This window comes from Nomascus leucogenys, chromosome 22a, assembly GCF_006542625.1.
Source record: "Nomascus leucogenys isolate Asia chromosome 22a, Asia_NLE_v1, whole genome shotgun sequence".
In the NCBI taxonomy this organism is placed as follows: domain Eukaryota; kingdom Metazoa; phylum Chordata; class Mammalia; order Primates; family Hylobatidae; genus Nomascus; species Nomascus leucogenys.
Genome location: NC_044402.1, coordinates 30,950,532 through 31,165,361, shown reverse-complemented (window position 1 = coordinate 31,165,361; position 214,830 = coordinate 30,950,532). Strand labels below are relative to the sequence as shown.

Sequence of the window (214,830 nt, the reverse complement as noted above, 5' to 3'; positions counted from 1 at the left end):
GTATATTCTCTAATTAATCAACAATGGCAAAAGAACATGTATATAGTTTGGATGCTTATTCCCTCCGAATCTCACACTGAAATGTGATCCCCAGTGTTGGAGGTGGGGCCTAGTGGGAGGTGTCTGGGTCACGAAGGTGGATCCCTAATGAATGGCATGCCACTGTCCTTGTGGTAACTCTGTTCTCACCCTATAAGTTCACATGAGACCTGGTTGTTTTAAAGCGCCTGGCATCTCCTTTCTCTCTCTTGCTCCCTCTCTCACCAGGTGGTATGTGGGATTCTCTTCACCTTCTGCCATGATTATAAGCTTCCTGAGGCCCTAACCAGAAGCAGATGCCAGCATTATGCTTTGTGTACAGACTGCAGAATTTTGAGCCAAATAAACGTCTTTTTAAAATATATATATATATATAAATTACCCAGTCTCTAGTATTCCTTTATAGCAATGCGAACAGACTAACAGACATTTATTCTAATGTCTGCACAAAAATGAGCTAGCCACATTAGCATATTGCAAGCTTCCTTACAATGTATTAAAATTTGTTTTTGTTTTTTTTTTTTTGAGACGGAATCTCACTCTGTTGTCTAGGCTGTAGTGCAGTGGCGCAGTCTTGGCTCACTGTAACCTCCACCTCCTGGGTTCAAGCGATTCTCCTGCCTCAGCCTTCTGAGTAGTTGGGATTACAGACATGCATCACCATGCCTGGCTAATTTTTTTGTACTTTAAATAGAGACAGGGTTTCACTATGTTGGCCAGGCTGGTCTTGAACTCCTGATCTCAGCTGATCTGCCTGCCTTGGCCTCCCAAAGTGCTGGGATTACAGGCATGAGCCACCGTGCCTGGCCTCTGACACATATTTGAGTATGCATATAGTCTCTTTATAAAGAGATATATGTGAGTGTGTTTGTACAAATATGTCTATATATACATTTGATTTAAACTATTTTATAATCATTGTATAAGCTGCTTTATTACCTTTTAAAATTTATTCCTCAAAATAACCCTATGAGGTAGTTATTATCCCCATTTAATGTAAAAGAAAATTGAGGCGCAGAGAGATTAGGTAGACTTCTATTTCTGGAAATATGAAAGTCTAGTTCCATTAAACAAGCCTTCCATGGAAAACAACTAAAAATTCTGGATAAAATATTTTTAGTGATCAAACAAGAAAGTAAGGAATTTAAAGCACAAAAGAAGCAACTCATATAATTAAGCAAACCACTAAAGTTGGCTATCACCCTGAAGATGCCTTCTCAATCTCAGTAAATTTAAGTTTGTGATTTTGTAGATTACCAAGACTCAAGAGAAACAGCCTAAATATTCCAAGGTCCTTGTAATGTTTGAAAGAGGGTAAAAAATTAACTAATGTGAGATTTCAATAATTTAAACCTACAGAAATTTTCTAAAATAAGCACCAAAAAAATTAATGATAGAGAATATGTCTTCTAAATAAGTACCAGAAACAAATGGAGTGAGAAAAATTCAATTCATGCAAAAGAAGCCAAGAAAAGAGAGGGAGGAAACATAAAAAGAATGAGACAAATGGACTATACAAAATACTAGGCAGAAATTAATCCATACATTGTTTATGCTATTACAACAAATGTAAATGAATTAAGTGCTATGGTAAAGAATTCTCAAACTAGATTAAAAAACAAAACCCAGTTATGTGCTGGTTTTTTTTTTTTTTTTCTTTTCTTTTTGAGATGGAATCTCACTCTTTTGCCCAGGCTGGAGTGCAATGGCATGATCTCGGCTCACTGCAACCTCTGCCTTCCCGGCTCAAGCAATTCTCCTGCCTCCACCTACCAAGTAGCTGGGATTACAGGTGCATGCCATCACGCCTGGCTAATGTTTGTATTTTTAATAGAGACAGGGTTTCACCATGTTGGTCAGGCTGGTCTTGAACTCCTGACCTCAGGTGATCTGCCTGCCTCATCCTCCCAAAGTGCTAGGATTACAGGCGTGAGCCACTGCACCCAGCCTGTGTGCTGTTTTAAGAGATGCATTCAAAACCTAAGATATGAGGCTGGGCACAGTGGCTCGTGCTTGTGATTCTAGCATTTTGGGAGGCCAAAGCAGGAGGATAGCTTGAGCTAAGGAGTTTGAGACTAGCATGGGCAACATATTGAGACTCTGTCTCTATTAAAAAATATTTTTTTAAACCACAAAATACAAAAAGAAATAAATATACTAGGCAAATACTAACCAAAAACCTCTGTTACAACTGTATTAATAACAGTTAAATCATAAGGTAAAAAATAAGCAAAATAATATATAAAGGGAGTCTCTGCATAACGAAAAAAGTTTAATTCACTAGTGAAACAATAACAGCAAAGACTGGAAACTTACATGTTTCTAGTAACATAGCCTCAAAAAAATTACAAAATTGGCCAGATGAGGTAGCACTTTGGGAGACCAAGGCGGGTGGTTCACCCGAGGTCAGGAGTTTGAGACACTGGCCGACATGGTGAAACCCCATCTCTAATAAAAATACAAAAATTAGGCAAGCGTGGTGGCGCACGCCTGTAATCCCAGCTACTCGAGAGGCCGAGGCTGGAGAATCGCTTGAACCTGGGAGGTGGAGGTTGCAGTGAGCCAAGATTGCACCACTTCACTCCAGTCTGGGCAAAAGAGCAAAACTCCATATCAAAAAAAAAAAAAAAAATTACAAAATTACGGTGAAAAACTAGAAAAATCCACTCTCATAGTGGCAGATTTTAATACTTTTTACAACAATTGATAAATTAATCTGGCAAATTAAAGTCAGGAAAGTATAGGATATTTGAAGAACACAAGTAAAAGTCTTGGTCTGATGATAAAATATAGAACATTGCACCCCAAAGTGGAGAATACAAACATAATAAAGATGTATTGTGTGATGTATAACATATATATATGTATATGTATATACATATACATATATATATATATATGTATATATATATATACACATAAAATGTATGACAACAATAGCATAAAGGCCAGGAGTGGAGAAATAGAAGTATCATAATGTTCTTATACTCTATGTAAAGTGGTAAAATATCACTTTGAGGTAAACTGTGGTAGTAAAAAATGTATACTATAAACCCCTAAGTAAGTACTAAAGTAACAAAACAAAGAGTTACAACTAATAAGCCAACAAGGAGATAAAATAGGGTCAGAACAAGATTTAATTAAGTCTAAAGAAGGCAGAAAAGAAGAAAAGGGAACACAGAAGAGTTGAGACAAGTAGAAAACAAATACTAGGATGATAGCTTAAACCTAACTATATCATAATCATATTAAATATAAATAATTTAAATAGTCCAACTAAAAGGCAGAGACTGTTAAATTAGTATAAACAAAAACTAAGCCCTAACTATATGCTGCTTACAAGAAACACACTTGGACTATAAAGGCACATATAGGTTAAAAGCAAAAAGATGAAAAAAGATATACTGTGCTCCCGTTAGTCAAAAGAAAGCTGGAGCTGAAATCTATTAAGCAGATATCAGAGCAAAGAATATTACCAGAGATAAAGAAGTTTATTTTATAATGATGAAAAGGATAATCAAGAGAACATAACAATCTATACAGTTATATACCTCATAATAGCTTCAAAACACATAAAGAAAAAACTGATAGAATTGCAAGAAGAAACAGATAGATTCGTAACTATAGCTGAAAATTTTTAATATAGTAACCTCTTCTATATCCATGCTTTTTAAGTACACAGAGACCATTTACCAAGATAGACCATATTCTGGGCCATAAGTCAATCTCCATAAATTTAAAAGGATTCAAGTCATATAAAGTGTGTTCTCTGATCATAATGGAATTATTATTATGAAATGGAATATTACAAATCAAGAGAAATATATCTAGAAAATCACCAAATATTTAAAAACTAAACAATACACTTCTAAATGATCCAGGAGTCAAAAACAGAAATAGCACTTTGGGAGGCTGAGGCAGGAGGATCACTTGAGTTCAAGAGTTTAAGACCAGCCTGGGCCACATACTGAGAACTTGTTGCTATTTTAAAAAATTGGGGCCGGGCGCGGTGGCTCAAGCCTGTAATCCCAGCACTTTGGGAGGCGGAGGCGGGCGGATCACGAGGTCAGGAGATGGAGACCATCCAGGCCAACACGGTGAAACCCCGTCTCTACTAAAAATACAAAAAATTAGCCAGGCGTGTTGGCAGGCGCCTGTAGTCCCAGCTACTCGGGAGGCTGAGGCAGGAGAATGGCGTGAACCCGGGAGGCGGAGCTTGCAGTGAGCCGAGATTACGCCACTGCACTCCAGCCTGGGGGACAGAGCAAGACTCCGTCTCAAAAAAAAAAAAAAAAAAAAAAAATTGGAAAAAAAAAGAAATAGGAAAATTAGGGCTAGGTGCAGTGGCTCAACACCTGTAATTCCAACACTTTGGGAGGCTGAGACAGCAGGATCACTTGAGGCCAGGAGTTCAAGTCTAGACTGGGCAACAAAGTGAGATCTCATCTTTATAAGAAAATACAAAAATTAGCCTGGCATGGTGGGGTGTGCCTATAGTCTCAGCTACGTGGGAGGATCACTTGAGCCCTGAAGGTCAAGGCTGCAGGGAGTCAAGATCACGCCACTGCAGTCCAGCTTGGGTGACAGAGCAAGACCCTGTCTCACAAAAAAGAAAAAAGAAAAAAAAATAGAAAGTATTTTGAACTGGATGAAAATGACAATACAACACATCGAAAGTTGTGTAATGTGGCTGGGCATGGTAGCTCATGCCTGTAATCCCAGCACTTTGGGAGGCTGAGGTGGGAGGATTATTTGAGGCTAGGAGTTCAGGACCAGCCTAGGCAATATAGCAAAATCCTGTCTTTAAAAAAAAAAAAAAGCCAGGCATAATGGCATGTACCCATAGTCCTAACTACTCAGGAGGCTGACATGGAAGGATTGCTTGAACCCAGGAGTTTGAGGCTGCAGTGAGCTATGATTGTGCCACTGTATTTTAGCCTGGGTGACAGAGCAAGACTCTGTCTTTAAAAAAATAGAAAAGAAAAAAGAAAAAGAAAAAGAAAAGAAAGAAAGCAAAGAATAAAAAGCTTGTGGAATGCCATTAGAGCAGTTAAAAAATTTTTTTCTCCACACCATGATTCTGTACTAAAGCAGTTCTTAAAAGCAAATTTATAGCATTAAACACTTAGAAATGAATAAAAGTCTCAAAATGATGATCTCAAATTCCACCTACAAAAAGAGGAGCAAATTAAACCCAAAATAAAGAGAAGAAAGGAAATAAAAGTCAGAGCAGAAATTGATGGAATAGGAAACAGAAAAACAAAGAAGAAAATTAATAAAACCAAATGATAGTTCTTTATCACAAAAGTGATAAATCTCTAGACATACAGAGTAGGAAAAAAAGAGAGAAGACACAAATTGTTAACATCAGGAGTGAGAGATGTAACATCACTATAAATTCTACAAAATTACAAAGATAGTAAAGAAATACTATGAATAATGTTATACCAATAAATTTAACGACTTAGGTGAAATGGATAATTTCCTTAAAAGACACAAGTACCAAAGCTCACATGAAAAGTAATAGATAACATGAATATTCCTGTATCTATTAGAGAAATTGAATTTGTAGTTAAAAATCTTCCCACAAAGAAGACTGCAGGCCCAGATGGCTTCACTGGTGAACTTTATCAAATATTTAATGATGAAGCAATACCAATTCTACCTACACCCTTCCAGAAAATGGAAGAGGAGGCCAGTATTACCATAATACCAAAATCAAACATAGACATTATAAGAAAAGCACAGAACAATATCCTGCATGAATATGGATAAAAAATTCTAAATAAAGTTTTAGCAAGTTGAATTCAACAAAATATAAACAGGATAATACATTATGACTAAGTAGAGTTTCTTCCAGGGGTGCAAAGTTGGTTTAACTTTAAAAATTCAATCAGTGTAATTCATCTTGTTAATAACCTAAAAATAAAAATTATAAGATCTTCTCAATAGATGCAGAAAAAACATTTGACAAAGTCTAACACCATTTCTGATAAGATCTCAAGAGAACATAACAATTCCAGACATTCATTGTAAAGACAATGAAAAGACAAGCCATTGTTTGGGAGAAAATATTTTCAAATCATATATCTGATAAAGTACTTGTACATGCAATATAAAGAACTCTGGTAATTAAATAACAAGAAAGCAAACAACTCATATGATTTAAATGGACAAAATATTTTTAACACTTTACCAAATAAGATATAGAAATGACAAGTAAACACATGAAAACATATTCCCGGCAAACTAGGAATAGAAAACTAGAAAATGTTACTGAAAGAAATTAAAGCGTGGAAAGCTATACCTTGTTCATGGGTCAGGGGACTCATGTTTAGATGTCAGTATCCTCCAGATTGATCTATGGATTCATTGTAATTCCAATGAAAACTCCAGCAGGCTTTTTTGAAAGAAATGGACAAATTTCTAAAATTCATATGAAAATACAAAATGCATAGAATAGCCAAAACAACTTTGAAAAAAAGGAACAAATTTAGATGGCTGACACTACCTGATTTCAAAACTTAAAAAGCTACAATAATCAAGACAGTGAGGTGTTGGCATCAAGATAGAAGAATAGTCAGTTAACCAGAATTCAGAGTTAATAAATATATATATGAACAGCTGGTTTTTGACAAAGGTGCAAAAAACAATTAAGTGGAGAAAGAATAGCCTTTTCAAGAAACAGTGCTGAAACAATTGATGTCCATTTGTAAAATAAAGACATACAAATGTTCAATCCATACCTTATACTTAATACAAAAATTAATTCAAAGTTGATCATGGAGCTAATTTGTAAAACCTGAAACTGTAAAACTTGTAGAAGATGACATTGGAAAAAAATCTTTGTAATTTGTGCTAGGCAAAGATTTCTCAGCTATAACACCAAAACACAATCCATAGAAGAAAAATGGATAAATTCACTTCATCAAAAGTAAACCTTCTGCTCTTTGAAAGACATTTTAAAGAGAACAAAAAGATAAGCCATTGTTTGGGAGAAAATGTTTTCAAATCATATCTGATAAAGTACTTCTATATGCAATATAAAGAACCTCTGTAGGTTGGGCACAGTGTCTCACACCTGTAATCCCAGCACTTTGGGAGGCCAAGGCAGGTGGATCACGAGGTCGGGAGTTCAAGACCAGCCTGGCCAACACAGTGAAACCCCATCTCCACTAAAAATACAAAAATTAGCCGGGTGTGGTGGCACGCGTCTGTAGTCCCAGCTACTCGGGAGGCTGAAGCGGGAGAATCACTTGAACCCAGGAGGCGGAGGTTGCAGTGAGCCGAGACTGTGCCATTGCACTCCAGCCTGGGTAACAGAGACTTTGTCTCAAACAAACAAACAAAAAAAGAACCCCTGTAACTGAATAATAAGAAAACAAACAACTCATGTTTTTTAAATGGGCAAAAGACTTTTAACACTTTACTAAAGAAGGTATAGAAATGGCAAGTAAACACATGAAAAGATACTTAACATCATTAGTCATTAGGGAAGCACAAATTGAAACCACAATGAGATACCACTATATTCCTCCTAAAATGATTAAAATTATAAAGATTGACCATACCAAGTATTGACAATGACATGCATGAACTGAAACCTCATACACTATTGGTGGATTGTAAAGTGGCTGATATGGTTTGGCTGTGTCCCCACCCAAATCTCATCTTGAATTGTAACTCCACAATTTCCACATGTCATGGGAGGAAACTGGTAGGAAATGATTGAATTATGGAGGTGAGTCTTTCCTGCATGATAGCATATGAGTTCTCATGAGATCTGATGGTTTTATAAAGAGGAGCTCTCCTGCACAAGTTCTCTCTCTTTGCTGCCATCCATGTAAGATGTGACTTGCTCCTCCTTGCCTTCTGCCATGATTGTGAGGCCTCCCCAGCCATGTGGAACTGTAAGTCCATTAAACCTCTTTCTTTTGTAAGCTGCCAGGTCTCGGGTATGTCTTTATCAGCAGCATGAAAACGGACTAATACAGTGGCACAAACACTTTAGAAAACAGTTTGTCCATTTCTCAAAAGTTAAATATAAACTTGCCACATAATCTAGCCATTACATTCCTAAGTATTTACCCATGGGAAAAGAAAGCATAAGTCTGTACAAAGACTTGTGCATGAATGTTCAAAGCAGCTCTATTTCTCATAGCCAAAAACTAGAAACAATCCAAATATTCAGCTAATAGATGGGTGAATAAAATATGATATATCCATAGAATGGAATACTACTCAGCAACAAAATAGAATGAGGTATTGATACACATAACATGGATAAATTTCAGAATAATTACACAGAGCTCCAGAGCCAGACCAGAAAAGTGTACATACAGTATTACTCCATTTTTATAAAATTCTAGAGAATGCAACTAATCTATAGTGACACAAAGAAGATCAGTTGTTGGCCAGGTGCAGTGGCTCACACCTGTAATCCCAGCCCTTTGGGAGCCCGAGGCAGGTGGATCACCTAAGGTCAGGAGTTCAAGACCAGCCTGACCAACATGGAGAAACCCCATCTCTACTGAAAATACAAAAATTAGCCAGGCTTGGTGGCACATGCCTGTAATCACAGCTACTTGGGAGGCTGAGGTGGGAGAATCACTTGAACCCAGGAGGCAGAAGTTTCAGTGAGCCAAGATCACACTGTTGCACTCCAGCCTGGGCAATAGAGTGAGACTCTGTCTCAAAAAAAGAAAAAAAGAAAAAAAAGAAGAAGAAGAAGATCAGTCGTTTGGGCAGGGAGAGGAGGAGTAAGGTGAGGAACAGGGTAGCAGGAAGGAGCATTTACAAAGGAGCACGAGGAAATTTGGGGGAATGATGAGTGTGTTTGTTATTATGGTGACAGTTTCATGGGTATATAGATACATAAGTCAAAACTTAGCACATCGTACACCTTAAATATATGACACTTATTGTATGTCAATGATACCTCAATAAAGCTGTTTTTTTAAAAAGAAGTTAGAAAAAGAAGACCTGAATAAAAATACAGGCCAGGCATGGTGGCTCACACCTGTAATCCTAGCACTTTGGGAAGCCAAGGTGGGCAGATCACTTGAGGTCAGGAGTTCAAGATCAGCCTGGCCAACATGGTGAAACTCTGTCTCTACAAAAAACAAAACAAAACAAAAGAAAAATTAGCTGGGCGTGGTGGTGCACACCTGTAATCCCAGCTACTTGGGAGGCTGAGGAGGAGAATTGCTTGAACCTGGGGAGGCAGAGGTTGCAGTGAGCTGAGATTGTGCTACCACACTCCAGCCTGGAGAACAGAGTGAGATTCTGTCTCAAAAAACAAACAAACAAACAAACAAAAAACTGAATAAAAATACAAAGAAAGAAGGAAATAAGAAAGATCAAGACAGCAGAAGTTAATGAAACAAATTAAGTAGATTGTCCAAAGCCACACAGAGAATGGCAGAACTGGCCCAAATTCAGATTTTTCTGACTCCGAAGCCTATGTTCTTTACAGAAGTTAAACATCTTCACTGTTTTCCAAATTTCAGTTGCAAAGTACTATCACCTTCATGATTTTTGTCCTCTCAAGTACTACCTACTATTGTTTACTTCATATTTTTCTTTAAATTAGCTCACTTTTAAAACTTAACCTCATCTTAGTCAATAACAGCTATGAAATCAAGGTTTTGATAAGCAGTTAGAATGTTCCTAACACACATTAGGAAATGTAAATATCAGTTCAAAGGAAAACTGCCGGGTCTGTCCCACAGACCCTGGCCGACGGATGAAATGAGTACTCACACACAGGTATGCAGTGTAAGAGCAGCTAGGTGACTGCCTGGCTCTAGTGGTCAGAGAGCAGCCCTGAGAAGCTGGAGCTGCTTCCTTTTATTCAGTATAGGCACAATGCCAAAAACCTGGAGCCAACACAACCTGTAGGTAATTAACATTTATTGTTCCCCTTTCAGGGAACGTGGGTCAGTTCCTGATCAACATAAGTAAACAAGCCTGTTTAAGATAAATTCCCCGACACTCCCTTGTACTTACTCCTTGCCCTCTGCCTCAGGGTTATAGAACAGCTGCCTTCAGCTATTCTCCCCCGGGGCTCTGCAGAACCTTCCAACCTTTAAGAAGGTTTGCATCCTTTCCCTATAGTTTTTCCCACCATTCTGATCGATACTCCACAGAAAACAAATTCACCCATTATGAAGGTTAATTGTATGTGTCAACCTGGCTAGGTTATAGTTACTCAATCAAACACTAATTGAGGTGTTGCCATGAAGGTAGATTTATAGATGTGGTTAGCAGTTGTCTGTGACTGTAAGTCTATAGCTGCCTTTCAGTGAAGGAGATTATTCTTGATAGTGTTGGTGAGCCTCATCCAATCAACTGGAAGGCCTTCAAAGCAAAACTGAGGTTTCCCTGAGAAAGAAGCAATTCTGCCTTGAGACTGCAGTGTCAGCTCCTGCCTGAGAGTTTCCAGCCTGCAGGCCTGTCCTGGAGATTTCAGACTTGTAGCCTTCACAACCATGTGAACCAATTCCTTGAAATAAATCTCTTTCCATTCTCATTATTCCTTGTGCTCTGCCTAGAAGGGGCTGAAAGAACCAGGGGAGGCCAGCCTGGCCGAGAACACCTTTCGTGTCCCTGCACTACCCTGGAGTCCCGCATGCCTCACCTGGCTCCACTCTCATCTGGAGCTGTGCCTGGCTGGAGCAGAAGATGCCAGTACCCTTCCTTCTTCCACAATCTTTTTTTTTTTTTTTTTTTTTGAGACAGAGTCTTGCCGTGTTGCCCAGGCTGTAGCGTAGTGGCGCTATCTCAGCTCCCTGCAACCTCCTCCTCCCAAGTTCATGCGATTCTCGCCTCCCGAGTTCGAGTGATTCTCCTACCTCAGTCTCCTGAGTAGCTGGGATTACAGGTGCCTGCCACCACGCCTGGCTAATTTTTGTATTTTTAGTAGAGACAGGATTTCGCCATGTTGGCCAGGGTGCTCTCAAACTCCTGACCTCAGGTGATCTGCCTGCCTTGGCCTCCCAAAGGCTGGGATTACAGGCATGAGCCACGGTGCCCAGCTCCTTCTTACCCAATCCAACCCGGCTTCTAAGCCTTCCTGCTCACTCTTCAGCCTCCCATCTTCTCCCTTCCAGACTCCCAAGGCCTTCTTTACCGCAGTTCTGAGCCTGCTTCTGAGTGTTCCTCCCTCCAACTGTGCTGTTCTCCCTCCTGGGTTGGTGACTGAATGGTGTTCTCCTTTCTCTGGAGAGAGATGAGACTCCTTTCAGTGGACCCCCTGGCTGCCCCCAGCCCCATGCTTGCTCCCCAGATGTCCATCTCTTGCTAGGATCTGGGCTGTGTTTATCACTGTGGGTGTCAGGGACTTTAGGCTGCAAGAGAGGGGACTGAGGCCATTGAGGCCAGGGGACAGCCTCACACAGTACAATGCAGGCTGGGTCCCCTCTTCTCTTCCCTCTGCACCACCTGAGAAAATCCCTTATGAGAAAACTGTGGTAATTGCTATGGGGACAAAGGACTGCTCTGTGTTGCTCTCCCAGTATCTCAGAATCTTCTCTTGAGGCCCTGCTATGTGTAAGACACTGGAATTACAAAAGCAAATTAAGTATTGTTATTTCTTTATAAAGTTTTTTCCCCCAAGGAATTTCTAATCAAATAAAATGCTGAATTTCTTACAAAACTGAGAAGGCAGGAGGGCAAGAGTAGAGAAGGAAAAAAAAACCCCCTTTTTTTTTTTTTTTTTTGGACGGAGTATTGCTGCTCTGTTGCCTAGGCTGGAGTGCAGTGGTGTGATCTCGGCTCACTGGCAACCTCTGCTTCCTGGGTTCAAGTGATTCTTGTGCCTCAGGCTCCCAAATAGCTGGGACTACAAGGGTGTGCCACCGTCACGCCTGGCTAATTCTTGTACTTTTTGTAGAGATGGAGTTTCGCCATGTTGGCCAGGCTGGTCTTGAACTCCTGGCCTCAAGTGATTCACCTGCCCCAGCTTCCCAAAGTATTGGGATTACAGGCATGAGCCACTGTTCCTGGTCCCTACTATTATTAATAACATATTATGTACCTGGCAAGATGCCATCTTCTAATCAGATCACAACACCTCATATGAGAGGCACTGTTGTCTCCATTAGATAGATGTGGAAACCGAAGCAAACAAGGTGAAATAACTTGCCTAAGGTTATTTAAGTATTAAGGGACAAAGTCAGGATTTGAACCCAGGTCTTTAGACTCCAAATCCAATGATTTCTGGAGTCTGACAGTTATATCGCTCAGCTCTCTTCATCATATTGAGCCAAGGAAAGAGTGAGGACCTGGCTTCTTGTCCTGCCCTTGCTGCCAGCAGCTGTGTGCCACTAGATGGTCTCATCCCCTCTCCGGGTGTTGGTTTTCTTACATATAAAGTGATGGAGGTAGGTAGGTCATATTTAAGATCCTTTGCTGGGCGCAGTGACTCATGCCTGTAATCCCAGCACTTTGGGAGGCCAAGGCAGGTGTATCACCTGAGGTCAGGAGTTTGAGACCAGCCTGACTAACACGGTGAAACCCCGTCTCTACTAAGTACAAAAAAATTAGCCGGGCTTGGTGGTGCATTCCTGTAATCCCAGCTATATAGGAGGCTGAGGCAGGAGAATCGCTTGAATCTGGGAGCGGGAGGTTGCAGTGAGCTGAGATTGTGCCATTCACCCCAGCCTGGGCAACAAGAGCAAAACTCCATTTCAAAACAAAACAAAACAAAAAGCCATAAAATAAAATAAAGATCCTTTTCAATTCTCTGACTTTTAAATTTCCATTTCCTTTTCCCAATGAGGTATAAATGCATTTTGTTTCCATCTTATAAAAGAGGGGTCACTGGAGCTGGGGGTGGGGGTTATGCAGCCAATTTCCTTCCAAGCTGGAGCTGGGAACCACTGTCCAGGAGCCTGGTGTGTTGTCCTTCAGTCGGGGCTGGACGTATGCAATAGGACTTCCTCGTAGGGCCACCTTGGGTCTCGGCGGCAGGATTCTAGGAGCAACAGCTGTGCCCCTGCAGGAGCCATGCAGGGAAGTCACTCAGTTCATGGAGTCAGGAGTCAGGCCACATAGGAGAAGAAGGCAGCCTAGAACTAGTCATGGTGAAGCCTTCCCAGGCAGTTCACGCTTTTAAAAATGGCCCTGAGAGAGATGCTATCAGGAGGCGTATTTAATGGGTTTTGGAAATTGGCTAATTTTGTCGCAACCGTCTGAGTGTTATCCGATGCATGCTAAGCATCTGGGGCCAGCATGCCCAAGGCCTTCAAAGAGATTTGACAGCCGGGAAGGCTGGGCAAAGTAGCTAGTGGTTTCCAGCACTCAAGGGAGCCCAGGCGACCTCAGAAAACCAGGTCAGGTGCTGGGTCAATGCCCTCTCCTGCTCCACAAGGAGTCACCCCACCTGCCTCCTCCATCCCTCTCCCTCCCTCACACTGGTCCTTGCTCCCAGGCCTCCTTTCCCACAGCCCCTGCCTCCCCATTCCCCCAGCCAGCCCTGGGCTGAGCTCCTTCTCCCCTAGCAGGCGCCCTCTCTCATGCTTTGGGTCAATAAGCCATCAATATCCTGCACTGAGGAGAAACAACAGCTCCTTGCACGCCTGATTCACCAAGAGCCACTCTCCCGTCCTGCTTCCCTGGGCCTCCCGCACCCTCCTTCCATCCTCTGGGGCCACGTTTCCTCCTCCAGAGACGCTGCCATCCATCAGCTCTCTGCCTCGCTGGTCACATTTATTTTCTCTGGCTGTCTTCAGCTTGGTTGTTTATTTTCTTCCTCTCCCTGCTTCCTATTCCCTTTTTCTCCACTTGTTCCTGGACACAGGATTTCTGTAGGTTGCTTCTCAGGATTGTCCTATAGAAGGGGGGCAGCAAAGAGGCCCAAAGCCATACGCTCCATTTCCCCTCCCCAGGGGACTCTTGCCTCTCTCCAAAGCTTATTAGGATCATTGAAAAGGGGTCTGCTGTTTCCCACAGAGGCAGGTGATGCAATTTAAAGGGCTCAAGATTTGGAATCAGAAGCCTTCAGTTTTGGAGCTGCAGTGGTATAGTCACAACTCACTGCAGCCTCAATCTTATGAGCACAAGTGATGCTCCCACCCCAGCCTCCTGAGTAGCTGGGACTACAGCCAAGAGCCACCATGCCTAGCTAATTTTTTATTTTTTTATTTTTTTGTAGCGATGAGGTCTCACTATGTTACCCAGGTTGCTCTCGAACTCCTGGGCTCAAGTGATCCTCCTGCCTCGACCTCCCAAAGTGCTGGGATTACAGGAGAGCCACTGCGCCCGGCTTGGAACAATTTCTGAGAGAAACTTGGGTAGGTCTATTAACCCCTTTAAACCTCAGTTTTTTCATTTATAAAATGGAGCTGTGAGGACTGAGTGAGAAAATAATAACTCATTTACTGAGTGTAGTCTGTATGTCAGGCTCGATGCTAGGCCCTTTCAAATATGATTGCCCCTAAGCAAGCTTGTGAATGTGCTCTGCAGGTTAGAAAGTGCTGTGCAGGCTGGGCGCGGTGGCTCACACCTATAATCCCAGCACTTTGGCGTGTAATCTCAGCACTTTGGGAAGCCAAGGCGGGTGGATGACCTGAGCTCAGGAGTTCAAAACCAGCCTGGCCAACATGGTGGAAACCCTGTGTCTACTAAAAAAATACAAAAATTAGCCGGGCGTGGTGGCAGATGCCTGTAATCCTAGCTACTCGGGAGGCTGAGGCGGGAGAATTGCTTGAACCCAGGAGGCGGAGGTTGCAGTGAGCCAAGATCGCACCATTGCACTCCAGCCTGGGCAACAGAGCGAGACTCCATCTCAAAAAAAAAAAAAAAAAAGTGCTGTGCAAATGCTAGTTATTACAGACAAGTCCAGAGAGCTGTTATAGCATCGCCCGGAAAATATTTTTTTGTACCTAGAAAATAATTAAATGGGCACTTTTGAACAGTCCTGTCAGCAAACATTTTATACACACCTTGACATGACTGCTGTGAAGGAGTCAGGCAGATGTGATTAACCCCATTCTGTGGGTAAGGAGACCAAGCCCTGGGTCTGGGGAACTCTGCTTGCTGTCTCCACTTTTCTCTGCACCCTCTGGAACTCCCTGCTGTCCACCATCTGCAGTGCACAGGGGAGTGTGCCTGTTTCATGTGATGGTGTCGGGGGCGTGGGCAATGTGTGTGAGAGCCTGTGGCAGGACCCGCGCAGCATCTTGGAGGTTGGGATGAGACGCCGAGTGGAGAAGTTCTCTAGAGCAGACAGCTTGGAGCTCTGAGAGCAGCAGCATGCACCCGGCAGGCCAGGGGGAGCAAGCAGCACTGTCTCTGTCTCTGGAGGGGAGAGGGCACGGTGGGGAGAGTCCCCGAGTCATTGTGTTGGCAAGCTGGCTGTGCCTCAAAAACCAGCAGGAAACGGGGATGCATAAAAACAGGTGGCTGGGTGTGGTGGCTCACACCTGTAATCCCAGCACTTTGGGAGGCTGAGGCGGGCAGATCGCTTGAGCCCAGGACTTCCAGCAACATGGTGAAACCCTGTCTCTATAAAAAATACAAGATATTAGCTGAGCGTGGTGGTGCAAGCCTACAGTCCCAGCTACTCGGGACTCTGAGTTGGGAGGATCCCTTGAGATTGGGAGGCGGAGGTTGCAGTGAGCCCAGATTGTGCCACTGCATTCCAGCCTGGGCGACAGTGTGAGACCCTGTCTCAAAACAAAACAGAACAGGTCTCGGGAATCATGTGACTGAAGTTCTGAGGACTTGTTCTTACTTGCTGCTAAACTCAGGCCAAACAGATCACTTTCCAAACCATGCTTGGTACCCTGCATCTTCACGACACAGGGCCAGACTCTGGTCCAGGAGCCTGTGGGGGAACATGCAGCCCCTTCCAGGGCTGTGACATCCAGGCCTTGGCTACCTCTACATTAGTTGGCCAAAGCCCCCCACTGCCGCCACCAGCCACCAGAGGCCACTGCTAATTCCAACCCAGGCTGAGTCATGGTGCCAGCCTGTGCGTGTGGTCCAGGGCTATTGCTGACTCCTTCAGAGAGGCCCTAAAAACTCACTGCCCAGATGGATTTCTTTAAAAATTGCAGCCAGCCGGATCTACTTTCCCCAGGAAGTAGCCCCTTCTGCCAGCCAGGCTTCTGCTGTCCTCCCAGACGCTTCTAGAATTCCCCTTCCCTCCTTCCATGGCTCCCCGTCCATTCAAAATTTCCCCTGGACCTCCGGGGACCCCCAGCTCTTCCTCCCCCTCATCTCTGTGGCCTGATGGGCCTGGCTCTCTCCTAAGGACACGGCTTCCCTTTGTGCCTTCTCAGGTGGAAGCTGCCCTTTCCTCTCAGGCTTTAAGCTCAGGAAGCAGATGGCAGCCTCCGGATCAGCAAGCCATTATTAAGCCCTGCCCTATCTCACTGTCTCAGCCCTGTTCCAGTGGGGCTCCTGCCACCTACTCTACACTCTGTTCTCGGTGCTGCCATGGATCCGTCTTGTTCACAGAAGACCTCGCTCTCCCTATTAACAGCTGCCAACTTAAATGTCATCATCATCTGGGATGATGTCACATCCCCAGGGACCACCCTCCCAACAGCTTGGTCACTCTACTGTAGGCCCCCATTCCACAGCCACCCCCTGAACCTGGTCATTTCAGAACTACCCCATCTCTGGAATGTTAGATCCAAATTTCCTGTGGGTGGGTTACAACTCCACGTGCTTCATGCTCTCCCCAGCCTTTCAAACTACAACTGCCTGTGACAGCGCTGGTCCACTGAGAAACCCTTGGCTTTTTCTTTTCTCCTCATATTGGCCCTTCCTGTTTTCCATTCCATCCTGGGCCAGCCTGGGTCCATGTTCCACTTCTTCTCATCACTCTTGCTTCGTCTCCCAGGCTGGAGTGTGGTGGTGTGGTCTCAGCTCACTGCAACCTCTGCCTCCTGGGTTCAAGCGATTCTCCCACCTCAGCCTCCCATGTATTAATAGCTGTAGCTGGGATCACAGGTGCCAGCCAACAATGCCGGGCTAATTTTTGTATTTTTAATAGAGACGGGGTTTCACCATGTTGGCCAGGCTGGTCTTGAACTCCTGAGCTCAAAGTGATCTGCTCGCGTTGGTGTCCTAAAGTGCTGGGATTACAGGAGTGAGCAACTGTGCCTGGCCTCTTTTAATCGCTCTTATACGAACAGCCTCATCTCTGTGGCCCCCTTGTCTTTTCATGACTCCCCTTTGGCATAAGCCCCAGCTCAAAGAGAATTCAATTATTTGCTTTTTCTGCACCCATATCTAGCATTCTGGGCACCACTGGAGAAAAATCACACAGCTGCAGAGACCGAGGGGACTACACAGTCATGGCCTCCATCACACCAAGTTTTCAACATGGCCCAGAATTTTCTCTTTCCTTAGCTCTCTCTCTAGATCTCGCCATTAGCTCTTTCGGACTTCTCTACTTTTTTCAATACAGCACCTTCCCCAGCATCTCCCTGCATATTCTCAGTGGATAACATCACGAGAAAATAAGACATTTGGCAGAAATTCCATCAATATCCTGCTGCCAGATTTTGTCCTTTCCTCCTTTGCTCCCTGGTCACAATGGGAGAGGATCCAGGCGTCCCTCCTAGGAACTTAGGCTAACACCTTCAAGTACATTAGGCCCTCTCTCTTTCCACCTGCCCGAAAACCTCATTCAATTGATTTTCCATGCCCTTCTCTCTAATTTTCCACTTTCCCCTGTCTACTGGCTTCTTCTCATTAGCATTTAAACATGTTTGAGATTCACTCTTTAAAAACAAAACAAAAATCCTCTCCCTTGTCCTCATATCCTTATCTCAGTCTCCCTGCCTTCATTCTCTGTTGCTTATGTAACATATTACCCCGAAATTTAGCAGCATAAAACAACAAACATAAAACAATAAACAAGGCTGGGTGCAGTGGCTCATGTCTGTAATGCCAGCACTTTGGGAGGCTGAAGTGGGCAAGATTGCTCTAGCTCAGGAGTTCGAGGCCAGCCTGGGCAACATGGCGAAACTCTGTCTCAACAAAAAATACAAAAAAAATTTAGCTGGTCTTGGTGGCACATACCTGTAGTCCTAGCTACTTGGAAGGCTGAGGCAGGAGGATTGCTTGAGCCTGGAAGATCAAGGCTGCAGTGGGCCATGGTCACGCCACTGCACTCCAGCCTGGATGACAGAGTGAGACCATGTCTCAAAAGAAAAAAAAAATTCTGAGGGTCAGGCATCAGGAAGTAGCTAGGCAAGATGGCTCAGGTCCCTTTCATGAGGCTGCAGTCAAGAGGGGGGCTGCAGTTTCCTGAAGGTTTGACTGGAGCTGGAAGATCTGTTTCCACCATGGTTCACTCATGTGGCTATTGGCAATAAGCCTTAATTCCTTGCCATGTGGGCCTTATCACACGCAGCAAGCTTCCTGCAGAGTGACTGATCAGACAGAAAGAGGCTCAAATGGAAGCTACAATGTATTTTTTTTTTTTTTTTTTTTTTTTTTTTTTTTTTGAGACGGAGTCTCGCTCTTGTCACCCAGCCTGGAGTGCAATGGCGTGATCTCAGCTCACTGCAACCTCCGTCTCCCAGGTTCAAGTGATTCTCCTGCCTCAGCCTCCCGAGCAGCTGGGATTACAGGCGCCCGACACCACGCCTGGCTAATTTTGTATTTTTAGTGGAGATGGGGTTTCTCCGTGTTGGCCAGGCTGGTCTCGAACTCCCAACCTCAGGTGATCTGCCCGCCTTGGCCTCCCAAAGTGCTGGGATTACAGGCGTGAGCCACCACGCCTGGTCGCTACAATGTATTTTATACAGCTCATCCCTGACTTACAATGGTTCCACTTAAAATTTTCAACTTTACAATGGTGCAAAAATAATATGCATTAAGTAGAAACCATACTTCGAATTTTGAATTTTGATCTTTTCATAGGCTGGAAATATACGGTATGGTACTCTCTTGTGATGCTGGACAGTAGTAGTAAGTGCTAGCTCCCAGTCAGCCATGCAATCACAAGGGTAAACAGCCAATACTCAGCCAGGCACTGGTGACTCACACCTATAATCCCAGCACTTTGGGAGGCCGAAGCAGGCGGATCACTTGAGGCCAGGAGTTCGAGACCAGCCTGAGCAACATGGAGAAACCCTGTCTCTACTAAAAATACAAAAACTAGCCAAGCGTGGTGGCACACACCTGTAATCCCAGCTACTCGGGTGGCTGAAGTACTAGAATTGCTTGAACCTGGGAGGTGGAGGTTGCAGTGAGCCGAGTTCACACCACTGCACTCCAGCCTGGGGACAGAGTGAGACTCTGTCTCAAAAACAAAACAAAACAAAAAACAATCAATACTCTGTGGTGTGCTGTGTTGCAGGATGATTTTGCCTAACTGTAGGCTAACATAAGTGTTTGAAGCACACTTAATGTAGGCTATGTTGGCCAGGCACTGTGGCTCACTCCTGTAATCCCAGCACTTTGGGAGGCTGAGGTGGGTGGATCACCTGAGGTCAGGAGTTCGAGACCAGCCTGGCCAACATAGTGAAACTGCATCTCTACTAAAAATACAAAAATTAGCCAGGTGTGGTGGTGCACGCCTATAGTTCCAGCTACTTGGGAGGCTGAGGCAGGATAATCACTTGAATCCAGGAGGCGGAGGTTACGGTGAGCTGTGATCACACCACTGCACTCCAGCCTGAATGACAGAATGAGACTCTATCTCAAAAGCAAAAAAAAAAAAAAAAGGTAGGCTAGGCTAAGCTATGAGTTTGGTAGGTTCGGTGTGTTAAATGCCCAGGCTGGAGTGCAGTGGTATGATCATGGATCACTGCAGCCCTGAACTCCTGGGTTCCAGTGATCCTCCTGCCTCAGCTTCCCAAGTAGATAGGACTATAGATGTGTGCCATCATGCCTGGCTAATTTTTGTATTTTTTATAGAGACAGGGTTTTACTATGTTGCCCAGGCTGGTCTTGAACTCCTGAACTCAAGCAATCCTCCCACCTCAGCCTCCCAAAGTGCTGGGATTACAGGTGTGAGCCATTATTCTTAGCCTAAATGCATTTTTGACTTACGATATTTTCCACTTATGATGGGTTTATTGGAATGTAACCCTCTCATGAGTCAAGGAGCAACTGTACTTGAATCTTGGAAGTGACAGTCCATCCCTTCTGCTGTTTTCTATTGGGCACACAGACCAACTCCAATACAATGTGGCAGGGAACTAACAAGGCTGAGAATACCAAGATGTCGGATCACGGGGGGCATTTGGAGGCTGGCAACCATGCTTTCCTTCACAGCCAGACTTCTTGAGAGAGTCATGCACATTGCCTGCCTCCACATTTTGCTCTCTTCATTCAGACTGCTCTCCCTGGGTCTCCAGTAACTTCCTTGTTTTGAAATCCAATGGCCACTTCTCAGTCCTTATCATATGTGGCTTCCCTGCAACACTCCACATTGGGCACTCCCTCCCTAGCTAAACACTTCTTCCTTGGCTCCTGTGCCCTCACAGGCTCCTGGAGTTCCTTTGCCTTTTGCCCCTCCACGGCTGTAGTCACAAGCTTCTCTTTACTATCTGTCCATCCCTGAAGGGTTGGAGCAGCTCAGGGTTCTGCAGAGTGTCCCTTCTTTGCCTATGGTGGATGAGGCTGGCATGATCTGGCCTCTGCTAACCTTGTCTTCTGCCACTCCTGCACACCAAACTCTCCATGCCAACCCCATAGAGTGTCCCATGGTTCCTGCCCTTTTCCCACTGTCGTCAGTTCAGATCAGCACTTTGAGGCTACTCTTTGTCCAGTCTTGGATTCCTCAGCTAAAAGACGAGGGAAGAGGCCTTAAGAAGAAGTACGGATACAGCTGTAATTAATGAGGAAAGCAACTGAGATCCATCAACCTTAGATGGAGAAGCCTAAGGGGTGATTTGATTATGGTTTTCAAGCCTAAGGGGGCCCTTTGCCTTAAGAAATATGAACGACTGCTCTGTCTCCTTTAAAGACAAAATAGAAAAAGGTTAAGTTTTAGTCATGACAGAAATGACAGATCCAGGTTAGGGAAGAGAAGCATTAAATGCCAGGAATTAGCTAGAGCAACGTGCAATCTGATCAGCCTGCTTTAGAAAGGAGGCTAGGTTTCTGCACATCTGAGATGATTGCTGGGTAGACTGAACTAAGGGTAGGCTGATGAACGGGGCAACTCACCAAGCCTCAGGATCTACACTGCTGCATAAGCAGCAAGTCTGAGGTAGAGCTGGGCTCAGAGACCAATTCCTTGTCCATTTCCAGCAATGGGGTCTGACTGTGGCAACCCTTGGGCTGCAGAATGGGTTTGTTCTGGCCTGTAGGGTCAAAGCAGGAGTCTAGCTACTCCTGCTTGGTTATACCTGCCCTGAAAGAGGCCAGAGGGTAGGGTTGTGGGTAGGGAGTAAAAAAGGGTGTAGGTTGGTATTTAGAAGAGTGGCACAATCAGGGGGAATAACCTTGGCTAAGGAGCTGATTGGTATATCACCTCCTTCAGGAAGCCCTCCCTGATGCACCCATGCTGGCTTAGGGCTCCTCCTCTGTGCTCCCACACCCCTGTGCTACCTTGGTCCTAAATGAATCCTATGGTATTGAGATGATCTAAGGATTTCAGTTAGTCCTCGCCAAACCGTGAGCTCTTTGGTGGCAAGAACTATGTTTCATTGATGGCTGTTTCGGGTCTGGCACAGGGTATAGGTTGTGGAAGTGCTGGGTAAATGGGTCTTAACTAATTGACCTAGGGAATAAATGCATTGCTCTGGGAGACTGAACTACATTATCCCCAGCGGCAGCTTCAGAATAACCCAGCAGAAAGCTCCAGCTTTCTGGAACCACATATTTCAATGGGACAACCGAAGACATGACCCCAGGAAATCTGGGCTTTGGTCTCTTCTCAGCCACTTATTAGCAGTATGGCCTGGTTAGCACGTAACAATCCCCTCCCTGTCCCTCGGTTTCCTCCTCTACCAAATGGGAGCCATGGTCCCACAGATTCACAGGGTTGTCTTGAAAATGGAATGAGACCATGGGTGTGCAGGCAGTGAAAACATCTTCAGAAAGGTCTTTAAGACTTACACAGAGGTAAGGAGTTATTAATAGCCTCATTATTATTCTTACTCAGAATGCCCATGGCAAAGCAGCATGTGGCAGCCCCAGCCCCCGCACTCCACCCTTCCATACTATTTCTGTACCTGGAAAGCAGGTTCTTGGAGGGATCGTCCCCGTGTGGGGAAGAGGGTGAATGCCGGGCAAACCTGCCTCCACTGGCTCTCCAGCCTGCTCCTCCCTGGGCACTCTCCCCAAACCCTGTGATTCAGGAAGCATGGCCAACCCTGGCCCACCACCCATCTGGAGGGCTTTGGATGGCGTCTGTCTCTGTCACTTCATTTGGTGCAGTAGTGGTGCTGGTGAGGTACTGAGGGGAGCCCCTAGAGTGGTCAGGACAAGTCTCATCACTTGGGCTAAATCCTGGGGCAAGCTGTCTTCCTGGGGACCTCTGGTCCACCTTCTTTAGACCCACTTGATTCAGAGTTCAGTTAGGCCCAGACACGAAAGGAAGCAGCTTTCATGCTGATTGCACATTTCTAAGTGAGCAGCTCAAGTCGGCTCATCCTAACCTCTCCTCCCTCTTTTCTTCCAATGGCCCCACCATTGCCTGGAGAGTGGAGAGCTCTGGGCAGGAGTAGGAACGGATCCAGGTGTTTCTCCTCCCCAGCACCTCACTTCCTTGCCATGCGAGTGTGATGCTTGTCAACATCAGCTGGCACACACCAGGGAGCAGCAGAGAGATAGAAGTATCCCAGAGAAAGGAGGAGAAAATCAGATATGTGGGTGGGTGAAGGGTGACCCCATCTTCCATAAAGCCCTGGAGGCAACATCCAGGTTCTGACAGCCAGCAGAATCCCCCAGGGTATAAGCCCCAGGACTCCCAGTGGAGGGCCTGATCTCCCCAACCCTGGACCTCATCTTTCAGCTCCCGTTGGCCCTCACCCTAACCTGTGAACATCAACATGAGGGCCGAACAGATCCATAGAAGTGGGGTCTTCAGGCTTTGGGAATAATCAAAGCCCTAGGGTCAGCAGAGCAGTGGATACAGAGGAGAAAAAGCCAGCAGAATCTATCTGCAGGTCAGGGAAGACTGGAGCCTGGAGTGAGGTGTCAGACCAAAGCTCCACCAGCCCAGTCCAAGGATCTCTCCACAGGAGGAAGGCCAGCAGCTCTCCTAGGAATGGTCCACTATCAGAGAAACGCAGCCTGATTGCTTTGAGGAGATCTCCTAACTCGGCTTAGCTCCCCCTTCCCATTCGGCCAGCCAGGTCTGTGCGCTGCTGACTTAAAACGCTGCCCTCAATTCTATCTTTAGCTCTGGCTGCTGGGATCCTGAGTGACAGGGAGGGTGGGGGCTTGTGCTGGGGGTGGGAAAAATTTGCAGCTACCAGGTTTCCTGAGAAGGTGGCATTGATTGCAAGGAGCAGGGCCCATGTTATAATCACAGAATCATCTGTGACCAGTGCAATGGAAAGCACAGAACTCCACGGATAATGGTTGAGTGGGTGGATAGATGGATGGATAGATAAATGGATGCATCCATGCATAGATGGAGCAGAGGCCCCAGGGAAAGGATGAGAACAGGGCCAATTGGTCCATTGACCAAGGCATGGACCCTGAAGGAACTCTGCATGATATTAGGCAAATGACTTCCCCTGCTGGCCTCAGTTTCTTTATTTGTAAGAGGGGACGAGATAAGTGGTTTTCAGGCTCCCTCCAAGGGCCATCACCACTGCCTCCACCACCACATCTCCTCCCCACACTCGCCCTTCACGAACAAGGGGCTGCTGCTGGGTTTGAGCTGGGAGGAAGGGAAGCGATGCCTCCACAGGGCTCTCCTCCCGCTTCCATCACGGCTGCTCATTGGTATCAACCCTGAGCATTGAGCTTCCTGGAAAAAATTCTGTTAGACAAAAAGTCCGGTGGCTAAAGAGTGTGATAACCACTGGGTTAAACAACCTTAAAGGTTTCTTCTGGCTTCTGGAGCCCCTTGGAAGCCATTGCTCAATCACACATTGGAAATGTTTGGGTTGCTATGGATGGCTCCAGGGGTGACACCAGAATTAACACAAGTTTTCCTGGAGACAGGAATAATGAAGACCCCCAGATTTTACCCTTCTTTCCTCTCCCTCAGAAACCCCTCACACTTCACAAGGGAGAATTCCTTGGGCCATGTTGACTGCAGAATTTTTCCAGGTTACTGGCTTTGGGTGGAGAGGTGGGATTCTGTGTAAATGCAGTTTTCTCACACTTTTTTCATTAATGGGTCACCATGTTATTTCCTTTAAAATTTTTTTAAATTTAAATTTGTAGTAGAGATAGGGTCTTGCTATATTGCCCAGGCTGGTCTTAAACTCCTTGGCTCAAGTGATCCTCCCACCTTGGTCTCCCAAAGTGCTGGGATTACGGGTGTGAGCCACTGTGCCCAGCCTGTTATTTCCTTTCAGAAGCTTGAGTGCCGCCCACTCTGTCCTTCCCAGTATAAGGGTCCTGGTTGGGGGTGGAGTGGAGTCAGGTTCTAAAACGAGGGCTGAGAAGGGGCAATGTCCAAGTCAGTTGCGCTCCCACCTACCTTAGGCAGAAGCTCAGTACCTTTTCAGCCCCAGGAGAGGGGGCAGGGGGCTCAGATTATGAAGTTCCCCTCCACCCCCAGAGCAGCTCAGTTTCCCAAGTGCATTCAGACTTGGCCAAATGAAATTGCCTTTTGCAGGAGGTGGCAAGACTAGTCCATCAACTGCTTCTCATCAGGACTGATATGAAAATCCCTTATCTGAGCAATAAAACACTGGCAAGCTCCCATTCAGCCAAATATTTTTTCCAATAAGAGAAAGTGAAGTGCCCAAGAAAGGATGAGGAGGGATTGGGGGAAAGCCCTGGCAGGGCAGTAGGAGCACGGATTGAAAGGGGCTGATGGGGGGTGTGACCCAAACCCCCAGCCAGGCCCAGGGGAGAAGTGAGTGGAACTGACGTGGAGCTGGAGAGGAGACTGCAGGCAGACACAGTTCAGAGAAAGGTGCCAGGAGAGGGAAGTGGAGTCAGATCCATCCATCCCCTGTCCATCCTAAGGTGGCAGGACCCCACGGCACAGCAGGCCTTTGTCTGAGGTCCCACTGTCAGGGGGGATCTAGTGGCCTAGTGTCCTGGGGATCTGGATGCAGCTTAGAGTGCAGATCCATGGAGCCCAGGGAAAGAGGCCATTGGCAAGGCAGGAAGGCTCCCTGTGGAGAGGGAAGCTGGGCCCACCAAACTCCTCGTTCTTTCTTTTGGCCTGACCTATGAAAGGAATGGGGCGTGAGTAGACCTTGGGTGAGTTACTTTAGCTCCCCGTGCCTCCATTTCCTCCCTTGTAAGATGGAGAATCTGCCTCCATCACAAGGATGTTCTAATCCAATCTGATGACAGACGTGAAGGTTTTTCTTTTGAAATAGTAGAACTGCTTCACAGGCATTACTCGTGGCCGGAAGGCTGCGGTCTAGCAGCCTGCTCTTTGCTACTTTTGGGCTCTCTTCTTTCTGCTCTTATGGATTTGCACCTGGGAAGGCCAGGGCCCCTGTCTCTCCCTCATTTGACCTTCCCTTTACCTTCCTACTTCCTTCTCAGGGACATTCTGCTCCCACTCCTTTTTTCCCACAGTCTTTATCCTGGCCACCCTCTGGCAATGAACTCCCAATAAGGCAAATGTTCCTGCATCGACCCTGTGCTCCAGCCTCTCAGGCCCAGCTCTTCCCCCACACACTCTGCAGTGGGATCACGATCCCCCTGCTTGGAAACCTGCTGCTATGTGCTCAGGTGTGCATCCCACATCGTGCCTGAGTCACTCATCGAGGACTTGCGTGGGCCCACTCACCTCCCACTGACCCAGCCACCCCACGCAGCAGTCTTGTAGGACGTGGCCTTTCTGTAGATAGTCAGCTTTACCTCCTCCTGCTTCCAAACCATCGCCTCACCCACCACCCTCCATGTCCTACCCTTTATCTCTGCTAAATCAAGTAAATAGCCTTTGAATAATTGTCTATCTCCTCCCCTCCAGGAAACCTTCCCCAAATAACCTCACTGTATCTTGTCTTCCCTTCGCTTGGACACCTTCTGGTTTATGACAGGATTGGTATCTCTGCAGTGTGAAGTGTGTGTCTGTGTGTCCTGTCAAGGCCCTTGGGGGTCATCCTTCCCAAAGGGGCCATACCAACTGGCTCCCCATGGTGAGGTTATATGGGCTGCAGACCGACTGCAGCCTCATTGTGTAGGAAGAGAACCAGGTCAGGTTTGGTGTCTAGAAGATGGCAGGACGGCACCCAGTGCAGTGGCTGCAGTAACCTTTATGACAGTGACACGTCCCAGAGCCTTTTCATGTCCTTTGTAGGGACATGGATGAAGCTGGGAACCATCATTCTCAGCAAACTATCGCAAGGACAGAAAACCGAACACAGCATGTTCTCACTCATAGGTGGGAATTGAACAATGAGAACACTTGGACACAGGGTGGGGAACATCACACACTGGGGCCTGTCGTGGGGCGGGGGGAGGTGGGAGGGGGGAGGGATAGCATTAGGAGAAATACCTAATGTAAATGACGAGTTAATGGTGCAGCACACCAACACGGCACATGTATACATATGTAACAAACCTGCATGTTGTGCACATGTACCCTAGAACTAAAAGTATAATTTAAAAAAAAAGAAGAAGATGTGGCCACATGGCTTTCTCCTCTAACGCTAGACTGCAGCAGGCATCGCCTGAAATTGTAGATGAGGTGCAGAGGTCGTCACCTGTCGCCTGAAGGGTGGTTTCGATTGTTTGTGTTCCTGCTCATTGCTAAGGGATAAAGGCTCAGGGGCTACTTATGCTCACAGATTGGGCTCAGCACACAGTCCTGACCTATTTTGTGGCTTTAAATTCAGAGATGCCAAGAACACTGTGTTTTTGCTGCTAAGTCTGGCAACTTAACCCACAGTAACCTTTAGGTGCTTTCCAACCCTGGAATGTCTTTGCTTATTGTTCTGGGTGGAAAATGAAAACCCTCTCTGCCAGCAATTAATTCACAGAAATAAACAGGATTTCTGCTTTTCGTGACAAAGACAGTCCCGGAATGCCAATCTTAGGGCTGCCAGATTGCAATTTCAAGTGGGTGCAGCCAACATGGTTACAACCTGCAGGTGATTTATCGAGAAGGTTATGAGAAAAGGAGAAAACGCAGTCAGGAAAGGAGAAAACACAGTCAGGAGGAAGTGGAGAAAGGCATTGTCTAGGAGTTCTTGTACTCATCTCTAACTTCTCTGGCAACAAGTCTCTGTGCCCTTGGACTTCTACCTTCCCTTTTTTTTTTTAATTGCCGATGATTCTTGTTTTTTCACTCTGTTCTATTTGACTTACTTCCAGCCCTTTCCTGACATGGGTGCAGCCTGGCCCCTGCTTCCAAGCCACATCCCTGCCTGATGGCATCTCTAAAGCATTTGTCACCCAGAACCCTTGGCTTGCTGCATTTTGCCTGTGGGTCTGGTCCCTTTATCTAAGAGGTGCTTCTGGGGTGGTTGACTGGATACACTCTAGAAACAACATCCAGACTGCAGAAGTGACCTCACTCCTTCTCCTTCCCTGGATACTGAATGAATAGGGACATGAGGCATTGGAAACGAAGGGGGTAGGCATAGAGCTGAGACACAGACTTGCTGAGAAGCTGGAAGGATTTGCTCAGGTAGGAAGAGTGGCATGGGTTTGGGGGTGGAGGCTCTGAGTGGCACCAGCCAGGGACCATTAAGATTATGTTGGGGGAGTTAAAAGCAGTGATTAAGTCTGAGAACATTGTCTCCTCCATCTCAGCCCCTGCTGAAAATCAATCCTTGTAATCACTGCTCCTATCACCGCTGCTGCTCTTCAAGGCTCAGTGCAATAGTTTGTTAGGTAGATTAGGAGAGAAGAGAAAGGACCCACTGGTCTTCCTCAGACGCCTGCTTTTCCAACATCCTGCTTCTACTGCCTGCCTCTGAGAACTTCGCTGTTTAGGGCTTTGCAGTTTGGATGCTTATCTTTCTCAAGACTTTATCTGCGCTGATCTCAGGGGTTCCCTGGGCCGGACAGTGAGCAAGTATTTGTTGTGCATGGTTTCAAGGTGCCTAGTGTTAAAAACGGACACAGCCCCATCTTCAAGGAGCTCATAGTTGCTCCTGGAGTCAAGATAAACACAGATAACAATGGAAACCTGCAGAGAAACTAGAGAATAATTTCCTTTAGGCAATCACTGGAAGCTAAATGTTCTTCGTACTTTCTGCTTTCATCTTACTCTTGGTACCTCCCCATCGCCTCCCTCACGATTCCATCCTGGAGTAGTTTAGACACAACACCCTGCAGAGCTTGATCCTCTTGATCCTCTGCAGAGAGACACGGAAGTAGCTCCAACTCTCTCTGGAGGAGTGGCCGGCAGAGGAATCTTGATAATAAAGTCTAATTAACAGGCCAGGTATGGTGGCTCATACCTATAATACAACACTGTGAGCCTGAAGCGGATGGATCACTTGAGCCCAGGAGTTCGAGACCAGCCTGAGCAACATGGCAAAACTCCGTCTCTACAAAAGAATACAAAAATTAGCCAGGTGTGATGGCGCACACCTGAAGTCTCAGCTACTTGGGGGACTGAGGCTGGAGGATTGCTTGAGCTTGGGAGGTTGAGGCTGCAGTGAGCTGTGTTCACATCACTGCACTCCAGCCTGGGTGACAACGTGAGACCCTATCTCTCTCTCTCACACACACACACACACACACACACACACACCTCACAATTTGCGGACCAAACTAAGAGTGAGTTGTTTGCTATGGATTCAATTCAACATTTAATGTGCAACGATAGTGCACCCAGGGCATTGTGCTAGGTCTTAGCAGGAGTGGTTGGTGGTACAAAAATGAGCAAGAGAAGTTCTGTCTCTAAAGAATGTGTCCTCCATGTGTTTCTAATACTATTTGATTTCCAAAACTTCAATTCATACAGGATCCTTTGGAGGTACCCATGGTTCTCTAACTCTCTTCCTGAACTACCACTGAAGTCATAGCATTAACATATTTAAAATCTCAGATGAATTTTTGTAATCATACGAAATTTATTATCTACTCTATATTGGTATTGGTTTCGATATAAAATGATCCTCCTCTTCCCCAACCTCATACTCCTCAAGTTCTACTTATAACACTGAAGCAGCAGGAAAACGGACTAATTGTATCCCATCTTTTGTATCCCTGGCATACTATCTTACACCCAAGGAACACAAGTACCCCTGAGAATCAGAGTTATAGATACTCAATACCTATTTATTGATTTCGAAACCCAGAGAGGTGTAAGATACCAGGGCCTTGGAATTCTCCCTCTCTCCCTCTACATTTTTCCTTTCTTCACCCTCTAGTCCTTCACGCCTTCTGGTCTGGGACACCCCTCCCCTGGCTTACCTTCTTTCTGCACATTTACAGGGGCTCCCTGTTTGGTTCTGGTCCTTGTTTTTGCATTTGGCATTGTTTTAGTTTTGAACACAGAACCATTTAGGCCCAAGGCAAATGGTGGCCCAAAAAAGATAATTAATCATTCCATTAATTAATTCTCTCAAAAACCACATATAGGTCTGCTCCGTGGACTAATAGCTGTGCTGGACAGTGGGAACACAGGGATGAGCAAAATGGAAATATTGTCTCTCCCAAAGATGCCTTCAAGGGACTGGGAAAGCCAGATATTGATCAAATAATTATACCAGTATATAGTGTTGAATTGTGCCATGAAGGGAGAGAACGGAGTGCTATGAAAATGTATAGCAAAGTGTTTGATCTGATCTGGGGGAGGTGGTCAGGGAAGGCTTCCTGGAGGAAGAGACATTGCAGGAGAAATGAGGATGAGTAGGAGTTAGCTAAATGAAAAGGGGTTGTGGGGCAGCATTTCAGGCGGCAGAGCAGCATGTGTAAGAGGCCTGTGGCTGGAGGAAGGAAGTATAGCCAATTTGAGGAACTGAAAGGAGACCGGCATGGCTAGAGCACAGACAGAGAAAGAAGTGGTGTAATGTGGGCTGGAGAGTCAGAGGAGGGGGGCGGAATTCTAAAATCCAAATAGATCGTGATAGCTGGGTATACACTAGGGTCGGGACATCACCAAGTATGCTCACTCAGGTCCAGAGTAAATTAAGTAGGAGGAACTTTAAATAAAACCAAATTAACCAAGACCAGTAATTCAGGAGGAGGTAAATTCACCATAAGAAATACTCCAGGCTGGGCGTGGTGGCTCATGCTTGTAATCTCAGCACTTTGGGAGCCTGAGGCAGGTGGATCACTTGAGGTCAGGAGTTTGAGACTAGCCTGGCCAATATAGTGATACCCCATCTCTACTGAAATGCAAAAATTAGCCGGGCGTGGTGGCAGGTGCCTGTAATCCTAGCTACTTGCGAGGCTGAGGCAGGAGAATCACTTGAACTCGGAAGGCGGAGGTTGCAGTGAGATCAGATCATGCCACTGCACTCTAGCCTGGGCGACAGAGTGAGATTCCATCTCAAAAATAAATAAATAAATACATAAATACTCCAAAAAAATCTCAGAAGATATGTTGGCTGAATGAATGATGGATAAAGACCTAGTACATGATTATGTGTCTCCATTTCCAGCCACTTTCTAAGCAGAGGCCTGACCTGGCTCTGCCTCTTCCAGAGCAAATCACCTCAGTACTCTTCCTTTTTGTTGCCATGGCATTCTGTACATGTGACTATCATGGCTTTGTCCCACTGGACTGCAGTGGTGGTTTGCTGCTAGCTTCTCTCATTAGACTCTAAGCTCCTTGAAGGCAAGGACCATGCCTTACTCATTTTTTCATTCCCAGTGCCCAGCACAGTGCCTGGCACATAATAGGTGCTCAGTAAGTATTGGTTGAAGGAATGCATGCTATCCTGTCCATATAAATTCCACCAGACTTCATGATGATCAGGATGACACAAGTGTACAGCTGCCTAGGCCTCCTATACCCTCAGAACTAGAAGCCAACATTTCAGGAGAGCCAGCTGCATTACAGGCCTGCTTTGTAGTCAAAGAAAGGCATTCACTGAGTCAGTCTCAACCTTGTTCTTCTGGTGACCAAATCCGGGACCTTGTTTTCCTTGTGAGGTTTTCTGTGGGTGTGCCCAGACAGCTCATCAAGCCAATGGGATCTAAGTAGGAAAATCCAACGGGTTAACTGCTAGTCCTCTGCACTAGCCTATGATATTAATATTCCCAGTATGAATAGCCTTTGTATTTCCAAGCTACACATGCACATCCATTGTTTCCTTTTGTCTATACAACACCTCTATGAGGTATTTAGCTGAAAGAGGTTAAATGGTTGATTCATGGTCCCATGGCAAGTCAGTCAGGCCCGAAGGCTTTTTCTCCTACATTCCCCTGCCTTACTCCCTACCCCAGAACTTTCTCTGTTACCTACCTTGAAAGGAAGTGGTTCTCAGTGGCCACTGTCTGGGAGATGCTCTAAGTAGCTCTTTGGGCCTTGTTCCTGCCGAGCCAAGCCTTGGCAAGCTCTGGTGGGAAGCTGAGGGGGTTGGCCAGGAACTTCAGAGATTCAGTGTATGGGGAGAGAGAGTTGCATAAGCCAGGTCTGCTTTCTGTCTTTCTCCCAGAGGCAACCTGATGCAACTTGCAGCTACAGAGCCATCTTCATGGCTTCTTGCTTCAGCCAGAGCAATCAGGAGGGAGAGGCAGGCTGAACTGAAGACAACAGCCAGGAGGGGAGGAGGAGCCATTTCCGCCTGAGCCCAGGGCCAGGGAGCCTTCAGGCTGGAGACAAGCTGGTGTCAATGAATCCTAGAGACAGATGACAGCTGGCTTCTAGAAGATGTGCGCCCTGGCCCTGCTCTGGAGCTGCCCACTCAGGATGGGGCAACGCCGTGCCATTCTTCAGGAGAATGAAGCCTAGCCCACTGTTACTCTTTTCTCCCATTTGGAGACAAGGCTGCTATAGGGTTAAATGGTCTGATCCAAAACCTACAGAAAAAAGACATTTTTCCCTATTAAAAAAATTCATTAAACAATTGCTGAGTTCTAGGCATTTATTGAAAGATGAAAGGGTAGTCTCTATTCTCAAGATGTTTACAGTCTAGTAGGAAGGTAAGCGGACACATAAAAATCACACATGAAAAAGAATGTGGTTAAGTGTCTTAAAAAGAGAGGGTTAGAATCTGGCTTAATGAAGGCAAACCAGAGGGTGGCATCAGAGAGGCCATCAGTCTTGAAAGGCACCTGGAATTAAATTTGGAAGACAAATGCATGGCAAATGCCTATGATTCTAGGCCACTGAGCAGTTTCCATGGCTGCAACCTTCCTTTTTTATCTAGGATGATAATAATAATACTAACGACCTTTCTCAGGTACTTATTATGCATCAGATACTGCACTGAGCACTTTGCATCCCCCACCTTATGTCATCATAAGAACCACCTGAGGTGGGTATATTCTTATCATCCTATTTTACAGCTGAGGAAATTAAGGCCCTAAGAGGTTAAGGAACTCATCCAAAGTCAAGCAGCTGGAAAAAGTTGGAGGTGAGATATAAACTCAGCTTGTATTTAACATTTTAAATGTTACAGAAATCTGTAAACAACTACTGCTTCCAAAAGTGAAAACCTCCCCACAGATTCTGGGGAAGTGCTCAATTGTCCTGTGGAGCAGTCCAAGTTCTAGTGGCATCTCTCTCTTTCTCTGGTGTCAGGCTCTTAGACTCTGAAGCTCCTGGGAGGGTCTGAGACTAACAATTCCAGGCAGGAAAAAGGCAAGATTAGGAGAAAAAAAATCAGCATCACACATCTCAGAATTCTGGAGAACCAAGTGAAAGTCTCCTGGGCCAAACATATCTGAAATGGTCTCTAAAGCAAATGTCTTGGCCTTAGTCTCCATCCTAAGCCTCTCTGGAGTTCGGAGATTTTCCCCGCCCTCACAATATGAGTAACTAGAAAGCGATTCGTCTGTGTCCATTTGCCAGTGATTCTTCAACTTCCTTTCAGCGTCTCAATGCATCATAAGCTGTTAGTCCTGACAGAGGCTTTAGTGATTAGTCCAATCCCTTCAATTCGTACATTACACATTAACAGTGGTTAATGGAAGAGCTTCTGGGATGTTTTCTCTTTGTTTTAGTAAAAAAATCATCTTACCACTAAACACTAATGTGAGAGTTACTTTGATTGCAAAACAGAAAAGAATCTTACAACCATTGTGTGTGTACACTGAGAATCTCCATCAAACCTCATCTTTCCTATGTTGATCCATTTGCAGTACCCCCCTTTGTGGCAGAGGCATATGGGTGGTTGAGGGTGTAGTGGGCAGAGCAATGCATTTCTCCAGCGCTGAGAACAGTCTGCTGCTGCTGGCCTGCTCTCTGCTTTTTGATCTGGCACACCCAGCAGCTCTGCCATGTTCAAGGCCAGCAGCCATCCGTTTGTCTGCCAGGCTCCTTCTTGGCCTTACCCACTGGCAGTCAGAGCTAAGCTGATCTTTCTGCCTGCTGGCTGCTTATCTGGGACATATGATTTGTGGAGGAGGGCCTGCTAGAAGGGAGCCGTCCTTCTCCAAGCCCCTGCAGGTGAGGGGAGCCGCACTGACATGCCACGTCCGCTCCAGAATCTCAGGCTCTTAGTCTCCATTTGCAACTGCAAACACCTGTGCTCTGTGGCTAGCATTGGGCAGAGAGCAGAGAACAGGCAGGGGAACATCTGCAGAAAGTAGAAGAGGTCACTGTTCTTCTGCCCCAGTCGAGAGGAGCTGGCCGGATCCACTCACCCACATTGCCCACCCTCTTCCAGGACCCTTGAGCCACCTATGCAGGCCATCTCCTGGTCTCCACCCTCCCCTCCACCCCTTTTTAGGAACCAAACCCCTGGTTTGGAGAGCCTGGTAGGTTCCCATAGCAATGGGCCTTTTAGCTGTTTCCATGGCAACCAACACCCAGACCATTTAGTTGCTAGTCAACTGACAGCTGTAAGTGAATCGGATTCAGTTTAGAATCTAGGGATAGGCTGAGGAATTCTCTTCAGAGAAAAAGACACAACCACCCAAAATGACTCAAATCCTTCAAAGACTTTGAGGCAACATCTATGGAGATCCAGAGCCACTTTCTACTTTGGGTCTCCCCCCAGCCCCATTCCCAACACACACACACACACACACACACACACACACACACTCAACCCTGTCTCCCCCCAGCCCCATTCCCAACACACACACACACACACACACACACACACACCCTTGCCTGAGTGTTCCAGGCCTTTAAATAAGGCATACCCCAGCCTCTATTTCCTGTTCTGTCTCTTCCTTGGGAAAAACACTTGTTTAATGTGACTCTCACCTTGGCGACTTTCTTACACAACTCCTTTTTCTGTGCTAATGCTTTTCTTATACACTGTGACCCTGTCCTTGTACCAACCCATTTAACCATTGCTTTTTGGATTATCTGAAGTGAATGGCTGATCCCAGATCATTTTCTCTTAGTTGACCTCACCTATTTCAAGCCACTCTTCCTATGTCTGGGGGGTGTTCTCAGAGAACAAGCTGTTTTTATCAACCTTTCCAAAGCATAATCAAGATCACTGTGCTTCTTTTCTGAAAGATTTTGTGTTAAAAAAAAAAAAAAAAGATCACTCTGTTCCTTTTAAAAAAAGTCAACTAAGATTTAAAAACCAAACATGCAGGATTTAAAATTACTCCATGCTTGTTGCTTTTTATTAGTATGAAGATTTGACTGAATACCAGTCTTCACATTTAACTTTCTCCCAAACTGGAGATATGAGGTGTTGGGTTCCCTTTATTCTATAAGCAGGGGTGCCCCTCATTATTATTTTAACAATTAGAATCTGGGATTTATCTGTCCTGGAATTCATGTAAGAGCTGAGCCTCCAAGACCTGCTCCGTGGACTAGAAAAGCATGAGACGGTCATTGGAAAGAGGATGACCTTTTTGATATACCTAAGATTCAGTGCTTCTCAATGTTTTAATGACTCACGGGGGCGTCTGTGAACTGTCTGTAGAAGACGACCTTTCAAACTAATCCCCCCACGGGAGCCCTACCTAGCTCACGGCTGCAGGCTTCATGTAGCCTCGCAATGGCTGGCAAACAGTCACAAGCTGTTGTGTTCCCCTTTTGCTCTGCTGGAAGGGTATAAACTAGCCGAAATACTTTTTAATTTCGATTTCTGAAATATCTACTTATACTCTTTGTCTTTAGTGCTTCCCCACCCTTTTCATTATCACTCCTTACAGGAGCTTTTGTGGACCTTTTAATCCTAATTGACCACCCCACCAAATTTTAATACCGCAGATATAATACATCTGTTTATGTATTATCTGTCTATTCCTGCTTTACACATAAAAAGAATAAGATTTTTTTTTGTCCCTAAGAACAAATTTTCACAAAGAATGCAAGGTATAAACAATGAAAGATACACAGTATTAAAACATTGTTTCAAATTTGAAGAATAAGTGGAGGAAAGAAAAATATATTTTAGAACTTAGATATGTAAATTATTTCCAAAATAGTTTAACACTCAAACTAGTCAGCTGTATCAAAATCAATTCTCCCTGAAGTAGGCACTGTTCCTAGCTAGAGGCAAGTACTCATTTTGCTTGGTACTGTGAGTCCCGTCTTCTTTTATCCCAAGGGCAGAGGAGTATGCAGGGCGGGTAGCTGTTAACTTCAAAGGAGCTAAATGGCATGAGAAATTTTCTGGGAATAGGGAGACAGTGGACACATGAGAATTGAGCTTTACTAGGCCTTTCAGAAAGTTCCTGTGCACAGAGGATAGCCTCGTCCTTCTGAGAAGACATCATCAAATCTCAGATTGAACCTTCTGATTTTCCTGCTATTTGTAGACAAAGAACAATGTCTGTCTCCTAGAGTGACAGCTAACATTTAGAGAGTATATACTATAGCCAGGGTCATTCTAAGTGTTTTACATGCCTCATCTCATTTAGTCTTCACAGCCCCATTATTATTAATCCTATTTAACAGATAAGGAAACTGACACACAGAGAGATGAAGTGATTTCAAGATCACACTGGTAGTCCTGTTAATTGTTGGTGCCAGGACTCAACCATAGGCAGTCCGAAGCCAGAGACCCGCACAACAGTTAACAGCCTCAGGAATTCACACAATTCTGATACATCTAGAGTCTGGTATGGGAGACGGTGGACTGTCGCTCTAGACTCAATGCGACAATATACACAAAAGATCTTAGGTAAAAAGTACACTGGTTGACTGGCTCCTGGCATTAACTAGGAAAGCTTGGCTGTTGATAACTGTATTCCTGATCCATCACTGTCCCCTGGTGGTTTTCCTGGGAAACTCACAAACCAAAGAAATCCAAGGGTCTAGTGAAATTAGTGGGATGAAAAGAACTGATCAAATCAATTACTTGCTCACAAGCATTTTGTATGAATGTTCCTTCCTTTTGCCCTAACAATGGATGACCTAAGGTCCATGCTATTCAAATCAATTGTGAATGGGGTTGTAATCCCCGTACCACCTAAGAGCTGACTGCTAGTATACTGACTCAAAATAGGTGGCAAAATATATGCCCATGATTATACTTGTACTTCAAGAGTAGGAAGCTCCAAGATTTAATTAATTTAGCCACTACTTGCTACAACTTTACATTTCATTTTTAAGCTTCTAGGCTTTCTTCACAGCAGAGGGTTCCCAAAAGATCACCATGCCTCACCCTAACCTGTAATCCCTAACCCCTACCTGCCCTCCCCACTAAATTCAGTTCCTTCAACCTTTCAGGCATTATTATTCAACTAGGTGATTTTTACTTTCACTGCTTCTTTCAAGCATGCTTGGTGGTATAAGATTGTGTCAAATAAAGCAAAACAAGGCCATTTTATATAAAATAGATATGGTCTTACTGGGCAAAAAGGAGGAAAAAGAGTTTCTGAAAAAGTCATGTCTTCAGTGTACTCGGGGACCATGGAACTGGGGGCCTGCTTTCCATGGTTCTAGCAGAATGTACCCTGAAAGGAGCAGGGGAAGACCACAGCCCACATGCAGAAGACAAGACAAACGAGTTTTTATTTATTCAAGGGTACATTTCCAGGTGTAGAAAGAGGCCACAAGTTAATGCTGTTAAAAAAAAAAATTAAACATCTGCTAACCAAGTGCTGCATTTAATGAAAACCACCTAAGACAGAAAAAGAGACATGAGACAACCATTGAGAACCAGCCACCCAGAGCTGAGTTTCTGCCACAGAGCACCTCCTCTTCAATGAATCACTGGATACCATTGGAGAGCAAGTCACTGTTGTTGAAGCAGCAGAGCTGGAGGTGCTGTCAAGAGTCTCAGCAGACTCACTGGCCAGATGTACCGAACTCAATGAGGCACTTAGAGATGAGAAACCTGTGGATGTAATGTCCTAGCTCAGTGGAAGTGGTTTGGAACCTTTCCTCCACTGTGAGGGCAATAACCCTAGGGCAAGTTATCAGACATTCCTAAGCAACCTCCTTCAGGTCCTGTCTGGCTGGACCTTCCTTACTCCAACAGAAAAAAACCAATGAAGACAGTTAAATCAATCTCTATAGTCTCACTCTCTCTTCTTTCCTTCAACCTTTTTTTTACAAAGCCTATTACAAAGGCAACAGTTCTGAGCTCTCAGGAAATAGGGTCTTAGATGCTTTTAGAGGCTGAGAGGCATAAAACAGCAGTCTTGAAATTTCTTTTATCTTATGGCACTGATTTAGTTTCAGTCTGATTTCTCTTCCACTCCTTTCTTCCCTCCACCCATGCCCTCTCACCCCCAGATAGACTTACGATCTGTACTGGGATTTCCCAGCAGAAGAGGCTTTGGTTTTTGTCATCCTGAAGTTGCCACTCCACCACCAGTTTTATCTGGAGAAAGAGAAAAATAATTGATAAAAATGAAAATAGGACCTGACTTCTATCCATAATTGGCTTAACTATGAATCCTAGATGTACAGTAGCAAACTTCCTAACTCCTCATACTTTTTTTCTCAAATCATGAGGGCTGCTTAGCATGTGGGCACAGCTCACAGCCTTAAGAGAGTGAACTAAGTTATACTTGTGATTTGATGCTAGCAGCACCACATACTAACTTGGTTAATTTATCAAATGTAATTTCTAAAGCATTCTCTTCTCTCTTAGATCAATGGCACATAAATGAAGTGATATGGTTTGGTTATTTGTCCCTTTGAAATTTCATGTTGAAATGTGACCTCCAATGTTGGAGGTGGGCCTAGTGGGAAGTACTGGATCATGGAGGAAGATCCCTCATGAATGGCTTAGCACCATCCCCTTGCTGATGAGTGAGTTCTCACTGACTTCACGTGAGATCTGGCTGTTTAAAAGAGTCTGGGACCTCCCCCTTCTCTTTCTTGCTTTAGTGCTGGCCATGTGACATGCTGGCTCCCCTTTGCCTTCTGTCCTAACAGTAAGCTTCCTGAAGCCTCACCAGAAGCAGGTGGTGGCACTATGCTTCATGTACAGCTTGCCGAACCGTGAGCTGATCAAACCTCTTTTCAAGTTACCCAGTCTTAGGTATTCCTTTACAACAAGGCAAATGGACTAACACATGAAGGCTTACAGGAAAAATTTCACATTTAAGCAATTTTTCACGTATTTGGCAATCTGATCCAGCTTTTTCCCAATGTAACCATGACGAGCAGAGAGTAAAAAAAAATTTAGATTCTTAGGTATAAGGAAACGTTCTTGTTGGCTAGAAATGGAAATGTCAAAGCACAAAGGATGGCCCAGGTAAGTCTGGAGCTGTATGAATAATTCCAAGGATGACAACCTTTTGTAGCAATATAGTTTCAGTTAACGCCCTTAAACTGCTTTCTAACAATGTACTTCATCAGAAATCCCTGCCTTGACTTGTTACACTCATATCATGTGAGTGGTCCCTTCCAAGTCTTGATAATCACTGACACTCTGCAGGTCCTTTCTTATGTGGACATTAGCTTACTTGTCACTAGTTACTACCTCTCTTTTGTACTCTAATGTTTCTTCACAATGGAACATGTGAGTGGCAATGATATTCAGGTTCTTGAAACTTGCTTTGTGAGTTTTTCCAGACTAGCATACATTAACTACTGCTTCATTTAGTGCTTAAAACAGTTTGAGCTATTTTTCAAATTAAATGTAACTCATTTAACAGACAACAACTACCATACATAAAGTACCTACTACGTATTAGGCTCTGACTAGTCACTGCATATGTAACTGAGGTTCAGACATGCCCATGGTTATATGGATATTCATCTACTAATCTGTCCCTGACCTCTAAGGTCTCCAACAGCCCTTAAGCACAGACACCCTATATTTGAGTCTCTTTAGAATGTTCTTTAATTACTTACCTTTCCTAGAAAATAAATGGCCAGATATTGCTCCCGAGTTCTACTTGATTTCAAGAAATGCGGCTCTTTTTCTTCATGGAAAAAGGCCATCCCTCTATTTCCTCCATTCTTATCAAGATACATATCTTTAATACAGGTCCACTGCAGCAGGATCTACCTTACGAGTGCTTGGTAGAAAAAGAGGTAGGTGCAGCAGGGATGGGTCGGAGGTGAAGGTGGGGATTGGAGGGGAGAAAGGAGGCTGGAAAAAGCTACCTCTCTGCCATGGAGCTAACAAACCACTGCTCTCTTGTTTTGTTAAGAGATTAATGGAGAAACCAGGATTTTCTGATGACAATGTTAAGACAACTTGGATCTTTAACTATTTGGTACCTGGCTAAAATCTTTTAACATTGCACAGGCTTTGGAGTTATAAGACCCAGCTCGAAACCTGGGCTCTACTACTTCTTAGTGGAGTGGACTCTATTCATGTTGCATAACTTCAGAGGCTCAAATTTCTTCAGCTGTAAAATACAGATAGGATCACCTCTACATAGGATGGTCATGAGAACCAAGTGAAATATTGTATATAAAAATGGCATCAGCCATTGCCGTGCAGAGCCAAGGCAGGAGCCACAGCCAGGAGGAGGGAGGAGGGAGGAGGGAGGAGGAGGTGGAGGAGGTGCTGGACCGGGGGAATGGTCAGTATTTAAACAGACCACATCACGGGTGAGCTAGTGGTCCTTGGTTCAGGAGGTGTTGGGAAGTCTGCTCTGAAGGTTCAGTTTGTTCAGGGAATTTTTGTTGAAAAATATGACCCAACGATAGAAGATTACTACAGAAAGCAAGTTGAAGTCGAACTGCCAACAGTGTATGCTTATACTCCTAGATACTGCAGGGACAGGGCAATTTACAGCAATGAGGGATTTGTATATGAAGAATGGCCAAGGTTTTGCACTAGTATATTCAGTCCACGTTTGACTTACAGGACCTGAGGGAACAGATTTTACTGGTTAAGGACACAGAAGATGTTCCAATGATTTTGGCTGGCAATAAATGTGACCTGGAAGATGAGTGAGTAGTTGGCAAAGAACAGGGCCAGAATTTAGCATGACAGTGATGGAACTGTGCCATTTTAGAATAATCTGCAAAGTCAAAGGTCAATGTTAATGAAATATTTTATGACCTGGTCAGACAGATAAATAGAAAAACACCGGTGGAAAAGAAACAGCCTAAAAAGAAATCATGCCTGCTGCTCTAGGCCCATAGTCAGCAGCAGCTCTGAGCTAGGTTACAGGAATGAAGAACTATTGCCTAATTGGAAAGTGCCAGCATTCCAGACTTCAAAAAATAAATTTGAAGAGGCTTCTCCTGTTTTATACATTATGTGAAGAATTGAGATCTTATATTGGTTTGTACAAGTTCCCTGGAGAAAAAAAATTGCTGTGTATATCTCTTGGAAAATAAGACATAACAGATGTGAAAATATACTTGACTCTAATATGATTACACAAAAGAGCATGGATGCATTTCAAATGTTAGATATTGCTACTATAATCAAATGATTTCATATTGACCTTTTTATCATGATTCCTCCCTATCAAGCACTAAAAAGTTGAACCATCATACTTTATATCTGTAATGATATTGATATTGCAGTAGATAACTTTTTTGAGTCAATGACTTCATTTTATATTTTAAAAATTATGGAATATCCTCTGTCATTATATTCTAATTAAAATTATGCATAATGCTTTGGAAAAATGGGTCTTTTATAGGAAAAAAACTGGGATAACTGATTTCCTGGCTTTCAAAGCTAAAATATACAATATACTAAACCAACTCTAATATTGCTTCTTGTGTTTTACTGTCAGATTAAATTACAGCTCTTATGTATGATTAAATTTTAGTACATTAAAAAACAAACGGCATCATTAGGCCCAGGCTAACCATCAGGTCATAGTGAAAGAATGAAGAGACACAGAGAAAAAGACCTGCCCTACCTCCTGATGCCTAACACCGCACCCATCTCCTTTCCCTCGGGCTTCTGCTTCTTCATCATAGAGATAAGGGGCCCTTTACCCCCGTCTCTGCTTCTTGCCCACTGCCCTCAGAACTCTAATCCAGTCCCAAGGCCTCCCGTGTCCTCAATAATGGTATCACTTACAGAGGGATATTCGCTTTTCACTGGTAGTTTATTCAGGTAGCTATAGGTCTTGTCTTTTTGGATGGGGCAGTTAATTCCACTCTTACAACCATCAGGCTCAGGAATGGGAAAGGGAACTGGGACGCCCATCAGGATGCCATGCACCACGGCCTTGCTGCTTTTAGACTGAATATCTAAGAGAAAAAAAGAGAATCAGATGGCAAAGAAAATAACCTATTTTCAAACTCTAAATCAAAAATTCAGAAATAATCCCAAGCAACAGCATTCCTAGGGTCTATTTCTCTTGGTAGTGGTGCTCAGTACTAGCACAGTGCAAGCATTCACTCCAAACGTAATTATGCAAAAAAAAAAAAAAAAAAAAAGCAATCAGCAGAAGTTTTCTTTGCTCTTAACCTTGTTCTTCATGGCCCTTCATAGTTTCTTAGGAGAATCAGAGACACCTGGATAAACAACCTTATCTAACAAGGCAACTGATTTTTGGCAGTAAACTTTCTGTTTGCTATTTATATCAGCTTCTGTCCAAGTATATTGTGTGTCTTAAATGTCATGGTCTATAACAACAGTGAAAGAGGTAACCCTTTAGTGGGGTAAGATTAGGCTGGATCACGGTGGCCCACACCTGTAATCCCAGCACTTTGGGAGGCTGAGGCGGGTGGATCATCTGAGGTCAGGAGTTTGAGAGCAGCCTGGCCAACATGGAGAAACCCGGTCTCTACTAAAAATACAAAAATTAGCCAGGTGTGGTGGCGCATGCCTGTCATCTCAGCTACTCAACAAGCTGAGGTGGGAGAAGCGCTTGAGCCCAGGAGGCGGAGGTTGCAGTGTGCTGAGATTGCGCCACTGCACTCCAGCCTGGGTGACAGAGTGGGACTCTGTCTCAAAAAAAAAAAAGAGAGAAAGAAATTGGGTAAGATTAGAAAGACGTGCATTTTTTTTTTTATAAACTTTACCCTCCACATCACAAGATGGCCAGGAGGAATAAAGGTATTATAAAATGAGGGCAATCAGACTTATGAGTTATTAGGGTATTTTGGAGACCCAGAAAATTGGTTCTGTTTCTTTCTTTCTGTCTGGGTTGGGGATGACTTGTTCAGAAGGCTTTTTTTTTTGGTTTGGAACAATAGAGAGGCCAGGGTATAGTCCAGAGAGGAAACAGGGAGCTAGTACTTAGAGCTGTCTTTAGGCTTATGAACAAAAGATGACAGGAACATTAGGTTTCTTATTAGACTGTCTAGTCTAGTTTCACAGGACAGAAAATGAGGAAAGGATTCAAGGAACATGCCCTGCTTAGTAATAAAAGATTTTATATTTGTCTAGATTCTTAAAAATCTCAAAGTGATGTGGTACAAGAAAGCAAAAAGTTCCAGTGATATTTCTTGAATATTGGAGAAGAAAGCTCAGATTTCTTGGCTGTTTCTTGGGTCCCCAGTGGGTTCCCTAAATCTTAAGAAGGCTGTTAAGTATTAGTTGCACCTTTATTTTCAGGTGGGATGTAGACTTAATAGCTGAAAGGCATTACTGCTTAAAACAACATTTTAGAGGAGTTCCAAAGCTTAAAGAATTGGGGTCCATACTAATACTCTGCAGTCTGTAGCTAAACAGAGCTGACATTCCCATCAAAGGCTGCTATGCAATATGGGTCAAGACAGGACAGAGAAAAGCCAAGCCATCTTCTCTAACCTGTGAACACATGGACATCTCCCTGTTTGCTTAAAGGGAGTCTGGGAGCCACGGACTCTGCATGAGAAGGGTGTCCAAGGACACAGTGAACCCTAGCTTTGCACGAGGTGCAAAAGAAATCATAAAATTAATGACTGCCAATTCCCCTCCCCTCCATTCCCATGCTTATTCCAACACTTGATATTTAGGTTATGCTTTAACATGAATTTGAGGTAAAAGCCACTTTTACGCACTGCTGGTGAAGGTGACATTGACGCTGTAAGACTGTCCTTTGCTCAGTTGGCAGGGCTGGGTGGGGCATGGGCTCACATTCACTTCCTTTATAACTCCATCCACAGAACCTGCAAAAGAAAAATGAATTTGAATAGGAGAATAGGAGGAGAAATAAGCCAGCTAGGCTGCCCACCACCTAATGGGAAGGTGCTCTGCTCTCCCATTTAGGGTCAACTCATTCTCCTCCAACTGTTTCCCAGGATAGAATCTTTAAGAATAATGCCCAATTAGAAGTCAGAATCTTGATTCATCTTGCTGCTAAAATCATAGCCTCTAATTCAGATGATAAAGAAGCTAGTTGGTTTTTTGACCAAGAGAAAGTTAATATTTGTCAAACTAAATAATATCAAGACCATATCCATAAATGATATTAAAGGAATTAAACTTCAATCAGAGAAATTCCAAATGTTCCTAGAGTCTTGTCTTGCATTCTTAATGGTAAGGGTCACAGTTTAAACTTAAACCTTGAAGATGTTTCCTTCAACCTTCCTTTGGATGAAAATATTCCTATTTTCCCTTTCTTTTTCTAGTATATAGATTAGCATGTAAATTTGATGAAAGTTGTTCACTACAGGAAAAACTACATTTTTTTTTTTTTTGAGATGGAGTCTTGCTCTGTCACTAGGTTGGAGTGCAGTGGCGCAATCTCAGCTCTCTGCAGCCTCCACCCCCCGGGTTCAAGCCATTCCCTGTCTCAGCCTCCCGAGTAGCTGGGACTACAGGCATGCGCCACCATGCCCGGCTGTTTTTGTATTTTAGTAGAGACAGGGTTTCACCATGTTGGCCAGGATGGTCTTGATCTCCTGACCTCGTGATCTGCCCGCCTTGGCCTCCCAAAGTTCTGGGATTACAGGCGTGAGCCATCGTGCCCTCCCTGTTTTGTTTTTTGTTTTTTCACTTTTTTTTTTTTTGAGACAGGGTCTCACTCTGTCATCCAGGCTGGATGCAATGGCACAATCTCAGCTCACTGCAGCCTCAACCTTCCCAGGCTCCAGTGATCCTCCTACCTCATCCTCCTGAGTAGCTAGAACAATAGGCATGCACCACCACACCCAGCTAATTCTTGTGTTTTGTAGAGACAGGGTTTCACCATGTTGCCCAGGCTGGTCTCAAACTCCTGGGCTCAAGCAATTTGCCCACCTTGGCCTCCCAAAGTCCTGGAATTGCAGGCATGAGCCACCGCACATGGTCAAAAACCGTACTTTATGCAGAAACAGCTAGAAAGCAAATGTAGAGCCTGAAACTCCGCAGAGGAAGATCAGAAATGAATTACACCATCTTTCTATCTCAAGTTCTACATGAGCAAACACTGATTGAGGGAGTCTGCTATTATTGCTTGGAAACTCTGCCAGATCCCAGAACAGAGTGAACCTTTCTTGAATCTGGCTTCAGGAGTTTTTAGTTCCTGAATCATTCATTTTTAGACCCTATGGAAATTGTACCTTGAGTAGCAAGGATGAAGGAAAGCAGAGGCATCTGAAGAAAACATCTCACAAAAATGGGATTTATCATCCTTGTTTCAGGGGTTAGAAACCAGAAGAGCAAAGATTACTGAGATTTGTCCAAGGTCACGTTGCCTGGAAGGCGCAGATCCAAGACTCAATGGGTGGGCCTGACTTGGAAGCCCTTGTCACTGGACTCTGAAAGAAGCTTTAAATATGTAGCCATGGTGACGAATGGAAGGACACCCCAAGGAAATTCACATCTGAGAACTACTTGAGGACTCTGGATGAAGGTCTGTCTCAAACTCAACTTTTCAGGTTTCTTAATTCAGCATCACCTCTTTGCCCCTCACCATGATTCTCTTTCTATCGTAGAGGTTCAACCCCTATATCCTCTGTGATTTTCAGTGATGAAGTATCTTCTATCCAGATTTTGTACCCTTTCTCCCAAACTGCTGGTAAATCCTTTGCCCAGTATTTTATCTTCCTAGAATCCCTTCATTCTTTCACCCCAACTTGACTTCCTAGAGAAATAAGCAGCACTATTAAAGGTAGAGGTAAAACAATGAAAAGTGTCAGAATATCAGTCTTAGCTTTTAAAATTAGGCTGATTCAAGGGTGGGCATGGTGGCTCATGCCTGTAATCCCAGCACTTTGGGAGGCTGAGGCAGGCGGATCATGAGGTTAAGAGTTTGAGACCAGCCTGACCAACATGGTGAAACCTCGTCTCTAATAAAAATACAAAAATTAGCCAGGTGTGGTGGTGCGTGCCTGTAATCCCAACTACTCAGGAGGCTGAGACAAGAGAATTGCCTGGACCGGGAGGCAGAGGTTGCAGTGAGCCAAGATTGCGCCACTGCACTCCAGCCGGGGAGACAGAGCAAGACTCCGTATCAAAAAATAAAATAAAATAAGACTGATTCCAGAAGCCTACTCACTTCCGAGTAAGCAGACTATGGAATCTAAGAGGAACTACCACTTAACACTGAACAGAGGAGTGACCCTAAACAGAAGAACCACCTACCATCTCTGAACCAGGAATGACCCTTAAGAGAGGAACTACCTCCCACTTCTGAATTGGGAACTGCACCATTTTCACTGCACTTCTGCAGTTTCTTCAATGATTTAGTCCTGTTCTTTAAGGCCCACTTATGAGTCATGAAATATTTTGGTTCCAAAAACAACATGAAGTACCTTAAATCTTGACTAAGGTTGTTAAGATCTGGATTTTTTCCAAGAATCAAGGGGATGAAGAGGAGTACAGAGGTTAAGGTCTTTATAGTTTCAATACAATCTTAGGGCACAAGTTAAACTTAACTACAAATAGCACTGACTCACACAGCCAAGATGGCAGAAGTGCCAGCTGCATTAAAGAAGAATACTGCTATCTGAGTCTGGGTTTCATTTCCTCTGAAATATTAACTTGGCCTAGGTCTATATAGCTGCTGGGAATGATACACTTGCAAATATTGCATATGTTAAAAACATAAGGATGAGACGTAAGAAGGTACTAGAAAGAGTCAGAAATAGGATTTATCCCTGGGAATCCTCAAAACAAATACACATTTTTCAAAATTAAAAAATTTAAGAAAAGAAATTGGACTCATCTGACTTGTCCAGTTTGTTTCTAAGTAGTTTCAAAAACTGATTTTAAGCACACATCTGCAATCTACAGATGTATACTCAATTTTGGGAACCTGCATTCTTAAAATAAGTGTGTGTGTGTCTGTGTGTGTGTGTGTGTGTATTTTAATCTCAGTCTAACCAAGGACAAAAGTACTTGTATACAATAAATGCTTGACCAAAAAAGGTTTAAATAAAGTCTTTAAAAATCCCATTTCCTCCTGCCCCAGAGACTGGGCAGTTGAATGGGAGAGAATGCAAGTGAATCGCCTGATAACAGTGTCTGTAACAGGGTAAGTTAAGTTCTGCCATTCAGCCATCATTGCTGAGAGGCAGACTCTGGTGCCCGATGCCTGGGTTTGAAATCTCACTATCTCTGCTACTTACTGTATAGCCTCAAGGCAAGATACTTTACCTCTCTGGGGATAATACTGTAGCTGAGCTAACACAAATACAGATCTTAGGTAAGTGTTTGGAACATAGTGATACATATATTTATTATTATTATCATATCTGGATTTAGTCCATGAGTTTAATCTAGGATAGCTGCTCCTGGGTAGGTTAGCAAGTTCCCTTCTGACACAAAAACTGGACCTCTCACCTCAAATATACTTTGTGGACAGAAATTATGTTTCTAGCCAATAGGGTGGACTCTTTCTGTCTCAAAAATAGAATGCATGAAGACAGAGGCAAACTGCAGGTTGAGAGTACATTATCTGCTATGCAGTCAGTCACCAGATTAGCTCAGTACTATAAAAGTATGATATGAACTGAGAAATCTAAGCAGATGTTCTTTGCTGCCTGTACCTGCCCTTGGGTGGAACAGTCTCTTTAACTATCATCACATTGACTGACACTGCTTCAGCTAGGTCGGTAAATAGTACCTTGCAGTCCTTTACCCCTCAGCTTGCTTCTCCATCATTGCAAAGTTCTCAAACGGCACACGCTCTTAAGCATCCAAAACAGTTTGAGAAACACTCTCTTCCACTCCAACCCATTTTCGGTGAATAGGGAAAAAAAAATCCCAAACTTCAATCAACAATCTACTGAAAATCAGTGCTAATGTTAAGGCTTTCAATGTCCAGCTTCCATCTGCTTCTTTCAAGGCTGAGTCACATAATCTAGTAGGAAGTAAATAAAGGGTAGTACTTATAGCTCTTTCATCCAGTTTTCTGATGACAAGAGGTTCTTAAGACTTCCAGTATCAACAGAACAAACTCCTCTGTTCTAACCAGCAAACATTACAAAATTAGTTTGCTTGGTCCACTTTCTCACTTGAGGAAATCCCATGCCAGGGAAGGTGGGTGTAGAGTGGAACACAAAAATCTTTTGATGTGGGCACTTAAGTCTTTATATCATATTTCCCAATTCAAAAGTAAATTAAAAATCTGTAACTGAAACCCTTCTTCCCTTTAAAAACTTCTTCCCATAGGTGTACTCCTGCTTTTTCAAATGAGTAGAATAATTTCTGGATTTATTTCCCATCTTTTTTTGGAAACCCAAAGTGGCTCACAAAGACCCACTGTTTCCTACTACTTACTGGGTGTGAGATCTTGGGCAAGTTACTCTATGTGCTTCACTTTCCTCATCTGTAAGACAGCTTGTGAGGATGGAATGAGTTATTTTATTTTATTTTATTTTATTTTATTTTATTTTATTTTATTTTTTTGAGATGGAGTCTCTCTCTGTCGCCAGGCTGGAGTACAGTGGCATGATCTTGGCTCACTGTAACCTCCACCTCCCGGGTTCAAACGGTTCTCCTGCCTCAGCCTCCCGAGTAGCTGGGACTACAGGTGCACGCTACCATGCCCAGCTAATTTTTGTATTTTTAGTAGAGACGGGGTTTCACCATGTTGGCCAGGATGGTCTCAATCTCTTGATCTCGTGATCTGCCCGTCTCGGCCTCCCAAAGTGCTGGGATTACAGGTGTGAGCCACTGTGCCTGGCCGGAATGAGTTATTAAAATTAATAGTGTCTTCATCCAAACGCTGGCTACTAAGTTTAATGGAAGGAAAGGCAGTAATGTGAAGAGATAATAGCTTTCAAGTGCCAGTCTCCTGAATCAATGGAATAGCATTTAAGTGTTAATCGGCCAGCACTCCATTCCTTAATCAATCCTGTCCCCTAATCCCCAACTTTGCTTTTGTCTCAATGTGAATTTTTATGACATAGGGGAAAAAGATTTCCATCTATGTTTTCAACACATTTCATTGAGCAGTTACTATTACCTGGGCACTGGATATAAAGCAGCAAACTTATGAAACCGCCTTTGCAAAAATCCTGAGGAAATTAAGTCAGTGAAAGAGATCAGAACTCACCTACCCATCTTCCTTCTAACCTCTAAACTGTCTTTGTTCATTCCTGGGTGTAGGCTGAACTAGTCTTGGAGAGGAATTTATAGTTTAAACTCTGAAACGAAATGGATAATAGCCCTTTCCTGAAAAACCCCTTCTTGCCTGGGACCAGTCTGCCTTTGTAGGACTAACAAATTAGCTACGAGTTTAGGGGCCACGCAGCCTCTGGCTGTAAGAGTCTGAACCTCCCCAAATTGCTCCTGGTAATATTATCACTATTGTAAAACCTAAGGTCAGTGCTTGAGATATTTTGCAGATCCTGCATTCCGATGCAGCAAATGACACCACCCAGAGGTCAACAAGAACTCACTTCGACCCCCTATGATTTTATCTTCAACCTGACCAATCAGCACTCCCCACTTTCCGAGCCCATACCTGCCAAATTATCCTTAAAAACTCTGATCCCCGAATGCCTGGGGAGACTGATTTGAATAACAATAAAACTCCGGCCTCCAGCACAGCCGGCTCTGCGTGAATTACTCTTTTCGCCATTGCAAATCCCATCTTGATAAATCCGTTCTCTCTAGGCAGTGGGCAAGGTGAACCCCTTGGGCGGTTACACTACTCTGGTTCCCCATTCTGCTGCGTGACTTTAGGTAGGCTACCCAACATCCCTGGAATTCAGTGATTGATTATACGATCTCCGTGCTTCCTTTCCACTCACAGATCTTACAAAATCAGTTTCATGCCTCTTTCATTGACAGTTGTATCTCTCTACCTCCACCTCTGAACAAAATTGCTCGAGTTCTGTTCCGACAATTCTATAGACTCGACTCAATGAAGGCACTCAGAATTTCTACCACCTGTTGTATTTTCCAACAAAGATTCCAACTACAGCGGCGAGAGGGAGTTATGTGTCACAAGCTGTGATTAGAGGAGACACAATGAGATTTATACAAGGAAAAACTGATTAAGAATCACAAGATTCCAAAGCCCAAAGGAAGTCCTATTTGTAACAATAAATGATGAAAAAGGGGAATTGACTTTTGACTTGTCAGCAAAAACGAAATTAAAAGAAAAGCAAAGGGAGAAGGAAGGGGTAGGCGGGATTCCAAGATACAAAGCATAAATAAAAACAAGTTCTGTGCTCCACCCCTCCACCAGCGCTGGATACAGCCCTTCTGTTGTCCGCCCTACAAACTTTAGGAAACTTCAGCAAAAGGCCCACCTCCTGGAGTTCCCAGGAACCCCAAAACACGCGTTCTAAGGAAAGAAACAAAGTTGTGTGCGGTCGGGTTTCATGGAGGCCGGCGCCTTCTCGCCCGACCCAGCCCATTCCAGTTAGGTAGGGTCCAAGGCTCAGCCTGGCCGCCCGAGGGATCCGCCCAGCCCAGCCCCGGGGGTCTCAGCGCGGGGGTCCGGCGGGGCCTTCTACAGAGGGCACGGGAACCTTGGGCGGGCCTGGGGCTCACCGCAGTCCTTGAACTGCACCGGTTCGGCCTGGGCAGCGGTGCTGAGCGCCAGGAGCAGGAATGTAGCGGCCAGGAAACGCATCGCGGCTAACGAAATTCCAAGCTCAGGAAAGAAGCAGCGGCAGCCCGCGGTCACAAGACAAACCTGTGGGGGCGGGCCCGGGGAGGAGCCCAGTCAGGCGACATGTCACCAGTAACCACTGCCGAGGCCCGCCCGCGCCCCAGCCCCGGCTCCGGGAAGCCAGTTCCAGCCCTCTCGGGCCCAAAAGCCTGCAGTCTCCGCCCATGCCATCCCCTCAGAGGCCTGACCCGCCCAGACCCACCTCCGCCCCGCCCCGACTCACTCCTCCCCGCCTCGTTCCTTCCCTTTAGAGCACCTCCCCGGCTTCCTGGGTGCGTCCCCGCCGCTGCCGTCGGGAGCATTTCTAGCCAATCAGACACCTTCTCCTCCCGCACTACCCAATAGGCATGTTGGGGGCGGGGCCTCCATGAAGTCCCGGCCTCCTGTTCGTTCTCTCCGCCTCCCGAGGCCCCGGGTGAGAAACGAGGAGACGCGAGGGGCGGAGCTTGTGGAGGAAGATGGCTGCCGCCCGGGGGTTGTCCCTAACGGCCGCGACGCAAAGAGCAGTCACTCCCTGGCCGAGGGGCAGGTACCAAGACTAGAAGGGCATCTGGAAAGGGTGTTTGGTTCTGCGCTTCTAGGACAAATGGGAAACTAAGGCCTGTGGGGGAGGCGAGGGTTTGGTGGGAGGCCGTCCGGGTGGGGGTCGCCAGGTTTAGCGTGAGGCGCTCCGGGTCGAGGGTTGCAAGGTGCTCCTTCTGCTCCCGGGCTCACCCTCCTCCCTTGCGCGCAGGCTCCTCGCGGCCTCCCTGGGACTCCAGGCGCGTCGGGAAGCGTCGTCCTCCAGCCTCGAGGCCGGCGAAGGGCAGATCCGCCTCACAGACAGTTGCGTCCAGGTAGGAGGCCGGACGCGGCACTGCGGTACCCAGGCGATTGGCGGGAGCAGCGGGAACTGCTCTTCACTCAGCCCTTTAACTCCCGTTGTCCGCTATTCTTGATCCCCCTTCCTGCATTTCAGAGGCTTCTGGAAATCACCGAAGGGTCAGAATTCCTCAGGCTGCAGGTGGAGGGAGGTGGATGCTCCGGATTCCAATATAAATTTTCACTGGATACAGTTATCAACCCCGACGACAGGCAAGGAGGAAGGGGTGGGTCCCCAAAGGAGGTACGGGAGGGATAAAAGTGTCTCCAGTTTAAGGTGCACTTTTATTCCAAATTTAAAGGGTTTACCTGGGATGGTTAACACCGCCCGTCTCACAGTGAGGATGCAGTAAAGGTTTGTTGTCCTGAATCCAAATAACTAAGTTATAGGAGAAAAATTGACCTGCCCAGGTCCATTGGGTAGTCGGTAGAAAGTCAGGCCGGACTAGATTCCAGGCTTAAGTCCCTAAACGTTTCCCAGTATTTATTCCATTGAATCATTTTGCCTCAAAGAAAATCAGCACCTGTTAAAGGTAATCGGGAAGCTCCCTCTGTACTTTAGAAAACAGAGGATGTGCACCTCTGGTCTCTGGGTGTCTTTTTTGTGTTTGCGATACTCATTAATGCCTTCCTCCTGTCTTTTCAGGGTATTTGAACAGGGTGGGGCAAGAGTGGTGGTTGACTCTGATAGCTTGGCCTTCGTGAAAGGGGCCCAGGTGGACTTCAGCCAAGAACTGATCCGAAGCTCATTTCAAGTGTTGAACAATCCTCAAGCACAGCAAGGCTGCTCCTGTGGGTCATCCTTCTCTATCAAACTTTGATGCAATGACTGGTGACTGTGAGATTGTCACCAGTTGTACCAATTTGAAGAACCTGGAATTAGTAGAATTCTAGAGGTTTCCTTCTAATCATGTCCCGCTCAATTTTATTTCCCGCAGTCCAGGAGTGTTGTGTTTTGCCACTATTATTTTCAGAACGTGAAGATTTTACTCTTGGCTTAATTTTTCCCTCCAACTCCACTCAGTGCTAAGGCTGAGCCTCCAGATGCTGTTACCTCAGATTTAATCACTGGTTGAAACTCCGTATAATCTGTAGAGCCTGCATGGCTCTAAAATTGGAATTAACTTCTCTTGCCTTAAGAGCTGCCTGTACATATGTGGATAGCTATGTATAAAAGCTTCATTTTAAAGAAGGTTCTTTTTTTTTTTTTTTTTTGGAGACGGAGTCTTGCTCTGTCGCCCAGGCTGGAGTGCAGTGGCGTGATCTCGGCTCACTGCAAGCTCCGCCTGCCGGGTTCACGCCATTCTCCTGCCTCAGCCTCCCGAGTAGCTGGGACTACAGGCGCCCGCCACCACGCCCGGCTGATTTTTTGTATTTTTAGTAGAGACGGGGTTTCACCATGTTAGCCAGGATGGTCTCGATCTCCTGACCTCGTGATCCGCCCGCCTTAGCCTCCCAAAGTGCTGGGATTACAGGCGTGAGCCACCGCGCCCGGCCAAGAAGGTTCTTATTGTGTTGTGGATCAGGGTCACAGATTGGGTAGCTTGGACACCAGTTATTAGAGGATGAGAAAAGTAAATGAAATGTTCTCTTTTTCATTTCACCCTGCCAGAATGTGCCACTTGACATATCTTTATTGTCTATGCAGCCCATTTGCCACTTCCTGTTTGATAGGACAGATACATTTTACTCTCATACTCTTGGATCTGCTAGGAGTCATAAAACCAAGAGCCCGTTACCCAGAAAACTTGGACCAAACCCTCACTGATACTGAATTATTTCAAAAATAGCCTCCCTACTCATACAGACATTTTAAGATTCTGTGACAATTTAATGACTGAATCTTTTTAGGATATGTTGCTTCACCTGCCTTCTGTTGTAAAATGGCTCTGGTCTCATGCACAGCAGGAAGTGATCCCTTTATTGTTACAGGTAATAGATTCTTAGGAACCTTTTTTTAGATTGGGTTACCAGATGAAATGTAGGATGCCCAGTTAAATTTGAATTTCAGGTAAATAATTTTTTAGTATGCGTATGTCTCAAATATTGCATATACTAAAAATTATTTGAAATTCAAATTTAACTAGGCATCCTATATTTTTATTTGCTGACCTTGGCAACTCTACTTTAGGGTCACCAAACAGCTTTTAAAATCACAAATTCTAGTGAATTGAAGTACTTGTATAGGTGTGGTACTTAAATAGGCTCTGGAGCTTGAAATAATCCTGTTACAGTGCTGTGGAGCTGTGTGAACAGACAGTGAAAGAAAATCTACCACCATCACCACACCGAATGATTTATTAATACTGATGTTGGAGAAACTACAGGTTGATTCTGGAAGAGTTACTGGCTAAATCCATCTTTTGCTTGGGAGCCTAGAAGTTTGTTACAGTAAAGACTTGCATTTCTGCACTGGATTGGAATTAAGGTCATTTAGTAAGAATTTACTATTTAAAAAAATGGGGGCTGGGCGCGGTGGCTCACGCTTGTAATCCCAGCACTTTGGGAGGCTGAGGCGGGCGGATCACGAGGGCAGGAGGTCGAGACCACGGTGAAACCCTGTCTCTACTAAAAATACAAAAAAATTAGCCGGGCGTGGTGGCGGGCGCCTGTAGTCCCAGCTACTCGGAGAGGCTGAGGCAGGAGAATGGCGTGAACCCAGGAGGCGGAGCTTGCAGTGAGCCGAGATCGCGCCACTACACTCCAGCCTGGGTGACAGAGCAAGACTCCGTCTCAAAAAAAAAAAAAAAAAAAATAGAACTAGAGTTTAGAAAATATCTGAGACAGAAACTTAGATACATTTCCAACATGGCAAAACCTAGGACTTAGAGAAAACAAACCTATCATGCGGTTAGAGGAGAGAAGGGGACACTCAGAAACCTGAGCACATTTCTTAGAGCTGATGGAAGGAGGCAGCAGCATACAATGGGAGCATCTGTGTGCACACATGACCAAGACAGTGCCACTGGTACCTGCGCCTGATAGGGTTTCAGTTCAGACTACCTGTCCTTTCATCCTCCGCAAAAAGATTTTGCTACATTTTAAACATTAGAATCTATTCTTTAAGAATATTTTTGTGGGTTATTTGATTTGGTGGTTTTAAAACTCTTGAGCACAAGCAGAACAGCTTTTGTTGCTAAATCAATCAAATTACAGTGGTGCACTAGACAGAAACAGAGTCCCTTAGAATGCAGAAGCTTGTATGTGAGTATCTACTGTTAATGGGAGAATTGGAATTTTATGTTTAGAAAAAGGCAGATTTGGGGCCGGGCACGGTGGCTCACGCCTGTAATCCCAGCACTTTGGGAGGCCAAGGCAGGCAGATCACCTGAGGTCAGGAGTTTGAGACCAGCCTGGGCAACATGGTGAAACCCCATCTCTACTAAAAATACAAAAATTAACTGCGTGGTGGACACCTGTAATCCCAGCTACTCGGGAGACTGAGGCAGGAGAATCACTTGAACCCGGGAGGCGGAGGTTGCAGTGAGCCAAGATTGCACCACCGGACTCTAGCCTGGGCGGCAGAGTGAGACTGTCTCAAAAAAAAAAAAAAAAAAAAAAAGGCGGATTTGGGAAAATCATGTTACTTCACACTGAGAAAGCTTCATGGGGAAACCAGAAGTGGCAGCAAGAAGTCTCCATTGGTGGAGACTTTATGTTGTTTTTCAAAGAGAAGGTCTCTTGGTCAATGCCCAGATTTTATTGTGGTACCATACTTCAGTTATGTGATGACAGTGACCAATGGTATGTAAATTATGTGTCCCATCCGCTCTTAGTTTCTTTTTTTTTGAGGCAGGGTCTCAATCTGTCTCCTAGGCTGGAGTGCAGAGGTGCAGCCTCAACCTCCTGGGCTCAAACGGTCTTCCCACCTCAGCCCCCGCAAGTAGCTAGGACTACAGGTGCACACCACCAAGCCCAGCTACTCTTTGTATTTTTTGTAGAGGTGGGGTTTCACCATGTTGCACAGGAGTCTCGAACTCCTGGGCTCAAGCAATCCTCCTGCCTCAGCCTCCCAAAGTGTCGGTATTACAGGCATGAGCCACCATGGCTGGCCCACCCATAGTTTCTTTGTATGGGAATGTTGACTGATTACAAGGGATAGGAGGAAAGAAGTTGAGAAGTAAAAGATTAGGAAGGACTACTAAAGTAGGTGTTCAGGAAGAGACTCTTCTTTCTGTAACTTCTGAGAATCCAGCTCTGTTCTTTTGTCGTTTGTTATAAAGCATTAGAGTGCAGGGGTGGCATTTGGCAGGATCAACCTGGTATAGGAAGTGGGCAGCACTGATCATGATGGTACAGCTCTCCCTTGAAATCTGGACCCAAGCTAATGTTGTGCAGCTGGCTTTGGGCAGGGCCTAACACTGTTCACTGCATGTTTTGTCTGAAAGTAAGGAATCTCTTCTATTTTTCTTCCTATCTAGCATTGATGTTTATGATCGCTCTTTTAAAATCCGTATTTTCCACTCTTCATAAAAATGCCACAGGGCTGCTAACAAATTTGCGTTAAGGAATTTTGACATAATTAGCACCTGGCTTTAGTTGTAAATTATAGTCAGATAAATATATAAAGAGAGGGAGCATTTAAGCAATCTTTGGCCAGCAACTGTATTTAAAAATATTTTATTTTTTTTTGAATAGGTGATACATATGGTACAAAATTCAAAAAAATACAAAAGGAGATACAATGAAAAGTCTCCAAATCCTGCACCTATCCACCCTGTCACCCTCCCCACAAACCACCATTGTTTCTAAGAATTTATCCTGCAGATGTAATCCCATAAATTAATGTGAAATATGCACAAGAATATTCATTACAGTATTATTTATAGCAAAAGACAGGAAACAATGGAAATGTCTGTCAGTGAGAGACTGATTAAATAAATTATGGTTTATCCATTCAATGGAATAGTATACAGCTGTAAAATGAAATGAGCCAACTCTAATTGCAAGTATAAAGCAAAAAAAAAAAAGCCAAGTGCAGAACAGCATGCATAGTATGCTATTTGTATTTTAAACAAAGGAAATGTGTATATATGCATGATCTCAAGGTTGGCAGGAAGGCAGAGATTAGAGTGTTGTGGGGGCAGTGGGAACAGCAGTTACGAAGGTGTAGTGCCAGCAGGATATATTTGGGGGATGGTAAGTTCTCCGATGGTGAGGTATAAGGCGGAGTGGCAAGGATGAGGTGAACAGACAACCGCTTCTCTTTCCCCATTCTTTAGACAAATAGTGTTACGTTACATGCTGTTACACAACGCCCCCCTTTTTCCCTTAATTTGTTTTGGGTATCTTTTTTAAGGAATTTAGAGCCACCTTTTTTAAGGGTTCCATAGCAATTAATTGTTTCTAATCTTTAGCTATTACAAATGATGCAGTAATAACTTCTTACATATGTCATTTTATATCTGGTGAAAATATATCTGAAGGTTAAGTTCCTAGAAGTGGAAACTACTGGATCAAAGAGTTAGTGCTTTTATAATTTTGAAGGACATTGCCACATTATCTTCAATATGTACTTCTGTCAGCTATTATGAGAGTGCCTATTTCCCACATGCTTGCCAGCTAGGAGTCTTAACAAGCTTTTTGATCTTTGCCAATCTGACAGTTTTAAAAAGGATCTCAGTATGGTTTTAAGTTGCATTTCTTTTATTATGAGTGAAAGAATATTTTTACATGCGTAAGAGTGACTTATTTTTGTCTGCTGAAAACATATCAATTAGTATAGGGACCTAGAGCAAATTATTTAAGCTTTCTATGTCTCAGTTTCCTCGCCTGTAAATTGAGAATAAACAATAGTAGGATTATTGGATAATTAAATGAAATGTGTGTATGGCACTCAGCACAGTGCTTGGCACATGGCAAGCATTCAATAAGTTATGTGATGGCTAACAATCAGAGGAGCAGGTAGGACAGGGCAGATTAAATTAAGAAAGTAGCATTCACTTCCGTGCTCCAGTCACATGGAGCCTTGTTCGTTTACATTGCCATTCATCAGAGAAGTGCGAAGTCAGAGCTTTCCTTGTCTTTTAATAGTAAAGAGTCATTTCCCATTGGAACCCATCATAGGTTATCAGCAGAGCTGGCCAGGGAGTAGGCACAGCCTCATCTCTAATATTTAGACTTAGCCAACATGGTAAAGAAATTTGATCTTATACGAAATAAAAACAAGAAAAGAAGAGACCAGATGTACATTTCTTTATTCCACCATGGTTCTGAACTCCCAGCTAGTTTGGGTTGGAGTGAGTCTCTGCTTGTAAACTCAGAAGAATGTCTGCCATCGTTTTCTGAAGGGAAAGGGCAGGGGCTTCTGAGTAGAGGGGAAAAACAACACTGGAAATCTGGCTTCTTCTGAACAAGACCACACTGGAAAATAAACTTTTTACTTTTAGCACATCAAACTGGTTTTCACAAAAGGAGAGCCCAGAAGAGGTTTGTTTCCTGTAAGAAACAGTGTTTATGTAATAGAGGTCTTTGTAGAGGGGTACTCTATCCCGTGGCAGCCGTTGCTGCTGGTGCCCACGGGCTATCGCTGGGTGGATTTGGAATGTTTACAGCTACTGAATATTTTCTTTAGACATATAAAGCCTTGGCTCCCCTTTCTCATCAACTCCACATATTTTTCATCATGTCCTCTTGCTGCTTTCCCAGGCTCTTTGTTTTTCTTCATTTGTGTCTCTTACACTCGACAAGCTAATATCAGTCTTGCTTCTCTGAGTGAAGGGATCTTCTGCCACTCCTTGGGGTCAGAGAATGGGCTACAGGATGGAGGTGTGGCAAAATCAGGGCCCAGAACAGATTGGCTGAGTGGTGGTGATGGTTCTTAGGAGGGGGCGCTGGAGTCAGTCCCCAAGCTTCCCCAAATCCTTTCTTGCTCCACAGATTCTGAAGGACCTCCCTAGGGCAGATGTAGCCTCTGTCCCAGTTGTGGGATCATCAGGATGATGGTGGATTATGGCTGGAAAGGGGTGTCTGCAGTGTGAGGCCACGGGGCCTTGCATGTTTGCACAGCTTGGGAGGGTGGATGAGGGCCATCCTTTGGTAAGCATCCCATAGCAAGGCCAGGAAAGGTGGTGGACAGGGCCTCATGTGGTGGCTGAAGCATTAAAGCGATTGGTGGTGCTTGAGCCAAGCAAGGGCACGGAGGCAGTGACCGAAGCTTACAGCCAGAGGCTAAGCTGGGAGAGATGAAAGCAGGCAAGGCTGATTGGGAACCTCTGGCCTGATGTCGCGGTGTCTTCCCAGCTAGGAAATCATCCTCAAGGCCCCTGCCTGTGACTGGAGGCCATTTCCAGGTAGTTGCCACACTGACCCCTGACTGCTACTCCTTGGCAGTGCAGTGGGGGGGGCCTGCCTCGGCCACATATCCTGGGGAGCAGTGGCAGCGGTAGGAGCCCTCTGTGTTCTCGCAGTAACCGTGGACACAGAGTACAGCCGGCCCATTCAAGTCATCACACTCATTCACATCTAAGAGGAAACAAAGGAGAGAGCTGTAGGGAGCCCAAGTACCTCTGCTGGCTGCCTCCACCCCTCTGGTTACTAAGCCCTGGCCCCTGCCCTGGAGTGAAACCCTAAGTGTGACAGCCAGAGGTTGAAGTCACTTCCCAAAATCAAGCAACTCAAGGACAAAGCAGGGGGCAGCAAGCTCATACCATGCCCAAGGCCATGCTCTCTTGTCCTTGTCTTTTGTCTGGGAACCTGCACGGAAGGGGCTTTCTAAAGCACATAATTAGACCTTCCTTTGGTGCTTTCTTCCTTCCCAGCCTGACGCAGCCAGCCCCACTAGGAGGCAGCAGTGGCTCTTCCAGCCTTTCTGAGTTCAGGCATCTCTGTGGGCAGTGGGCCAGCCTGACTCCTCCAACAGAATTCTACACTCACCTACACAGGCCATGTGGGCCGCATCCAGCTGGAAGCCCTCAAAACAGTCGCAGGTGTAGCCCTCCCGCACACGCACACAGCGGCCGTTCTCACAGCCGTTCAGGATGCCACACTCCTCCGCCTGAAGCCCTTCGAAGCCTGCTGGGGTCTCTGGGAGGGGGAAATCGGAGAGAGGAGGATGCTGAGGCCTGTGTCCAGACTCTCCCTAATGCTGGGACCCTCGCCCTCCTGGACAAAGGGTGCCCCTGTGGAACTTTGGGGGTGGGGGCAGAGAGGATCATAAAATTCTCATGGAAAGATGCTAGAACAAAAGGCAGTACTCTTGAAAAAAAAAGTGTGTGTCATTTTAGATGGGGAGAAGTGCTCTGGGCTTTAAATGAGGGCTCCAGGGAGGCTGAGACTCGCTGCTTCCACAATGCCCGGCTCCTGCTGGGGTTGGGGGGTGGGGGAGTGTGTTGCTATATAGTTTTTGGGTTTGAGCGTGGGGATGGGGTGAGTTTTGTTTAAATCTTCACATTGTGTTTTTGGGAAGTGAGGAACAATTGGTAGCAGAGGGGCCTCACTCAACGCAAAGCAAAACGTTGACCAGATCTACCTAACCCTCTTCACTCTCTAAGCACCCCTCCACCCCATGGCAAAGGCCCCACCCTGCCCAGCGGTATGGTCTTAGTCTGATGTGGTAGCTTTGCCTGTGGTGGGTACCGTGTGCATTGCACAGTGCTAGGCCTGACTTCCTCATTAGACTCCGAGGCCTGAGTGTTTGGATCGCACCATTCACAAACTGAGTCATCACAGTGGGCCTTTAAAGTCCTTAGAAAACCTTAATCCACACTTCAGGTCACAAGTGTGAATGCTGGGTGTCCTTAGAGCAGGTTATTCTGCAGCCTGTAGGTGGCGTGGAGGGAGAAAATGACTGCAGTGAACAGCTTTCTCTTGCTCTCAGTCCCCACAGGAAGCTTGTAGGTTGGGACAGGGGCAGTGTCCTGTACCTTTTTGTGTCCCTGTGATAGTTTATGATGAAGTTGTTAGGGTCGGACCTGGGCGTATGTACTTGTCTCGAGCGAGCCGTGAACGGGGACCTCTGGCTTGGTGTGTCTTTCCCCTTCCCAGTCCTCACCTTGCTGGCAATATGACTAGCAGGTGGAGGAGATGGAAGTGAAACAGCTTTGGTGCCCACCTCTTCCCCATTTTTGCAGCAACACAGACCTGGATGGCTGGCCACGTAGTGGGGCTGGAGTTCTGAGGGCTGCAAAGGAGACTCAAGGATGGGTGTGCGGTCCCCTGGGTGGCCGGCTGTGTTGGGGAAGGCAGGCTCAGGGACGGTGTCCTCGGGGCCCAGGTAGTTGTAGAAGGGGGCCCCATCTGGGCCATAGATGCTGTAGTGCAAGTCATCGGGTCCGGGGCCATACTCATAGCCTGGCCGGAAGTGGACCCCGGCCTCCCGCTCTGCCTCGATGCGAGCCACATTGCACAGCTGAGCATAGACCTCTGTCAGGGAGGATGGAGAGAGGGAGCTGGGTTCCAGCTCCTGCCAGCTAAAGCCTGGTTGGCTTTGTCTCTGGGAGCATGCAAGGACTGGTACCCTCTGGGAGATCCTGGCAGCATTCCTTTCCCCACCTCTCCCCTGCCCTACTTTGTCCCCAAACAGCAGGGATGGAAGACAGGGCCTGATTGCTCTGCTCCTTCTTTCTAGATCCCCCCTTCCAAGGTGAGGGCATCCCCCTCCCTGGGGCCTGGCCCAGCCCTGCAGGGTCTCCCCTTTGCTCCCCCCTCACCAGAGCTCCTGGGGGGACACAGAGCACACTGCTGGCTCCAGGCCTCGCCATCCTGGCAGCAGCATTCCGTGTAGGTGGTGCGGTGCCCACGCAGGGGTTCGCTGCATACATCATTGGTGACTTTTTTCCAGCAGACGTCCATGTGGATGTCGTGGTCAGGGAGGTCCTCTGGTGGCACAGGGCACGGAGGCACATGAGCTCCCCCAGCCCAGGTCCCCTTCTCCTGCTGCCCCACGCTCAGGCCCACTCACCCATGCTGCTGGTGCTGTTCATGCAGCGCTGCTGGCTGAGGTCCAGGGTGAGCGGGGGGCTGCAGAAGCAGTGGAAGGAGCCCTCCGTGTTGACGCACTCGCCATTCTCACAGGCCAGGTCCTGGCACTCATCATGATCTGGGGAGGCAGGAAAGGGTGGGGCATTGATAAGGTGGCCTGTCCACTCACCACCCTCAGGGAAGGGGGTTTTCCTATCACTGATAATGAAGAGTTAGTGCCCTGCCTCCCTCCCCTCAACCCGACTCAGCCCAGCCTGGAAGGCCCCTCCCTGGGGACAATCTCTGACAGCCCAGAGCTCCTTCACCTGGGAACAGCCTGCTGCAGTGGGTGGCCTCCCTAGGAAGGGGGACTCTCAGCAATAATAGGACTGGCTGGCAGGGGCTGGGTGGGCCATTATTCAGCTGTGGGCCAGGAGTGGGGGCAGGGATCATGTGTGTCCTCACCCTCACACTTCTTGTGGGAAGCATCGTAGTGGAAGCCGGGATTGCACAGGCAGACATAGCCAGGCATGGTGTTGAGGCACCGGCCGTTCGGGCAGAGACCAGGCCCGAATATCACACACTCATCCGCATCTGTGGAAGGGCAGAGCTGAGGTGAGAGGAAGGTGAGCGGCAGTATGAGGGGTACCTAGAGCAGGGAATCCAAAGCCAGGCTGGGTTTGAATCCCAGCTCTGCCACTTACTAGGTGGCTTTGGGCAAATTGCTTAAGTTCGCCTTGCCTCCGGTTCCTACATGCTCTTAGGGTTGTTATAAGGATGAAAAGGTGTTAATATGTGTGAGGTGCTCAAAAAAGTGCACGGCATGTAGCCAGCACCCAAGAAAAGCGATCTCTGTCTCCATCATTTCCTTGTCAAGACTAGCTTCAGGACTAGGGTGCTGAGGGGCGCAGTACCTGGACCATCCTACTGTGAGTGTGGGTTCCCCAGAGTTTCTGGCCTCATCAGTGCAGCCAGGGAGATGAGCGCAGCCTCTGGCCTCTAAAGCAGTGCTCTCCACTCTGTCCCTGTGCCCACATGTGGCTGGGGGTGAGAGTTAGTCAAGGCATCATAGTTTGTTTCTGGAGGCGCAGCCTTGGGAGAGCAGGGAAACTGAGGTGAGGCTCATGTGGACACTCCAAGAGCAGCTTGAGTCAGAACTTCCAGCTAACACTCTGCAGGGAGTCAGCCCTGGGACAGAAAAGGTGGAGGCAACCTGGGAGGCCAGGGCTGGATGCAGAACTTCCCCAGGGACCCTGTGGAGGAGCAGGCTAGGGCCCACTCAGGTGAATGGAGTTTGGGGTGGAGGATGGAGCAGGTTACCTGTGTACATGGTCTGTCCAAACGCCCAGGCTCCTTCCACAGGAATGTAGCCTTTTCCACTAGGGCAGATCTCGCTGAATTCAGCTATGTAGAGAGGCATTTCAGCTCCGAGTGGGGATGGCCCTGCCCCCTTCCTCTCTCCCCTTCTTTCAGTGTCACCTTGCAGAGCTGACCCTTCGAGGATCTGGAACCCTTGGGGTCTTACCTGAGTCCTCAGACGGGCAGAGGTCACAGGCATCTCCCCAGCTAGCGCCCTGGGTGCAGCAGCATTCGGCCTGTGTGGTGTTCCGGCCCAGGACACTGGAGCAGGGCGCGTGGCCATTCTGCCCAGAGTAGCAGTCCATGCGGGTGGGGGCCGGGGCATGGTCCCCCGTTGGGGCCTCCGAGATACTCTGACCTGTGCGTGACAGATGCTCATTACTGTCTGTTCAGGACCCTCTGAGGGGGGTCAATAGTCCTTGACTTTATTTCCTAAATTTAACATTTGTGTAGCACTTTACAGTGGAAAAAATTCTGTTACCTGTATTACCTCGCTGATGTTCTCCACAACCCTAAGAAGTGGCCTAATCATCATCTCAAGAAATTGAGGCTTAGAGAGGCTTGGGGCCTTGCCACCGCTGTGCGATTAAGCTATTAAGCAGTGCAGCAGGGGTCTGACCCCAGTTCCTCCTCAGCGAAGTCCCTGCTCTTTGCGGTATACCACCCTGCCTGCCTCCCTGTGATGGGCTGCCCCCAGTCCCTGGCATGCCATATGGGCAGCCCTCTGGTCCATTCTGCTTCACATGTACCCCAGCCCCTTCCACCCTTCCTTGTCTCCCTCACTTTCCCCCAAGGCAGTGAAGACCAGCTGAGTCCTAGTCCAGCCTGGCGTGAGAGGCTGAACCCAGTAGCTCTCGGGTGGAGTGGGAAGTGGGAAAGAGAGAGCCCAGTTTAGTTCAGCTCCAAGTCCTCTCTCATCCAGAAAGTTCCCAGGGATTAGATGGATTCAGGGTCCCTCCAAGGCTCAATCTATGGTCCCTGGGGCCACCCTAAGTCAGCATCAGGGTTTCCTGAGCCTCCTCTAGGATCGTCGCCACCCTGTAGCTCCTGGTTTCGCTGCGCGCGGCCCTCAGCCTCCTCACCCCTTCATGCACCAGGCCCCACCTGCGCCTCCCTGTGCTGCCCCAGGCCCTGGCCCAGTGTCTCCCTCAGCGGCTAGAGGCTAGAAGAGGGATGCAGAGGGACATGCTCTCTGTAAACCTCTGAGTCACCATGGATAATGCATCTCCCAGGCCTCACCTCCAGCCCCCCGCGGGCGGCAGTGCCCCTCCTGGGCATCGTACTCCTCCAGGTCACTGGCGCAGAGGCACAGGAAGGAGCCCTCCACGTTCTCACAGAGCGCGGCCCCACACACCGCCAGCATAAGCTCACACTCATTCACATCTGACAGGTGTGAGAACAGGCTCGTGGGCAGAAAAGAGTTAGCCCGTGCCCCCTGCCCCTGACTCCAGCCCACTGCCCCCAAAAGAAGCAGGCTAGGCCTTGGGGAAGAAACAAGAGTAAGTATAGATTTGCAGGGAGGAGGAACTGATGGACAGAGGGGATGGGAAAGAAGAGAGAAGGAGAGGAGTGGCAGCAAACGGTCACAGAAGTGCACAAAGAGGAAGAGTTACCCCTCAGTGCACATTCTCCAAACCTCCTGCCTCCTGAGGCTCTGAGGCTTGAGGACACCTGCTGCCCTGCTGGCAGAGCGCGGCTGTGCTTCCCCTTACCCGCCCGGCCCATGTGCCCCTGGGCGAGGAGTTGAAGTCTCCCTCTTCTTTGAAGTCTCCCTTGCCCACGCTCTGGAGACCCATGATGGAGCCACGTGACCAGGACCAGTTGAGGAGGAGGACCCTAGGGCCTTCCCTTCCCTGGCCCAGACCTTGGGTAGCCCACAGGCTCCTCACCCACACAGTCCCAGCCTGAGGGAGAGATCTCAAAGCCCTGGTCACAGAGGCAGCGGAAGGAGCCGTCAGTGTTGTCACAGAAGCCGTGGCTGCCACACATGGTGTCATTGGTGCACTCGTCTATGTCTGTGGGACAGTGGGAACCAGGGTAGAGGGTGTGTGTGTGCACGTGTGCACTCTCACACACATGCACACTCTCTCGTTCTCTGCTAGAATACTTATTTGGCTTATTAGCACCAAGACCTGTGAAAAGCAGCCTCTCAACCCAGGATAAGAAAACTCTAACATTCACAGTCCTGTGGCATCTTTCATAAGCTCTGCTGGATGGAAAATATACAAGCTACAATCAGCTGCAAAAAATCGTGTCCTCAGGAGAAAATCATGTCTCGCTCAATATGTGAAAAATAGGTTTTCTCAGCCCTTTCTCCTCTCTCTCCTCCCTCCCTACTCACCAATGCAGTCTCCATTTGGGGCCATGTGGAAGCCAGGCTGGCAGCCCAGAACACAGCGGTAGGAGCCAGGGCTGTTTTCACACTTCCAGGTGCCACACACCGGGTCTCCGTAGTCCTCACACTCGTCGATATCTGTCCCCAGAGCCATGCCATGAGAGAGGACAGAGGTAGCCAGGTCACCACTCTGATCCCACAGGGTCATGCCCCACAACCTCTGGGGTTCTTGATCTGTTCCAAAGTACTGTGCTCATCCCAACCCCAGCACATCGAGGTCAGGACGATTTCCCCTGACCCTGCAGAGCTGAGCCTCTGGGAAGAGAACCGTATGCTATTTAGGAAGCAGTGAGCTCCTAGCCTTCTGTGACACTCCTTTTTCTCCGCCGCCCCCATCTGTCTCCCATCCCTACCAGCAGAGCACTGTACTTCTCTTTACACGAAGCCTTCAGCATAGTGTATTACAGAGAGTTTTCTTCATATCCGTCTCCCTTGCTCAATTTCAAGATCGTCCATAACTGTCTATTTGTCCTAGCAAAAGACATTGAGCATAGCAGGTGTTTAATGTCTATTGAATCAATTTGGCCTTTAAAACTAGATTGTGTGCTCTGCCGGCATGAAGATGATGACTGTCTTCATTTTGTCATCCTTGGACAGCCCCTGAGCCCTGAGTCTCAATACATACACTATTTGTTGGACACTTCATCTGTGGAAAGTGCTCTGCTCCACGAGAGCTGAGGACCAGGCAGGGTAGAGATGGGCAGACGTGGGCAGAGCCCTGTCCCCTCCCACCAGAGCCCTTACCCACACACTCTCCACTCTCTGGGGAGGGCTGAAAGCCAGTCTCACACAGACAGTTGAAGGAGCCCTCGGTGTTGACACAGTGCCCTCCCAGACACGGGTCTGTGGCGGCACACTCGTCCACATCTAGAGTAGAGATGGCTGTCAGCAGACCCAGCCATGGGTCCCTTCCCTGTTAGGGTCCTATGTAGCTTCCTCTGGGCCCTGAGTAGCCCATGGGAGAGTCAGGGAGTGGCTTATGTAGGAAAGGGCTGGAAGCCAGAGGCCAGGCTGCGGGAGGTGGGCACCAGGGGGGGGGTGAGGGGTGAGGGGTTAGGCGGGGTCCCTGGAACTGGAGCTCTGTAAAGGGGAGAAGTGACACTCGGAGTTTGGAGTGGGTGCATGCCTGCTGTCAACATCGTGAAGAGGCCCTGATGAGGGACTGAGTCCCTCCCTCCCTGAGCACCGGGCTCCCTCACTTCACTCCTCGCTCCCGTCTTCTTCTCCTTGGGCAGGGCCGTGAGCACTTGCTCTCAGTACTGGTATTAAAAGGGACACCACTCTAGTCTTAGCCTCTAGCGCCCATGCTCCTGGCCAGTAGAGGTAGCTGTGCTGGCTTCTCACCCTGGCAGCTGGTGCCCCCCTCTGCGCTGACGAAGCCAGGTGCGCACAGACAGAAGAAAGACCCGTGGCTGTTGAGGCACTCGCCGTGGGGTGCGCAGTGCTCCTCCCCCATGCACTCGTTCACATCTGCAGGGAAAAGATGGGGAGTGGGTGTCTGCTGGGGATGTGCCTGCCTCCCCACACACTTATGCCTCCCACCCCCAGTAGGGCGACCTGGGTCGCTCACCCTCACACACGGTGCCATTGGCCAGCTGGAAGCCCTGGGGACAGAGGCACTGGTAGGAGCCCACTGTGTTCTTGCACTCGCCTCCCAGGCAGCTGCTCTGGGGGTCTTCACATTCATCCACATCTGCAGGGCCACACAGGGGAGGAAGACAGCCGATGGCAGCACCTCCCAAGGACAGGAGCCAAGGGGGAAGTGTCCAGGGGACCTGTCACCTGCCTGCAGAGCTGGACCCACGGGGGATCATCCCCTCATGAGGCAGCACAGCTGGGAGAAGCTCGTGAGCGACTGTTGGGGAGCAGGATGATGGCAGCTCCTCCAGCCTCAGCAGCCCTCCAGCTGCTGGGCTTCACCATGGCCCTAACAGAGGGGCATCCCATTTGTGTCTTCGCCCACATGGAGGCTCATACCTTCACAGGAGTCACCCAGGGGGCTGGGCCGGTAGCCCCCATCGCAGTCCTTGCAGGAGAAGGAGCCAGCCGTGTTGGTGCAGACTCCCGAGGGGCAGACTCCCGGGAAGGCACACTCATCTAGGTCTGCAGACAGACAGCGCTCGCTCGGGGACCTAGGAGGGCTCCCACTCCCCGGGCAATGCAGGAACCTCACCATGGCCTCCCTCTCTGAGCCCCTGGGGGGTTTCCTAAAACCCCCTCCCTAGAACGCTCCCGGGGCAGCCCTGCCCTCAGCTTCCCTCTTGTCTCTGTGACTGGCTTTTCCTCCTGTCCTGACTCTGAACTTGGGGATTATGACAATAGAAGCTCTTGTTGGGGCCAGGTCCATTTATGGGGTCTTCTAGCCTAGCCTGGAGCCCCTCGGCATCAGCTCCAAACTGGGGACAAATGGAGTGTTCTTTGGGAGGTAAGACGGCCTATATTCTGTCCCCTTCCACCACTGCCTCCCCAGGGTTACCTTCACAGGCAGTGCCGTCTTCATTCACCCAGTACCCGCTCTCACAGGCAGAGCAGGCAAAGGAGCCCTCCGTGTTGAGGCAGAGGCCTGTGGGGCATGAGGACCGGCTGGCACACTCATCCACATCTGAAATAGGGCATTGCATTCTGTGTGGGACTCTGCAGGACAGACAGGTCAGGACAGCCAGAGACTGGCAGGTAGGCAGGGGTGGGGGAAGGACAGGTCTGGGCAGGGATGTGTTGGGTCAGTGTGAATAGGGATGCAAGGCCAGGGGTGGATTCAGGGGGCCAAGGGTGGTGTGCAGAGGGGAGGGAGCCACAAGCTGGACTGGCCTGTGGAGAAGGGGTGCTTCAGCATCTCTGTACCTTGGCAGCCTTTCTCATCTGAGGTGACCTCATAGCCCCGCTCACAAGAGCATCTGAAGGAGCCTTCTAGGTTGGTGCACTTTCCATGGGCACAGACCCCGGGGGTCAGACACTCATTCACGTCTGTGGGAGAGAAGTCCAAGATGGTGGGCTGGCCTCCTCCCCATCCTGCAGCCCCCGCTGGCAGGCTCCGAGCATCTCAGTTATGAGGCCAGGGAACCAGCCTTCAGAGGGGCCGCAGGCCACCCTGGGGAGGCCATGAGGCCATGCTCCCTCCTCCCACCTAGGCAGGGCAGGGCGTCCCATCCCCCGGGCTCACTTCAGCCCTAACTAGTAACTCAGAGCACTCTGCATGTATCCACGCAGGGGGCCAGGTCCCCCAGCCCTGGGGCTGGTTTGGCTCATCTGAGGATACTTGGAATGAGGCGTCCAAGACCCTTGACTCCCCTCATTGTGTGTGCCAGGAACCCTACATGTCCTCCTACCTGCCAACCAAACAACCCACGATCCCAACCCAACAAGCAGCTTCCGCGGGTGGGCGGGCAGTGTGGAGAGAGGCCAGTCATGCTAAGGTGGCTGAGTGGCAGCCTTGAGGGCCTGGGAAACGTCTGCCCTCTCCAGAGCCTCAAAGCGTCTATTCAACACTCAGTCCCTCCTGGCATTCTGAACCCCGAGCCTTTCTTCCTGTGGGGGCTGCAGGAAAAGAGCACATGCCTCCTACTGCAGACCTGCTGCCCTTCTGAGGGATGAGCGCCCCGCTGTGCGGTGGGTGTGCTGTTTAGACGCTGCTTTTGAGATGCAAAAGAGCAGGAGAGCCCTCCTCCCTGGGAACCGCAGAAGGGCCTGGCCCCATCCTAAGGCCCTTAGGCTCCTCGCTCCACCACAGGATCCAGCTACAGAAGCTGCTGGGACTTTGGGCAGTCACTCCAGAATGAATATGGCCAAAGCGGAGTAAAGGGCCCCACCCTAGCTGATTCAGAGGGCAGAGCCCTGTCGACTCATGCCCAGCGTCATCTGGGATCCCAGCTAGATCATGGAAGACAACAGCCTCCAAGCCACCTCCCTCTGCCCACCTCTTTCCCTTTACGTGTGTGGGTTCAACCAGAGGACCCAAGGCCAAATGGCCTGCTCAGTGCCTTGGCCAGCAGCCCTCACCTACACAGCTCCCACTCTGGCCCCGGTAGCCCTCCTCACAGGCCAGACAAGTGTAGGAGCCGGGGGAATTGACGCATCTCCCATCAGGGCAGGTACCGGGGTGACGGCATTCGTTGATATCTGCAAAACAGCAGCCCCTCCCTTGGTCATCCCTGGGAACATAGCACATGGGTAGGTCTGTGACACAGCAAATCCTTGTCCCTGCCTTTGGTTGGGGAGAGGGATGGACAGAGGGAAACTAGGAAAGAACGAGAGCTGCCCTGTGTTCCCAACTCCACCTCTCACCCACTGTCTGGGACAAAAGAGGGAGATGGAAGAACTTAAACATTAGAAAGGGAGACTCCCTGGGTGGGCGCAGTAGGCTGCGTTTACCACCAGCTGTGGGAGGGTCAGAGGCTCCACTCTGTGAGCTGGGCTGTTTGGGATGGGCTTTCATCTCTCCCCTGGCGAATTCCTAATCCTTTATAAGCAGTGACCATTACTGGGATGTGCTTGGCACAGCAGCTAACTGGATTGCCAGAGGCTCCAGGATAGATCATCAGAGGGGCAGTGAAGGCAACTTGGGCTTCCTTGCACCAAGAAATGAGGACCATGGAGGAACCCCCAATCTTGGATATGGCCAAGACCAGCTCTGAGGCTGAGTGCAGACTGTAGGGTGGAGCTGGCAAAGCTTCTCTGCTGGAGAGCTGTCAGACGTTTCTTCCAGCCAAGAATCACATAGGGATCCTGGCACCCACTCTGGTGAGATCCAGGAAAGTCAGCCAGAAAGGGTAAGCCTGGACACCAACTGGACACCCAGGGGACGAGGGGATCCAGGAAGGGAGAGTGGCAACAGGAAGAGGAGGGAGCTAGTTCTCCCCGGAGCCGAGGAGAGGGCTTTTCCCCCATGTAACCTGGCATATCATGGGCTTCATCATCAAGGCACCCAGGGGACCTGGACTGAGTGAGGGAGGTCCTGTCACAGGGACTGAACTCTGAGTCAGCACTGCAGGAGGACATTATGCCCCTCTGGCCTGGTATCAAGGCTCTGGCCCACTCTTCACAACAGGCCCATTGGCCAAGGAAAGAGGAGGGGTTCTTCTTCCTAAATGGGTAACTGTCATTCTCCTAGAGGAAGTCCACCAGCTTATGCAGATTTAGAGGCCCTACTGCCCGAGAGGAAGACCTACTCAGCACCTATGGAGGAAGTGTGGGAGGCAGGCCTAGGGTCCGAACACAGGCTTTCTGAGAGGGACTAAAGCCAGCAGCTGTCACTGCTGCTGGACATGGAGAGGAGAGGACATGGACCCTAAAGTGGAGGGTGAAAGTGAGTCCTCTCTGAGGTTGTTTGGATTCCAGAAGTCAGGACACGTAGAAGCCCTCTGTCCCAGAGGACTGGGACCCTCTCAAGCCTAAAGCTTCTGCCTGAGGGTCCAGGAGACGGGGACATCGCCACCGGGCAGATGGTTTTTCAGGTGGGTCTCTGCAAGGAGAGTCCCACAACTCCCATATAATCTTGGGGACACTGAGATAAGGCTCATCTCTGGCAAGGGGGGTAGCCACAAGTAGAGTTGTGGTGACATCAGCCTTAACTATTCTAAGGGCTTCTGTAAAGACAGAGATGGATAAAATGAAGGATCTAAGATGACTAACTTTGGCCACCCAAGAGACAGAGGCCAGTGCCATGACCTGTTGTCCTTGGCTGAGGTACTTGAAGGAGGATGGGCAAAGCCACTGGAATGAGCAGCAATCCTTGTTTCAGGGATGCCAGATGATCTCTTCCAGGATGAAGAGAACGAGATTGAGGCAAAGCTCCTCCTAAATCCATGCCAGGAAAAATGAAGTCATTGGACCTTTCCTGCAGGGATCAGGCAATGTGAGAAGGAGATAAGGTTTGCCAGGAGCAAAGGGCCCTGCAGTCTGTCCTGCCCCAAACATGCTGGGCACATCTCTTGGAGGTGGTGTGTGTAGTGTCTTAATGCTGGGCATTTAGGACGCATGTGGCATTCCAGCTCTCCACTTTCTGCACCATGGTAATCTGGTGCCTCCTAGTCTCTTGTGGTTGGGTGGGGCCATGAGACTAGTGAGGGCCAATGAACTGTGAGCGGGTATGATATGGATAATTTATGGACCAAACCATTTAATTTGTGCAACCCTCCAGAGTGCTCTTTTATTCTTCCACAGAGACTGGCTATTCCTTTAGCCTACATCTCCCATGAGGAAACATGGGGCAGAGCCCCCAGCTGACCCTTGATGGACAGACATGTGGCACTGATGAGACACAAACTTGGCTGCTGCTGGGCATGGTGGCTCACACCTGTAATCCCAGCACTTTGGGAGGCCAAGATGGGCAGATCATCTGAGGTCAGGAGTTCAAGACCAGCCTGGCCAAAATGGTGAAACCCCATCTCTACTAAAAATACAAAAATTAGCCGGGTGTGGTGGTGGGCACCTGTAGTCCCAGCTACTCAGGAGGCTGAGGCAGGAGAATCGCTTGAACCCAGTGGTGGAGGAGGTTGCAGTGCGCCAAGATCACGCCACTGCACTCCAGCCTGGGTGACAGAGCAAGACTGTCTCAAAACAAAGAAAGAAAGAAACAAAGAAACAAACAAACAAACTTGGCTGCTATGTCAATAAGATAGGGGTTGTTTGTTAATGTAGCATAACCTTGTCTTTCTTGGCATGCCACTGCTGGCTTCCTTCCTCAGACCAGAGCCCCAGCCAGTGATTATCACACGTGAATGGGAGGGGGAGGGCAGATGATGAAAGCAGCCCCTCAGTCTCCACCCTAGCCAGGGAAGGGCTCTCCTGGGTGGAAGTGAATATAACTGAACCATTAGCCAAGCCAATTCAAAGGAGCCAGAGGAAGATTCTGAATGAAGCAGATTCTATCACCAGCCACCCTGAGGCTGTCCCACCAGCATCTTGGTGCCTGGACTGGAACCAGTCACTGGATGCAGAAATATTCCAGTTTTTCTGCCTCGCCTAGGGTGTGAATGTTAATCTGAGATTACGGTGTGTTTTGGAGGGTTTTAATATTCTGTCTTTGAAGCCAGGAGCCATCTGTCTTCTTCCTGTGCTCCCAGCCCATGGCCAACACAGCTGGTGCTCAACGAATGTTTGCTGAACAAAGAGTGGGAGAGTATGCCTCAAACTTCACCCTTCATCTTTTTGGTATAAGGCTGCTGAAGAGACCCCAAAGGGCCCATGGCAACAATCACTCCAGAGACCAGCTTGCTAAGCTGCTGTCAGTTTTCTGGGAGGATCCTGGAGCTTCTCTAACCACAGATCAGCCTTTGGATGAGGAAATGTAAAGGCATTCACCTCTGCTGCTTGTGAGAGCATGGGGTGGGGGTGGGGAAGGCACTCAGGCAGCGGCCAGAAGCTCAGGTGACCTTTGTTATGGCTGGGTGACACCAAAGGCCCTGGCAGTCTGCAGGGAAGTCTATCCCCTGTCCGTGGGAACCTGGAGTCCCAGTACGACGGAAATGCCGTTGAGACTGCTGGACGGGCCTCTGTCCAGACCACTCAGCCTTTCACCAGAGACTTTCAGTTTCAGTGGAGAGAGTGGTTTCTGAGTTGGAGAAAGAAGAAAGAGGGAGAGGAAATTGACTGGGATCCCAGGGTGATGGGCCGGGCTTGTGGTTACCGATGGAAACCTGGAGAAGTGTGCGGGCTACATCATTCTTTCTTTCAACAGACTCGGAGTGTCTGCCCTGGGCCAGGAACTCTGCCTGACCTCCCAGATGAGGTGTGTGTCTAGAACCTTTCTTGCGAAGGGAAGGAGAGGGCGGGGTATGGGGGAGCCTGGACATGAAAAAGAACTACCCTCTGACAGTAACGCTTCCTTCTACTTATTCAGGGTCTGTATGTGCCAGACAGTGCCTAGCACTTTGTCTACATTAGCTTATCCGGTGCTCACAAACATCTCTGAGATGGGCATTACAGTTCCATTTCCAGACATCGTGTCAAAAGCCAAACCCAAGCCTGTCTGCACCAGAGCCTGTGCCCTTAACACAGACTGGTTAATATAAATCTGATGTTTTCTGTGTTTTTTTTTTTTTTTTTTTTTTTTTTTGTGAGACAGTCTCACTCTATTGCCCAGACTGGAGTGCAGTGGCGCGATCTCGGCTCACTGCAACCTCCACGTCCTGGGTTCAAGTGATTCTTCTGCCTCAGCCTCACAAGTAGGTAGGATTACAGGCATGTGCTATCACGCCCAGCTAATTTTTGTATTTTTAGTAGAGATGGGGTTTCACCATGTTGGCCAGGCTAGTCTTGAACTGCTGATCTCCAGTGACCCACCTGCCTCGGCCTCCCAAAGTGCTGGGATTACAGGTGTGAGCCACCGCGCCCAGCCTAAACCTGATGTTTTTAATGTTCTGGTATTTTCTTGGTTCACTTCCTGTCATTTTACTTTCTTTTTGATAAAGTCTAATGTCAAATTCACAGCATCATTATGATGCTTAAATGAGGTAATCTATTGAGGACCTAACCCAGACATCTGGGACACAGGAGGCACCTGTCAGTGGTGAGTGCCATCATTCTCCATTCTCCTGAAGATGCCAGGCTGTCTTATCTCCATCGTGCTAAGGAGGACAAGGCAGGTGGGTTCCGGCTTTGGTCATGGGTAGGCCTGAGTTTTAAAGGGGGAGGACCAAGAGGGAGGCATTGGGAGGTGACACACTGGGGCTGAAGGCAGAGCTATCTGTCCTGTACCTGCTGCAACCTCTCCCCTTTGCTTCTCTGGACTTTGCTTCCATGGTAGTGGCATTGGGAAGGGAGGCTATCCTTTCACAGAGTATATAAGCTCTTCTCTGACTTCCAGGCCCTTCTGAAAGCAGGCAAGTCCCAGCCAGGGAAACCTGGAGGCTGGGAGGAGTCTCAGCCTAAGCTCGGACCCAGGGCCAGGTTCTTCTTGGACGGCGCCTGGATTTACCCTCATTTCTTCCTGTCCCAGCCAGTCTCAAGAGCAAATGCCCTGGGCCTCCTACCAGCCTGTGACACCCCAGTCTGACAGGGACGTGGTGGCAGCAGAGCTGCCAGGGGTCTTCAGAGCTGGCACGAGACAGGCAAGGGTCTGTGAGGAGGCCAGTTAGTAATGCCACAGAGCCTTTTGACTGGGTCTGGGAAAGACAGAAGGATATGGGATCCCTCCCTCCCTCTCTCCCTCCCTCCTTCCCTTCCTCCCTTCCTCCCTTCCTCCCTCTAGCATTTATTGGGTGCTTATCAGGTGTCCATGTATGGGCCATCTAAAGATATGGCCCAGCCCTCAGGAGCTCACAATCTAACAAGCGTAATAAGAAGGCTGACACTCCCAGACACACAGACTCTTCCTTTGCCCCATGAGGAGAGCACATTTTTCAAGGCAAGAGGGCAGAGGTTATAGAGGAGATGTTCCTAAGGTGTCATGTGGATAAAGTTGTTCGTGCTCCCCTGCTGCAGGTGGCAGACAGGATGCCATAATGTCACTGAGGGGATGGAAGGGCTCAGGAATTCTCATAGGTGTCTCTGTCCATAGACGTGGGCTCAGCATCAAGGGGCCAGGGCAGGGACAAGTTACAAGGTGTGTTGGTGGTGGGCAGTGCGTGGGGAGGGACAGATGGGTGGTGGGGTGGCAGGGTGCCTCCCTCCTTCCCGTTCCTTACCTTGGCAGTGTCCTTTCCTGACCATGATGTAGCCCTGATCACACTCGCAGTGGTACGAGCCCTCGGTGTTGGTGCACTGCCCCCCGTTGCACACCCCTGGCTGCTCACACTCATTGATATCTGTGAACACACAGAAAAGCCCTGAGTCACAGCCAGCCCTGGAGGATGGTGGAGGGGGCGGGGTCCTGGAGCATTCCTTCTAGAGGCCAAGGACAAAGGATGCCACGCTGAGGCCTGGGCAGGGAAGGCATGCATGCTGCAGCCACAATTGCCTGGAGGGGCTCCTGGGCCAGGTCTGAAATGATGTAGCTCAGGCCCCTGATAAACCTGAGTTCCTTTCTCTCAGGGGAGTCTACTCTGGGGACCCATGGGGATCCTTACAACTGTTTCCTCACCCTCATGCAAGGGCTGGTCTGGAGGTGGGGTAGCAGTCCATACGGTATAACCTGCAGAGGCCAAAAGGACTCCCACCCCGCTCCTGGCCCCACTATATCCCCTTTGGGTCTGCTCCTGGAGTCCTTCCTTCCTTCCTTCCTTTATTTATTTATTGAGACGGAGTTTCGCTCTTGTTGCCCAGGCTGGAGTGCCATGGCGCCATCTTGACTCACTGCAACCTCCGGCTCACTGCAACCTCTGCCTCCCTGGTTCAAGCAATTCTCCTGCCTCAGCCTCCCGAGTAGCTGGGATTACAGGTGCCTGCTACCACACCCAGCTAATTTTTTTGTATTTTTAGTAGAGATGAGGTTTCACTATGTTGACCAGGCTGGTCTTGAACTCCTGACCTCAAGTGATCCACACTCCTCAGCCTCCCAAAGTGCTGGGATTATAGGCATGAACCACTATGCCTGGCCTCCTGGAGTCCTTCCTAAGGAACTTCATAAAGGTTAGGAACCAAGCAGCCAGTGAGGGATCGCGTTTTAGGTAACCATGGATCTGTAGGGTGTGGTTTCTGCAAAGTATATTGGTGTCCCATCATGGCTCTAAAGCCTAGCCCCACTCATGCCCCTCCCCTGCTTAAACTCCTACCAGAGAACCCTGCTACCTCCAGTTCTGCTTGCAGCCTGGCTCACAAGGCCTTTGCCACCTGGCCCAGCTCTGCTGTATTTGCTAATTCACACAAGTCCCTTGGTATAGCCTCAGCTATTGCAGATTTCAGTGGTCCAACCTCCAAGCCTTTGTTCACACAAATGCTTCCACCTGGAGTCTCTTTCCTCACGGTGGCCAGCAAATCCCTGCCCCCATTTCAAGGACTGGTTTAATGCATCACCTCTGGGTCCTGTGGGTCCACATCCCCTGTCCCCACAGTCAAATTAATCAAGGCCTCACCTTCCCATTCTCTCCCTTAAACTGGGACTGATACAAACACTTCATAGAGTCCTTTGCAGATTAAATACAATAATCCAGGTGAGGGGTTGAGCACTGTGCCCGCCTGGCATAAGGTAAGCACTGCAGAAATGTTAGCTATTATTATCCTAGTGTTAAACCCCACAAAATCCCAGCTCCTCAAGCCTGGCATGTGAGATCTTGTATGACCGGCCCCAGCCTGCTTCTCATCTGTTTCCTGCCGCCTGCACCTCTCCTACCCTCGCCTAACCTCAGGATCTGTTCCTGAGCCTCTGCCCACACTGTCCCCTTGCCTGGAACAGCTTCCTACACACCAGCGTGACTGCCTCCCACTTATCTCCAACCCAGCGTCCCCTGAGGGCCCAGCTCTCAGTGTACCTGTTTATTTACTTGCTTCTCCCTAATAGGAACATGCCTTATTATCTCAGCATCTCCAGTGCCCAGCACAGAACCCCAGTAAGTGCTTACTGAAGGAATTGAATAATAACCATTTGTTCAAAGACAGTGTCTTCACTTGAGCAATACTTCATAAAACTCCAGTGCACAGCAAAGTTTCCACCAGAAGATGGGAAATGCACACTCCTAGGCCCACAGCCAGAGGTTCTGATCCTGCCGTACTGGTGGACCCAGGAACCCACGTTGTTATAGCTCTTCAGGCAATTCTGGAATAACTGGTGTTCACTGTGAGAAGCTCTAATCCCAATGGAAGAGAGAAGGGAATTCATAGAGCCATATGTGGGAACTGGATGAAGAACTCATTATCCCCTGAGGTCAGGACGACTGTCTGATAGATGGTGCTGGAAAACTCCCTCACTCCATGGAGAAAAATGGAGACGTGAATAGAGAAAGACCAAGTTCTTTTTTTTTTTTTTGAGACGGAGTCTCACTCTGTCGCCCAGGCCGGAGTGTAGTGGCGCGATCTCGGCTCACTGCAAGCTCCACCTCCCGGGTTCATGCCATTCTCCTACCTCAGCGTCTCCGAGTAGCTGGGACTACAGGCGCCCGCCACCACGCCCGGCTAGTTTTTTTGTATTTTTAGTAGAGACGGGGTTTCACCGTGGTCTCGATCTCCTGACCTCATGATCTGCCCGCCTCGGCCTCCCAAAGTGCTGGGATTACAAGCATGAGCCACCGCGCCCAGCCGAGAAAGACCAGGTTCTTAACAGCCATACGAAGATGGACTCCAGATGAATCAAAGCATACCATAAAAGGGAAAACTAGAACTCAATTAAGGTATAGGAGAATATCTTTGTGACTTCAGGATATGGAAGAATTTCTTAAACAAAGCCCCCAAAACACACAAAAATAAGGCAAAATGGTGAATTTCAGTACATCAAAATTAAGGATTTCTATTCCAAGAAATGTGGATAAGCTTAAAGGATAGAGGACAAAATGGGAGCATTGCAATTTCTAAACCCAGCCAAGAATCTACAATATATAATGGACTCCTAAAGAGCCCCAGGAAAAAGCAGCAACCACCATTGGAAAACTGAGCAAAAATGGGAGCCAGCAGTTTACAGATGAGGAAACCCACAGGCTAACGTATGAAGAGATGCTTACATTTATTGGTAAACATTTACTTAGATATTTAATATGTAAACAATTTATCTTATTGATAATATAAATTATGATGATTTATATTAATTATATATGTTATTTAAATAATCTATAAATCGATATAAATATCAAATCATTGAGGCAATGAGATATTACTTTATGAGACTGGGAAGCTTCAGAAAGTGAGTGTTATTCTGGACAAGGCCTCTTCCAGTGGTAGCCAAGCCCCACTGGGAGAAGTACTTACAGCCAGTCTTGAGCCCCACCCCCTGTTCCCCAGCTGCTAGGGCTGGCAGAGACATCTTGGACACCCGGGCTGGCACGTGGCAGAAACTTGTGTCTACAGCAGTCCTGGTGACACTATTCTCTGCAGCAGCTGCTGCTGATCCCAGGCCAGCTCCCCAGGCTGGGTTTGCAAAGAGCAGTGCCTCTGGCCCACAACACCCACCTAGACCATTGGAGCCCAGAGAAGCCTCCTTCCCTTAGCCTGTCTCCTGGCTCCTCCAGTCTGTTCTGAGCCCTGCCCCTTGAGTCAGCTCCCCGGAAGTCAGCTGACCCAGTCACCACCGTTCTGCTCACAGACTTCTACTGGCTACCCCTGCCTGTGAGACAGTGTCCAAACACTTCAGCCTGGCACTCAAGACATTTCCCACACTGGCCTCTTCCTCCAGGTAGCCCTTCTCCAGTCATGCTGCATTCATGATTATTCCCAGAGCATGCCAGGGAACGTTCACTATTCAGGTCTCTGCAGAGATGCTTCTCTCTACCTGGAATACCCTCCGCTCCCTCCATTCCTATTCATGCTCCAACACCCTGTGTGTAATGGAGTGTGTCTTTGGAAGAAAACCATGCTTTGGAGCTAGAGTGATTTGATTCCGTTTCTAGCTCTGTCACCACTAGGTATGAGGCCCCTCTGAGCCTCAGTTTGCTAAACTATTAAATGGGGCTAAGGATTTCCACAACATGGAGTTGGGATGATGAGCTTCATATAACAAAATGCTTGGGACAGTGCCAGCATATATTAAGTGCTCATTAAATGGTAGCTATTCTTGGTCAGGTGCGGTGGCTCACACCTGTAATCCCAGCACTTTGGGAGGCCGAGGCAGGTGGATCACAAGGTCAGGAGTTCGAGACCAGCCTGGCCAATATGGTAAAACCCTGTCTCTACTAAAAATACAAAAATTAGCCAAGCATGGTGGCGGGCGCCTGTAGTCCCAGCTACTCGGGAGGCTGAGGTGGGAGAATGGTGTGAACCCGGGAGGCAGAGGTTACAGTGAGCCGAAATTGTGCCACTGCACTCCAGCCTGGGTGACAGAGCGAGATTCCATCATAAATAAATGAATGAATGAATGAATGGTAGCTATTTTTATTCTGCTCCATCTTGAGCACCCGAATAATCTCATACAGAACAACTTGCTCCTCATCTGGATCCTACAGTGTCACCATTCACACCTCACTCATCTCAGCATCCTCAGAGCTTGGCACAGTGCCTGGCACATAGGTGGTGCTAACGCATGAGGGCGCAATGAACACTACCTGTGATTCTCCTGCTCCTGCGTTAAGTTAGGAGGTCTGCCCCTTCTACTTCCCTTCCCTCCATAATCAAGTGATTGGACCTGGACGGCTTTGGTTTCTGTAGACTGGACCCTTGGGGGATTGGAACCCGAGGGGATCGGGGCAGCAGGAGGGTACACAGCTTCCCTGGCCTCCCTTGGGGTCTGGCCAGAACCAGCAATGTGAGCCCCAGGCAGGGCCCCTCTTGAGGCGAAGGATTTACAACTGGATTATGAATCTTAAGGTGTTGCTTAGAAAGTGCTGCATTATATTATTTGTGAACTTAATCATAAAAATGTATGTGGAAAAAAATGTATGTGCGGTGTTTTGCATCATTAAAGGGTTTGCGTTGGAAGCGTATTTATCAAGGGTCCCCTGGCAGTGGGCCACATCTTCCCAGGGAAGTTCAAAGCCCTACAAGTGCCTCCAAGCTGCCGGGAAGCCACGCTCCTCGTTCAAAGGCACACCTACTCCCTGGTCTGCCAATAGTCCCAGCCTGGCATCCTCATGGGTCTCCCTCCTTCTCTAACATGAAACCAGCTCCTTGTCACTCAGAGTTTGGGGGCCTGGTGTATAATCCTCATCTCCAGCCATGTCTCCTGACCCTGTGACACTCTCAGTTCCACCCACAATTCCTTAGGGCCTTTGCAGAGATTGCTGGTTTTGGATTTCTACCCCTCCTTGCCACTGGCATAGAATCAGCCTCCTCTCAGATCCAGGCCGGAGTTCTGGTCTCTCCTTCACTCCTTCAGCTGCCCACTCCCCATTCTGCAGCACGGTGTTTGGGGTGTGAACCCCTGGTTCCTCTTCCACCCCCTCAAGACTGTGGGGCCTGGCCAAGGGCAAGGGTGGGCTTGGCTTACCTTGACACTCCTGTGTCGCCCCCGAGGTGGCCAGCGTGTAGCCAGGGTAGCAGAAGCAGGAGTAGGACCCCACGCGGTTGATGCAGCGCCCTTTTCCCTTGCAGGGGTCCCTCAGACACTCGTTGTCATCTGACCAGAAGGAGGCAGGGAGGGAGGTCAGGGGGGCCAGTGGTGCTGTTCTTTGGGCACCTACCAGCAACCTGCCCACACTAGGGGCTGGGCAGGGGATGGTGCTGTGTGGCAAGGAAAGGGTGAGGGAGCGGAGGAGGCTGGGGAGATGAAAATCTCTAAGGCTGGAAGCCATAAAGTCAGCCCAGCGGGCCCACTCAGGCACCAGAAGCCTGGGGCGACTGCCAGCCCCTCCTCTCTGCCCCTCGACTCCTTCCCCCAGTAGCCTCATGATTCCCTTCTCCTTTGAAACCACAGTGGATATTTCTCCCTTATTTGAAAATATTGGGGGAAGGAGGAATGAGATCCACACTTGATGATTTATCTTAGCCTCAGACCTCCCCCCAGGGATGACCCTGGTGGAGACATTTGCAACTGGGGCAGTCCTTGGTCCGCTCTCCAGGCAGCAAAATGGCCAGTTTGAGGGGTGGGCTGATCTCAGAGAAGAGGGCTGCCAGGCGCAGGCCAGGATGCATGCAATGGGCTGGCTTCCATGCTCCTGGAGTCCTGGAGACTCATTGGATGGGGCTCACCGAGACTGGCTTCCCCTGAAGGTTAAAGTGAGCTTTGTCCACAGGGACTGTGCTCCTCCTAAACTCATCAGCCACCCAGCACTGCTTGGACTTTCTGCTTCTTCCTGGACTCTCAACTCGGCCTCCTAGCCCCTGCTCCCATCTACCCCAGCCGCCAAGTAAGCCCAGGGCACCCAAGTGAATACCTGTGCAGTAGGCCTGGCTGGGGTGCAGCTGATAGCCGGGGCTGCAGACACATCTGTATCCATCTGGGAGGTTCACGCAGGTTCCAGGGCCACAGACGTTGGTGGCTCCAGCAGCACATCTGTCAATGCCTGTGGAAGACAGAGCAAAACAGAGGTTATGGCAGGGTGGGTGCTGGACAAAGGCAGTGGATCGGGGTGGGGACAGTCAGTGGCCAGGGTCTAGGGGCCTCAGAAGGCCAACCTTAGCCAGGCCCTCCCTCCCATACCCATGCACAGCTTGGCCTTGCATAAGACACTAGGGGACCTCTGCCCAGCACCCCGAGCCCTACCCAGGATGGAGGTGATTGTAGGGCATCCCCCTCACCGAGATCTAATAGGTAACCCATATTTCCAGCAAATTTCCAGCAAAACCCCTCCCTCCTAGCCCCACCCCGAAAATGGGCCCGACTCCTACCCAGTGCCCAGTGCCATCCCTCCCTGAAACTCCTGCCCAGTTTTCCCTGGACAGACAGACAGACCTGGTGAGTAAGGTGCTTGGGGAAAACTTCCAGGGGAAAATGGGAGAGGTGGGCTGGGGTCAACTGAGCAGAGCCTTGAAAGCCACATTGAGACTGGCCTGTAACAGTGATTTCATGAAAGGTGGGGGTGGGTCAGAGCAGTCCTAGAAAGGCCACTCAGGCAACGAGATGATGGATGAACTGGTAAAGGAGGTATAGTGGGCCCTTAAAACCTGTTGAAATAATTTAACTGAGGGTCTGCCTTGGGTGGTGGTGATGGGGTGAGAAGTGGGAAGACAGGTGCAGAATTGAGAAACAGTTTGGAGGCAGACTCACTGAGACTCGGGGCTGAGGCTGTGTAGACAGCAGAGACTCTAGCTTTCTGAATGGTATCCCTAATACTAGAAAAGTACCTGGCACTTAGAACACGCAAAATGAATGAATGAATGAATGATGCTTTTGCCTTTGTGTCCACCCTGAAGTCTTTGCCTGAAGCCCCCATGTTCAGGGGTCCCTGCCCTGCCCCGCCCCATAGCTTGGGAGAAGCTGAAGACCCAAGGGAATGGGTTGGGAAGTGGTCTGTACGTGGGTATACAGTGAGGCTTAACAGTCTGCCAGATTGTACTGAATGGAATGTGCACCCAAGGCTATCCTCTCCCCAGGCCTGGTTCCAAGTTTGTGTCAGCCTTGGGGGTTGTGGGGGCCCTCAGCTGGTCCTAAATGTCTGCCCAGAGGGGTGAGGTTACAGAATGGCAGAAGAGAAGGGGGATAGGGCAAAAGGCTGAGGCTGGTGGTTGCAGTGGGGACACTCATCCACATGCCAAGAGCTGCTGCTGAGCTTGGCCTGCCCCCTGCCCCTTGCCCCCTGCCCCCTGCTTCTCATCCCTTCCTCCAGGCCCATTTTCCTTGTCAGAAATTCAGCACTCCTCTGCACACTCTGCCTGCTGAGCAGAGGCCAGAAGGGGATGCTCCCTTGGGCAGCGCTTTGAGCCCAGAGGAGAGAGGTCCCGGCAGAGGTCAGTGGGGTGTACCTGGGAAGGCTGGACCCCCGCTCCCCACTCTCTGGACTGTTCCACCAGGCGCAGGGGCTTTCCCTTTGCTGAAGGAAATCCAGAACCCCCTCACCACCCTCACCCCCAACACAAGGTGACTGGGTCTCTGGACCCAGTCGTAAGGTTAAGACAGCAGGAGCCCCAGGAGCGGGCACACACGTGTACAGGCAGCAGTGGCAAGAACACCCGCCTTGCTTCTCCTGCACCAAGTCCCCAGACAATGAGCCTTTAAGGAGGGCACATTCCAGAGCAAGGTGGATTTGCCAGGATCGCCCCCACACCCGCCCCTCGCCCCCATCACTGTAGCTGACCAGAGGGAGAGGAATGCAGGCTTGGTCAAACAACCTTGAGAAATAGAACCATGTTCCTTCCCGAAAATCAGCCCTCCCCGTGGGCAGGCAGCTGCTCGCTGGCAGGGCACTCTGCTGACTCAGGGCAGCGGCCTGGAAGAGCCAGGACCCCAGCGGCCCTCACTCCCCATGCTCCCCTTCCTTGAGAGGGACGCCCAGATTCTCCTGGAAGACCCCTGGCTTCCCTCTCCCATGGTGTCCCTTCTCTTCCCCCTTCTGGGCTTGGGCAGTGCTCCAGACAGGGCTCTTGTTTTCACAAGAGGGACCTTGTGTTCTTTGTAAGATGAGGCCAGGGGTGCAGAGCCCAGCTAGGAGCCTGCTGGAGACTTTACCTAGTTGGAAAGGCGAGGGGGCATTCCACTCATGCCCCTGCCCTGGAGTTGGCTCTGGACAGACACAGCTCACAGGGCAGGGTGCAGAGAGCCCCAAAGGTCTGGCTGCAGCTACCTGGGGTGCTCAGGGTCACCAGCACATTGGTGGAGGGGGTCACTTGTTCTTCCTGTATCTCTGGAATCCCCTGTTCAGGCATTGGTGGGGTTGTGGCATTCCCTGCGGAGGAGAGAGGGGAAGAAGTAGGGTCATGGCCCCTTGGCTGGCCGTGGCCCCTCCCTCTTCCCTGGTGCTCAGACTCCCAAGAACGAAGGATAAAGCCTGGGGTGGGTCACTCCCATGCCTTCCAGTCTCCTGAAAGTTGATCTGGCCCCACTTAGAGAATCTAAGAGCTCTAACAGGCCTTGGAGCACATCCAGTCTAATCCTCCATTTCAAGGCCAGGAAACTGAGGCTTGCAGAAATGGCCACTTGTCCAAGGCCAGCCAGCTTGTTGGAGGCACAGCTGACACCTGGGTTTCCTAATTCCCACTTCAACATTCTTTCCCTTCTGCTTACAAAGCATTTCACAGCTTACAGAGCTCTGCCACAAATACCAACATCTTATTTGCCTTGAGAGGCCGCAAGACAGGCACCAGTGTCTTCTACCATTTTATAAGAAGCATGAGCTCAGCCTTCCAATGTCTGAACCCAACACCAGTGACAGGCGAGTAGTGGTTTCAGGACAAGACCTCTTGGGGGAAAGAGTCTAGCGACCCAGCCAACAACCTGTTTCAGCTAGTGCTGTCTCTTTGTTCTGATTTATGTGCTAAGTGGTGCCATGAAATTTGCAAAGAGTTCTGTGGCTAGAAAACTATCTGTGAAGCGTCATGGGCTCTCTCGCTGACCTCACAGCACCTTAGGTGTATAGAGAGCTCCCAGAAACAGCACTTACGGGCCACGTCCTTCTCACCCTCCTCTGATGTGTGTGTGAGTGTGAACCAGCTCACACACAGTAACTCCACTCCTGATTAAGGCCTCTTTCCCTCCCTTCTCTTTTGCCTAGGAGCCACCAGGAAGAGGGACTCACCTGTGACCCAGGCAGGTGCATGGGTGACACTGGTTGTGACCTGCACAGAAACAGGAGAAGGTCACTTTTGGCTCCTCTGTCGTCCCTGCGGTGTGCCACCTTCCACCACACTCATCCCCACCTCTGGGCTTCCTACCAGCTAGCTCATTCACGTTTTCATTCATTCCAGGTATTGATGAGCTCTTACTCTATACTGGGCATTCTGCCAGGCACTTTATACCCACTCACTTCATTAACCTTCTCAACTATCTTATGATGGGAAGTTGAAATGATTAAATGAGCTGATGTACATACTATGCCAGCTCAGTGTTGGGTACGTGGTAGAAAACGAGCAAGTTTGGTGTCAGCTATAACCCTCGCATCTCAACACCGTAACAGAAGCTCCGGAGGTTCACTAGAGTGCCTGGAGCCACAGGGCCAGTGTGCGGAAGCCGGGACCGCAGGTTACACCTGGTGTCCCTCAGCACAGCCAGTGGACAGAAGTTGCTGAGAGGTGGGGACATAACAGGAGAAGAGCGGGCAGAGGGTGAAAAAGGCCCTCGAGGCTGGCTGCGTCTGTGGGGACCGGAGTTAGAGCTTTGGCCTGGGGGGACATCATATGGTGGCCCAGGGAGAGAACAAGCCCCCTGGAAGAAACTGTATTTGGGAACAGTCAGGTATGCAGGCTGGAGGGGCAGGGGACAGAGTAGGGACTGAGGCTGATGAGGGAAGAAGCAGATCCCCTCTTCTGGAATGCTTTCCTGGGAGGACACCCAGGTTTTCCCAGGGGAATCTTGGGCACAGGGAAGGGAGCTGGATGTGCTTTCTCTGTGAGGTGGTTTGAGGCTGTTCACAGCCGTGCCCGCACTTCCCTGTACACCACTCCCAGAGGGACCTGGAGGTTCAACTAAACCGGTGCAGAAAGTGCCAGACCCTGAATGAACTGGAAGCAGCTCCACATATCGTCTGCAGTGCCTAAAGCTTGAGTGACAGCCAGGCCTAACAGGACATGCTCATACTTCCTTTCTGAAGGGGCCCCAGCCCATCCCAAATGGGGAAATGCTTGCACAATGGCTGCTCCGTAAACAGGAGCTGTTGTTATCACTTCCTTTAGGGTAAAGCTGGGTCTTTGGATCAATCCTCCCACTTGGTCATCTCTTCAAGTAAAATCCAACAGATACTCCATGTTTCTCCCTCTCCTCCCTCATGAGACACTGCCCTGGGGCCTGAGCTGCTACCAGGTCCTGCTCTCTGCCATGCTTGCCCGGCCCCCTAGTGGGAGGACACACTCACCTGGCCAGCCTGAGAGTCACCTAGAAGGGAAAGGTAACAGCATGAGCTCAGGGAGGAGGGTCTGGCTGCCTTCTCCCCTCACCGCCACCTGGGCGGCTTCACAGTCTGTGCCCCAGACCACGTCCCCAGCAGAGCCAGCAGCACAGAAAGCGTGGACTCTTCTTACCTGCCTCTGCCCCATCACCCCTGTAGGGATTGGCCACCACGAAATTCCAGAACCCCAGGTCTGGAGGGCCTGAAGATAGCTTAGTGCAGCCTCTCACTTGGTAAGCAGAAGCCCCTGCTTTCCTGTAAGGCCTCGGGTGACAGGAGTCCCACCTGCTCCCGGGCCTGTCCACCCCATCCATCCTGGAGCCACCTCCTTGCACTGCTATCTCCTCCCTCCCATTCCTCCCAGCCAGGCTGGGTCATGCAGCCCCCTGCCCTGGGCTTTGGGCCAGGGCAACAATTTGAGGAAGGAGTGGAGTTGCTCCTGGCTTGGCTGGTGTCCTGTGTCCACAGCTGGGGCTCTGTCCTCACTTCCCTGTCTATTCCAGATTCCTGGAGCAATTTGACCAATCACATAGTTTGCTGGCGCTATGATGTTCCAGGCCTCCTGCACTCAGTGTTACCAGTCACCTGGGCATGACTTCTCCATGGTTTTCAGGGCACTTGCAAGGAGAGCCTCATACCCAGCCTCCCTCCAGCCCTGTGCCTCTGGGGTCCAAGGCCGTTGAGCTGGAGTTAGCACTCTAAGACCGGGCCAGGGGTCTGGCATGCAGGTCCCCAGGACCCACCTGCCAGCTATTCAGGCCTGCAGCAAGCACCAGCCCCAGAAGCTGCATGGCCAGGGGGCAGGAGATGGAGAGGCCTGATCACTGGGGTGAGGGCTGCAGCTGACCTTTCCTACCTCCACAAGTAACTCCCTGGGCCATGGGCACCTCTTGACCCCATATGGAAGAGGAAGTGGGCGGGGCCAGGCCATGAGAGAAGGCTGCCAGGGTTGGGTGCTGCCGCTCCAAGCTCCCTTTCCTAATGCCACAGAGATGGGATGCCCAGGGACCCAGGATTAACACCCACACTTCTCTGAGGTGCTGGAAACTTAGGGGAAAGGAAAATCCCTCAGATACCCTTGTCAGGGATGGTCCCAGCCTCTAGCCAGGTGTCCGTGACAACCCGGAGTGGCTGCCTCTCTGCTGGCCCGGGCAGTGCCCCGCTGCTCCTCTGCCCTTGCTCCCTTGGGGGCCTTGCCAGTTCCTCCTCCTCGGCTTTCCTCATGGACAGGCGGATGTCAGAGCTCGCGTAGGTGTAGCCGTGGCCGGCAGGGCAGATCTCTCTGAAGGCCTCTGCAAAGCCAACAGCCGGAGGACAAACTGAGAGGGGCTGTTCCTGCAGGAAACCAGGGCCTTCCTTTCCCTCCCTTTGGGAGACACGGCAATTGTGGCAGCAAGGAGGGAGGGAGCCCCAGGTTGGGATAAGCATGTGAGCAGGCAGGGAAGACTACTTCAGTCTTCCAGATTGAGGGAAGTCTACCCAGGCCTGGCAACATGGTCACTGGCCTTGAGGAAGTCCCTGGGCAGTGAAAGCTGGGATGGGAACAGGAGGTTACCTGTGCCAGGCAGGGGGCATTTCTCACACTCGCTGCCCCATGCTTTGCCCACGCGGCTGCAGCAGCATATCTGCTTGGTGATCTGCTGGGCCAAAGGCAGGGTGCAGGTGCCAGGCCCCAGCGACCGGTAGCACAGTCCCTGCAGCATGGAGATTGCCTTGTCCGCTGCAACAGACACAGCACGTGGAGGTGGGCAGGTGGCCAGTGGGAGGGGAACGCACAGCTGGGAGGGCAGTGGATGGAGGTGTGGCTGGCCACATGCACTCAGACTGGCCTGGCCCATATCTCAGTTGGGAAGTTTGGAGCCCTGCAAATGCCCACAAGAACTTTAGGAAGAAGAGGTGTAGTGGAATGTTTCAGCACCTGCCCATGTCGTGTGCTTGATGAGACCCATGACTCCCCACCTGCATGTGGAGAACCTGAGAGCAGGGAATGAGGATGCAGCTGCTTGTCTCCAGTGCTGAGTTTAGAAGTGTTTACTGAAGGCCCCACATGTCCCTAGGGTTGAGCGGGCAGCAGTATGTCCTGAGGACCACAGCCTCCCTGGGAAGATGAGGCAAGGTAAGGAGCTAAGGCCCGATGGGGAGCTCGGAGGACAGGGACCCTATCTTGGGTCATCTCTGTCACCCAGGCACCTTCCATAGTGCCTGGTGCATGCAAATGCTTAGTAATGCTTGTTGAAGCTATGCGTGGATGGCTAGGCCAATGAACCAATCAAACACGGAATCAACCAGCCAATCAAAATACTGAGGGTCACTGTGAGTTTGAGCTATGCTGGGCTTAGGTCATAGCAATGCCACCACCCTTATCTCCTTTCTTGTACTTTGAAAATAAATATTAAAGAATAGTTTCTGTATGTTATCTCAATGGAAGACGAGGAGGCCATGCCAGGTTGGAAGAGTCTGGAATCCGTAGAGGGCTGACTGGATTCTAAGAGGAGGAGAGTGGGGTGAAGAGGACATCAATCAAAGTTTATGAATGAATGATTCTGGGGAAGTCCTGGTCAGGCCCAGGACGCAGCAGACCAAGTCCAAATCCCTGCTCCACCATGAACTACAGACCTCCCTGGGCCTTAGCTTCTTCACGTGTAAAATGAAGATGAGAATGATTACTCCATGGCAGGGGACACATGTATTTCTGCCTGCCCAGAGTCTATGCACCATATTCTGGTATAGTCACTCTGGTTCTCCTACGGGAACCACCCCTTTCCCACCCTTGGTCCATATGACTGGAGTGGAGGCTGATGCCTTTCTGGCTGAAGGCTTGTGGTCCATACCCCTGGTTACAGTGATTGGGTCAGGGATGGGCACTTAACCAAGGAGGCCCAGTGATAATCAGCTTTGAGACCATTCCTAGGTTATTGGGGAAAAGGGGCTCATTTTTTATTGCATTTGCAAGGCTGAGAGGGTATAGGCCTAGAGTATCTGGTGACCACCTTTGAAGGAACCATGAAACTGACACAGAGGAAAGAGCAGGACATGCCCTGCAGACACTGTCGCTGCCTATGTCAGCCAGCCTGAGGCCATACCACGTCTGCACTTCCTAGTTGTGTGAACCAATGCTTTTGGGTTTTTTTGAGAAGAGTCTTGCTCTGTTGCCCAGGCTGCAGTACAGTGGCGTGATCTCGGCTCACTGCAACCTTTGCCTCTGGGGCTCAAGCCATCCTTCCACTTCAGCCTCCCAAGTAGCTGGGACTATAGGTATGCACCACCACGCGTGGCTAATTTTTAATTTTTTGTAAAGACAGGGTCTCACCATGTTGCCCAGGCTGGTTTTGAACTCCTAAGCTCAAGTGATACACCTGCCTTAGCCTCCTAAAGTGCTTGGATTACAGGTGTGAGCCACTGTGTCCAGCCCCAGCGATTTCTTTTTTGTTTAAGGCAGTTTGAGTTTGGTTTCTGTCACTTGCAATCCAAAGACTCCTGATTAATAAACTTTCTTCATGGTATTGTCGTGGAGATTAAATAGAGTGAGGTGTCTGAGAGTGGCTTGTCAAAGGTCATGTGCTCGCCACAGGTAAATCATCAGCCAGTCTGTGAGCCCTGGATCTCCAGGTGCAATCTCTGCTTCTAGCAGCCACTTCCATTGGGACACTGTAAGGAAGGGCTCTGTCCGTTTGAACCCCAGGGTGGAGATGACCCAGGTGGGAATATCAGGAGGCTGGGGCAGCCCTGTAGGCTGCTGCACTGGACGTGGTCAGGCAGCAGGGAGGGAAGGAGGCAGAACTCAGAAACAAAGGGAAGAGAAACTTTGTGCCACCCCTCCCACTTACAGGGAGGTGAATCTCTGTGGGAGGCTGGAAGGAGTAACACCAGGGACAGAGAGGGAAGAAAGGACACTTGAGAGCCATCTCTGCTTCTGTGTATTAAGGGTCTCTTTCTGGGACTAATAAATAAGTCACCTTGGATGTCAAACACACCTGTCTGGTAAAGGGATCTTAAGTGATGTGGAGTAGAAGGAAGGGTTGTAAGCCTCTCAAGGCCTTGATCACCTGCCACTGCCACCATGGTTTCTTGAGAATGGTCTGACATGTTCTCCCCACTCTGGGCCCCTCACTCTCTGGGCACCCCCCTCCTATAGCTCTTGCTGTCTTCTCTCCCTAGAGCCACTGGGTTCAGTCTCTGGGTGGCACTGGAGTCTTGTCCAACCCCATGGCCCTCCCAAACCCAGTACCAGAAAGTTTGCAGACTGAGGGCTTGGCCGGTTGCAGGGAGCTCTGCTGAGCTGGGTGTGGCCCATCCAACCTTGGCTGCTGCCTCCCAGAGGCCAGTTGGGACTGGTTTTATTCAGCTCTGGTTGGGCCTTCCGGCCCAGGGAAAGCCCTATCTGGGCTGTGGTGTCAGTTCTGCCACTGGGAGCTGCTGCCAGCCTGGGCCTCTCCCCCTGGAAACCACAGAGGTCTCTGGAAACGGCTGCCTGGCATACATGCATGTACATACCTGGACACAATGCTAATGCTCACTGTGTGTTCACGGATGAGGAGAAACTTCAGAACCACAAGGGGCCACAGGATTGTGGAAAGGCCCTCGGGTCGGGCAGCAGCTCCATGAATGCTATGGACAGCCCTTCCAGAAAGGCCACTCAGCAGCCAAGGCTCAGCCAAATATCACAGCAGAGGCCACCCCCACCACCCCCCACCACCAAAGAAAACAAAGCTACACATGGAACAGAAATGATTAGAAAGGAAAAAAAAATAAGGAATAGAAAAGATGAATTCCAAACTGCAAAGGCCTGGAAGAAATGCCTAGTGTAAAAAGTGAAGTAGTAACCATCTCTGTTCCAGCAGGATAGGCTGATCAGGTTTTTCACATTGGGCTCAACTCCAGGTTGAGTAGCAGACACAGGCCTTGAGCATGGAATGATCAGGTCTGGGGAAAATTACTGCCCTGGGCCTGGCCTGTGGACCTGAATGGTCCCATCTTGCCTCCCAGTGTCCACCCCCACCCCATCCCTGCCAGCACTCACACACACAGCGGCTCCGCGATGGATCCAGCATGAGGCCAGGTCTGCATGTGCACAGGTAGCTGCCCCTGGTGTTCACACACTCCGCGTCCTTGCACAGGCCCAGGGTCAAGCACTCATTGATATCTGCGGGGTTGGAGGAGATGACCAAGCGCCCGCCCCATGGAGGCCTGATGGAGGGGAGGGGCTGGGCAGAGATCTTCAAATACTCTTTCCAGATAAAACAACAACAAAAGAGCTGCTATGTATTCAGTGGGATTCCTCTCCCTGTGTCTCAGTTTCCTCATTTGTAAAATAAGGATAATGATAGTAACAACCAGACGGTGTTGTTAAATGGATAAAATAAGATCAAATTGCAAACCACTTAGTCCAATAATTGGCATGTAACAATGATCATAATATTAAGAGCTAATGTTTATTTATTTATTTATTTATTTTTTGAGACAGAGTCTCGTTTTGTCACCCAAGCTGGAGTGCAGGCATGTGATCTCAGCTCACTGCAGCCTCCGCCTCCCAGGTTCAAGCAATTCTTATGCCTCAGCCTCCCGAGTAGCTGGAATGACAGGTGCATACTGCCACATCCAGCTAATTTTTGTATTGTATTTTTTGTAGAGATGTGTTTTCACCATGTTGCCTATGGCTGGTCTCAAACTCCTGGCCTCAAATAATCCACCTGCCTTGGCCTCCCAAAGTGCTGGGATTACAAGCATGAGCCGCCTTGCCAGGCCTCGGCCTCAAGCGCTAGTGTTTATTGAGCACCTATTACATGCTACATACTCTGCTGGGTATTAACATACAATACCCTATTTAATTCTCACAAACAATTTTATCAAATAGGCCCACATGTCCTCATTTTACAGGAGAAGAAACTGAGGCCCCAGGAATAACCAGGTCACCCACTGGTTTGGGGAAATTGGCACTGGGCACAGAGTCACTCAGCTGGAGAGTGGCATGTTGAGATGCAGACAGGAAACAGATCAAGGGGACTGTTTGGGTTGGAAGGTGGAGAAGAGGCAGCCAAGTCCCTCCTTTCAGCCTTCCTCCAGAGGTCCCGAAGCACCTCTGCAGGGCCCAAAACCCTGGGAACATGTCTGCAGTGAGCTGGAGGAGGGAGGACCCTGGTAAGGAAAAGGAGGCAGAGGCTGGAGGAAGGCACTGAAGGGGAAGGGGACAGCGGGGGTCACAGTAAGGGTGTGCAGAGGTTGAGGGCTAGAAGGGCACACCTCCGGGTCCTCCTGAATGCCCTTCCTTGTGCAGGCTGCACGCATCCTCCCAGAGACCCGTGGAGGCTCATGCTGTTTTCAAATAAGGGAGGTGCACTGGTTTCCTCTGTGACCTCAAAGGGGAAACCCCCTTTTCCTGTTGCAAACTTCTCCCTGCCAAGGAGAAGTCTCAGCCCTCACAATCTAAGATATGAGGAGTCGGGGGCCATCTTGATGGCACTTCTGTTGATGGTGGTGATGGTACACGGTACTTTCTGGGACATTTCAGACAGCACAAACTGTTCTTTTGCTTATGGTGTTCACATTGCCTGGAGAGCTTGCATCCCCTTAGTTGGCCAACTTGTACTCATTTTTAAAGTCTTGGCTTAGGTATCACCTCTTCCAGGAAGCCTTCCCTGATCCTCCCAGTCTGAGAAGGGGCCCCCACCATGGGATCCTGTAGCACTCAGTGACTGCTGCTTTCTCTCAAGAACGCCCCGCTCATTAGACATGATTGTTCAGGGGTCTGTCTGCACCTGGGGCAGGACTGTGTCTTCTCCATCACTGTGTACTCAGCTCCTAGCACAGTGTATGTAGCCCATAGTAACCTCCCCTCCAATACTCTGTGGAAGTAGGAGGGAAGGATGGAGAGAGAGAAGAGATGACGCATGTGGGTACAGAGGTGAGCAGGTCCCTTCACAGACACAGAGACCACAGCCACATACATGGGAAGGGGAGGTTTCAGGGGCAGGGCCTCCTGAGAGAAGGTCCTTTGGTATCCTGAATCTTGGGGCTCAGTGGAGGGAGGGCAGAGAGCCCATTTGAGATCCCGAGAATAACCTTAAAGCTCCAGATTGGGAAACCTATCAGGAGGAAAACAACTGGTGACCGTTTAGGTATGAATAGCCCCGATGTACCCTCCAAGGGCAAAAATACGTATTTCTCCCTACATCCACTGCCTGCTTGGCCCTCAAACCACTGGCTCCTGAGGGAGTCTGACCCTGGACTAGGCCAGGCCAGAGGCCCTTTTGCTTGGCCCCAGCACCTTTGCTTATCCACAGGCTAGGAATCACTTCGGCAGCCTGGCACCCCCAAGGGAGACAGCCCAGCCATGCAGAGCTTCCCCAGACTCCTCTCTCTGATGCAACCTCCAGGGGGAGGGTATCTTGGAGGCCATCTGGGTCAATCCCCTGTCTCTGACCCAGCTCCATCCAAAGCAAACCATACAGACAACTATTTGTCCAGTTGTCAAAGCTCCCCACAGGGAAGCCACCTTGTTCCCCACTGGCCTCTGCCAGCTCCAGGAGCCTGTCCCTGGCAGGAAGCCCCCGTGTTCCCCGTCCCTCTTCCTGGCTATGGGTTGAAGCAAGTGGGAGGGAGGCCTGAGTAGCTAAAGGTTTTTAGTTGGGAAAAGCCCACAGAGGTCCCAACAACTCAGGCTGACTTGATTTCCCACCTTGGAGCTGAAATTCTTCCCATTCCAGGGAGACCAGCTCAGGAGAAAAGTGGAAGTGCAGGGACTGGGGTGGCCCCTTCAGACACAGCCCCACACAGCCTAGAGCCCCTAGCCTGTGTTCCAGGTGGGTGTGGGTGGAGATGGGGATGAGGGGAGGTGTCGGCCCCCTTGGCCTCCTCTGTCACTCTCAAGCAAGTCCCTGGATTTCCTTAGGCCCCTGGAATCAGCAGCCCCCCACCACTCCCCAAAGCTGGGGCTTAGAGGGACTCAGTGGAGACCACTCGGCCAGTGACAGACACTCCTCATCTCTGGTGCTGGGAGTGTGCCCCGGCATCCCTGAGCCCAGCCCTGGCCCTGGGGGTCCTACCTTGGCAATGAGTGAGGTTCAGTTTCTTGTACCCCTGAGGACACTCCAGCTGGCCATTCTCAATCACTGGGGAAGCTGAAGAGTAGAGATATGGACAGGTCTCACTGGATGGCCCCTGGGCTCCTCTGTCACCCATGCTGGGAAGCAGGTACAGTCTGGATGTCCACCCCACTCTTGCAGCAGTGAGCCCCAGCCCCCGAAGTCATTGCCCTGGGCAGCTGTGCTTCCTGGTTCTCACCAGACTCCTCTCAGCCCACCTCGCTTTTATTAAAAGCAGTACTAAGTGAAATAAGATAGGCACAGAAAGACAAATATCACATGATCTCACTTATATATGGGACCTAAGAAAAGCAAACCCATAGAAACAGAGTAGAATGGTGGTTACCAGGGCCTGGGGGAAAGGGGAGATATTGATCAAAGGGTACAACATTTCGGTTAGATACAGGAGGAATAAGTTCAAAAGATCTGTTGTACAACACAGTGACTATGGTTAATAACAGTGTCTTGTATTCTTGAAAATTGCTAAGAGAGTAGATTTTAAGTGTTCTCGCCACAAAAAATAAATATGTGAGGTAATACACATGGGTGCAATTTAGCCACTTTACAATGTATACCTATTTCAGAACAACAGTTGTGCACCAGCCAGGAACAGTCGCTCACGCCTTAATCCCAGTGCTTTGGGAGGCTGAGGCGGGCGGATCACCTCAGGCCAGGGGTTTGAGACCAGCCTGGCTAACATGGTGAAACCCCGTCTCTACTAAAACTATGAAAATTAGCTGGGCATGTCAGCACATGCCTGTAATCCCAGCTACTCAGGAGGTGGAGGCAGGAGACTCGCTTGAACCCAGGAGGGGGAGGTTGCAGTGAGCCAAGGTTGCGCCACTGCACTCCAGCCTGGGTGACGGAGCAAGACTCCATCTCAAAACAAACAAACAAACAAACAGTTGTGTACCACAAATATATACAATTATTATTTGTCAATTAAAATTTTGTTAATACTAAGAAAAATGTATTATATACTTCACATACATAGTTATTACATATAGTATCTACTATACTACATGCATGTTATATATATAACATGGGTTTTATTGTTATTACTTTTTGCTTTTTATTTTGAAATACTAAAGATACACAGAAGATGTCTGATTGCAGATTGACCAACAAGGAAATTATTCTCAGTATTTTTATGCTGATACACATCCTGCCTTGATATCACAACATTCCCCCTTACTTTACAGAGAAAACAAACAAACAAACAAACAGTTGACATTAAATAAAAACAGGGAAAAAAATCTCCATTACTTTGGAGGAACAGACTAGTGTGCCAACCCTCTTGAAAAGCTCTAGCAGGAGGCATACTTCTGATTGCCACCTGTCTTCATAGGAAAAGGCAGGGGAATACTATCTTTTGTGGAACAAAAAGAGAACTCAGCTATAAGTTTGACAATTCTTTTGCCTATAGATAGCCAGCAATTCTAAGCAGGCACGAGCAATTGCCACAGACCTTATTCCATACAAAGTTCCATAAATATACCACGATATTTCAAAGGTCTTGCTCTATAAAGGTAGCTGCATGATGGCTTCCTATAGCAATTTACCTTCTTCTAGCTTTGACTCCTCTGTGGCAATAGCTTGTCTCTGAATGCTGCACCCTCCATCTCTGTTGCCTTATCCCAATTCCTTTTTCTCCCAGTCGTAACATCAGCAGCTACACTTTCAGAGTTGTTTGCTAATGCTTCCTGTCATCCAGGAAGTCATTTACTATTGAGAATATATGTTCACTGCTTCATCCTTTAGTGGTTTACAAAAAGGGAGTTCTTCATATATATATTTTTTCTTCTTTTTCTCTTTTTGACATGGAGTCTCGCTCTGTCGCACAGGCTGGAATGCAGTGACGGGATCTCAGCTCACTGCAACCTCCACCTCCCGGATTCAAGCAATTCTCCTGCCTCAGCCTCCTGAGTAGCTGGGATTACAGGCATGTGCCACCATGCCAGGCTAACTTTTGTATATTTAGTAGAGACAGGGTTTCGCCATGTTGGCCAGGCTGGTTTCGAACTCCTGACAGGTGATCCACTTGCCTCGGCCTCCCAAAGTGCTGGGATTATAGGCATGAGTCACCACACCCAGCCTTTCATATATTTTAATTGTTGAAATGAACTCTTGCAAATACCAAGTGGCATGTTAGAGATATCTATACTTTTGTCCAATCGTACAGCGAAGTTTGAGTGTCTTTGTGGTTTAAAATGTTTTTCTAATCAAGATTGCTTTTATTTCACTATTAGCTGCTCTCTCTGGGCACTTATACACTTAGCACCAGGTTTGTTATTAGTAATGGCCTATATCAATCTGTATTTCATATAGTCTTCTTGATCATTTGGATCCTGGGTACTTGGGGGTCACATCTGATAGGTCGTCATGATTTTTACTTTGTAATAAGGCTGATGACACGGTAAGACCCCCTGAGAAGGGTCAGCATTGTGTTTTTTAATGATTGCTTATGATTATGGGACTAGTGTTATTTTGCATCCACAGTTTCTTTGCAGGAGCTTTTAAGAGCCACCTCTCCATTTTGTGTGGGTTAGTTTAGTTAACACCACAATACGTAACTAAAAAACCCAGTAAACACAGCACTGTGAACTGCACTGTGTTGTAATATGCCAAAGACAAATAGAAGGAGGCGCCACATTTTCTTGGAAGCCTCACTCTTCCCTGAGGACACACTGTGTGCCAAGCATGACATGTGACAGCCTGACATAGGGACAGACCAAGTGAGGACATAAATTAGTAACGCTTAACTTTTTTAAGATTAAAAAATGTAAACTGAAGTTCAAAAATGTTTTCCTTCCAGGACTGGCCCGCTCCGGGTTTGCACGTTCCATGTAGGAACCAGGGTCCAGCTTAGAAGGCCGCTCTTGTGGAGACACACGGGGATTCTGAAAACGCTGAGAAGGAGATGGAAAGATGGGAGTGAGGCTGGGAAATGTGCACGTCCCTGGCGTGGGGCCTGGTGGTATAAACTGAGGACAGAGAGGAGGGAAGAAAGAGAAGTCATTTGGAGAAACTCAGAAGGCAGGCTGATTAGATGCAGCCCATGAACATTATGAGGAGCAGAAGGTGGGAAAGAATGATGCAAGGCTGCTGCCAGAGGGCTGAGGAAAGAGACCAAGTACACATTTGTCCAGTGCTTCAGAATTGCAAGGCCATGGGTACACATGGTCCTGTCTGTTTCTCACAACAATTACGCCCTAAGGCAGGGACCATCATCCACATTTTACAGATTAGGAAAGCAAGGCTCACTGAGGGGTAACTGACCCAAGTTGCTGGAGCAGAGGCAGGTTGAAATTGGGCCTCTAGCTGTGAAGGCCACATCCTTTCTCCTACCTTCCACTGCACTTCTCTAAGAGAGAGAGAGATCAGGAAGAGCTGGGTGAGCGAGCAGGCCAGGATGATATCAACTCTCTAGATGTCAAGAGGGAGAAATGATGCTGGGCATGGTGGCTCACACCTGTAATCCCAACACTTTGGGAGGCTGAGGCAGGAGTATTGCTTGGGTCCAGGAGTTCGAGACCAGCCTGGGCAACATGGCAAAACCCCGTCTCTACAAAAAAAATAAGATTAACTGGGCATAGTGGTTCATGCCTGTGGTCCCAGCTACTCTGGGGGCTGAGGTAGGAGAATCACTTGAGCCTGGGGGGTCGGGGCTGCAGTGAGCTGTGATTGTGCTATTACACTCCAGCCTGGGCAACAGAGGGAGATGGAGACGGAGACTGAGAGCAAGAGGGGGAGGGAGGAAGCAGAGGCCCCTGCTTCTTTAGTGATCAGAAGGGGAGCAGCAGAGAGCTTGGATTAGAGCAGGAAGCAAGAGAGGAACCAGCTGCTGGCACCTGCAGAAAACTGTGAGAACCCGAGGAATGAGTGAATCTGAGAGGAGCTGGGTCCACCCATTAGTCTGGATACATGTATGTGCTTTTTATATAAAGTGGTCTCCTCCTTAATAAGGGGAACCTGCCCCCCACCACTGGCCTGAAGGGAGTGTGTTGTGTGGGCAATTCTTTGTGAAGGCAGGCTTCTAGAGGGAAATAAATGTCAAGCCACTGTCTCTGGGGAAACTCCCATTTTTGCCAACAACCTCCACCCTGAAACCAGGGCCCTCAGCACCCCTCCTCGCACCTCTCAAAGACAGTCTATGAGGAGCTAGTTCCTAGCTTCTGTAAGACCAAGTACAGCATTGAATCCAAAAAATCAGGTTAAGGCCAGGCATGGTGGCTCGTGCCTGTAATCCCAGCACTTTCGGAGGCTGAGGCAAGTGAATCACCTGAGCTCTGGAACTCGAGAACAGCCTGGGCAACATGGCAAAACCCTGTCTCTACCAAAAATACAAAAAGTCAGCGGGCGTGGTGGCATGAGCCTGTGGTCCTCGCCACTCAGGAGGCTGAGGTGGGAGAATTCTTTGAGCCTAGGAGGTAGAGGTGGCAGTGAGTTGAGATCATGCCTCTGCACTCCATGCTGGGCAACAGAGTGAGACCATGTCTTAAAAATAAATAAATAAGGCACAGTGGCTCACGCCTGTAATCCCAGCACTTTGAGAGGCCGAGGCGGGTGGATCATGAGGTCAGGAGATTGAGACCATCCTGGCTAACACGATGAAACCCCGTCTCTACTAAAAATACAAAAAATTAGCCAGGCGTGGTGGCGGGCGCCTGTAGTTCCAGCTACTTGGGAGGCTGAGGCAGGAGAATGCCGTGAACCCAGGAGGCAGAGCTTGCAGTGGGCCGAGATTACACCACTGCACTCCAGCCTGGGCAACAGAGCGAGACTCCATCTCAAAAAAAAAAAAAAAAAATATATATATATATATATACACACACACACACACACACACACTATATATATATATATATGTTACAATATATATATATTTAAAAATATATGTGTGATATATATATGTGTGTGTGCATATATATATATATATATGTTAAATTCAGGTTAAATCTCCTTGGGAGAAAGTGGAAGTTTAGATGGCCATATGGCTCAGGGTGAGAATTCAGCAGCCAGTGAGCTTTGTGACAGGTGAAGGCAGGTGACACCTGTCACCGTCCCTGCCACCCACACCAGGTGTCCCTCTTGCATGCTCCCAATACAAATAGGCCTGCCCAAGTCACAGCACTAGCTTTTGAGCTGAAAAACTCAGTTCGTGGTGTGTCGTGGCTGCCTGTTTACTTTTCCATCTTTCCACAAAGCATAAGCTACATGAGGACAAGGACCTTGTCTTCTTCTTCTTCATCACTGCTATGTCTCTAGTGCCAAGCATGACACCTAGAGCTGTGTGGGCAGTCAGTCAAAATAGGAACAAATAAGAAGAGCAAACACTCAAATGGCACTTACTATGGGCCAGGCCCTATTATAAAGGCTTTACACGAATTAAATTAGTTAATACTCATAAGAGCCCTTGGAGAGTCTTACTAATATTATTCCCATTTTATGGATGAGCAAACTGAGGTTCATCCATAAAATGGATGAGGTTATGAAACAAACCCAAGGTCACCCTGCTGGTGGACAGAGCTGGGATTATGAACTCAGGCAGTCTAGCTCCAGAGGTGAAATTCTGAACCATTCTCCCCACTGCCTCCAAATAAATAAATTCATGAAAAGCCTTAGGGGTGTCTAGGCAGACAACCTAGGGACCAATGGAGGTACCTGCCCAGTAGAAAACCTAACATCCTTCCTAGGAAACCTCTACCCTGTTTTTAAATGAGGGATCAGGAGAGGGAATAAGAAAATAAAAAAGTAGGGATACTCAGAAGGAGGTCAGAAGAACTGATCAGACGCCTGATAAGTGCTCCACGATGTGCATGACCAAAGTGCCGGGCGGAACTGACAAAGGAAATGGTGTAGAACCCACCCTACCCCTTGTGGCTCCTTCGCCAGATCAAGGTTATCACAAGGGGTAAGGGGTCAGAGAGTAGAAAGAAGAGAATCTGTGAGACCTGGGGAGAGAGAGTGGTTAAGCTGTGACTCCCACGGATACTTCAAGGAGGCCTTGCAGGGCTGCAGTGTCCTTGCCTTCGGGACTCTTAGACTTGGGAAAGCCAAAGCAGCTGCCCAGGATCAGTGGGGATTGACCTGAACTCCAAGGAGTTCACATCACAAATGCCCAGGAAGCATGCAGGGCGGATGGTGGGGAACCTTCCTAGTAAGGACATCGGGACATATGGTCTTCTGATTCCCTGGCCTCGGCCCTGTCCACCCTCTGCTGTGCCTCGGTTGCTCACAAACTGAAGAAAGAAGCAGATGGGCCCCTGGCTGCAGCCTGCCCCTGCCCTGCTAACTCTCCCCCTTGGCTGCTGGGACTCCCAAGGAGGCCTTGGTAAAGGCAAACTAATTTCTCAAGACAGTTTTGGTGCTGACTCCGAGTAGAGCTGTGGAGGAGAAGGTGAAGACGTGTCTGGCCACAGGGCTGTTTACAAGCTGTGCCAATCTCAGCCTGTGATGACAGGTGCCCACAGCAGGGAGATGTGAAAGGTCCCTACCACACAGCCCCTCTGCCCAGGGATAGACACATACATGCCTGGCAAGGCCAAGCTCAGTGCCACAGGGACGTGTGAGCAGGTTGGAGCCTTGCCCCTTTGATTTGCAAACCTCAGATGGGCAAGCTGGAGAGAAAATTCTACTCCACCAGTAGGAGTGCAGGCACTGGGGCAGCCAGACCCACATCTAATCCCAGGCTCCACTCTGACTAGCTGTTGTAACCTGGGGCACATTTCTTAACCTCTCAGCCTGAATTTTTTTTTTTTTTTTGAGACGGAATCTAGCTCTGTCACCAGTCTGGAGTGCAGTGGCGCAATCTTGGCTCACTGCAACCTCTGCCTCCTGGGTTCAAGCAATTCTCCTGCCTCAGCCTCCCAAGTAAACAGGATTACAGGCACGCGCTGCCACGCCCAGCTAATTTTTGTATTTTTAGTCGAGACGGGGTTTCACCATGTTGGCCAGGATGGTCTCAAACTCCTCACCTCGTGATCTGCCCATCTCGGTCTCCCAAAGTGTTGGGATTACAGGCATGAGCCACCGTGCCTGGCTGAATTTTTTCATCTGCAGAAGTGGGGACTGGGCTGTGTGCAGTGGTTCACATCTGTAATCCTAGCACTTTGGAAGGCAAAGGCAGGCAGATCACAAGGTCAGGAGATCGAGACCATCCTGGCTAACACGGTGAAACTCCGTCTCTCCTAAAAATACAAAAAATTAGCTGGGCGTGGTGGTGGGCACCTGTAGTCCCAGCTACTTGGGAGACTGAGGCAGGAGAATGGCATAAACCCAGGAGGTGGAGCTTGCAGTGAGCCAAGATCACACCACTGCACTCCAGCCTGGGTGACAAAGTGAGACTCCATCTCAAAAAAAAAAAAAAAAAAAGAGAAGTGGGGACAAAGACTCAGCTTGTGGAGTCATTGTGAGGATTAGCTTTGCTGAAACAATGAATGTCAAACTGAACCTCGCAGATGCATGGCACAATCCCTATAGAGCCTGCCTTCCTTCCCTTCCTTCCTTTCCCTCCCTCGCTTCCTTTCCTTCCTTTCTTTCCCCCCACTGTCCCTCCTTCCCTCCCTCCCTCCCTCCTTCCTTCCTTCCTTCTGTCCTTCCTTCCTTCCTTCCTTCCTCACAGTCTCAAGGTTGGCATGCTGGCCCACTGTCCCTCACTAGCTGGGTGAATTCGGGCAGGTTACACAACCTCTTTGAGCCTGGGTCTTCTTATCAGTAAACTGGAGACAAGTCCCTCTTCATGGGGTTATTATGAACACGAAATAAGCATGTACAACTCTGAGCACAATACTTGTCCCATTTTAGGAATTCTTATAATGTCCATTATTCAGATTTCCCTCCTTGGTGAAGGACCAGTGGGGCCCCCCAGTGATTATGGACATTCTGCCCAAAGATGGCCTCTGACTGCCTCCTCAGAGCAAGATAGAACCAAAGTCACCACAAAGAGTGAGGTCGAAAAAGAGTCTGGTCAGACCTCTGGCTCAGGCAGGTGCCACCTAGCCACCCCTGCCCCAGCCCTTCCTCTGCTCTCCAGGCTAGAGGTGCCACATGTCAGTGACACCCACTCCTGCTGGGTAGGGAGGGTGCTCACTTAAGCCTGAGGCACAATTGATTCCCAACAGGCTTCAAGTCCCTTGGAAGAAGCTCTCAGAACATCTCTGAGCCAAAGAGACACTGCCTTTTCAGCTGACAACTGGAATTCTGAAAATCCCATTTCTTTAGAGTAGGGGAATGGGCATCTCACCCAGAATCCAAGAGAGCAGGATCCCCACCCCAGCACAGCTGTTCCCCAAGCCTGGGTCCTCTAGTTCAGCAAATGCTTGTGCCCAGTGCAAGAAGCAGCACAGAGAGGCCACTTACAGAGTGGCTGGAAGCAGGCATCTGGAGTCAGATAGGCCGGGAGCTTCAGGACCAATTTTCTCTTCTGTAAAATGGGGATAATAGCACCCAACATCTAGAAATATTGTTAGGATGCAAGAAAACGAAAAAGCACTTAGCACCATACCTGGCACTTATAAGTACTCTGAATAAATGGTTGTGAATGACGACGAGGGTGATAATAATGGTGTTGCTGCTGTGACCTGCCCTAAGGCTCTCTGCCCCTCATGCCCCCAGCACCCTCACATACCCATTCTCCCCACGGGCTGGCCTCACAGAGCTACACCTATAACTCTCATCATGGGCAAGCATCAGGACCAAAGCAAAGCCTTCTTTCTGTTGGAAGTTTCAAGTAAATTTTCAAACATTTTGAAAAACCCCCATTTCCTCAAAAATCAATTTTCTTTGTCAACTCCTATGAAAAACCTGTTCTTGGTAGGCATTCTCCCTGTGATCTGGAGCCCACTACTTTTAGGCACAGCCCATTTTATTGCTGGGCACCTGCAGTTTTTAATAAGTTGTCCCTTGTGATCAGTTTCAAGTTGAGCTCTGGTTACCAGAAACACCACACATTGGATATTTCTCTTGAGAACCACGTGGGGGAAAGCCTACACCCTTCTCCCTAAGGCAATTATTTCTCTTAACGCAGGCCAGGGCTACATGTTGCTAACCTGCCCCTCTGTCCAACCCAAATTTTCTTGACGGATATAGCACAAGTAACTCACAAAACCCAATCTTGATGCGCATCCTCTTGGCTGCAGAATTCTAGTCTAGCATCCTGATCTTTGTTTCCTTCAGGGAGGCTCAGGTCTCCCCAGAATGATTAGGGAGATCTTGCCCAGCTGAGAGTCAGACATACTGTTGTTGGAATCCTGGCTCTACCTGCTCTAGATGTGTGAACTTGGACAAGTTCCTCAGCCTTCTTGGAGCTCCATTTTCCTCATCCATCAAATGGGGTTAAAAATCCTGGGCTTGCAGGTGGCTGTACAAATTCAGTGAGACAAAACAGGTGAAGGGCCCAGTATAGTGTGAAAGCTCAGGAACTGGCGGCTATTCTTGGTTTAAGAAAGGTGCAGAGTTCCTTGAAAGGGCAGAGCAAGAGAATCTGTTCTCCCTGGAGATACAGGGGGCCATGGGTTCAGAGGTGAACTCAACCTACCCCAGGCAAATGGCAAGGTGATCTCGTGGCAAACAGCTGGAGCCCACCACTGTAGGCTCTGAGCCATGTGCCAGCCCCGCGTGTCCCAGCAAAGGGGCCTTGGGGTTGACACAGCCAGTGCCAAGCCAGATGGGGCAGTGGCCAACTTTCCAGTCAGCCCAGATGTCTGTCTTTCTCAGATGAAAACTCAAAAATGTAGCCTCAATCAAAGTGGCTTTTGAGAGCCGTGTGTTCTCCAGACTCTGGCAGGAGGATTGAAGAGGCCTAAGAGCTGGGACTCTTTGATAAATCCCAAGGGGTCAGGAAGACCTGGCTCAGGCTAAGTCCTGGGAATTCAGCTGGGTACACTTTACCTCTACCACTCAGAGTGAAGGGAGGAGAGGGGAACTGTGGGCTGGTCTAGACTGACTCCCGGGCCAGCTCTCCATGCAAGCTCTGTGGCATTCTGGAACAAAAGGAGTTTACCTATGCTATGCAATTAAGACTTCAAGACAGTCCTTTTCCATGTCAGGAATAGTGGCATTCTGCTGGGACCTTCTTCAACAGTCCTCAAAGCCAAAATGTGACTGATGGGAAGCCATGAAGCCACTCCCAGGCTGCTCACCCTATCACTCCCACCACCACCTGATTTGCTAGAACACCTTACTGGGGATGACAAAGGCTTCCCCCAGAAGCATAAGCCTATTTTATTGGAGGAGAAATAGGGGCTCAGAGAGGCAAAGCCACTAGTGCCAGGGATGATCTAGGATCCAGAAGTCCTGTCTGTCTTGCCAACCTTCCCCAAACCTGCCCTGGCAGCTTGTCTTTTCTTCCTCTGCTTCTTGTACAGAAACTTCCTTGTCATCCCCACTTAAAGAAATGTGCCCACCCCAGCCCCAGGCTCAGGCATGAAGCAAGGTGCCTGGCACTCTGTCAACACAAACAAGGCTCCCCAACATCTTGCCCCTTCTCTATACAATGCCCAATTGCACTTTCATGTGTTTTTGATGTTTATGTTGCCCTGGTCTTTGTTATTTCTTGCTCAGTGTGCTGGGATGCTTGACATTCCAGGGTCTGTACCCTGGTGCCCAGCATGCTGAGATGTTCTGAACACAGTGGGGAAGGCCACCATCTGGGATGGGGCAGAGCGAGGGCAAGGGCTGAGCATTGGGCGTGTTGGGGGAGGGGTACAATTGGTGTTCTGCACGCACCTGATCCACAGAGCTCTGCTCCTGTGCCCACCGCCACTGTGCTCTAGCCCTGTCTGAACTGAGCTCACCAGCTGTATTTGGAGCAGGGTCCTTGGGCATCAGGTGGGCTGAGCTCTCAAGGCTGGCACACAGGTGGAGCCAGGAGTGCAGCAAGTGCGCGAGCAGGTAGCTGCTTCAGTACAGACTCTGGCCTTTTTCTCCTGCTCCCCACCCTTCCAGCAGAGGGCTCCCCCACTCTCAGAAGTGCTTCCAAGATCTGGGGATGTGGTCATGGTGCCTGTCAGCCCTGGCTGAGGGCAACAGGCCTAGAATCCTCCATTGGCAGCAGCCAGCCCCGGCATGGACCTCACAGCCTGCATCTCTGTATCCTTGATGGGCTCCAGAGCTTGGGACAGGCAGACCCTGTGCTCCCACTCTCCCCTTCAATCCTATAAGCGGCAGATGTGACATGTAAGTGAAGAATCCAGAGCGGCTCTATTTTCATTTTCACTAATGTTACCTGATAGGTCTGTGGCTACTAACATCACTGTCATATTGGCTTAGTGAATTAGAGAGGGGATACTGACCCAGGACCCTGTGGGGCCCTGACTGCTGACACCCCACCCAGAGGGCTAGATCTCAAGAGTTCAGGATTATGCTTGGTACCCAAATCAAGGACACCTTAAGGCCTGACAACTTGCCCAGAGGAAGGTTCCGAGAGGGGTGTAGACCTCAGCTGGGAGGAGAATCCCAGCAGTGAAGCGGGATTCTGGGAAGGCCCTTCTGGAAGCCTGTTTCTCAGCTACACCACTCCACTCCTTTACACTCAACGCTGCTGGCAGTGGAACCCACTCTTCCCCTTCATTATTTCTCAGATTCCAGAGGCAACAGTGTGACAGCTTCTGAGCCCTGAGACAAGGCGGGGAAACTTCTAAGGCTGCCCCTGAATTGCCATTTGGATGAAATCTCACTGTTCCCACCACCTAGAAAAGCCAGCTCCCTCCTAGGACAGCCCTACTGGGTCAGGAGGTCCCAGGGCAGGTCAGCACCTCAGTCAGCGCAGCAGGTACTGCATGCCCCTCAGAGGGCTGATGGGGTAAAGGGGGAGAGACCCCCACCCACTTGTCTGAATGAGCCAGCTCTTGGGAACCAGAACCTGCCCAGAGCAGGGACTTGGGAGCCCTGGCCCCACCTAACCCTTCTGACATGCCTGCCTTTCTACAGGAGAGCCAGGGCTGAGCAGGGCTCAGCAAGAGACACACTGTGCTCCAGAAAATGTTGCTCATTCTCTTGGTCTTATCTGCACATGCAATTTCCTTGGGTTGTTAAACTCTTCCCCACTATTTAACTGTCCTACCCCTAGTTATTCAAATCTCATCCTAGAAGTCACCTCCTCTGAGAAGCTTTCCCTGATCCACAGGGTTTAGCCCATAGGGCCCCCATCCCATAGTGTACAGATGTGCAGGTTGTATGGTGCACAAAAGCACCATCTCTAAGGGAATCATTGGCATCCTAGATTGGCATATTTATGAAGATGGTCCTGAACAAATGGAAGGGCAGGTTTTTCTAGTTTGCACGAAGGTGCTACTGGACCTATGAGGGGCCTGGGTTCCACTGCCTGTGTTTGCACAGCACTCAGCACTTGACCAGACACTGCTCAAACCTCTTCATTTCTGATGCCCACCAGCCATCTATGACTACCCACTAAATTGTAAGCTTGGAGAGGAAGGTGCGGTTTTTACCACCGTCTCTTCTCTCTGTCCAGGGCCTGCATGCTATGGCCTCTTCAAATGGGGGCTTAGTCAATGCAAATATTTGTCGACTGATTAGAATGCGGGATATAGAAGTTTCAAGGGTTCAACGCCTGATAGGAAAGAGAAAAGAAAACAAGGAAAGAAGAAAAGTGGCAAAAACATCTCTGGCCTACAGGGGAGACCTGGGCAGTTTGATGCACATCTCCTGGTAGGGCAGTGGGTCCATTCCTTTCTCGCTTTCTTGAGGGATACTTTCTAATTACAATAATGATAATGGTTGTAATAGCCATGGTTTATTGACCTAATACTAAGCACGTGCATCATTTCATTTAATCTCTACAGCAGCCTACGAGGCTGGCACTATTACTATCTCCATTTTACAGATCAGGAGACTGACGCAGAGAGAGGTGATCAGGAAGAGCTGGGACTGGTACGTAGTATGTGTTAGACATTTAAGCCTGGGAGCTGAATACTACCCTTTGCTACTTCACCAAAAATTCTATCACACTGTAAAACCGTCTACACTTATTTTTAGTTTGGAAAATATAGTTACTGCTCCACAGCTGAGTCTGATGCAAGGAACAGCCCTGCCCCTCCCACCTTTGGGCTTCTGTCCAGCCTCCTGACAAAGCTGATTGACCAAGCTGACTGCTGACAGGCAAAGGAAATACACACCAGGCTCAGGCCCAGGCCCAGGCCCAGGAAGGAGGCCTGGAGGGAGAAGACAGACCAAGTGAGCAGAAGCCACACTCAGGCACAGGCATCTCTGGTCACTCTCCTCCCAATTGTGCAACTAAGACTGGGGAAAGCATCGTGAACAGGCATCTTGCTCATTCCTGAAATCGCAGTCCTTGGCCCATACAAGGCGCCCAGTGAGTATTTGCTGAATGAATGAATGAATGAATGAACACATGTTGGGTTTTTCCCATCATCCAAAAGAGGGCAAGAAACTAGGGTTCCCATACCCCAAGGATGAGGACATCTAGGACAGACATTCAACTCTAATTCAAAGTCAGGGAGGCTAGAACAGGAGGTAAGGAGATAAAGAAGAGGCCTGGGGGCTCCATCAGGGAGAGAATAAAGAAAACACTGAATCACTGAATCAAGACCTCTGGACCCCTGGTGTCTGGGCAGGGGTGTGCAGGGGAGCACTGAATGAAATCCCTAAAATCTGATCAAGAATCTCTGCAAGAGAGAGCAGGCCCTTGCAGGCAATCAGATGGAGCAGGCAGGACAGACTGCACCAGCAGAGGGCTGCCAGGAGCCTCAGTGCTGGCCAGAAACACCTTCAAGGCAGGTCTGGGAAGTCTGCAGTTTACCAGCCTGTTCTACCTGCCTGGCCTCTGACACCCTGGAGAGGAAACCCTGGCAGGAGAGGGCAGGCCCAGGGAGAGCTTCCCCTACAACACGTGACCTTGGACTCCAGCACTCACCTGGTCTGGGTGGGCATGGGGCACACAAAGTCACCCCCCAGAAGGCTCCCACACTGCCACAGCAGTCCTCCTGGGTAGTCAGCTCCAGCAGAGGGTTGGCACACTGGAAGAGAGGCCATGGACACCTGTCACCACGCCCTCTTCCCTCCCAGGCTGTGCACAAAGATGTCCCGGGAAAGCCTAGGACACAGAGCTCACTCCCCACATTCTGCCAGAGGATGTCCCCAGCCAAAGAAGGAGAGAAGGGAGTCAGCCCATATCCCAGAAGGAAGCAGAGAAACCTGCCGTGCACTCTCCCAGCCCCGAACCTTGTGTGTGGATGGGACACCCCAGACACAAGATCTACCCTGTGGGGGGCTGCAAACCACCACCCTTCATGGCCTCAACCACCGACAAAGGGTCCTAAAGGAAGAGCTTCCTCTGCCTACCTCCAGGGAACCGCAGGGTCACCCACGATGTGGGCCTTCCTTGTGAGCAGAGCCCCAGGCTCCCACCCCAAGGTGAGAGGCCAGGGACGATCTGGGAATTCAGGGTGTTTACCCCTTGGCTGTCCCACCTCTTCCAGTTCCCTAATCTCAGATAGGGTTTCTGGAAATACCTTAGTTTCTGGAAACTAAGCGGTTTCCTAGCAACCCCAAGAAAAACCATACTGGGTCTGGTCTAACCCCTATTCTTGGGTGCCTGGCCTCAGAGAAGCTTCCCTGATTTCCCATTATGAGCTGAGGATGGTTCCAGGGGGCAATAGGGTATCTCTCATCTTTGTACCACCAGGGCTTTGGGGTTAACTTCCATTTGTTAATTCCACACCTCTGTGACCCCAACTGCAGGCTCAAATGGATACAAAACTCCTGGCCAGATCCTAACAGCCCCACTGGTCCATGTGCCAGGGGTCATAGGATCAGCAACTCTAGGCTGCCTTCACCTGAGGATGCTGATGACAGCTCCTCCAGAGGGGAACTTCCTTGGGTCCTCTTCTGTGTGCCTGGTATTGACGAGCACCAAGTAGAGCCCAGGAAGGAGGCCCAGCCTCTCCATACATGGGCAATTTCATGCCTTGGGTTTTCCCATCTGGGAAATGGGAGACTCCGCAGACACTCACATTCCATAAGAACAAAGAGGACAGAGAGGAGGAAAAGGGCAGACTGGGGACAACTGCTGTCCTGGAAGCATCCAGGGCTGAGGCCAGAGCTGTGTTCTCACCTGTCCGTTCACAGTGTTCAGGTAACACCGGCCCAGCAGTCCTCGAGGCCTGGGTGCTGCTGGGGGCAGTGGCCGAGGGGGCTCTCCAGACCGAGCAGGGATGTTGTTGCTGTCCCAGAGGCTGTGTCCAGGGCTGGCAGGCAGCCAGGGCGGGGGTCTGGTCTCCACGCTATTCTCCACTAGGGCCTCCTCCACCCCGCCCCGCACCTGGGCCACCTGGTGGATCTGCACTGAGGCCTCGGGCGGGTGGTGAATGTGCACCTTCACCAGGGAGGGGTTCACGGAGGCTGGGCACAGGGGCTGGAGTCAGAGCCAGGGAAGCAGGGCCCCACCCTCATTTCCAACCCTCTGAAGGGTATCCACCACCCCTGGACCAGGCAGGCCACTGGCTATGTGTCACCCCAAAACTCTCCTTCCACTTCTTTGCTCCCAAGTTAGAACCCCAGAATGATCCCTTGTGAGGACGGGATGAAGTGCAAACTCCTTCACTGAAGGAGCCTCATTATCACATTCCAAGCTACCTTCCTGATTCCACCTCCCCCATGACCCTGGCCAACCCTGGAACTCCAGCCCCCTGCCTCCTGCATGGCCCTACCTCCGTGCCTTTGCTCATGCCAGTCCCTCTGTTTAACCAGATGCTACCCATTGTTTCAGGCCTAACTGCAGTCCATTCCCTCCACGCAGCTGTCCCAGAGCACTCTGGACTTAGGAGCCTCTCCATCCCCTGATCCCCTAAAGCATTCTGTATTTTTTTGGCATCTAATAATGGAAGGCAGGGAAAATGAAATGTTTTATGCTGATATTCTATTTCCCATCCATTCTCCCTCTATTACCCAGGCCCATGGGTTCCTTGAGGGCAGCACCCTGCCCTTACACTGTTTGGTCTTCCCCAAGGTACCCAGCACAGGGAAAGGGCAAAAACAAGTGGATAAATTCCGATGGGAGGACGCCAAGAAGTTGAGGGAATGAAACTCAGTGCTGAGGGCCAGGAGAAAGAGGGAGGTTTGATCGTAAAGGAAGGACTACAGGCAGCTTCCCTATCCCTGTCACAGCCATGGTGACAGCCACCACCCAACTGGCACTCGTCCCAGGGTCCCGCTGGCCCAGCTGTGCTGGCACTCACCTAGCTGGTTGGAGAGTGGCAGTGTGAAAGTGGACTGCTTCAGAGGGGCTTCCAGCAGGGCCCTGGGGCGGGACCCCCTCCCTGGAGGCTCCCTGTCTGGCTGCGGGATAGGCAGGTGGCAGAACTTCCCGGTGGAGTTGGCGGGGCACCAGCACTCGTCCCTGCCGATGCAGCGGCCTCCGTTCAGGCAGGGGATCTGGCAGAAATCTGCAACATCAACCCTCAAGGTAACCAGCGGTGGAAGAACAGCAGCACCCGCTCTGTGGCCGGTGACCACCACAGAGAAACAGGCCGCAGAACCCTGACCCTAGATGGCTCCTCTAGCCCGGAGCTCCCTGAAATGTAGGGACTTTCCACTTCATTCATGTAGAGTGAAGAAGGGTGGATAATAACCAACCTCTGCCTTCCTAAAAAGCCTGTTTAGGCCTTTCCCTGCACCCCACAATAACCTGGGAGATGGGGAGGTGGCATTATCATGAACTCTGTCTCTTCTCTGTTGAGGAAACTTGGACTCAGAGAGGTTATGTGACTCCTAGAGTCACACAGCTAGGCTGCCAAGTGAGGACTCAGCTCCCCATGTGATTTGGGACAACTTGCAGAGCCACAGTTTGGGAGCAGTGGGCTCCAGTCCAAGGCAGGCCTGGCTCTCTGGCCATCCACCCTCCAGGGCCAGCTGGGAACCATCTGAGCAGGAAAGGGACTCACAGATGCGGAAGCCAGACTTGGGGTCGTGCCCATGGCCGCCCTGGCTGTACAGGGTGGTGGTGTCGCCCCTCTCACAGTTGTTGGCACAGTGTCCATGGGCACAGGTCTGCTTGCAGATGGTGGGAGTGAAGATGATCTTGATCTTCTTGATTTTCTCCGTGAGGTTCAGCCCTGCAGAGAGAGGGCTTGGGTCCAGGGGGCAGGGCTGAGAGGCACAGCTGTGACCTCCAGAGTCTGGTTAGAAAGCCCCATGGGACTAGGGCTGCATTCATCTCAAGGGCATTTGCTGAGTACCTACTGGATGCAGGGTCCCATCGTAGGGGCAGGGTGATACCTTTGAGAAGCTCGCAGATGTGACAGCCACCAAGCTCATACTTCACGCACATCAACCCTCTTGAGTGGGTGGTATGTTAGGTTGAACCATTAGAAACTGCCATTTTTGTAGGTTCCTATGGCTGAGTGTTGGTATTTTTCATATATCCAACCTACTATGTCCATTTTACAGCTAAGAAAACTGAGGCCCAGAGAAGTTTGGGTGCTCAAGTGATGCAGCTAGCAAGTGATGCAGCTGGGCTTTGAACCCAAGGCCAGGGAACAGAATGTGGCCCAGGCTTACCAGGGAGGAGAGTTTTCTAAGAGAAGAGAAGAAGATAAAGCCTGAAAGGATTAGAGTCAGGTTTTGTGGGGGACCTGATTACCAGAACAAGGATCAGGCACTTTATTTGGTGGGTGGTGGGGAAGCTGCAGAAGACTTTTAAGCAAGACATCATGCTGGCTGTGACGTGCCAGGGGGTCCAGAGGCAGGGTAACCACTTGGGAGGTCATGGCAGCAGTGCAAGCTGAGGCCGCTTCGTTTTCCAAGAGTGGCGGCAATGAAATTGGGGTATTAATTCAGTACGGGGAGCCTGGGGACAGAAGCCAGAGGCAGAAGGTTGAGGGAGAAATGGGAGGGGAGGAAGTTGAAAAAATATGTGTTGACCATGGGTTTGAGAAGCTTGACTGTGAAGGGAGGAGATAGGAAGGAAGCAGAGAAACGTGTGTGTGTGTGTGTGAATGAGAGAGCTGTAAGGAATTGTACATGTTGAGGGGAAAGGGCTGAGAGGAGAGTGAAGATACAGAAGGGGAGGACAAGTGATGCCAGCGTTCCAGAGGAAATGAGAAAGGGTGCCAGAATGTGCCTTAGATAAGAGGGACACCTCCCCCTCAAGATGGCATGAAAGGAATCATCAACCATGAAAAGGAAAGAAGCACTGATACCCACTGCAACATGGATAAACCTCAGAAACGTTATGCTAAGCCAGGCACAGGAACTCACTCCTGCAATCCCAGTACTTTGGGAGGCTGAGGCAGGAGGATCACTTGAGGCCAGGAGTTCGAGACCAGCCTGGGCAACATGGCAAGACCCTATCTCTACAAAACATTTAAAAATTAGCCGGGCATGGTGGTGCATGCCTGTAGTCCCAGCTACTCCAGAGGCTGAGGTGGGAGGATCACTTGAGCTCAGGAGTTTCAGATTATAGTGAGTTGTTATCATGCCACCACACTCCAGCCTGGGCAATGGAGCAAGACTCTGTCTCTTAAAAAATAAAAAGAAAAGAAAAGAAAATGTAATGCTAAGTGAAAGAAGCCAGACACAAAAGATGGCACATTGTATGACTCCATTCATGTAAAATGTCAAGGATATGCAAATCTATAGAGACAGGAAATAGGTAAGTGGTTGCCAGGGATAGGAGGGGAGATAAGGAGTGACTGCTGCTTAGTGGGTACAAGGTTTCTATTTGGAGTGATAAAAATGTTGTGGAATGAAAAGTGGTGATGGTTGCACACAATTATAAATATACTAAAAGCCACTGAAGTGTAGCCTTTAAAGTGGTTAATTTTATGTTATGTGAATTCCACTTCGATTTTTAAAATGGAAAAAAAGGAAGGAGGTGAGCTCAGGCACAGATGTAAACAGGGGGGTGGTGGGTGTGATAAGCAGGAAGTTGAGGAGCTCTCTGGGAGGTGGGGGCACATCCGTGGGCTGACGGATGGGGCCTCGGGAAAGGAGGGAAGGGGAGAGGAGGCCTGGAGTAGCTGCTCCGAGAAATAGAGGGAGAAAATGTTCAGGCACACAGGGAGGGGTTGTCAGGCAATAACAAAGAGTGTGCCATGGCGTGAATCCACAGAGATTCTGTTTCATCCTGTGGGAAGCAGAGGCGCAGCTGTAGGTGCTGAGGAAACAACTGGTTGGGTTGATCCAGGAGGGTTGGGGTTTGCAGGAGGGATGAGGTGGAAGGACCGGGACCAGGGAGTTGAGGTTCACAGTGGGATATGAGGGAAGCAAAGGCAGGAGGGGATGATAGATTGGGCAGAAATAGAGCAGTCTAGGTCTAAGGGTTGCAACAGGGTGAAGTTCAGGTCCACTGGTTTAGGAGAATTTTGTGCCTGGACCCCGGCACAAAGCAGGTGCTCAACAAGCGTTTGTTGATTGGCTGAAAGAATGAGGGACAAGGTGACAACTCAGCCCCTCTGTGAGAGCAGAGGGGGAAGCCGAGGTGGGAGAAGAGAGTTCTAGAGGCCCTGCTCTTCTAGGACCCAAGACAGGGTATCCTTACCCCAGGGGGATGAGGGGTGCTCCAGAGGTACCGCCTGTTGGGTGCCATCTCTCTGCTCAAGACCTGGTCCCGGGGGCAGGGCGTTGGAAGAGAGCTGGCTACTGGCCGTGGCAGTCGGGTGAAGTCGGACGGTGCGGGACAACCCCACATGCTGCTGGGAAGGGTGGGTCTGGCTGAGGCCACTCAGGGTCCTGTGGAGACAACCGTGGCACAGGGATTTGCACCCCGGGAACAGTGTGTCTGTGCCACTCCTCATCCAGCCACCCACTCTCTGCCTTCGCATAAGAACAATGCTCTCTGGCTGCCGTCTCACCCATGTATGGCTGACTCCTGGACACGAAGGTGCCCCAAGGCAGAAGGACTGATCTAAGGCCTGCCGGCTACTTTTGTAGAAATACTGACCCCTATGTGGAATCGCCAGGCTTTTGGTGGGTTATTCTGGGCAAATCACTTAGCTCCTCTGGGCTCCAGGACCCTTAACTGCAAAATGGGGGTGTTAGATGGTCCTCACGTAGCTCTGACATTCCAGGAGTCTTTGAGAACCCACTATGGACCAACCCCCGCCCTAAAACCAAGTCCTGTACCTACTCCCTACCACTTCTTAATATATCCCTTAATATGAATTACCTGTAGAAGAGGTGCCCAACAAACACACCTTCAAGATTGATTCACGGCAGAGCCTAGAGTCTCCTCATTTATTTTTATTGTAAGAATAATGTAACAACAATATTCAAGGAGACAAACATGAATTCATCATCTCCCATCCTAACACAGCAAATACTTTTGCATATTTTCTTTCAACCTTTGCTCACATATATGATTTTACACTATTGTCATCACCTAGAGATACAATTTTAAGTTTCGTTTTTCACTTAACATTAGATCACACTTTACACAATTCAATTTGTCATATTTGTCATGTTCATCGCTACATGATAGTCCAGCTAAAGATGAATCACAACTTATTTAGACATTTACTTGTTACATATTTAGATATTTTAAAAAGTTTTTTGTTTGTTTTTGTTTTTGAGACCGAGTTTTGCTCTCATTGCCCGGGCTGGAGTACAATGGCACGATCTCAGCTCACTGTGGCCTCTGCCTCCCGGGTTCAAGCAATTCTCCTGCCTCAGCCTCCCCAGTAGCTACGATTACAGGAGCCCGCCACCACTCCCGGTTAATTTTTTGTATTTTTAGTAGAGACAAGGTTTTGCCACGTTAGCCAGGCTTGTCTCGAACTCCTGGCCTCAGGTGATCTGCCCACCTTGGCCTCCCAAACTGTTGGGATTACAGGTGTAAGCCACTGCACCTGGCCTGTTTTTAAGTTTTAAATGTGTACATCCTTACTTATATGACTTTGTCTTCTGTTAAAATATTCCTTTAGTACAGGGAGATTTGTTGTACTATTCTGTTTTGTATGTTTGAAAACATGTTATAGGAAACATTTTGAAAGGATTAAAATTTTAGGATGAGGCTGGGCATGATGGCTCACGCTTGTAATCCTAGCACTTTGGGAGGTCGAGGCGGGCAGATCACTTGAGGCCAGGAGTTCGAGATCAGCCTGGTCAACACGTGAAACCCCATCTCTACTAAAAATACAAAAATTAGCCGGGTGTAGTGGTGCATGCCTGTAGTCCCAGGTACTTGGGAGGCTGAGGCTGAGAATCGCTTGAACCTAGAAAGTGGAGGATGCAGTGAGCTGAGATCGTGCCACTGCCCTCCAGCCTGGGCAACAGAGGGAGACTCCATCTCAAAAAAGCAAAACAAAACAAAACAAAAACTTTAGGATGAATTCCTGGGGCTAGAATGACTGTATCAAAGGTTACAAACATTTATGTCTGTAGGCACACACTGGTGTATTGCTTTCTGAAAGGGTTGCATCCAAATATATAAACGAACCACTTAGAGCACAATCTTGCCAGCACAGCATATTATTAATTTTTAATACTTTGCTAGCTTTGAATAAGCACAAAGTGGTACTTCAATGTTCTTTTCACCCCTCTCCTCTCCTTTAAAAAATTATTTTTGAGGTTAAAATATTTCAGGTATTTATTTACCACTTGTTAAAATCCTCCGCTCATGTCCTTTGACATCTTAACTGCTTGAATTGTCTCATACATTTGGACACATTCTCTTGATGTTTATTATTGGGCAGGCTGTTCTAAAAGGCAGCCTCTGTTGTAAATACTCTGTCATTGTCATAATGTCTATGAACCACTGTGTATACGACAGTGTCTGGACTGTGGTGGGTGTAAGCATATTGCAGACATCAAAGCTGAGAGAGGCTCAGTCTTTGCCCAAGGTTATACAAGAGCTAAATCAGGACACCAGGATGGCAACCCAGGGCCTGATCCACAGCCTGTGTCCTGTGCCAGCCGACAACCAGCCCAGACCCCAGTGGGGGCTCAGCCTGGAAGCCTCTGCTCAGGCCTCGGGGGCATCTCTTCCCCCAGTAGGTCCCATACCAAGCCTCCCCACTGGTTTCCTTGCCCAAGTGGGATAAGGCCCTGGGATTCTCTCCCTCCCCAATCTCCACCCTAGTTCCGTTAGCCCTCGGTGACCAGGCCATGAGCAAACTCCTTATGCTTTCCTGGCAGAAGGCAAACTAGGACTGGCCTGGCACAGTTGTTCATGCCTATAATCCCAGCACTTTGGGAGGCTGAGACAGGTGGATCACCTGAGGTCAGGAGTTCGAGACCAGCCTAACCAACAGAGAGAAACCCCATCAAAAAATACAAAAATTAGCCAGGCTTGGTGGCACATGCCTGTAGTTCCAGCTACTGAGGAGGCTGAGGCATGAGAATCGCTTGAACCCAGGAGGTGGAGGTTTCAGTGAGCCAAGATCACCCCACTGCACTCCAGCCTGGGTGATAGAGTGAGACTCAATCTCAAAAAAACAAAACAAAAAAGAAAGCAAACTCCCTCCAAGGGCTTCCAAGAAAGCACCTGGGAGAGAGAGGTGGCTGAGTTGCTGGCTCACTGGGAGCCTCGTCCTGGGTACCAGGCTGGTGCCATGCTCAGGTTAGTGGCAGTGCCACAGAGCATTCCAGAGAGGTGAAAAGAGTAGCTCATGTTCTTCCCAGACCACTGCCACTTTTCTGAACTTGACTCTGACAAAGAGCTCTCCAGTCTGTCAGGAGGGAAACTCAAAGTGTTCTTTCTTGGTGGTTTGTTGTCATTGTTATGTTATTGCTGCTGTCAGTTTTTTCTCTAATTGGTTCTCAGAGCTTATGGCACCAAGATCCCAGGGTTCAGATCCCTTAAGGGCCAGTTGGGTAGTCTTGCAGAGAAGAAAACCACATAAACAAACCATGTATTCCCTAGTCATAGACAGGACCTGGCTGTACAGAGGACAGGGGTTGGGACTGGGCTAGACAGATGTTGGTTCTGCCTCTTACTAGCAGCACAGCCTTGAGCAAGTCACTTAGCTCTCCTGAACCTCAGAATCCTCATCACTGAAACAAGAATAGCAATGCCCACCTCATAGGGCTGGTGTGAAGATGATGAGAACAGTGAGACCATGCAATTATTTCACAAATACAAGTAAATGGTCAAAGTAGAAAAATACGCCAGAATTTTTAAATTGCACAAACAAGGAGGAAAAAAGGAGTTAGCTACAGTTTGGACTAAATACATCTCCCCAAGCAAATAAGAAAACGTGACTGGGCCACTTAAAATTCTTCTTTATGGGAAATAAAAAGATTCCAGAAAAAAGTGCTATTGCTGTCCAAGTGTCCTTATATATACACAGGGCCAAGTGTCTAATCTGGTGTCAACACATTTTTAACAACCGGAGTCCTCTGAGCCCAATTCATTGTCACCTACTGCTCTAATGGGGATTTGGGGTTAAATGACAAATAAAAAAGCCCTGCATTCTGAGAGGCTCATAGTGGAGTAAAGGAAGAAGCTCCCAGTTTTTTTTATAGGTCCTGCCTCTTATTCCTAAAGCATCCATATAAGGAGGTTGATATCTCTCTTTATAAGTCCCAGCCTAGTCCTCAGAGGTGAGCAGTGAGAGAGGCTCTCGCTGTGTGGATGGCTGCAGGTTCTTGGCTCAACTCTGGCTCCCTGGTGGTCTCCAACTGGTTGCCACTGCCATCACCACATAGAAGGGCACAGGCAGCTAGGATGGAGTGGAGACTATGAGCTGTGGAGTTTGCAAACCCCACTGTCTAGCCTTGTGTTATCTTTGCACTCATTTCCTTTAAGCAAATCGCAAGCCTTCAGCCAAATCCTGTTTGCATGTTCTTTCCTAGTCTCAGGTTGTGGGACATCAAGAGAAGGGTCTGGTGCCATGTTTGCCCCAGGCTGGTCCAAAGAAGCAGTATACCCCTGATTAAGGACAGTAGAGGTTTGGTAACAGAAGCAGGCAAGTCTCAATGAGAAGGTGACCACAGCCCCCAGGAGACGCTCCATCTACTATCAGCCTTGGAAGAACCGCTGCAATGTCATCAAAGGACAGAGGTTCCAAACTCACCCAGCACAAGAACGGAACTTGCTATCTTTCTGGGACTGTTCTAGGGAAGTCCTGGCCAAGCCTCCACAATGGACCAAACAGTCATCTCTAGACTTCAAGATTTCATGAATCCATAAAATTTTGGAACAAAATTGGGGGAACAACATAAAGTCGCTTTTTATTTAGGTTGCTAAGACTTTAAGACAAACGCACACAAAACTGCCAATCACTACCACCATAATTTCATGAAAGAAAAGACATTTCAGAGCCAAAAAAAGAAATGTTTGAGTAAGCCTAACTTCATGGAAATCTCACCAAATGACTTTACTTTCTCCATTTATTTATGGACCATGAAATCCCCATCACAGGCCAGCACAGAGCCAACAGACAGCCACCAGATCCACCACAGTCTGCTCTCACCTGTGGACTCTGGGCTTTTCAACCAAGATGAGGAAAAATTCTCATCCCACTGGCCGGGGTCTTCAGGCCCACATGAAAGCTGCCTGGGCAGTCTGTACCCATAATGATGCCACTTACTGAAATGTGCAAGGTGTGCCCACACCCTGCCTGACACACGAAGGTTTCCCAACAGCGATGGGAAGACAAGTGGGTGAGGAGCTCTGTGCCCTCCACCCCATTCACCCTTACCCTAGCCTGGCAGCTTTCCTCTATTTACTTCATAAATTGGGCTTCCAAAAACAGCTGGCCCATCGTATCCATGGGTTCTGCATCTGCAGATTCAACCAACTGTGAATGGAAAATATTTGGGGGAAAAAAACCCAAAAAATAGCAATCAACAATGAAAAATAATACAAATAAAAATGATACAGTATGACAACTATTTACTTAGCATTTGCACAGTATTAGGTATTATAAGTAATCTAGAGATGATTTAAAGTATATGGGAGCATGTGTGTGGGTTATATGCAAACATTATGTCATTTTATATCAGGGACTTGAACATCCATGAATTTTGGTATTCACGGGGGTCCTGGAACAAATCCCCTGTGGATACTGAGGGATGACTGTACTATTTTGTTTGGAAAGGGTCTTGCTGCTAAAATAAAGTTCAAGAGTGTTGCTAAAGATGCAGAGAATATGCCTGTAATCCCAGCACTTTGGGAGGCTGAGGCAGGCAGATCACTTGAGGTCAGAAGTTCAAGACCAGCCTGGCCAACATGGTGAAACCCTGTCTTACTAAAAATACAAAAATCAGCCGAACATGGTGGTGGGCACCTGTAGTCTCAGTTACTCAGGAGGCTGAGGCAGGAGAATCACTTGAACCCGGGAGGCAGAGGTTGCAGTGAGCTGAGATCATGCCATTGGATTCCAGCCTGGGTGACAGAGCGAGACTCCCTCTCAAAAAAAAAAAAAAAAGATGCATAGAATAGTTGTAATTATCATTATGAACATGAAGCCAGATATTTTATATACATCATCTTATCTATGTTATTTTAGTGAATGAAAAAACTAAGTTGCAGAATATGCGGATAGTATGCTTCTAGTTTTGTGTTTTAAGAAAAAACTTTTCTCTCTCTCTTCCCCTACAGATGTTTATATAAGCATAGGAAAAGGCCAGAAATCTGTAAATAGTGGTTACTCTTTAAGAATGAGTGTCTGTGTGTGTGTACCTCCCATTTTAAACTTTATAATTTCAATATTTTTGAAATTTTTACAATAAATATGCATCACATGGAATAAATATGTATTTGTTTTGTAATCAAAATAAATATTCTTCCTAGCAACTCCATTTTATAGATAAGGAAACTGAGGCTCAGAAAAAGCACGGTAAATGTGTACACATAACTAGGACCACAATGAACTGTGTTAGCGAGCAGAGGTAAAGGAGTTCAGATAGAATACAGACCATACCTAGGAGAAGGATCCAGGGAGCTTCAGGGATAGGTAGGATTTTAACAGCCCCAAAATGAGGAGGCTGACATTCCAGATTAGAAAAATAACACAAGGGCCAGGCGCTGTGGCTCAAACCTGTAATCTCAGCACTTTGGGAGGCTGAAGCGGGTGGATCACCTGAGGTCAGGAGTTTGAGACCAGCCTGGCCAACATGCTGAAACCCTGTCTCTACTAAAAATACAAAAATTAGCTGGGTGTGATGGGGGGGAACCCATAATCCCAGCTACTTGGGAGGCTGAGGCAGGAGAATTACTTGAACCTGGGAGGTGGAGGTTGCAGTGAACCGAGATTGCACCATTGCACTGCAGCCTGGGTGATAAGAGCGAGACTCCGTCTCAAAAAAAAAAAAAGAAAAGAAAAGAAAAATAACATAAGAAATGCACGGAGGTGGGAAGCACAGGCCATGTTTGAAGAAGAATAAGCACCATTTGGATCAAGCACAGATTAGAGGGGAGAGCGGGGAAGGGAAGTCATTCCAATTCAATGCCTGTCAGGTGGCAGGTATCATGCTAAGTGTTTTAGCTAATATATCATTTACTTGTCCAAACAATTCCATGATCAAAAACCCCTGCTTGGCCAATACCACCTTAAAGTAAAAAGACAAATGACATGGTGGGAAAAATATGTGCAACTCATATCATAGAGAAAAGATGAATCTCCATAATATCAGAGTTCCTAGAAACAGAAATGTCAGAGACCAACAGCCTTAAAAGAAAAATCAGCAAAGAATATGAACAGGTCACAGAAAAAAAAAGTACAAATATTTCTTGAACCCAGAAAAATATGCTTAACTTTTCTCCTTGTAAGGGATGGGCAAATGAAAACTATGCTGAGGTAGCATTTTTTAATCCATCAGATTAGAAAAAAAACCCAAAGGTTTAATAACATACTCATTTGTGAGACTATGCAGAAACAGACGCTCTCGGATGCTGCTGGCAGGAATGTAAATTGACACGACCCTTCTGGAAAGCAATTTGGCAATGTCTATCCACATCCCAATGCATCTGTACGTTGACCCTGCCGCTCCACCTCCAAGACTATCCTGCAGATAAACCTTCTGTGGTAGGTGTTGCTGCCCTGCCCTGGTTCCCCTTCTGGCTCGTGTATCTGCAAGTGTAGTAGCTAAAGGCTTACACCTGTGATTTCTTCTGAGCCATGCTCTTGGCTGATGGGAATCACCTGAGAAGCTCCTCCCACCACCATGACTACACAGCCAATGACTGCCTGAAAGGGAAGTTCAAAAGCCTGGGCTCCCAGGCCTTAAGGAGAAACAACTTTGTAAGCTCTATCCTCAATCAGGTCAAAGCTTGATTTACCTGGGACCACATCTTTACTTGGCTCTCTCCCCTTTCCCACACTGCTTTCTTTTCTCCTTTCGCATTTCCCCCACAAAATCACACACACTGGAATCCCACCTCTAGGGGACCCGACCTAAGACACTCGTAAATGTCCAAAATGATATATGAACAAGACTATTTACAGAAGCACTATTTTGTAATAGCAAAATAGTTTGTACAGAATGAAAACAACTTAAGTGTCCTTCAGTAGGGGATTGGTTAAACAAACAAGGATCTGCCCGCAGAATGGGGTAATAGGCCCTGGAAACACAGCGGCAGCTACTTTACATCAGTAAGTTAAGCTTTCCAAGATACACTGAAAAGTGAAAACACAACAGCCTAATCCCACCACTGACTGTTTTTGTACAGACTATGACCTAACAATGGTTTTCCCATGTTTAAATGGCTGAAAAGAAATCAAAAGAAGAATAATACCTCAAGACATGAGAAAATGATATGAAATTCAAATTTAAGCATCTATAAAGTTTAACTGGAACACAGCTGCCCTCCTTGTCTGTGACTGGTTTTGCTCTCCAATGGCACTGCTGAGTAGTTGCAGAAACTGTATGTCATAGAAAATCTAAAATATTTACTGTCTGGTCATTTATGGAAGTGTGTTGGCTCCTGGTGTAGGGCATGTGAACTTCTGTGTAACATACAGAAAATAAGGATATATGTTGCAGTTATTTGCATATTCATAAAGCAACCTTGGAAGGATACCCTGGAATATTAATAACAGTGGTTACCTATGTATGTGGCAGGGTGGAGAACAGGGAGTGGGAAGTGGGTGGGTAGGAAATAAACTGGTGCTATATATATATATATATATATTTTTTTTTTTGAGACAGAGTCTCACTCTGTTGCCCAGGCTGGAGTGCAATGACGCAGTCTCAGCTCACTGCAACCTCTGTCTCCCAGGTTCAAGCAATTCTTCTGCCTCAGCCTCTTGAGTAGCTGGGACTACAGGTGCTCGCCACCATGCTAGGCTAATTTTTTTTTGTTTTTGTTTCACCATATTGGCCAGGCTGGTCTTGAACTCTTGACCTCGTGATCTGCCCACCTCAGCCTCCCAAAGTGCTGGGATTACAGGTGTGAGCCACCAGGCCCAGCCAACTGGTGCTATAATTTAATGACACTTTCTCTTTGCCACGTCCTGTGCCAATAATGCCCATCACGTGCATCCTCTCACATAGGCCTCTCCATAACCTAAGACTTAGATACTCATTATCCCCATTTTATAGTCAAGAAAACAGAGGCTATGGGGGTTCTATGCCTTGCAGAAGGTGGCTGAACTCCTAAGTGCTGAGGCCAGGTTACCAAACCAGGTAACTTCATCCTAAATCCACCATTAATCGTTTCTTTATCGACATTTTACAAATGAGGATATTGAGGCTTTGAGGGATTAAAGAATAGGTCTGTGCCCTTATGGTGAAGGTCTTGAAATATTTGGGGAGGTGTCTGGGCTGTACTGAGTGGGCAAAGGGGAGTGCCCTGAGATTTTGAAGCAGGGAAATGACCTGGTCTGAAGAACAACTACACTTTTTCACTCATTCAAAGGGCAAGTACTGAGTGCCTGTTACAGGCCATGCACTGACCCCAGAGATGGCAAAGACTCCAAACTCGGGTGAAGTCTTTTGCCCCCTAAGCTCCAATGGGGGCTGGACAAAGGGACTAGTACCCTAGCAAAGGTGAGGGGGCACAGGGGAAGCCACATGTTAGCCTCAAGTCACTCGTGGTCTTCAAGCAGGCCTAGGACATATTGGGATGGGCATTCTTAAATGATGATTATTGCAGTGAAAGATCAGCCAGTAGAGAGTGGACTAAAGACAGGAGAGCTGGAGACCAGCTGGAAGGCTTTGGCTGTGGTCTAGGCTATCAGTGGCTGAGGAAAGAACCAAGAAGAAGGCATGGATGCAAGGGCTATTTCAGATGTAGAGACAGATAATTCCCAGCTATGGCTTGGACTAATAGGTGGAGGGAATTCCAAGAGCCAAGATCTCAACATGAGAAATCCAAGAAGTGAATGACGGGCTCAGTTTTGGATATAATGAGTGCTTGGTACCTCGAGATGGAAACACCCAGGAGGCAGAACTTGGGAGAGAGTTCTGGGGCTGTAGACACAGTTGGGGCTGGGAGGAGGTTGTAAGAGTAGAGGTGGTAGCTGTAGAGTTAAGAGGGAAGGATGATATCATTTGAGGAAAGCAGGCAGAACAAACCATGCTTCAGAATGCCACTGCCTGACTGGGGCGTTAACTCTGCCAACGTTTTCCAATTTAAAAGGGGAAAATGTATTAATGAACAGAATGGTCTCAGTTCTAAGTCTTGCTCCCATAAATTCTTCTCCAACCTCTGGGGCCTGCTACCACTTGTCTGCTAGCATACGATTAAACAAACGAACAAGCTGTAAATTAATATTAATGGAAAAATGTGGCAACAGCCTATCATACTTCATCCCACAGTTTGCGCTTTTCACGGACACGTGCGTGTGCCTATAGCTGGTTTTTTTTTTAATTTTTTTAATGCACACATAGACGATCGTCATAGTTTCTGCTAATAAAACTGTTCCCAGCTCTAATCATGGAATAAAGCATATTGATATTTCGTGGTACTCCTTATGACTTCCAGGTGTTCTGACACCTAAACAGTTTGAGAAATGTAAGAGGAAAGAGAGAACAAAGAAGGGCAGAGGGGGCCTACGGAACACCAACACTTAAGGGGCAGACAGAGGGAGAGGCTCTGAAGGCATCTGGGAGGGAGCAACCAGAGGAGTAGGAAGGATCTAGGAGAAAGCTCCAAGAGAGGAAGGCGTTTCCAGAACTGTCTGTGCTGCCGGCCAAAGTGCAGAGGCTGCTCCTTCCTACGGCTGCAGGTGCAGCTCACTTCAGCTTAACATGCCCTGTGTTTCCCTGGTGGCTCGGTCTCCCCTGAGGATTTGCGTGCTGGCAAGGCAGAGGAAGGCCTTTGCAGAGCTCTGCTCCTTTCTCCTCCTGTCTGGCCAGGCAGGCCCCTGGCTGCCAAACCCCTGGGGACCTAAGACAGGGAGACGAGTGGGGACAGCATGATCAATGGGCCCAGAGCCTGGATTGGAATCTGTACCTTCTTGTTGCCTGGCACACTGATAGGGCATCGTCAACATTCCCTGGTGCCTATCCTAAAGGGTCGAGAGCCAGCCCTCTCCCCAGTGTCCCCAAGGTGTCTCAAGATCACTCCTGCTGCTGTGTCTGCTTGGCGCACCCACCCAACCTCACTGTCAGCTCCAGGTGCCCTCACCAGTCAGCTCCAGGCACCCCCCCACACTCACCCTACCTGGCTGCCATGAGTCACGTCCCCACTGCTCTGAGGCTCTGGGCCTCTAGCTCTTCCTATGGCCACACCTAGGTCTAAAAGGACTGGATCCCCCAGCACACAGACCCCAGGGGATGCCCCTGCCAGGCTGTGGGTAGGGAGGAGGTAGAGCCCTGGGGGAGTCTCTCCTGCCCAGACTGCACCCTGCCCTGCTTCCCAGACAGTTCAAGGGAACACAGCATTCCTGTTTCAGGCAGGGAGACGGAGGGAGGTGTGAGCTCTGCGTGTCGGGGGGAATGTCAGGGAGGGGTACCCAGCCCTTGCCTGCGGCCCGTTCCCCCCCAAGGGCAGCCCTAAAGTAGGTGCTGCCTCAGTTTCTAAAGGGTCCAGAGACTCCTAGGAGCCACATCCCTCCCCTCCACCCTCCAGCCCCCTCATGTGTTGGTCCACTGTGAACACTTTTCCACCGAGCAGCCAGCCTTTAGGCTGCCGGGCTGCCAAGCCCTGGCCCCTCGAGATCCTGTGTGACCTTTGTTCCCTCCTGGCGGGGTAACAGAGCCAGGCAAGAGAGCCAGAGCGGGCTGCCTGGGCACTGGGCTCACACCCAGGACACCTCAGGGGCAGAGGCGGGGCAGGGGTGGCCCCGAGAGGTTCTCAGGGCTCCAGGAAATGCCCCTCATTTTCTCCCTAGCTTGCCCATGCGTCCAGCTGCTGCGGCAATAGCCCTCTTCTTCCCACCAGGAAAAAGAGCCCCTCTAAGTGCTTCCCTGCCTCCTTCTGGGCCCAGCTGGACCACCCAAAGGGTTGCAGCCTGGCAGGGGACACAGATCCCCCAGGAGGGAAGGGACTGGGCCTTACCCTCTTCATATCTTCCATGGAGTCGTCACAGCGCTGGGCACGCAGCTACTGCCCTGAAAATATTTCTCACACTCAACTTCAGACTTCTCCATGGCTTCTCCCAGTCCTCCTGCCTCACTGGAACCATCTCCCCAGCCCTAGCTGGGCCCCATTCCTCAGCCACCCAGGGCCAGCAGGCAGTCTGAGGCCTCTGGCTCCGAGTTCCCTCGGGAAGACTTGTCAGCATACAGTGAACCTGGATTTCATAAATTCGTCATTCAACCACTGCCAAGGTGCACCGTCCCATCAGGCATTATGCAAAGGGCATCTTGCCCACCAAGAGCTTGTCACCCAGACTGGGAGGCAGGGGGTAGGGAGAGGCCTAGCATACCTGGTGCCTTCGCACAAATCACAAGAGGCCTCTCTGGGCAGCCAGTTTACAGAAGTTGCCCTACTTCCTTCAGGCTGATGTAGCATGGTCCCGGTGCTGGGTGACCAGAACACAGGCTAGATTTTGGCCCCAGGGTTCATCTCCTGCCTGGCACCCTTGTGCAGGACACAGCAGGTACACTATATGCGCAACCCCAGGCCAACCCCCTTCATGCGAGCATTTCATAACAATCCAAGAGCACAGAAGGAGAGGGGCAGAAGCCAGGAGTCTTATGGCCAGGTAAGCTGTCCAGCCAGCATGTTCCAGTGTGGTCATGGGGCTGGATCACTGGGGAATGCTTTCCAGAGGGTGGGAGACATGAGCCGGAGGAAGGGGTGAGGAGTGCAGAGACAGCCACAAGCATAAAGGGACATATTCAGGAATGTGCTGGCATGGTGTTCAGAGATAACCAGGCCTGTCTTGATTAAAGAGAAATAGGAGGAGTCAAGGATGAGAATAATAATAGCCAACAGTTACATAGTGCTAATCATATGCCAGGCACTGTGCTAAGCACTTTACATATATTAATTCAGTTAACCACCATTAAAATTAGGAAGCAGGTATTATTATTATCCCCTTTTTCCAGATGAGGCATAAAGAAGCTAGGTAACTTACTTAAGGTCACATAGTCAATGACTAGGAATCAAACACGGGCATTCTGCAGATATTCTAGTTCCAAAGCCTATACCACGAACCTTTGCACCACCTTGAGAACTATACTTCGGGACTGAGTATAGAAGGCCAACAGTCTGGGCCTCATCCTATGAACCTCATGCTTGAAAAGGAAGCCTTGAAAAAAGTGTTTTCACCGGAAAGTAACAAGGTTAAAAATAGTCATGGAAAACTCCCCTTGGAGGCCCCCTACCTACCCCTGTTACCCACACTGCCCAGGGATGCTCCCCTCCTTGTCTCCTAGAGCACTTGGAAAAGCTTCCCAAAGGCTGGGTGTGCTTTAGCTGCTTGAGCATGTCAAACCGCTGGATGTGAGCTCTTAGAGGCGAGGCATGGGTCCAAGTCATCTAGTGCCTGGAATGAAGATAGAGATGGAGGGAAGGAGGGAAGGAGGGAAGCAGGGAGGGAGGGAGGGAGGGAGGGAAAGAAGGGTAGTCAAGTTTGAACAAAATCCTTGTCAGTTGCCCGACTCAGAGAACATCCCTCTTTTGAGCATCTTTTCTTCCAACTGGCCTGAATGAATGGAAGAACGATTAATAGGAAGTATGAGATTCACACAGGAGAAGGTTATTTATTCCTGGCTTACCACTTGGAATGTGTTATGGGGTCTAATTGCAGGAGACCCCCTTTAGCACAGGTTCCTTGGGTGGGCAGACACTGGGAATGTTGAACTGAAGGACTAAAGTTGTGTACAGATGTGCTGCTGGAGCTCAGATCAAGGCCTGGGTCTCCCCTGGCTATTAGAACAGGGCATCTGCTCATGCCAAAAGGGGGTTACTCCTCCCAGGTCCAACGACAGAAGCCAGCTATGCTGAGGGGCAGAGATCAGACTGTAATGAGATTTGTCCACTGGTATCTCTTCCTCTGGGTATCTGCTGGGGGGTCAGAGTCCTCCCCACACAACCTGTCTTGATGAAATAATTGCTATACTTACTAAACACGGTCTGAGCACCAGGCACCAAACACACATGACCTTATAAAGGTCCCCTAACAAGAACCTAAGACATAGGTGTCTTTGCCCCACTATGACCTATGAGAAATTTGCAGCATGAAGGAGGAAGGTAACTGGCCCGAGCTCACATATCTCATGAATAGCAAAACCCACAATCCTAAAGCTCAGGACTGCCAGGCTCTAAAACTCATCTCACCCCTCCCATCACTGCAGCCAAACTCCCTCCACAAGATGCCATGGTGATGCTGCATGAACTACAAAGAAGTGTATGAAAACCAGAAGTGGCTGGAGAGCTGCAGCCATGAAAAGGGAATGAAAATGCAAGGCAGGGCCTAGGGACCTGGCAAGTGCTACACGAGATTGGAGGGGCTGGAGGAAGGGGAGGAGAGACATCTAAGCTGAGGGGATTGAGCTAGGACCCTTTCCCAAAGCCACAGCAAAGAGCTGGTATACAGACATCTCACCACCACTAACTTGGCCATGAGATGCTCACCTCCTGAACCCTTGAGTTCCCAGCTCATGGCCTTCGGGACCCTTCCACCCTCCATGATGCGCCCCCACACATGCACATGCACAAGCTTAGCAGGTCTGGCTCACCGAACAGCAAACACAGGCCTGACTCCAGATGTGTTTATCCTACTCGTGGGCCTGCCCCGACAAGCACACTGTAGACTAAGGCAGCTAGGGACCTGGGTCAAAGATACACTTTCAGGAGCTGGCCAAAGTCCCAGCCTGCCCTTTCCGCTCTCACAGGGGCTGGAAATTTACCCCGGGGCCATAAACAAAAGGAGATTTCTATGGGAACTAGGGCCCCAACCTGGAAAGCTTCCATTCAGCAATCTAACAGCCCAAACCTGTCAACCTATGATGTGCCAGACCTCTGCTAAGGCATTTTATTTTTTTATTTACTTGATTAGTACAGCAACCCTATGATACAGGAACTAGTGTCCCCATTTTACAGAAGAGAAAACTGAAGCACAGGGAGCCTGTTAACCTGCCCGGGGTCATCCCCAGCAGGGAAGTGCTGGGCCAGGGTCTTCAGGCTGAGCTCTGTCTGCCTCTGGGAGATGAGATTCCCTTCCCCACCCTGCTGCTCACCCTTGGCTGTGACCAGAAACCTCCCAGGTCTGGAAACACCTTCAAGTGCTCTGGGCAAACTCTCAAAGTTTCTGATGACTGCCGCTGCATTTCTGAAAGGCTCAGATAACCCCCGAGGCAGGGGACAAGTAAGAGTGGGCACGGTGAGACTTTGAACAAATGTACAGAACCATGAACTAAATAAACTACTTTTCTTTATTAAAAAAAAAAAAAAAAAAGAGTGGGCATGGTGGCTCATGCCTGTAATCCCAGCCCTTTGGGAGGCTGAGGTGGGCAGATCACTTGAGGTCAGGAGTTCAATACCAGCCTGTCCAACATAGCGAAACCCCGTCTCTACTAAAAATACAAAAATTAGCTGGGCATGGTGGTGGGTGCCTATAATTCCAGTTACTTGGGAGGCTGAGGCAGGAGAATTGCTTGAACCTGGGAGGCAGAGGTTGCAGTGAGCTGAGGTCATGCCACTGCACTCCAGCCTGGATAACAGAGCGAGACTCCATCCCCCTCCCCACCAAAAAAGAGTGGGTGTCATTTATAGAGGACCTAAAAGGTGCCAGATGCACTTACGTGGATTAGTCAATCCTTCTGACAATTCCATAAGGTAGCAATGATCATCCCCAGCCTACAGATGAGAACACTGAAGCTCACAAGGTTAAATCACTCACTGTAGGCTGCATAGCTGAGTGATGGAGCTGAGATTCAAACCCAGGTTTATTTAAGACATAAATTATTTCACAATTCTGCCCTCACACACTACTGCATTTTGTGGAGCCTCTGACCTTGTCCCAAGAACATCAAAAAAGAAAGAAATGTGGAATTAATTTTTCTCCCCTGGAAGGGTGTGGCCTGGTTGGGGTCTTGAGAGGATACCACCAGCCCCCTGCAGATGCAGACTCCCTCAAGCAGCCTCTGCTGCGGGCAGTCGCGGGTGGACATGTCACATCGTGGGCAGGGCTGAGGCTCCGGGAGGAAAATGCAGCGTAGGCGACATCTGGAAGCAGAAATGTGGTAGCTCCAGAAGTTTTCATCTGTAATCTTTGTTTTGCAAGGAACGGGGATTTTTTTCCTCTTCAAAAAGTACTCCACTTCCTTTTAGACCTTTCACAAATATTTTTTTAGGAGAAATAAGGAGAAAAAAAAACCCACAGAATGCCTGTCGCAGCTACTCACTTCCACCATGAATCACAGACACAAAACCACAGCTATGTGGCTAGCAAAGGAACTATGTGTTTTCACATTTCATTATTGGGAATCATTTAGCAATCTTCCCCGTGTCATCTGCAGACAGATAGACAGACAGACGGACACACCCCTCTGGGTCCCAGGCAGCCTCATACAACACAGTCATCAGATGACTTTGCAGTTAATCCATTTTCCCCTTCTAATCCTTTTCTGGGAAATTATCCTGCTAGGTTTAAATCTTCCCCTTTAGCCCTTCTGCAGAGGTGGTGGCTGTGTGTGTGTGTGTAAGAGTGTGAGAGTGTGTGTGTGTGTGCATGCGCCATGACAGGGGGAGGCGGAGGAGTGCCGAGACACTGATTCAGTTAATTTCACAAGTGGAAACAAGTGTATGTTTCAGAGTCCCTCCCTTTTTTTTTTTTTTTTTTTTTAGCTGTGATCATACTTTGCTAAAGTTATTTTCACCTGGGAAGCTCACAGTGCCTTCTCGGACAGTGGCAAATTAATTAACTGATGGCAGATTTAAAGATGGAGTAACTGGAAAAACTACTGGACCCATAAATCAGAAACTTCCTTTATGTCCTGGACAAGAGGTGAAACCTGATACGTATTTGAAAACCTTGAGCTCAAAAGGAGAATTCACGGAGCCTGAAAAAATCTCCATTGTGACTTTTGAGGCATGTTCTCTCCACAGCTTCCACCCACGCCCCGCCACACACACACACATACACACACATACCCCGCCAGAGGGAGACCCTCACTGAGTGAGCAGCCAGTTCTGTAAAAAGCAGCCGGATGGGGCGAACCTTCCCTGGGCCATCTGAAAAAGAGCTTTGCCAGTCTTTCCTCTTTTTTCTTGCTTCATTACTCCCAGTCTCTTCGTTTCAAACAAAAATCCTACAGGATTTAAGTCGGCTAGATGCTATGAACTTAGCTACAAGCTTGAAATGTTTATTGTCACTATTTTTTTTAATCCGGTGCTGGAAACTGTATACGTTAACATTTTAATGAGGCTGAATGCTGCTCCAGACTCTCACCGACTTCTGTAGTTTTCTGAAAAGACGCTGGATACCTTGCCTAAACCAGTACTCTGCAGTTTCCAAGCCAAGCTGGATGTTCCCGCACTTGCCTATGCTCACATGCCCTGAAGGCTGGTTCACACAATGACGATAATCACAAGTTCTGAAGTTGAGCTGAGCTAGGCTGGAATCGCCCTTACCCTCAGTGTCCTCATTGCAAAGTGGGAGTCGTGGGAATACCCTCCTCACAGGGTCACGGCAAGGACTGGTAAATGTGCTGAAGATCTTCCACTCGCCCCTGGATCCCTCTCCATCCCACTCTGGGTTCTGGGAGATTCCTTTGCCCTCTGCCTTCTGGTCCAGTTCTGTCAGTGGGGAACTCTGGCAGGAGGTCAGAGGGCAGGAGAAGCATAAGTGGAGGTGCAGATCCTCCCAGCTCCCTTGTGACAGGTACTGCAGGTGAGCAGTGGCTGCATTCCCCCACCAGAGGCTGCAGCCCTGTCCACTGCCCTCTCCTGTAGCCTGAGCTACCCTGGGTTCTTATGACTGCTGGTCCCTTGCCCCTTTAGGCCTGGAGGGTAAGGGCTTGCCTACCTAGCTACCCTGGGATACTCCACTATTCTTCATTGTTTTCTCTCTACCCTGCCGGTGCTTCTGTAAATACATACATCGAGTGTGCCATCCCTTTCCTGCTGGAACTCTGACCTAGACAAGAAAAAGTATTTGCTATCGAGTACTGAGCACTTACCTATGCGACCCGGCACTTTGCACTTTATCCACATTCCTTTGTGTTATTCTGACCACAGCTCTGCGCAGCCAGTATTGGTATCATCAGCCTTTCACACTGAGACTCGGGGAGGTGGAAGAACACACTGGATAGCATGACTGGGGAGTAACCAAATCAAGTGGAACTGGGATCTGTCTGACTCGTGGCCCATGCTCTTAGCCACTGTGCTGAGCTGTCCCCAGTATTAAATTAGGTGGTGCCCGTAAACTGTCGGCTTCTTCAATAAGGCTCCATCAATGGTGGGTTAGAGCAACAACCACACATACAATAGAAAACACCCACAGCCCTAAATGTTACTTTAGCATAACCCCAACCCAACCCTGACCACAATCCTAAGATTAAAACCTCACCCTAATGCTGCACTGCTAAAGTTATTCCTCTAATCTTACCCTAACCACTACCATATTGTTAAATAGAATGTCATCCTAACCACAACCTTAGTGCTAGTCAATCTTAACCCAAACTTCTACCACAGTAACCATAATTCTAAGCACACCACTAAGGCCATGATGAGCTCTGGGGAACCTCTGTGCCCCTGTGCTCCTGGGTGCTGGTCCCTGTGCTATGCCATTTATACTCCACTATTTGGACACAACACAATTGACCAAAAGACATTTGTACAACATCCATGTCCTGCATGTCACTGAGCTGGTGACTCTAAAGTAGGGACAGCAAGGAGGAAAATAATAGGGTCAGAATCTAGCACAACGCCTGAAACATAGCAGGGTGCAATAAATCCTAATGATGATGATGATGATGACGAACTGGAAGAGGTAGCTTTCCCCATCACCGAACTGCAGGCTCTGGGAGGACAGAAGGTGAATAGCTTGTATCTCAGAGATTTGTTAAGGGCTGGACCTGGGGCGGGGCTGGGAGGAGTTCTCTCCTGAAAGCAAACCCAGGATGCGGTCCATATATTCCTCAGCTCTGGGAGAATACTAAAAAACGGAGTCAGCAGGTTGTCATCAGAGAGTTTGAGATCTTCTTGGGCCAGAAGTGCACCTTCAGGCTCAAATGGGAGAAGGGGGAAGGTAGGAGGAAGTGTGTAGAAAGCAGACAGCATTTCCCTTGAATCTGCCCAGTGCCCCGTGTGGGGAGAAGGAGGGGCCTCCTCCCCTGAGCACTCAGAGGCCTGAGCTCGGCAACCTCACCAACCCAGAGATGTCTGCTCTGCGCCCAGCATGAGAAAAGGAAGAGGTTGCCGGCTTTACCACGCAGAAGAAGGAAGGCACACCGGCCCCCACCTTCCTCACAACCTCTCCTGGGACTTCTAGGCTCTGGATCAAAGCATAGCTAGACCGTGTGCCCTGGGCTACATCTGCCCAGAGCCGGAGTCTTTTTATCATCCCACACCTGTACCCTGTAAGGCCAGCCATGGCCTGCTCAGGGCCTGACCTCCACGGGTCTCAGGTATTTGTGTGGGTTGGAGAGATGCATGTTAACACTACAAAGCCCCAGAGATCCATCCCTCTTTCAGGGGAACCTCGAAGGGACCTCAACAGCCAAACCCAGCTGGAAAGGACTGCCTTGAAGCAATACGCTTTGTAAGGGAAATAGGAGACATCTCTCTCCTTCCCAGAAAGAAGCCAGGTCTAGTATCACCACATACAGCTGCACAGGCTGTGTACTGCACAACTCTTGGGTTACCTGTCACAGAGACACTGTAATGTGAAGGACAACCCCTGGTGTTGTGTCCAACAGCTGAAAGGTCCAATGCAGAACAGCAGGCGTCCCTCCTCTGCCTGGCTGGAACACAGTGCTTCAGACCCATCTGGCCACTCCAAGTAGTCTCTGCTGGGCAGGGATGCACTGGGGCTGGCAGAGGTTGAGTGCCAAGGGACCCTCCACAAACCTTAGTGTGGCCCATCCACATTTCTAGAACCTACCCTCTACAACAGCAGGGAGACGGGGAGTGGGTGGTGAAGGAAGTTCTTGGCTGAGACAAAGGTCTCTTCCTGTTCTCCTCAAAAAGCACGAGCAGGGCTTCTGCACCCTCAGACTTGGGAAAATAAAATCTCTTCCATTGGATCTGGCTGGAGGCCTACAGTGAGCATTCCCTTCTTCCTAACCCCTCTGAGCCCTCCCTCTTCCAAACCCACAGCCCCAGGGAAGGGGAATCATGGGGACTCTTCTAAGGCCCAAGAGATGGAAGAAACCAGGAGGAGACTCCTTTACAGCTGCCACAACCCCCTGTCCAGACTCTGAGCACTCCTGAGGGTCTGTCAAGCCCACTCTCCCTGCCCTCAGGGGACAGGCATTGCCCTCAGTTTGCCTGGCTTCAGACTCCCAGGGCCAAGGGGCACAGGGTGAGGAAGCACCGTCTGTTGGGAGGGCTGGGAGAGCCCCTCCATGTCAGTGACATGCTAGCGGATGGCCTGAGCATCAGCTCAGAAGGAAATGGCCCTGAGACCGTCTCTCTGCTCTAGTAAGCAACAGAAGATGCATTAGGACGGGGTGTCCATTCAGTGGATATTTAGTTAGTGAGAGCCTGCTATATGCTGGGCACCATTCTAGGAGCTTGGGATATGTCAGTGAACAAAACAAAGATCCCTGCTCTTGAGGAACATAATAACTGGGAAAAATGGATTATATACAAATGTAATAAATAAGTGAATTATATGCTATGTTAGAAAGTGGAAAATAGAAAGTACTGTGGAAATAAAAAGTGAGCCAGAGGAAAGGACTCTCAAGTTGAGGTTTGAAAATATTAAATATTGGAAAAATGGGAGACATCTCCCTCTTGGGAAGAAGCCAGGTCTGGGGTCACCACATACAGCTGCATAGGCTGTACACTGTACAACTCTTGGGGTACCTGTCACAGAGAGTATGATATGATGGAAGGATGTCCCCTGTTCTTGTGTTAAGATGGACACAACAGGGGATGTCCTTCCCTAAGCTTAAAACTAAAAGATTTCCTCTAAATTATTTCCTCAAGGGCCTCATTAAGGAGCTTCTTCCTAAAAGTGGCTTCTATACATATACCAGGCATGAGCAAATACCCAAGCCCAGTGTCAGGACAGCTAAAGAGTAATAACAAGCATTTGCAAGGCATGTTAAAACTCACAAAGCAATCTTTCACACATGTCTTAGTTAATTCTCACAACATCCCAGTGAGGGGAGAATTAACCCTCTCATTTTACAGAAAGGGACATTAATGCTTAGTGATGTTAAGTGGCTTGCCCAAGGTCACAAGGCCAATTAGTAACTAAGAGACCAAAATTGGGTTTACTGATTCTGAGTCTATTCAAAATAGTTTTCAAGGTCCTAAGTGTTGGGGGAATTCCAGAAAAAACCAAGGAGCAATTTTGGGAATCAGAGTTATACAAACAGTCAGGAAAAAGAAAGAAAAAAGGGCTAAAAAAAGAAAAGAAAGAGAGAGAAGGGTTCAACCCTCGGAGGCCACCACAAATTTGTAGGTTTGAGTTAACCCCGCAGAGAAACAGCACTCAGTGGCCATGAGGAAATGGGTGACACAGCACAGAAGATGCAGTCTGCTTAACCCTCTGCAGGCTTGCCAAGGTGTCAGGGACAGCGAAGGTCTGCCCTGGTGAGAGGCTCACATGTTCTTGTCACAACCTTGGAAACAGGCAAAGGGGAGAATGAGCACATTTCACCATTAGGAAGGAAAATGGCCAGGCTGGCCGGAATCCTAGACCATTAGCTCTTTTTTTTTTTTTTTTTTTCTTGAAACAGAGTCTCACTCTGTTGCCCAGGCTGGAGTACAGTGGCGCAATCTCAGCTCACTGCAACCTCAACTTCCCAGGTTCAAGCCATTCTCCCACCTCAGCCTCCCAAGTAGCTGGAATTACAGATGCCCAACACCATGCCCAACTAATTTTTGTATCTTTAGTAGAAACGGGGTTTCCATATTTATCAGGCTGGTCTTGCACTCCTGACCTCCAGTGATCCGCCTGCCTCAGCCTCCCAAAGTGCTGGGATTACAGGCATGAGCCACCGCGCCCAGCTGACCATTAGCTCTTGAGCTTGGAGGAGATCCACGCTAGCCCTCTGATTTACTAATGTAGGAACAAGCCCAGGAAGGGCAGAAGATTTTCCCAAGGTCTCCGAGCACACATCGGTCTCCTGGCACATCACACTGAATCAGAGAACAATCTTGGGTCCAAGGGACTTGAATGAGAAGGAAGACAAAGAGGGGGCCACGTAGCTCAAAGGAACAAGCAGAAGGCCCACAGCAGCACACAGAAGCCCAGAGGGGAGGGTGGCAGCGGTGGGAGGGGCTGGAGCAGGAGCCAGGCTCAGAAGGCCGGGGCAGGCCTTCAGGCAGGCCCACAACCTAGTGGCCAACCTGCATCCTGCCTCAGTTTCCCCAGCTATAAGCCCAGACAGTGGGGTGCAGAAAAACTCATCCTGGCAAATGAGGTGTTCCACACTGATTTGTTGTAAGCACATGAAGCAGGCAGGTAGGCCAAGAGATTTCAGGTTTATTGGACCGACTGTGTGGCAGACACCCCGTGAATCATGCTACATTATTTCAGTAAATTCTCCCAACCATCCTAGGAGATGGACATTCATTTTCCCATATCAAGGTCAAAGAAATTGAGTTTCAGGGAGGTAAAGGGGCGTGCAAAGTTTGTGAGGGCATCAGGATTTACATTCTGCCTAACACCAAATTTAACCCCCCTGCCCCCGGGCTCCCCTGACACACACACTGGGCCACAAGGCACCCTGCTCATATCCCCTCCTCCAGCCACCAGACTCTAATCCTCAGGGCGCCCAGCACTGCCCCAGTCAGGAAGCAGTCTGCACTCCCCCATAACAGTGCTACATGGCCTCCTTCCTGCCAGCCAAGCCTGAACCCACCTCTAGGTTCATGATATCATCAGGCGACCCATCCACAGCAGCCCTGCAGGGAGCCTTGTCCTGTGTCCTCCCCGACCCCCACCCCTTTGCTGCTGGCACTGGGGGAAGGGGACACAATTTACAAGCTGCCACACTGAGGTTCCCATGCTGGGTGCCTGTTCCCAGCCACCCTGTTCCTGGCACCTAGGTTTTTTGTTTGTTTTTGAGACAGAGTTTCGCTCTTGTTGCCCAGGCTGGAGTGCAATGTCGTGATCTTGGCTCACTGCAACCTCTGCCTCCCGGGTTCAAGCGATTCGCCTGCCTCAGCCTCCCAAGTAGCTGGGATTACAGGCGCCTGCCACCATGCCTGGTTAATTTTTTGTATTTTTAGTAGAGACGGGGTTTCGCCATGTTGGCCAGGCTGGTCTCGAACTCCTGACCTCAGGAGATCCACCCACCTCTGCCTCCCAAAGTGCTGGGATTACAGGCATGAGCCACTGCACCCAGCCCCAGCACCTAGTTTCTGATTCTGCCTCATCACTGGGAAAACCCCTTGCCATTTTGTCAACCAGGGGGTGCTGCCTTCCCTGCACCTTTGCCCCTAGGAAGGGCTGCCTGGGTCTCCCCGGCAGTGGCTCTGGGGCAGCAATCTTTTGATAGTTCCCTCCGTTCCCTCGGACTTAGAGAGACCACCCACTTGGGAGCAGAGTCCCTGTGCTCCCAACAGGAAAGTTAGTCAAGGTCTTGGGTGGAGGCGGGCAGCACTGCCACGGGAAACCCGTGGGCTCACTCTCAGCAGCAGTAGGTTAAAGGTCATGCCAATCACTCTCAGCATCAGTAGGTTAAAGGTCATGCCAAAAAGTGCCAACAGGGCCCCTGTGGAGCTGTGGAGGCTGAGGCAAGGCAAGGTTCTGCTCTGAGGTAGGGAGCCTCTGCCCAGGTGACCACCCACATGCAGGCACATGTTGCCACACGCGCCCAGCAGTCCTGGCACTCACCACCTGAGGTTGGACCTCCAACAAGAGCTGCCCTGGTGCCCTGGCCCTTCCCTGTCTCCCCACAGACAAAATCTCAGAGAGATTAGTGTAGGCAGAGGACAGGTGCTGGAAACACCAGGCTGGGAAGGGGTTGAGACAGGCTACCTCCCCTCTCTGAGCCTCTCCTCACCAACAGAACGGCAACACTGGCCACCTGTTGTAGGGAGCTGTGAGATGTAAGACAAAATGGGTGTAGACAGCCAATTGTAGACGTAAAGCAGAATGGGTGTAGACAGCTAATTGACTCAACCCTACTCTGGGCATGTATTTACTCAACGCTACAATGGGCTGAGTCATGCTTGAGGTGCTGGAGAGATATCATCCAAGAAAAGAGAGAAAAACCCCTGTCCTTCCACATCTGACACTTTCTTGGGGTAAGAAGAAGAATAATTCAAATAAACGGCAAAATACCTAAGATGTTAGTGTTGCAGAGAAAAATGCCAGGTGGGAGGTGGGGAGGGTGTAGAGGGCGTGGTTTTAGATGTGGTGGACAGAGAGGGCCCCACTACAAAGGAAAGGGGAGAAGAAGCCATGGGAGTGTGAGGGGAAGAGTGTTTTGATGCGGGTTGAATTGTGTCCCCATGAAGATGTGAGTCCTAACCCTGGACCTATGAATATGACCTCATTTGGAAATAGAGTCTTTGTAGATGTAGTTAGGTTTAGATGAGGTCACACTGGATTAGGGAGGACCTGAAATCCAATGACTGAACCCTTATAAGAAGAAGACAACACAGAGACACACAGACACACACAAGGAAGAAGGCCATTTGATGACTGAGGTGGGGTCAAGGTCATGCAGCTACAAGCCAAGGAACAAGGATTGCCAACGGATATGCTAGTAGAGAGGCATAGAACCTTCTCCCTCAGAGTCTCAGAGGGAACCAATCCTGCCACCTTGATTTTTAGACTTCCAGCTCCTGAGCTCTAAGAGCATAAATTTCTGCTGTTTTAAGCCACTCAGTCTGTTATGAAAGCCTTAGAAAACTAACACAGGGGCCAGGTGCAATGGCTCACGCCTGTAATCCCAGCACTTAGGCCAAGGCGGGAGGATCGCTTGAATCCAGGAGTTGGAGACCAGCCTGGGCAACATGGTGAAACCACATCTATAAAAAAAATACAAAAATTAGCTGGGTATGGTGGTGCACACCTGTAGTCTCAGCTAGTTGGGAGGCTGAGATGGGAGGATTGCTTGAGCCCAGGAGGTCAAGGCTGCAGTGAGCTGTGACACTACACTCCAGCCTGGGTGACAGAGTGAGACCCTGTCTCAAAAAAAAAAGTAATAATAATTCCAGGGCTCCAGAGAGGGGGATAGCAAGTGCCAAGGCCCTGAGGTGGGAGCATCTCCAGCATGTTTGAGGAAGATACAGTCAGCTGGTGGAGCAGAAGCAGGATGAACACGGGCTATGAGTGGTAAGGGTGGACACTGGGGATGTCAGAAAGGCTTTGGGGCCAGATCATGTAGGGCCACCCTTGTGGCAAGCCCTTGATAAGAGGGAGCTCTTCCACTTTCGACAAGGGTCCCCGTTGGAATGTGCTGTAGTGAGTGGGTGTGGTTGGCCCCCATGATCTCCGTCCCTGGGGTTACGCCTTTGAATATGTTATATTAAATGGCAAAAGGAAATTAGGATTACCGATGGAGTTAAGGTTGCTAATCAGTTGACCTTAAAATAGAGATGGTCCTGGATTATCTTGGTGGGCCCAGGGTCATGACATGGGCCCCTAAAAGTAGAAGAGGGAAGCAAGGGAGTGAATCAGGGAGAGAGACAGCCAAAGAGGCAGGCAGAGGGGAGATCCAAACACGGAGTCCACCTGCTGCTGCTGGCTTTGAAGATGGAGGAAGGTGGCCTCAAGCCAAGGAATGAGGGCAGCTCCTGATATGGCCCTTAAGTGGCAGCCAGCAAGGAAATGGGGCCTCAGTCTTACAACTGCAAGGGAATGAATTCTGCAGATAACTTGAATGAGCAAGGAAACTGAGCCCCCCTAGAGCCCCAGGAGCCTGCTGACACCTTGATTTCAGCCTGGTGAGACCCGTTTCAGATGTGTGACCTATGCAACCGTACAGAAATAAATGTGTGTTGTTTTAACCTGCTAATTTTGTGATCGTGTGGCATGGCAGCCGTAGAAAAAGAATACAGTGGATAAAGAGGTGGGGTGTGCAGAGAGGAGGAGATCCAGAGGAGAGGGAGTGACCAGGCAGGAGCAGGCTGCTGGAAGCCACCACCACGGGGTCACAGCTCCCCAGACACACCCCAGCCACCCCACTCAGGGTTCAGCACTACCTTCAGGCCCCTTGTTGCCCATGTTGTGACTAAGCCTGCTTAGGGTTTTGTTTTTTTGAGACGGAGTTTCACTCTTATCACCCCGGCTGGAGCACAATGGTGCGATCTCAGCTCACTGCAACCTCCATCTCCTGGGTTCAAGTGATTCTCCTCAAGCCTGTGTAGGATGTTTCCAGGGCTCAGCCTCTAGGTCCTCAGGTCTGGACAAGGAGCAAACCCAGCGGAGGCCCCTCCCATTCTTGACACCTCCCCTTAACCTCCTCTTCCCTAGGGCTGGTGACAATGGTCCTGGTGGAATAACTGTATCCCAAGCCAGCCAAAGCCACTACTGGACCTGCTGACTCCTGAGGCTGAGTCTGGGCTCTGATTTCTTCCCAGAACAGATCTACACCTGTTCTGTGTACATGCACACACACACACACTCCAGTTTCCTCTTTCTGCTCATTGCCACCTCCTCCCATCCACCCAAGTCCTCACAGCAAAGAGATCCTCCCCATTGACAGCTATCGTGTATTGAACACTAACTCATATCAGGCACCACACTAAGTGTTCTACTCACATGGTCTCATTTAATCTTTCCTGTCATCCTATCAGGTGGACACTATTGGCTCAGAGAGGTTAGGATGAGTGCCTGTTGACACACAGCTGGTGAGTGCTAAATCCAGAATTAGAATGCACCAAAGCCCGGGCTGTAACCCTCACTACTCAAAATATGGTCCCTGGCCCAGTAGCATCAGCATCCCGTGAGACCACTTTAGAGCTGCTCATCCCAGACCTGCCGAATCAGAACCTGCATGTTGACAAGTTCCCAGGTGACTCACCTACTGGTTTCAGTTTGAGAAGTGCTGTTCTAAACCAATGCTTTCCAAAGCCTGCTGGTTGCAGGTTCCTGTAACCAGCCCTCTCCCCATCTCTCCAGGCCCTTCCCGGCTGCCTGGCTTTTGATCTCCAGGTGAGGCAGGCACTCTGCCCAGCCTTGGGGAAGAAGCCAGGACATGAGGCTCAAGGGAGTCTCCAGGCCCCTCCAGCCAGCCCAGACAACAGCTGGACAGCATCAGTCCACGTCTGGCCCTCTGTAGGGCACCCTGCCTGCTGCCTGAGACACTCCTGGCCTCTCCCTCTGGTCTTCCTCCGGGACACAAGTCTCTCGGTTTCTGCCTGCTCTCCTGAAGAGGGCCTCTGGCCATCACCAATCCCTGCAGTGTTCCCCTCACCAGATATTTCCCTCCGCAACTCCTAGAATGCCCCCTGTGTCATGTCACCACCTCTATCTGGACACACAGAGCCTGTCCAAGTTGCTATCAGGAGAGAGGCCAGCGACTGCTTGAGAAACCTGGCCAAGGTCACAGGAAATGTCTGACACCACCAGGCAAGCAGGATTTGGCCTCCTAAAGCAAAACACAGCTGGGCCAGCAGCTGGGCCAACAGTAGGGCACTCCCAGATTTCATGGCATTGAGGCCCCAGGGCACAGAGAGACTAGGCTGGCCTGGAGGCTGCAGCTCATTAAGAACATCACAGTAGTACCTGGCCAGGGAGCCTATGGAAGTCAAAGAGGACAGCCCTGCTGTGGGCCAGAGACCGCACCCAGGACCTCGGCCCTCCACTGCCTACCACACACAGGAAACCTTCACCGGGGGATGGAAGGCTCACACTGCCCATCCTCCTGGCCTCTCAGCCTCCCCTCTCCCCATCACCTAGCCTCATTTATTTATCCATTTAACTTACACCGATTGAGCACAGAAGTGTGCCAGGCATGGTGTTAGGTACCAGGGACACACTGGTGAATGAGCAGGACACAGTCCCTGTGAGCCCCGGGTAACTCTCGGGTAGCTCCCGGTCCAGTGAGCAAATGGACAGACCATCTGAAGGCAGGGTGAAAAGTGCTGCACTAGGGAAAGATGGAGCACCCACCGTGGGAACCGGCAGGGGCTTCACCTCCTCCTGCCCTCTGAGCAACACATGGGGTGGTGCCCTTGGCTGCAGGTACAGGCTGAGGGTTCAGTGCCAAGAGGGCCCTTTTGTTAGGCTAACTGTAGTTTGGACCCAGTGTCACAGCAAATATGGACTGAGCATTTTTGATGGGCCAGGCACTATGCAGGGGGGCTGTAGAGAATCCAGAGCACAGGCCACTGGGTCTACAAGCGGCTGGGGGTGCAGGGCACAGATGCACAGGATGCATGCCAGAGAGTAAGTGCTGCAGGGGCCAGAGAGCCTAGTGAATGTGATTCACCTTGAAGAATGGGGAGGAGTCAGATGGGTGGGAAGATGCAGCAGGGGACTTCAAACAGCCCCGACTCAAGACTCAAGACTGTGAGAGGCAGAGTGACTTGCCTAGCAACCCCCACTCCTAGCACACACCCACATGGGATCAGTGCATCATAAATAAATGAATCCCACAAGCCAAAAGAGATGGGGGAAGCTCCGCTGGAAGGACTCTTTGCCCACCCCGGCCCTGGCTGGCCCTTGAGCTGGCACCTCTAGTATTCCTCCATGTGCCTTACACCAGGCTTACCACCTAGGACCCTCAGCTGGGACTGATCAGAACAAGGCACCGGCACTGCCCACCTGCTCACTGCCAATCCTAGGCCCTCACTGTTATCCACATGGGACCCCTTAGCTCTGCTCCTTGTTTCTGCCGCGGCACCCCTGGGCCTTGGCTGCAGGGTTTAGCTCTTTTGCTCTTGACCTTGGAGTTCCCTAGGCCCTTGACCTGAGTCCATCCTTTCTTTCTTCCTGCTCCTAGCTGCCCTTGGAAAACATCTGCTTTGGTGCCCAGGGCCCCGGAACCCAGCTCACCAAGATCCTGGTCTGCCTGACCTCACTCACTCTCAGAGTTCCTGGGCACCCTCAACCTCCTTTCTTTGCTCTCCCTCCAAATCAGCCAGTCTTTCCTGACCTTTCCTGCTGGAACCTAACCTCAAGGTCAGCCTGCTCTCTCTGGTTCTCCTGGGCTCTGAAATAGCAAATCCTCTTTCCCTTTAGTTCAGCAAGGCAAGGTTACAACATTTCAGAAAGAACTTCTTAAGTAGGAAGTGAATGGAAAAACTAACCTGAAAAACGAAAAGGAAAACACAGTCCCCTCGAAATGGACTCATTTATAAAGTTCAGATTTCCTGTCCTGAACTAGAAAAAGTCTAGCCAGATTGGCTGGCAAGCAGGCCAGGGAATCCTGCCCATGAACACTCCCCTTGTTCACTTTTCTTTTTACTCCCTTCTCCCACATGCTCCTTCTTCTCCCCTCTAAGGAGAGAGGCTGAAGCTGGGTGCTGAGGAAACTGAAGGGTCTCCTTCTGGCAGAGGAGTCCTTCCTACATCACAGGGGCCACAGGCAGAGGAGGAGGAGGTCAGGATAGGGTGTGGGAGAATATGTATAAAGAGCTTCCATATGTGCCAGGCACTGTTCTAAGCACTTTCTTTATATTGACTAATTTAATCTTTATGACAATTCATAACACAGGTATTATCATTGTCCCACCTTACTGATGCAGAATCCAAGGCACAGAGAGGTAAGTGACTCGCCTGGGGTGGCCCACCTGGGAAATGGCAAAGCCAGGCTGTGAACCGAGAGGCCATGGTCCCAGGTACACGCCCTCCTCAGCTTTCTTTCAGGCACTCAAGGGCAAATACTTCGCTTCCCTCCTCCTCTTTCCACCCCAGCCTGGCAAAACCCATGCCAGCCCCAACACCTACTCTACTGCTCATATCTCTGGCCATGCCAGGGAAAGCCGAGGAGGGTGGGGAGGAGGGAAGGGAGGACTCTGTGGCCTTCTCCACCAGCCTTCACCAAACGGTCCGAAGGAAGAAGCCCCTCCAGAAAGAGACTGAGCCCCAGACCCCGAGCCCCATGGAGAAGGGGACTTACTCGGCTGGTGGCGACTGCGGTGCCGGCGGCAACTGTGGTGCGGGCGGCGACTGTGGTGCTGGCAGCTGTGCTCTGGCCAAGGTGCCCTCTCCAGCCGCACTGCTCCTGCGCAGGTTGGGTGAACGCTCGGCCCAGCGTCGAGGTGCCAGCCTGGAGTTCTGGGGGTCAAATTCCTCGTCGGGAATGACCTCCTCACAGCGGGCTCCACGGAAACCAGAGCGGCAGACGCAGAGCTGAGGGCGGCTGCAGGAGCCCCGGTTCTGGCACGGCGGCTGGCAAACGGCTGAGGACACAGGGAGAGAGGTGACAGCAGTGGCCATAGGGTGCTGAGACCACAGCTGCCCACACCCTCCCGTCAGAAGGACCCTCCTGAGTGCTGCCAACCCTGTCGCTCAAGCAGGAAGCCACTCCCCTGGCCTCAGCGGGCTCCCTGACCCATGTCTCTCCCACCTCCATCCACAGACCCCCAGGACATGTTCACCTCTGATCTTTGGACAACCAAAAACTATACGGCCAGTTGCAGAGTGGCTCACACCACCGCGTCCCGCAGAACACCCTGAAGAGGAAGTGCACTACCTGACACTGTGTCTATACTGAAATGTTCACTTCCATCAGATTGGAAGCCCCCTGAGGACAGACAGTGGCTCCGGAACTTAGAATAGGGACTGCCACAGAGTAGATTCTCAGTAAACATGGAGCGAATGAATGAATGAATGAGTCTCTTTTGTGGGAAAGGGCCCAACACTGGCCTGAAATTCAAGCGGTTTCAGTTGCTGGGGTTTTCCTGTCACTTGTGAGCTATATGGTCTTGACTTTACTGAGCCTCTATTTGCACCTAAATCATGGGAGGGGTGAACTAAGGAGGTTGGAGGACTCTAAGGGTCCTTCAAAGGCATCTTCAGCTTGACGGTCTCTCCTCTCCTTCCCATTGTTCTTCATCTCCCGCCCTCCTTAGCAAGGCAGAACTCCCGACTGCGGCCAGAGAAAGCACAGTGGCCAGAAAACAGCTGCCGGTGCCACAGCCGCTGCCGGCCAGGTAAGTGCCCCACTCTGTGGGGCGTCTGTTCAGGGCTCGGGCTCTCTCTGGATTCTGCCTCCTGGGCTGTGGGTCTAGCCGGAGGCAAGGTGGAGCTGAAACCAGGCCCTCCTCCTGGTTAGCCCTATGCAGCATTAGCCACCATCTCCCCAGGCTGACTCCTCTCTTCACTGTCCTTCATCCCCTTGCAAAGTCCAGAGCCACATCCCATGATTAATGGCCAAGGGAACATTCCACGCAGAGGCACACACTGGGATACAGAGTCCTGCCCCTCCCCCACCAGGACCTCCACTGGGGAACACGTGTGAGCCCCGGAAGCATGGTCTGGCTCACACTGCACCCTCGAAACCCAATGCCTCATCTATCTGTCGCTCATTCATTCAACAAATAGCTGTTGAGCCCTAGTGAATGCCAGGCACTGCTGGGACAAAGTCCTTGTCCGTCTGCGGCTTGCGGTCGAGTAAAGGACACCAACAGGAAGCAAGAAAACAATAGCATGATGTGGCCTCAGGCAGTTTCAAGGGCTGTGAAGACAACCCAGGTGATGCAGGGGTCCAGGCCCAACCAGGAGACTCAGATAGGGCGGCCAGGGCACCTCTCTGAAGAGACAGATGGGAGCATGCAAAGGAAATGAACCCCCAAAGACCCGGGCAGTCTCCCAAGCAGAGGGTGAGGCGAAGACCAGGCTCTGGAGGCTGGAAGGAACGTGGCGTACTTGAGGAGCCGCCAGAGACCCAGGGAGGCCAGGGTCTGGTGGCGGAGGGGGTGTAGGCAAGGTCAGTGAGGAAGAGGAGGCAGATACACAGACCCTGTCATCTCAGGGATCCTAAGTGCACCTGTGAAACTACCAGGCACAGCTACCCAGACCAGGTGCCTGGGTTTTGTGAGCTGAACTCTCCTTTCTGAGAAGAGTACCAGAATCCAAACCAGGGACTGGCCGGGATAAACACCTCCAAAATTCCACCTGGCCCATGTCACAGAGACCTTCAATGGCTCCCTGATGTCTTCAGGATTCAAGTCCATAGACAAGCACTGAAGACCCTCCTGGTCTCATCCCCTCTAACATTCCTCTAAGCCAACATGCTCCAGCCGAGCTGGCCTGCTGGCTGTGGCCCCAGGTAGCCTCTGCTGCATCTTCTCTCTGTCTTTGCATGTGCTATGTCCTCTCTTCTTTCCCACTTGCTCTCCATTTACCTGGCTCCTACTGTTCCCTCAAGACGCACTTCCCCATGCTGGACACCCACCTCTCAGCAGCTGCTCCCTCCTTTAATTAACAAGAAAAACACTTGTCGTGTTTGCCATTCACTGGGCATGCCCTGCATACTGCCATTAGTTTTTGTTGTTGTTTTTGTTTTTTGGGGTTTTTTTTTGAGATGGAGTTTCACTCTTGTTGTCCAGGCTGGATGCAATGGCACGATCTCAGCTCACCACAACCTCTGCCTCCCGGGTCCAAGTGACTCTCCTGCCTCAGCCTCCCGAGTAGCTGGGATTACTGGCGCCCGCCACCATGCCCTGCTGATTTTGTTTTTAGTAGAGACGAGGTTTCTCCATGTTGGTCAGGCTGGTCTGAAACTCCCGACCTCAGGTGATCCACCCGCCTCGGCCTCCCAAATTGCTGGGATTACAGGCGTGAGCCACTGCGCAAGGCTGCTGCTATTAGTTTTTTTTTATGCATGTGTCTCAATTTCCTGACTCACATAGTCAGTCCCTTAAAGTGTAGTGACTGTCTCTTACACCTCTTTGTATCTTTAGCTCCTAACATATGCCTAACAATAACACGATTATTATTATTTTTATTATGGCAGCTACTATCTGATGAGCGTGACAATAGGCCTTGGCACCATGCTCTGCATACACGCCCTCACTGAGGCCTCTCAACGATTCTATGCAGCAGGTGTGACTATGATTCCCATTTTACAGATAATCCTGCTGAAGCTCAGAGAGGTTAAGAGACTTGCCTGAGGTCACCCAGCTAGTTAATGGTGGAGCCAGGATTCAAATCCAGTTCTGTGTGACTGAGAAGCCCAGGCTCTTTCCATCCCCACTGACTCCCAGAAGGGTGGGCATGGTTCTTCCTCTTCCTCTCTACTATCTCTGAGCCTTGGCCCAGAGCTGATAAGGAAACAAAGTGGATCTGTTGGCTTCAAGTCAGCCACCAAATGCACCCTTGGGAACTCTGCCCTGAGAAACTGCACATCCCAATTGGCCTTGACAGTGGAGACCCCAGGACCACACACCCTTCCAAAGTCCACACAGAATTTTTAAATAATGATGGAGGATGTATGTCAGCTCATGGGCTTATCCAATGAGCATTCGTAGAGCACTCACGAGGTGTGAAGCTTGTGATAGTGTCTCCAGCACACTGTCTGACACGGAAAGTAGAACACACAGGTTATATGACAAGTGCTATGTCAGCTGGACCCTCTAACCCAGGCTGAGGCAGGGACTAGGGAAAGTCAGGGAAGACTTCTTGGAGGAGGTGATGCGGACCAGAGACACAAAGGATGAATAAATTGGACATTGTGCACCAAAGGCACTCAAGACCAGTCTATCAGCAGAGAGTGTGGGAAATAACAGGTTTTAATAGCATTCCAACCACAAGTTGGGCTCTGAGGCCAGAGCATTTTTCTTCGTGCCCAGGCACCTCTTCCTGGCAGGCTCCAGGCCTCTAGGTAAAACCATGTCAGAGAATTGTAATCCAGAGCACTTCCCCAAACACAAACTGCCACCACGGCAGGATTTTGGCCTGGCCACTCCTCCATCTGCCCAAGCATACTTAGTCCCCACCTGACCACCTGCCAGGCCCCTGTCACCACCACCACTGGAAACATGGTCAGCTGGGGCCAGCCCAGCAGCCACGCCAGTGCTAGTGAACATGGAGGAAGCAGATGTGCCCAGGGCAGGTCTCAGCCTTGGGGTTTTTTTAGGGAGGCAATAGAATGGGAAGGCCTGAGTGATTTCCCACATGGACCCACACCTCTCTGCCACAGAGACCCAAAGCCTGGCGTGGGTGAGAGGAAGGTCATGCAGCTTCCACCTCTGAGTGTGTGGTCCTTGCCCCGAGGATGGCCTTTGGAAAACAGTCTAGCTTCCATCCTTCCCCTCCTGAGCCCTAAGAACAGCCCATCCTTCACATCAACAATAAGATCCTTCATACAAATGGCCAACAAATATATGAAAAAATGTTCAACATCACTCATCATCAGGGAAATGCAAATTAAAACCACAATGAGATACCACCTTATCCCAGCCAGAATGGCCATTACTAAAAAGTCACAAAACAATTGATGTTGGCACAGACATGGTGAAAAGGGAACACTTATACACTGCTGGTGGGAATGTAAATTAGTACCACCCCTATGGAAAACAGTATGGAGATTTCTCAAAGAACCAAAAGTAGGTCAACCATTCAATCCAGCAATCCCACTACTGAGTAAAGGCAAAGAAGTCATTCTATCAAAAAGACACCTGCACATATATGTTTATCGCAGCACAATTCACGATTGCAAAGATATGGAACCAACTTAAGTGCCCATCAACCAATGAGTGGATAAAGAAAATGTGGTGAAACCCCATCTCTACTAAAAATACAAAAAATTAATCAGGTGTGGCGGCAGGTGCCCGTAATCCCAGCTACTCGGGAGGCTGAGGCAGGAGAATCACTTGAACCTAGGAGTGAGCCGAGATGGTGCTGCTGCACTCCAGCCTGGGTGACAGAGTGAGACTCCGCCTCAAAAAAAGAAAAAGAAAAGAAAAAGAAAATGTGATATATATACACCATGGAATATTACTCAGTCATAGAAAAGAATGAAATAATATCCTTTTGCAGCAACTTGGATGGAGCTGGAGGCCATTATTCTAAGTGAAGTAGCTCAGGAATGGAAAACCAAATACATGTCATCACTTACAAGCGGGAGCTAAGCTATGGGTATGAAAAGGCATACAGAGTGATACAATGGACTTTAGAGACTCAGAAGGGAAAGAGTGGGGAGGGTTGTGGAATAAAAAACTACATATTGGGTAAAATGTACACTACTCCGGTGATGGGTGCACTAAAATTTTAGACTTCACCACTAAACAATTTATCCATGTAACCAAAAACCATTTGTACTCCAAAAGCTATTGAAATTAAATACATATATAAAATAAGATCTTTCACTGTCTAGAAATCCAAGACCCCAAACCCTGTGAGCCAAGCCCCTATGGCTCACCACGACTCACTTAGCTCTGGTTCTGCCTCGCTTGCTAATACATTCCGAAAACATTTAGTGAGCACCTTATCTTGATCAGACTGGGTGCCGAGCGCAGAAAGGTGAACAAGACTGGGCCCTGCAGAGGGGGAAGCCCTGGCCAGTGGGGGTTCCCACATTCCTAGAAACCATTTTTCAAGCAAGGAATTAGGTCGTCAGTGAGGGTTAGGGCTGGCAAACTTAGGTTGGTACAATGAACAAACAGCTCATGGGAAATGAGTGGTTAGGGGCAACTGTGGAAATGGCATTTAGTATATAATAGCCTAGTAAATCAAGTTCTAAAAGGCTTCCAAACCAGCCAGACGTGTTGGTGGGAAAAATCTCCTCAGGCAGGTAACCCTTCTGAATTAACCATGTAGGATGCTGTGCAGAGGCCCGATCTGCTGAGGCAGAGCCTCCAACAAGTTTCAGGTTTTTGGAGGTTTAGAACCAGCTCTCGCCGGCTTCACTCACATCCTCTCTTGTTTTCACAAGTCTCAGCAAGATGCCTGGAACTACCTGGCTTCCTCACGGAAATCAAGCATTGTGTTTGAGCTGAGTGTTTGCATTACGGGACTGGAGTATGTAGACTCCTCTCCTCTCTCTCCACTCCCCCAAAAGTCACCCCTAAATGGTCCATGATGGTGGCTTCCAGTGCCTGTCTATGAATGGGACTGTTCTGACAGTTTCTACTGGTCTGCCATAAAGTCAGGAAAAGAAACACTTTCCTGGGTTGTTTCTTTTTCATAGGCTATATTTTTCCCATCTAAAGAGTGTCTTTTGAGATGATGTCTTTTCTACATTTTTGGAGTTAAAATGTTCTTTTTAATTAAAGGTGATGACAAGTGGTAATTAGTTTTGTTTTTTGTTTTTTCCTGATGGCTTCACTTGGAGAAATGAAAAGCTGGCCACCGTATGCTGGTACTTAAGATATTTTTGGAAACATTACTGGTGCATGAAGTCCAGTGACCATTTGGGAGGGAGCGGCAGTCGTGGTGGTGTGTCCTTTTGTTTAAAGGAGACTGAAGTGAAACATTCCTATGCCAAATGAGCATGATTTCAAAACTTAAATATCCAAAAGGAAATTGGCCATCTCAGAATCTCCAGTGGCAGAGGCTATTGCTTAGAGCAAAGAAGGAAATGCTGAGGTTCCAGGAGAGGCAGTTCCATGCGGTGCTGTGGGAATTTTAAGAGAGAAAACCTCCATCCACGGTGGGCCAGCGAGTCTTCATGTTTTGCCCTTGGAGTTTGATGCCTCCAATTTTTCCTCAACAGTAGAGATCCTAGAGGCGGGTGCAGTGGCTCACATCTGTAATCCCAGCACTTTAGGAGGCTGAGGCTGGAGGACTGCCTCAGTCCAAGGGTTCCCCAGCCTGGGCAACATAGTGGGACCCCATATCTACAAAAAAACTTTAAAAATTAGCTGGGTGTGATGGCGCACACCTCTAGTCTTAGCTACTTGTGAGGCTGAGGTGGGAGGGATCGCTTGGGCTCAGGAATTTGAGGCTGCAGTGAGCCATGATGGCGCCACTGCACTCCAGCCTGGGCAACAGACCAGGCCTTATACTTGAGAAATCAACCTAGTATGGTTATGTGGTTCTAATGAATCTCCACTTGATTATTGGTCCGTTTATCAAGCATGATACCGCGATGTCCACATTTAGTCTCCGGGAGTTGATCTGCAGAAGACGGAATACTCCCCAGCCCCTGGGACAGTACCCTCAGACAACCGAAGACTACACTGTGATGAAGCCTCCTCATGCTCGCTTGCCAATGCCAGTCTTTAGCCATTCATAATTTGGGCTCCTCCGGGACCCTTTCTTTTCCACACCCCCGGCCCGCTCTTCACTGAGCATTAGAGAGGTGGAAAGTCCCAGCTTAGGGTATTCGGCTCTGTGGAGTCAGCAGGACGCCAAAAGAGGAAGAAAACTCCTGAAATTGCTTTAAAAGCAAGAAATAAAAGGCATTGTTCCCCTAATCCCCCCATGTTCCTAGCTGAGACCCTTCTCCCTTCACTCCACCCCAGAATAGTCAACAGAGGTTTGCTCAGATTTTCCACACAGAACGCCTACTTTTGGGAAGGGACCAAACTCAGAATGGGCAGGCCTGGGAGAGATTCTAGAAACAGGCCACCCGCCCCCCGCTCCAACCACCTGATGCAGGTTGCTCCTACCATCTGCTCAGAGCCCCTGCTCATTAGCTACTGGGTAGTAGCAAGAACACGGGGTAGGGGGCAGGAGGATTGGTTTGGTTTGACCCCAGCTCTGCTACATCTCAGCTGCATGACCTTGGACACATGCCATCTCGCTGAGATGTCTCCACCAGTGTGCCAGTGGCCTCGTCCACAATATGGGGCTGATAATTCCTGCTTCAAAGAGCTGTTGTGAGTCTCAGCTGAGCACCTGGACGTGGGTGTACTTTGTACTCTCTAAAGCTGTGCTGTTCAAGAGAGTCTCACACTGTAGCCACGAACTGTATGTGGTTATTTAAATTTAAATGGATTCAGATTAAATAAAATTTAAAATTCAGTTCCTTCAGTCTCACAAGCCATATTTCAAGTGCTCGATATCCACATGTGGCTCACAGCTACCACACTGGACAGCAAGATATAGAACATTTCCATCATCACAGGAAGTTCCACTGGCCAGCACAGCAAAGCCGAAAACAACAACAAAACAAACCACTCCCCCGGAGGCAAGATTGCCTCTGAGCTTCTCGGCTATGACCCTTTCCCCAGGAAAGGGCAATGTCAACTCAGGCCCGCAGGATAAAAATCCAATCTAGCTTACAGGGTTGCTGTAAGGATTAACAATTAACAATACGAAGTGCTTAGAATGGTACCTGGCCCCACAGTAAGAGCCATTGAGTTCATATCATTCATCCCCAAAACCAACTCTTATAGACTGTTAGGCCCATTTTATGGACGAGGCCTTGTGGCTAGAAAAGGGCCAGTCACTTGCCCCAGGACACAAAGCTGGGACTCAAATACGTCTCCGGGGATCAGGCCTGGGTTACAGAGATGAACAACTAAGGACTGTGGTGCTGGGTGGGGACTGCTTTCCAGGTGTCAAATATAGCCAGGCCCCTCGCCACTGCCACCCTACCCCCCAGGCAAGGCGTTTGTCATCAGCTCTCTCTCCTGGGCCCCAGAGACACCTTCTCCCTCCATCTATGACCCGTTAGATAGAGGAGGCACCAACTTCAGGGTGGGCCCCTCCAGCCTCTCCCTTCCTCAGTGGCTTCCAGTGCCACCCACTCTGGTCTGGGGGAGGAACTTCAACTCCAGACTCTGGGCCCAGCCCCCCACTCCTGAAGCTCAGCTGCTTCCCAGGTTAAACCTCCATTTTCCCTAAAATCTGTGCCAGTGGGATGCTAAGACCCTATCCACTGAGCCACCCGATCCCCTCCTCAGGCCAGGGCTCTGTCCCCTTTCACAGCTAGAGGCCTTCGCAGACGGGACAGTTTGCACCTCATCCACAGTATTTACCTCAGACCCCCCTGGGCATCTGACTTTCCACCCTCACCTGGAGACCTCAGTTTGCCCCTGGAATCTGCCTACTGGGGGGTCCACCTGTGGCCCTGAGCTGTTTCTCCACAACCTTGACTTTTGGTTTCCACAGGAAGGAGAGGGACCCTGATGTCAGAGATCCCCTAGCCCAGGGAATCCCTGTCTGGCTCACACGCAACCTCGGAATCCACCCTCGGAATCCACCTCAGAATCGCTCTCTCCACTCTCAAGCTCTGCCCAGAGGCTGTGTCTCCCAGGCCCCGACTGAGGGCCCGAGCCCCCAGGCTGTGGGAGAAGTCAGGGCCCCAGGGGCTCACCCAGCTCCCACACAGCTGTGCCGGGGCCACAGTTCAGGACGGCTGGAAACTCACTGGGGCTCCGGGGCCGGCCAAGTGCCCAGCTCCAAAATAGCAGTTGTGTTCGCATAAAAGCTCCTAATGAGAGAAAGATGCCGTTCTTGGCCCCTCACTTGCTCTCTGCAGACACTGTCTGGCAGACCAAGTGGGCCTCTACCGTTTGGCGGCTGGAGGGGAGGAAGGGGAGGTGTGAGTCAGACCTTGGCCCCCAGCCCTTCAGCATGGACCGCCCTGTTAATTGCATTAACAAATGCTGCAACGCTGGGCCAGGTGGGGGCTGGGGAGCTGCGGGGCCAGGGGCTGGGGCAGAGAGCAGCCCCAATCCCACTGGCTCCAGCAGGCATGAGGAGGAAGACTCTGGGCCCGGCTCACGGCCCAGGGCTGGGAGGCCTAGGCTCCTCTCCAGCTGCTGCCCCAAAGCAGAGAAGAGTTGCCTGTCCATTCCCACAGTCCCAAGGCTTGTCTGGGAGGAAGCCTCAGTGCCAGAGGGGCCCCAGAGGTGAGACAGGCTGGGAGGGGTCCCTGGGGATGAGTCTTTTCCAGAGAAGCAGCTTCCAGGGGAGACAGTTCTAGGCTGGAGTGGAGCCAGCCACCCTCCCACAACAGCACCAGCCCCGAGCCCAGGCCCAGGATGGTTGGGAAGGATGAGAACACCACCCCAAACACTGACAAATCAGAGAGGCCAGGGCAGGGGCATGAAGGACAGTGTGGCCCTGCAGTCGGAGACTCATGTTTGAGTTCTGACTGTGGGACCTCACCTGGGGCCAGTTTCATCACCTCTGTGAGCCTCAGTGTTCTTCTCTAGAAAATAGTAATGTATTCAAACACACGATTTGCCAGGATGGCAAACAAGACAGACTGTCTTTTTGGGGCTTACAATTTAGTCAGAGGGACTGTCACTCAATAGGTAAACAAAGAAGTGGAGCAGGATAGGTGTGGTGGCTCATGCCTGTAATCCCAGCACTTTGGGAGGCCGAGGCAGGCGGATCACCTGAGGTCAGGAGTTCAAGACCAGTCTGGCCAACATGATGAAACATCTCTACAAAAATACAAAAATTAGTCAGGCGTACTAGCACACACCTGTAATCCCAGCTACTTGAGAGGCTGAGGGAGGAGAACTGCTCAAACCTGGGAGGCCGAGGTTACAGTGAGCCGAGATTGCGCCACTGCACTCCAGCCTGGGTGACAGAGCCAGACTCTGTTTCAAAAATAAATAAATAAATAAATAAATAAATAAATAAATAAATAAATAAAAAAAACAAAGAAGTGGAACAGAACTTGGTACGTGAGGGATGGAGGAGACAGTCGAGGGCCGAAGATCCAGAACAAGGCCAGTGGGGGCCACTCAAGCAAGAGTGGCCAGGGCAGCCCCTCTGAGGAGGACACCTCAAAACAGAGACTGGGTAGATGACAAGGGCCAGCCGCACAGAGAGATGACGGGGAGCAGACACAGAGGCAGCAGCGTGTGCACCGGCCTAGAGGCCAGCGGCCCAGGCTGCACTCGGGGAGCTGGGTGAGTGCGGAGACGCCGCTGCAGGAAGGTTCAGGTGGGATGTGTTGAGGGCGGCAGGGAGAGTGGGCAGCAGGCTGCAGCGTCACCCAGGAGAGCTGTGACAGGGCCCTGGCCCAGAGAGGCAGCAGGGAAGCAGGCAGGTCCATGAGGGACTGAGGAAGTAAAACAAACAGGGCTTGGTAATGGGTTGATGTCAAAGCCTGAGTGAGAGGAAGGTGTCCCTGTAGCCCCTGGGTGGCTGGCTCAAGCAGTCAGGTCGATGGGGGTGCCAGTTAACACAGTGAGTAAGACCTGCAAGGGGGAGTTAGCTCAGAGGAAGGGAAGTCACGAGTTCATTTTAGACAAGTTGGGATGAGGACGTCTGGGAGGCATCAAGCGCAGATGCTGAGCAGGCAGCAGACGCGAAAGCCTGAAGGTCAGACGAGAGGCCTGGCAGAGGATTCACGTGAATCTGGGTGTTATCGGCCCAGAGACGATGCTTACATCCGTGAGAAGGCAGCAGATCGTTCCGGGAGCAATGCAAAGACAAAAAAAGAAGAAGACCCCAGACTAAGTCTTGGGAAACCCACGGTTTAGTAGTGAGCAGAGGAGAAGCAGCAGCCAGGGACACAGGAGGGGACTAGGACAGAGAACACCATGAGGGTTTGAAGAAAGATGGCAGCGTTCGGCACATCCAGGCACAGTGAGCCCCAGGCATTACTGTTAGTATTGCATGTCAATTGTCGGGCACAGTGCCTCCTGGCACTCAATACCCAGGGGTGGTTCATGCTCCGCTTGGCTCCTATGGCCCCCCTCTTTGGGGTGAGGGATTTGGAAGGTCTGGGGAAAGTCCTGGGGAAGCCCGACATTAAGACATCAGGTAGAGAGGGAGAAGCCAGCAAAGGAGACTGAGAAGAGGCAGTTGGGGATGGAGGGAGGAAACTGCCAACCACCCATGCCATCATTTCCCCACTCAGCTCTGTGATAAACGGTCCCAAGCATGTACAAAGGACACATGTGTGGAGAGAGGGCCAGGCACTCCACTGGTGTCAGCAGGACACAGCACCTGGCTTCAGGAAGCTCCCAGTCAAGGACATCTCCTAATCACCTCGCTGGACAAAGAGCCTCAGGGAAACCTGCTCCCCAGGAAGGGTACCCCCATGCAGGGGTAAGAAATGGACAGGGTCTCTTGATGAGAGTGCACCCTATGTATCAGCTGGGTTCCACTGAGGTCATATAATTATTCCCCTTCGCCACCTCCCACCTTCCTCTCCACCACTCCCTGCCAACTTCGGAGGCCCCACTGGATGGTTCATCTGGAGATGAGACTTTCCTGGCTCCTGGCTCCTGGCAGGTGCTAACCAGTCAGTGAAGATGAAAATCCTACCCTTGCCCTTACTCCTTTTCCTAAGGCTTGTTAAGCATTTCCCACAGCAAGGTGCTGCGCTTACCGCTTTACATGAATTACCTCACATAAACATCTCATTCTTATAACTACACTGGGTACTACTCTTGTCCCCATCTGACATATGGGGAAACTGAGGCAGAACCATCAACAACTTGCCCAAGATCACCATGCTAGTAAGTGATGGAGCAAGGGTTTGAACTCAGGGAGTCTGACTCCAAAGCTGGGGCTCTTAGCCACCTTGCCACAGTCTTCCACTTTGGGATGTGGTTGGCATGAATGGGGCAAACAGGCTCCCTCAGGGAAGCCAAGGAGGAGCTCAGATCAGGAGAGACAGGGTTCTCGTAGGACTGAGATGGGGACTTGGGGAAATGCCATTCCATTGCCCACGTGATACATGCAGAGAAATGCTCAGGCCCACTCCAGTGTCTCCATCCCCAGGATCCCCTGAACACCGTGGGGAGTTTCTGGAAGGGCTGATAGAACTTGGGCAGCAGAAAGGGCTCTCTCAGCACAGGGCTGGGATAGGCCCTGTATTATTCAGTATATACTTATGGACCCTTTACCTTGTACCCAGCGTGCTGCCTGCTGAGAGTGGTGAGACACAGTCCCTGCCCTCAAAATCAAGGCCAAACATGTATAGAGTGCATCGCACATGCCAGGCCTTGAACTAAATATCTGACCTAAGTGACCTCGTTTGTTCCTTACAACTCTGGGAGACAGGGCCCAATATTGATCCCAGTTTACAGAAGAGGAAACCGAGACACAAAGACTTTAAGCAGCCTACCCATAGCCCCTCAGCCACGTGGTGGAGCTGAGCGCTGACATTTAAACCTAGGCAGTCCAGCATGGTCTCCTGATCTAGCATTAAAATACCAGCTAAACTTAGCCTGCGCCAGGCTGTCTACACACATTTACTCATTTATCAGAAAGCCCAGAGCTAAGCCCTTGCACTCTGGAGCCAGGCTACCTGGATTCATGTCTGGGCTCTGATGAGTCTCAGCAGCATGACTCGGACAGAAAGCCAACCTCATTTGTAAATGGGGATAAAAATCCAATCTAGCTTATAGGGTTGTTGTGAGGATTAAAAATTAACAATATGAAGTGCTTAGAATGGTACCTGGCGCACAGTAAGAGCTATCGAGTTCGTATCATTCATCCCCAAAACCAACTCTATATAGATGGTTATGCCCATTTTATGGACAAGGCCCTGTGGCTAGAAAAGGGCCAGTCACTTGCCCCAGGACACAGAGCTGGGACTCAAACACATCTCCGGGGATCTGGTGCCAGAATCCAAAGTGCATGCCCTTAATCTCAAGCCTTGCTGCTGGGGGCAGGAGTGGGAGAGTAACTTGCCTGCCCGCTCCTCGACAGCTGCAGGGATTCTCTTCTGTCCTCCCCAAAGCAGCCCCAGCCCCTGTGCGTCCAGGCTGAGATAAAATGAGAAGTCTAGGGAGTATTCAAATCCCCTTCCCCAGTTGGGGTGGGGTTGGGCGGGAGCCAGTCTGGGAAGAGTGGACAGTCTTCCAAAAGCTGCAACTATAAACAGGACACTGTCACTCCACACCCTCCAGTTCTTCGCCTCTGCTGGGCAGGGCCCAGCAGGCCGCAGTCAGCTGCCTCCACAAATACATAAACACATAAGTCCCGAGAGAGAGCTGGCAAAGCTACAGAAGGAAAGGCAGATACCAAGACTGGAGGAGGAGACGGCGGCCCAGCTCTAGCCCCCGCCAAGGTGGAAGGAGGGGCTGGGCTTCCAGCAATGGGCACCTGCAGAACAGGGCGGAAGGAGGGCAGGCCCAGGAGATGGACTGGTGTGTGACAGTGACCTGGGATTGATTCTGCCAGAGGCAAGAGAGGGCAACTGAGCAGAAACCAGCACTCCCTGAGCATGGGCAGTGGGTTGGGCCCACAGATATCTGGGAGAGACTGAGTCTCCCCGTGGTTCTGGCACTAGACCTTACTCTTGGCAGTGGGGGATGTCGGCCCCCATCTCTCACCGGCCCAGGAAGGCATCCCTTCATGTGTGAAACTGCTAGGACAGAATCACGAACATTCCCTGACATTGGCAGTCTCTGCCTCAGCCAGGAGGGTAGCTGTTGGGAGGGGAGAGGGAGGTGCGGAGCCACAGGGGTGGGGGAGAGCCAGCTGACGGGGTGTGGAGCCAAGAGCCCCACCTTCTGCGGAGCTCTGGATGAAGCCATCCAGTGCCAACACCCCACCGCCCGCCTGCATGGTTCTCATTAGGCTTATTAGCAGCCAAATAGCAACAAGCAAACAGCACAGGGACCAGTTAATGAGCACCCAGCCCTGCTGCGGGCAAGCCAACTTCAAGTGGGAGAGGCTGTTGCCCACTGGCAACCCCCTCCAGGAGAGCTGCTGGCCTGAGTGCCTGGGTCAGGGTGGGTGACCGGGGGCAGCAGGGTGAGACAGCCAGGGAGAGAAATACCAGGGGAGAAGGTACTGGCAGCATCCTACCTCAGCATCCCGGCGCAGCACCCACTGGGGCACAAGGATGCCCCTACACACATGCGCTGGTACTGTAACAGTATGCAAACTCACTCAACCTTGGGTTTCTAGGGTTGAAACTCCAGTTTGGCAGAGAATAATCCTGGAACATCACTAGCAAGTTAGGAAACCGAGAACCTCCAGGGCTGGAGGGCCCAAGTGAGACCTATGCCCAGACCCCTCCGGCAGTTGGGGAAAAGCCCACCCCCTACGAAGCCACCCGCTGCAGCTTCAGCTGAAACCTCAGCAACATTCTCCACCGGCCAGTGCTGCCTCCCAGCAAAGGCTAAGCTCTCTCAAACATACCAACCCTCTTCCCCACCTCCAAGTCCCAATCCCTCCTGCCCAGGCCTCCTGAGTCCTGGAAGGCCCTGCTACTCAAAGTGTGGTCCCTGGGCCAGCAGTGTCAGCGTTCCTGGGGGCTGGTTAGAAACATAGAATATCCGCCCCACCCCAGATCTGCTGAATCAGAATCTTCTCTTTGATGTGATTCCCAGACGGTTGGGGGAACATTCAAGTTTGAGGAGGGCCCCCAAGGCAGATCTTCCTATGACTGATCCCCAACTCTGCTCGGTGATTTTTGACCACACCTAGAATCACCTGGGATGCTGTTAAAAAAAATAACAGTGCCAGGCCCCAGTCCCAGAGCTTCTGCTTAGCATAAAGCCACCTGGCCGCCCACATCCCTGGCTTCTCTACCCAGAGGAGTTGCTCAGAGCTGATTTTGAGTCTCAGGTTCTTTTCCAATAAGCTGTGTGGCCTTGAGGAAGTCACCACCTCTCTGAGGCTCACTTTCTTCTTCTTTAAAACTACGAGGGGCTGGGCGTGGTGGCTCACACCTGTAAGCCCAGAACTTTGGGAGGGTGAGGTGGGAGGATCACTTGAGGCCAGGAGTTCTAGACCAGCCTAGCCAACATGGTAAAACCTTGTCTCTACAGAAAATAAATAAATAAATAAATAAAATAAAAATAAATAATGAGGGACAAGTGTTTCTCCCCCACCAGTGCACCTGACCACTGAGGGCCTGACCTCTGAAAGCCCCCAGGCATCCAGGTTCCCTGAAAAGGAAAGGGTGTTCAAGCAGATCTGCTTTGCTTTTTGTTTTTGAGTTTTTGGCTCTGGTTCTGTTATTTGGAGGTCCTAGGAGGGACCCAAGATTCTGCCTGAGCTGCATCTTCAAACAGGCAGAGGGTCAGGGCCACGAGGCCTGAGGCAGAAGCCAAGAGCTTGGTGAACCCACATCTCCAGCCTCGCAGGAATGGGAGCAACCCCATCGCATGCCATCAAGTGGGGTGTTAGGACAACCACATTATCATACGTTATCATAGAACAACGTATGATGTTCCCAGATGACGGCATCCATCATGCTGGGAACATCATACGTTTTTTCACACACCTGGACTATTAACTGTGAAGCCCTCCTACCGAGAAGGGCCTGGGGCTGGTCCTTGAAGGAAGGGAGCTGTTGAGACTGAGGTTTTGCAGCCAGGCTTGGGACTGGCAGAGGCAGGGGCAGTCACCTGAAGGATAGTCAGGTGGAGTTCCTGGGGAGCTGATGTGGACCCAAGAGGGGCCTGTGGGAGGAAGGAGAAAGATCCAAGGGGCTCCCTCAAACTCCCATATCTGCTATGGTCTGTGAGGATTCCACACTCTGGAATGCCCAGGCCTCGCTGGTGTCGGGAGTGAATGAAGCCCAGGAGATTGGAGCCTGGAGTTCTGGAGTCAGTCTGCCCGAGTCCAGCCCGAGCTCAGCACTTGCAGCAGCGGAGCTTGGCCGTGTTTCCCAAGCAACCTGAGCCTCAGCTTCCTCATCTGTAAGCCACGATGATAAGCATACACCTACTTCATAAGATGATTGACAGGTCGAACTAAGATAATGCATGTGAAGAGCTTAGTGCAGTGTGGGGCACTAGTACATACTCAGTTGTTAGCTAATAGTAGCAGTAGCAGTAGCAGTGACAGCAATAGTACCATCACCTCCAGTTCACAGACGCAGAAAGTGAGGCCCAGAAATGAAGGTAAGATACCTGGCAGCAGGGTACAGGTATTAAGAAGAGGGACCCTGGAGTCAGGTTGTCTGGATTCAAATCCTAGCTCTGCACTTCCTGACTACAAGACCTTGGACAAGTTACCTGATTGTGCTTCAGGTTCCTCATCCACCCGCCACAGAGGATGTTTAAAGTGTACCCTGCACAAAGTGAGTGCTATGAAGGTACTGACTCTTGTTGTTAATGCTTCTGATACCATCAGTAGAAGAGGCTCAGGTGTGGAGGCTCTAGCTCTTCCCAACTCACTCCTTGGTTGCCACAAAATAAGATGGCTTTTCTCTCCTTCGAGCCAGCCTGCCAGGCGTCAGAGCAGTCCAAGGGGAGACGGCTCCAGGCATGGGTCAGAGTGTCATCTGACCATCCTGGTAGAGTGGCTAACAGAGGCCAGGGCCGTTGGGACAGGGGCCAGGGCAGAGGTGGATTATCATCACATGCTACATGAATGGTGCCCTTGGAAATGTGGGATGCAGAGGCTCTGGGCCAACCATGTTCTGCAGAACACAGGTGCATGCAGGCTCCTAAGACCCTGCCGGCAGTGTGAGTGGGGCCAACACAGTAGGACAGCAGGAGGGAATGCAGGAAGCTTTGAAAATACAAGCAGTGATTTGATTTGAGAAGCTGTGTCCAGCTGGACCCATATTTTTTTTCTTTTTGAGAAGGAGTCTCGCTCTGTCGCCCAGTCTGGAGTGCAGTGGTGCGATCTTGGCTCACTGCAAACTCTGCCTCCCAGGTTCAAGCGATTCTCCTGCCTCAGCCTCCCGAGTAGCTGGGATTACAGGCACCCACCACCACACCCGGCTAATTTTGTATTTTTAGAAGAGACAGGGTTTCGCCATCTTGACCAGGCTGGTCTCCAACTCTTGACCTCAAGTGATCCACCCACCTTGGCCTCCCAAAGTACTGGGATTACAGGCGTGAGCCACCGCTCCCGGCCCCAGCTGGAGGCATTTTTAAACCTCCTCCCTTCCACTGGATATTGCCTCCACTTTAAGGAGGGGCTGCATCTTCAGGACGCAGACTAGGAAAGACGCTTCTGCTCCAGGTTCTGGAGTCCCGAAGCTTGACCTGCTCCGGGAGTAGGGTGGGGAATGGCACTCCACGTTTGATACAGCGGAGTGTCTGCTACTGGTGGAGGCACTCACGTTTGATACAGTGGTTGGTACTGTTTGCTGTTGTCCATCCTGGGCAGCACTGTCCCCCGCAGACGTTCCTCCTGTGGGGTCACCAAAACAGAGTCAACACAAGGATGCTCAGAGCTGGGGACTATTCACAGCCCCTCCAACAGTTACAGGCAGGGCCTGGAGGAACACAGAGAAGCTGGGAAGGCTGTCCCTATTCTACATGCAAATCTAAGATTGAATCCTGACTCTGCCATTCTTTGCACATCCCTGGGAAACCTCACTCTCTCCATCTGTACAACGGAGATAACAATAGCTGCTTAATTGGGTTGTTATGATGGTTAAATGAGGTGAGAATATTTAACATCTGACATAAAGAAGGCAGTCCACTGGGGCAACAATGACAGTGATCCTAAAGCTAATAAACAAGCCAGTTCAGAGAGGTTCAGTGACTTGCCAATTGCACACAGCAGGTAAGCGCCAGAGCCTGATTCAAACCTGGGTTGGCCCAACTCTAAGCCATGCTCCAACTCTACATTACCTCTCACCAAAAAAAAAAAAAAAAACAAACAAACAAAAAACACCATGGTCCTTGCCCTACAAATGCTGACGATCCAGCGGAAGCTGGAAGACACACATAAAACAGTCTCAAGGTCATACGAGGTGTTACCTGCCAACGAATGCACACTGAGGAGTCTCAGCCCCCGGCAGTCTGGTGCGTGGGAAGGCTGAGCCCTGAGTGGGCACTGAAGGAACAGGGCTCTAGAATGCCTGGTTAAGAGGTGCTTACGAGGTGGGGCTGGGGATGTGGGTTAAGCTGCCTCTGCACAATTTTTATTTGGAGGCACAATTTTTATTTGAGAGGCAAACAGGACTTACTCTATAGGGAAATAGTGTTCTTCCCTCGGCTACTCCTTTTTTTTTTTTTTTTTTTTTTTTTTTTTTTTTTTTTTTGAGTCTCACTATATCTCCCAGGCTGGAGTGCAATGGCTCATGGCAACCTCGGTCCTGCCACCATGCCTGGCTAATTTTAAAAATATTCTTAATAGAGATGGGGTTTCACCATGTTGGCCAGGGTGGTCTCAAACTCCTAACCTTAGGTGATCCGCCCACCTCGGCCTCCCAAAGTGCTGGGATTATAGGTGTGAGCCACTGTGCCCAGCCCTTCAGCCACTCCTTGATGTTGGCTCTGAGGGCATCCCCATGAGACGCTGACCTACAGTGCTGGGGCACTCACTCAGCTCCCCAAACTTTGCTTCCAGGTGTCTGGCGCACTCCAGCAGCACCAGCAGTTTCCACCTGGCCCTGACTCTACAGCTAAAGACCCACATGCCCAGACCAGGGCGTCTCCCTAGAAGGACTTCTCCTAGAGGTCTCTAGGGAGCGACTCCTTGGCAGGCTGGGCCGGGCTCTGGCTTCCATCCTTATCATCGGAAATCATCACCGGCACTGGAACTGGAGGGTAAGAGGGGAGGGAGAAGTGCAGAGGCTGGACAGGCGAAGGACAGAGCAGGGCAGCTGCTCCTGTGATCTCTGTGGCCAGCATGGTGACATCTGGTCCCACTTAGGAGTTTGTTTGACATTTGAGTGGACCCCAAAGCTTATGTGGTTTTTGGAGTCTTACGAGGAATTCAAAATAAATTCCTGCAGCTTGAAAAAGCGGAGGCCCATTCCTGGCCCTTTGGCCCAAAGTTGTGGGCACTGCCTCCCTCCCAGGGAGCTCCCAGAATGTCCCACCAGCCAAGAGTTGTGCCACTCGGGCCACCTCAAATCCTCTCTGGGCGACCACCTTTAGCAGCTTCCTGGCTGCATCAAGGCCCATGTCACGGGGGTCGGGGAAAGCACTGCTTGTCAGACCCAGAGTTTCTGGGGGTGCGCCCCAGTGGAAGGGGAAACTACGTACCCACTTGTATGTCACCACCCCTTGTGGTGGTGACAAGACCTCTCGTGGGGCTAGGCGGACTCTGAGAGGAAACAGATTCTGTGCCCTGGGAATTTTCTAAGAATTAGGGCCTGTGGGAACCCAGACAGCACGGACGGAGCCTGCCTGGCTGGGAGGTCATGGCATGGAGCCCAGCCCAAGGAGGCCCCCTGAGCCAGCCGTCACCCCAGCTGCCCTCAGGATGGCTTTGCAGCTGACTGTGGGAGGGCAGGGGCCAGCCCTGCTTTGCCTGCACAGAGTAGGCCCTAAGGGATGTAGGGCCACGTGATGATTGGCCAGAATCAAAGGTTGTCAGGCAGAGCGGCCAGGCTGGGGCTGGTAGGGCACTCAAGAGAGATTCAGGTCCCCAAGGAGAGACTCTGAGGATCCCTACAGGCCAATATTAAAGCTTTGGGTGCAGGCCCAGGGAGGTGACCAGCTGGGAATTGTCAGTTCAGTGGGCTCTGGCTAGCAGAGAGCAAATGAGCCTGAACAGCTGGGATGTACAATTCAATCGCTCTGACTCCCTAGAAGGTACCTCTCAGAGATCATCTGAGTCCAGTCTTCCAGTTGACACCACTCAGCACACATTAGCCCCGTATCCAGCATCACTGTAGGGAACACATCTGGCTAGCAGTCTGGGAGAGCTGCTATTCCACCTGGGCCAAATCTGATCACACTAGCCCTTTGTTAAAAACCTCCCACAGCTCTCCACTGGCCTCTATAAGGCCCCCTGGCACCCATGTGCCTACTTGCCTGTGCGGTCTAATTGCCCCCATCACCCCCACCTTGTCTCCACAGCCATCCACAGCCAAGGCTTTGCTCCTCCAAGGATACAAGGTTTGTTGCTCCCCAGTTGCCCTATGGATTTCACTTTGATGCCTTTGCCTGGGCTGCTCTCTCTGCCTAGAATGCCTTCCCTCTCTGGTCTACTGATTGAATCCTTTGCATACTCCAAGACTTGCAGATCAGATATTACCTTCTTTGTACAAAACCTCCCCTGGGCCAGGCAAGGTGGCTCACACCTGTAATCCCAGCACTTTAGGAGTCTGAGGCAGGCAGATCACGAGGTCAGGAAATCGAGACCATCCTGGCCAACACGGTGAAACCCCGTCTCTACTAAAAATTAGCTGGGCATGGTGGTAAGCACCTGTAGTCCCAGCTACTCACTCAGGAGGTTGAGGCAGGAGAATCGCTTGAACCCAGAGGCGGAGGTTGCGGTGAGCAGAAATTGTGCCACTGCACTACAGTTTGGCGACAGAGCGAGACTCCATCTCAAAAAACAAAACAAAACAAAACAAAAAAATCCACCTCCTCCGACATCTACCCAGCCTTCCCTCATTCTCCATCTGCATCTGCTAGGATCATTTAGTACTGCCTGTCTCAGGTCATTGGTTGTATCTTGGTCTTGGGTATCTCGAGGTTTCTTTCTTATTTCTCCTTGTGCCTTTAGAGTCTAACACAGTGCCCAACACGTGGTGTACAATTGATACTTCTTTGTTTCATTTAATCTGGAGTTTCACAAAAAGTGGGATGAGCCACACTGAGGGTAGGAAAGGCATTTTAGGTTTACAGATCACAATATTCAACAATCTGAGTTACATAGTGAGAAAGTGATTCTCCTTTTGGTGATCCTTCTAACCTAATTATGCCAGTGAAAAAAGCCACGTCCTCCCCTCAACACACGCTAGTCCCCCTTCCAATAGAGGGAACTTGCCACAGAGTTGAGCTTCCTAAGATAATGAATGATGTCTGACTAGAACTTAAGAACATTTTGTTTTCATTTCAATTTTCCTACAGTTACCTTCTCTTTATAACAAGTGGTACTGCTTTCAACTTATGATAATGATACAAAGTTTCCTTTCAGTTATGAATTTATTTATGGAGAAAAATGAGTCAAGCACTGTCTGTAATAGCAAAAAAATGTAATTCATCTAAATGTCCAAAAACAGAAGGATGGATAAAACTGTGGTAATATTCAGACAAAGGAATAATATACAACAGTGAAAATGAATAAACTTGGGTTAATTATATTAACATGGTTAAATCTCAAAAATATAATGAGGAGGGGAAAAACAAATTGCAGAAGAATAATGAAATATGGTATCACTTATCTAAGTTTAAAATATGCAAAACAACATTGAATATTTTGTGGATACATGTATCTATAGTAATACTGTAAAAACATCTATTGGAATTAATTAAATTCAGGGTAGTGGTTAACTCTGGGGAGGGAAAGAGGCAAATTTACAGAGGAAATTTCAACTAAAAAACTGGAATCAAAATATGCCAAAATATTAAGGTTTGATAAAACTAGACTATAAGTAATATTATTTTCAATATCTTTTAGTGCATTTACAAAACTTCATAATATACTTTAAAACAGATAAAACACAAAATCCTGTTATTTTAACAGAATATAAAGTTAAAGAAAAATAATAACAGAACAAGAGGGAAAGGTAGAGAAAAATATTATACAAGTGGTATGCTGTGAGGCTAGTTCAAAAAACCCTGTAGAGGCCAGGCATGGTGGCTCACACCCGTAATCCCAGCACTTTGGGAGGCCAAGGCGGGTGTAGTGCTTAAGCTCAGGAGTTTGAGACCAACCTGGCCAACATGGTGAAACCCCATGTCTACTAAAAATACAAAAAATTAGCCGGGTGTGGTGACGCGCGCCCATAATCCCAGTTACTCGGGAGGCTGAGGCATGAGAATCGCTTGAGCCTCGGGGGTGGAGGTTGCAGTGAACCGAAATCATGTCACTCCAGCCTGGGTGACAGGGCAAGAGACTCTATCTCAAAAAAAAAAAAAAAGAAAAAGAAAAAGAAAAAAAGAAAGAAAGAATAAAGAAAAGAAATGAAATGAAATGAAAAAGAAACCCTGTAGACTGTAAATTTCATTAGTGTAGGGACGGTGTCCACTCTGGTCACTGCTGTATCCCAGATACCTAGCATCGAGCCTGGCACAAACTTAATAAGTCTTTATTATGTGCAATAAATCTTTTCTACATTGAAAGTTCCATGGGGACAGAGTCTGCCTGTCTTGGTCACTGCTATATCCTCAGGATCCTGTATAGGGCCTGGGTATAGAAGTCCTTCCAAAATATTTGTTGAATGAATGAGGAAGCGCCAGTAGCAGTGGTGCAGTTCCAAGATTCACCAGCAGGTGGCACTTGGTCCCTGGCTGTCTGCAGCTCACAAGGCAATGAATGGCCAACCTGATCAGCCTGACTAGAAGCCATTAGCCAGAATGGACCAGGGTGGAGGAAGAGAATAAACAAGATGACCCCTCAGGTCCTCCCCAGCTGACATGGAGTGGCTGACTGGAGTGTCAGGGAACCCACTCTTTATCAAAGCTGCACAAGACAATGTGGGGGAGGAGCCTGACCAGTGTGTCATGTGATGTGTGCACCTGTGTACAGCAGGTGGCACCCAGCCCATGTCTTCACATGCCTGTTCACATCCACTAGCCTTGTTGTGGTGACAATTTGCTTTATTTCATGACTTCTAATAGTGCACCCTCCAGCCCCCATGCTCCACTTCCCCACCTTCCCCCGCACCTCACCTGCACCTAAATGTCTGCAGTACAAGCTCCTCCCTGCTCCAGCCCAAGCTATGTCTCTGGGTTCCCCTACACCAGAGCTGCAGTGCCACCCCTGGGCCAGTGCCAACAGTAAAAAGCCCTTGTCCTTGGGCAGTGCTACACCTGCACGCCACCCTCACCTCCAGGCCCCCCCCTGCCACCTCCCCTCTGCTTCCCCACATGCTGCCCACAGAGCCCCAGGGGCCCCAGGTCACAGGTCCCCTCTACTCAGCTCTTCAGCTACAGCTGCCCCACTCCTTTGCACTTAACAGGAAACTTCCAGTACTAGAAAGCATCTGTTCATTTCTTCAACGTGATATTAAGTAATTGGGTTGCTCTCCCAGCAGGAACAATGCCTTGGACTCTGGGCCTCCACCCCCTTTCCCATGCTCTGCACGCAGGATCCTTGGAAGCATGCATTCACTTGCATAGATCAGGAAAGGAAAACGCTGAAACACAGCAGGTGCTTTCCACTAATACTTGTTGAATGATCCTATGTGTAAGCGACTTGGCAGTGCATGGGTCTACTGTCTGCCTGCTTGAAGCTGGGCCTTCCATGGGCAGCAGGGAGTTCATCCACTCATTCAACAGATAACTAGAGAATACCAACCAGTGCAGGCACTATTCTAGGCACAACAGACACAGAAATGGACACAACGAAGTCCCTGTTTGCACAGAGCTTGCATTAGCGTGGGCTGGGAGGCCAGGCCATAAACACATAAATAGGAATAGAACATATCAGATAGAATAAGTACTATGAAGAAACATAAAGCAGGGTGAAGGGAGAAAGAGGATGGGGCAGGGGTGGCCAAAGGCCACTCTGAGCAGAAATCTGAGAGACAGAGCATTAATCCTGCTGAAATATGAGAAGAGCGCTCCAGCCAAGGAGAACAGAGAGCGCCAAGGCTGTGAAGCGCAAGGTCCTTGGAGTAGGACTCGGGGTACAAGTGTCTTTCATGCTGTTCCCCAGGACTAAACCCAACTGGCAAATCGGACCCAGGCAAAGAGAGGCTGCCAAAGCCCTTCCCAGACTTCCCGATGCTGCCCCTACCCAGCCCCTCACTGCCCAGGGCTCAGTGCCCTCCATTCCAGAGGCACCTGTCATACCCAGGCAAGGTGGAGGGCGCCCGCAGCCATGATGATCCGATTGGGGATGGGGATTACTGGGGCGTCTTCTCACTCTGCGACGGCGCCCCCGGCAGGCAGGGGGTGGTGCCCAGGGGGAGGAAAAAAGTAAATTGCAGGGTTGTGGGGTGGCTTAGCCCTGCAACGCGCGCAAGTCGCGCTTACACCTAGATGCACGAGAGCACACTGATCCAATTCTCCACGCGCCCACTGTGTCGCAACTTCATCGGGACACGCTTCCCGCCCAAAGTGCCCAGAGCTCACGCCCACGCCCGCATCTAGCCCTCAGCGTGCGCAGGCCGACCCACGCCCCACGACACTTGTCCCGACGCAACAGCTTCGCTGCCAGCTCCCCTCCTGGAGACGCATCTACCTTCTCTCCATGGGGTCCCCGACACCTCCGCCCACCCGCGCCCTGAGCCGGCTCAACCTCCCCTGGGCCTCAAAAGCCTGGAGCGCCCACCCCACTGCCCTCTCCGCGCTGCCTCTCGGATCCCGGCAGCGCTGCAAGCGTCTAAAAGAGCTCGTTAGTTGCAGGCAAGAGGAGCGCGGGCGAGTGGAGAGCCGCCTTGCGAAAAGATTTAACGTCGGGGCTCCGGGCGAGTTGGTAAGAAAGGATGAGGATGATGATCTATCTTTGCCTTCAACTCTTCGAAAGCGGATCAAATCTTCCAGTCCCAACTTTGGAACCTCGGGGCTGTTTCCCGAAGTACTAAAGACAGAGGGACGAGGGCATGAGTGCGGCACCCTCTCCTCTCGCCTGCACGCCCCTCCACAAATGAGCCCTGGCTCCCCTCTGCACCCTCCAAACTTCCCTCTCCCATGCTCACCCCGTGAGCCGCCCTCGCGGCGGGGTTGGGGGCGCAGCCCCAGACCGCTGTGGGGTCCCCAGGCGTGGGAGAGCCGGCGCGGCCCGGGCCCGGGGTGCTGGTTGCTGCTGGCCCAGGGGAGTGCTTCTCCGGGTCTGCGCAGGTGGCTGGACACGCCGCGACTGCTGCGCGCGGGACGGCCTCCTGGCCTCCGCCTCGGTGGGCCTCCTGGGGCTCCCCCAGCCCGGCTGGGCCCGCTCCACGGGCTGCAAGCCCGCGACAGGCGCGTCCTGCTCCCGGAACAGACTGTACACCTTGGCTGCAGCCGCTGCCGGGTAGCTGCCCCCAGGGCGCCGGAGTCGATTCGCGTCTCCGCCAGCCGGCTCGTTTCTCCCTACGGGGTCCCTTTGGGCATGACCCGCGCCCACGAACAGAGCCAGGGTGAGCGGCAGGAAGCCTCTCCAGGGGTTCCGCAGGGCGCGCCCCGGGCTGCGGGCTTTGGTCCGCGGCCTCATGGCGCGGGGCGGCTGGAGAGTGGTGCGCGCGGGCACCGCGAAGAGCTTTGTGGTCGGCGCGCTGGACGCCCGCGGGCTGTTCTCCCGGCCCCGCCCGGCGGCCCGCTTCTCTGAGTCTAGGGGGCCCTGAAGCGGCCGACTGGGGGCCCGGCTCTCGGCGGAACGAGGGCTGCGCGCCCCAAGCCTCGAGTCTGCGCTCCTACTCCAGCTGGGCTCGCACTGCTGCTGCACCTTCACGCCTCCTCACCGTGCCTGCAGCCGTCTGAAGGGGACCCGGACGGTTTTATTTTTGGAAACCTCCCCCGGCTTTTTCGTCTCTTTTATCCACACCAGGCCCCCTCCGCGGAGAGACAGCTCAGCCCCCTCATTACGGGAGAGGGAGCGAGGAATTCCAGCAACACCCACTTTGGCACCGGGAAGCAAGCGGGCGGCGAGCGGGCGGCGAGGGGGATTAACCCGTGCGGAGCAGGGGGCGGCGCGGGGCTGACCCGGACGCTGGTCGGGCAGATGGCGCCTGCCACGACCGGGACACCGGGCCGCCTTTCTCCTGCCCTGGGCAAGTTCGAACTGCAGACCTGCCCCGAATCGTTCTCCCGCCCCTCGCCTCACGGACCGTCTTTGGATCGGGTGACCCAGGCTGCAGCCTCGCAGGTCTGAAGGAGGCCGGGAGGGGCGCCGAGGCCCGCGTAGGGGAACAGGGCCGCCGCCCCCTCCGCTTGCGTCCTGGCCGCTGGGGGCGCCCTCCGCAGGGCCGGCCGGAGCGGGGGTGGCGCGGGGCGCGGGGCGCGGCGCGCGGAGTGCAGGGAGGTCCCGGGCGCGCCCCCTGGCGGAGCTGGCGGCCCCGGCGCTCCGTGGCTGCACAGCCCTGGCGCCGCCGCCTTCGCTCTGGATCTCAATCCCCTTCCACTGGCGTGAGGGTCACGCCTAAGCCTGGCGCGGTGATGGCTGCCGCTAGAAGAGGGGTCCTCTTTTTCTTTTTCTTTTCTTTTCTTTCTTTTTTTTTTTTTTTTTTTTTGAGACGGAGTTTCGCTCTTGTTGCCCAGACTGGAGTGCAATGGCGCGATCTCGGCTCCCCGCAACCTCCGCCTCCCAGGTTCAAGCGATTCCCCTGCCTCAGCCTCCCTAGTAGCTGGGATTACAGGCATGCGCCGCCAAGTCTGACTAATTTTGTATTTTATTTTATTTTATTTTATTTTATTTTATTTTATTTTTTAGTAAAGACGGGGTTTCTCCATGTTAGTCAGGCTGGTCTCGAACTCCCAACCTCAGGTGATCCGCCCGCCTCGGCCTCCCAAAGTGCTGGGATTACAGGCGTGAGCCACCACGCCCGGCCAAGGGGTCCTCTTTTTCACAGAGGCAAAGACACGGAGCCTCTTGAGTAAGTCACTCAAGGAGACAGCGCATGTGAAAGAGGGGAGTGGAATCCAGGCCTCCAGCCTCTGGCTGAGTCCATTCCCGGAATCCCACCCCAGCCCTTCACTCTCTCGGGAATTTCCCAGAGGGGGATTCGGTGACCCCCGATTGACCCAGTGTGTGCATTCACATCTTGTGTTAGCAGGGAGGCGGGCAGGGGTGTGGGAATGCTGACTGCCACCGTCTGCATGTCCCCGGTAATCAGCACACCATTCTCACCCATGCCCCCTCCCTGCAGCCTAAAGGCTTGGATCAACAGGGCTACCCCTGGCACATTTGTACAGCCTATTTCCCAGAGAGGCAGAGTGAAGGAGCTGGCAGGTGGGCACCAGTTCACAACCTCCCACACCACACGAAGGACAGGCCCAGGTAATACCTACTGTTGAAATAAAGCCTCGACCCCTGGCCTTGGCTTACAAACCCTAGCTGGCTGCCCCGGCTCTGATTTCATCTGGCTTCTTGCTCTCCCTTACCCACCACACTGTGCTGCCTTGGCCCTCTCTCTGCTCCTTGAACAAGCCGAGTGAATGCCTCCTTCCCTCTACTGGAAGGTTCCTCTCCAAGATGTTAGAGGGTAGTTCCTCATCACTGCTCCTCTCAGATTAAATATCAGCTCCTGGAGTAGCCATCCCTGACCTCCAATCTAGAGCAGCCCTCCCTCACCCCAGTCATGACTCCCTAACACACCACCCTGTTTCATCTTCATAAAACAGTTGACATCATCTTGTTATTGATTTGTTTGCTCGTGTAACTGAATTTTTTAATGGGCTGAACCTAAAGAGGGACTATCCGGAAACTATTCCACTACTACCTTCAACCATATATGGTAAATTTCCCTTTCCCACCCTTAATGACATCTCAGGCAGAGTCCTTGGCTTGAGAGGTCATCCTTACCAGACATGAGAACTATTCTATTAATATAATTAAGACCCATTTTCAGGCGCAAAAAGTCTGCTCCTGTCCAGATCAAAATCTCATCCAAGTTAATCAATATCACATCCCATTTAATAGTCCTCCTCTCCCCTTTCCCTTTGCTAGAGATCGTGCAGTGGCGAGAGTGGGGTGTGGTCTGTTTTCCTGACCTCCCTTTTCTGCTGTGGCTCCTCTTTGTCAAGGCTGGGGGAGGGGTGTTAGAGGAAAAGTAGCAAAGTCTTATGTGACAAGTACCCTTGGTTGGCAGGTGCCAAGCGCTGGCTTTTTCATGGGCACATATGTGGGTTTTTGGGAGGTTCTCTACAGGACCTCCACCCTGAGTTCCCATAACAAATTACTCTCTGGCCAACCTCTCGCAGACCCCTGCATCCTCTGTCTCTCGTAGGACTGTCCCATCTATGCTAGGCAAAACAATGGCGGGTTGGCCACTCCTCACCCTGCCCACTTCTCACCTTGCCACACAGGCCACTCCAGCGAGGCTCCACGATCAGAATTCTCCAGACAGGAAGTGCACACAAGTCTCTTCATTTATGTACGTCCTCAATTCCGAAAGACATATGTTGGGTTCTCCCATGAACTGTCTTGCTGTAGTTTAATGCACCGAGGTGCCTGCAACATCCAGCAACATAGTCAGCATCAGTGAGGGGGCAGTTATAGGGACAGAGCCTCCTCTTCTTGCAGATGACTGGTTCTCTCTGGGAGCTCCCTTCATTTGGTTTGAGTTGGGGAGTTCCCTCAGGGGAAATCTCAGCCCTGCCCACAAATGCAGCAGTGTTATGCTTCAGTGACTTTCTTCAATCCCTTTCATTTGCAGACTGGAATTGAGGGATGTAGTTTGATTGTTGTTGAACCTGTTCTGCCTTTAGTAAGGTGTCTAGTACTTCTCTTCTGAATGCAAGAATATTTAGCCCTCATTGTTCTATCTTTGTGGCTTCAGCAGATATTCCAAGAACAGAGGAAAAGTCCTATTCAACAACCTATAAAATCATTTCTTGTCTGGCTTCCCAAACCACAATGCTAGCTCTAAAGCAATAGATATCTTGTCTGCATTGCTCACCACTGTTTCTGCAGAACCTAGAACAGCCAAGAAGTATGTGTGAAATAGATAGCTAACTGAATGAAGAACACAGTAATCCCATCAAGTGGGGAGGGCTGGTATCATTAGACCCATTTTAAGAGAGAGGAACTGAGTTCCGGGTGGCAGCTCCTGATCCAGGTTCATGTGCTTGCTGCCTTTGGGGCTGGCTCTAAAGACCTCCTTGAACCCTACCCCTTGCTTTGACCATGAATGCCCCTTAGTTCCCAGAATGCTGCATTCTGTTCCTGGGATGCTGCTCCTTCACAGCTGTGGAAGCCCCAGGTCCACACTTACCTCTCCTTGCCCAGATATCTACCCACCTCTGTAGTTCTGGGCTCCCTTCCTCTCCCCGGAACCTATCCAGTTCCTTCAGGAGCTTCCCTCTAGATCTCTCAAGACCCACCTCAGATCCCCGTGGGCCTCCGAAAGCCAGAAACCTTGGCATCATCTTCGTCCCTGAGCTATTTTTTCCTCCTGTGTGTCCAAGTCATTATTACTGCTCCGTCTCCTCCGTCTGCATTTCTGGAAGTCTGCCGCCCATTCATCCCTCACCCTTCGCCTCCGCCAAAACCCTCACGCAGACAAACTTTCCCTCACCATCAGGCGTCCCTTCCACTCCTCAGTGAGTACAAGTGGTCCTTGGACGTTCCCACCCTGTTCGCCTGGGGACCACAACCTGGTTCATCTACTCCAAAGACTGGCATCTTCTACCCCATCCCAGTGCCACACTCTATCCTGCCACCTACTTCCTGCCCATATCTCCCTTACCCTCTAACTGCTGGGACTGATTGCAGCTCTTCAGAATCTCCAATCCCGCAAACACTTGAGTTTTGCTTTTTTTTTTAACCTGCCAAAATTGATAGAGCCTACTTTAGTACAAACACCATGCTAAGCATGTTACATCAATTGGCTGATTTAACCAACCAAAGGAGGCATTATGATTTCCACACATACAAAGGAGGAAACTGAGGCTGGCAATGGCTACTGGCTTGCCCAAGATGGCACAGCTGATAAATAGCAGAGGCAGGATTCCTCTGATCATTTTCCACCTGAACCCAAGCTTTTAAGGTTACACTGCCTTGCCTCCACCCTGGGCTTGTAAGCTTGGAGCCCTCTTCGCAATTGAATCATGACCTTTCCAACCACCCCACCACTATCACCACCAAAGGAGCTCTAGGGCATATCCCCAAATGCCCTCTTCCCTGCCTGCCAGCCCACTGTTTAATTCCCTGGAGATGTGGGGTTATCAGAACTTTCTGCCACCCTCAATCCTCTTGGCCCAGTAAAAGAAGGGAAGCTGTTTTCAGCACGGCCCTTGACTCACCGTGTGTCACTTCCCCACCCCCTAATTAAAGCTTTCTCCCTCATGAGATCGCTGCTAAGCCTACTCACCCATCTCTTAGGTCTGGGCAGGAAAATCATCTCTGGAAAACCCTGCAGAGAGAGTCTAAAGGGTTGATAAAGAGATTCCAGCAGGGAAAGGTTTGCCCAGACACATGCCCCATGCAAGGGACAGCAGTCTCCTGGACTCCCAGGCAAACTCACTGCTTTTCCATGTCTCGCTGGAATAATGTCGGCAGCCAGAGGTCTACCAGAACCTGAACTAATTTGGTAAATAAGGACCAAAAACAAGGGCTGCATTTCGGCCCTCTCTGCTGAGACCCAGACTCCTGACAGAATTCCAGGGATTTTTCTTCCTTGGAAGTAACTGGACCTCCAGCCCTGAATTCCTCTCCCCAGGAGAGCTTGTTCCCCTGCTCAGAACAAATAACACATTTCCTGGTTAATCAGATGGCAGAATCACTGAAAGAAGGTTTGATTGGGCCCCCAGCCTTCCAGATGGAAGCCACTCATGGGCTTGGATGTTCTGCTCCAGACACTGGGCAGCTGGGACCCCTGCACTGCGCAGCCTCAGCCTCCAGTTTGGAAGGTGGAGGCCGTACAGAGAGGTGCCGACTCCCTCTTGTGTGGGGTTGCTAAGGCCCACAAAGGCTGCCAGAACCATTCCACCTTAGGTGCCATGACCTGGCATCCCCTCAAGAATTCACAACCACCCTGCCCTGGTCTGCCAGTGCCTGTCTCCTCCAAGTGGGCATGACATGCTGGCTGGTGGTGGTTGCCATGGTATGGATGTTCCTGCAAAGGTAAGGTGAGCTGGCCTGTATTTCAGAGTGTGCTGGAAAGCGCCCTCCCACAACCATGTGGTGAACATTTCCGTCTTCTGTGTAGGGAGCGCAGTTCTGAGCTCATTTCCGTCTTCTGTGTAGGGGGCGCAGTTCTGAGCTCATTTCCCTCTTCTGTGAACCGAGCGCAGTTCTGAGCTCATTTCTGTCTTCTGTGAACCAAGTGCAGTTCTGAGCTCATTTCCGTCTTCTGTGAATGGAGCGCAGTTCTGAGCTCATTTCCGTCTTCTGTGAATGCAGCATAGTTTTGAGCTTCACTTGGCTTCTACTTTCTTATCTGAAAGTTGAGATAATGATGCTCTTCTTGCCATTTTCTCTTCAGGACAAACTAGCTAGCCAGCCCTGTTTACCCTGTCATGGGGCTACGGGCAGGTGTCAATTACTACTACTCCATTTACCAACTGATATTTCATTTATTGTTTGTTTGTTTGACACAGGGTCTCACTCTGTCACCCAGGCTGGAGTACAGTGGCATGATCTCGGCTCACCGCAGCCTCCACCTCCTGGGTTTAAGCAATCCTCCAGCTTCAGCCCCACAAGTAGCTGGGACTATAGATGCGTGCTGCCAAGCCTGGCTAATTTGTGTTTTTTGTAGAGACAGGGTTTCGCCATGTTGCCCAGGCTGGTCTTGAACTCCTGGACTCAAGTGAAGCACCCGTCTTGGCCTCCTAAAGTGTTGGGATTACAGGCATGAGCCACCACGTCTAGCCTTGATATTTCTTGAGCACTCAAAAGGTACCAGGCACTGTGCCAAGTCATCTTATAGTCACTTTCTCATTTAATGAGAAGCACTATTGGTGAAGGAAGTGCTATTATTTCCCCACATAGCAGATGAGGAAATGAAGGCTTGGGGAAGTAAATGACCCATCCACAGTCACAAGCGAGTAGATGGCTGCGCTGGGATTCACTCCTGGTTTCTCTGGTCCCAGATACTAAACCAATGCCAGCTTCCAGGGGAGGGGAGACCACCTACAGCTGCATTTTTCTCAGAGCTGGAAGCATGCACAGCTGCTTGTGGTATGGTGGGGGTGCTAATGGCTGCATGGGACTGTGGTCACAGGTCAGCCCCCACCAAGCATCCCCCATTCTCCTCAGGCCTGTTTACCAGCTAGGGGTCCACTCTGAGTCAGGGCGGTGAATCTGATTCGCACCCACAGAGGAGAAGGAAGGAAGTCACAGCCACACTCACCCGACCTCCATCAAGTAGTCTGCAGTTGCTGAATAGAGCTCAACTCTTAGCTTTTCTCTTTGGGAAAGAGAAATGACATACATACAATGTCTGTTTAGCTCTATGTGGTAGAGGTGTTGCCATTCCCATTTCATAAGCCCAGAGGGGTAAAGTTGCTTGCTCAAGGTCACACAGCTAGGAGTTGAGCCAGGATTCAACTAAAAAGTCTGAACAACTCCGAAGTCCATGCTGTTTTCCCTGCAGCACACTGCACTCATGCCAGGGTGTCCTGCAATGATGGGAAATGGGTAGCTCTTCCAAATCACTTAGTTCACTTCGCTTCCCTTCATTTCCAGTCTCTGGTGCATGGGTGGGCTGATCTGAAAGCTCCGTGCCTTTCACTATAAGCTGAGATGTCATTTCCTATTTACCTGCATAAATTCCTTCAGTCCCTGGCTGGGGGTGGAGAGGTGGAGGAATCTTCTAAACTCCTTGGGGGGGCCTGAGGCATAACTTCTCCTTCAAGCAGAGTCTCTGAAGACCTGAGCAGGACAACAGTGTGAGCAGCTGGAAGACCTCCTCCCTGTAATTCCTCCCAGTGAGACCAAGGGGACTTCATATGCTCTGCTGGAGGTGGAGAGAGTTACCCAGATGGGGAGAGCTCATGTACCTGGATTATTCTGTCAAAATTCCCAGGAAGAAAACCCTGTGGGCTGGGGGATTGTGCAGGCCTATCTAGGCTTCTAGAATGGCTGTGCAGGAATTTGAGGACAAAAAAGGACAAGAAGCAGCTTCCCTTGGTTGTCGCTGGGGTCTTCCAGCCTGTGCCCACCTTGGCTTTGAGCTGGGTCATAGTAACACTCCTCACACCCTGAGGGATGAGGGTTGCAGGGGCAGAGAGGAAGGTCTACAGTAGGGTCTTTCCTAAAACAAGCTCTCCCCAGGGAGGCCTGCAAGCCAGCTCCCTCTCACTCTCCATTGTCAAGACAAAGAGAGGAAGAGGATGCCTTCTTCCATCATCCCCTGAGTCCATTTTCCCTGGATCATCTGTGAAGAGTGGGGGCTCAATGATATTTGCCCTGGTGCCCCCAATACCCTCTCTAGGGCCCCAGTCCCTCAGGAACAGACCCAGACCTGGCAAACCCCCAGGAAAGGGCACAGACACCAGGCTGAGGGGGCAGGCGAGGTGCGGCAGATCCCAGTGGGCCCCGGCTAGTCCTAGTCTGAATGACTCATTCCTTGTTTCCGTCCACTGTGGTCTGAGTGCCTTGGCCCAGGGGCCCCCAAGAGGTTGTAACACAGGCTGGCCTCTTGCCCATCAGGGCTCAGCAGACAAAAATTAAAGATCTCACTCCTCAGGAACTCACACAGACAGCACAGGCATGCTCTGTACTCTGCCTCACCAGACCAGACCTCAGGCCAGAAGAGGCTGATGGCCAAGGGAGGAAGGAAAGTCGTCTCCAGCTCCTTCTCCTCCTCTTCACCCCCCATGACCTGCCGTGAAGGCCTGGCCCTGCCCACTCTCTTCTTACTCCCCCTCTGGTCCTCCGCCTAACGGTGGTGGTGCCAGCAGCATCTCCTCAGCTCTGCTCCGTTCCTCCCCATCTCTGACTGAAGACAACAGCAAGGGTGAAACAGCCTGTGCCTCCCAGGAGGAACAGACTTACAGGGAACTAACCATACATTTTCTGGCAGCCCAATTCTGATCAAGTCACTCACCTGCTCAACAACCGGATCCCCACTACTTCACAAATCAATCCCAAACTTCTTACTGGGTTTGACACACAAGCTTGTCTCATAACCCTCCCAGCCATGTATGCTGACACTCTGCACAGTCTCAGCCTCTCAGAATCCCACCCAGTTTCCTCTCCCCCATCCCCCCCCAAACACCTTGGCTGACATTATTTCCTTGATCTGGAATGTTCTTCACCACCCCTGCCTGTTTGTTTAAAGTCCCATTTTAAAGGCCGCCTCTTCCATGAAGACTTCGGGCACCTCCCTTCATCTGGAAGGTTTGCTGCTTCCACCAAATCCCTGTAGCCCTCAACATACTGCACTCTGCTCTGCATGACTAGTCCATAGCTATGGGTCCTGGAGTAGTGGGAAGAACACAGGGCTTTGTGGTTCTAACCTCAGCACCATCAGTTACCAGTTATGTGGCCTGGGCTAAGTGACTCATTGAGCCAGTTTCCTCACCAAGAAAATGGAGATCCAATAGATACCTTTCTAAACAATGCCTAGAAAAAGCAACTGTATTTATCAGTGACATAACGCTCCAGGCCACAATGGATTGAACCAAAGATGAGCACCTGACCCACAGGCAGCCCTTTCACTGGCCAGTCAGTGACCTAAGATTTCTGTGGGCTGACTTAAATAACAGACATCATTGGTTGCTGAACAAATGAGATTCTCTCTGAAATTTCAACAAAGAAACTTTACTTTGAAAGCCAAGCCCCGGGGTTAAAACAGAACAGGCAAGTCCATGTTCCCTAGAGCTTACAGCCCAATGAGTCTCATATAACCACAAAGCAATAAAGCCAGAGAGGTGGAGTGACTTGCCCAGGGTCACACAGCTAGTCAGTTACACAGAGAAGGCTAGAGCTCAGGTCTCCCCACCAGGGCTTGGTCTAGGTTGGTTGGCTTCTGCTACAGGATCAAAAGGTATGGACCCTGAACTGATTGCCTACAGAAGGCTGAAGAGGCCACCAGCCATACCCTATGTGAACCTATGCTAGGCACATGGGCAGCTTTGGTGCAAAGAATTCTTCCATTCAAAGCAGTCGTTAAAACCAAAGTCATATCATGTCTGGGAGCACGGACTCCGGTTGGAATTCTGCGTCTGCCCTTAGTACATCTTTCTGATCACACCCCTTCCCCTCCCTGGGCCTCAGATTCCTCATCTACAAAAAGAAGATTTTTACAAATTCCCTGTCAACACTAAGATTTTGATTTGAGGAGCAGACAGATAAGGAGAGCGTGTGGATCCAAGGAACTGCAGGGTCCACAGAATGTGCGTGTGGAGGGGACTCCCCGAGATAGGTCATCCCATTTCTTCAATTTACAGCAGGGGAAACTGAGGCCCAAAGAGGGAGAGATGCTGGCCCAAGGTCATGTGACTGGTTATTGGCCAGCACTTGAACCAGGGCCTCCTGACTCCCAGGCCTTTCAACTCTTTTAGCTGCTGCAAGAAGCTGGGAGCCATCTGGCCATCTGGGCCAGGGAAGCCAAGAGTCACTATGCATGTCAGGGCAGGTCCTCGGGGCTTGGGAACATCTCTGATGGTGAGTGCACGTGCCAAAGCTGCTGGTGTAGAGGGGTGGCTTGAGGGTCCCGGAGGGCGTATTGGAGATGAGCTGTCAGCAGCTTCCCTCCTCTGGCTGACAAGAAGAAACAGGGAAGGGTCCATGATGGTTGAAGGGAAACAGTCCCCATTTCTGATGAAGCCACTGCTCCATGGAGTGCCCCCCGCAACTCACACACACACTATCTACCCCTGCCTAGCTGCCGAGACCTCCCACCCGCAACCTCCGTCTCAGGTTGTGTATTGGTATCCTCACACACACTATTTTGTGAAGCCTGGAATTCCTTTCACTGCCTGAGATGCTTCCAAGCACCCGTTCCTAAAATTCAGCCTGTTTGGCTGGGATCATGATGCCCTCCCATTCCACAGACATTTTTTGAGCACCTAATATGTGTCAGGCCCTGTGCTAGGCACGGGGACAACTTCGCTCCCTTCGTGACAAGTGCTTCCACAGGGGAATTGACACAGTCTTTTGGACTCACTGAAAAACTGCTAATTGTGCGAGGAGGGGCTTGGTTGGGGAACACAGAAAGTCATGACTCTGACTTAAATCTTTTTTGAGACAGGGTTTTGCTGTGTCATCCAGGCTGGAGTGCAGTGGCACAGTCACAGTTCACTGCAGCCTCAAACTCCAAGGCTCAAGAGATCCTCCCACCTCAGCCTCCCAAGCAGCTGGGACTACTGGCATGCACCAGCACACTCGGCTAATTTTTGTATTTTTTGTAGAGACAGGGTTTCGCCATGTTCCCTGGGCTGGTTCTGAACTCCTGAGCTCAAGTAATCCACCCTCCTCGGCCTCCCAAAGTGCTAGGATTACAGGCGTGAGCTACCACGCCTGGTCTCTGACTTAAATCCTTTTTTTTTTTTTTTTTTTTTTTTTGGAGACAGGGTCTTACTTTCACCCAGGCTGGAGTGCAGTGGTGTAATCTCAGCTCACTGCAACCTCTGCCTCCCGGGCTCAAGTGATCCTCCCACCTCAACCTCTCAAGTAGCTGGAACCATAGCTGGAACCATAGCTGGAACCACAGGCACATACCACCATGCCTGGCTACTTTTTGTCTTTTTTATAGAGACAAGGTTTCACCATGTTACCCAGGCTTGTCTCGAACTCCTGAGCTCAAGTGATCCACCCGCCTTGGCCTCCCAAAGTGCTGAGAATATAAATGTGAGTCACTGTGCCCAGCCTCTGACTTAAAGTCTAAGAAGCAGTTCAGCATATGGGGAAGGGTGGGGCATGCCAAGGCAAAGGCAGTGAACGTGCAAAGTCTGAGTGACTGGAAGGATTGCAAGAAGCTTGTATGGCTGAAGTTTCCATAGAAAGAAGGTTATGGAAAGGGAGGAGGCTGGAGGGGAAGGCTGGGGTCAATGCATGTAGAGCTTAGCTCTAACGAGCTCCTTCGCTCTGAAAAAGGAATCTGGCCAGGCGCGGTGGCTCACACCTGTAATCCCAGCACTTTGGGAGGCCAAGGTGGGTGGATCACCTGAGGTCAGAAGTTTGAGACCAGCCTGGCCAACATGGCAAAACCCCATCTCTACTAAAAATACAAAAAATTAGCTGGGCATGGTGGCATGCACCTGTAATCCCAGCTACTCAGGAGGCTGAGGCAGGAGAATCACTTGAACCCAGGAGGTGGAGGTTGCAGTGAGCCGAGATCACACCATTGCACTCCACCCTGAGAAAAACAAGAGCAAAACTCAGTCTCAAAAAAAAAAAAAAAAAAAAAAAAAAAGAAGAGAAAAGGAAAAAAGAATCTTTTTCCCACATCCAAGCCACCAGCTGGCCCCAGAGTGGGCAGACAATTACCTGGAATTCTGAAACTGATGTCTTCTGGTTAACAGGGAGGAGTCACTTAGGTGAGGAGGAAGCAGCATGATCTTAATCTCATCAACCCCCACTAAAGCCACCCCAAAATAAACATCTAAACATAAAGCCATACAGATGCCAGACAGGTATTTGCCATGCTTAAAACAATGCCCAGTCCTGCTTCCCAGCACTGCATCCCCCTGTGGCTCCTCTTTTCTAGAAAGTGAGGAGCTGCCAGTGCAGCAGGTCTGGCCTGGCCCCTGGGCTCCTGCCGCCATGACCCACCAGCCGGACTGTGTCTCTTCCTTGCCCCAGCTACCTCCACTTTTCTAAACCCTTTCTAAATTTCCTACTCCCTTTGGACCCCCCGGGTTCCTCTGGGGACTCAGCCTCAGTCAGGCTCTTGTCCCCAGTCACTCATTCTTGCTGGGCCTCAGGTTCTTCTCTGATCCCACAAGCTCATGTTGAAGTTATATCATGCCGGGTGTCACAATATACATCTCCAAGCCCACCTGCTCTTCAGCCTCCCTCATAGCTTTGCTTCATAGATAGAGAAGCCTTATGTGCTTGACATCAAACAGATACCTGAGGAGTGCCTGGTGCATTTCAGCCATTATTTCTTGAGTATCCCTTTGTCAGGCATCAGAGTTGCCAAGAAGAATAAGGCTAAGGACGGTCCCTACCCTCAAGCAGCTGCCAGTATAGTAGGAAAGGCAGACAGTACATATCATGGTAAGTGCTGTGAGTGAGATAAGATCAGGGTACAATGTGAATACAAGGACAGGGCACCTAATCCAGGCTGGGAGCATAGGATGGTCAGGGAAGGTCCTAGAGAAGATACTGTCTGAGCTGGGGCTGGAAGGCTGGGCATGTCTCAGCCAGGAGAAGGTGGAAAGGCTGAGGAAGAGAAGGCAAAGCTGTGATTACCACAACCAGGCTCACACAAACTAAACCACACGCCATTCAACCCCGTTTCTTTTTTCTTTTTGAGACAGAGTCTCACTCTACTACAGTGATGTGGCCCAATCTTGGTTCATTGCAACCTCTGCCTCCCAGGCTCAAGCGATCCTTCCACTTCAGCCTCCCAGCAGCTGGGACTACAGGCGCACGCCACCATGCTTGGCTAATTTTTGTATTTGTTTTGTAGAGACAGGGTCTTGCCATGTTACCCAGGGCTGGTCTCAAACTCCAGGTCTCAAGCAATCCTCCCGCCTTGGCCTCCCAAAGTGCTAGGATTACAGGCGTGAGCCACAGCACCCAGCCCCAGTTCCTTTTTCAATGGCGTTCCTGACCAGAGAAATGTTGTCCTATTTTTAATGATATTCAAATAAAATGGAAATAATATTCAATGTGGATAGGCTGAGAAAATGTGGAGCTCATGGTAATGCAATTAGGCATACGTGTAGATGTTTAAACAACCATTCCCCACATTGATGAATGAATGGAGGTCATTGAGATCTATAAACAAGCCTGAGACAGGAATTTAACCTACACAAAACTTCTCACAAGTTGAGATCAGAAAAATAATTTTTAGGCCGGGCACAGTGGCTCACGCCTGTAATCCTAGCACTTTGGGAGGCTGAGGTGGACAAATCACCTGAGGTTGGGAGTTCCAGACCACCCTGACCAGCATGGAGAAACCCTGTCTCTACTAAAAATACAAAAAAAAATTAGCCAGGTGTGGTAATGCTTGCCTGTAATCCCGGCTACTCAGGAGGCTGAGTCAGAACTGCTTGAACCTGGGAGGCGGAGGTTGCGGTGAGCCGAGATCACGCCATTGCACTCCAGCTTGGGTAAGAAGAGCAAAAACTCCATCTCAAAAAAAAAAAGAAAAAGAAAAGAAAAATAATTTTTCTTTTTTTTTTTTTTGAGACGGAGTCTTGCTCTGTCGTCCAGGCTAGAGTGCAGTGGCGCAATCTCGGCTCACTGCAAGCTCCACCTCCCGGGTTCACGCCATTCTCCTGCCTCAGCCTCCTGAGTAGCTGGGACTACAGATGCCCGCCACCACGCCCGACTAATTTTTTGTATTTTTAGTAGAGACGGGATTTCACTGTGTTAGCCAGGATGGTCTCGATCTCCTGATCTCGTGATCCGCCCGCCTCTGCCTCCCAAAGTGCTGGGATTACAGGCGTAAGCCACCGCGCCCGGCCAAGAAAAATAATTTTTATCAAATTTTCACATGACATAGAACTAGAAGAATAAATGATGAAACTGGACGATAGAAGCAAAATATAAACTGATCTTATCTAGAAATTTAATAGAGATAAGTAAAAAAGTCTTACATCTTGGTCCAGATAAATTAATAATTAACTTAAGGATAAGAGATACTTGCTTTGGGCTGGGCGTGGTGACTCAGGCCTGTAATCCCAGCACTTTGGGAGGCTGAGGCAGGTGGATCATATGAGGTCAGGAATTTGAGACTCCCAGCTACTCAGGACGCTGAGGCAGGAGAATCGCTTGAACCCGGGAGGCGGAGGTTGCAGTGAGTCAAGATCGTGCCATTGTACTCCAGGCTGGGCGACAGAGAGAGACTCCATCTCAAAAAAGAAGAAAAAAAGAGATACTTGCTTTGATAGCGGCTCATGTGAAATGACCCAAATTTGGGGGAGACAGTGGTGCAAACTATTCAGCAGTGAATAGGGAGAGCCTAGGTAGCTACTGGTTCAAAATAAACTAACAATACAACCTCCTTAAAGGTCTAGTGCCATCTTGGATAGAATCCAGGGCTCAGAAGCCAGGTGTGGTGGCTCATGTCTGTAATACCAGCACTTCGGGAGGCCGAGCGGGGAGGATCACTTGAGGCCCGGAGTTCAAGACCAGCCTGGGCAACATAGCAAGACTCTGTCTCTACAAAAGGGTCTGGCAAGACCCTATCTCTACAAAAAAAAAAAAAAAATTAAAAATTAGCTGGGTGTGGTGCACACCTGTAGTCTTAGCTATTCAGGAGGCTGAGGCAAGAGTATCATTTGAACCCAGGAGTTCAAATCCAGCCTAAGCAACACAGAGAGACTCTGTCTCCAAAAGAGAGAGAGAGAGAGAGAGACAAAAAGTGTATTTAAGGGAGAAGGTTAACAGTAAATGGGCATCACATCTTATTGGGATGATAAAATGTTCTAATATTGATTTATAGTGATGATTGTAAAACTTGGTAAATTTACTAAAAATTGAATTCTGCACTTGAAAATCGTAGATTATATGATATACAATATATCCCTCAATAATTTTTTTTTAAAGAATTAAGAGTTTCGGGCCAGGCGTGGTGGCTTACACCTGTAATCCCAGCGCTTTGGGAGGCTGAGGCAGGTGGATCACCTGAGGTCAGGAGACCAGCCTGACCAACACGGAGAAACCCTGTCTCTATTAAAAAATACCAAAATTACACATGAGCAGAGCGCCTGCTCAGTGGTGGCGCATGCCTGTAATCCCAGCTACTTGGGAGGCTGAGGCAGGAAAATTGCTTGAACCTGGGAGGTGGAGGTTGCAGTGAGCCAAGATAGAGCTATTGCACTCCAGCCTGGGCAACAAGAGTGAAACTCTGTCTCAAAAAAAAAAAACACACACAAAAAAGGAATTTCGGCCAGGCGAGGAGGTGGCTCACGCCTGTAATCTCAGCACTTTGGGAGGCCAAGGCAGGCGGATCACCTGAGGTCAGGAGTTCCAGACCAGCGTGGCCACCATGGCAAAACCCTGTCTCTACTAAAAAAAAAAAAAACAAAAAAAAAAAACAAAAATTAGCAGGGTGTGGTGGTGCATGCCTGTAATCCCAGCTACCTGGGAGGTTGAGGCAGGAGAATCACTTGAACCTAGGAGGCAGAGGTTGCAGTAAGCTGAGATTGTGCCATTGCACTCCAGCCTGGGTGATAAGAGTGAAACTATGTCTCAAAAAAAAAGGAGTTTCGTACTTCAAGGTTGGGGAAAGGAGAATATCCTGCAAAGGAAATAATGAAGAAAAGTCCAAAGTGGAAAGGGGAAGTGCCATAGAACCCAATGAAAGAGACGTTTTAAAGAAGGAAACCGTGGCCAACTCTAGGCAAAGCTACCGAGGTGTCACATCAAATGGAAACTTAATAGTTTCCATTAACCAGGCGTGATGGCTCACCCCTACAATCCCAGCACTTTGGGAGGTAGAGGCAGGCTGGTGCTTGACCTCAGGAGTTCGAGACCAGCCTGGGCAACATGGCAAAACTCTGTCTCTTCTAAAAATACAAAAATTAGCTAGGCATGGTGGTGTACACCTGTAATCCCAGCTACTTGATAGGCTGAGGCACAAGAATCACTTGAACCTGGGAAGTGGAGGTTGCAGTGAACTGAGATCGCACCATTGTACTCCAGCCTGGGCAACAGAGCAAGATTCTATCTCAAAAAAAAAATAGTACTTTATTTATCACAGTGGAGTTCACAACAGAGTTTCAGATTCAGGACTAGGAACAGCAAAAAACATGGAAATACAGATTTCCGCTCTAGTAAATGCAGCACCTGGAGCTCTCCAACGGTAGGACAGATCCCACTGCTGAGTAATGAATGAGCTGTCTGACACTGGTAGTATTCAAAGACAGCCTGGATGAGGCATTGTAGAAGGGATTTCTACATGGAAGGAAGATCTTTAAGGAGTCCGAGTCTGTGAAAGGCCCAGGGTTTTCCTAAGATTTCATGACTTCTCTTTGCCCAAGACCTCTTCTCCACCCGTGGCCTTGGGCTCCTCATCTCAGGCATTGAGAGCTTGACCTGTGGGAAGGCAGAATGGCCCAGGCTCCTGAAGCCCCAGAGACCTCACTGCTGTTGGGTAGGGGTCCTTCAACCTCTGATGGCTCCCTTGAGTAATGAGCTAGCTCAGGGGTCAGCGATCACACAACAGCAGGTTTTCCCGAAGTCAGTGGAGAGAACTGAGTAATCGTGGGAGACCGGGAGAAAGAGACTGGAGGGCCAGGGAGATGGCATGGGAGGACTGGTCCTCATTTTTAAATATGTGGGGCCAGCTGTCTTTGTGTCTCTGCCTCACCCTCACACAACATTTCCCCAGGGATAAGACGTGGGAAGGAGAGGCTACAAGATGAAGTTCATGGTAACTGTGTGGAGGGTTCCTGAGATAGGAAGAAGAGGAGGATATAAAGCACAAATATCTAGCCAGGCATGGTGGTGCGCACCTGTAGTCCTAGCTACTTGGGAGGCTGAGGTAAAAAGATGGCTTGAGCTCAGGAGTTTGAGAACTGGTCAACATAGCAAGACTCTGTTTTTAAAAAACAAAAAAACTTGGAAAGCTATGTGGAGCTTCTGCACTGCTTGAGCTGCTGCTGGTCAGGTCTGTGTCAGCTGGCATTGTTCCAACATGAACTTTGAGCCCATGGCAAAGGGGAAGGAATCCTTGACAACTCCCAGAGTGGGCCTGACAAGCTATGGTGCTGCCTGGTCACCAAAAAGGACACACAAGAGGCAATCCATTCTCCCAGCCAACATTTCTTGGGCATCTTCTACGTGCCAGGCCCCCTCACAGAGCTTGCAGTCCTTCATTCTGCTCATTCATTAATATGAGGAAACTGCCCCAAAACTGCAAGGAAAATGCCAACCGGGCTAGGTAACAGAGCTGAAGGAAGAAGAGCCAAGTGCATGCTTTGAGCCTGCCTCATGAAGTCAAGTCAAATATCCTTCTTTCTTGTCTCTGTACAAGAACTCCAGCTGGGGAGGAAGGAGGAGGTGACAGCAACAGTACGTGCTTCCCATTGTACAGATGGCAATCTTGATCTCCAAACTGCTGCATGCCCACCACAGGGGGCATCCCATGTGACAAGGAATTAGAACTACACTGCTTCCTAATACTATATTTTGTGGCAGGAGGAGTCAGAACCAAGGGACCTCGGGTTACTCTCCCAGCATGTGGGAGGGGAAAGGTAAAGGTAGTGTGAAGTGGGCCTCAGCAGAACCTCAGAGCCAGAAGGAACTCTGGGGACCATCTGACCTGCAGCCCTTCCACCCCCAGCCCCCATTCCACCAACAACCATCCCATAGCCCATATTGCTCCCCTGGGTTCCAGGAGACAGAGTGTCCCGGGTTTTGCCTTCTCTGGTCTTTTCTTCTACATGCCCTGAATCTAAGGAAACACTGGGGCCCATCAGGCTCACAGATGACTGTGTCCCCACTTCCACACCAAATGGTACCAGCAGCACACGTCAGCTGGGAGCAGTGGCTTTCAAACCTCTTAAACACAACTCATGCTAATTACTTTTTTTTTTTTTTTTTTGAGACAGAGTTTCACTCTTGTTGCCCAGGCTAGAGTGCAATGGCACCATCTCGGCTCACTGCAACTTCTGCCTCCCAGGTTCAAGCAATTCTCCTGCCTCAGCCTCCCAAGTAGCTGGGATTACAGGCACCCACCACCACGCCCAGCTAATTTTTGTATTTTTAGTAGAGACGGGGTTTCACCATGTTGGCCGGGCTGGTCTTGAACTCCTGACCTCTCAGGTGATCCGCCCACCTTGGCCTCTCAAAGTGCTAGGACTACAGACGTGAGCCACCATGCCTGGCCCTGTTTTGTTTTTAATGCTGGTTGTGACTCACTATGGTGATTTCACAACCCACATGTGCATTTCAATGCCCACCTGGGCTAGAGGTACAGGCTCAGCTGCTGGAGTCCTTAACAGAGGTGGGGATGACTCAGGGCAAACCAAGAGGGCAAGGCATGAAGGAGCAGCAGGATGGGCAGTTTCTATGTCCCCAGAAGAAAGGCTTTGAAACCCCTCAGCCTGGAGAAAAAGGAGGCCAAGGGCGGGCTCCGTCAGATCTTCACCTATACCAAGGTGTTTTCTTCATTTGCTTGTTTCTCCCATATAGAGGACAGTGAGCGGTATTCTTCACACTCACTGAGCACAAGTAAAGGGGAGTTGACAAAAACTGCAGTGGAAAATTAAGTCAGTGCAACACAGGCTGGGTGGGTGAGTATGTGCAGGGAGTGAGGGCAGCAAGAGATTCTACACATTAAAAACGATTCACGGCCAGGTGTGGTGGCTCACACCTATAATCCCAGCACTTTGGGAGACTGAGGCAGGTGGATCACTTGAGCTCAGGAGTTTGAGACCAGCCTTTGCAACACAGCAAGACCCTGTCTCCACCAAAAATACAAAAAATTAGCCGAGCGTCGTGGTGCATGCCCTGTAGTCTCAGCTATTCGGGAGGCTGAGGTGGTAGGATCGCTTGAGCAGGGGAGGCGGAGATTGCAAATCGCACCACTGCACCCCAGCCTGGGCAACAGAGTGAGACCCTGTCTCAAAACAAAACAAAACAAAACAAAACAAAAAATGGTTCATGTGACGTTTCTTCTTATTAAAGGTAAGGGGAAGTGGGGAAGTCAGTTGTCCTAGAAAACTGGTAAATGCTCAGCAATCCGGGATGGTTGTGATGTTTCCCAGAAGACACTGGAAGGGCTGATGATCTGAGGGGGTCCCGTCCAGCCCTGGGGGTTCATTACCTCTTTAGCTCGCCCCAACAAAACCTGCCAGTGGACCTTCACCCTGGCTTGGGGTTGGCTGAGGAAGGTTTGGCTAGATCCACAGGCTGCCCAGGCAGAAAGGCCTCCCCATTTCCAGACCCTGAGAGGGAACCAGGCCAGGGAAAATCTGAGAGAGACAATGAGAACCTGTGGAGGGGCCAGGTGTAGGGAGGAGGCTGCATGCTGTGTGCTGTATCCAAGTGTTCCAGACTGGGTGGGAAGCAGTGGGAGCACTGGGAGCTGGGGCAGGGAACGGGAAGGGGTCACTGAGCAGGAGCTGTGAGGTCAGTGTTGGGCAAGAGGCAAGTCTGGCTCCCATCATACCTGCACTAATGAGCTGGAAGCAGACGGAAACGGCACAGCGTGTGAAGGCCAGCAAGGGAAGATCCTCCCCATGCCAGCTGGACGGGAAAAGACCGAGCGTGGTGGAAACAGGGCCTGTCCCCTCCCCATCCCCTGGAATCTCAAGCTAGAGGCTGGAACAGCCAGGAGAAGGGGCTGGGAGGTGAGGGCTGATCAGATGAGGCTGAAACAAGACCTCCTGGGGGAAAGGGGATTAGAAAGATGCCAAGGGACTGTGGCATGGTGGAGAGAAAGCCAAGGGGCTACAGAGGCACCCTGCCAACCCTGGGGAGGGAGGAGGCCCCAGGGGGGTTGTCAGCTGCAGGCACCAGCCCTGAGGAGAACAGCTGGACTGAGCCAAAGGCTGGACAGTTGACTGACTTAAAAGGGCAGACAGAATGGGCGAGTCCATCCTGCCCCGTCAGGGCAGCAGAAATGGCCACAAGTATTCACAGACTGTAAACATACGGCAGGGCTTGTCTGGGACTGGGAAGATCTGGCTAGGCTTGGCAGGGGAGAGCCGGGGGCTGGAAGGAGGCCTGAGCCTGGTGACTTCTGCAGTGGACTGTCCTGAGACCCAGGAGGAGGGTCACTTTGGGAGCCCCAAGGATCACTCACAAAGCCTCACTAAAGCCAGGAGCTAGACACAGCTCTAGACAGACAGCAGGGGTTGTCTTTTGTGTGTGTGCAGGGGGCAGATCACCCCAGCAGGTAGTTTTTCCTCTCCGGGGTCCAGGATCCAGAGAGTAGCCTTTCTGCCTGCATCCTGGGCATGGTGTTAGAAGTGGAGGGGTGCTGACTCTGCCTCCCAGTTCCAGTGGGCCCAACGCAGGTGGATAAATATTTACAGAACATCTGCATTAACCTTTCACAGGCAGGGTGGCCCCTCCCAGTGGCTTCCATATGGACCTTCACCCCTACCCCACCTCTGGTACAGAAAATTCCTACCAGAAGCAGAGCCTGTGGATCCAGTTTGACTCTGTGCACTTCTGATTCAGCATCAACACTGGCTGCAGGTGAAAACCTAAGGCTGTGACCACAGACAAGTGGCCTCTCCCCTTGAGGCCTCAGTTTATCCACCTATAACACAAGAGGACTGAACCCTCTCTGCACCCAGTGATTTTCATTGGTTCCAGCCTTTTGCTCGGCCTATGGTTGCTATGGGAACAGCACAAGGGAATAGTGCACCTCGCAGACAGGGTGGCACCCTCCAGCCTGTGACTATCACGGGCTCTGTCTGCCCAGCATCCTTCCTCTCTTATTCTCCTACCAGCATCCATTTTCCTTTAGGGAACTGCTCTTCTCTTTTCTAGGCTGTCTGATGGAACAGCAAATTGCAATATTTGCAATGGGGCAAACAACCCAAACTGGCCCAATAAGATTCTCTCCCATGATTTGACCCTGAAGCAGAGACACACAGTTACGACTAAACCATCCAACTGCAGCTCCCCAAAAAGACACAGCCCAAGGAGTTCCTGGGGCTGGGAGCCTCATTACTGCCTAGATTCCTGGCCTTCTTCCTATCTACTTGTTCAGTTCTTATTTCTATTCTGTTTGCTCCTAAAATCTTTGTGGTAACCTTACTCTTTTTTAATGTACAAATGAGAGTCCTGGCCAGATGCAGTGGCTCACACCTGTAATCCCAGCACTTTGGGAGGCCAAGAGGGGTACATCACCTGAGATCAGGAATTTGAGACCAGCTTAGCCAACATGGTAAAACACCATCTCTATTAAAAATACAAAAGAAATTAGCCAGGCATTGTGGTGGGCACCTGTAGTCCCAGCTACTCAGGAGGCCGAGGCAGGAGAATCACTTGAACCCAGGCGGCAGAGGTTGCAGTGAGCTAAGATTGTGCCACTGCACTCCAGCCTGGGTGACAGAGTGAGACTGTCTCAAAAAAAAAAAACAAAACAAAAAAAGAACTCCAATCTATACACCAGCTGAGAAAGACAGGCTAGGTGGACTCCAGCCCTCCCTGCTTTGCAATCCTAGGGCCATGGGCTCAGCTCTCCCACAGCATTCAGTTCATGTAGTCAATGTGGTGGGTTTGGCTCTGTTTGCTCAACAAGACTGCAAACATGAACAGCTGTATCTCAGACACCTGACTCAGAACCTTACACACACTGGAAGTGCTTAGTTGCATGGAATCATGATCTCACAGCTTGAGGCAGGTAACTCCAGTGGGAACAATGAGTTACCTCTTACAACTTAATGAGTATCAGGGGATAATTCCCAGAGAACCGATATAAACAGCTGCCCAACAGACCAGGTCTGGGACAAGGCAATTCCCACTGCATCCAAGTGACGGATAAGTGCAGGGGAGAAGGGGTCAGGGTTTATGGCAGGGCGTTTTAGGGAAAATCTACTCTGTCCCCTGAAATCTCTCTCCCACCTCTTCATGAATACTTCTGATTTCTGAAACAAGATGCTAAGGTACTCGGTCAGCACTTAGAAATGCATCTGCCCGAGAGGAGAGCAAAGGGAATGTTTTCATTTACTCTGAAGTATAAAGAATGGGTATAGATCCAGCACGGTGGCTCACACCTGTAATCCCAGCACTCTGGGAGGCCAAGGCAGGTGGATCATGAGGTCAGGAGATCAAGACCATCCTGGCCAACATGGTGAAATCCCATCTCTACTAAAAATGCAAAAATTAGCTGGGCGTGGTGGCGGGCGCCTGTAATCCCAGCTACTCGGGAGGCTGAGGCAGGAGAATTGCCTGAACGCAGGAATCAGAGGTTGCAGTGAGCTGAGATCGTGGCACTGCACTCCAGCCTGGCGACAGAGTGAGAGTCCCTACCTCCCCCGCCACAAAAAAAAAGCTTGGGTATAGACTCTTTCCTAAGCAGTCTTGACAGGGGAAAAAGTTAGGGGGCATAAAGGTTTTCAGGGTGTGGAAAGTAAAAATGGATTTTCAGGTAGAACATGAGAAAGAGAAAGGGCTGGAAAAGAAGGCTGGGATACAAGCGTATGGGATACACATCAGCTTTGGCTGCAAGTTACAGAAGCCGGCTCTGGCAAACATAAGTGGCGAAAGAGAATTTGTTGAAAAGATACATGGTACTGAAGGAGGCCTTCAACACTCAGGTCTGAGAAGGGACCAGGGTAGCTTTGGGGGTCTGGGTGGCAGGAACTCACGAGCTGTCTGGCTTTGGATGATTCTAAAGCAACTGCCTTCCATTATGGGTAGTGACTCCAACTCAGATTCAAATTCCCCAGGAAAGAGCCTGACAGATCTTGGGTCTATGCTCACCCTTTGAGAATGGAGGGTTGGGAGAGTCCCGTGGCTGGCAGCCCCACCAGGAATGCATGGAATTGGGGAGTTTGAGTTTCCCAAAGGAGAACTGAGTTTCTGTTACTCAAGGAAGGGAAGAAGTGCTGGGCATATGTGCACAGCAGATGTTCTCTACACATGTGATGTCAATTGAGAGAGGTGGGGGATGGATGGGGTGGGGGATGGGAATTTCCAGGACACTGCAGAACCTGCCATAGGGGCCAAGGCTCCTGCCGCAGCCCTGGATTGCATCTCCCTCTCTCCCTGTAAAAGGAAGCTCAGGAAAAGAATGTTGTTTCTGTTCTTGACAGCTCCATAGAATGGTCTCCTTAGCTTCCAGTCATGCTCAGCTCCTGCTAGAATAATTACCACCCACCTGATCTCCATACAAGAATTCACAGCCAGTGGACACACATCTGGCCTGTAAAAGACATGCTTGGAAGTCTCCCAGGCTGCTAGGAACAGGCAGGGGACAACACAGGGTCAGCCACTAATTCAAAGGCAAGGAAACAGCTGGCCTGAGCGCTATGGTCACTGGAGCCTAAGTGGCAGCAAACTCCTCCCCTGCCAGGCAGCTCAATGGATGTGAGGCAGGTGTCCCCTGAGACAAACAAACCCCCTGAGACTCAGAGGAGGTCTGAGTGCTGGGCCCTGTCCTCTTCTTCCAGCACACGGCTGTCTTCCCCACCCCCATCTGCTTCTCTAGTGGGTGGAGGGGGTTAATACCCTGCCTTTCTTGGCGTTCCTTTACTTTTCTTCCCATTACTGTTTACATCACTCCCTTCTAAACACCATGGAAATTAAGAAAAGGCCAGGTAAAGTTTTAATGGGGAGGGCCAGAAATATTTTGGTGGTGAAGGTAATTGCATCCAAGTTTTAAGGATGTGGATGCAGAATTGGAAGGGAGCCGGGCGCGGTGGCTCACGCCTGTAATCCCAACAATTTGGGAGGTCAAGGCAAGTGGATGTCTTGAGACCAGAAGTTCGAGACCAGCCTGGCCAACATGGTGAAACCCCATCTCTACTAAAAACAAAAATTAACCGGGCATGGTGGCACACACCTGTAATCCCAGCTACTCGGGAGGCTGAGGCAGGAAAATAGCGTGAACCTGTGAGGCAGAGGTTGCAGTGAGCCAAGACGGCACCACTGCACTCCAGCCTGGGCAACTGAGGGAGACTCTGTCTCAAAGGAAAAAAAAATGGAATTGGAAGGGGACTGAGAAAGCCTCTAGGCCAGTGGTTTTCAACTTTTTTTTTTTTTTTTCAGCAAAACCTTTGTGCAGTGTTTCAGCATTCAACAAATATTTACTGAATGCCAACTCTGTCCCAGGTGCTGTGCTAGGGGATACAGCAGCATGCAATCCAGACCTGATTCCAGCCCTTGTGAGCATACAGTGTAGTGGAGGAGACAGATACTGGGAAAATAATTAGATAAGTAGATCAATAGTGAGTTGCAATTGAAGTAGAGCTAAGAAAAAGACATATGCAGCTAGATGACCTAATACAGACTTGGGAGGGGATTTGGGGAAGGTATCCCCAAAGGAATGACATTGGAGCTGAGATCTGAAGGGTGCACAGAACTCAGAAAGGAGGTATGGAGGAGGATGGTCAGGAGGAGATGTCATAAGATCCTGGAGGTAGGAAGGCTCTTGTGCTGGAGGAACTCACAGGAAGGCAAGCAGAGTAGTGTGGGATGCAGGGGCAGGGATTCAGGGACCAGACGGCCAGGGGTTCAGGAGTCAGATCCAAGATGTGAATAGGAAACTGGGGAGCTCCTGTGGCTGGAAAGGGGCCCACCCTTGATCTCTCCCAAACACCCCAACACACTAACTTCCCTTTGCCTTTTAGCCTCTGAGGCATCTTGGAGGAATGTTGGGGCTTGTCCGAATATAGCTTGAAAACCATGAATCCAGCCCTATTGCCATTTTCAGATGTGAAGACTGAGAATCAACAATCGCCCCCTCCCAGTGCCCTCTCTGTTAACTCTGGGCAGCTAACCCAGCCTCCCTGGAGAGAGTGTGATGCGGTGACAGACTCTGAGGACACTGCGCACAGCTCAGTGTTTCAGGAAGGATGGGGACAGCCTCGAGAGCCAGCCCAGGGCTCTGGTACGGGGAATGGACCCCAAAGATGAGAGGTTGGCCCAGTCTGGGGCCCTCAGTCCTTTCTGCCTGTGCTGGGAGAGTCTCTTACCCTCTTAGCCCATCCCCATCATTCATCCAGAGGCGCAGGCAGGCTGCCTGCCAGGACAGCAGATCCCACTCAGCTCTGGCCTTAACATTCCTCTCCCCGCCGGGGGGGAAAGGTCAAGTGTAGGATATTTTCCCAAGCCCTGGAGAACAGCAGCACCTCCTGATATCTACAGCTACTACCCAGCTTGAAGGGCAACTACCAGGGCAGACAGGCAGGACGGGAGAGCAGTCAGCTGGCCCTCTAAGCAGGGCTGCAGGGGGAAGAGTCTGGGGAGGCAGGGCCTGAAATATATCAACAACTTCAGCCCCAAGAAGTAGAGTAGAGAGTGGGTGATGGGAAAAGGGCTTGCATGGCAGGGGTCTGAGGCTGAGGCTCCATCTGCCTCAGGAAGGCTAAAACGTTCCTGCTTCAACCCAGCTGGTCCTCATTCAACTAACTCCAGGGTCTGGCCTCTCTGGAGACCCCCTGCTGGCCCATCTGCAGCTCCTGGAGCAGAAGCCAAAAGCAGCCACCAGCTTAGAGACAGCAGCTGAACCCAGAACCCCCCAGCAGGAGACAGGCAGTGCAGGCATTGCAGGCCCCTTTGCAACCCTGCAAGGAGTCAAAAGCCAAGTAGGTGGGGCTGGGGGGAAGGCTTCAGAGATAAAGAAGGCAGAGGCAATTGTCTCTAGGCCAGATCAGGAGCAGCTATGGAGAGAGAAATCTCTTGGAGCCTAGAAGGTGGTTTCATCAGTCAAGGCTGTCCTAAGGCAAACTATGCAACAGCAGCCTCCCTTCTTCCCCCATCTCCCTTCTGCCCCTCATCCAGCACACTGCTCTGTGAGCACTGGGCACTTGCCATCCTGCCATCCTGCCATCCTCCCCCAGGGGAAGGCAGGTACAGAGGAACAAGGGAGCAGGTGCCAGAAGGCCTGAATTCAATTCTAGCTGCTCCCTATTCTAGCCGTGTGACCTTCGGCAAAGATCTGAACCTCTGAGACTCTGCTCCTGCTTCTGTAAAAATGGGATGGATAAGAGCTATGTCATAGGACTGTAGAAATGATTGAATGAGAAAATGAAGGTAAAGATCTTAGTTCTTATTGAGTTTGCCATGGATACTCCTCATGGGACAAGAGAGAGAGAAGGGGGAAGTGGGGAAGTACTGGGGACCATTGAATGATCCAAATGGGATGCTTGATGAATGGGGCAGCTCCCAAATGTTTCAACCCTGTTTCCAAGGTAGAGGCTGGGCCAGAGAGTGGGTGGTGAGGGCCTGAGGTAGGGAAAGTTATTCTGTATTGCAAAGAAAACAGAGAGAGGAAGTCAGATCTCACGACACGCGTCAGCCAAGAGCCTGGGCAGACAGTGTCTCCTCCAGAGGAAGGGCTGGTGCTCCGGCGCTCTGTTGCCCTGGCGCTCTGTTGCCCTCTGGCAGCCGCTAAGCTCCTGTTTTCCTCATTAAGCTGTCTGCAACCTGGCCCCCTTTACACTGCTGATAAGGGCCAGAAACAATTCAGAATCCCCAACAGATGGCATCTGCGGCTTTCAATGTCACCTCTCGATGGAATCAACAAGGTGGGGCTGAACTCAGGTGGACTGCAGGGAGTCAGGGCAGAAGAGCACCAACTCTGAGGGGTGGAGTCCAGGATTCGGGAACCTCACTGTGTGCCCAGCGATGTTAGGCATCATGGACATGTAAAATGGTAAAAGCTAGTATTTGTTGGGCACACACTATTTGCCAAGCTTTGGTGCTAAGCACATATGTTTATTATCTCATTTAATCCCCACAACAACCCTACGAAGTTGATAGCATTATTATTCCTATTTTATAGGCAGACGAACTGAGGCAGAGTGCCTCAGGGGCTTACAATTTGTTGGGGAGTCAAGAACATAGGTTAATACCCCCATGTGAGAAGAGAACAAAATCTGAGCTGTTTCTCACCATCCCAAGTGGCCCTGTCCTCAGTTTGGCATCACTGTCTGCCTCAGTTTCCCCAGATTTCCAGCTACCACTATGGTGGCTGAGCTCAAAGGGCAGCCTCCAATCACTGTTCTAGGGATGGACATGCTCGTTTTTCCAAAGTTCAGCCAAGGCAGAATTTGTCAAAAGAAGTTTATCTAGGAAACTTAGAAGAGGACAGAACAAAATAATATAAAAAGCAAATACTCTGGGCAGAGAGCAGCTTATGAGGCAGTTTTCATGTCCCAAGATGAGGAAAATAATAATAGCTTTTGGTGTGCTAAGTATCAGACACTGTACTATGCTCTTGATATATGTTATTTTGTTTAATCCTCAAGGGGACTCAAGTATTAGACAAGCATTATTGTCCTCATTTCACAAATAAGGGAACAGATGTTCAGGGAGGTTAAGCAACTTGTCCAGGTCACATAGCTTGTAAGGAATAGAGAGCTAGGAGTCAAGCTTGCCTTTGCTTTTAACAATTTAAATAAAGGAGACAGGCATGGTGAGTACAACCAGCTGACAACCAGACAGGCCTCATTTAGGTCTAATGGAGAGATTTGACTAAACATCTCGGATCCTAAATGGAAGGTTTTCAGGATAGCCCTGCTGATCGTCCATCTGACAGATTTTCAGATCTTGCTCAGGAAATAATCAGAACACTTTTCCTACTGCACAATTCTGGAAAAAACCTTGGCAAATCTGTACCCTCCAGTTCTCCTAGTCCCCATTTACACAGGCCAAAACAAAACAAACAAAACCCAAAACACCCCAATAAATTAAAACCCTGTATTTGCACTTGTGCTTCATTTCAAATGAAGTACACACCTCATGGCCAGGTGCAGTGGCTCACACCTGTAATCCCAGCACTTTGGGAGGCCGAGGCCAGTGGATCACGAGGTCAGGAGTCCAAGACCAGCCTGGCCAAGATGGTGAAACCCCATCTCTACTAAAAATACAAAAAAATTTAGCCGGGTGTGGTGGCGGGCACCTGTAATCCCAGCTACCCGGGAGGCTGAGGCAGAGAATTGCTTGAACCCAGGAGGCAGAGGTTGCAGTGAGCTGAGATTGCACCACTGCATTCCAGCCTGGGCAACGAAGTGAGACTTTGTCTCAAAAAACAAACAAAAAAAACAAAACAACAACAACAACAAAAACAAGCAAACAGACAGAAAAAACACCAAATTACCTTCATAACATGCTACAATTTCCACACTATTTCACTGGTTAACTGATGGTTCTTCAAGCCCAGAGATAATGTGAGTAAGCCCGTAACCCAGTGCCTGGCATGAGATGCGTTGTTGCTGCAATTATCATTAAGAGACCCCCTCCTGTGTTCACATCAGCAAGTCATCCCTGATACCCTTGGAATAAAGCAGTATGAAATTAACTACTAATTGAATGGTTGATATCAATAGCTATTTATAAGTAATGTTTATTGAGCAGCTACTGCATGCCAGATTTTAGTCTATATAGCTTTACACACATTATCTCTTTTAATCTTTATAACAACCCCATGAGATAGGAATTATTGTTACTATCTCTCTTTTAAAGACAATGAAACTAAGGCCTGGAAGTACTAAATAATTTGCTTATGGTCACACAACACCCAGATGGCGGGAGTGGGATTTGAACCCAGACAGCTAAGTTCAGAACCTGCACCAGTAACCTCTTTCCTCTCCTGCCTCCCGTGATGGGTTTGACAATAGGATACAGAGGGTCAAAGAAAGATGTCCTTGTGTGCTGGGGGAGTTGGGGGAAGCTTCCTGGAGGGAATGGGCTCTATTGGACCTGAAAGAAGGACAAAATAAGTGAAGCAAAACAGAGATCAATTTTAGGCTGGAAGATGATCCTGAAGTCTCATGGGACCCAAAAATGGGACATCAGGAGAGCTCTGATCTTTGGAACATGAGGGATTGCTTCTCCTCTGAAGCAGTGTCATTAGGCCAACTTGTCAGTCCAAGAAAGGACTCAGAGTTTATCAGGAACCTGTGGGGTCAGCACTGGGTCTCTAGCATCAGAATAGAGAAAGAGGACAGCAACAGATCTCCTGGGAGGCCCTGGGGATAGGGCCAGGGTTAGATCAACTCCCTGCCATCTCCATACTGACCACAAGATTTGCTTAGAGGAAGTTGTGTTTGGTTTGCTGTGAACACAGCAGGGTTGCCCCAGCAGGTATGGATGCAGAGGGGCTCAAGGACCCATAATTCTGTAGGAGTTCACAGAAATCTTAGAGAGAAGCTTCAACTTCACTTAAGCCACAAAAATGTTGGGGGCTTGGAAAGAATTAAATTCCAGGCTAGGCAGGCTCCCAGCTGACAGCCATGTTAGAGTCCTCCTGCCCACCACCCACCAAAGGCATGTCTGGGAGGGCCAAATGAGACATACCTGGCACGTGGCAAGTGCCCTTAAAGGTTCAGCAACCGGCTGGGCATGGTGGCTCACACCTGTAATCCCAGCACTTTGGGAGGCTAAGGCAGGTGGATCACCTGAGGTCACCTGAGTTTGAGAACAGCCTGGCCAACATAGTGAAACCCCGTCTTTACTGAAGATACAAAATTTAGCTGGGTGTGGTGGTGCATGCCTGTAATACCAGCTGCTTGGGAGGATGAGGTGGGAGAATCGCTTGAATTCGGGAGGTGGAGTTTGCAGTGAGCCGAGATTGCACCACTGCACTCCAGCCTGGGCAACAGAGCAAGACTCTGCCTCAAAAAAAAAAAAAAAAAAAAAAAAAAGACTCAGCAACCTTCTTCAGGCCCCATATTTCAGAGCTCACTTGCTTGGCTGTGGATTACATATCTGTCAACCAGACTCCCAGATGCCACCTGCTACCTGTTTGTGAACACGCACATCTTCCTGCACAGTCCCCTGTGTGAATATGTGTTACAAACCTTTCCATGAAGCAGAGTTAAACTGAGAAGATTCTATCTGTTCAGGTCCCACAGTGGCCCACAGTGTGGCCTCCCTGGACTTAAAGTCTAGAATGACTTTGCGTGGATTGAGATGCTGTGAGGGTGGGGTGTTATGAGAGCTTGCCAAGCTGAGACTGGCTGGGGAAGGGACGTCACAGGTACACTTAGGAGGCCTGAGAATCCGAACAAAACAGTATCACTAGGCAGAATGTGGCTGAAGCTACCAGTTGGGTGCTGAGCATAGTTCGGCAATTTTGTGAGCATATTTGTAAGAACATATATGTTTATCAGTAGAAATAATGCACTGTCTGGGTAGACTGGCTCTGTTTGTGTACATTCTTGGATCCCAGAGAGCCCTGGGGAGCAATACATCACACAAGCATTTCTTGCCTGAGAGCTGGTCAGAGGGATCGTTCCAGGGAAAGCTGGGCTGGTGTTCACCAGCTGAGGTCTGAGAGAGAACATGTGTGCACCCCAAGCCCAGGCCTGGCTCTCACAAGCACTGGTGGAATTTCTGAGTGCATCAGTTACTCTGCACCTGTCCCTTTACACTTAGCCCCAGCCTGGCCTGGCCCAGCAAGTCTGCAGCCAGAGGTAGCCTGGAGAGAACTGGCCAACCCTTTCAAGAACCAGGCTGAGGCCAGAAGGCACGCAAAGCCTGAAGGATTCCTCTCTGCTCAGGATCCCATGTGAGAAGCCTGGGGCTTCTGTCACATATGTTCTCAGCTGTCACCGCACAGCTTACTTTCTTTTATTGTGGCCACGTGTGTGCATGTTTTGCTCTCTTACTGCACTTCAAGCCATTGTTACTCAAAGTGTGGTCCGTGGGCCCACAGCATGAGCGTCAACCAGGAGCTTGTTAGAAACACAGAATCTCAGGGCCCATCACAGACATATCAGATCACAATCTGTATATTAACAAGAACCCCAGTGATTTGAATGCACATTAAAGTTTGAGAAACACTGCTACTTGAAAGCAGGAGTGAACCTTGTCAGGGTGATCCTTGTACAACTAAGCTTTTGTATCCCGGATGCTTGGTGGTAATTAGGTGCTCAATAAATATGTTTTAACATTTCATTTTGAAATAATTATAGACTTAGAGGAAAGTTGCAAAAATAGTACAGTGATGTATGTGAACCACTAATACTAACAGCTTACATAACCAGAGTACAATTACCAAATTAACATTGGAAATTAACATAGGTATCATTAAGCAAACTACAGGACCTTTTCTAATTTCCTCTGTTTTCCCCGTGTCCCTTTTCTGCTCTCAGATCACTCAGGGTATTTAGTTGTTGGGTCTCCTTAGTCTCCTCTAATCTATGGCAGCTCTCTAGTCTATCCTTGTCTTTCATGACCTTGACTCTTTTAATAAGTACCCCTCAGTTATTTTGTAGTCTATCTTTCAACTTGGGTATGTCTGCTGTCTTCTTGTGATTAGATTGAGGTTATACACAGAATAGAGGTGATGCTGTGACCTCAAGGCATCATCTCAGGGGATACGTAATGTCAACGTATCTTATTCCTGATGTTAATCTCGATCTCTTAGTTAAACTCATATCTGCCAGATTTCTCCACTGTTTCTCCACTCTAAAATTACTACTATACTTCCCTCTTTAGTTAATAAGTATATTGGGGAAGATAATTTGGGACTGTGCAAATATCCTGCTTCTCCCACTGATTTTAGTGGCCATCACTGGTGGATCTTACCAATGACTTTTTTTTTGTTTTTGTTTTTTGTTCCTGGCCGACAATTATTACTATTGTGTCTGCGTAGTGGTAATTCTGTATTTCCCTCCTTTCTTCTATATTTATTAATTGAAATTCTTCTGCCAAGAAGTTGTTACTTCTTCCCCATTTTTTAAATTCAATTGCTTATTTCAGTAGGGGCTCTCGGGTATTTATTGTGTCCCAGGGGTTATAATTCAATGTTATCATTCTTTTGTGTTCTTGCTTAAACTGTTCCAGCCACTGGGAGCTCCTACAAGTTGGCTGTTGTGTCCTTTCAACATGCCCATCCTTTTCTGAGTACTTCCTTATTCCCTGGTACCACAATATGTTTCAGACTCATCTTGTTCCATATAGTTTGAATGAATGAATGGGAGAATGAAAAAGTAGGCTGTATGTATAAACTCAGCCTTCCTGTGATTCCCCAACTAAGAAGCTGTATTTAATTCAGTTCTCAGCTGGGAGGAAGAATGCATGTCAGATGCCCCATAGAATCACTCACCTCCAGCTGGAATGGTGGCTCACACCTGTAATCCCAGCAGTTTGAGAGGCTGAGGCAGGTGGATCACCTGAGGTCAGGAGTTCGAGACCAGCCTTGCCAACATAATGAAACCCCATCTCTACTAAAAATAAATAAATAAATAAATAGCTGGGCGTGGTGGCACGCACCTGTAGTCCCAGCTACTCAGGAGGCTGAGGCAGGAGAATCGCTTGAGCCCAGGAGGCGGAGGTTGCAGTGAGCCAAGATCATGCCACTGCACTCCAGCCTGGGCGACAGAGCAAGACCCTGTATTTAAAAAATAATAACAAACAAAAAAAAAACAGAATCACTCACCTCCACTGTTCTGTGAGCCTCGAGGAAAGCTGGAGAAACTTTTAACCTAAAGACAAAGGAAACTGTATCCGTGGAAACTGTAGGCTGGAAAATTGGCTTGACCTGAAAGTCCGACTCATGGACTTGGCATATCTACCAAGCAGTATGAGATAGTGCTTAAGAGTGGGTGTGCTGGAGCCAGATGCCTTGGTCTAAATCCTTATAGCTACTTACTGTGTAACCACTTTGTGCCTCAGTTTCCCCATCAGTAAAGTGCAGGTGATAATGACAGTCCTGGCCATGGATTTGTGTAATTACTGAGTTTACATATCTAGATTGCTTAGAACAGCCCGTGGTAGATGTAAACATTTAATAACCATTAGTTAGGAGTCTGATATTTCCAGCAATTAGCTCATCCTAAATTCATTCAGCAATTGCTTATTGAGCATCTACATTACAGTACACACTGTTGTGAGTCCTGGGATCTCAGCAGTGAACAAAAGTGACATCACTGCTCTCACAGAGCATACATTCTTCTGGAATAAAAATAATCTAACCACATAACAGACTACACTACTTTTTTTTTTTTTTTTTTTTTGAGATGGAGTTTCACTCTGTTGCCCAGGCTGGAGTGCAGTGGCACCATCTCAGCTCAGTGCAAGCTCCGCCTCCTGGGTTCACACCATTCTCCTGCCTCAGCCTCCCAAGTAGCTGGGACTACAGGTGCCCACCACCATGCCCAGCTAATTTTTTTTGTATTTTTAGTAGAGACGGGGTTTCACCGTGTTAGCCAGGATGGTCTCAATCTCCTGACCTTGTGATCTGCCCGCCTCGGCCTCCCAAAGTGCTGGGATTACAGGCGTGAGCCAATGTGCCCGGCCACAGACTACACTACTTTTTAAGACAGTAGAGGGGGATAGGAACAGCTGCATTTTTGTCATCTAGCAAAACCATTCACCCCTCTTGGCATAAGTATCCATTTTCCTCTGTAGACCCACACCCTGGTATCATGTGATTCATGCGTTGGTCAATCAAATAACTGTATTGCCCTAGCCACAGTGATTGGTTCAGGCAAGGACACATGACCTAATCAGCACTAGAGAGAATTTTGCAGCTGGGGCTTTTCACGGTAAAACCAGTGAGCTAAGAGCTTCTGGCTTGAGAATAAAGCCAACACCCCTGAAGGCAGAGCGGGGAGTGGTGGGGAAAGTCCTGATGGGTTGTACAAGCCCCTGAATCAAGAATGGGCTGAAGTTCATCCCAGGCTTGACTTCTCAGTTACACGAGACAATCAATTCCCTTCTACTACTTGTTAATGAGAGAGTTCTGAGCTTACTTCAATCCCTCAGAAAGCTGACAGCTGAGCAGGAAGCAGGAGCCTGTCCTGATTCCCCCACGGTGCCTGTGTCCTGAGCCCCTGGTCTTGCTCTAGTACTTCTCAGTTTCCTGCCCTCCCCTAACATACACACCATCACCACCCCACTGCCCACCTCGGGCCACCCCCTTACTTCCTCTCAAGGAGATTCCTGCCCCATCCTCCACAGAACTGAAGCCTCTCCCTCCTGCTCACCTGGCTTCCCTCCCACAGTCTTCTGCCCAAGCCTCTTCTTCCCGGGCAAGTCTGGCTGAATCCCTAGCTCTCAGTTTTGCCTCGTGGTCTGGCCTCCTCCTCTCCAGAGGCCTGAGGGGCTGATGCGTGGTTTCAGATGGCCAGCAGAATGCTGCCCCCAACCTCAGGAGTCCCACCGAAGCTCACACTGTGGAGGGTCCCCTTTTTATTACCTAATCTCCTGCCTCTCATGTCTTCCTGTAACTCCAGGCCTGAGCGGCTTCAGGGCAGATTCAAGGATGTTCGAGTTCTCCCACCTCTGTGTTCTGTTAGACAGCCACGTCCTCAGAGCAGACGAGGAGACACCAAACTCCCACTTCCTTTGGGAAGATTTCCATTTCCCTTTTCCAAAATCCTAGGGAATGTACTGTGTAAGCCCCTTAATTATACATTGACTCACGACGTTGCTCGTGCTGTTCTCTCCCCTCAAGCTAGCTTTCATTCACTAGAAGATTTGCCTCTTATTTGCCGTAAGCCTAGCACAGTGCTCAATAAACACTGAATGAATAAATGAGTGGTTGAATAAATGAATTATTGAATGGGTGGTGAAAATAGTAAGTGAACGAATAAATAAATGAATAGACTAATGAGGAGAGGTAGTAAAAGGCCTGGGATGGAGTGGCAGAAGGGTCAAAAAAAACCCTGGAGGGGATAGGTCCTGAGCCCGGGGAAGAGAAGATGGGGGAGTCACCATGGCAGAATGGCAGGAGGGAGACAGATGTCGTCAAGTCTCTCAGCCTTGTGTTTACATAAAAAACTGGAGTTTGGGCCTGGGTTGTTTTATCGAACCCATTTACTAGCTTTTTAAAACTTTTTTTAAAAACACGTGGCTGGGTGTGGTGGCTCATGCCTGTAATCCCAGCACTTTGGGAGGCCAAGGGGGGTGGATCACTTGAGGTCAGGAGTGTAAGACCAGCCCGGCCAACATAGTAGAACCCCATCTCTACCAAAAATATAAAAAATTACCCGGGTATGGTGGCATGTGCCTGTAATCCCGGTTACTCGGCAGGCTAAGGCAGAATTGCTTGAACCCAAGAGGTAGAGGTTGCAGTGAGCCGAGATCATGCCAGTGCACTCCAGCCTGGGTGACAGAGCGAGACTCAGTCTAAAAAAAACCAAAAAAATAAAAAAAACCATACAAATGCCATTTTCAAGGCCATTGCACATCTTGCAATGATGTGGCCGGTTGTGGCTCTGCCTCAGCACCCCACTTCTCAGATACATGAAGGACCAATTGGCCATGCCGATAGGACGCCAGGTGCAGCCTCGGGGGAAAGGCCTGGGAGACCCAGTGGACTTGGGGTGCCTCCCAAAGCTCTTCAGCAAGGACTCAAGTTCTCTGGAGGTCACAGCCAGAGGGCCTCTTTCTTCCCCCCAGACTCCCTTCTCCTTCCTCTGCCATTGACTCTCCAACCTGATTCCACACTGGCACTGCCGGGAGCCCTGTGGGGCCTCAGGCAACCCAAGAGAGCTGAAGATGACTCCATGGATTTGCAGCTACAAATGAAAAACCACGGTTTGTTTTGAATGGATTGTGGCTCTGGCAAGAAAGCCTTGGGATGTAAATCCGCCATGAGTGGGGATGCAAATGGGAAGCAGATGTGGGGATGTTGAAAGCTCCTGCTCCAGTGCCTAAGGCCCACCTGGGAGAACACATGCCTTCCACTGAAAAATGCAGATGGGCGAGACAGCTCAGACTTTGTGGGAGCCCCAGCTAAATGCCCAGTCTGCTCAGCTGTCGCCTTCTCCTTCTTCCCCTCCCTCTAGGCAATGAAGCACTCCTCTTGCATTCTTGGAGGATATGCCTCTTCTCCCTGCCTCCCTCTCCCTCTATCTTCATATCACTGCCTGTCTTACTGTCCCTTGCTCTCAGGCGTTCTCTGACTCCATGTCTGTCCTTGGTCTATGCCTCTCCCTCCCTCCCTCTTCCTGGCTGCAGCCCAAGGCCAGTGCCCCTACCCTTCATGCTTCGATAAGTCTGCCAATCAGCTTGAACCCCTGGGGTGAAGAACAGGAAGAACAGTCCAAGGGCAGATGGCAGCCCCAGTTCCATGAAGGAAGGCGATTTCAAGCCAGAGAGGTCTGGGCAGGATGAGGCCAAGAATTTCTCACTTACCCGCAGGGCTGGATATTTAGTCTGAGTTGGGGAGGGCAGGTGGCAACCAGCCTGGAGCTCCCAAGCCTGCAAGAGCAGCTCTGCCCCAGCCCCTACTCAGCTTTAGGTTTCATTCAGTGTGACCTTCTCTCCTTCCTGGCCTGGACTCAGCCCTCTCCAGCACCAGGAAGAGGCAGCACAGCTGGGTACCACGGTCACAATTACCTGCAAGGATACGGGCCCACATGAAGGCTAGGCAGGACAGGATGGAGCATGTTTTGTATCCTCCACTGCTCTCCAGAGAGCTAGGAGCAGCCCTTCCCTTTCAACCCCTGCAGGGCCCCAGACAGCCTCCAAAGGCAAATGTGCTTTTTCTTTGGCTTGTATACAGTCTAAATACTTTATCCAATTGATACGGGCTCTATATCCAGTTGTCTTATTTTCCTTTTTGGGTCTGTCCACAGCTCTCTGAGCTCTCAGGCAGGATTTTGGGACCATTTGTGGCACATTCCAGAGGCCACTAGCAATCTCACAAATTAATTCTAACCTTGTACACAGGCTGTGAATGCTATACAACTTTTAGGGGAGACTTGAGGGACACACCAAAAACTATCCAAAAATAGAATGTTGCCATTCCCAGGAGACTGGAATCATTTAGAGGACAATTTCACAAATGCTTCTGCAGATGTGAAGGAGGCTGCTGTCGGAATGCAGCTGGGACCCATCTCCCTGGCACTCTCGAGTCTCTGCTCAGGGGCTTTCCCTTCCCAGCAGGCACTCATTCCAGGATCCACCGCACCTTGTGGTCCCCAGCACTGGGCGGCACTGAGGGGGTATCACTGTGGCACCATACCATAAGGCATGATCCCAGGAGGCTTGGCATTTAGTGTGGAGGCTAAGCTCTTGGTTCTAGGTTCCCTTATGCATTGAGCATCTTTTTCATACGTGCCTGATGCTGTGTTAGGCAGTGAGTGTGAATGGTGAACAAACCAGACAGGGAGTCTCTGCTCATGCAAGAAACAAACAGGGTGCTGAGACCTGAAATAACTTTCAGGAAGACTGAAGAGAGCAGCTTGCAGCTGAGGGAGATCTCAGGCAGGTCACAGCAGCTGCCTCTGGGCTTCAGTTTCTTCACCCATAAAATGGGGGTGCTAACAGCGCTACTTTGAGGATTCAGTGAGATAATCAATACAGGATAACTCCTAGTCATAACAAGCCACGAATGAGGACCATACAACCAAAGCAGTTAGGAGCAGACAGGGCAGGAGGATAGCAGACGCAGTCAGCACTCTGCCCCCATGTCTTCCGATCCCCGTATCACTTCAGACACATGGTTCACTCCCGACAGCCCACACCTGCCTGTTTGTCAGTGGGCTGCCCTTAGGCTGTTGGAACCTGCTCTAGCCACCTGCATGGAGGGAAGGCCAGTGCCGGGGAGGTTTCGTACCTGAGACCCCACAGGCAGCCCCTGACCAGTGACTCTGAGTGTGGAGGTAGGAATATCTCCTCCATTTCCAGAGCTCCTGCAGACTGAGCCACTTACCCTTCATGGCCTTTTGCTTGACATTGTATCCTTGCTTGGCCTCCTCTTTTCAGTCCCCTTCCCCTACTCCTGGGAAGAATTGGGAAAAAATCACCACTTTCACACAAATCCTTGTTTGCCGGCTCTGCTTTTGGGGAAAACATCTTAAGACACTGGGAAATGCTAAACATTAGGAGGTGTCTCCTAAGCTGTGTGACCCTGTCTTCCTGCAGAGCTGCCCTCGGGCCAAGGCAAGTCCTCCCAAGTTTCTAAGGAATTAGTCACAACAAGATAGCCTTCTAACTCAGGAAATCTGTGCTCCTTGTATTTGAACATGGCAAAGGCCAGCACCATGGGAACCCTGGATGGCCACTGGCATGTAGTTCTGAGCTCTCAACTCAGGAAACTGTCTGAGCTGCTGCCTTCGGGACTGTGTCCTCCCTCCAGGAACCTGCACAGGGAGGCCAAAAAAAGGGCATAAAATTCATATTTCATTATTGTTATTCTTCTCTATTCCTGGAAACTCCAGTCATCCTGAAGCTGATTCTTTAGCATCTCTCTTCCCATGAAATGGTGGATTGGTGAGGCAGACACACAGGCGGCCAACAGGGCACATCCAAGATGCAGGGCTGGATTATTTGTCTAGACTTTATGATGTTTGTGGTATTTGCCAGCTTTTTAAGTTTTAGGATTTGTTGTGATTTTTTTTTGCTTATTTCAAATAAAATTTTCCTTCATACCTAATTTTGTATTCTTTTTTTTTTTTAAAGGGATCCCAAAATTATGTAAGCTTTAGGCAACAGAAGACCTCAGTAGGCTTTGAGCATCTGAGGACTGAGAGACTTTTTCACAGACTAGCTTCTGGCTCCATACTTTTTTTAAAATACAGGGTCTCTGTCACCAAGGCTGGAGTGCAGTGGCACAAGCATGGCTCACTGCAACCTCAACCTCCCAAGCTCAGGTGACAGGTGATCCTCCCACCTCAGCCTCATGAGTAGCTGGGATTAGACGCACCTGCCACCACGCCCATCTAATTTTTGTATTTTCTGTAAATACAGGGTTTCACCATGTTGCCCAGGCTGGTCTCGAACTCCTGGGCTCAAGTGATCTGCCCGCCTCAGCCTCCCAAAGTGCTGGGATTACAGGCGGGAGCCACCACACCCCACCTGGCTCCACACATTTCAACTCTTGCTTTTCCTCTCCTGTCTTCATACTTCTGGTCCTAATGTGACAGCTGCTGATCCTGCACCTGCCACCAGGTCAGGTGAATCAGCACAGTGTATGGTGGAATTATTTCTGCAAGCCATTGATAATCAGGACAGCTAGCAATAAACATACATGACATAGACATATTACATACAACCTAACAGAGTGTTTTCCCAACATAACCAAATGAATATATTACAGAAGGCCCAACTGAGTATATTCCCAACTCAAATTCCTTTAGTCATATTCCCAAATGCCACAGCCACCTCACCACAGCCTGACATGAAGGGAGGTGTGACAGGGAAGAAATCAGGGTGGAGATTGACTACAGTTAAATTTTTCTTGGGTGTAGACGGGGTCTTGCTATGTTGCCCGGGCTGGAGTGTGGTGGCTATTCACAGATGTGATCATAGTGCACTACTGCCTCAAACTCCTGGGCTCAATTGATCCACCTGCCTCAGCCTCTCAAGTGCTGAGACTACAGGTGCATACCACCGCACCTAGCTATAGTTTTTTTTGTTTGTTTTTTTTTTTACCATAGCAAATACTATGACTTTGAAAAAAATATATGACCTTGGAAGGAACTCCTGTAGGTGAGGGGCCCTCAGTGTAAGCCTCATTAGCTTCTCAGGAAACTGGCCTCTGGTAGCTGGACTTGCTGTGAGGCTTGGGCACATAATATTTTAAGGTCTGTAAGTTTTAGCCACATCCCGGGTGTGTGTGTAAGGGAGCAGGGTGGCTCAGAATTGTTCTGGCCTCTTCATTTCCTCAGTGCCCCTCAACCCTGAATCCATGTCAGGAAGACCCTGGCAAGACTGAGGAGGGACAGCAAATGGTAACTATGGCCATAACTGACAGTGAGTTTGGCCCCTGAGGTTGTACTTAATAGCAGGAGACATCAGTATTCCAAAAGCCCAATCGCTCCTCTTCTTTTGCATTTTCCTTTAGTTTAATCCTTTAATTTTTAAACCAAAGTTTCTTCTGAAAAAATTCTTGGTTTGTCTTTGCTGAATGGAAGAGCAAAGGAATTTAGCTATACCCAGGTCAGGCCAAGGTCAGTACCAGTGGACGTGGGAGAGGCAATGTTGGAATTGAGAGGATGTTTTGTGATTTACAAAACATTACAAAACACTATTCACATCCATTGTCTCATTTGAGCTTTTGCCCTCTGTCGGGTACACTTGTACGTTGTTAGAATCACTATTTCCCAGTTAAAGTTAAGAGCGACTAAGCAATTTACGCAGAGTATACACCTAGGCAATGGCAAGTGAGAAATTTGAACCCAGATCTTCCAAATTCAAATCCACAACATAACCAAAGACAACTGTGGATAGTGGTTTACTATTGCTAACTACTGATTTTTTTTTTTTTTTACACTTAGTATGTGTCAGACACAGTACTGGCACTTTTCATGAGTTCTCTTATTTAATCCTCACATCCTCTGGCACGAGCCAGGTTTGAAGGATGGGGAGGTAGCAGGGAGGAAGGACAGGATGGGCCTCATTCCTTGCAGAGCACACAGAACAAGTAAAGGAACAAAGGCAGGCACGAGCTGAGATGGTTCAGACCACGTTCACTGAGAGCTGGTGGTGCTTCACAGCCACTGTCCTTGGGCCTCTGGCCCGGTCAGGTAAGCCTCCTAGAGCCTTTCATCTTAGTAAAAATGGGCTGTGCCCACGGAAAGTGGCCTCTGGCTCAGCCCTGGAAGCAATAGCTGGAAGAGGCCTGTGGCCTGTCACTATCCACATGGTTGCTTCTCTGCAAGACAGAGGCTCGCCACGGTGAGCTGGTCTGTCCAAACAGCTCCTGAGTTACCAGTCAAGTGATGGGCTCGGCCTCAGCGCTCAGCTTTGAAGTTTAATGGGGCTCCTGGTAGCCCACAGGTCTTGGCCAGATCTTGCCCTTTGGTAAGTGTCTTCTTCCACTTCCCATCAGGGGCCTGGAGCCTGGCCAACTCCCTGAGGAGTCTCCCCCAGCTTATTTGGATTGAGGGATGGAAGGTGCCTCCTGCCCTGGAGAGGGAGGTGGAAAATGGACCCTGTACCCTGATTGGGAAACAGAAACCTCAGGAGGCACCAGGCAGTGGTGGACACTGGACAAAGAAGTGCCGGCCAGACTGGCTCCCTGGGGTCCCAGAAGTCACAGACCTATACAATGTCTCCCTAGGTTGGAGGATGAACAGAACACTAGCAACTCTCTTACCAGTGTTCCCCAGACTTGTCTGTCCTGCCCCTAACTCCACCTCCTTTGAGCTTGTGTGAGAAAACGTGTCAGAGCCAATTTGACACTTACATTGATCCACTGGACATGTAATCCTGGGCGACTTACTTCTCTGTGCTTCAGTTTCCTCATCTGTAAAATGGGAATAATGATTGTCTTCAGCTTATAGAATGATGTGAATATTAAATGAATTAACACAAAGTGCTTAGAATAGGGCCTGGCACAGAGTAAGCATGTATTAGATGTTGGCTGCTATTATTATTATTATTACAAGAGTTCTGAGATTACTCCCTTAGGCCCCAGTATTTTCCTCTGGGGTGTTTTCTGTCACTTTCTGTCACTTAAAATGGATTGAGATTTTAGGGTAAACACTGGAGAAGCTTCTCAATTCCTCCTAGTGGGCCTGCTGAGGGTGCCGTGGCTAACTGTGGGCACCAGCTTGCTGCTCCTCTCCTGGCCGCCTCCAGTTCCAGGCTGCTTTTGCTGCTGTGACTCACTGGTCTGTTCAGAGTATCCACAGCTGCTAGCTGGAGAAGTGGTGTTAATACCTCATTAGCACCTCCGGCTGCTCCTTGTGGGCACTAATCACGTCAGCTTGCTCCCTCTGGAGTGACTCTGTGCTGCCTTTGAAAGGCAGGCCATGTGATGGCTCAGAGACTTCTCCAGCTGGTCCCAATTCCCTCCCTCAGATTGTTACTTTTACCCAGGAAGTGAAACAACTTACTGTCTACATTTTGTACGCGCACACACACACACACACACACACAAATATAAATTTTTTTAATAGATCAAATCCTTACTCCTTCATCAGGAACTGAAACCAAACCTGTAAGCAGCTTCTTCCAGAGCCTTCCTCTTCTTCCCCAGTCCACACCTGCAGACCTGCCCCTCACCCGTGCCATCCGCAGTTTGTACAGGAATCAGACAAGAAGGCAAGGGCCCGAAGTGGAAGCAGATGTTTGGGACGATGAGTGAGGTTAGGGTGGAGACAATAGGAAGGATGTAGACCCTGCTAGAGCTGCTTGTTGCTCTGACCTACTGCCAAGGCTCAGAAAAATAGAGTGACTGTTCCTGGTTAAATACCCAGCTGTTACTCGTGCCAAACTTTCCTGGGCCTCAATCCTCAGAGTCTCTGGCTCTGCTTCCAAAGTTCTCCATATCGTCGTGCCAACCACTATCTTGGCCCCTTCTTCCCACCTTGCCAAGCCCCCAAGACCAGCCATACACCTAAAAGTCAGGACTGGAGTTTTACTCACCCCACTCCACAAAGCTAACCCACAATGCCATTTTTTTGAAGCCTAAACTCAAGATATGGTCTGACAAAAGAGGTTTTGTTGATTCTGGGTGTGAGAGTCTACTGGAAGACATGGCTTGGATGCCAAGACCACAGAGTTTTCAAGGGTTAGAGGGATAATGGGTCAGAATTGTTAAACTAGACCACTGTGGAGTATGCAGATGGGTGGCTGTCGACTGCACCCACTTTGGAACATGTCCAGAGCTGCACACAAGCCCGCCACGACCCAATAGCTCATTTGTCTACCCTGACTGTGACATAAAATGCTAGATCTATAGGAGAACACCCAAGTTTAATTCCATTGCTTTGATTTTTCACAGAGACACAAGTTGGCATCATCATGAACAAGGTTTCAGAGAAATCCCATAGGAAAGAGCCTAAAGAACTGGTTTTCTAAAGGCAATGGCCTGACCCAACCCCTATCCAGCTGTGATCCCAGTCAGAAGCTTAGGAGATCAACTTTAAGATCTGCCCAATCCCCAGGGAGGAATAGATGTCAGCTGCTGTATATGACAGAGAGATAACCAGGGACTCTAGTTTCCTGGTTTAATATTAAGGGAAATTCCACTGAAGCTCAGTGTTTCCACCCATAGTGGTCACAACCAACCAACTTAATGGGTGTTCATAAAATTGATTTGCCTTTTCACGCCTCTGAGTTTATTGGAAATGGTATTCCTTTGACTTTCCTCTGCCACACTGATTATAACCATAGCACAAACCCTTTGATTGCTATTAGTGTTGCAGATACCTCCCTCTCCCCATCCACTCAAGATTCTAATTTCATTCACTGAGCTGCAGGCTATTGGCCAGTCCCCCATTGCCAAAGTCAACACTTCCGGTCTGCTTTGTCTGGGAGAGCAGATTAAAGGGAGAGTGGGACCTAAGATCACTGAGTCCCCTTTCCCAGCCTGTCCCAGGACCTGCCCAGGTGATGGCCTATTTATGGCACAATAATGGGCTTGCTCCTTGGGTCTCTTGGTTTGGAATCTCTTTACAAGGGTTCTTCCTCCTCTGAAAATCAACAGGAAGAGTAACTTCCCTCTCTTTCTGTAGGAAGCTAGACTAATTTCACTTGTAGCAACAGCAACTCCATAATATAGAAAGTCTTCAAATACATAAAGAAATGCTCCCCACCAAGTAAACAGGAGAAACTATTGAAGGGGGGGACAGTGGTGATGGGTTTGGGTGCCCAAGCTTCAGGAGAAGGAAACTCTAAAGAAAACAGACTGTTTATATCTGTCTCCCAAGATTGTAAGCTGCTCAGAGGCCAGGATCACATTCTATCTTGTGTGTCCCTAGCTCCCCGCACAGTGCTTGATACATAGGAAACGTCTGCTGAAATGCGGAGCTGCACAGAACTCAAGAAAAAAAAAAGAGAGGCTACAAACCCAGGGATGGAACAGAAATATCCAACTGGGAGGGGAGGAGGTTAGGAAATGAAATGACAACTTAGAGCAGGATTGGACGTAGGAGACCAAGCACAAAATGATGACACACACATAATCTTCCTCTTGCACAATAACACAACATTTTGTTTTCAACATAACATAAAAGCCATCAAAGGCTCTCTAGCTGGCTTGCAAATACTCTGATATCCCTGACTCTGCTAATGGGCAAACAGAGGAATGTCTTGGCAACTGCTTCAAGTGGGAGTTCTGAGGAAACATTGGTCTGTAGAAGACGGGAAGATTCAGAAAAATTCCTTTATGTGCAAATCCATAATGCAGGTGAAGTGGGGGGTTGCAGAAAGAGCGACTTCACTCAAGAGAGGTACAGAAACCCCTCACCCTGGAGAAGATACTATGCTTATGGTTTCAACAGAACAGTTTCATAGTATCTTCAGTCTTGTTTAGGGTGTGTGTAGTCTCCCTTAACTCTGGCATTCTTGAAAATGTTTGCTTCCTCAGTGAGATATCCACCAGGAATTTGGCCTTTGCCAAATGGTGCTATTTCATATAAGCAGAGTTTAGAGACAAAAGATTTATTCAAATAAGTCTTTTTCTGCAGACTTAATTACCAGAGATAAATATCAGGGTATTGTGTAACATATCTGACCTCATTCTTTCATTTGATACCTATTGATTTTCCACCAAAGCAAGGATATTAAAATTTCAGGGCCTTTTTCCTCAGTTATATCCTCAAGGGTGTCTTGTATTCTTTATATAGAATTCACTTAAACTTGGAAGTCACTTTGCTCATTAGTTGGTAGTCTAAGGAACTTTCTACATGCAAAAGATTCTAAAGCTATTACTAATAGCTGTATCTCTTAAAATCTCTCTACCCTGCATGAGTAGGGCCTTTTCCCATAAATCCCAAATCCCCAAGTGACTGATAGGTAAGCCAAGGTATAAAGTGTTAATCTGTCACACACAGCATCACCAAGTGAACAAGGCAGAGTCAGCGAGCATAGTGGCCCATTGCCTGGGCTGTTTCTTAGTCTAAACTAATCTGCTAGAGACAAACCAGAAATGTGGAGTTTGGGCTTCAACACGAAACAGACCCATGTTCAAATACAGCTCTACCACTTGCCAGCTAAGGAACCCTGGCAGTTACTTATCCTCTGTGTGCCTCAACTGTGTCTTGTGCAAAATGGAGAAAACAAGACATACCTTGCAGGGTTGCTGTGAATGAGACAATAAATACAAAAGCTCCTAGCATATGGGAAGAGCTAAAAAAAAAAAAAAAAGGTAGCTATTATCATGATTCAGTAATCAGGTGAATTAAAGGAAGTCAAGGTTCCTACCACATGACATAGGCTTGAGATATAGCTCCCTCAAATACCTTTTCCGTCCTTACAGGATCATGCAAAGGAGGAAGAAGTCTCTTCTGACTTGGGGTCTTCTTCATGAATGTTTGGGCTAGGTGTCTTGAGTACTCATTCTCTCTGGCCCGCCTGGACATGGCAAGGTGAAAAACAGAGTCACCACCACCTGGGAATTTCCACACCAGTCATCTACTCTAGCACTCTCAACTGCCCCCAGACCCATATAGCTTCCTGCTACAGAAATTACCAGGGCCCTAAGTCACAGTCAGTATGGTAATACACATACTATATATAGGAAAACTTTTTTCCCAAGAACTCCAAGTTATTAGTCAATTTTCTTAGTTGGTTAATAGCATCATTTTGCAGGTCAGGAAACTGATACTGAAAGAAGGTTGTCTTGCCCAAAGTTGAACCACGGGAGTTAAAAATAAAAATATGAACATTTGCCTGGGCCCAGTGGCTCATGCTTGTAATCCCAGCACTTTGGGATGCCGAGGCAGGCGGAATACCTGAGGTCAGGAGTTCAAGACCAGCCTGGCCAACATGGTGAAACCCCGTCTCTACTAAAAACACAAAAATTAGCCAGACATGGTGGCACACACCTGTTACTCGGGAGGCTGAGGAAGGAGAATAGCTTGAACCTGGGAGGTGAAGGTTGCAGTGAGCTGAGATCATGCCCCTGCACTCGAGCCTGGGTGACCAAGTGAGACTCTGTCTCAAAAAAAAAAAAAACATTCAAGCCCATCAATTCACGGTTTTCTATCCTTTGAGGGTCCCATTTTGCACACTTGATGCAAACGTGTCCAAGGGTACCTTCTTTGAGAAAACACCAAGTGACACAAGATGCCTATCCTGCAAGGAGTGCTGGAGGCCCAGGGCCCCTAGAGTCAGAAACATAGGATACAAGTAAATTCCTGTCAACAGGATAGACCACCTGGTAGAGGACATAATGAGGTTTATAAATA

The 214,830-nt window shown here is 49.3% G+C and overlaps 3 protein-coding genes and 1 pseudogene across 11 annotated transcripts; 2 read left to right on the top strand and 2 right to left on the bottom strand.

Moving 5' to 3' along the window:
• Positions 1-32,096: 32,096 nt before the first annotated feature.
• On the bottom strand, positions 32,097-51,199 carry NPC2 (NPC intracellular cholesterol transporter 2). 6 transcript variants are annotated; one of them, XM_030802537.1, is made up of 5 exons: positions 50,337-50,656; positions 43,466-43,573; positions 41,553-41,725; positions 37,845-37,922; positions 32,097-33,755 (listed from the first exon to the last, which is right to left on the bottom strand). In XM_030802537.1, exons 1-5 carry the CDS (start codon positions 50,416-50,418, stop codon positions 33,591-33,593), a joined length of 606 nt encoding a protein of 201 aa, XP_030658397.1. In that variant the 5' UTR covers positions 50,419-50,656; the 3' UTR covers positions 32,097-33,590. The 6 variants fall into 6 exon arrangements, with proteins under 6 accessions (XP_030658397.1, XP_003260798.1, XP_030658396.1 ...); XM_003260750.3 differs by lacking the exon at positions 32,097-33,755 and adding an exon at positions 37,083-37,433; XM_030802536.1 differs by lacking the exon at positions 32,097-33,755 and adding an exon at positions 51,172-51,199 and having other exon boundaries at positions 37,758-37,922; positions 50,337-50,481.
• Positions 40,099-40,670, top strand: LOC105737961 (annotated as a pseudogene).
• Positions 50,892-52,920, top strand: ISCA2 (iron-sulfur cluster assembly 2). 3 transcript variants are annotated; one of them, XR_004027772.1, is made up of 5 exons: positions 50,892-50,986; positions 51,191-51,293; positions 51,416-51,545; positions 51,965-52,511; positions 52,822-52,920. XR_004027772.1 is itself a non-coding variant. In XM_012498114.2 (4 exons), exons 1-4 carry the CDS (start codon positions 50,916-50,918, stop codon positions 52,137-52,139), a joined length of 465 nt encoding a protein of 154 aa, XP_012353568.1. In that variant the 5' UTR covers positions 50,892-50,915; the 3' UTR covers positions 52,140-52,511. The 3 variants fall into 3 exon arrangements, 1 of the variants encoding a protein (XP_012353568.1); XR_004027773.1 differs by lacking the exon at positions 51,416-51,545; XM_012498114.2 differs by lacking the exon at positions 52,822-52,920 and having other exon boundaries at positions 51,416-51,531.
• Positions 52,921-55,922: 3,002 nt separating this feature from the next.
• Positions 55,923-168,979, bottom strand: LTBP2 (latent transforming growth factor beta binding protein 2). 2 transcript variants are annotated; one of them, XM_030803412.1, is made up of 36 exons: positions 168,099-168,979; positions 160,665-160,735; positions 142,941-143,223; positions 113,002-113,192; positions 110,405-110,575; positions 109,700-109,906; positions 108,577-108,863; positions 107,377-107,479; positions 93,444-93,518; positions 90,422-90,544; positions 86,957-87,121; positions 86,478-86,693; positions 85,369-85,388; positions 84,097-84,136; positions 83,146-83,247; positions 80,800-80,928; positions 79,914-80,042; positions 74,596-74,715; positions 68,969-69,088; positions 67,814-67,936; positions 67,449-67,574; positions 66,950-67,075; positions 66,543-66,665; positions 66,317-66,442; positions 65,717-65,839; positions 64,919-65,050; positions 64,467-64,592; positions 63,817-63,960; positions 62,744-62,935; positions 62,539-62,622; positions 61,684-61,812; positions 61,220-61,357; positions 60,969-61,136; positions 60,400-60,681; positions 59,194-59,343; positions 55,923-58,782 (listed from the first exon to the last, which is right to left on the bottom strand). In XM_030803412.1, exons 1-36 carry the CDS (start codon positions 168,590-168,592, stop codon positions 58,637-58,639), a joined length of 5,484 nt encoding a protein of 1,827 aa, XP_030659272.1. In that variant the 5' UTR covers positions 168,593-168,979; the 3' UTR covers positions 55,923-58,636. The 2 variants fall into 2 exon arrangements, with proteins under 2 accessions (XP_030659272.1, XP_030659273.1); XM_030803413.1 differs by having other exon boundaries at positions 142,959-143,223; positions 168,099-168,592.
• Positions 168,980-214,830: the final 45,851 nt, after the last annotated feature.

Coding starts and splice junctions, on each gene's coding strand:
- LTBP2 (XM_030803412.1), bottom strand. CDS start 168,592: ATGAGGCCGCGGACCAAAGCCCGCAGCCCGGGGCGCGCCCTGCGGAAC. Junction 80,929..83,145: donor GGTGACCCTGAGCACCCCAG/GTAGCTGCAGCC, acceptor TGTCTTCCACAG/GCATTGACAGATGTGCTGCT. Junction 65,051..65,716: donor AGAGAGTGGAGAGTGTGTGG/GTAAGGGCTCTG, acceptor CTCTGGGGACAG/ATATCGACGAGTGTGAGGAC.
- NPC2 (XM_030802537.1), bottom strand. CDS start 50,418: ATGCGTTTCCTGGCCGCTACATTCCTGCTCCTGGCGCTCAGCACCGCT. Junction 43,574..50,336: donor GGTGCAGTTCAAGGACTGCG/GTGAGCCCCAGG, acceptor TTTCTTTTGCAG/GTTCTGTGGATGGAGTTATA. Junction 33,756..37,844: donor GGGAAATCCCAGTACAGATC/GTAAGTCTATCT, acceptor TACTTTCTGCAG/ATGTTCCCCTGCCTGTTCTC.
- ISCA2 (XM_012498114.2), top strand. CDS start 50,916: ATGGCTGCCGCCCGGGGGTTGTCCCTAACGGCCGCGACGCAAAGAGCA. Junction 50,987..51,190: donor ACTCCCTGGCCGAGGGGCAG/GTACCAAGACTA, acceptor CCTTGCGCGCAG/GCTCCTCGCGGCCTCCCTGG. Junction 51,532..51,964: donor GTTATCAACCCCGACGACAG/GCAAGGAGGAAG, acceptor CTGTCTTTTCAG/GGTATTTGAACAGGGTGGGG.